The 288358-nt window shown below is 26.7% G+C and overlaps 20 protein-coding genes and 4 long non-coding RNA genes across 42 annotated transcripts; 8 read left to right on the top strand and 16 right to left on the bottom strand.

Annotated features, from left to right (window-relative positions):
- Nucleotides 1-7027: 7027 nt before the first annotated feature.
- Nucleotides 7028-20981, bottom strand: LOC114121775 (protein PFC0760c-like). The gene is given in 4 exon segments (XM_050206792.1): nt 7028-9334; nt 9337-10897; nt 13466-13509; nt 20441-20981. Coding segments are annotated over 2 exon segments (3672 nt in total). The 5' UTR covers nt 10871-10897; nt 13466-13509; nt 20441-20981; the 3' UTR covers nt 7028-7196.
- Nucleotides 20982-24104: 3123 nt separating this feature from the next.
- LOC126551907 (uncharacterized) lies at nt 24105-26574 on the bottom strand. Its single transcript, XR_007605788.1, has 3 exons — nt 26437-26574; nt 26125-26229; nt 24105-24283 (listed from the first exon to the last, which is right to left on the bottom strand). It is a non-coding gene; the product is annotated as an uncharacterized LOC126551907 (long non-coding RNA).
- Nucleotides 26575-33348: 6774 nt separating this feature from the next.
- LOC126552174 (uncharacterized) lies at nt 33349-38591 on the top strand. 3 transcript variants are annotated; one of them, XR_007606009.1, is made up of 4 exons: nt 33349-33413; nt 36078-36301; nt 36381-36455; nt 36539-38581. It is a non-coding gene; the product is annotated as an uncharacterized LOC126552174 (long non-coding RNA). The 3 variants fall into 3 exon arrangements; XR_007606010.1 differs by lacking the exon at nt 33349-33413 and having other exon boundaries at nt 35728-36301; nt 36539-36656; nt 37098-38591; XR_007606008.1 differs by lacking the exon at nt 33349-33413 and having other exon boundaries at nt 35732-36301; nt 36539-38588.
- Nucleotides 38592-39380: 789 nt separating this feature from the next.
- On the bottom strand, nt 39381-44119 carry LOC114131406 (COP9 signalosome complex subunit 7b-like). The gene has a single exon (XM_050206836.1). It carries the CDS (start codon nt 42940-42942, stop codon nt 42181-42183), a length of 762 nt encoding a protein of 253 aa, XP_050062793.1. The 5' UTR covers nt 42943-44119; the 3' UTR covers nt 39381-42180.
- A 2917-nt stretch (nt 44120-47036) lies between these two features.
- On the bottom strand, nt 47037-62390 carry LOC114131405 (7SK snRNA methylphosphate capping enzyme-like). Its single transcript, XM_027996611.2, is given in 8 exon segments — nt 47037-47487; nt 47554-47772; nt 47841-48255; nt 51275-51784; nt 51976-52233; nt 52309-52420; nt 52423-52592; nt 61976-62390. Coding segments are annotated over 8 exon segments (1917 nt in total). The 5' UTR covers nt 61981-62390; the 3' UTR covers nt 47037-47259.
- Nucleotides 62391-82725: 20335 nt separating this feature from the next.
- On the bottom strand, nt 82726-86719 carry LOC114131408 (7SK snRNA methylphosphate capping enzyme-like). 4 transcript variants are annotated; one of them, XM_050206834.1, is made up of 6 exons: nt 86229-86718; nt 85943-86139; nt 85452-85703; nt 83488-83902; nt 83201-83419; nt 82726-83138 (listed from the first exon to the last, which is right to left on the bottom strand). In XM_050206834.1, exons 3-6 carry the CDS (start codon nt 85589-85591, stop codon nt 82965-82967), a joined length of 948 nt encoding a protein of 315 aa, XP_050062791.1. In that variant the 5' UTR covers nt 85592-85703; nt 85943-86139; nt 86229-86718; the 3' UTR covers nt 82726-82964. The 4 variants fall into 4 exon arrangements, with proteins under 4 accessions (XP_050062791.1, XP_050062792.1, XP_050062790.1 ...); XM_050206835.1 differs by having other exon boundaries at nt 85964-86719; XM_050206833.1 differs by having other exon boundaries at nt 85904-86718.
- A 1211-nt stretch (nt 86720-87930) lies between these two features.
- Nucleotides 87931-99337, bottom strand: LOC114129412 (WD repeat-containing protein on Y chromosome). The gene is made up of 5 exons (XM_050206818.1): nt 99196-99337; nt 97358-97915; nt 93996-95381; nt 92137-93055; nt 87931-88498 (listed from the first exon to the last, which is right to left on the bottom strand). The coding sequence occupies exons 1-5, from the start codon at nt 99196-99198 to the stop codon at nt 88053-88055; spliced, it is 3312 nt and encodes a 1103-aa protein (XP_050062775.1). The 5' UTR covers nt 99199-99337; the 3' UTR covers nt 87931-88052.
- Nucleotides 99338-105974: 6637 nt separating this feature from the next.
- On the bottom strand, nt 105975-117512 carry LOC114129411 (putative uncharacterized protein DDB_G0281733). The gene is made up of 3 exons (XM_027994137.2): nt 117389-117512; nt 111826-111942; nt 105975-111258 (listed from the first exon to the last, which is right to left on the bottom strand). The coding sequence occupies exons 2-3, from the start codon at nt 111889-111891 to the stop codon at nt 107875-107877; spliced, it is 3450 nt and encodes a 1149-aa protein (XP_027849938.2). The 5' UTR covers nt 111892-111942; nt 117389-117512; the 3' UTR covers nt 105975-107874.
- A 490-nt stretch (nt 117513-118002) lies between these two features.
- Nucleotides 118003-124818, top strand: LOC126552175 (uncharacterized). The gene is made up of 3 exons (XR_007606011.1): nt 118003-118149; nt 123054-123295; nt 124498-124818. It is a non-coding gene; the product is annotated as an uncharacterized LOC126552175 (long non-coding RNA).
- Nucleotides 124819-125462: 644 nt separating this feature from the next.
- Nucleotides 125463-127857, bottom strand: LOC114129403 (uncharacterized). 2 transcript variants are annotated; one of them, XR_007606007.1, is made up of 4 exons: nt 127721-127857; nt 127384-127513; nt 126429-126509; nt 125463-126055 (listed from the first exon to the last, which is right to left on the bottom strand). It is a non-coding gene; the product is annotated as an uncharacterized LOC114129403 (long non-coding RNA). The 2 variants fall into 2 exon arrangements; XR_003592834.2 differs by lacking the exons at nt 127384-127513; nt 127721-127857 and having other exon boundaries at nt 126429-127376.
- Nucleotides 127858-129966: 2109 nt separating this feature from the next.
- LOC114129402 (coenzyme Q-binding protein COQ10 homolog B, mitochondrial) lies at nt 129967-133362 on the bottom strand. The gene is made up of 3 exons (XM_027994128.2): nt 133150-133362; nt 131070-131246; nt 129967-130996 (listed from the first exon to the last, which is right to left on the bottom strand). The coding sequence occupies exons 1-3, from the start codon at nt 133212-133214 to the stop codon at nt 130558-130560; spliced, it is 681 nt and encodes a 226-aa protein (XP_027849929.1). The 5' UTR covers nt 133215-133362; the 3' UTR covers nt 129967-130557.
- A 151-nt stretch (nt 133363-133513) lies between these two features.
- Nucleotides 133514-155443, top strand: LOC114129410 (ionotropic receptor 93a). 2 transcript variants are annotated; one of them, XM_027994136.2, is made up of 20 exons: nt 133514-133735; nt 135847-136044; nt 136145-136297; nt 137568-137672; nt 139135-139284; nt 139402-139516; nt 139745-139853; nt 139930-140091; nt 141297-141464; nt 142836-143048; nt 143296-143402; nt 148966-149032; nt 149100-149177; nt 149496-149651; nt 150251-150413; nt 151133-151356; nt 154095-154278; nt 154355-154433; nt 155078-155232; nt 155299-155443. In XM_027994136.2, the coding sequence occupies exons 2-20, from the start codon at nt 135930-135932 to the stop codon at nt 155391-155393; spliced, it is 2598 nt and encodes an 865-aa protein (XP_027849937.1). In that variant the 5' UTR covers nt 133514-133735; nt 135847-135929; the 3' UTR covers nt 155394-155443. The 2 variants fall into 2 exon arrangements, with proteins under 2 accessions (XP_027849937.1, XP_050062776.1); XM_050206819.1 differs by lacking the exon at nt 139135-139284.
- Nucleotides 152027-158249, bottom strand: LOC114129407 (protein TEX261). Of its 2 annotated transcripts, XM_050206837.1 has the most exons (6): nt 157866-158249; nt 157200-157279; nt 156796-157017; nt 156618-156714; nt 155540-155681; nt 152027-152152 (listed from the first exon to the last, which is right to left on the bottom strand). In XM_050206837.1, exons 1-5 carry the CDS (start codon nt 157933-157935, stop codon nt 155572-155574), a joined length of 579 nt encoding a protein of 192 aa, XP_050062794.1. In that variant the 5' UTR covers nt 157936-158249; the 3' UTR covers nt 152027-152152; nt 155540-155571. The 2 variants fall into 2 exon arrangements, with proteins under 2 accessions (XP_050062794.1, XP_027849934.1); XM_027994133.2 differs by lacking the exon at nt 152027-152152 and having other exon boundaries at nt 155382-155681.
- Nucleotides 158250-162075: 3826 nt separating this feature from the next.
- LOC114129405 (putative serine protease K12H4.7) lies at nt 162076-169495 on the bottom strand. The gene is made up of 10 exons (XM_027994129.2): nt 169375-169495; nt 168672-168912; nt 168392-168573; nt 167869-168098; nt 167532-167667; nt 167209-167395; nt 165985-166117; nt 163274-163406; nt 162402-162571; nt 162076-162309 (listed from the first exon to the last, which is right to left on the bottom strand). The coding sequence occupies exons 2-10, from the start codon at nt 168888-168890 to the stop codon at nt 162191-162193; spliced, it is 1509 nt and encodes a 502-aa protein (XP_027849930.1). The 5' UTR covers nt 168891-168912; nt 169375-169495; the 3' UTR covers nt 162076-162190.
- LOC114129401 (uncharacterized) lies at nt 163413-177623 on the top strand. Of its 3 annotated transcripts, XM_050206822.1 has the most exons (3): nt 163413-164776; nt 164999-165135; nt 174865-177623. In XM_050206822.1, exon 3 carries the CDS (start codon nt 175259-175261, stop codon nt 176984-176986), a length of 1728 nt encoding a protein of 575 aa, XP_050062779.1. In that variant the 5' UTR covers nt 163413-164776; nt 164999-165135; nt 174865-175258; the 3' UTR covers nt 176987-177623. The 3 variants fall into 3 exon arrangements, with proteins under 3 accessions (XP_050062779.1, XP_050062778.1, XP_027849928.2); XM_050206821.1 differs by lacking the exon at nt 164999-165135; XM_027994127.2 differs by having other exon boundaries at nt 163413-165135.
- Nucleotides 177624-180415: 2792 nt separating this feature from the next.
- LOC114129406 (putative serine protease K12H4.7) lies at nt 180416-193151 on the bottom strand. 2 transcript variants are annotated; one of them, XM_050206829.1, is made up of 10 exons: nt 193037-193151; nt 190645-190866; nt 190366-190547; nt 188898-189136; nt 187004-187139; nt 186665-186854; nt 184654-184786; nt 182879-183011; nt 180885-181054; nt 180416-180795 (listed from the first exon to the last, which is right to left on the bottom strand). In XM_050206829.1, exons 2-10 carry the CDS (start codon nt 190843-190845, stop codon nt 180677-180679), a joined length of 1503 nt encoding a protein of 500 aa, XP_050062786.1. In that variant the 5' UTR covers nt 190846-190866; nt 193037-193151; the 3' UTR covers nt 180416-180676. The 2 variants fall into 2 exon arrangements, with proteins under 2 accessions (XP_050062786.1, XP_050062787.1); XM_050206830.1 differs by lacking the exon at nt 193037-193151 and adding an exon at nt 191363-191381.
- Nucleotides 193152-195521: 2370 nt separating this feature from the next.
- LOC114127779 (putative serine protease K12H4.7) lies at nt 195522-204911 on the bottom strand. Of its 6 annotated transcripts, none has more exons than XM_050206823.1 (11): nt 203096-203206; nt 202692-202733; nt 201113-201321; nt 200827-201008; nt 199714-199949; nt 198072-198207; nt 197810-197996; nt 196797-196926; nt 196483-196615; nt 195878-196047; nt 195522-195753 (listed from the first exon to the last, which is right to left on the bottom strand). In XM_050206823.1, exons 3-11 carry the CDS (start codon nt 201302-201304, stop codon nt 195608-195610), a joined length of 1512 nt encoding a protein of 503 aa, XP_050062780.1. In that variant the 5' UTR covers nt 201305-201321; nt 202692-202733; nt 203096-203206; the 3' UTR covers nt 195522-195607. The 6 variants fall into 6 exon arrangements, with proteins under 6 accessions (XP_050062780.1, XP_050062783.1, XP_050062785.1 ...); XM_050206826.1 differs by having other exon boundaries at nt 203090-203188; XM_050206828.1 differs by lacking the exons at nt 202692-202733; nt 203096-203206 and adding an exon at nt 204896-204911.
- Nucleotides 204912-206637: 1726 nt separating this feature from the next.
- LOC114127790 (RNA-binding protein 34-like) lies at nt 206638-212493 on the top strand. The gene is made up of 7 exons (XM_050206558.1): nt 206638-206834; nt 207008-207090; nt 209162-209729; nt 209804-210183; nt 211084-211202; nt 211453-211656; nt 212391-212493. The coding sequence occupies exons 2-7, from the start codon at nt 207015-207017 to the stop codon at nt 212451-212453; spliced, it is 1410 nt and encodes a 469-aa protein (XP_050062515.1). The 5' UTR covers nt 206638-206834; nt 207008-207014; the 3' UTR covers nt 212454-212493.
- Nucleotides 212494-214107: 1614 nt separating this feature from the next.
- Nucleotides 214108-221079, bottom strand: LOC114127789 (REST corepressor spr-1-like). The gene is made up of 8 exons (XM_027992112.2): nt 220369-221079; nt 216725-216787; nt 216555-216626; nt 216282-216493; nt 216045-216218; nt 214934-215043; nt 214675-214834; nt 214108-214598 (listed from the first exon to the last, which is right to left on the bottom strand). Exons 3-8 carry the CDS (start codon nt 216616-216618, stop codon nt 214368-214370), a joined length of 951 nt encoding a protein of 316 aa, XP_027847913.2. The 5' UTR covers nt 216619-216626; nt 216725-216787; nt 220369-221079; the 3' UTR covers nt 214108-214367.
- A 7550-nt stretch (nt 221080-228629) lies between these two features.
- Nucleotides 228630-241594, top strand: LOC114127777 (uncharacterized). Of its 2 annotated transcripts, none has more exons than XM_050207807.1 (13): nt 228630-229002; nt 234247-234431; nt 234566-234720; nt 235157-235305; nt 235735-235845; nt 235938-236132; nt 236207-236328; nt 236395-236501; nt 237844-237928; nt 238089-238251; nt 238376-238595; nt 238691-238837; nt 241230-241593. In XM_050207807.1, the coding sequence occupies exons 2-13, from the start codon at nt 234257-234259 to the stop codon at nt 241341-241343; spliced, it is 1743 nt and encodes a 580-aa protein (XP_050063764.1). In that variant the 5' UTR covers nt 228630-229002; nt 234247-234256; the 3' UTR covers nt 241344-241593. The 2 variants fall into 2 exon arrangements, with proteins under 2 accessions (XP_050063764.1, XP_050063765.1); XM_050207808.1 differs by having other exon boundaries at nt 228893-229002; nt 234560-234720; nt 241230-241594.
- Nucleotides 241595-243822: 2228 nt separating this feature from the next.
- Nucleotides 243823-249109, bottom strand: LOC114127787 (DNA repair protein RAD51 homolog A). Its single transcript, XM_027992110.2, has 7 exons — nt 248633-249109; nt 246813-246922; nt 246505-246642; nt 246183-246392; nt 245822-246030; nt 245194-245323; nt 243823-244313 (listed from the first exon to the last, which is right to left on the bottom strand). Exons 2-7 carry the CDS (start codon nt 246900-246902, stop codon nt 244068-244070), a joined length of 1023 nt encoding a protein of 340 aa, XP_027847911.1. The 5' UTR covers nt 246903-246922; nt 248633-249109; the 3' UTR covers nt 243823-244067.
- A 146-nt stretch (nt 249110-249255) lies between these two features.
- On the top strand, nt 249256-254265 carry LOC114127785 (exocyst complex component 5). The gene is made up of 17 exons (XM_027992108.2): nt 249256-249491; nt 249572-249690; nt 249760-249877; nt 250276-250473; nt 250559-250623; nt 250686-250869; nt 250931-251071; nt 251173-251249; nt 251320-251430; nt 251499-251594; nt 252179-252338; nt 252448-252686; nt 252765-252851; nt 252922-253024; nt 253099-253255; nt 253340-253500; nt 253578-254265. The coding sequence occupies exons 1-17, from the start codon at nt 249459-249461 to the stop codon at nt 253677-253679; spliced, it is 2151 nt and encodes a 716-aa protein (XP_027847909.2). The 5' UTR covers nt 249256-249458; the 3' UTR covers nt 253680-254265.
- A 12196-nt stretch (nt 254266-266461) lies between these two features.
- Nucleotides 266462-275557, top strand: LOC114127782 (arf-GAP with coiled-coil, ANK repeat and PH domain-containing protein 3). Of its 2 annotated transcripts, none has more exons than XM_050205778.1 (15): nt 266462-266877; nt 269353-269410; nt 269513-269745; nt 269821-270049; nt 270401-270582; nt 270654-270820; nt 271050-271155; nt 271223-271387; nt 271486-271592; nt 271716-271896; nt 272352-272611; nt 272669-272835; nt 272928-273027; nt 273780-273900; nt 274249-275557. In XM_050205778.1, the coding sequence occupies exons 1-15, from the start codon at nt 266828-266830 to the stop codon at nt 274349-274351; spliced, it is 2229 nt and encodes a 742-aa protein (XP_050061735.1). In that variant the 5' UTR covers nt 266462-266827; the 3' UTR covers nt 274352-275557. The 2 variants fall into 2 exon arrangements, with proteins under 2 accessions (XP_050061735.1, XP_050061737.1); XM_050205780.1 differs by having other exon boundaries at nt 266464-266877; nt 270401-270567.
- Nucleotides 275558-277825: 2268 nt separating this feature from the next.
- Nucleotides 277826-283481, bottom strand: LOC114127783 (docking protein 2). Its single transcript, XM_027992105.2, has 4 exons — nt 282833-283481; nt 282440-282619; nt 279800-279953; nt 277826-279201 (listed from the first exon to the last, which is right to left on the bottom strand). The coding sequence occupies exons 1-4, from the start codon at nt 282905-282907 to the stop codon at nt 278180-278182; spliced, it is 1431 nt and encodes a 476-aa protein (XP_027847906.2). The 5' UTR covers nt 282908-283481; the 3' UTR covers nt 277826-278179.
- Nucleotides 283482-288358: the final 4877 nt, after the last annotated feature.

Here is a 288358-nt window from a genome sequence, read left to right as displayed (position 1 = left end):
ATTCTATCCATTAGGGAGACGGTACGTCGTTTTAAACAAAATATTATAGTTTTTTATCGTACACTATTTTTGTAATTTTTATATAAAAAATGTCAGTTCGATAGGATATTAAAATTCAATTTAATTAATTAGGTATACAACTTATTTTTTTAACGATACGGAATAACAAATACGAGTAAATATGTTAAAAACAAATCGTTCGTAATTAATAATCGTTTTTAACTGGTAAAATTGCTAGTATATATTATATTAAAAAATAATAATCGTAAGGACGTGAAACATTCCCCCGTTATTTAAATTATCTTTGTCTATATTCAGTAAAATTTTCGTAATATTTCGACTAATTTCAAGCTATTTAATAAAATATTTTTGTATTATTATATTGTAGCTATTTTCGAATATATTTTATCAATTACCATGTACGATTTTTTTCTAGGTTAAAACGCTTCAAAATATAACATAGCTAGGTACATAAGATTTCTAATGAGACGTTGTTCTTATAGAAATTGAAAAATAAAGTTAATACGCTTAAGACGGATTTTATATTAAAAGCGTTTGTGGTACCAAATTTTGACCGAATTTATCCTATCTACGATTTAAAAAAAAATGTTTTTCTCTAATATGATTTTCTTATTTTGTTATCACTTAAAAATATTAATCGAGTTGTTTTACGTGACTCTAATTTTGTTCCGACAAGGACTACCGACGACCGAAGTGATCGTAATCTGCAGCGTAAAATTGGCCCCTCGGCGGCCAATTGAACGTCATCGGTCTCTCGCATGATAGGCGAGGATACTTACCACTATACTACCGAATGATCGATGTATTTTACGGCGTTGTTATGTTGTTATTCAACTATCGTCCGTTGTTAGTCATACCCTTCATCGCGAAAACAATTCCCTATATAGTTTCGGACGACGACGTCTGGTGATGTTGATGAGTGATGAGTGTTGACTAATAAAATTATTATTTTAAACGTCATAGTCATAAAGAAATATTGTTTTCAAGATATATTTGCTGTAATAGTTTTAAGACACTTTTCATCCGCACCAAATGTCGATGACAATCATTCTTTATAATACGATTGCGATAACTTTTTTATCTTCAGAAATGTTGGATTTAGTGTCTTACCGGGACTTCAATAAAATATAACAACTATAATTGAAAAGTTGGAGATACACGCAGCTATCGTAATTATTTCCAATATATCTGAACCTAACTACTTACTGTTTATTGTGCAAGCCTATAAGTTTGGTGTTTTGTTTTCGTATTATTTTTTAGTTGAGATAAAGAAGTGTTAACGATACCATAAATCAAAAGTATGTCGTTTTTTATCGTTAAGTGCTTATAAAAAATGTTGATAACTTTTTAAAAACATATTTTGATAGCTTTTGGGGAATTAAAATCTAGGCCCAAGTAGTTATTATTATATATGCTTAATAATTAATGAATGGTTTACCATATTATATCAAAACATCACCAAAGTACCTACATAATAATTCAGTTGACTGTAATTTGTAACTTTTTATATTTGTTTGGTGATGAGTTATGACTATGTGTAACGTAAACAATAGGTTGTTTAAAGTTTTTAATTAAATAATTATCCATTTATACGCATTTCACATATTATAATGGGCACTAAAAAATCAGTATATTAGACTGAAATAATTGTAAATTAAAATTGTACGTAAGTAATACTTAAATTTTACAAAACTTACCATGATTTTTTATGGTATTTTTAAACTATAACAGTAAACTTAATCCATTGATCCATTGAGATAAACTATTATTTGAACTTATCAATATAGATATGAAGATTATACTTAGGTACTTTAAATTCAACTTGTATAATTAAAATAAAAAAGATATATTATGTACTTACCTAATTGTAAAATTCGCTGAAACCTTAATTCTATAATTTTAAACAAAGGACTTTAATCACTATCGATTTTTTTTCTTTTAAAAACCTAATTGGAACCGAAACCGAAACTATCATAAAGGTTCCAATTACAAACTCTTTATTGAAGTTAATTGAGTTGGTCTAAACTCTGAAATTGTTGGTTTTTTTTTAAATTTCCCTCTGTAAAAAAATATTTTAAATAAACGTTAAGTATAAGTAGCTACAGTATTTAATACATTACAAGGATCGACTTATAAATAATAGTTTAAAACGAATTATGAATACATTTTTACTATTTAGTTAATGAAAAATAAGTTAGGTACAGAATTTGTTATTCATTAATGTATATAAATGTAATAATTTACATTTCAAAAACAAATTAATATAACAATGGTTGTATATAATATACACAAAATATTTTCAAATTAATGACCAATGTACTATCAAAGTTGTTTTAGATATGATATAAAAAAATACGTTGATATCGATATTCGAAACGACTAATTAAAAAAAAAACGATATAATTCGTATATACGTTCATAGAAAGTACAAACTTGTTTTGAACAAATTATACAAATTAATAAAAAACTTATGAAGTCGTGGCCATACGTATGTACCTACAACATAAGCGGCTTAAAACAATGGTATATTGGTATGATTGACACCATAATAATAAAAAAATATGAAACTATAATATAATAATGTGAAGCGTAAAACTGTGAATTTGATCGTTTACATACTTTATATTTTTTATGACGGTACCTATTGGCTATTGGATACAAAAAACGTTTTGCTATACCTGCTTGGAAAATTGGTTACATTTTACGACGTTACCGTCGCATATTTACGCTGATTTGTGCTCGTGGATACATAGGTAAGTAAATTGGTTTAATGTATTGATTTACCTGAGTCCAATACAATTACAATTTTATTATTGTCTAATAAAATTTAGAAATAAAGGAAAAATGTCAAATGCGTTGTAAATGAGTCTATTTTGTATGGCATACGAGATACGAAAACTGTTAAAGAACGATGAAATAAAAATTTAAAAAAATTTAAAAAAAAAAGCGTCTAGTTTAGTTAAATAGAAGTGGTAGTCGAGTCGAGTCACTAGAGTCAGCCCGAAAAAAATACGAATGTTGTTTGTTAATTTTTGGTGTACGAATCTAGGAAAAAATTAATCCTAGTAAATAGTTAAAGTAAATGAAGCTATAGGTACAGTGTACGAGTACCTATACTACAATATATTATTATAACCTTGAATTATTATGCATAGGTAGTGTAATACTATAATGCTAATGTCTCTTGCAAAGGTGACCCACTGACACTGTATTTATGATAAGGTGAGATCAAATACTTTACTGTACATCATCTATAACTGTTATTCTGCTATGATGTATTATAATATATTAACGTTGAAAGCTATGCGGTATTAATATGGAAAATATGTCTACGATATAAAATCAAAGGCCTAAAAAAACGAATGTATCTTATGGACTATCCACAGTTATTAACCGATTTTTATAATGTATTTGTCAATAGATTCTGAAAGATCCGTATAGTGTCATAGGCTACTTTTTATTACTTACTTATTACTTTTTCACACGTAAATGTTGAGTATAACTATATAACGAAAAAAAAGTATTTTTCTGTATGTCACCAATTATTGTTGTCATTGGTTATAGAAAATATATTATTATTTAGTAAAATAATAACCCTATCTACGAATAAATAATCTATAGTTCTCTACATTTTGATTTTGGTATAGATGAGACTTATCTTTTTTATTAGTACCTACTTATTTTAACATTTTATATATAATAATATAGTTTTTGAAAATAAAACCAACACTCTTTTTTAAATAAAACGAAAAATACATTTTTTTTCAGTGACTAAATCGGCATTTATACGTGTTTAAAAAGGTTTCAGCGAAATAAAATAACTGGTACCTACATTTATAAATTATAATCATTGATCGGTGCATAGAAAAAGACAAATTTAAAAATTACAATTTAGTTTTGAAAAAAAGGAATTTTGACTTTGATCAAATATTTTATAATTGTTTTGAATGAAAAAACTCTATACCTCCAATATTATGCATAATGCATATTTTATACAATTTTTTTTTTTAAAAATTTGAATAAGCTAAAAATTAGATTAAAACTTTTAAGATAAGTAAATGCAACTGAACAGTGAACACCAAACTATATTTTAATTTTTAATGCGTTTACACTAGTCAATAACAAACCACCAAACATTCTAGTGGAAAAATAACAATTTTAATTTATTTTAAGTTGTTGCTTTGTTAGTTATCCAATTTTTAAGTACATTATTTTTACTAAATACCGGTAGTTGGGCACTTACTTGTCTCGATCACTGCCTTGCAGGTTTTTCATCACACTGACACAGTCTCCCGTAGGTAGTATAGTACGCCTACATAGAAATCTGTTGTTGTTTTTTTTTTTAATTTTTTACTAACGTCCAATAGCACCGCGTAATCCATGTAGGTATACCTAATAAAATGTGTATTTATTATTCATGATATACGAACAGTGTCGCTTCGATCACCATATCGACTTGTTGTTTCGTTGAAGCAATAAGAGGCACAATACTTATTCATCTTCCACGGGGAAATTGTCAAGAAGAATCGTCCCATTCGTCTATACCTAACCACTGACGACGTACCCCGTTCGCGTGATACGGAAATATTACAATATTTCGTAAATCGTCAAAACGTAAGCTAACCAATGATCGTACTCGTATCTACATGGTATACGCTATAAAAATGGTTCCCAATTAGAATGAATCCACGGACCCTTGTCTAAAACTTAAATATTGATTCGTGGATCTGTGGGGGGGAGGTAAGTCATAAATTAATGACAGCGGCTTAGATGAGTTAGATGTACCGTCAAGCGCACAAAACCGCGGCTCCCCGCATAACGTTAATCCGCTGACCACCAATTGAGAACCACTGCAGCGTATACATTCTACCGAAAAGGCGCGGGCTATTAGTTTAAACGGAAAGTTGTAAAACTCGAATAATCGACTGTCGATGAAGACTATAGTGCTGTTTGTAACAAACATGTTTTTTTTCATTTCACACATTACAGTGGGTTGTGTTGAATACGTACTGTATGTCTGTAAATAGTGTAAATATTTATAAAACTATCTTCTTTTTTTGGAGTTGACCCTGAGTGTCACACTAAACATTTTTTAGGAAATTGGATGCTATTAAAAACAGTTAAAACTCGATAAGAAATCAGTATTAAAACACATATATTAGATCGAAACATTATTATAGGCACAATTATAGCATAATATAATGATTTTCGACATTATTTATTAAATTACAGTTAAATTTAGATAATAACAATATAGTAACTCAATTAAATAATTATGATATAAGAGTAAAATCAAATAGGATTACACATAATAGAGAATGGATACATATTTTAGAACTTAAAATATTATGTAAATATAATAAAAAATCATCAAATAATAACTTTTAGAAGCTCAATTTGATGTCAGTGTGCTTTAAGAAATAATTAGCCGAAAAGTATTTTATGAATTTGTTTCTTATAGCAACACCTCTAAACAAATCGAACTCAGCAAACAAAAGTACGATATAGTAGGTATCATCATAATATAATAATTATACAATATTATCAGTCTTAACACTTAATTATAAAACGTACACAATATATAACGTTTTATAATATAAAACTAAAACTCAATTATTTTGGAAAACACGTCCACTAAACCAGATTACAAAAATACATTTACAATTCGAATGTATTGATATTTATTTAATTAAATATCACATCACGCATAAAAAACATGTTAACAAAAATAGAATAAGTGTGTGATTAAAGAACATCATTTAATATAAACAGGTACTAAAATATTGTAAGTACATAATAAATAAATTGTTTATACCGATACACCGTAGATCATAACAAAAAACAAAATAATTAACGATTCGTTTCAAGAGCTATTGACATAAAATAAAAAATAATATAAATGTATATTTAAATGTTGATCATTTATACATTACAAGATCTGGATGGTATATATTGTAGCTAATACGGCAAACTTTCCGAAACGTCGGGACAAACAACTTATTACATATTTTGTATTAACAACTAACAAAGGGTATTTAATAACATATTATGGCAGTAAAATATAAATATCAATTATAGGTATCTGAAATTAAAATAAAAAAAAAAAACAAAATATTATTTTGACAAATCAAATAACATAAATAAACAAAAAAATGTAATAAAATATATAAAGCACCATAAGTGGAGCCTATCAATAAAATCACTTTTTAAAGTACTAACATTGAAATTATTACAAGAAAGATTATCTAATAAAAAAAAAATCATTCACAATTAAATGAATAATAAGTAGCTATAATGTTTTTTATGACCTCCAAATAAAAATTAAAACAAAAAAAATAATATAATATATTTTATAGAATAAAATGGGTATAGAAATAAAAATATGATCATTAAATTGTTTGTACTCATTTAAATTACTGACAATATTTGATAAGAAATAAATGTATGAAATCTACTATTCTTTCTATGTCTAAGATTGAAGAACAATTTAATTATTATTTCTTAAATCATGAACAGTTAATGAAAAAAAAAATTAATCAATTTTAATAGTTAATAGTTGTTTCATATAGATTTTCAAATAAACTTAACATTATTTCTAAAAAATAAATCAGTTTGTGTAACATTTGTAATAATAACAATTCTAAAAACTCATTTTAAATTAATTTAATTTAATCTAATCTGAATTGATAATCAAATTGTCGAAATAATTAAATAATAAATAATTCTTACTAGCTACTTTTTGTACTATATGTAACATTATTTTTATACATTTCACATAATATAATGGATAATATAAATGCAAACACATTATTAAATAATATGTATAAATAAAAAAGAAAAAAGAAATTTAATATTTTAACTTTAACACAAATAGTATGATTGCATACATTTTTACATATTATATAAGTATTACTTTAACAATTCATATTAACAAAAATAAAAATATTTAAAAAATCATAGATTTTATGAATTGTAGTGTTCACATTAAAAACACAATAAATTCAAAAAATATTATAATAAAGATAGTAAGAGTGAAGTTTTACTTTTAATAATTGTAAACAAATAAAAATTATTAATTAACAAACAAAAGTTTACTATAGATAGATTCTAATTATTAATTAATAATTTTTAAATTATCTATTTTTTCAATTAGTTTTTGATATACCTGATAACATTTAATTGTAAGGAGGCGATAGAACCCCAGCATTATCAAAACCATATTCGTAACTAACTGCCGCCATATTAAGATCTTCAAGACTTATTTCATCGCTCACTGCATAATTAACAAGTTCATCACATGAGGATATCAGTGAAACTTCTTCTGTGTTCTTATCTTGTTGAAATTGTAAGTTTATTTCTAACATGTCATTAACCGAATGAGTTTCAAGTGGAATATTATCATCGAACAACTTAGTTATTGTAAAATCATCAAATGGATTAGCTTCATTGAACTGTAGAGGATTACAATTAGAATCATCAATATTTATAAAGCCAGTATTAAATAGATTATTTTCATCGACATCGATATTTTCAAACAAATTATTAGACGCGCCATCGCCATTTTCACTTAATAATTTTGAAAAATCATGAATAAAATCATTTTTTGAGTTATAATTTAAACATTGTGGATTTGAAGCCTCTGAACCATTAACTTGAATATTATTTAATTCATCAAACACATTAGATGTGGAAACTTCGCTAATAACAGATGACATTTCAACATTATCGGCGTCTATCGTATTTGTTTTAACATTCACTGGTTCAATGTTTACTTCTTCAATACCTCTTTTATTGCAATCTTTATAATCACTATGATTTTTGTCATTGCTAGAATTTTCAAATTTTGAGCTAGTCAAACATTTGGGATTTTTTGCATTAATATATGATTTATAGACCTTTGCAAAACATGGATCTTGATACAATATGATTAACGCGTTATCGATTGCCATATCAACTTCGTCAACAGTATTGATTTGAATAACAATATTTTTCAAGATACTTATAGCCAATTTATAAAATTGGTCGCCTCGAAGGTATTCCTCACAAAACCATCTTACATACAGTTCAATAAATTTTGCACCATACATAGTATTGTCTTTCTCTATTGGTAATGGAAGACCAACTTGCAAAAGTTTAGATTTGAACTTATTGAAGTTATTACATTCTTCCCAAGACAGTAAGCTAGAATTATCTGATTTTAAGATATTAATCATACTCTTGCATATTTCTGCATTAGAACTATTTTTCTTAATACAACATGATGTATTTGTTAAATCTAGATGTCCAGTGATTAATTTTTCTGACACATGAGGATTATTGATATTTGCATATTCCAGTGATTGCTCAGTTGTAAAAGCATCTTTTCTTATCTGTTCATTACATAAATTTTCAAAAAGAGATTCTTTGTTTAATACGATTGTTAAACCAGATTCACGTAAAAATATTTTTACCTTTTCGCAAAATTTAGAAATGACATCTTTAACAAACACAAATAAAGTGTTAATAATTGGACTACAGTGTGGAATAATACTATTAACAATATCTTTACCCAATGGCCAAATTAAAAAGTTTACTACTCCATTAAATGTAAAAAATTGTTGTACCATACTATTATTACGTTTTATTGACTTTAATAGTTTCTTATATTTTTTATCGCTTATGAATTCTAAATGATGAAAACGTAGCTCTTTACGAATTGCCAATCTTAAACCCCCATAGTATATAATTTGTTGAAACAATTCCACTGGTAAACCTAATTTAGCAAGTAACTTTCGACTTATCTTACCTCCATTTACAAGGCGTCTCAAAACTTTTCTTTCTGATTTGTATACTTGCAATGATTGTCTAAATAGAATTTTTTTGAAATATGCATTTATTGCCGACATCTTTGAACAAATATTTTTCTCTTCTGAAGTATTATTTATAGTTGATACTTCTCTTCCTCCTTCTCTTCCCTCATTATCATCATCATTATTATCATCACTGTCATTAATATCGCCATCAAAATCATCTTCATCGTCATCTTCATCATCATCTTCTTCTTCGTCTTCTACTTCTTCATCTACTTCTTCATCTTCTTCTGAGTTATTTGTAGAAGTTTTTTTCACTAAAACACCAATTAAATTTTTTTGTTCTGAATTCACCATGGAAATATCTTTTTCTAAATTCACCATGGGAATTTTTTTTTCTAAATTTTCAGATGTTTCTGCTTCTGAATAATTTATAACAGATTTTTCTTCTAAACTATCGGTATAAATGTCCCTATCTTGATTGATTGTGACAGTTCTTTCTTGTATTAAACTATCCGTGGACATTTTAATTCTTCCAAACAATGGCTCAAAGTTTCCTTTTCATTTTGAATGTTGGGATCTTCATTGGAAGTAAATTTTGTATGAACTTCTTTCTCTATTAATTCGGCGGACTCATTTAAATTATCTGCAATATATATTCCATTTAATGTTTCTAATTTGTATCTAAAGTAATTACGAGATCGAACTTCTTCAACCCAATCAATTATATGTTGTGGAAGTTTATCAGCCTTTTGATTGACAACGGTAGTTGATACGAAACCAGAAAAGTTAGGAATCATGTCAGATTCATTTAATACATTCTCTGGTTTAATATCAGAATCATCTAATTCTAAATCAAAATCATCATTATTAACCGTAGTGAGATCGTTAAAAATAATAGTATGATTTAAATCAGTGCCGTTTTGAAAACATTCATAATTGTAATTTTCATTTGCACATTTTTCCAAATCTAATTTATCTATACATTCCCCAGGATTAAGTATACGTTCATAACCGCATCGTATATCAGATATTTGAGAAAAAGTAAGTCTACTGTTTTTTGTTATGTGTTTATATTCGTCAATAATTTCCATAAACGTTTTTCTAATGGTCGTACCTTCATGGTATAGTTTGAGACGCAGTATTTCAATATCAGGGTGTACACAATTAAAAAATATTGGTTTTCTTATACCTTTATTACTACCTCTACGACTTTTCTTCATAAGCGCTCTTCGAATTAATCTACAAGATTTTTTCACTAGGATTGAGCAGAAGGTATTAATTATATAAAAACATCTAACTATTTGTGGTTTCTTAGCATACCTTATCAAACCGCCATTGCACATTATAAATTTTCTTAAGTTCGGGCTATCTACAGTTGTATTAGCTCTTGCATTTTTAATATATGAACGTCTGAGTCGCTTGTATTCTTTCAAGACAAATAAATCCAATTTACTTTTAGCAAACTCTAATTCAGGTCCCCAAAATGTAAGGAATTTATGATAACATAAATCAAATAAAAACGTTTTAAGTTCTTTGGACATTTGAATAATCTTTTTTTCACGTCCCCCTAAATCATTTGAGCACAGGCGATGTAAAGAATCATTATACATTAAATCCAGTAGCTTAGTGAGTTTATGTATAGATGGAATCTTGATAAAATCTATAACAATATCTGGATTCAATTTTGAATATTTGTATGAAGTTTTAAACAATTTTCTATGACAAAACTTTTTATATTTACATAAGTTTCTAATTGATTTGCTAGTTAGATGATCATAATCAAATGGTCCTAAATAATCACTATATCCATCTTGATAATCATTAGGTTTTCTTCGTTTGGGGTATCTTTGGTTCAGTCCAAAGGTAAATTCCTCTGGAGCTTTTCTAGCATACTTCTTCAATTTATCCAAATTAATAGCAGGGCCCAACACTACAGTACATTGTCTAGAAAACATATTACTGTTTGTTTGTATAACTGTTTCTATGTCTTTTTTGAAATGTACTTCATGGTTAAAAAAGATGTTCTTCTTTTCACCAAGATTATATTTAGACCACATTTTAATGTTTTTGATAATATTTCAAACCTAAAATAAGAAATTACCATCAATAATATATATTCATAAATAGATAACTGTATTTTGTTTAGAAAATTGCTTTATTTAACATTTTTAAACTTAATCTATTTTATGGCATCTTGAACTTTTTTTTTTTAGTTTGTTATATATTTTTTGTTATCAATATTATTTTTTTTAAGAAGACATTTTGTCCGTTATAATTATATAAATAAATATCTGAAGTTTTAAAATAAACATAATACATTAAAATTTTTTAACTTTGGTTTGAGACCAAACTAATTAATAAACCAAATGTTATATATTTATAATATGTAGCTTATATTTAATTATAAAAAGCGGGTAATTGGGTACCGCTCTGCTATACATTAGGTGCTGTATGGATCATTATTATATATTATAGGAGTGTTAAATTTGAATTATACAATAATGTTATGCAACACCGCTTTATCGTCCGTTGTCCGCCGTCCGTTATTTTTGTTTGTTTATTTTACGTGTCCGTAATTATTATACTTACATGTCATCTTCGTTTATTATATTGTCGCCGTGAATTATTATGTAAGTTACCTGCCGACGAGCTATCGGCCATCGTCCAATTATTATCAATTATATTATATCATTACCATAGCCAAAGGCATACGTTTTTATATTATTATTCAGTCTCTCTCCAGCGTTTACGCATAAACGCATTTTTATCGCCGTGTTGGTTTTTTATTTGTGCAAAATATAAAGTCGTGGGCGCGAATCGCCACATTTATTATTGTATTTGCTTGGACGCTAATCGTCAACTTGTTTTATTATTATATTATATTATATATAGTGTGTGCTAATCGCCAACCTTTATTATTTATATTGTGAGCGCGAATCGCTACTTTTTATTATTATTATATTTCATTGGCGCTAATCGCCATATTTTATATTATAGGTACCTATTTATTTTATTGTAAGCGCGAATCGCTACCTTCGGTATTTACATTGTGTACGCGCGTTAATCGCCGTAATTTGTGATTTTTTATTAAGACAATAATTGTACCTGTCATCTATTTATTTTGTGTGTTATTTAAATTATTTCGTGTGTGTGTGCAATTATTTTAAAGGCTTTTTTAGGTAGCGGCTGGCCAGCAGTGCTCCACAAATTGTGAGTTTTTATTTATTTATTATTATTTATATTTTTACCTATTATTTTATTATTGCCTATTGGTACTGTTATTATTATTATTATTGGCTGTGCCAAACTGGCAATTTAATTTATTATATTTTATATTGTTGAGCCACAAGGGCTATATTATTATTAATTTTTTACGTGTTGGGCCAGAAGGGCCGTAGGTAATTATTATCTTTTTTGTTTATGAAACTATTATTTTATATTTACGTGTTGCTGTGAATTTTTTACATATATATTCATCAGTTACTACCCTAATACAGCAACGCTAGTTACCACATTTTGTTTTACCATTTTATTATATTATTAGCTACCCTTTTTCTTTAGTATTTAAGTACACACACCCACAATCATACACACCTACACACACCACCACCACACACTAGCACTCTCTGGTCTTGCTCGGCGACCCCGTCCACTTCCTTTGAGTCGCTATAATACACGTATACACATTTACACAAGTCGGTCGGTGTGTGCGTGCGCTATGAAGTAGTTTGTGTCCGGTGCGCGCGTATTACAGCTTTACGCTCCCGGCCCGAACATCACTAATTGCTAGCATAAACTACCCCAAAAATATTTATTTTTTACCTCAAAATGTGATGACAAAAAAAACAACATATTTTTATATCAACGCATTTATATCACTCCACTCAGATATTTAATTTGATTAACAAAAACTTTTTAGTCAGATTATTTATTGTGTAGATAATTAATTGATGAAATCCTGTATGTATAATATCTGTTACAATAAGCTCTGCTTTAATTGAAATGTAAAATAAATAAAATATAAAAAAAATAATATAAAATTATTTTAATTATTATTATTATTTTTTAATTATTTAATTTTTTTTTTCATTTATTATTTATTATTATTATTAATATTATTTATTATATTTGTTAATATTTACAAATATTTAAAAATCTGTATAATTTTCTACGATTTGTATTGATGTTTATTAATTTATATATTTTTTGTTTTTGTATGAAAATTAAAATACGACAATATTTTACAGTATTTTAGATTGAGTATATATTATATTTAATACAGTACCTATTGAAATACAAGCCATAAAATGAAAAAAAAATAATTTATTATGTTTAATAGGATACTCATATACGAGTATTATAAAATTGTGATATAGGTTATTTGTCATTCTGATTTTAGCTTATTATTAATTATATCTAGTTTTAATAGAGCTTCTAACTACAAGAGGAAGTTTATAATTGAAGTAAAAATATACATATTTTATAATTTGAATGATTTAGAATAATATTATATCTAAGAATAAATATTTAATTAGCAAATCCGTAATTCTAAACACATAGTGGATTAAATTAAAAATATATTTTTATAAACAAATAATACTTAATTTAATTTAATTTTGATAAAAATTAAATTGTTATAAGTTATAACTTACCAGTTTAAAATATCTGCATGTTAAATTGGGAATCAAATGACATTCTGAAAATAAAATAATATATTGTAGTTTAATAATTGTATAACATAATTAAATATACGAGTATAATAAATTGTTATTAATGTAACTAACTTTATACCTATTATGTATTATATTGAATAGACTGTATACATTTTTTTTTTAGTAACGTACACATTGTATAAAATACGAAAATTACACATTAGCCACACAAAGTATTAAAATCATAAATTAATATAAGAACAAAGACTCAGAAACTCAGTGGTGTGCTGTATTATATAACTATATAAATCAAATGAAGATCTTCATCAAGTAGGTACATAGATCATTATTTACTTACTCATTAGGTGGCTTGGAAACTGTCAAGTTTTAAATAATAAAAATAAAAAACAATTACTTCTAATAAGTAGAAGTGAAATGAGTTTATTGACTAAACTACTAAAGAATAGATTTTTGCTTTTTTTTTAAAAAAAAAATGTTGTACATATAATCATACATTTTGTTTCACTGGTTTATAAACTACGGAATGCTATAAACTTAAATAAATTTATAAATAGACTTAGTTTAAATGAATTGTATTTCTAGAGCGACTAGAGCTAAATACATTATTCATATTTTCAACTATATTTTAATGTGATTCCACATCTTTTTATAAACTTAGATTGAAAATATTATTAGACATACACAAAAAATTATTTTTTGGGATAATTGCTACAAAACTGTATTTATCGTACAATTATAAAATAAGTAAGTACATATTTACTATTATTGTATGATCAAAATAAATTTAAATTTTTTCTCCATAGTCATTTTGTTTATCTAAAATAGTTAAAATTAATCGATTCATTTATTTATTATATTTTTTAGTAATTTTTAGTAATTTAATAAAATATTTTTTTCCTTATATTTATGAGTACCTATTAATATTAATACATATTATTTTATTATTATTCATTTCATATTTAACTTTAGTGATTTGATGAACAGTAAGACAATGATTCTAGATACTGATGAATATTACTTAATACATGATTTAAATAACAGTAAAATAATTTTATATTAATTAATAACAATTAATATTTTAATATTCACTTCAAATTTTATTTCAATGATTGGGGAATATTATGCAAACGATATCAAATAAAAGATAAACCATGAAATAGATGAAACCAGAATGAAAACTCATCAAGGAAACACTAGCTCTTATTGCCACCCAAAAATATTATCAGCCATATTGAAAGGGCTTAACTGTAAAAAAAAAAAATGTTTAAAAAAACATGAAAAAAACCATAACAACTTCAAGTTTGCGAAATACGTATATCGTTGTTTAAGTATACTAACCAACAAATATTATAGATAGTTAGTTTAAGAGGGAAGTGATTCTAAGGGAAAAAACGATTTAGTTGAAACCTTTTTAGTTTGCTTACAATAGGTAAAATATTGATGGGATATCCAATACATAGAGTATATACCAGTGGTTCTCAATCTTTTTAGTACCGCGACCCAAATTTAACCAGAAAAATCTTTTGCAACCTACATTATTTCACTTTTCAAAAAGTAGTAAAAAAAAAAAATTATATTATATAAATATGTACACATTTTTATTAGGTATTTAGTATGTACCTATTTAATTGTAGGTACTTTATTGCTATAATAATATAAGTATATTTAATAATATAATAATATATTTAATATTAAATTAACATACATTTCTTGGAATCTATATTATTCAAAAAAATTTTCGCGGCCCACCAAAAATTGACTAATGACCCACACTTTGAGAAACGCTGGTGTAGACCAATTAAAAGCTGTTTTTGAATACCTTATTCATATCAATAGGAGATTAATTGTATGGTAGAATACAAGTGTGTAAGTACTTAATAATTTGGTTTAGTACAGAAAACCAAAAAAAATTACAATGTATAACCTCAATTTAAAAATTTGTTTTTTGTAAACGAAAAATGTTTCATTGAAGATTCATTATAAATTACACATTCATGGATATGCATAAGCGTATATTTCATAAACATTTTTTTTTTATTTTATCCATAATTTATTGTATGCATCAAATGCTACAACTACACTAAACTTATAATAACTATCAAAATATTATTTAATTTAGGACTATAATATTATAATATATGTATTATATTTTTAATTATACATTAAAAATGTTAGAAGTTTGTAGTAAATGTATATTTTTTTTAATGAAATTTTGTTACGGGCCCGAGCATAAGACTAGTTAATCGGCTACTATTTAGTACAACAAAATAAACAACATAAAAATAGGTGTTTCATGCTTCCAAAGGTAACATACTATGTAAAAATGTTTATTATAACCTATATTTATAAACATAATATAAAAAATACTTGTAAGTAATCTACATATTTGAATTGCAACAGATATACAACATTTTATTCCAATTTTTTTTTTTAATTGTTGAATAGGTATACAGACATAATATTAATGTTTTCCTTAGAATGTATATTCTGTTGGTGATGTAATATCTAAGTTAAAATAAGCTAAGTAAAGTATTACTAAAATATATATTTTTTATGGGCGATACATCATATTCTAAATGTACTAAACTATTTCTATAATAAATAGGCTGTAAAACAAATTTAATTCATCTATTTAAGATAAGCTTATTAAGGCAATAAATATGTAAGTCATTTGCCCAACGTCTCTAAATACAAATTCCACAACAGATAAATGAGTATAATATTATAGTAAACCATAATAAATTAATAGATTTTTCAAACCATAACATATGTTCATTAAATTTCTAAATAACAATTAAATTTGAATTTGATTATTAAGTTTAGGACCTCGTACTCTTAGACAATGAATCCTAAGAAGATAAAAATTTAACAGAAACGTGTGATGTATGTGAATTACACTTCATAGGTGATTTCATTGACAGGTTTTTAATAGTACTTATCGTTCTTGATAAAACTTCGAACAAACTTTAAAAAGATAAACAAAATGAAAGAATAGTTAAATTCCTACGATATTTTCTAACATTCTATCATATTTTATTACAGCCAAAAAATAAAAAACGATAATTAAAAACTGAAAAAAAAACTGTCTTCAAAACAAAATGTACCAAACCACAGTTTTCAGGTGGTTCATTAACAACGTCAACTGATATTATTATCAAAATATTGCTAGATTAACCAGTTATTTTTTTCTTTTGATATATTAAAAAAATCATAAATTCAAACAATTAAAAACAACCCGATTAACTGTGAAAGTATGGGATATTTAAAGATGGTAGTTTTTAAAAGATTACATAATGTGAATAAAAAAAAAAAAAAAATGTTGTTTGTAAAGATTTAAAAATAAAAGTAAGGAGTTTTGGTTTATTATATTTAAAAAATTAAAAAAATATTAATGAAATATACACATTATGCACAAATATGAGTGTGTAATTTTACGAGCTTTAAATTTTTAACGGGTCATAGATCTAAATAATACACATAATTTCCATAAAAACACAAATAATCTTTGTAGTACGTGAGTTAAAATGGCAACTTTTGTGACCGCGGCGCAGCCTTTGGCTGTTAAATCGTGTGACTTATTATGGGCTTGCAGCACGTTATTTTCGAGTGTATGCATTTGGTCTACTCATCCTAGTCTTCGTGATTTATGTATTACTTGAACAAAATAGTATTATAAACCAAAGGTTAGGCTAACCTAACCTAACCTAATCTAACCTGACCAACAAATTTGGAAGAATTGCATACTTTTTTAGACAATATGAGTGAATTCTTATTAACGAACCGTAATGAAAACTTTTTGTTGGTAAATGATAAGGATTCAAATATTTTAATATTTTCTACTAAAACTAACTTAATGTTTGTAAGTAATATTGAAACAATTTTTGTTGATGGAACTTAAGTTGCCAAGCCCTTTTACTCAATTCTTCACAGTTCATGGCTTACAAAATGATAATTATACACCACTATTATTATTTCTACTTCCTGATAAGGAATCAAAATCCTATGAAAAGACGTTTTTGCCTATTTTGTCTGAATGTAGTAAAATCAATATAATTTTCTCCAAAAACAGTGTTGTCAGATTTTGAAAAAGCAATACATTTACCTTTTTTTATCAGTTTGACTTTCAATAACTCTAAAAGGATATCGATTTTATTCGGGGCAAATCTAGTATAGGAAAATACAATCAATTGGCCTAAGTTCTGAATTTAAAATTGACAGCGATATAAGTAAATACTTTAAATATATTTTTGGATTACCATTTTTGTGTCCTGACGAAGTGATCGACAATTTATTATCTGTTAAACCCTTAGATAAAAATAGATATATCCACTGATTATATATTATATTAGATACATATTACATATATATATATACTACCGGAATCTAGATTTTTGCCTTCATTATGGGTAGAATAGTCGGCTACAATTATATGAACTACTAATAGTTGTGAAGTTTTTCATTCGAAGCTCAAAGCAATGTTTTATAATAAACATCAAAACATTTTTCAATTTATAAATACTCCGAAGAGGTTACAAACTGATATTTATATGAAACAGCGTACTATTTACTTTAAAAACCGTACAACCTCGATAATTAATAAAGAACAATTTTCAAAACAAACAATGGAAAATTTTCAATAAAAAAAAATTATTAGATTCGAATTTATAAAAGAGCTATCTTTTAAATTTTTATCGGTACCAATATATCATGATATTTCTTATTACAGTTTATATTTTTATATGGTTCTAATGACAAATGTAATAATAATATAAAAACAAAAATAAAAATATTTTTAACCTACCTGTAGTAGTAATTTGTATGTAATTATTATTACAGGCAGTCCTAAGTCTGTATAAAAATGGGAAGGGAAATATTGTTTAGTTTTAAAAATATACGAGACGCATATGGTAAGCACAAAAAAAATCGGGACGCAACTAGTAAGACCCTAAAAAATACTATTGCCCTATTTTCAGTAAATTTTGAACCAAATGAATTTAGGCATTACATCATAATTATTGTCGAAAATCCTAAAGAATCTCGTTAGCTCCCTCCCCCTCAATGTGTATAATGTCAGAAGTATGGACCCACTGATATGAATTGCAGACATGTACCACGTTGAGTGGAATTCAGCGAAAACTACAAGACAGAGGACTGTAACAAGTCTCGTGAGCTACTTGCCAAATGCGCTTTATATTTTGGTATTTATACCGCCTACTATAAAGATTTCTTAGCCTATATAAATCCCAAAAATATCTTACGACAAGAAACATCGAACACCAACTGCATAATAAGGTCACCATTCACCAGTGACCTGTTTACTTTATCTGTCATTATCTCAATAATCGATGAATATTTTTACTTTATCATAGTAGAAATACATTATCAAACGTATAAATACTTGTTTTCTAACAAGATTTTAAAATCAAGGAGATTATAAAACTAAAAATAATTAAATTTTAAAAATAATTTTTATAATAACATATTTTGCTGTAACTAGATGACTTTATTATGATGTGGCAACATTTGTGTGATTAAATTGTCTAAAAAAAATAATTTAGAAAGAAAATAACGATTTGGAGATTCATCCCTGGCCATCACGTTCCCCCGACTTCACAGTGGCTGATTTTTTTTATGAGGCTACGTAAAAGAGAAAGTGTTTGTACCACAATTAGCTGTTAATTTTTTTTAAATAACCCAAAAAAAAACTTGTTTCAAAAATGTTTTTAAGATAACGATAATAATGTCTTGGCAGCACACTGCCACTTGGAAAATAACAAAGTTTTTTTATATAACATTTAATATAGATTTAATTATAAGTAGTATTATGTAGGAGTATAAGTAGTATCATTAAAAAATAATAAAAATTTCATTCATTTATATATATATTTTTTTTTTTGGTGAGGGGGTCCTTGATTATATTTTTTACTTTAAAGAGGTCCAATGGGTCCATGGACCAGAAAAGATTGAGAATCTATGCCTTAAAGGTAATTAACGATACTTATATGATATAAATATAATACGATGTTTTTTTGAAGCCGGCCAGTATAGAGAAGTAGTTCAGGTCACTCATTTAGTAAGTTTAGATAAGTTTACTTATTCAATATTTTGGCCCGTGGAGTTCAGAGGCCAAGCTCTCATCCAATTTGAGATCAAGAGCACCTTAAATTCTGCACCCGGAGCCGATAGACGAAGAGAGCTACAGCTACTATACTTGTTATTTGACTGATTAAGTCCATCGAAGGCTGAAGGTACCGTTCAGTTTATTATTTTATTTACTTTTTTCCATCTACGGGGAGGATAGGTATGGTGCCCCTCTAAGAACCCGGAAGGGTATCTTCCCCACTCCCTCTCACTCAGATTGACTATTTTAGCCCCAGGGGGTTAAGTGGCCGAGCGCGCATACAACTAAATGTCCAGAGAACCTCGATTTCTGCGACAGAAGTCGGCAAGCGTACTTTTAATAGTTCAACTTATTAACTTCTAACTTTTAGTTATACTAGTGGCTTTTAAAATAAAAAAAAAAAAAAAAAAAAACTTCTAAGTTAGGTCACAAAGTTATGTTTCAGTCGCCCCTAATTAACACAGATCACATTAGTGATGTATGCGTTGAGTGTTCTGTTTATTATAAACCGCAAATTTGAAACTGCTATGACTTCTAAAATAATAATTTCCAGTAAACGACGCACCATCGTTTTCAGCACAAAAATAAGTCGTTTAAAAAAAATGAAAATTTCGAGGACATTGGTTAACTTGGTAAAGTAAATTTTGTTCCAAAAAAAGAAATTAAATGAATAAAAATAAAAATTAATTTTTAAAAATTTTATTTAATTTGGTTTTGGTATTTATGTCTAATAATATTCATTCGGATCAGAGTGGTGGCGGTCGATTTTCGATGTGGGATGACGATATTATTTTATAATACATATAATGCAAACAACGTTTATGGTCGATTACCTGCAAAGACAGTTGGGTGGTTCCGATAATTACCACTGCACGCAGTTACTGGAAAATGTTCTAAGTGCACGAGAGAAAAAGTCTTCTTGAACGGACATAGAGACATCACACACACGCGGAAAGAGACAATAATCAAACACACTTACTAATATAAACACGATAAATTATTAATTCACATAACATAAACACACTTTAATAAAAAAAAAAAAAAAAAAATCGAAAAATCGAAAAATCGGCACAACGAACTCTGACAATGTTTAAAGACAGATATTGGCAAACCAACGATGACGACTAAAACGATTAGACAACGAATTACATACACGGTGAAGACTCTACGCTACAATACGACACAAGCGGATTCGACAGTAACCGACCACCAAGACGGCAAGCAGCTGTTAACGAACGAAGCGCCCACTGGTGTAGACGAACGGCTGGCAAAACAGCTTGGCCAACTTCGGTCGGTCTCATAATCACGGTATGTCGGTATGTGTAGTTACCGATTCCTTGGTGATAACTACAACTTACTGCAAACGGCAACAACGATAACAAAATACAATTTTTGTTACTGATTACACGATCGTCGTGTATGGCGATTGATGATGAGTGAGATAACCTTAAGTATTTGAATCTCAAAACTGCTTATTGTTTTTAGAACAATACGTCTATACACGTTTAACTTCTGATTATTTATTTGAAATATCATAGTAATAAATGAAAAGTTATTTTGTTTGGAATATGCTAAAAAATGCATTACTATTACTTTCATATAATACAGCAAGAACATGAAAACAAGTAAAATTTAAAACTAAATTATGAAATAGGAAAGTGAGTTTTAAATTCAACAAGAACACTAGTTATTATTAGAAATTATTGGCCACTTAAACATGAGCTGTATTTGAATTATTCTAGAATTCTGAACATAAAATCATAAAGTGTTTTTGGACCATGGTATTTTTTACATTTATATATATTAGATTTAATTTTAGCCATTTCATTAAATTTATTGCTATTTTAATTTATTGCATATAATTCAGGGCCAGATTTAGGGGAGGGCTGAGTTTGCCACAGCCAAGGGCTCCCACAATTTTATGATATTGTAATAAGTAAACAAATATACTTTCTTGTTTATGTATAAAAGGCCTCTACTATGTATTTAGTCCTCAGATCACCACAAACCTAAATCTACCCCTGACATGATTGTTATGTAAGTGTTAATCAATCATCTAGTTCAAGTGAGTTTGTTTTTTAACATTCTTCAGTTTTCAGATTCTTGGTGAAAAAAACATCACTATGTTTACTTCAGTAATATCACCTTAAAGGCTTCAACTAAAATATGAAATTGTATAAGTAAATTAAACACATACAATATATCATTCATTTTCTAATTTGTGTGCTTATATTTAAAATCTAACTATGGAATGTTATTGTTTGTACTACCCATAATGACTTTTAAACAACTAAAATATGTTCTTTTACATCCTGATATAATTTTCATATCATAATTTATTATAGTCCATAAAATGTCTGAAAATAATAAAAATGAGTTTCATGTCAAAATTCCTTTGATTAATAATTAATTTTAAAAAATGAATTAGGTAGTTTCTGCTTCCTATTTTATAAATATAGGCAAGTAGTTGTAAATAGTATTAGTAAATACAATAGTTATTATTATGATTAATTGTTTAAATTTAAATTTTTCCAGAAATACACTTTTCTATATACGTTTACCCTGAATGAAAATTGTTTTATTGACCAAATTTTAAAACTGTTTAATTAGTCTGTCATTATTTTATTCTGGTCCTTAAACTAAAAAATGCCTTTTTAAATATTATATGTCAATTTAAAATCATGTTTTTTGTTTTAATTCAATAATTCTTAAAAAATATGTATATAATTGTTTATAAACATATACATATATATATTTATATATAATATGTATTGGAATTATAAATATCTAAAAGAGTTAATTAATAGAATAATCAAAAATGTTAATTTTCTAAAAATAAATTATTATTTATTAATTAAATAGTTTTTTATAACATCTAAAAGATGTAGCATGTCAGAAAATATAATATGTACCTGTAATATTCTACATGCTTAAGAGATGTATTGAATATTGATAATAGATACATTTAAAATATTTCAGTATACTAATATTTACTAAAATATTGTTCTTCATTGTAATTATATCATATACTAAAATAGTAAGCAATAAATCCTTAGTCATTGTAGTTAATTAGTTATTTTCAATTATTATTTACTGGAGCTTTCAAAAAAAAAAAAACAAGATTCTAACTAAATCTAAGAAAATATGTATTCATAAGTAATACAGACCTTAAAAAACTACTTTTTATACACAATTTAAAAAAAAACTTTTGTTCATATTTCTTCCTTACTTTTTATATTTTCTGTTAATTTTTACCTTTTACTTTCATAAACGAAAGTATAGTTTATAATAATCTGGAATCAATAGAACACATTAAAGCTCATGATCAAAGTGTTGGCATAATTTTAATGTAGAAATATTTATTAAAAACTGGTATGAAAATCATGATTTTAATGAAATTGATAGATTTTATTCATCAGTTAACCTAGTAAAAAAATGTGGATTTTTGTTTTCAAATATCAATAGGTCTTTGAGATATACTTCTTAAGGGATTTTGATACTTAAAATACATTTATAAACCTATATAGAGTAAATAATAAATGTATATAATATCAATCTAGATAAAGTCAACTAATTAGATATTTGTATATTGTACATCGGGATAATGTACTAGGGCAATAAAAGTTTATCACATAAAGAGCAAATAATTTGCTCTTCTGTACATAAAATTTTTTAGCAAAAAAACCAGCAGAAAAAATATGAAGACTGTATGCTACACTTGCAATTATAATGTCAACATAATAATTTAATGAACTCTGTTATTTTCCTATTGTATAATGCAGTAGAATCTCGCTAATGCGGACATCCGAATAATACGGACAGTTTATATTTCATACTTAAGTACCTACTCATGTATTATGTATATATTCGAGAATATCCATGATAAAGATATTATCGTTTCAATGAATAACAATAATAATATGTGATATAAAATTGTAAATCAATAAATTTTGAATTTGTATAAATACATAAGGTGTTCTTTGAAAAATATATATTAGTAAATTAAAAAAAAAAACATCATTCCGTTTTATCTGGATAAAGTCGAGTCCCATCTAGTCCGGATTTACGAGACTACTGTAATATATAGGTACATACCTAATACATATGAATTATAAAAATTAAATAACAAAAATCTAATTTACAAAATATATTTCACATTTGACTTTCTTCTTACTATTTTTTTTTAAATTTGCTCATTTTATTTTCTTTACATTTTAAAAGTTCTAGACATTTTATAAAAGCACACACGTCTATAGTACCAAACAACTTTTCTTTTACTACTACTTATCTTTTTACAACTTTTAGCCATAACTTAACCTAGATAATCGTCAAAATCAAATACAATAATATAATATTTCATCATAAAGGTAGGTACTTTTTTTTTTACTAAATATAGTGAGTTGTATTAAAAGTTATTAGCCTTTCAGGACCAAGTAGGTTTATCAAATCAAATGGGTGTTGTTAATTTATCAATAGAACTTTATGTTTATTGTATAAAATACATTATTTAAAATTTTAGGAGAATAAATCTCATTCAACATATTTTAATCCAGTTTGTATCATAATGTCTGCTAGTATAAATAATTAGAACAACCTTAAGTTGTTCTAAATAGAATAATCTCAACATTGACTCCAGGTCTCAAATACATAGTTACATCACTGTTGCTCCTTGATATCTAAAATAAAAAAAATAAAATTTGATTAAATTATTATTCTTTTTAATAATATAATATTATAGCTCATTAGCTTAGTAAAAATCAATGTAAAATAGAAACAAACCAACATTAATTATAGTCTCAAGTCTCAACACATCATTTGTCATATTGACAAAATGTCAAAATCAAGTGATCGACTTATTTATTTTGTAGTTATGTGCATTAAGTATAATGCTAAACTTCTATTATTTATTATGAAGAAAAATAAATCAAACCTCAAGCATAAACATGCAAACTTTTAAAAATGATAGTATCACTTGCAGTTACTATTAGTAAAATAGTTTATAGTTAACAATTACTAAATCTCCGGCAATCTATGCCTGACTATAGACCATAACTTTGTAAGATAAAGTAATAATACATTTTTAATACATCTTTCTAAATTGTCAAAAATCATTTAATGATGCAATAGTCAATAGGTAGATTTTATTTTTATGTTATCATCATAAATTACATAAAGTAAATACTTAATTTGAATACATGATCTCTGTTAAGCTAATAATGTATGTTAGAAATAGAGAGTAGGTAATAGATAAATAATTTATAACTATTTCTTAGTAAAAAGTAAATATTGTAAACATAACAAAACAATAACAATACACTCACAAAAATTACATAGAATACACACCAGTAGCTAATAAATTAATATTTTATTTTACAATGATAATATGTGCTTTTTTGTGTCTGAAAACACTTTCTAGTAAATAATAAAAAAAAAGATGCTCGCTCCAAACTATTAGGGAGGTTGTTGGTAGAAAATTGGAAATTCTTATATTTTAAAGAGTCAAAAGAAGTTATTTCTCTCTACCTACCTAACTTATAGTTTTTACAATCAGAAATTAAAAACAAAAATGGTAATCAAGTGAGTACCGCTTAACTATACATAAAGTTCTGAATGGGTGATCACGGTAATGAATAAGTTGAATTTGAATTCAATGATATATCACTGTACATATAGCATATAAATTATGAGCGGCTATCTGCCTATATTATTATATGCACGTTTCATGATGTGTTTTTTGATATTTTTACTAAAGTAAAAAAATTGTATTATTAGTATTACCCTAGGTTGATTTAATTTTTGCTAAAAACATAACATTTATTATAATATTATTAAAATATCCTTAGACCTCAATAGAGACCTGTACTTCTTTCTTGCTGTTTGGAATCTAATTTTTCACTAATTGTATAAAAACTAAATAGTGTTTTCTACTTAGACAGCAATTATCACAAATATAATTTATAAACAATTCCTATTACAATAAATAAACTTTTATTGTCTACCATCTGCATTTAAAGTAAGCTAACAGTTATGAAACTAAATGAATCATGATATATATCATTGAATTATATAACGTTTAAAATACAGACTTCATATAATATGATGTAGTAATAGTAAAGTAATTAATAATACAAACATGTTGATAACAGGATGAAGAGCAAAGCAAATATTGTACTACTCAAATTAAATCATAAAATTATTGACAGGCGTCTCTTTTTGGAAAATTCAACATCCATGGATAGGATTTAAATTGATCAGAATACTAAATTAAATTATATTATGAGATCAAAAAATCCGCCTTTACAGTAAAATCACCACTTTTACAATAACACCATAATATAAAAATAAAACTGTTGCTAAAGTTTGGGATATTTGAGATGTTCAGAGGCAAGTTACTGTAATCACCATTTACAGTCTTAAATTCAGCTAAATTCAATCAGGCCGTAACATCGCTCACAACCTTATAGCTCACTATTGTAATTTTGTATTTTAATTAAATGCTAAATAAAGATGATATTACACGTTATACATTACGCTTTTATTCCTGCGTTGATCCTTGCAATGATAAGACGTAACACAACCATTTGATGTTACAGAGTGACAAACTTATTTTCCATTAAACTTGCTACAGCATAAAAAAGAAATAAAATTATTAATTGTAGTTTATAAATACAGTGAAACTTCTATTTAACGATGTCTCATCGGGAACAAAAAAAAAATTGTATTTTGGAGGAATTCGATAAACAGAATAAAGATCATGGCTCTCAAAAATAATTCGTTAAATAGAAAATTTCGTTAAATGAAAGTTTGTGATATGAAAGTTTCACTGTACATTATATCACATCAAAAACACTTCGTTATAATTCCGTGTAAAAAAAGCCAAGTTAAAAATAAATAAATTTAGTAATGATTAAATCTTTAAAAGACGTGATAAAATATGGAAACGAAGTAAAATGCCATTTTATAATATTACAAATAGGTACCTGTGACGACAAATAAGATCAATTATTGTAATGTCAGCTTTTTTAAAAAAAAAAAAATAAGTCGCGATTTTATTTGACTGTATAGTAGGTACTATGGATTATAGTGTATATATTAGCAATAATAATCCAGCTAGCATCGTTGCATTATAATATTATTATATTATTATATTTTATATTAAATTAAATCAATTTATTAATTTTGTTATTATTATATTATTCACCGGCATCCGAGTGACCGCGTCGTCTCGTCGCCGTCGCCGCCACTGTCGCGATAAGAGTAGTGAGTATTGATAAGCGGTGGATCGAAAGACAAACATATTTCGTTGCGTACCTACACAAAATCGGTATTCTAAGTACTTGAAAATTTTTGATTATAACATATAAAATATCTAATTAATCCGTTTGCGAGTTCCTCTGTTCCCATCTTCACAATATTCCTGATCAATTGATACCTTATACGACTTAATATGTTCAGCCGTTTGCCCTGTAGGGCTGGACAATGGATTAAATTAAATTAAGTCGGGTTTTCAATGGTAAAAATGTGGCTCCTGTTATTATACGTTCGTGGCTACTACGCTTTTTTTTTTTTTACTTAACTTCGCGCTAGATAACACAGAGAAGCGTTGTGTTTAATTGATGAGGACGTAAAAACATCAAGACATTAGACAACACGTCAAAACAAAAGCAATGACAATAATTAAATAATAAGAATTGGTTGCAATGAACTTTTGAATTCGTATTATGTTTCAAAAACATTTACGAAAACGTCAAAAACTCACATAAAAATTAAAATTGGATAATCTTAATTTTTTACCAATTAACATAATATAACTACTGGCCACTGCAAGTATCTTAACAGAAATAATTTTATTGATGTCACAAGATTCCTTGATTTTACTCTCCGCGTCAGAGAGTGACCAGCAGTGTTATTCTATTTGACTCGGTTATGACACGTCGACACTGTGTAATTAAACTCCTGTCAGACCTAGCCATGTTTAACGTCTATCGACGGTACTGCGATGTGGTAGTGGCACACACGTTTCTTTTTAATCTTTACTAAACGCTTATTAGGTCAACAATACTTCGCGTGTTAAGCGAAGAATCTCACTTTCACTGTTTACATTTTCGCTATCACCTTGTTAGTTGTTTATGTAATAAAACCAGAGACGGATTTAAATGGTAAATAGACGTTCCCCCCCCAATATTTTGTTAAGTTAATATATTTCATATATTTATAGGTATCTAATAGGTAGGTGGTTGGTAGTTGAATGATTGTCTACATAAAAAATACTTAATAAATAATAACTAATAAAAATGCTTAAAAATCCGACATAAAATGATGCGTTTTGTAAAAAACATTTGATCTCTGATTCTTTTGTTATTTTTAAACCACGCCAGTTTTGATATTTAACAGTTTAATAATTACGCAATATGAATAAATTAAATTAAAGCTCATGTCTATAAGTACACCCACATTTATTAGAGTTTATTAGAAACATCATTGACAAATTTTCATTGAGTATTGATTATATAAAAAAAATTACGGGTAAATGTACTTATGATTATTATATATTTTTTATTTCTACATATAGGTACATGCAATTTTTTGAAAAAATTTTAACACTAAAATTTAATATTATTTTGATAAAAAATTCACAATAGTATATGATTTTTCCATACGTAATTGTTCTATTTTATTTAGTTTACAGTGTTTACATCAACACGGCAGCAGCACATGTTTAACTACACCGTCCACACCACTTTTGTGACAGTTTTAAGTCTGTATGAAATAGAAATGAATTTTGTAAAAACGAGAGCCGTTTGGAAATTGACCTTTTTTAATAAAACGAAAGCCGAATGGGCTACGACCGCCTATGTGTGTTCTCTAACGAAACACAATAATATAAAATGAATTCACTATTCAGTTACAGACAATAATAATTATTGATAGTATTCCCTACAATAGTTCATAATAATTGCCTGCCTACTTATCCGTATCTTATCGATACAGTCGATACGCATTGACATTACTCATTAGCACCAATACAATCATTGCATGCATACATACACACGTCTGGGAAATTATCGATTATTACTATTGTTCTTTAACGACAAACTTTTTGTACAAAACTAGTTTGAGAAATTGAAAATCAAGTCACTAAAGCAATAGTAATACACCAATACGTTATCTGAAATATTACGAAATATAATAATACGTAATAATAGTAACATTAAACGTTTTTGTTGTTATATTATTATGTTTACGTAATATTATACGAGATCGCAAAAACAAAATATAACTATATACTATTAATTCATTCACAGTGGCGTATTTTCAAAAAATGTCTGGGGGGCCGGGGGGGGGGTTCAGAGTTTGAACATGATTAAATTATTTATATAAATTTTTTTTTTTTTTTTATTTATTAAAATTTAAAATGTTTCAGCATATTGTATATGCTATTACAAGTTTGTTAACAGTTTTTAATTAATGACAAATTACGAATTACTAATATTGTTTGTTAGTGATATAGTGATATGATGTATACAAGCAAATGTTGGTTAGTATTTATTTTTAGTGGTAAATTAAAATTAAATTTAAATTAAATTAGGTCTTCATATTCGCTTGATTGTGATAGGAGAACATCTTGAGGTAGTCGTGGTTTTAGGCGCCGATTTTTGGTTTTTGTTCCCAGATTGTAGAAGTGCGCGATATAAATTATGATGACTAGGTATATACCCTAACCTATTTCCTTAATTACACGTTATATTTAGCCGAAACTTGGAACCGTCATCACTCGTCAGAATACGCAGAATACCAATTTCTATACTTCTTAGTCATTACCTACTTAACTATACTGCTGCAGGAATATGTATCGGTTTTTGATCCCCCCGATCCAGTTCCCCTGGATCCCTCCCCCCCCCGTAAAATGTAAATACGACACCGTTCATTCGTAATACAATATTGGGTACCTACTATATTATAGCTATCAAATAATCATATATATATACCTATACAACCTTATGGCTTATAGTAGGTCACATGCGGAGCGGTTTGTCGGCGCTCGGTCGCGGTTTTTATCCGCCTAGAATTTTCTTTACAAATTAAACACTTCTATCCAAAATGGGTGTGTTAAAACCAAGTGAAATGGCAATAGCAGACCACCGTCTGGAACCGCGCTTGCTCAATAATTCTCGTCCCGGTCGACCTATAAATAAATAAATGACTATAAATAAATTGTGAATTTACAACACTCACACGAAGCGGTAGACCCGCCGTCCGTCACGGATTTCTAGCGCATTTGTTATTTCACAATCCGTTCGTAAATCCGTTTCGGGTGTGTGTACCAAACCGCAAATACGGACGATTCGGTCGAATGTCGCGACCGCGCGCGACTAAACCGCTCCGTAAACACTCGCGTCGACTGTATGGGACCCTGGTCGTTTCGGACGCAATAACAATGACTCCTACGTCAGGTTATCCTACGTCATAGTCGTGAATGAATTTCCGGAATGACTATTATTATTATTATTACTATTAATAATAATAATCTTTATTTAACTGAATAAAATTTCAAATTCAATTTAACAGACAGTGTAGTACAGTAAAATATAAAGTCTGATTTATAACGCATACATTTGAAATAAATAATTTTAAATTAAAACGTACTTAATGTAAGTATGATAAATAATGTGCTAATAGATAGTGACTAACAATGAACAAAGTGTAGAAATATATTATATAATATTAAACTAATTAATAAATATAAAATAAAAACTAAGAATAATAAAACGCCACACTGCAATTATTTTTGTCGTATTTTTGATAAATGTTTGTAAATATTATAATACATTTATTATATTCAATATCCATTGAATAATAAAAGTTGTTTGCCTTTTAACTTTTGACAAATGTGTGTGTCATATTTAGTTTTATTAAATAAGCTACGGTTAATATAGCCGTAGACATGCCCAAGTGTTATACTGTTATAATATTATATTGGTATTAGGTAACACGAAAACCAGAAAACTGATTATCGGCAGTTATCGCTATCGCCGGATATTATTTATCGGGTCGTAAATTACGTGTTACGAAGGTAATGCGATCGCTTCAATACTTAAAAGGATGGCTGGGTGAGTATAAGTGAGTAAGCCTGTGGACTTGATTGATTAACAAAGTTAAATAAGGTGTTAATGGTGACATTAACATTTTTTATATGATATATTATAACTGATGCTGATATCGCACATATTACATTTTAGATTTTACTTCAAAAAAAAAGTCCAAATTCGGCAACACAAAAAAAAGATTTCAGTCCGTAATATAAAAATTTTCGATTCGTAAATATTTTTATAATACCTATCAATAGTTTTTCTAAAATTAGGTTAATCGTGTACATCATTTTATTATCAACAATAATCGACTATTGAGTAAGTATAAACATGATATTATTGATTATAATATATAATAAATCTATTTGTAACATTTTTCGTTTGAAACTCTAAAAATTTCAACACAACTTTATTACTTTACTAATTTAGTATTATATATTTATTTGTAGGTATATACACATAGACAATATTATGTTAACGTATTGTCATATACTTATGTCTCAACACTTAAGTTTCAACAAATCAATATTAACTAGGTTAAATCAATAATCAATAATTCATAATAATAATCATAAGTGTTTGCATAGTATTAATAAAAGTCAGTGGCAGTGGTCATGTTTTTACATTTTACCTGTAATCCCCTACCCCCAAAAAATTGTATTTATCATAAGCATTTCTTTTCGGTGCGATAAATGTATTTACGTATATGACGCGGAAACAAATAACTGCAAAATATTCAATAATATATAATCATATCAATAAGATAGTAAATAAATGCAAGTTAAGCAGTCTTTAAAAAAAAAATGGTCAAGAAGAGCGATACGACATCCAAACCCCCCCCCCCCCATAATTACGCCACTGGTCACTGGTTGTCGTTGTCCGTAGAGGTATTGACGTATTGTACAAACTGGACAAACTGGACTACGTAGATTGTGACCACTGTGACCATTTGTCCGCCAAAAGTACTAGGGTCCCATGGACTAGGACGTATATTTCGTCAGTATAAACGTAGATCGACTATGATCAAAGACTACGATAAATTAATATTATGAAAACCATTCGACAAAACGCTGTCGTTTATTATACGCATTACACAGTCACATAGATAATAATTAAATTACAAATATTATTATTAAGACTAATTATGTGCTGGATTTTTAAAGTTGTAATTAAAATGTATCTCCTAATCAATGTAATCAAAATGATTAATATAAATAAAGGTAGGCACCTATGTAAAAATAATGTTAGACGTATTTTATGTGATATTTATTGTAATGTATTTCATAAACCAAATTTAAAAATTGAATTCATTGTTTATAATTTAATACAAAAGTAAAAACATTAGTCACGTATATTAAGTACACACTATACAGGTACACTTGTTAATACATCGTACTATTAATAATAGTAATAGTACGGATAAATAACAAAAGATTTATTCAATAGATACGTATACATACATCATATACAGTTTATATAATATAATATATGACTTGGTTGAAAAATATTTAATTTAAGAAATACTTGAAACTCGGAAGTAAATATGACTTTTAAATAACGAAAATTACTTTAACACCTAAAGGCTAAAACGCTTAAGAAAAAAAACTAGAATTTAGAATAAACTTATGCGTTGGAAAATTATGCTAAGACCTGCTACATACACAAATACAAATACAAGTAGGTATTCTAATGACGATATCTAATGCTCCGTGGTCTGTTCGCAACGTTGCACTCTACAAAGACTTTTTTTTTACCCACAATAACAAAATACATAAAGCTAATAAAAAAAAAAAAATTAATAATCAGCTTCTTTAACCTCATTAATTCTGATAGTAGTGCGAAATACTTTAGACTAAGCGACCAGCCTTCTGCCGACTGCAGTATGTCGGGCACTGGTTCAAGCGTGAACGGTCACCCGACCTACTATAATACAATTGTACTACTTTCTGAATTGTAAATATTAAAATTTTTATGCGTAATATAATACTAATATTATAGTTAGAACATAGAACATTGTTCGCTCGGAATTGTTTTTTGTCGTATGCAATGGTTTATCATAGAATTTAAATTTAACAAAATCCATTATATCTAGTGATTTACCTAAAACGAATTCCACTCGTCACTTAATGATCCTATAATTTACATCAATGCACTTGCAGCTTACCTTTTTAATCAATTTTTATTAAAATAAAATACACGTGACACATCTGGGTACATCGCTAAAATCGTTCTCACCATTAACTTTGATAATAGATAATTGATAGATTCACCCTAATTTGGGCATTTAATCATTAATTAATTAACGATTTAAAATTTAAATGGTTGTCAATTTAAATTAATAGCTCCCTATGAATTAGTTTTGATGGCTCATCATCATAGTGATCGTCTTTTGTTTTAAATTATTGCTTAATTTTTGTCTATTTATATAATATTTTAGAAATATATATATTCAGAATAATTTGCATGGTTATGGTCGATATTATGTCATTTTTAATATTTAATTTTCATAATTTAACTTAATGTATATAACTGAGGTAGTTACATGTTTTTTTTAAACACATCCAACACTGTAAATCATTTTTTGATAAATTTTGAAACAGAACAGCGGATGATGGTTATAAGTTATAACGATATTACTGTAACAAATCCTAATAATTAGGTCTGATAGATGAGCTACTGAGATTGAACAATTTATACACACAATTTGGTAATATTTGTAAGTATGATTTATTTATTAACAAAACTCTTTTAATGCTCTGCCAGAGTGTGTTATCCCTTCTTATAGTTATCTAGGATAACCCTGCAGTTATAGAGGATGGTGCCCATGCTATCCTGTGCCATAACGGATGCGCGCATGCCCTTTCATGGACATCTCATAGATAACTCGCATTTCGTATTTATAAATAATATAATAAAACTTGGCTCTTTGTGTTTTGAATATCTAAATATATTCCTAGGCTTATCCGGGTTAATATATTTATCCTTTAAGCAGACGTTGCACATGTATACCTATTATATACTTTTACAATATGTATAATATAATATAATATATATATATATATATAAGTAAATACAGCTCGCTATAATACACAATAATATACTAACAGTCGTATATATTTATTTTATAAGTTTCAAAGTAAGTATTATTCAATAGACAACAGTCATATATATCTATAAATATATATATAATATTTATTGGATAATAATAAATACTGATATCAGATATCGGGACGCAATTAGTATAGTCGTATAGAAAACCCAAGACACAATTCGTAAGCAGTCTACTATTTAGAAGGGATAAATGTTTAAAATTAATAAAGCGTACATTTTGTTAGATGAGAACATAATATATTAATATGCAACAGATTAAATTATGAATCAAACATAATTTTATTTTTAAGTGTAATAACAAATTATTTAGATTTAAAAATATTGATGATCATTAATGATAAATTTAACTCATACCTGGGTACATAATAATATATATATATATATAATATATGACTTATTATTGTCAGATATTATATTTTATAATTTTTTTTTTTTGTTCAAATATCTATCAAAATTTAAACTTAAAATATATACGAAAAGAAATCAATATAAATATCGATAAATTTATGATAGGTGCCTACTAATACCTATGGTATAATAAATAAGTTAATAGGTACTTATTAGTTTAAGAAATGTTCAGATTTGTAAGTTTTTCTGTTTTGATATACTAATTTAGAATTTGAAAGTAACATGATTTCACAACAATTTTCTACACATCGTTTTTGATAATTTGATATTCTATTTAAACATGAATAAAAAAACTAGAATAAGACGATTTCAAAAAAAAAAAAAAAATTGAACAAGTAGAGAACCAGTAAACAGATGTACAACAGTAGGTACAGTTGAGTACTTAAGGGTACTTATCGTTATAAAGTGTCATTGTAATGAAGGTACCTATGTGTTGAATTTAAATTCTAAGATAAATCATTGCAAACAACAAAAATTCTTAGCCGAGACAAGAGACCTATAATAGTTAGCATTGATATTCTTATCTATCTCAGTGCTTGATTATAAATATTATCTTCTAAAATAATAATATATACTTTATCAATTTATCAATGTGTCCATAAGCATAAGTGAAACTAGACGATTTTATTAGAACAGGCCTGGCCCGTAGTTTCGCTCATGTCCATAAGGAAAATACACAATTTTTAGTCATTTATTTACGTATATATTATTATGAATATAGATATATCGTAAGTACTCAATTGACGATCTCCTATAGTCCTATCCCGCCATGTGTAGGCATATAGTCTATCATTACTATATGGTGTAAGGTAGACGTAGTATTTTTAGTAGATTTTTCTTACAAATAAATATTGCCACATTAGTGGTCGTAAGTAGATCGAATGAAATACGTAGGTACCTAATATAAGTGGCCAGGTGTGTTAAAATATCTCACACTGACAAAATACGTCGAAATCGGATAGGGCCCTGGTACTTTTGGCGGAGAAATGGTCTCAGTGGTTATTATATTATAATGTCCGCGTAGTCGGCGAGCCTACTACAAATATTATAATAATCATTTCTATTATAGTTCTTATTAATATTATAGGTAGTATTATAAGGAACGAATAAACGAGAAAATTTGAAATAATACTATCTAAGGTTTATAGATAATTATTAACTATTTATGTATATTATTATTTATTATCTATAAACTTTGGACAGCTATTACGTAGTACGAATACAATTTTTTGAACAGAAAAATATTAAAAGTATACTTTATATGTTATATCACTTGCGGTCAAACGGACAAATTTTCATATAGTGTATTAGTGTGTATCTACTATGTGTACCCAAAGATTTCAGAATTTTACTTAACATATTATTTACAATAATTATAATATCACTTTTTACCCGTAGTTTGACGAAGTGTTTATTCTCGAGATACCTATCCACGATTTAAAACATCTGTTTGAACTACAATATAATATAGTGAATAATGATAAACCGATAATTATTGTAAATGATAATAACGAATGAATATAATATTAATTTTAATAAAAAACCTGTATTGAAAATAAGCAAAATAAAAAAACAATACGGACGATTAGTGTTACGTCACAAATGTTATAAATCCTTATCAAATGTCCCAATTGGATCAAAACAAATATTTCGTATTATGTGAAAAGCATATACTTTTAGAAAATTTGAACAAAATTGTAGTTTAAACTTTCAATTTACGCGATTTTTCATTAAACTAACTATGCACAGTGCATTAGTGCACACAAACTTTAAGCATTTATAAAACTAAACAATTCTGCTTAAACAACATGTAAATATAATTAAAATATTAATTTTAAGCGATATTATTACACTGTAATAGTTTTTGTTTGGATCCAACGGATCATTGATATGATTTGAGAACGTCAAGAACGTGTATGACTCAAGCACTAATCGTCCTAAAATTTTTGAAACGGTACCTGATCGCCTACAATATATTTCAAAACGTTATTTCATCGCCACTGACCACTTTGTCAATCAAAATTATGAACAACGTATGACCAAACGTGAATGGTTGTTGTAAAGTAGAGGTGAAATAATAAAATGGTAAGAATATTTAAAAGTGTAATTTTATTGTTCTGTTAGTTTTTTGTGAATGATATTCCATCGTCGTCGTTGATTATAGGCCTACAGCACATTGCTCTTATGATACTGACATACGCGGATGCAGATGGCACCTGGTCTCATCCCAACTCACTACGTATGTTTAATTTCTTCCTTATTTTTATTCTGTATTTTTAGGCCTAACATTTTTAATACTGATACCTATTGTATTTGTTATAGAATATCAGAGCACGAAGAGATATTGTGGTATATTCAAAGCGTCGAGACAAATACCAACACCACTTACATTTTACAGAGACACCCAGCAACTAGGTATCACAGTAACAACTATGAACAGGTTACTACAACTATGAACTATATATTTTTTGAAATAATTCAAACTAATTACTCATACAAATAGGTCACATTTTAGTTTATGGTTATATATATATTATTACTTACCTATTATGAGATATCAAATTTCTACAAACTAAAATAGCCGATTAAGTAGAATATTAATTTGTACCCAATAAACTTATAACTTATTAATAAGTTCAATTTAATTTGTCAGAAACTCAGTGAATATATATTCAGTTTTAAAATGTAGACTAAATCTATATTTCTTTTAACAAGGTTTAACTGATATGTATATTTACTTGTTTATAAATATTTTAACCAATAAGCAATAAATATTGTAATCCTACAAATAAGAAAACAACGATTGAAAGTTTTTGAACTGTGTGTAACGCACCATTGTAACATAGTTAACAATATCATATTGGTACATTGTTTATAATAGGTATCTATCATCAAGCACATCATTTTGAATCAATGGAAAATATCGAAATTTCAATATTTGATACTACTGAGAATTTTCATTTGAAATAAATACGAATACTTTGAAACTAGTAATAGCAAGTACTTAATTAATTTGTTTTTTTTTTTAAATAAGTAAGTATATTCTAATGTTTATTTGTACAATTCTACAAAATTATAATAATTATTCATTTTTATTGCAACATGAACACAATTAAATGAGTTTGATATTTAAGAATCCAACATAGCATAGAATCCATAAAATTAAAAATAAATTTTCAATTTTATTTATTAACACACCAGGACTAATAATGACCAAAGTTGTAATTAGTTTAAAAAATGCAATAGGAAACACCCTTTAAATTATATTATTAAAATATAATAGGTAGTTAGGGCTGTGAATTTGTAGAAATGTTTATCTATCCCTATAAGTATATAGCTTATTGTAAAACATTATGTTCTGAACTCAAAGTTTGAATTAGTATATTATACTAACAGTTTATTTTTTAAAACTTTTATCTAGCATAACATTTTCCTTTATATTTTTAATTTTTAAATATAGGTATTTTTTGACCTAATTATAACTTTTTCCTTGTAATTAAGTTTTATCAAAAATGTTCATCAGCTACAGTTTTTACACACAGATTTTTGTTAACTAATTAAAAATAAAATTTTTATTTTTATAATTTTTACATTTTTAAATTGCTAAATATTTTTAATTTTCTTAGTGTATTTTTGAGATTGGATATGTGTTTTTAAGATTTTTTAGTACATTAAATTCACAACCCCATTCATAATCACATTTTTCTTTTAATGTACTTATGATGTACCTTCCTAATTCCTAATATATGACATGTTACAACCCATTATGGCTTATAACAAAGTATATACTATTATATTATATTTATAAATAGTTATAACACACTGTAAGTACTGCAGCAGCTGAGCATGTGCAATAGTTTTGTGAACATTCATCTTCTCTTGTTCGCCAGTACCGTGTTTGGAGTCAAAGTATTTATAATAGTAAGTTATAGAATGCACGTCACTTTACAGTATTATACACATCGTTTTACTTATATGTCTTACATGTTTCCATTCAGTTTGAAAATCAAGAAAAGAATTAGTCTGGATTTTATATTATAATAATTATCATGTCGTTTACTGTCATTATAAGAGCCTATATACAAACTGTTCATTTTTTTTATTCACTACTCACAATTAGAATATTTATGTAATATAACATAATCTTAAACGTTTCACAAACACTAAAATAGGTACCTACAATAAAACATAGACTGCAATGTACACTGCAAAAAACGAGTGAGTTTTTAACATCTACAGCTATATTATTACTTATTATTTATGTATAATATATATTAGAACATTACTTAATTATAGGTATGTATATAATTTGTAACAGTGTTTTTATAACATAAAAAATTTAATTAAAAATAGATATACAAATGGTATTTTATTAAATAGGTATAGGTATAGTAAAAGGTTTTTCATTTATTTAATGTAGTATTGTTCTATCTACGTTCTACAGTAAAGTAGAATACTATGTATATATATATAACAATATAGGTATATACATGTTTTTTTATTGATAGCGGATTAAAAAAATGAAAATTTGCTTTTAAGTTATGAGCTTTTTTAAATTATAAATTAAACGAAAACAACACATGTAAGTATAATAACGTTTTAAAAACCATTGAAATTTTTTCACTTATTAGTTGTATTAATCTTTAGATGTAACATGCATGACTGTAAAATGCCTATACAGAACGCCGTTTATTACTAATTTTATAATAATTTATTAAGTATCTATACCTACTACACCTTAAGGTAACAGACAACAGTGTTAAATTTATGTTGTTACTGTACAAATTATTGTTTGGATTAAATTATAGATTTTTCTTTTATCGTGCGAGTGTAGAAAATAAAAGTTTTCTAATATATTATTTGTGAGTGAATTGTAGTGGGAGAAGGAAATTAAGGACCAAATCTTAGTTTAATAACTATACAATAATATAAAAACTACACATATACAATTAATTTACAGGTATTCTAAATTGTTTTTATTAATGTTTTAGTTTAATTAATATTTTTTTAGAGAATTTACAGTATTTCATCTAGATTATAACTTATCTACATTATTTGAACAAATGAAATATTTTAATCATTAGAATGAATCAATGAGCGGTAAATTTGATTTTATATATTAAAATCTAAAGAAATATAAAATTTAATATGATGTTTTTTGTGATATTATTATTTTAGATTTGTGATCATATATATTTTATTTTTACTATAGATACTAGAACAATAGGATGGTGGATGGTAAATTTAATTTTTACTACATTTACCATAACCTTTTGTTATCTTTTAATAGTATGGCTAACTCCATGATAAATGAAAAATCACACAGCATACAGTTAAAAAAATTTTCTAATAATTTACAATATTGTGATGATAATACAAAATTTATTTATTATAATAGAAGTAATAAAAATATAACTTTATTTTTATTTAAATTTTTGTAACAAGTATCTAAAATCTTTTACAAATATAATTTCAGTTGATATTGATGACTACTAAATTAAACTATAGTTGGACGAGTCAGTTGATAATATACATCAATGCAGAAGCTGAGCTTAGGGTAAATTTTAATGTTGATAATTTTTAATTTTAAATTTAAATTAGAACAGATAAAAATAATTTTTCTTTTGTAACACTGTATAAAAATGATGAAATGGATATTCAGTTTAATAATAGTAGTATATAATTATTAAATAAAAAGTACATTTATAAATAGGCATGAAAATTATATATTAAACCAGCCTATTATGGTTTTATTGTGCATTAAAAATGTATTTTCTAGTTTATTGGAGAAAATAATTGCAATTGACTTAATGAAAAAATAGAAAATCTAAAATATATTGGTTTAATAAATTTATGTATAAATAATAAAATAGTTAACTTGAAATGTTTTTAAATCAAGTTTATACTAAATTATTTCAATTGATAAGATATTTTAATTTAACATATTAATTCTAGATAGAAACAGCAGTATGTTTGTATTATAAAATTTAATTTTTTGAACTATTGGACATCATATATTTGATGCTTTGGAAAAAAGATAATCAACTGTCATTTATTTACGTTTACCATCATTCAACAATGTTCATATTCTCATGGATGGGTACAAATATGTACCAGGCGGTTCAGCATTTTTATCAATTTTAATTAGTGCTTACATGTCATAATATATTTTTACTATACAATGTTCAAAAATCTTTAAATACAAAAATATGTTACAACTATTCAATTGGTAAAAATAATCATTAATTATAGTTAGATAGTTAGATCAGATATATATTGATTGTTAAATATTATTAATATTAATTAAATACTAAGGTATTATTTAAATTAATTAATTATTCCATAACTTTAATAGAAGTTAATTATATTTATTTTTTTTTATGTACTTAAAGTTTTGAGTATTTTCAATTAATAATTTAGTGATATATAAAATATTTATATAATAAAAAGCTAATATTATAAAAATTCTAATAAAAAACTCACATAAAAACACTACCAAATACCAAAAGACTAAAGATAACTGACTTTGCTTAAGATTCTTGTTGGAAAAAATTTATTTCGTAGTGATTTCTAATGTAAATAATGATAAATGGCTATTTTCATTTCAGTTTTTTAAAATAGGTTTTTAGTAAAAAATAAAGATGGTATTTAAAAAATTAGTTAATTTTGTAGTACTTAAAAATGTTCAAGTTTCATTTATATAAATGATACAATGTTTTTGTTAAATATGTATTATTTTAAAATTAAGTAATAAGTACTTACACACAAATTATTATATTTTTTTTTTGTGTTAGTATTTACTTTTTTATTTTCACCCCCTATTTATTTTTAGTCTTTATAATTTATTCCATTTTGCATATTATATTTAAATCATTTAGTTTTTAGGCTTAGTTTTCATTTGCTTTACCATTAGGCATAAATGCCATTCACAGTGTAATTGGCCATTATGGATGAAATATTTATTTGTCTTTTACATTATTACAATGTTAGTTTTATTTGAAGATTTGTATAAAAAAACTAAGTTAAAAAGTTGTAAAACAATTATATGATTACTTATTTAAATAACTTATATTTGAGTATAGTTAAGCATTGAGAGGATGTTGCCTCTATATGGCTACATAGTATGTTATGTTAGCAACACATTACACATGACACAGGGAATTATGTTTAAAAAAAAAATCTGCAATATTGTTATTTTTAATAATAGAATGAATTAATCTATAATCAAACTAAAAAATCAGATTATTTTAAGCACTTCAATAGATTTTTTTAGTAATATCGTAATGTTGATGCAATTATTTTAAATTTGTAAAATGTTAGTAAATATTACAATTTTTCATAAATTGCCAAAATAAAAATATCTATCAAAAAATGTATCTAGATTCCTTAGATAATATTCTTAGTTTGATAATAGGACAATTCACTTTTTTTTTTTTAAAGTACCAAATTTGAATAGATTCTTCTAAATGTAAAATTTACCATGTTATGTGTTTATGTGAGTAAAAAATCTTCTCAATACAAAATATTTTAACTAAAAACATAATTTTATTACAGGTAAGCAAAAATGAAAATGAAGTTGGACAAAGTTTAAAGAAATAATTATTTTGTAGAAATTATGAAAACAATGAATTAGAAATGACATTACAATAATTTACTACCTAGGTGTAACAACTATTTTCCAATCATATGAGACTTAAATATTTTTGTAGTTGAAAAGTAAATGTAAAAATATTATAATGAAAAGTAATTAGGTATAATAAATCATACATCAAAAATGTAATTTTTATATCCAGTACCTATGTGTACCATAAAACTAAATTAAAAGGATTATTAGGAAAAACATTATATACTTAAGGGCTAAGGCTTATAGTTTGCTAGTTTATACATATTATAATTATTATATAAATAAAATAATAATAACACCAATTATAAATTTATGTGAAATATTATTATTGTGCAGTTATTTACTTGTTCCAAAATTTAGTTCCGTTAAGTTTTGATCCTTTTACAATTTTTTTTGTGGGACAACTAGTATCCACTAACATTTCTTCATCTTCTGTTTGAGATCTAATTGCTTTTTTCACGTTAGCAACATTATTTTCAAGATCAGCCCGGTGTTTAAGAAAATCTTGTTTAGTTTTATTAGCATCAAAAATACGAGCTTGTACTGTGGAAAGAACATTTTCACAGGAATCACACCATTGCTGTAATGTGTCTATCATGTTGTCAACATCATAAGTTCCAACATCCCTACCAACTGTCCAATTTACTTCCAGATAATTACTTTGTTGATCAAGTTCACCAGAAATTACATTTGAATAGATTGCTTCAATGATCAAGTCTTCTAGGTCTCTGACATTATCAACGTTCAACTCCTTCAAAAGAACATCATAAGGTATTCTTTTCATTGTATTGGCTAATGTAACAATTGTTAAGTATCGCAGTTTTTTTATCTGGGGCTCACTAAGTTCTGGCAAATATTCTTTTTTGTACAGATAATCCAAATATGTACCTTGTGAAAACATGCGTAAAGCATGAAGGTGTGGTGCGTGACGTGTAGTCTCCAGTGCAATAACGTTGGGGCATTTTAAGAGTTCTGCGAACACAAATGTGTCAACACAATCCAAAGCTTGTTTAATTACTTCCACTAAACTGTCGCCTTCCAAATTTAGAGCTTGAACAACGAACTGTTGCAGAGGTTTTTCAATTACCTTTTCTTCGGACATTGTTGACAAAACTTATAAGCTTAGTACACGTATATAATATTAACAGTAATTAATATAAAATAAACTTAAAAGTTCAAATTTACAAACGCTTATAAAATGACAAAATGTTAATGGCATAATATTCGGCATTCGAATTATTTCAATTATTATTATTATTATTATTATTTGAATTATTTTACAATAATTGACAAAAGTTCTTTATTTACATTCAGTGTTCACACGATAGAACTCATACACAAACACCTCAATGTAGCGGTGCAGCGCCACGGCACAACAACGGACCGCTTCACGGTGTTAAAATATATTTTATCATCATTGATAAACATACACGGACATGTGTAAGCAATGAGATTATAAACTATGAAGACGATCGTGGCGATTGTAGTTCAACCGGACAGGCCGCAACCGTGGTACGTGCGCTCAATGATAATATACGACTGATAACAATTTACACTTCCAAGTTCCGAATGTTCCGATTCTGAATCACTGATCCACAATAGAAATAATCGTAATAAAATTATTATTATTTCTTTCATGGTCCTAAACGACCGAAACTAAGATCATGCTGTGCATAGCGCGTACGCCGTACACGGATCGTGTGGTCAACTGTCGACGCGACCGCAACGATCCAAACGACTGATACGGTTTGTGGGCAGCCACAACTTAGTATGAGTACAATTTTTTTGAACAGAAATATTATAAGTATACTTTTAACTCCATCACTTGCGGTCAAACGGACAAATGGCCGTATAGTGTGTATCTACTATGTACCCGAAGATTTCAGAATTTAACTTAACATATTTTTTACAATTATAATATCACTTTTTACCCGTAGTTTGACGAAGTGTTTATTCTCGAGATACCTATCCACGATTTAAAACATCTATGTTTGGACTACAATAGTGAATAGTGATAAACCGATAATTATTGTAAATTATAATAACGGATAAATATAATATTAATTTTAATAAAAAACCTGTAATGAAAATAAGCAAAATAAAGAACAATTAAACCCTAAGATTTTTGAAACGGTACCTGTTCGCCTACAATACATTTTAAAACGTTATCTCATCGCCATAGGCCGCTTCGTCAATCAAAATTATGAACAACGTATGACCAAACGCGAATGGTTGTTGTAAAGTTGAGGTGAAATAATAAAATGGTAAGAATATTTCAAAGTGTAATTTTATTGTTTTGTTAGTTTTTTATGAATGATATTCTATCGTTGTCGTTGATTATAGGCCTACAGTACATTGCTCTTATAATACTGACATACGCCGACGCGGATGGCACCTGGTCTCATCCCAACTCAGTATGTTTAATTTCTTCTTTATTATTATTCTGAATTTTTAAATATGCTTAAAATTTTTAATCCCTACGTGTATTGTATTTATTATAGGATATCAAAGCACGAAGAAATGTTAAGGTGTATTCAAAACGTCGAGATAAATACCAACACCATTTACAGATATCCAGCAATTACTGCAGTAACAATTAAAGCTGTGACTGCTCATATGTTGTCAAATATCATAATTTATTTATGCAGGTTATAATTTCAAATAATAAGGGACGGAGAACTTAAATAAATAATTAAGGACTAAAGTGTCTTTAATATAATAACAATACATTTTATTGCTCATATATATGAGCAATAAAATTAACTGTTGGGACGTGAGTAAACACAAACTAACCATAATATTCTGCTTTAGATATTAAAAAGAAGCAGCTGGATAAGCAGAAATCGAGGTCACAGCCAATCAAGCAGCACACATCTACAAGTATACAAGCCATGAAAAAAGAAAGATTGTCGAAGACAACATCGAGGTGATTTACACATTTGAACAGTAGCGAATACTGATTCTTGAATATAAGCATGCTCATTTATCATAATGTATTATAATTTTTAGTTCTTTTTAATTTATAATTTATAAATAAATACAAATTTTTGTATTGTTTATAAATTAATAAAAATTAATACAATTGCCTCACATTCATACACTTAAATTATATAAATCATTAGGGAAGCGCAACAGATTGAGCATGCTTTGGGTGATTAGTACTACGGCTTATAGTGGAGTGAGTCTCGAAACAAACTATATTTCATAGCAATAACAAGTGTAAGATAACTTGCACTCATAGCTACTGCATGCTCTGTTAATAAATGTTACAATCAAAATAAACACAGACAATTATAACAGATAATAATTTCATCTATTTAGATGAAATTTTTGTCATGCATTATGATGTTTTTAAATACGTAGTATATTATTGATGAAAAAATAATTTTTGTATTTATACTAATTATGTTCATGTGGCGCATGCTGAGCATGCCTGGATAATTTGTCTTTGCATTTGAAACTTTTACCATTAGAATTAAAATTTAATTGTTAGTAAAGATTTTATTATTTAATACATAATAAGTTTATACATAATAAGCCCATTTTTCAACTATTGTTGAACAATCGTTCAACATTTTTTTACCAAATTCAACTGTATCTGAATTATTTAAGAGTTGTAATATTACTTGAGATATTTTAATACCAAATGCTTCTTCATCTGTTTCGTGTAATAATATTTTTATAGTTTTAAAAACAAGATTTTTTTTTCTCTGATATATATTTTACAAAAATTTATTATTATTTTGATACATAACACGTGAGATTAGCCTTAACAATTTTAAAATAGAACTATATACTCTTAATATGTCCCTATTAGATTTTATTATAATTATGATTGAAAATACACAATGACAATTTTTATTTTGCTAATAAAAAACTCAGCTTTCATCCCACACACTTCAAACTATAACTACTTAAATTAGATTTTAATGGTTTGTAAAGTTTTTATTAATATATAATATTTCCAATTAAAATTTATGTAAAACTAAAAAACCTTATTTCATATCGTAATTATGCCCGATGGGCCACCATTTGAGATGTGAATAGAATAGTTTGCCTTTGGACAGCTTCAAGTGAAAATTTGTCACTGAGTTTGAACTATGAATGAAGATAGATAACATTATGTAATATTACAGTACATTATATTTTATATTATTGTCTAACTTTATGATTTGAACTCAAAAAAAAAAATTTGTTTTATGCTATTGAATGAAGAATTCCTAGACAAGAATTTGAATAAGTATCATAATATAGAATGAGAGGTTGCTTTAAAAATGTACGCATAAGGAAAAATAGTTTATGTTAGGTTAGAGAAGAAAACCAAGAAGAAATAAATGGTCAAATTAGAAAACATGAAAAATAGCTTGAGCGAGTAATCAAGAGGTGGTTGATCTAGAACCCATACAGTTATAACTTATAAGTTAAGTGTAGTTAATCCCTTAAAATCGGGACTTAGGAACAAAGTGTGAAAATGATGACTTTGGCTATCTGCGTATCTCATTATCAATTTTACAACTCAATCTGATTGAGTTATTTAAAATAAATTAAACTCTGTTAAGGACTAGTCAATAGTCTATTGATCTTATCCACTAACCAGACAATGAGACATGAGTTGAGTTAACCTAGATGTCACTTCCTAGTTCCTAATCATGTTTGCAACTCAACTTCTGTCAAACATTGATTTAATTTCTAAAAATTATTATAATACACTAAAATGTTAATTATTTGAATTAATTTAATTGTTCATACATTTTTCATATTTACATAATAGGAATTACAATACTATGAAATTTAATATTTTTACTAATATCAGCACTTTTAAGTTGTTATAATAAAATTAATATTAACATACTTTGTTCTTGTTCTATACATTATCTCAGGTAATATAATCTTTTGACATTAAAATATATTTAAAAGGACGATTGAGTATAGATTGTGTAATGAACTAGCATACAATAGAACCACATGAATAAATTATCAATGATGACTTAACACCTGTCATTAGGACATAATATTAAAACGAAAAATTGGTGCTTACATGTCAGATTGATATATTATTGAAGATCGTTTCACTAAACATGTATCGTCAAGGGTAAAAGCAAATGGTAGTATGCATTTTTGAGATTTATATAGGTCAACAATGTTTCACTGAATTCTTTCATACAAAATTATGGAAAAATATAATAAAGCATAATATATATGTTTGCAACAATAAAAAAATATTTATTCATCTTACAAATTGTACAATGAATAGAATTATATTAAATATTACGAAAAACAAAAAATATTAAATAACAATTTGGTAATAAATGTCAATAAACACGTGGTCCAGTTGCTAAATTACAGTGCTAAGAACAATAACATAAATATTTAAGACTGATTGCCTAAAACAAATCGAGTGAGTAATTCAATATCACGGTTAAGATTTTTGGGTTTCATTTGGTTGAACTATCGTACACTTTGGTTTGTTTCTAGTAACTAACATATTAGATTTTCTATACAATTTGAGCGGACGCTGGAACCCTTTAGATGGATTATAAGGCATGGTAAGAGTTTCACAGTTAGCAAAACCAACTTCGTTCAACAAATAGTCAGTAAACATTGGAGGTTTCAGTTGAATGTTTTTGTAATTCCGCCAAATGGTTTCCTGAAATTATAGATTTAACAAAATCAATAGGTACTACTTATTTATTAACATTATCGTCATATTTACCGTCAATGTTTTCCTACGGCCATACGATTTCCATGGCTGAGGCTCTACCACAAGTATTCCACCAGGTCGCAACTGTGCGTACATACGTTTGAAAGCTCGTTTTAAACCGTCATCACCCCAATTCAAGTGAAGCCATTTGGTAATACTTAAACAGAGAATAACGTCGAACTTACACGTTTCTAATGATAGTAAAAAATCAGATTCTAGTACATAATTTCCCTGTAACATATTGCAGTTGTTATGAATATAAATCTGTAGAATTGTCACATATTTTATGAATTACTAACCTGCACAAATGAGACATTGTAGGGAAATCTTCCAGATATTGTCAGACCAGCTAAATTAATAGGACCATACAGCATAGGTAATGATATAGGAAATGATTCGATAATGTCACGGTCTTGATCATTATCATTTCTCGAACTATAATCTTTAAAATGGTAATCTGATGACAGGTGTGAGGAAGACTGCGTCGTATCGTTGATGTAATGCTGTACATTTTTGCGTGCAATATTTATTAGTTTACGATCAATATCCATTCCTACAACTGACTTTGCACCAAAATCTCTAGCAACGCTAAATGTCACATGACCGATATTACAGCCAATGTCCAACACGTCCTTGCCATAAAATAAATCCATACGCTCAGCTAACACTTTCAGCCTATTGTCTTCATCATCTGGATTTCGATAACCATAATATCTACAAAAAAAAAAAAAAATATATAATAATACATATTACATGTTGCAGAATATTTATGTTTAATTTTTCATTCAAATTTAATACCAAGGTTGTACATATACAATTTTTTTCAAATGGTTACACATTTATTCTAAATAATATTTATGTAGATTAATAATTATAAACTAAAACAATACAATATGCTCATTGCAATTATATCTCATTATGATCATTTCAGCACCTACATTCTGATTGAATAAAGGTTTGACTTTGTAAGAAAATTCAATAAGCAGTGTTCTTAATGATTCTTATAATTTAATTTGTAATTTTTATTCAAGTTTCACTGTACATTTTAATCAAACACTATTATTTATTAAATCATATTTTACGGCCATATTAAAGCAATCAATAACCATAAGAAAAATCTTAGATACCACAGATTTTTAATTTACACAACTTACCTATTCTTTAAACCTTTACTTTAGTTAATTTCTCAAGTAACATTTAAATATTAAGAAAACAGTATTAAGTTTAAAAGTCGGTTCAATATTAGTTGATGATTTCATTCAAAATATAAAAATTTATAAATTACAAAATATTAATAATTCGATTTTCACTCGATAAAATATGCGAGTTTTGAAAATAAATAGCTAGAGATTAGTCTGCCTTTGCACCAGTAAAATGCTAAAAATTGCAAAATTTAGAAGGTTAAAACTTCAAATCTAATGACTTCTTTATTTTTACCTACATTACTATTTTGTTTCAGAAAACAAATTTGAAAATGGTATTTTATTTATTTCCAAACCTAATTCTATTATCTGTAAGATTTGTATAAATTTATCAAAATGATAAAGTTATCGGGTAACCTATAATCAATATTATTCAACAAACGCCGATGACTAAATGGTTCAAATGTCCTATAGCTAATAGTTCCCGACTCCCGGGTACCAAATGTCCGTTCTCAATATTTTGCCTAACATGAAATCGTTAACTAATTTGTTCGTATTTTGTATTATCAAAACGGTATCAACAGAGGGCGAAAAAGGCATTTCATAATAATTATTATATGATACTATGATAGCACAATAGTGATAAGTCAGTATAGACTATAAATTCTAGAAAATTTCATTCAGTAAATGCCAGATTAATTAATTTATTCGTATTTTATTAGATATATACGTGTAATTAATGTGTTAAAATTTGACGGTAAAACGGCTTGGTGTGAATTTAACAACTGTCTAACATTAAGGTATAAACATTATTAATTATAAGTTATAAACTAATAATGCTCGAGACTCAATTAACAATTAAAATGTTGTAAAAATCAACGTATTATTATAGAAAATTCTGCTTGCAAAGGCAAACAAAATATTTTTTTAAAGAAGAGGATTAATTGATACGTAACATGCGTGTTTCGGTGTTCTATAAATTATAGATATATTAGGTGCGTGGTGGTTGCATTTAATCCCATATTGTTTAATTGCTTAGTATTAATCTACTTTCATTTCACCATAACAATTTATTTGATATTGAAAATGGATTTGAACGTCTTAATAATATGTTCATTAAGAATGCTACATACAAGTTGTTCCATTTATTTATCTGAAAGAGCAAACCTCATAGTTGGATATACATTTTAACGAGACATATCTTTATATGAAGTGTACATCCAAATTTGTAAAAAAAAAAGTGTTCTAAGTAGAATCTCTGTTTACCTAATCCATTTTGCTACCTAATTAAAACCTTCAATACGCTGATCGCTGAAAAGAAATTGGTCATGTATAAAAAATAATTATTTTAAAATCCTATTTGAGAATAATCGGTCAAAATTTACTCTGATTGATAACATGTTTAGTACTAGATTCTCAAAGGAGTGAATAGATGAGCATATGTTAAAGAACATTTAAATGAATTGTTTTTGAATAATTTGTTTGTAAATCGAGGGTTAACTAATTAAATAATTTATTAAGAGGACACTAAACCTGCAAACTTTGTCTGTCTTACAAATTCATAACATAGCAAATTATACATTTACAAGAATCCATTCCAACTTCTCTATGTTTAGTATTACAGTGAAATAACTAATTAAATAATCTATAAGCGGACACTACATCTGCAAGCTTTGTCTGTCTTACAAATGCATAACATATCAAATTGTACGTTTACAAGAATCCATTCCAACTCCTTTATGTTTAGTATTACAGTGAAATTACCAATTACCAAATATAATGTAAGAATATTATCTAGTGGACTTCATAGCTTGAAAGGTAAAGCTTTCATTATAAAACAAAAATTGATTAAATACTATTAATTAAACAAGCGAAATTATGTATTTTAATAAGGTGTAACAATCAAATAAAGTAAAATATCACATACATTTTTAAGAGTACCGCAGTGCCACAATGGTAAAAATATTTCAATGTGAGATTAGCCACTAAGAATTAATTAGTTGTATAATTATGAATTTGTGATATATACACAGTAAAAATGTTTGTGTTAAAATTTCTAGATAATATGATTCTTGTAATAACTAATTATAAGTAGCAATGATCCATAATGACAATAAAAATGTGTTAGGAACTAAATTATACATTAGTTTAAATAAAATTACTTTAAGATAAAATTATTCTAACAAAGATAATTAAGATTTTAGAACATACACTTTAAAAAAAAATAAATAAATAATGCTGAGATGATCATCAATGCAAATCTTATAAGTTGTTAAAATTGTATCTATTTAAAGAATATAAATAACTGAAGCAGAAAATATTCTTAACTCTTACAAATTATAATAACTACAATATTATACTAGTCAAAAATAATTCATAATAATATAATAGTCTATTTATTGTTATAGTGATTATCATAATATCAGTTTATCTAGATCATACCCAGCAATTTATTGAAAGATACAGTCCTTTGATCCATTCAAAGTGTTTAAAGAGTTTTTCCGTTCGGACATCTCTTTTCTAACTACGTTAAAATACATGGTGATATAGGGTAAATCATTTTCGGATTTGCCAATAACATTTAATCTTACCTGTTATAATTTCCATATTTAAACAACGAATTTTTTTCTTTAAACTTGGGCTCGTTTTTATTAACCTTTTGTTTTGGTTTAGCTGACGCCGTAACAACGACCTGCTGAGGTTTGCAGTGTTTTTCTGACAACGAGGGCTGCTTAACAACAGGACTTACTACACATCTTTTGGGCTTAATTTTTTCACGCTGCTCTTGTGTTTCCTTACCGTCTTCAGCTTTTTTTTCAGGTGATGGTGACAGCGTCTTGCATGGCTCGAGTTTCTTTTCAACAACCACTTCAACAGGAGCTTTTGTAATTGGAATATTAAATTTATCTAAAGACTGAACTAGAACTTCATTCACTAATACATCTATGATGGTTTCTATAACTTCGATTATTTCACTTTGATTACTCTCAGACTTGGATATACAGTTTTCAGGTAATTCAGGTTTGAACTTTTTTTTAGGTGGAGAAGAAATAATGTCTTCTTCCCGTTTTTCTTTTTCATTATTGTGTTTTGGTTGAATACTGAATAAAAAATAAATAAAAATTTGCTGTTAATAATTAGGAGAAAAATAAATCATTTTTCATACTGCTTCAACATTTTTTAAAAAGTGATATTTTATAAAATATCACTGAATATTAATGTTGAATAAAGTATCGACATTATTACATTAAAACTCTTTAAAATTTAATTTGTATTACTATCTATAACTTACTCTTTCTCTGGGATATTCTCAGTAGTTAAACCAGAGTCAGATAAAGATTTTAACAGCTGTATTTTAGATTTGCATTTTTGAGGAGTTTTTTGTTTTAATGCATCTATACCAAAATATGCAATTGCTTTGGCTTCATCACACTGACTAAGTTCCAATGGATCAGATAAATTTCGAGGAATTATAACATTGACTTGATCTTTCTTTATGTTCACTGTATTTGAGTGTAAAGGAGATGATTTGGGAGTTTTATTCATAGCCCTAAAATTTAAAAATAATTCATTAACATAATTTAAAAATAATCGCACTATTAAATATTTCATAATTTTAATTTACTTATTAATATCTTCATTCTGGAGACTATTTAAATTGAGGGGATCAGACATGCTACCACCAAGTAAAAACTTTTTAGGTGGTATTATATTTTGACCTTCTTTTTTTTTTTTTTTGGTGATGAGCTAATAAGAATTGATGTGCTGACACATCGTTTTCTTGTCGGTTGTAGTTTAATTGTATCATCACAATACTTCAAATCTGTACAAACTGTGTTCAAATCTTGAGTTTCGAGTGGTTTTTCAATTGTTTCATTTTCAATTTCAGTTTTGGTTGCCATTATAAACCTTAAATCAAAATATAATTTTATTATTAAAAAAATAAAAAACAACATAAAATTAAATTAAATAATTTAGTTAAAAAAGATAGGTACAAATAAAAAAAATATAGGTAGTATGGATATTTTATAATTAAAAGAGAATAAATATGAAAGACATAATATTATGTTTTTATTACAAGCATAATAATAAATCAATTAGAAGTTATAATACTTATATAATTGTATTAGTTTCATAACATACAATTATTTAATATTTTTGCTATATTCTGTTAAATATTACATTTTTGTAAAATAAAAGAAACTTTACAATTAAGAGGTATTTAAACTGTGTATTGTGGTTCCAAGGGGTATTTATAGCATCAGTACAAGAGGAAAAAAATATAATAATAATGATGTCCATATTTTTGTTACTATAATGAAAACAATAAATAATTAAATACGAACATCATATTTTTTTGGCTTTAATAATTTAGGAACTATCAATATATTAATAAAAAAAAAATAGGTATGGAATAAAAAACATAGAATACCTCAGTTGTATTTTATTTTAGTTTTTTAAAATGTAAATGTTTTAAAAATAAATAACTATTATTCTTTGTAAAATATTTTTCATTGTACTCTAGTCTTTAATACTTCATGATAAACATTATAATATTATTTTGTAATTGTATTAAATAATGTAACACAAAAAACATAAATGCCCAATTTTTTTAATATGGTAACTCACCATAAAATTATTCTGTAAAGTAACCACTGAAAAACAATATTCTATTTGTTATTAATATTGTTACTATATAATATTAGTAATTATTATAATAATTATATATTAATTTATAGTATAAATGTTTCATTTTACCATTTAAATCATACAATTTGCTAATAATCCATTAAAAAAAATTGAGAAAATGTTAAGAAGTACTGGGGTAGACTATAAAGAACATAGTACCTATAGTGTTAATATATGCATGCCAAAGTATTTTAATTATAAGTAGTATGTACATAATATTTGAAATTATTTATACTCATATAATATATTTTATATTTTCTTATGGAATGGCTTAATCTAGAACAATAGTGGCTATCTCGAAAATTATTATAGACTGTCACTTAAAAGAACTAGTCACCCCCACTAGTATTTTGACCTTTAGTTAACAGAATTTATTTCAAAAAAAACTTTTTAAACTTACCAACATTTAAAGTTTGTTTAATGTGATTTTTTTTTATTGGCTTCATAATAACTTTTGAGTTTTAAAATTAATTTACTCCATATATATTATGTAACAAGTCTAAGTATATGTGAATTTTGAATACATTTTATATCTATGTAAGGAGTGTTCCTCTTCTAGAATCTTAAAGATAAATTATAATATGAAAATGTTTTTAATACTTTTAGTAAATGGCATGTGATTACTAATAATAGTTATAACTAGTGCTTGGCACTTTGTATATTTCTTAAGGAATTTAATTTAACAAACATATATTTCACAATAGGCATACAAAAATATACCTTAAATCTAAAAATGTGTTGCATATTATTCCTATCTTAAGCGGTTTAACATGTTTCAAGTAATGCAAATGTTATTGATAAAGAAAAAAAATCACTTATAAAAAAATCAGATTTAAATAATTAAAACCTTAGATATTTATTTTGAAATATTTATATTTAATAATTTTTTGATATCTAAAAAAACTTAATACATTTAAAGATTAATTCAAACATTTTAATTACAAAAATATAAAGCATTATTTAAGTTTATTCTCATATAAATGTATAATATATGGATGTTTGAAATGTTTTTTAAATATATACTTCATAGCCTTGGTGATTAATTGTTAAATTAAATGTTTTTTTTCATCGGAAATTTATAAGAAAATTATAATTTAAAATATACATTCAAAACATTTCATTTTTACCAGTAAAAAAACGTATTAAAATACTTAGTATTTACAACGAGAATATTACGGGGGTGATATGGCACTTTAGGGACATACTGTATAGTAAATACATAAGATAATGGATGCCAGGAACCACCAATAAATTTCAGTTTTAAGTGCTGCCGAAACACTATTCTATTTCATTCAAGGTCTTGTAATAATAGTATTATAATTTACAACACAATAAATTGATAAATTTATGAACACATTTTATAAGATACATTATACTACGCAAAAGTTTTATTAAATATTTCAATTTAAATAGTAAAGTACTAACTATTTTCTGTAAAATAAACTAATAATTCTATTGTAATAGCATAATATGATAATATTAATTCATTTTCTGTAGATAAACTGATGTATTAAAATCATTTTTATAAAATTCGAAGATAAAGGAAAAATAAGTTAAACATTTGTTTAATGCTGATGTATCTAGGTCAATATAAATATTTGCACAAAAAATAAAATTTTTATCTTTATCGATCATAACTCATATCGTCGAATTATTTACGTTATTTTTTGTAGACTAACTAAGATTTTATTTTTTAGATTCTGAATGAAGTTACAATTTGTGTTTGTGGAAAGCATAATTTCTTGTCGAAATAATGCTTATTCAATTTCAAACTCCAGAGGTGGTTTCCGATGGCAAAGTGAATATCCTTGGTGCATTATAGATGTCTAAAGTAAGAATTTACCAACAGTAAATATAAAAAAAGTGACGAAAAAAGAGATTTTTTACGCAAAACTAATTTTTTTTTTGCAATTTTTTAACTCAAAAACTAATCACTGTAAATACTTGAGATTTTCACCAAATGTTTATATTAGCATTATCTATACATGGTTAAATTTTCAAAATATTTTGGCTTTTTTTGAACTCTTTGTAGACAATTGCAATTTTCGATTTTTCAAAGTATTTTTTATTTTTTTTAAATGCCGATAAAAAATTTTTAAGTGTCCAAAAAGACTTGAAAATATAGTACAAGTTTTCTTATTTGTAGCTAAAAATTTTTAGTAAAATTATTGGTGTTTGAACTTTTAAGTTCAAATATTGACAAAAATTCGTCAAAATCATAAATATTTACTTATTATTTATAAAAAATATAGCATAAGTAGCTAAGAGTTGAAATTTTAATACAAGATTTTTCATAAGTTTGGCTTACAATAATTATAAAAGAAGTTGAGCCATGGCAAATTAAAAAAAATATATCTTAAGTTAAAATTTGTACGATATCTAAAATTCACGCGTAACATAACGATTTACTATCAAATAATTTTAGATTTTTGCTATAGTTAAAAATTACTACTCGTAGAAACTCGAAACATACACTTGTTTAAATTGGCATTTTCTGTACAACATTTAATTTTGGGGTATTTAGATCATTAAAACATATACCACCTTTTTCACCGCCCACTGGAAAATATATCCTAGGATGACAAATCATCCCGTTCAGAATCGTTTTTCGTATACACAATGATACCTATCATATTAGATTCAAATTTAATACTTCTATACTATAATAATTATATATCACTATTAAGTGATCCACACCCCACACGGAACCTAATGTACAGCATAGCGGTACCCACTTGACCAGGCTATTTAAAATTAACAATCGTCACATGATAATTTTATTTTATGTGCATAATTTTAGCACAATATCTTTAGAAATTATAATTGAAAATAAATTACGCTACGTATACGAAATTTATTCATGGGATCGGAGTAGCGTGTTGTAATACGAACTATAACATTTATGATAATTAATATTCAATTTTAATCACGCCAACCGTGGTTTTCACAAAATAGATTAGCAAAATAATATAAAAAAGTTGTTTAGAATTGTATTGTTGTTATAAAATGGAAACGTAAAACTATGGCGTCGTTGCGCAAACTTTCAAAAACAATTATTTTAACGACAAACTTATTTAGTAAGGAATATGGATACTTATATTATTGAACATTTGCAAGTATACTAATACTATTAATATTTAACTCCTTTAAAATCCCTCTGTGGAAGATTAGGTAATTTATGATCAGTGATCACATTCACTTAAGTGAGAGTAAGACGATTAAGACGTAAGTACTAAGTAGGTAGTAGACCGTAGACATACAATACACAGCAATTCACTCAATGTACTCGAATCATTATAATCCATCACATGGCTTATAACCATAATAGAATTTTACTAAATTTTTATCATGAGTAGGTTAAGTAATATATTAAAAGACATGAATCGTTTTAATTATGTCAAGAATATATAATTACAATTAATATGTTGATTTTTGAGATCGTTGTTTAATAAATTATTACGTATCAAAAATAATTATAAATAATTTTTGTAAACATCACAAAGACTATGTTTTAAAGGCCAAAAGTCTAATTATACAATTCAGTGGTGGATCTAGGATTTTATTAGGGGTTTTTTTTAGGGAATACTTAAAAATATTCATACTAGATTTGTAAACACAATATTTAAGATTTTATATTAGGCCTTCATATAAAAATTATTACTTACATTTTTTTAACATGAACAATTTTAAAATATAATTGATGTTCATAATTTATAAAAAAAAAAGGTTTAAAACAATTACAAAATAAAGAAAAATAAATAAATTTATGTATTATTGTAGAAAAAACTGTTAATACCAAAGTTGTTATTTAGAAAAGAGATTTAAAACATCTTAATTAATCTTAAAATTAATTTCTTTATGAAAATTTAAACGATTTTCCTCCATTTCATTGTACTATTTAAGTACGTAAGTACGTTTTTATACGTTTTGAAGTAGATCGCTCACACATATATAGTTACTGGCAATACTGCTAACATAATATAACTGTCAGGGGGGGTCGAGAGCTTCTCAACACCCCCCTTCCTTGAATCCGCCACTGATACTATTCCTAAGAATATCTTTGTAGTAAGTAGCGAGAAAATGAATAGTAATCTATACTAGCACGATTCTACTCTTAAATATAGTTGAATTATTACGTTAGCGTTTTTTTTAAACTAATCTATAAAGTTGCCTATTTAAAAATCCTTAAAAAAGGGGGTGTGGTACAATTCTTACACAAAATATGTCCAACAAAAATAAATTAGGCGCTTACATTAAAACAACCTTTCGCATTTTTTATTTTGTAACCATATTGTTTAAATACATTTAATATAATCTATAAAAAAAATGTACTAAAAAATAAAAATGTAACTGTTTAAGTAATACTCAGTATTTTTATAGTTCAAAATTTTAATTATTAAAAAATTGGGTAAGTTGTATTAATTAATAATTTATAAGTATCATAAATTTATCATGACTTAAAACTTTAAAAAATGTAAATATTATTTAGAAAACCTATGCATAGCATTTTTATTTTAAACACTTAAATATTTATCTTCATATAATAAATTTATCTATTTTGAATGGTTTGGCTACAAAATTCAAGGAGTAAATTTACTTAAATAAGTGTGCAATGATTCTAGACACATGTACCTATTTTATAGCCTTGACATACATTTCTAAAATTAAAATATTTATTGGTAATACCTACATACGTAAAAAAAAAAAATTGTTTCAAATATGAATAATACTAAAATTTAACGAATTTTTGATATGCATACAATTTTAAGAGCATATAAAAATCACAAATAAAAAATTTCCTATTAATACCTCCAAGGTAAGGAATATATATTTAAATTACACATACAATATTACAAGATTTATTGGTAGTAAATCTTGTAAAACTATTACATATTTTAAAATCTTAAATGGAATTTATGAAAACATTTGTAATGTTTATGTTTTGATTATTATTTAGGTTTAAAAACGTATATAATATATAGGTAGATTAGGTACTTATAATTTGTAATATATCTTAAAAAATAATAATTTAGTCATAAAACAACTAATTCTTCTTTTATATTAGTGTTATTATTATAAATAAATTGTGAAATCATTAATCAATATTTATAGAAAAATTATTTTTAATTGTATTATCATAGAATAATACCCCTTAGACATAAATTATCAATTTTTTATAATACCTATATACTTAGGACTTAGGTAATACATATATAGGTAAATCAAATATAATAATATTGTGATTTTAACATAATTTTAAAATTTTATTTCTGCTGCAGTGGCGGATCTAAGGGGAGATATGGGGGATAGATCCCTCCTGTGGCTGTGGAAATTAAATCTTGTTTTGTAAATTTAGTAGAATAAAGCTTATATACCTTTATATGTTTGTACGAAAATATTTTATATTCCCCCCTATGAGAAAATTCCACCAATGTTCTGCTGTATAATAAAAAATTCTGTTAAAATGATGTCTTATGAGATTTCCTACAGAACAGTTGGATTTAAATGTAAAATAAGTAAAATTATCAAGCTTCATACTGGTTCATTATGGAATAGATGCTTTTAATATTTAGAGTTCAATGAAAATTAATTTTATTCTGACAGCAGGTATTGTAAATAAAAACGAAATTAGATGTTTTACCTACTTAGTTCAATAATTTACATGAAATTTTAGACAAAATATATATTAAATATTTTTACTGTATTTTTTTTTTTAAGATTTTCAATATTTAAAAATAAATTAATAATTGAACAGAACGACAATCAACAACTCAACTAAGTCTATAGTTCATAAGCAGACTATTGTTTTAATTTTATATCCTGTGTTATATAGTACACCCTACAACATAATATGACATAAAAAATATTAGCTTTGATAAAATATTAATGTTAAATGCATTCTAAGGCTTATACAATTTGCTATTTATATGTGTTTTAAATAGAAAATAAATTCCTAATTGATTAAATATATTTAATAGATCGGTAAAAAAAAATACATAATCAAACTAAATACATATAATAAAATACATAAAAATTAAAAAGTTTGAATGATAACAGTAAGTATTAAAATGATATCACTAAAGATATATGATATAATACATTATCATCTAAGTTAACATAACAAATTCATGCTCAGTAGTTCACGTTTAGCTTTGTTAGCTAGTGAATCAATTTATTATGAAACTTTACCTGTGTTTGGATGTAGATTTTTTACAATAATTCAATTTTTTATCAAATTTGAATACCTATATAAAATAGTCCAGTTTAAAAATACTCATAACTTTTTTTAAAAAACCCACATACAGACACAAATAAAATGCTTACTACTAAGTTTCATAATAGGTCAATTCACTTTAATATCAGAGCTAAACGTGAACTGGTATACATAGATTAAATAGATTTGGTATGTTATGCACAAGTAAGACAGATACAAGTGTTGTGTAGTTTTCTCTTAACGCTGGATTTAATATTTATTTGTATAGGGTATATTATTATATATAAATATTAAAAATGATGCATCACAATAAAAATGTAGAATGTAAAATATAAAAGGAAAATTAAATAAAACAGAAACATAATATTTATATTAACTGAAATTCTATAAATGGTATAATTGTATAAATAACTGTTTGGTTGTATTGATATAAATAAAGTTAAAAACAATTATAATGGCAAAATGCCAAAATGAGTGGTAAACTAAACGCAAAGAACTTGGGAGGTTTCTTGGGAGGTAGTGGGCTGTGGCTTATTTAATAAAATATATTTTTTTTGGATTGAATAGATTTATTAAATTAAACATATTGTTATATTCTATATAATCAGTCAACCTATTTTTATGAATAATTACAGAAAGTATCAACTTTTTTTAATGTGTGTCCAAATCATGAATCATAATGTATAACCCACATACATGTTTATTGTAATATTAAATTACAAATTGTTTGTTTTATAAATACATTTTGGTAAAAAATATCTATTAAGGAAAGCAATTGTGTAACTGTAAGAAGACAATTTTCAATTACTTTTTTAAATAGTGAAATCACATTTCATAGTAATATAACAATTAATCACAATTTTATATTTCATGTACTTGCAAGTTGTTTAAGTACCTATATTATTCTGTATATTATAAAAATTTGTTATTGTGATCTCATAACCTTTTTGAATCTTACAGAGTTGGCTATAGATCTGGCTACATGCCCACATAAAATATTAAACCAACCGAGTATATTAACTATACCTGTACATAAATATTAATTATATATTTTTAGGTAAAACTTTAAGCAGAAAAAAAAGTTAATTGAAGAATTAAGGAAAGTAGATATCAATTATTTAACTATAAAAAGGAGTAAACCATAGTAAATATCACTTCACATAATTATTGTGTTATTTCTTAAATACTTATTAATAAATTATTTTTCATTAATTTCAGTCTAATTCTTTGTGAAGAATACGTTTTAAATATATACTTAAAGATAAGAAAATCAAATTTTTATTTGCAATTTAAATTATACAGTTAATAGTACAAGAGTATTAATTTTAGTAGTACATTCTAAAACAATATTTGTTGAAATTTAAAAGTAATAGGTATAAACGATGGATTTTTTTTCTTTGCTCATTATTCAAATCAACGAAACTGGTATTTGTATCATACAACGATTACGTAGTTCCGTCGAAACATAATAATATATTATCATAACCGTCTCAAAACCTATCGCGAATTTTATAAAATCAGCTCTACGAGCATCGGACGGTTTCTGGACACAATACGCGGAGATAAGTGACAAGTAATTAAGACGTATATAACGGGAAAAACTAAAGGGACCGGAGATCCGATCGGTAAGCATCGCAAGCGCGTTACCCACACGGATACGACGACATCGCGACCGACCGGAAGCCGACATCCGGAGGCGAGCGGCGGTCGAGTAGCGTGTCTACGACGGGAAAAATCGGACAGGAACGCAGTGGAAAAAAAACGAAAACGGAACAAAAAAAATGAAAAGCGCGTGTTCAATCGATTTTTTTCCGTCGTAAACAATTTTCAAAATGGTCGCCGGCGGCGTCGGCGACGGACGAGAAAATCGGTCGCGTTTTTGGTACGCCGTCGGAGGGGAATATATCAGGGAACGGGAATATTCCGGCCAAGACGGGTGCAGCGCCGATCTCCCAGACCGCCAGCTGCAATAAACTACACGACGGCGGCGTAGGAAATAATAATAATAATAATAATATAATAGTAATAATAAAAACAAAAACAATAATAATAATAGTGGTGAGCGTGAAGGTGAACGCGAACGCAATGTACGAGGGCCATGGAGGTAACCGCGGTGGCGGCGGGGAGCGGGGCGCAAACGACGGTACGGTTTGCCGCGCGATAAGCGCGACGGCGATTCGAAAACGCACGACGTACGATATAATAATAATAATATCATCGTAAACGGGCGAAAAATCTAACGATTTACGTGAACATTATATGAAAAATAAAATCGTACGGCGATGCGACGACGAGAAACGGTGGCGACCAAAAACGTCGCGACCGCGGTGAACGAGCGACGACCGTCGTAACCATATTATAATATTATATTATTGTCACATATACTCACAACATGAATGAGGCTGCGTGGTGCGACGTCGGCGGCGGCGGCGAAAACGACGACGATCACACGGACGCCATTTTCGGCGTGCGACGGCGGTGAAGTGGTGGTGACGGCGGCGAGTGGGGTGGCGGTACACTCCGGTCGGTCTCGGTCGGCAGCAGCGGCGGCGGCGTCGGCGGTGGTGGCGGAGAGCGTCTGCGTCGTCGGACGGATTGCGCACGGCGAACGTCGGCCAGCGCTTGTGAATATGCGTACCGGCGCGTTCGGCGGCGAAATGTTTAATAACTCGGTGGTCGGTGTGCCGAGGAGTACAATGTGTCGTGCCGTGCGCCCGCCGCAGTGCTGCCACGGCCGGCGCGCGCCATTACCGCATAGCCCGATCACGATAGTTTTTCCCTTTATCCCAGCGCCGCGTTATACGCGTCGTCGTCGTCGTCGGAACGGACGAGCGATGATATTTCCTTTGCGGAGCGACCGCCCGCGACGAACAGTGTTGCAGCGAGCACCGATGCACCGCCGTGTGTGCATATCGCTCGCACGCACAAAGCGACGACGACGACGAGTGCACTTTTTGCACTAGGTCGTCTTACGCGTTTTGAGCGTATTTTTTGGGGGGGCTCGGAGTGTGCCCCGAATCGTTTTACTGACGACTCTGCGGGATTCGCCTTTTAAACCTCGGGCGCATAATATTGTTTTTTTTTAGACGTATTCGGGGACGGGCGTCAACGCGATAACAACAATGAGATCGGTAGGCAGCCGAATTAATTGCGTTCGTATCTCGGCCGCCGTTGCCGTGTGCTGCGCGCTTACCTTGGAAAACGGTCGACGGATTTCTCCTTCTCCGTCGTCGTTTTCTCGTGCTCTCACCGACCGAGACCGTGTATTGTCACGTAGCGATATAAATACATATATATAGGCCATCGGCAAACTCGCGTTAGGTTAGGCTTTGGATTACGATCGAAATCGCAGTTATCGTCGTACGCGATAATACTGATATTGACTGTCGTGTTATCGTCGATGCGTAGTCGCGAGTTCCAAAATATTATGATAATATTTCGTCGTCGCCGCCGCCGCGACGTCTACGAAATGGTCGGAAAGTCCAATGATAATGCGATATTATGCAGTATGCACTTTTACGTGCGACCGTGTGTTGTTGTACGACTTGTACGCCTGCACGGTGTATTGTGTTACACTGGACAGGACGTGTACAATTCCGAGTACTGTTGTACAAATATCGTACGCGGCTCGTAATGCATTCACGATACCGGTATACCGTAATACATCGATTGGTATATCGGTACCATATATCGACGCACGAACACCGTATTATTACGAGTTTTGATTGATTAGTCATTATTCGCGCGATTGTTGCGATAGGTAACGTAAAACGCGTTTGAGGTGGGCTCCGCGTAAGTTTTTAGTCGACACGTTATTACGTTAAATTAACGTAATACGTACAACGTATACAATACATACCATACGACTCACGTACGACTATTAATAAATCAATGATCGATATTGTCGTGTCGTCAGAGACCGTTCTGTGCAAACTCGAAAACGTTCATTTACGTCCGTCTAAAACGCCTAATGACCCAACACGATATTATTATGTATAGTGCCCGTCAGTGTATTAATAATTTTTTTATAATAATAATAATATGCACATCGCGTAGCGCGCGTGTGTGTGTATTATGTTCAGTGTTATTGTCGGTCTGACTCGCGCAAGTTCCCGGTACGATCGTATTATATTTTCAGCGGGCCCCCATTCGGTCATAAATTCGTTAAATATTTACGATATTTCTCAGTTGTTGGACCCCTATAATAATGTAATAAAATAAAAAAAAAAACACGAGCACTCCGTGATCGTCTTGCGCAGTTGAGCTATTATTATGATGGTGAATGGTCTGAACACTGAATACTCCGAATACCGGTGTAGGTAGGTACGACAACACTATGAGGGGAAATAACTGCGACCAATATATTAATTGAAACTGTTTCTACGCGTACGACACTACGACATAGGTACCTAAAACGGCTAAATATTTTAATTATAAGGCACTTGCTAAGAAATTTTTAAATATAATTTTGTGTTTTAGATTCTGAGCAAAACTTCATATTGTTTTATACTATCATATAGTTATGTGTATATGTATTGATTGTTTACTATAATATTTATGACTTCCCGTAATTCGATCGGTAAAAAAGCTTCTATTTTCGGCCTTTGAGCGTGTTTTCTGATAGACAATTTGGACAGAAATTGTTTTAAAATTATCGGAAAAAAATTTAAAAAAAATTACGAAAAGCTACGTATCATAGATACTTATTTTCGATATAGGGAATCGATTTTGTTTTTTGTTGTAATAATTCAAAAACGAATTAATATAATTATTTATAGATACTTGCAATTTTCACCAAATATTATATTTATATTCAAATTTTATAAGTTTTGTATGTATGTATAATAATTTAAAGTATTTTGGTTCATTTTTAGTTTTTTATAAGCATTTCAAATTTTAGACTTCTTTTGATTTATATTGATATTTGATACATTTATTTAAATGCTATCCAAACCAGGAAGCTTGAACATATTATAATGAAAGATTTCATATAGGTTGTTTATATAATTGCGGAAATTAAAAAAATAGGAAAATACGTATAAGATTTTTTAATAAAAATTAAATGTTCAAATTTTATTAACATGTAATGTTTAAACGTAAAATAATACAATGCATGCTTCAAACATTTTCTTAATTTTGTAGTATTCAAGAAAATAAATAAATCGTATAGAAACTTGAAACATCCATTTTTATTTTTTATAAACAAAGAAATTGTCAGTATAGTTCGATTAATCTTAGGCTGTAATTAAGTATTTGAATATTTTTAGGTTTTTTCTAAAATTGTTAATAATTAATATAATATATTATAATATTCACATTTTTATAGAGTGGTTATGTGTCTACGTCTGATGTATTTTTACTTACGTGTTTCGTATTTTTTATTGATGGTATCGAGTACCTATAGGTTATAATAATTTATAAGATATAATTTTGTAGTTATTCGCTTGTGGCAACAATTATTTTAACTTGCCTTATTAGTTATTACCAATAAAAAATAAAAATAAATAAATTTTAATATATTCTTATAAATAGACTGATACACCGTCTTTGTTCAAAATGTGTATGCAGATATGCAAGGATTTATCATTGAATTAAAACTGAACACATCGATTACAGTGAATATAATAAATAATTTATTCAAATGCAATACCCTCAAAACCATTTATTGTGAAAAAATGTTTCAACTCTCAAGTTCGACGGTGGTTAATAATAGTAAATTTAATTTAATTTGGTTTTTCAAAGTTAAAAATAAAATTACCAGTATTTTTCAAAATAATCAGCTAAAAAAAAAAATTCGGGTAAAAACGAATATTTTTTACTCAAATCTATATTTTAAGAAAATTGGTTTTGATATTTTATTGAAACTCAAAAACGAATATTAGTAGATAGGTACTTGAAATTATTTTAATTTTTTTTGTTAAAAAATTGTCGGTTGGTCAAAAACCTTGAAAATGTAAAACAAGGTTCTTTATAATAATCGTTTCTATAATATAGGTGTTTAAAAATTTAAAAATAGTTACACGACCTCAATTTTTTTATAAGCGTTTTATGTAAGTCCTTTGAAGAAATTCGTCAAAATTACGGAAACTTGCAAATTTTTTTTAAATTAATTTATTATGATGTGTTGCAGACATTTTATAACAAATAGATTTGAAAATGTAATACAATTAATCAAAAAATATAAGTATAATTTTTATTGAAACATTTGAAAACAAATGATTTTTAACGATTTTAATTAATTTAATTTAATTCAAAAACAGTCTATAAAAACTTTACGTAAAATGTGAATTTTATTTTTTGCAATGAAATTTTCAAAATATATAAATTAAAGAATTTAGATATAGATATTACCTATTTATAAATCAAAAATATACATATATAATGATTCCACTCTGTTTTATGGTAAGATGGTATTGACTCAAAAAGTAATCGTACCTAATAATAATTAAATATTAAATGCAATGTTTTTCGCCAAAAATTAAATCAGCCTACTGTAATATACTAATAGTAAAATAAATTACTTTTATTACAATATCGAATGATATATCATGAAGTATACTTAGTGATAGTGATATAGATTGATAGACTACCTCAGCTCAGAATCCTTTTTCAAATACAATGATTTTACAAAAAAAATAAAAATATTAAATGATTAGCTAAAATGTAATGGACCAATCATAGGCCACTATATACTAATGACGAGTTCCATAAACAATCACTAAACATTAAATAAATTAATAATGAACTGTATTTGATCAGTTATAACCTAATGATTTTTTAAACATTATTTAATAATTCATGATTGGTCCAACAAATTTCAACAAACTTTTTAGGTACCTAATTAATAAATTGTATTTGTAACCCGACAAAAATGATGTTTATGAGACCATTAGTTCACTAATTCATTAAATGTTTGCTTTTATGTTTACGCGATCGCCGATCCGGCAAAAGTATTCATAGTATTGTTATTTTTAAACGTATTTTTATTTACTGATTTATTGTATCATTTGTAGTAATACAAACTGATTTTTTTTTCCAATTGAGAACCGCCCTTTTACTAAGCATAGATATAAGCGCATGGTTTTTTTTTTTGAAAATACTGACGTACTTAGGTATCTAAATCGAAATTCAAACGAATATTTTTTTTAATTATTAAACTCTGTATACTTGGAATAGATAATATCCATTATATTTTAATAGGATTAGAAGGTGGGTGATATTGTTATCAATATATTACTGTAACTATTTACTAATTTATTAACGCGTTATAATTTCTAAAAACTGTATAAATTCGAGTACCAAAACGGACTTGGACTTGAGTACTTGACTGAAATACATTGCATCATTGGCCATTGCATGTTTTTATATTTTATGTAAAACTATATTATAGCAATTAAAAAAAGTAGACATTTGTTTACATTTTTATTTATGAACACTTGAAAAATTTATAACAACACGAGCGAATACTTAAAGTAGTTCTTTGCATTTATAATTTATTTTCCTTACGTTCTTGATGAAAAGTTTGAATATTTAAACATTTTATACATATTTTATATAAAATATGTTTGTATCTGTATGTTTTGTTTTACTGTTTATTAAATTGAATAGTAATCATTATAAAAAAATGTTTAAAATAAAAAGTAATTACTACGTATTTATTATGCTATTGCTTTATGATGGTCTATATATAATTGAAATTCGCAAGTTAGTATATCGTTTGAACCATTTCATATTTGCACAATTGTTAATACCTATACCCAACGGCATAAATGCGTTTTCAAAATTTTAAGCATTGTAATATTATAATATTATTTATTAATTATTTTTCATAATAAACTATATAGTATATCAGTCTTTAAATCAATATCGAATGTTTATAATTAATAAAACGATGTGTAAATGTACTATATTACTATATATTTATATACAATATAGTAATATACATTTATAAAACATAAATTCACTCAGCCTGCAAATTATAATACTTTTTCATATAGTTTTTACATGCAAAAGTATATTTATCTATAAATTTATTAATATAGGATTAATATAATAATATGATACTTAATATAAAGTAAAGGTCTTACTAATTATTTACCGTACCAATGTTTATTTTACAAAAATTTAAAACTATCTATATTATATTGCTTCAAAAATATAAAATTAAATCGAGAGCAATCCATATGAAATAATAAGATAACAAATATTTATTTTTCATGTGATGTGTAATTGGATTTAAACGATGAAAGAGTTATTAATAAATAAATAAATTAAATTTTTTTCGTAATGCATACAGATACAGTGTAAAAATTATACACTGATATTGTCAAAACCGTGTACTATATAATATACATATATAATACTACGAAACACGACGAGGAGACAAATAAACAAGGGAATTGCAATTAATTTTTTTACGTAATTTTTCAACTTTGAATACTGAATAAATACATACAGTATGTATACTGTATATGGTATATGTCACTATATTAATATGATGTAGTAGGTATATCTCTACACTAAAGAGTAAAAAGTAAATTGTCTGCTCTCCTAAAAAATAATCTCTTTATTTCATGTATATATATACGATTTTATTTTAATGGATGCTCTCTTTTATCATTTAAAATTTATTTTATAAAAATAATTATATCTTTTAAGTTTAAAAATTAATATTTAATTGTCTATAAAGAAATAAAATTTAAAAAAATGCCAAATGCAATTATACATAATAATTGTCATATCATAAAACAACAATTTATTATTTATTTAGCTTTATAAAAATAAATAAATAAATAAATCTAAGATTACCATATAAATTATTCAGGTTTGTAGAAGTAATAATTTTTCAATTAGAAATATATTACGTTAAGTTGAATTAATTTTTGTTAAAAGTGAATCGCTATTACATTATATTATAGGTATACAATAATAAATTATAGTATACACTACACAATTATATAATTAAAATATTATTTGTATTATGAATCTATTATTAATGGTATGAATAGGTACGTCGTATAAAAATTTATAAATTGCGCATGGTAAATAATAGCATATGCAACTTTTATTATTGCGTATAATATTATTAATATTTCATTACATGTGATATTATTATAAATGACGCATATTGAATTGCATATTTTAATTTTCTGTAACATCTGAAGTCCTGCAGAGCCCAGAGTTATTAATATTTAATAATTTAATAATTTATTCTGAACACATCGTTCCTATAACCGCCTTCGATAATATTTTCAATAAATTAAGTTCTCAAATAATTTTTGTTATCTATTACAGTTTACATTTTGAGACAACGTTTTTCCAATACATATACATAATATACTTTTCAAATTTCTTGGTTTTGAATTTGACTGCTGCCTATAATACTTATTTAATTAATAATATTATACATTTATACCGTTTGAAAATGGCAATTCGGTTTTCGTAATTATTAGCTACCTATACTATATTCAATATTGAAGTGACGTTCAATATTCATTCGTACGAATATGAAATAAAATAAATATTGTTAGCAGTTAGTAGGTATAGGCATAGGTATAGCGTATTTTATAACCTATTTTTTATACGTTCACTCGCATAGTGCATACTGCATATTGTATTTCATTTATTGATATATTAATTATATTATAAACGTATTATGTTATGGGTAACAAATACACGCGTTGTATGTACGTCATTAACTAGTGTTTCAATGTGTTTTGTAATATGTGTTGTTTTAGTACACAACAGTTGTAGCGTTTTTCATTTTTTAGTGTTTTTACTTTTAAAATATGTATCGCAATGGCCAACGGGTGTTTTACATAAAAATCACGATCACAAGTCGTAAATTATACATAGCTGTCATAATCTCCTGAACAACATTAATTATAATTACTATTTGTTTTTATTTTTATTAATATTTTTCTCTAGAAGATAATACAATAATCTGTAGAAATTAATTATTCAATAAGCATAAATGATAACGTTAATATATGTATTCAGTATGGCTTGTAGACGTGGGAAAGAACCATCCCGTGGATAGCACCTCGCAATTATTCATTATTAATTCAATAAAATTCTTAAACAATAAAAGAATCGAGTAAACGAAGTAAGTATATCTATAATTCAAGCTACATATATATTATGTAGAACTATTATAGCTAGGTGCCTAGGTACTTAATGATATTTTTTTTCCGTTAGGTTGATACATATAATATTATCTGTTATTAAAGCAAAAAAAAAAAAAAAATCAACAAACCACGTTGATAAATTTATACAGTTGATGACATACTTAAGTCATTAAACCGAATTATTAGTTTATATTTACGAATTTTTGTACATCGAATTTTAATGCTGTGTTATCGTTAGTGTTTTATTTAAAATGTAATAAATAATAAGATAATTATATAGCGTAGCTACGCGAGTTGTGAATGATACAGTGATTTGTTGAAATATATTATTAATTTTAATTCGAAGTTATATTTATGTAATATAAATGATATAATAGTAATATTATAATTATATGATATTGATTCTGCCATTCACTTATTCTGTTTACGTTCAGAATTTCAGATGGTTTCATTGAACCAAAAAAATAAATGTATATTTAAGTACGCATTTAACAGTTAATATTAATTAATATAGATATTAGATATTATAATATCCTACTTGGTCACTTGGAGATTATAATATAATAATAAAAAAAAACAATTGAGGATAAATGGACATTTTTAGGTAAAACCAGTTTTCGATAAAAAAAAAATACAATTTGTTTGTTTAGTGTAACTAAAATTAAACTTGAAATTTTCACTAAATGTTTATAAAATAGCATTTTCTAGACAATATGATAAATTGATTATATTTTCAAATATTATAAATCTTTTTAGGTTATCTATAGACTTTTGAAATTGGAAATTTTTGTTGTTGAGTCAAAATTATATTAATAATGTAATACAAGATTTCTCATAGCTAAGTTGTTCATTTACAAATTGACGATACTGTATAATAATGCGAAAATAGGGTACGCACGTAATATACACCTATACCTATATTTATCTATTATTTTTAATTATGTATGATATATTATCTATGTTCACAAGTGTATACACATGTGTTCATGAGGATTTAATTAAATAATAAACTTACTTACCCAAATCCATCTGAAGGCTTACCCGTCGTCAATTGAATCAATGGGTAAGGTATAAAATCGATTTGTTATGATGTTATATTAATTAAGAACACACTCAATTTATTTGATACCCTTAAGATTATTTTTATTGCCTGAAATATAACATTTTATAAAATTATACTTATATTAGGCCACTCGTTAGGCGTTACACATTAGAACACGACCATTGCCGAAGGCATACGCTGGGACAGTGTCGTTGTATAAGGATTCGGCCGATAGTCGATAGGTATGGTCCGAGTGGGTAGCACAGTTTTTATTTATTTTAAGTATATAACATAATAATGCTTTTGGTCACTTAAATGTGTACATACAATAATAAGATGTATTCATACGTAAAATGATTGTAATGATGACAGTGATGACCCTTTCCAGCACCATTATAGGCATTAATTATTAAGGGTGGTTATATCATTACAACTTAATCCTCGAAAATATATGGTAGCCGGTAGATATAAGTATTTAATAAAAAGTTTAAATTTTGAATTTTAACAAAGTTCGTAAAATCTTTACATATGCAATTTTTTTGATAATTAGAAATTAGTAGGTATTTATAGGAAAATGTTGGGTATTAAATTTTGTGTTAAATGCATAAGTTGATATAATTATATGGTATAAATAATATATATATATATTATTATAATAATTAAATACTAATAATATAATAAATGCAATATCTTCAGAAAAAATTATATCAACCTACTAAGTGCCTATATTATAGTAAAAGTAAAAATTAATGACTTTAATACCTATATCAAAAAAACTACATATCGCTTGGTGATATTGACTATTGGACCTCCACTTAAAATAATTTTTGTTTATGAATATAATATGATGTATCATTGAATTCAAATTTAAGAGATCTATAAAAGTGACCCATTTGACACCTAATCTATTTGGCCATTTAATAGATCTACCTTTTTGTTTTTAGTTTTTTTTTCAATTATTGTCAATAATAAAAAAAATTAGCTTGATCAAAATTTTTGAAAAATTAGTAGAAGATTCCTTAGAATTTACTTTTATGGTTATTTAAAAATACACAATATACACAAGGTATATATTTTTTTTTTGGGTATCTATAGTTTCAAATTCAAATTTTTACAAAATTTATTTAAAGTCACCAACATTATCAAACTATTTTGTAGTTAATTTATTTTAAAATGTTGAATCTTTATAGCTAAGTCTCGCAAATTTAATACAAGTATGTTTCTTGTATAAGTATTTCATATTAAAACTAAAAATCTAAAAAAATAAAATTCTTTTCGATTTAAGCATAATAAGTATTACTCGTTTACATTATTAATTATTGCCTATTAGGTACCTGATATTAAAAATTATAATAACTATTGAGTATTGTGTATGTTATCTGACAGTCTATACAGCTTAATACAGTTCACTATTATACTTCTATAGAAAATGTATTTAACAATTTAGTCATGACATTATAATTGTTGAAGTGTTAGTCGTAAATTATATAGGATGGATTTATGAATCATGTTTATTATCTACATGGATTGTAAATTAAGATAAATTTGAGTCAGTGAGTAAGCAATATAATAGGTACTATAAACGTGCAACTATATATATAAATTATATTATAATATATTATATATGCCTATAATAACTAGTCACTAGACCTAACTCATCATAGGTGTACGCAGAATTCGTTTATTGGGAAGAGGTATTATTTAAGTATATAATATATTATTATGTTTATACAATTCTTTTTTTCTTATATTTTTGTACGTATAGTACTACAGTGTCTGTTGAAATTTCAATATCCCGAGATGAATATTTATAGCATTTCCGATTCATTTATGCGAGGTTTTCTGGTTGTAGTTCGAAGATATAGATTTTGAGACGGAGAAGAGTCGAAAAAGTTCTTTCAGGGGTTGCTATTGTTATTGGTAAAGTACTTAAGTAACAATAATAAGTAGAACTGTATACAGAAGTATAGAAGTTTGTATTATTAACTAATTAGGTAATTTAATTAAACGTACAAATGTATTCGTGTATACGCGTTAGTACTTTACTCATGTACAGTCGTGTAATAAAATGAAACATGGTACAAGTCAACAACGCTAATTATTTCTCGGAATAAATGATTATACCCTATATCAAAATAGAATATTTCATAAAATAAATCATTATTCATGTTTTTTTTACAGGGTCAGACGTTAAACCTATAAATTTCGGTGTGAAGTGGTAGACACTCCATTGTAACTCGTATTATTGTTGTGGCCTATATTAATTTCAAATACAAGAATTATATTTTTTTTATTATTAAATAAAAGCATTGGCCATTGGGATTCAAGTTAAGTTACAGAAATTGTCCTAGTCTTAATTTTTATGTAGATATTATTTACATTATTAAATTATAATAGTTTACTCTAATTAAAGATATAATAAGAACCTATGTCTATTATTATACATAAAAAATAACTAGATTGATAATTAGAGCTAGGATTTATATGCATTGTTTTGTTTTTTTCTCGAAACTTCTGATTAGTGATAACTGATTACCTAATGCTTTTGTATGTTATATCCATGAATCATGTCGTGTTTTAGAAAATAGGGGTTAATTTATTTTTCATATTATTCAATATTTTAACATGTGAAATTCATGTTATATTTAGTATATTTTAATAGGGGTGGTTAGTACAAAATTTCCAAATATCGTCACTAAAATAAGTTGTGTAAAAAAAGTATTTTTAAAAGCTCCTATGGTCGTGTGTTGAAATTACAAAACTATTTTTAGTACTATATCGCAATGAGGCAATCTCCATAACCTCTACTTACTCGATGGAGAACTCGGCTAGATGTTATATCATATACCTATGTAAATAATTTAAATTCTATATTAAATTAGTACTTAATTTTGTCTTTGGAGGAAAACATTGTGAAGTTGATAAAAAAATCTAATATCTTTATATGAAATAATTAAGAATAAAAAAAAATAATATTTTTGCTCTAATATTCATTCTAGGTATTACCGATAAAACTGAAAAATACGTTACTTTTACTTGATGAAAATGTAGAAACTATTAAAAAAATCCACAATTAAATTAGTTAATTATAAGAAATATTTATTGAAATGATCAACGAAAAATTACAAAATCTATAGTATGTAAGTTCTTTAAAAAAAATGAGAATCAATATTTATATTTTTAATACGCTATATTTGAAATAAAAATAATATTAATGAATGAAAATTTCTATTGTAAACTAAATTCTGGAAATGTTGCAAAATTTAAAAATGCAAAAATTATATGCCATTTCATTTTGAACTTTGCTACAGCCAGTATAAAAACTTGCTAATATCTGACAAAAAAATCTTTTATTTTTGAAAATTTTAAGCATCAAATCATTGTTTTTTAACATAGTTTATAATAATATTTTTAAAATACTTAATGAACTATAACTTAAAAATAAAGTTTTTTTATTAAGTAAATATATTTAATAAGTGTACATTTTTTTTACACTTTTTTCAATAAACAAAATGCATATTTTATCATATTTCATTATATATAAGTCCTAACCTTACTGTAACAAGTTTGTTGCAACTTACAAGTATGTGGGTAGCCGGTAGGTTATGGCAATGGGATTCTGATAAATATTCTAAAAGTTTTACAATAATTTTGAATTTTGCATAACTACGTTATTCTATCAAAAATGTTTGATCATGCGAGGAGGTTGTATATTGGGAAGAGGGTCATTTTTTTCTTTTGGTATTACCGTGAGAAATTCGTGTGTACCCGCAATATACGGAGTTTTGTTAGTTTAACAACTAACTTTCTTGATAGGTCTATGGGAAATGACCATATAACTATGTATATCTTGTATAATATTTTGAGTAGTTTCGTAAATGAGGAACTTCCAACTTTCCTGCCACGTTTTACTACAAAGGAGCTTGATTATGGGTATTATGTCATAGACTTTTATTTATCTTGTCTGTAAAATACAATATTATATTTATAGGTCATAGATGTCTGGCAATAAGAGTGTAAAACTTTTTTTTCATTTGTTATTTACAACTTTACAAGTACATTTATATTTATTTTTATTATAAACGATGATTGTAGGCTGTAGCATAAAGAGTATAGATAACAGAATAACAAAACACATAGTGTATAATGTATGAAATAATTAAAATAACTTAGTATAATAAATTAATTAATTAACTAAATTTAGATTCCGAACGGAGTGATAAATGTATTGATTTTACAATGTGTATTTTTTTTTTTTTTTTGTACAGCATAAATAGTCGAAATAATGCTTCAATTTCAAACTTCGGGGTTGGTTTCCGATGGCAAAGTGAATATCCTTGGTGCATTATAGAAGTCAAAAGTAAACATTTTCCAATAGTTTTAAAAAAAATTGAGAAAAACAAAAAAAAAGTGATGGTAAAACGACAATTTTTACGCAAAACCAGTTTTTGACCAAATCGATTTTTTTATATGGTTATAACTCAAAAACTAATCATCATAAATAATTGAAGTTTTCACCAAATGTTTATATTAACGTTCTCTATACACAGTTAAATTTTCAAAATATTTTGAATTTTTTTTTTAGCTATTTACAGACCATTGAAATTTTCGATTTTTCTGGCAATTTTTTTTTGAAGTGTCGATAAAAAAATTTTGGATAGCCAAAAAAACTTAATTTAATACAAGGTTCCTTATGAATTGTTCTTATTGTAGTTAAAAAAAAAAAAATCAAAAATCGTTACTCAAAATTTTTTTTATAAGCATTTATGGTTCAAATTTTTATGAAATATGTCAAAATCACGAATATTTGCAAGTAATTTTGTAGTTGAAAAATTATAAAATGTATGTTTACCTATATCTAGCTAAGATTAAAAAATTCAACACTAAGTTTTTCATAAATTTTCCTTCAAATGGCTATAAAAAAAACTCGAAACATCATAATAGGAAAAATGTTATGTGCGTTTGAATTTTAAATGTTTACAAAATCGCGTAACGATAACGATTTATCTTCAAACGAAATTAAATATTTGTTATAATTCAAAAAGTATAAGTTATAGATACTTCAAAATTTCACCAGTTATTTAGATTTGCATTTAATTTACATGATTTAATTTTCAAAATATTTTGCTAATTTTAATACTATTTATAGGCATTTGAAATATTCGTTTTAGTTTATTTTTTTTTTTTTATGAATATCGATAAAATTTCTTTAACCGAGTCAAAATACTTGAAAATTTAATACAAAGTTCCCCATAAGTTATTCTTATAGTGATTAAAAAATTATAAGAATAAATGGCACTTTTTTTTTTTTATTAGTATTTGAAGTTCAAATAATGACAAAAATTCGTCAAAATCATGAATATTTGCAAATTATTTTTTAGGTATAATTCATTTAAACTTTTGTATAAGTAGCTAAGAGTTGAAAATTGAATGCCAGATTTTCCTTGAGCTTAGCTTAAAATAATTATCGAAGAACTTAAATTTTGGTGCATTCAGACCATTAAAATATAAACCACCTTTTTCACCAAAAAATAAAATTTAATTTGATCTAAAATCTAGATTTAATATACGAGTAAGGTTTCTAATAAGGTATTATTATTATAAACATTCAAAAATATTTAATAAATATAGTCATGATTTTTATTTAAAATCAATTTTTGTAAAATGTTTACAGGATTTATTGAGATTATCAAAATTTTTAAATAGTTTTTTTGTAAAACATTAATAAAATATTACATTTTTAAAGCTTAGGCTATCGATTTTAAAGTTAATAATTTAAATGAATACAACTTGCGAATTAAATTATTGAACAAGCATTTTAGACCTCAGTAAAGTATTGGAATATGCAATTTTTTAGGGGGGGGGGAATGTATAATAATTAATATAAAAGAGTTTTCGGCTATAAACATTTTTTTCCTTGCAGTTTTTTGAGTTTTGACTTTCAACACGTATGAAGACTGAATTAAGTTATAACTTATAAGGGTATACAATCTATCATAAATAAGTCGTTGAGATTTTAAACATTAACTAATAACTTGGAGTTTACGAAGGTAAGGCGTTATATACCGATAGGTATTAGTGTGTGTTACGAAGTTTAAGTGAGTATTACGACACAAGGTGCACTTGACACCCACTTTACACGAGTCAGCAGAGTGGTTATCTACTTTTTCCTTTTTCTTTTTTCCTTTTTTTTTTTTTATATTCAGCGAAGCGATGGATGCTGTACCTATTGATTTTACAACGGCGTGTTTTTCTTTTATACATTTTTAATTCGTTTAGTAAAAATGATTGAACATTTAATTCAAGGTTCCTAATAAATTTTCAATTATTAAATTAAAAAAAACATCGATAATTATTAATTCATAACCTCACTTTTTTTCAGTAACCTTTCAATTCAAAAGGTTTCAAACTATTTTATAGTTAGAAATTAAAAAAAACTTTTATTTTATATCGAAGTTTTGAAAATGTAATAATTGGTTTTTTTTTAAGTTTTTAATCGTAATTACGATTAAAATAACTATTTCTCGGTTCTCCTCAGACGATATTTGATATTTAAATATGTTGTTGTGATTCAAAAACAAATAATAAGCAGTATAGGTATTTGAAATTTTTATCAAATGTTTGTATAATGTATACTTGTATGATATAATTTTAAAAATATTTTAATTATTGTTGAGCTATTTATAAAGACATTCGACATATTTTTTAGTTTTATTTGTATAAATTTGTATTCGATCAAAATAATTAAAAATGTAATTGAATATTCATTATTTTACATAAGTTGTTGTTGGTATCACGTCAAAACCACAAAACCAAAAACGTGAGTGGCGAGTGTCAAAATATCGACTGCAAAATTGCTAAGCATAAAATAGCTAAAAGTCATAAAGTAAATGTTAAAAATGCTCAAGTATGTTATTTTAAAATATACGGTCTCAAAGATATTTGAAAAATTCATAAAATCAAGATTAATGTCGTTTTTAGATAAACATAAATTTTTTCGCCTAATCAATTTGGTTTTCGCTCAGATATGTTCACTATTGATCCATTAACTATAACTACTAATTGTATACACAGTAACCTTGATAAAAAAAATGAAAGTTCTTGGGATTTTTCTCGATTTCAAAAAAGCCTTCGACTCAGTAAACCATGATAATATGTTAGTTAAAAAATTAGAATATAGTGGTATAAGAGGCAATGCTCTAAATTTAATTAAATCGTTCATTTCTGACAGACGTCAACAAGTAAGAATAAATGGATTACTTATAGTGATGTACAGATAAATGGTTTCTCAGTTCCTCAAAGGTACTGTTCTTGGCCCTGTTTTATTATTATTTACATAAATGGATTTTTAAATCTAAAGTTTAATGCTGAAATTTCTTGTTATGCTGACGATACAGTTATTTTGATTAAAAGTCATACAACTATGAACATTTAAATACAATAGTTAATAACTGTCTACCTGCAATAAATGACTGGTTTAATAACAATAACAATAACTTACAACTAAATTTATCTAAATCTAAATAATATACTGTCTTTACTATCGCGAATATTTCAAATTTTATGAACACTGATTTTTCCCTGTGTGTGCACTCGTATAATTGTAAATATTTAAATAATCATTGTAAGTGTTTAGCTTTGAATTGAGTTTATTGTATTAAATATCTGGGAATAAATTTTGACCATGGATTAAAATTTAATGAACATATTTATGATGTAAATAATCTTCTTAGCAAATTACTTTAAAAATTCCGTTAGCTCAAAAATATGTTAGATATTAAAACTCTTAGAGTAATCTATTTAGCTCTTGCGCAATCAGTTTTATCATACGGTATTTCAATATGAGGGTGTAACTACTCCACACATATTAATGTAATGTTTTCTACTGTAAATTCATTGATCAAAATTATACTTGGAAAACCAAAATTGTTTTCAACTAGTTCAATTTACTCCGAGTTAAAAGTTAGAACTATTGTTCAAGTTTATGAACGAGCGGTTTTATTATATACCTATGTATAAAGTAAACATAAGTCAATTTCAACCTTTGCATTGTTACAACACTAGATTATAAAATAACTGTAGTTTAATTGTACCACGTAATAATACTAATTTTGGAACACGGAGTCCAATAATCAAAGAAATTGATTTACTGCGTAAATATAATATTAATTTAACTATTATCGATAATTTTAAGAAGTATAAGAAACATATTAATTGTATTTTAACCTAGACGTAATTCCACTACTTTGTCAATGATAATTCTCTAAATACTAAAAATGTATACATGTTTTTCTTTTTATATACACATTTACTCATAACACGAATTCAGCTCATCCGTCTTCAAGCATATCTATTCTTATAGTATGAGCTTGTAAACTTGTAAATAATGTCTTATTTTTAACTATTACTTTTGTTGTTTGTTTGCTAAATAAATATATTATTATTATTATAAATGTATTTAGTGACATACTGACATATCAGTGTAAATCAGTGACAAATTATAGGCATAGTCTTTCAAATAATTTACAATATTTCTTTTCGTATATAATGTTTTTGAATTTCTAAAATGCTTAATACAGTATTTTGATATTTTTTCTTTTTTTTTCCAATTGGGTTTTGTCCTCTTATATATATTGCTTATTGCTCTACTTTAATTTTTGTGTTAGTCTGTTCTTGTTTTAAGCCTTCTATAAGTTTTCTAAGTGTTGGGTGACACGATCTAAGTAAATGATTAAAACCGCGACTCCAACCTATATAATATCTTAAAATCGATTAAACATACATAGGTACACTTAACACACAATGTCGTTGTTGAATATTGTGGTCGTATCTCATACACCTATTTTATTATTATTATTATTATATCTCGTCCGGAATATTGGATGACAGTATAACACGGCTATTAAGGTGATTCTAATTATCTGTACCTATCATATTTTATGACTTATAACTTATAAGTAACAATATTACTACAGATAAATAATAAGAGTAGGTAATAATTTTAAAATAATATACTTAGTCTGTTTTAAACATTCACTGTTATGTCTTATGTCTTTTAGCTATTTTAACATACGTTTTTTTTTGGATTTGCGGTTGTATAGTAATGTTATAGTCAATAGTCATGAGTATATAAATTTATTTAAAACATATGGGCACAAATGCACAATTTATTTTTATATGCATTTAAACGTTGCCAAATTTCATCAAAATCACAAAAGTTTGCAAATTGTTTTGCTGTTTGTTTTATTACTAAAACTTGAATATTTAACACAAAGTTCCTTGTAAATTGTTCATATTGAAACCAAAAAATTTTAAAAATATCTAATTTCAACTTTTTTTAGATATTTGAATAAAATCACACAATTAAAATAATACCTATTTAAATTTTTTTTTAAAAATATGAATAATGATATTAAGGGAGTACCTAACCGAATTGGTTCCCGTCTATGTTTAGATCAATTAGTTACAATATTAATTTTATTTTTAATAATCTGTACAAAATATAAATCTATCTACACTTTATAGATATATAGTAGCAATTGATTATTGGAGGTTTAGCGAATTATTGCTGATAACCCAATCGATTGAGATAGGTATAGGTACGTATAGGTAGGTACTGATTCTCTACATGGGTATTTTGTTAAATATTATTAATATAAATATAATATTATATTTTATAGAATATTATTACCAATCTTAAGGTACGGTTTCCCTGCTGCGTCTAGACGCGGCGTCTAGCGTCACTACCGGTCTAGAGGTAGGTCGCGTCTAGACGCAGCGTCCGACGCGGCCATGCTGTTCCACTGTTCCACGCGTCTGACGCTGCCAGGGAAACCGTACCTTTAGTCCGTGGTAATGTGGTATAATAACTCTATTAATATTATAGTGTTATATTGTTAACAATAATATTGTATACATAGATAATATATGATATAGGTAGCTTGTTAAACACAATAACTGAGGATGAATATTTAGTATATTTATAAATACTATACTATTAATTAAGCTGTAGATATTCATTTAAAATCTAAAATTAATTCTAAGTCGTACATTTAAAACATTTAATAAATTATTTTAACGTCACTGAAACAGATAATTACATATTATATCGATTTAAATTCGACTAACAAAAATACACGTGTATGATCGACGTAAATTAAACGCAATTTTACCACGGAAAATATACGAATACCTACCTATGTATCAACGTATTTTAAACCTAGTATATTCGCGTATCTTTACACATATATTGATTGAAGTTTGACCAACTAGGTACCAATACGTATTACACGTATTATTGACATATTTTTTTTTATTATGCTTATTATGTACAAACGAAGGTTATACCTACGTATTGTGTTTACTGGAAAATACTTATGATAAAATTGTTAGTGAGCACAATCTCAAATAAAACATCATTATTTATAAAGACGTAGAATCTTTATATACTTTTATTGTTATTTGTTATATATTTTCATAAAATATCATTTACAAAAATGCAATGTTTTCCGGGAAAATTAGTTTGACTGACTGTATTATTAATGTTAAAATAAATTACTTTAAGTGTACCTAAGTAATGATATAAAAAACATAACATGAAATATGATGTATAAATTATAAATAAATAATGATGTGGCTGATAGACCGTCCTATCCTACAAGAGTTCACAATCCTTTTCACGTCCCATCAACCATCACACTCTTCTAATTACCTATATGGTTAAATTCACCCTATGGATCGTGTGCTTCGAAATTTAAATAATGCATTATTGCATTGTAACTGTAGCTTACTTCTTGGGCGTTGGGCCACTTATGTATACATAATATATTATATATTTAACATTTTTTACCATCTGTGTCCATTTTAATCTAATTTAATTTCTGTTAATTTTTATGTTATGTAAGATTGTATATATCTTTACACTCCTTGTCAAATTGTCTGACTAGGAGTAAGTTAATTAAAATAAAATAACTTATTAATTGTATTTTATTGACATACTATAATGTCAATTCACTATTGAATTAAAAAACACAACTTTAATATCACTATACAAATTAATTTATTAATTAAATATTTATATATTATGTTGTGCATGTGTTATAACTTATAGCATAATATCTGGACAAACACGTATTTTCATTCTACACTTTTGTAGGATATTATGTTATCATTTATATAATAACAATAATATAGTCTCCACTCAGAATTATATTATATAAAGAAAATTATATTGATAAATTGCATTGAATTCAAATTTCTATCTTTATAGTCTATATATTTTACATTTTTACTATACTCTATTAATGTGAACCACTGTCTCACTCAACGCTCACAGGTCCTACTGTACAGTAGAGATGCCACTACTCACTAGCCTACTTTTTTTTTATTTTAATTTTTTTGGATTAAATAAATTGGCTTGTTATTAGATTTTATCTACGTTGTAAATTTAGTATAATTAAGTATACAATAATATTTTGAGTTAGTTATACCATATAAATAGGAACTCAAATATTTAATTACTATCCAGTATCCCTCTAACAAGCTTCCCACCCATCCATCACAAGTTGCGACAACCTATGCAGTTGTATAACTTGGGACATTGATGTATGCCACTGATACTATGTATATCCTAATAGCTAACACAGACAACTATAGTGTATAATGTATATTGTCTAGATACACATAAATATTGAATAAAATATATTTCAAGGAACAATTAAGTATAAATTGTGTAATGAACTTGAATGGAAGCACATGAATAAATTAAATACGATTATTTAACACCTGTAGTTATGTTATAACATTAAACTAAAAAATTGGTGCTTACATATCAAATTAATATATTGAAAATCATATTAATGAACAAGTATATGAAAAGTGAAAGCAAATAGCAATGTTATATTTTTTATATCTATAAATAAACAAAGTATAACTAAATAACTTTCATAAAAAAAAAAAAAATAATAATAATAATGAAAAAAAAATTAATATATTAAATATTTTAAACAATAAAAATATTAATTCATCTTCCAAATTGTAAAATTAATATAACTTAAATAATAGTATTAAATATTAAGAGATATGAAAATGTTAAATAACCAATTATTAAGCAATGAACTTGAATTATAACAAATTATAAAGTATTTTAATACTATGTTTAGGAATTTTACGTTTCATTTAGTTAAACTATTATGCACTTTGGTTTCTTTCTAGGCACTGATGAAAGGTTTTTTATACAAACTGAGCGGACGTTGGAACCCTTTAGATGGGTTATAAGGTATAGAGATACTTTCACAGTTGGAAAAACCAACTTCATTCAATAGATAGTCTGTAAACATTGTTGGTTTCAGTTGAATATTTTTGTAATTTTTCCAAATGTTTTCCTAAAATTATGTATTTAAAAATTAATATTCTACTTGTTTAATAACATTATTTATATATTTACTGTCAATGTTTTTCTACGACTATATGATTTCCATGGCTGAGGTTCTACCACAAGTATTCCACCAGGTCGCAACTGTGCATACATACGTTTGAAAGCTCGTTTTAAACCGTCATCACCCCAATTCAAGTGAAGCCATTTGGTAATGCTTAAACAGAGAATAACGTCGAACTTACATGTTTCCAATGATAGTAAATGGTCAGATTCTAATACATAATTTCCCTGTAACATATTGCAGTTGTTATGAATATAAATCTGTAGAATTGTCACAAACCTTATTAATTACTGACTTGTAAAAACGATACATTGTAGGGAAATCTTCCAGATACTGTCATACCAGGTAAATTAATAGGGCCATATAGAGTAGCTAATGATGTAGGAAATGATTTGATTTTATCACAGTTTGGATCATTATGACTTCTAGAAGCATTATCTTTAAAATGGTAATCTAGTGACCGGTGTAAGGAAGACTGCGCCGTATCGTTGATGTAATGCTGTATATTTTTGCGTGCAATATTTATTAGTTTACGATCAATATCCATTCCTACGACCGACTTTGCACCAAAATCTCTAGCAACGCTGAATGTTACATGGCCAATATTACAGCCAATGTCCAACACATCCTTGCCACAAAATAAATCTATACGTTCAGTTAACACTTTCAGCCTATTATCTTCATCATCTGGATTGCGATAACCATAGTATCTAAAAGAAAAAAAAATATGAAATTGCATTAAAATAATTTTTTTTTGAAAATATCATGTATGTCATATAGGTATTTTATGTTTAAATCCAAGGCTAGAAAAATATAAATTTCTTCAAAAGGTTACATATTTAATTGAAACAATATTTATGTAAATTAATTATAAATTAAAATAACGCATTATGCATATTGCAATGACACCTTATTATACATTGAATAACACTTTTACTTAGTAAACAATTTAATAGTTATGTTCTTAATGATTTTTATAATTTGATTAATAATATTTTTATTTAATTTACACTGTAACTCTTAATTAAGAGGATGCTATACATGTAAATATTGAGACCCAAAACAATGTTCCCATGAGTATATTTTATCAGAGCTATATCACTTTAGGGATTCAAAATTTTTACTCAATATAGAAGGCATTATTTCTGTGATGTAGTATTTTTATTGTTTTATTGAAATACTAAGGAAAGGAGTTATTTAAGCTTAAACATGTATAATATTATATGTTATTATATCCATTTTATACCAATTGATAATTTTAAGATTAACATTACACTACAGATTTTTAATTTACATCATGTAAACTATTATAGTATAAGAAATCTTTAAGATTTTAAAATGGATGTAATAAAGTAATAATAAATAAATAAAATTCAGGCTATTATTCCCTTTTACACTAACTACAGTGGCACAGTCCACCATATCAGTTAATTTTCATAAACCAACAACTAGGTATTAAGAGTGAATAATATGAACAATTAATAAATGTAATTATTATAATAGATACCTGCACAAATACCCAATTGGCAATTCAATAAATTTAATGAATAAAAAAAAACATAACATTTAAAATCTATAAATAGCAAATAAGTAGTGTATATAAGGATTGAAAACAAGCAACTATTGAAGTTTGAGACTAAGTTTTTCTTTTCACAAAAATGATGAACACTAAGACTACAAGTTAAGAAATAGGTATTAACAATGAAGTAATGTTAATTATATAAAAATACAAAAAAAACTGCCAATACTGTTTTATATTTCTCATTATGAATTATATATTAAAAATCAAACTTACGTGAAGCTAAAATTTTTCTAATCTAGGTTGTTATAATTATGATAATTGTATGTAAAAAGTCTTTATTTTACTATATTTGAATAATAAGTAAACAAATCGATGGTTAATAATTAAATAATCTATTATACAATTTTCTTATTTTTTTGTTTAAAATTAGAAAAGTTATATTAAATTAAAGAGTATAATAACTGAACCAGGATATGCTCTTGATTTTTACAAATTACACCAATTGAAAATAATTAATAATAATATTATAGACTGTTTAATGTTACCTATAGTGATTAACACAATACCAGTTTATTTATATTCTAGATCATACTCATCAATTTATTGAAAGATACAGTCCTTTGATCCACTTAAAATGTGTTTCCATTTGGAAATGTTTTTCTAACCAAGTTAAAATATGTGGGGGTAGATATATAAGGTAAATAATTTTTGGCTTTGAAAATAACATGTAACCTTACCTATTATAATTTCCATATTTAAACAACGCATTTTTGTCTTTAAACTTGGGCTCGTTTCTATTGTTTTTTTGGTTTGATATAGCTGATATCTTGACAATCTGCAGAGGTTTGTAACGTTTTTGTGATGATGAGGATTGCATATTGATTGGACTTTTAAAATTACTTTACAATAAATGCTATGGTTGATATTAAAATATTAACCATTGAATGGTTTCAAATCTAATGCTCTCGCTACAGCTAAAGATATCATACCTGTAAACGAAAAATATAATATATTAATAATAATAATAAAATAAAAATAAAAAATATAATATAATAAATTGGGTAATAAATATAGATATTATAAATAATAACACGAGTGGCACTATGACATGGAAACATTAGTAATTTTCAATATTAATCTTGTCACAGATATGCAAAATAGTGTGATAAATAGGTAGTGTTATGCATACTTGGAGTTCCTAAGTAATATACGGGTTTAATGTGCTTACAGCGGAAATAGAAGTACCTACGTGGCGACCGATAAGAAAGTAACCGAACCAGATACTCTGCACGACAAACAGCTATTGTTTTCACTTTGGACGTGGTCAATATCCACTGTTCCGGTTTTCATATCACGATTGTACTGCAGTCACCAAAACCAAATCGACAAGATCTCGCAGTCGTCGAGAATGGGACGAGAACTTATCTATCACAAACGACAGATAAAATAAACAAAACGCACACAAACACGTGTTTTTGCGAGACGCGAAATCGACGTGCCCGCCGACGGCTTACCAAACGGAAAACGTTCACTGACCACCGTTCGTTCAGACACGAATCAAATATTATTTGATAATATTTAATCTGTCCAGTTTCAATCTGCGGTTCGGAGGTGGTACGGTACAACTATTGATAGTAGACACTTGTATCATAACGACGTATGACGTAGTAACTCCTAAGTCCGTGGTTCCTGTGATATTGAATCGCGAGTATCGACTTTGAGCATAACATCAAACGATACGTTTAAGTTTAACTGCCAACTTATGATCGGTGCCGAGAAATGCGTGTCTCGAGGCTTGTCGCAGTGCTGCCACTGGCGGCGCGATCCGTTACCACACGCGTTTCCAGAATCTCTCCACCGCAAACGATCGTCTTTGACGATCGCGATACGTGAATTGCGGATTACGATTTACGATTTTTTTTTGTTTTAGTACGATCGAATAAGCGATGCGTTTTTGCGCGACCGCTTACGAGTGCGAACAGTGCCGACGCCATCACGATCACCGATGCACTGAATGCAAATTGCATACAGCAATGCTATTACGACTTTACGAGTTACGACGAATTTGTAGTTTGCACTCGGGGCAGTCTTGAGTTTAAATTAATATTATATTGTATTATATTGGGTACCTATACAAACACACACTTTTGCCACTCGACCATTCGGATTATAAATAACCGTAGAAGTCATATAATCGTAATGAATAAAACGCGGATTTGTATGCATATTATGCATATATTTTATTTTGGTCGATCGTATGATATGCTATGTGAGCACAAAATTTGTTTCATTGACACATCGATTTAGAAAATGAAACTTTTTTAATGCATATTTTTGCATATTTTGACATATTGTTTCTATTTTAAGGACTTATTTTACAATTTTAATTGCATATTTCATCTTTTAGGGCATACCAATTTCAATGTTTTTTTTTTTTGTTTTCTTAGATATTTTTTAAATAGATACTATTAATATAAAAAAAAATATTGTACATTAAAGTTTCGATTAATATCAAAATAAATTATTAGGTTTATTGTAGGAATAAATTCAATAAATGTTTTTCCCAAATATTGCCTTAGGGCTTAGATCAATAATCGGAGAAATAAAATACGTAACTAAGGTAAGAAAAACGAAAATATCGGTTACGACCATGATTGAACATTGACATTATTTCTCTATTGTTCAATAAATAATATTTTTTACTAATTTTTTATGCATATTTTAACATTTTAGTATTTTTTAGCTCTTATTTGGTTGGTTTTTAATGCATATAAATTTGCGCTCTAGTTATGAATATTATTATTTTACACTGTACCTACACAAATGGGCTTAGTGCCCCAGTGGCGTATTTAAGCCCAGGGTTTTCTGCTTCGTATGCCCTAAAGGGCCGGCGAAGTTTAAGTCTAGATTCTAGCCTCTAGATGTACAATAGATAATACAATTTGTATAATTGTATATTAATGATAGGTATAATAAATTATATTTATTTATAATTTTCGAATTTCAACTTAATTTATATGTCTCATAGTCTCTTACATTCAAACTTATTTGGTTCAATTAAATCATCATTCACTTCACTATCTACTTAATAAGTACCTAACCTAACCATCTTTAATAAAAATTTTAATAGATAAAAATTTCATACGACATACAATTAAATACCTATATTAAATATAATCTTAATTTTCAGAGTTCTTAGTTATCTAAACTTAAACACAATTAAGCTATTTTTTTACTTTATTGTTAATTATTTTATTTTTAATAATAATTTTATTCTAGAAATATTTTAAAGTCCGTTTGCTGTATATTAATAATAAATAAATAAATATATAAAATTATTATTTGAAAAGAATAAGTTTTGCTCTAGGAGCGGATTCTTCTTTTGTTTTCTCCAACTTAGGTATTCGAGGAATATCATCGAGATCGCACAAAGGGACATGCTTATGAATCTTTATTCTAGGCTTTGATTCGTCTATCTTTATTACTACTGGGCGTATAATCGGTGCAGTTTTAGCTTTCAAATATCCCTTGTGTACGTCGTGTAAAGGTAGATCTGGGCATTTTTCGTCGTGTAGTTTCCTCTTGCCTTTTTTGCCACGTGTATCACGTTGCTGTCTTAACAATTCTAGTTTGTCCCATATTGCTGGTGACCGTAAACTTGAATTAACGCCATCTTTCAAAACTTGAATCGTAGTGAATGACGCTTGCCTTTGAATATCCGCAGGAATCTTAAACTGTAGAATATTTACCGGACGGGTTCTTGGTATGTTTGGCCATATCATTCCTAAAAATGCAATATAATCATTTATTTATTTAATATTTATATACTCTGTAACCCAGAAATATTTTTTGGTTCGATTTACGCAACTGAAAATTAACGAAAACTTTGGACCATAAATATCACCGATTTAAAAAATGTCTAATGTTTAATGTATTTTGGTGTGTAATTTAATATAGGTATCTATTTTAAGTATGCACAACACATTTTTTTTTCAATCAAGAGTGTCTATTTACATATTGGTGATATTGCTGAGTTGAATGATGATGAATAATATATTTGTTTTATATAGTTATGTGTTTTGTGTCCATATTATCTTTCGATACAGTAAAAATTATTTTAACTTTGAGAGTGGTTTTTAGTAACAAATGTTATAAAGTAAATAGTTTTTTTAAGAGTGTGGGGAAGTAGTGGGTAAAATAAAAATAAAAAATGTACAGTATATTTCAATTAATTGGAGGAATTCTCTTTATAATATTATGCAAAACCAGATTTGGACCAACAAACTTGCATCATTTGTGTTATAATTTAATAAACATGATATGAATTTCAAAATATTTTAGCTCTTTTTGTGGTAACTATTTATTGATATTTTTATTTATTTATTTTTATATACAAGCATTTTATAAAGTTAAAAATATGTTCCTAAAAAATTTAAATAAATCACAATAATACATAAATTATATTGTAATTTATACATTATAGGAATACTGAATAATTTTTTAATTTTAACATCTCGGGCTTGAAATTAAAGAATTTTACAATAAAAGATTCTTTTATTATTTATTTTTTTTTATTGTGCAAATATAAAATAAATAATAGTTTATAGCCAAATATATTTTTGTATAATTATTGTATTATACATTTTTTATTTTTATAATTAATTAAAATAATTAAATTATTGCAATGCTAAAGAAAAAAATGAATATAGTATTGACTATTCAGTATATTTTATAATATATTATATTATTTTATTAATCATATGATTTCATTAATTATAAAATAATATTCAATTACAATGATATTTTGTGTATTTATTAACTATATTAGTTAATTAGGTACTATTTAAGAATAAATAAAAATGTGTACCTTATAGTTAATACAATAATATCATTAAGTTTATAGTTATAATAGATTTTAGTGTTTTTTGTCATAATTTTAAGAAAACCATATAAGTAGCATTCTATTATAAAAAACTTTTTAAAATGATTATAAATATCGTCATAATATAATGAACAATTTATTAATCAATACATTGAGTGAATATAAAAGATTCTACTCGTATATTCATAAGTCATAAACTCACAACACTCATAACATAGGTAATGAATTAATTAATGTATTGGTTCCAAATTATATATACCTACCCGATTTCATTACACCTATGGGTAGTCATTTTTCAAAAATTATAAAACATTTTTATCTGAGCTAGTGTACTAATATACAAAAAAAAAAACTATCCTTGATAAAATTCAAGTATTTAATAGGTACAATATTTAATGAAATAATAAATATTTTATCCTAGTTCTTTTCAGCTTTAAACTCAATTACTTAGTTCGCTAATTCCCTCCTTTCATATTTAATAATATGAACTTCTTTTTAAAGGCACTATGTCACCTTATTAAATATTATGCACACTAATACAAACTAACGCATAAAATATTTACATAATATATTATATTATAATAATTAAAAATCACGATGTGGGTTGTGTTTTATGTATAGGTCTACGGCCTCAGGCCTACTAATAAGTTATAATTATATTTTAATTTAATTAATGTACAATATTATTTATAATTATTTACATATATTTGTAATCATTAATACTAAAATTGTCGAAACATTAGGTGATATTATTAAAATAAAGAGTATTGATTATTATAGATATTATTTAAAAAAAAAGTAGACAATGATTTAAAATTAATAGATTGAAAATTAATATTTAAAAAAAATACTCAAACATCTATAAAAAATTACGTGAATCTTCAATACTTGGTTGGGTCACTGGAAGGAATCACTACGTGCTCCATTGAATGAATAGCTAATGACACGTAAGGCTTCCTTACGGTCACTCATCCACTAACTACACACCAAGTTGCTTAACTGTGATCGGATGAGAACTGATGTATTCAACGTGGTATGATGATCGTTGGCGAAGACTTCTAACTACTAAGTATTTATATAATTGTTTAAATATTTTATTAAATACTATGCAACAGTGCATTTTTGAGAACATTGTAGGTAGCCGATAATATTTTAAATGTTTCTGTATTAAATATGTTTTCAAATACTTTTTTTTTTACTTAATTTATATACCTAAATCTAAATATTAAATACTTTAATATAGATTACCTTGAAAGAAAACCTTGGTAATTCGAAAAAAAATTGCATTTCCCTTGAATTTCGACTTATTGAGGTTCCACTGTACTTTAATAATATACTGATACTAATTTTGAACAAATAATATTTTTGAAAAGTATCAAAAATATTAAGTCAGTGATGGTGAACCTATGACACACGTGACACGTGTATGATATTAAAGTGACGCACGCAAGGTTTGTTTTTTATCGTTTAAGTGATGGATGTAGGAATTTTCAATTAAAAAAAGGGTCATTAAATTAGTTGACACACAAAGAAAATAAAGGAAAGGTTCGCCAATCCTGTGTGGCTGTGTTATATGATGAATTTAATATAATGATTTACATTTAACACGATGATGAACCGTAGTAGCCAGTATAAGTATTTACATGACAAATTAATTAATCCAAATTATTACACTTTTATTAACAAACGGTTATTATTTTAATTTTAAATTTAAATACCTATATTAATATTAACTTAGCTAGTAAATAACTAAATAGGTTATAGGTAATAGGTAATTATTAATTTATAAGTTAGGTTTTATAACAAACGAGTTTTTATATAGGTAATTAGGTAAGTAGTAGATATTTATATAGTATATCAAAGTATTATAATTAATAATTATTTTTAACTAAGTACCTACCTACTATTTTGTAAACTTTTTTGAAACTTTATTCAACACCCTCAAAGAAAGTTGTAGTGATATTTAAAATTATGAATTGAATTATTAAAAAACCGTATTCGAAATGAATTGAATTAATAAATAATAAATAAAAATATGCATAATTTATCTTAAATACTTTTTAAAAATAAATTCGAAAAATTCAATGAGCTTTTATTACTAAATAGGTATAGGTAAATTACAAATTAAATAAATGTATTTTACTATTAGGAATACGGTATATACTATAAATAGGCAATAGCTTATTAAAACTTAAATGTTTTGAAAATAGTATATACAACACACCCACCTAATAAAAAACTTATTCAATATAGGTATTGTATGAGTATAGATATCTAATATATTGTTTATAAGTCGATTGTAGAGAACAAACGCAATAATGATACTCGTAACTGAAACTGAGTCCTCGTTATTAAAATAAATATAAGATTCTATTATGTTCCAACCCTTAATCACAGTACTATATATCTATATATCTAATATCTATATATAATATATAATCCAACTATCTTTTATGGATATCTAATATTTAAGTTGTCCCTTCCCTTATCACGTTACAGTACTTATCATATCCTATGACGGACCGTGATGATGCATTTACCCAAAGTTCCAACGTAATGACCGGCCAACGTCCAGATACGGATCATTTTGTCCACACTGCTAGTGACTACTAGCTCCAGTTTTTCGATAAATTCGACGTGATTGATGCGCTGTAAGTGTGCCCTGTAAGCACTGACCAACAGCGGGCCATTCATGTTCTTCGAGGCGGCACGCTCGGCTCGGCCCATGAAAAATATAATTATCAAGAACGGGAAACGTAACCTAAGCGACGGCATGTCCACGTTGTAGATCGTGTGTCTCGGCTGCCCGAAGTTGGTCACCAACCACGTCTTGATGTAGCCGCTTTCAAAGCTCATGATCAAATATTCGCTCTTAGGGTCTGACACCATCGACGTGACATAATCGTCAGGGATGTGAATGGCTACGAACTGGCTAATGTACTTTGGAACTTTGTACGTGCACCAAATCTGCACCACGCCATTACGCGTGGCTATGAGTAGGGTCCCGATGTTTGATCCTTCTGGCCGGGCCCGCAGAAAGTGTGTGGCGACTGCCGCATAATGCTCACGGGGCGTGTGCTTGATATCCAACCTCTTGAGCTTCTCCTCCCTGGTTTCACCAGTGTCTCCAATTCGACTAGCAACGTACGATAAGGTACTTATCTGGCTCTTGCTCACCATCGTGGATGTCAACTGGCTTTTGCTCGTTGCAGACGACGAGTTCTTGGACTTCCGGGTGTCCGGTCTCATACGGGCCTTGTATTTTTTGGTCAGTTGTCCCGTCTCCAGTCTCCAGAAACCCATCACGCCCGCCTGGGTCGTAGTTACAAAAAGCGACGGCAGCTTAACGCACGCGCTTAACACCGGTTCGTCGTGGTTGGACAGCCACACTTTACCTTTGGACAGTAACAGTGGATTGTTGAATTCGGTCACCCGATGATCTAAACCGGTCACCAATATCTGTGGTCATGGAATGTGAACAAAATTATATAAAATACAATTATTTATAAATTATATATTATATACTACATTATATGTATTATATATGTTATGAATAATAAGGATGTCAAAAACACTATTACAATACTACACACGTATATATATTATATATTATTAAGAGTATATTAATTTATGAATGTCAAATTGTTAGATTTTTAAATAAAATCAAAATAAATAAAACACATTAGTCAATTATAAGAATATCAGTAATACAAAAATGAATTAGGTACAATAATAATAAATTTATTATAAATCGATTCTTCGTAATATATAAGTAATTGTTTAAGTACCTTCTACTCTGTTTAAATGTTATAGGTACTTTAATTTCGGCTAACTTTGTTTTTGAATTATTGGTTTTTTAACATATGCATTACAATTTCATTTTTTACACAACGCCAACAAATCTCCAGAATTAAAAGTTCTATTCAATTGATATTTAAAATAATGAAATGGTTATATTAAATTTTATAGTATATAATACTACTCACTGCTCACGTACTGACGCAATTGACTCACAAAATATTATTAACAAATGTATTTTGATACATATTTTTATCGTTTGGGATTTTCGATTTTCGATTAGCACGACAACGACAATATATTTTAAATTTTATATAATTATACTCAATAAATTGAAACGTTGTACGATTTTCACTTTGTTTAAATCGGGCACATACATATATGGACTACGATAAATGGGTTGCACCGATTATTATTTACAAGTAAAGTTTACATCATTTCGAAAAATCTACTCTCTCTCGCAAGCTGTTCATCAATATACCTAACAACAATCGTGAACATATTATAAATGACCTAACCTTTGCGGAAACTATAGGCCGCGCAACGTTTATATTATATTGCTATGACGGTACCTATATATTATAATAACGATGTACCCGACCTTATTGGGCAACCAGAAGACTTCGGATATCCGGCCGCCGGACGGGATCCGCAGTCGGTTCAGACACACGCCGGTGTTGGGGTCCCACATGTGAACACTGCCGTTCACGGCGCCGGTGACGAGCAGACCGCCGGACGGGTCGAAGTTGGCGGCGGTGATCTCGACGGGCAGGACCTCGCAGTACACCTCCTCGGTGTGCGCCATGGACCATTTGATGATCACACGGCCGGTGCGCAGGTTCCACACGGATATGGACGAGTCGGCGGCGGACGTGGATATCAGCACGCGGTACAGCGCGTTGTACAGCGTCTTGACGACGGGCGTCTCGTGCGACTTGTCGTCGTGCAGTCGGGACACGTCCTGGTCGGTGACCGCCGGTTTGGTGCACTCGACCGTCATGAACGACCCGGAATCGTTGGCCACGCACACGATGGTCTGCTCGGACCAGTTGAAGTGCATGACGGCGAACGGCCACAGTTGGCTGTTGTCGGGCTCCGCGGCCACCGTCAGCCCGTCGAACGTCAGCAGGCACGTGGCCCGGCGCAGGTCCCACACCTTGACCACGGCGTCCGTGGACACGGAGTACAGGTGCCCGTTGACCGTGTTGTGGGACACGCGCTTCACGCCCCAGCCGTGGCCCAGCAGCGTGGTGCAGTCCACCGGGCCCGGCGGCCGGTCGACGGCCACGTTCCACAGCCTCACGGCCCGGTCCGGGCTGCCGGTGGCCAGCTGGGCGTCGCCGACGGCGCACACGCACGCGAACCCCGTCGGGTTGGCCGTGTACCGGACGGACGGGACGCCGGCGGACGGGGCGGGCGACGAGCCGCGGAGCTCGCAGTGGTCGGGCTGGTTGATCATGTGACACTGGGCCATGGCCGTGTGGTTGGACAGCGACACGGACGCGAACGACCGGCCGGCGTTGAAGAACACGATCTGCTCGACCGGCCGGTCGTTGTGCAGCTTGTGGTACGGGTAAGCGCGGATCGGCGGCGGCCGCTTGGCCGACGGCGGCTTGGTGGCGGTCGGCGCGGTCGGCGTCTGGTCGGCCAACCGCTCGAAGTAGTACGTGGGCGTCTCGTCCGCGTCGCCCGACTTGTCCTTGAACGGGTTCCACTTGTCGGACGATATGAACTCGAGCACGTTCACGGTGCCGTGCTGGTCACCGACCGCGATCTTCGACGACCCGATTTTCTGCCGGTCGCAGAACGCGTACGCGTGCGCCAGATAAGTGGCGATCGTGCACCCCCACAGGTCGATGATCAGGCACAGCTTGAACTGGCCGGACGACATGTCGTAGAACAGCAGCTGGCCGCCCAACACCGACAGGCAGATGACGCCGAACTCGGGCATCGCCACCAAACCGTTGACGTCGGCCGGCATTACGGTCTGTGTGATACAGAAAATTAAACTGTACTGTTATTGATTAAAGTTTGTCGCGCGATTTCATAGTCGGTTTGAATCAAAAATATTTTTCTCGAATTCACTTTTGTTTTTTTTTTAAATTTTTATCTTAGATTTTGAGCGGAGCGATTACACGCGCATACACTACACACACTATGTACAGTGATACTACAATGTACCTACACACGACTAGTGATCGATAAAATGCCTTTGCTTTTTTTTTTTTTTAATTCCTAATAATCGGGGAAAAAGAATTACGGTAAGACGAGAATTTTTTACTTAAAAACAATTTTTAACTAAATCGAAAATTTTCTAATTTTTCGATTAAAAATTATTCTTCGAGTAGAAATGCTCTTTGTATGTCGTTTATTTTTCAATTAAAAAGTATTGAAAATCTATATAGTTACAATATATTTTTATTATCGTTTTAAGTCAGAATTCTAGGTATAGGATATGATAGGATTTGCCAACATCTCGAAAATTAACAAATTATTTTGTACTTAGAAATTCATAAAAACTTTTATTTTTTTATCCAAGATTTAAAAATTTAATACAATGTTCACTATATTAATATTTTAACGTACGTATAAAACAAATTCTGCTGGCAAGTCAAATAAATTTTTTATGAACATTTGAAGTTGATTTTTTTGGACATAGGATATCATCCGCAAAAGTAAAATTAGATATTGATATTTTTCTAAATATTTTTATCATCATTTTAATTATATAATAATATTTTCGTAAATTGTTAACTCTTTGTGAGCTAGATAAAATTTCACTATTTTTGTTAAGTTTTTTTTTCTGAATGTCTATAAAAATTATTCGCTGCAGTGTCAGAATTTTTTAAAATGTAATAAAAGATCTCACATAAGTTGTTCTTATATCTATTTAAAAACATTAAAAATATAACCAGTTTGAAGTTACAATTTAGACGAAATTATTTAAAATAGCGATGCCAATTATTTTGCTATGATTTAAAAACATTTTTCGTGAAAACTTAAAATTGTTTCTAATATTATATTAGTATGAATTTTACTATACCAACGATTTTTTCGATGTATTTTAAGATATTATCTATTTATACTATGAATCTATTTATGTTACTGTTTTAAGTAAGTTGCAGAAAGATGTTTTTAAATTTTAAATTGTATAACTTGATATTATAATAATATAGAAAAAACATATATTATTATAATAATTAAATAGGTACTTAAACTTAATATTATAAATACAATATTTTCCGAAAAAATTTTATCAACTTACCGTAGTATTTAATTTTAAAAGTAAAATAAATTACTTTAATATCTATATTAAAAAAAAAAAAAAACACATATTATAAAATATGATTTTTGATACAGGCTATCACTCTATCAGATTGTCTCTGTTCAGAGTCATTTTCGTATACAATATTACAATGTTATATCATTGAATTAAAAATTCAAATTTTACATGCCCATAATAGTGACCTAGTTAGGTTAGGTTATTAGGACACCTAATGTACAGCAAAGCGGTAGTCACTTGCTTATCTTTTTTTAAAAGGTTATTAGTTATTAACTCAAAAAATACTTGAATTTTTGTATAATATGTTTGGTACTTCATAATGCTTAAATGTAAAATGATTAATTCATATAAATGTATTATAAGAAGAAGAAAAGGTTTTTAAGGCGATCGATATGATGGTACGTATTATAATAATCGATTTTGTAGTACAACATAAAAATAAAAATAATTTAGAGCCCTTGTTGCATTGTGAACAGTGTTCAATTTCATAAATAGTAGTATTAGTATAAATTATTAATTATTAAAACGAATAGTTATATTTTTAATCGTGGCAATGTAAAACGATAACGAGCCTGTTCACTGTACGCATTTATCTCGATTCGTTAGCTGTACACCAACTACCTATAATTTTCGTCTATGTATTTGCATATACAAGTGAATATATTTATTTATTATATTACCGGAACGGCTTGGTATGTATTTTTCCATTGCATGTCTGCTTTGTAACGAACAATTTTCCCCGATTTACTGGCAGCTATGTATTCAGGCTCGTCGGGTTCTTTTTGAGATTGTTTTATTTTTTTCGGAAAGAACGCTATATCTACGTATTGAATTATGTCTGTTCCTCCGTATTCGATCAATTTATTCGGTAGTAATTTGGGCTTCAATTTTGATAGTTCTGTGTCATCGTTTGATAAAAATGCGTTGTATTTACGCTTTATTTCAAATTCTGACGCTAAATAAGTAACGAATTGTAAAAAATTGACGGTGCCATTTTTTTTAACATCTATTTTAGAGAACATCGGGTGGAAGTCTTTATTTGATAAAACTATATCATATGGTATCAAAATATCACGCAATTGATCTTCTTTTATCTTCCCATTAAGGTATTCCAGAAAGCTTTGTCTAATATCAATCAATGCCGTTTCGTTAACTTGTTTCATTAAATTATTTAAATATATTTTCATGCCATTAATATCTTCTATGTTGTCATCGCTTTCGTCATCACTAACATCATCCTTAACGTAATGATAAAATAAATTCAATTAGAGGTACGCTCATTTAAAATGTATAATACGATTAAATTCGTTGACGTCTTAAAACAACTAGTGACAGCGAATCAATAAAAAAAAATTTGAAAATATGTATTAAATATTTAGACTAAATTATAAGATTACACAATGAACAATTTATAGACTACATAATATTATTAATATTAATTATTAATTAGAATGGTAATAATCTTTTAGTATCATTTTGGTTGATAAATGATATTTGATAATATAGAGAAAATGTGTTTGAAACAAATGTTTGCATGAGTTTCGAACAATTAACATTGTACTATACAAGGATTTATTTTTAGTTTTTTACAAATTTTGTCGAGAAAAGCGCATTTGCGTCATGTTCAAAGTCAGCTTAACGACAGAACGAAGTAAACGCAAAAAACATGTCGAAAGCATGCCATCGAAATACCCAAGTTGGTTGTCATGGAATTAAAAAAGTTACAATAAACAAAAAGAATATGTAACACAACTTGCGCATATAAATTGATTGTTTTAGTAACATTAATTAAAAAAGACTACAACACACCTAATGATTATCTCCACTATATAAGTAGGTACACAATTACGAAATCCGATAAAAAAAAAGTTTACTGCAATTAATTTACATCCGTGCTCGTTGTTCGCATTCAATGGAACATTTTAAAGTTACCCATGTCTTAATATTATAATAACTCGTTTAAAAAAACTACGCCCACGCCCGTTGTAATATAAATTTATAACAACAAATTGTTTTAACTACTGTTAATGTTTTTGTGAGCTCAAAATATTTAATATTACCTTTCATTATAATGAAATAATTAATATACCATATTAATAACTTATATTATTTAAATAATGATAAGCACGAGCATATTATTATACTGATAAGTATATTTTGTTATCTTTTATTCTACTTGATACTATATTATTGAAAAATCGAAACTTACCTACCTAAGAATAATGATGTTCAAATAAAAAATATCACGAAAAATCCGTTCTTAACGTTCGCCATGTAAATCATCCTAACTTTAACACGAATATTCGCTAAAAATTAAGCACAACGAATTTCGAGCGAGCGTTCGCAAACCGGCTTTATATAAATACCTAGGACAAGTTTTTTAACACTGACATCTCATTCTTACTATGCTTGTTTATTTCTACTGTACAATTTTATATTTTGTATGTATATTTTAATTGTAGTTATAATTAAGTATTCGTCCCGTCATACACTTATACCAAATAAATAAATATCTTACCATTTTATCTTTTCTTGTTAATATAAAACGTATACAGATTTCAAATTCTAGGCTATATTAAATTTAAATAATTAAATACACTTTCAAAAATTATGATAAACAAATATCAATTGTGTAAAAATTAAAAAAAAAAATACAAGGACCTATATTTTTAACGGTTGCTTAGCATTTTATTTATATGCATTCATAAATTTTGTTTTAAATATCCCGAAATATAAGTAATATAAACAGCATACATACGTATATATTAAATTAATGCCTACCTACTCTTAAGTTCTAAAAGATATATTGTGGAAAACAAAAGAACAGTATTCTATCATAATATTATACTTAAGAAGCAGAAGTGTCTCAAGTTAGCACCTATCACTAATTAAATATAAAATAATTCAACGAAAACTAAATTATGTTAATTATATCTTCGATCGTTTCAAAATAAATTATTGCTGACCATATGTTAAATGGAGCCATTTATTTACTTTAGAATTTAAGTCGGTAATTGTTTTAATCGTTTTATAAATGATGTATGTAGTAGGTTAGATATAAACTTAAGAGATATTTATAATTGTATTGTTATTATGTATTATTTGTATTTTTTCGATCATTCGGTTTCGGTCGTAGCTACAATTTGATAATGTACAACTCAGATACTTTATATTTTTAATAAACATATCATTAGACATTAGTTCAAAACTATATTATAGATTAACTAGAAAATCGTAGAAATATTTTAAATGATAAAAATTGAATATTTTTAATGTAAAAATGCAAATAAACATTTAATACAGTTATTTTAAGCTGATAACACTTTGAATTCTGAAGAAATGTTTACTCTTCATTTTCCCTCTTAATTTGGGCTTGCATGTAAATGTATTAAATGTATAGTAGGTACTGCAGGTTATAAAATAACCGTTGTAATAAATGTCTAAACATAGGTATATTTAATTTTTATAAGCAGGTAAACGTAAACCGTTTTATTTATTGTGTATATTAGAATAATATTGGTTTATTGTTTATATTATATATTATTATTTTTTATATTTGTTTTTATTAGTGAATTAACGAAATTGTCTAGATTATGGTTAAATAGTATTAGAAAATTGGTAAAATTATATAATTTATTACTTAGTAGTTAGTAACGGAAAGGCTCAGGAAACTTCAAACATTATATTTTTTTATTTTTTCAAAAACTTAAATCTCTGGTTAGTGGTTATAAAAAAACTAAAAGCTTTAACATAAATCACAATAATTATTTGAAAATATTTACCCTAAAAATATTGTTTAATTTTTTTTCCAACATGACCAACTAAACATTGTTTAGATGTCAAAAATAACAAAATATTTTTCTCATTTAATATTTTTTCGAATATTTACGTTTCTGACCAATTATTTTACTTTGTATGAGCCCTCATTTGTTATGCAGATATCTCTGCAATACTAACAACATTATCAGCTATATCTTTGCCTAATAATAATATAACTAAACTTAACTTATGGATAGGTTATAATTATATTAATACAACAGCATATTATGCACAATTCTTGTAATAGTGTTTCAATATTATTTTAACCTGTAGGCTGTAAGTCTAGAAACAGGTGATTAAAAATCAAAGAAAATAAATCGGTTTGAGATTACTTCGCTGTCCATCTAAAGAAACATCACAACATCTTATTTGAAAACATAAATAATATTTTTGCAGTAAAAACGAAACCAAATATTTTGAAATGATACTAGACAAATAATTGAGAATCTGGTATTTAAACCAATAGAAAAATAGTCAAGTACTTACCGTATATTTTCATCATATTCTAAGGTTTAAATTAAATTTCAGAATCAAAGTTCTGTTTAAGAGTAGTATAAACCACCTTGGTCCTTGGTTATATGGTTCTTGAATTTTGTTAATTGTTTATTTAAACAATGAATCAGTTTACATAAATGATTTCGTTATATTCAAGTACCTATCTAAAATAGCAAACAAACAGTTGAGTGTTACTGTTGAGTAACTACTCTCCTCAAGTATTCATCTACAAATAAAAAAAATAAAATAAAATAATATTTAAATTTTTACTCACTGTTTTACGTAATAATTATAATTAGCAAATCGATATAGATGTATAAACACGATTCGGGCAAAACATTTTTCGACCAAAATTAAACCCTTACCTTTTTGAGTGATTCACTTGTCAATTAAAATAAAAAGACAAAAAATCAATATTTTCAGTATATTATAGCCTATTAGCCTAAAGGTACATATAAAAAAAAAATATTATTTATTTATATACTATATACGACTTATATTTTTAATAAAGTTCTATATACATAGTTATATATATATATAACTTACAGTAAATATCTAACTTTTTAATTTAGCCAAAAAGGAAAGTATATGATATTTTTATCGAAAGTATCCTTTGGTTCATGAATATCAGGGATTATATCAACTACTATCTGGTGATAGGACTTAAATGTTAGGGTGTTTCGGAATTATTATTATCGAAAAGGATTACGAAACTCCCCGACACTATACCTAGTGTCAAACAAATAGCGATAAATTTTGTGCGGAATTTGAAGGAAATATTAATAATTAATTTAAAATACTACTTATTAGGTCGGAGAGTGTAGGAATAATATGAAGTTGAATTTTTGTGGCAAGTATTGGCTAAAATTTTAAAAACTTTATTAAGTAACACTTTGATATAAGTTGTTGCTGTTGTAAGATTAACAATTGATAAGCATTCATCATATCCACAGCTTGAATTTAGCTTAAGATTCTGAACAAAGCGATTAATATATTGATTCTACAATGATGTGTGCTTTTTATTTTGTGTCTGTGTACACAAAAACGTATTGAAAGAATGTTTCAATTTAAAACTTCTGAGCTAGTTTCTAGTTGCAAATATCAGTATTGTATAGCTTTGGTGCATTATAGCGGTCAAACATAAGAAGTTTGAAGCAGTTGACAACTGAAATTTTTGATTTTTTTATGTATTTATTTTTTGAAATGTTGATAAACATTTTTTGGAAAAACTTAAAAATGTAATACAAGGTTTCTTATAAGTTGTTGTTATTGTAGTTAAAAAAAATGTTAGTCAACATTTTTAAATTTTTAAGCTTTTAAGTTCAAATTTTTACAATATATGTCAAAATCACGAAATTTTGCAAGTAATTTTATAGTTGAAAATTTATATTTAAGGCTACACAATTCAACACAAAGTTTTACATAAGTTTTCTTTCAAATATCTATAGAGAAAACTTGGTTGGTATAAATGCATTATAGAGAAAAATGTTATGAGTAAAGAGCGGATTTATATGCATTTGCATATTTATTCTGGTTGATCGTATCATATGCTAAGTGAACACAAACTTTGTTTCATTGTTTCATAACATAACGATTAAAAATGTGAAACTCTTTTAGTGCATATTTTGATATTTTAAAATATTAATTGCATATTTCATCTTTTAGTGCATACTTCGATGTTTTAAAAAATTGTTTAGATATCTTTTTAAATATACCTATACTACTGTCTATTATAGGTATAATATAAGAAAACAATATAATAATTTTATGGTTTCGATTAATATCAAAATAAATTAATAGGTATATTATACTTGTAGACACGAGTATAAACGATTTTCCCAAATATGGCCTTAGATCAATAATCGGGGAAATAAAATACGTAAACCAAGATAAGAAAATAGGGCGGTTATATACTCTACCGGATCTATTCCAATATTACCTGTCGAAAACATGTAAACTCTCCCTGATCTCTAGTACTGCTAATTTAGTTGAATTAAATTTGTATTTAATCATAAAATAATTAATCTAATATACATTTAAGTTTCATTTAAAAATAGTAATAGCATGTATGCCTTTAGCTGCTATGAGCTCAAAATAAATAAAATCATAAAAAATAAAAATGCATAAAATAAATCTAATATAAAATATAGACGTATGATAAAATAAACATTTTAATTACATTTTTTTTGATAGTAGGAACACGCAGGTTTTAAAAAACTTATGGTATCTATTTTTTTTTGTCTTTATATCTAATATTTTTTAAGTTACTGTTTTTTCTTTATTATTTGTACGACTGTTTTCATTTGTTTTTTTTTAGTTTATTACAACTTTGAATTTTAAACAATTTTGACCCATAATGTTGACCCGGGAGAGTTTAATATTTTTAAAAATCGGGAGAGTTTACCACCGGCCAGAAAATATTGGTTACAACCATGACTGAACATTGACATTGTTTATCTATACTATTCAAAAACTATTTTTTTGCTAATTTTTTTATTTTTCATGCGTGTTTTAACATTTTAGTACATATATTTATGTAGGTATATTTAAGATTTTTTAGCGCATATTTGGTTGGTTTTTAACGCATATAAATTGGCACTCTAGTTATTATGAGCGTTTGAATTTAAAATTTTACGAGATCACATATAACGATAGGTAATGATTTATCCTCAAACAGTTTTCAATATTTGTTATTAATTTATTGTTTAAAAAGTATAAGTGTTAGATTGAGTGTTGGCCAATTAAAAAAATTTTATCTTATGTTTACATTTTTACGCAATCAAATATTCACTTATAAAATAACGATTATTTACAATCAAATAATTACGATTCGTAGAAACTTGAAACATACACCAGTTATTTAAATTGCCATTTTCTGTACATGTTTTAATTTTGAGGCGATTAAAACAAATCACCTTTTTTATCATCCAGTAAAAAATATACATCCTAAGCCGACAAATCATCTCAGTTTAGAATCGTTTTTCGTATACAATGATAACTATCATTGCATTCAAATTTAACTCACCCATTATAGTGACCTACTCTATGTCCAAAGTCAAATCGATACCTACAGTACGCAGTAGAGCGTTCTCCACTTGACCAACCTTTTTTTGGTTTGAAATTACACAATTAATAGAGATATGACGACTTCTGTAGTTTTATCAAATATTAAATAACTATGAGATTTTATCGCTAAACTTTTTGACGATTAAACAATTGTGAAAGACACGAAAATATAAGTCTGACTTGGGTATAGTTATTATGTTTTATAACGTGGGTAGTGTATCTGCAAACCTTCGTATAAACTATACATGACACATTGAAAAGTTTTAAAAATAAAACGAAGTTCACACGCAACCAAAAACCATTTTCACTCTTTTGGCCACATCGATTGCATTTTTGAAGTCTTTGACATGCTAAGCTCACAAATTCATTGTAAGTAAACAGTAATCACTAATCACATGTATATGAATTGTGTGTACATATCCTACCAACCAATTATTTATAATAATATCTATGGACTAGTGAAATATTTGAATTTTAGATAAACGTGTATAATGTATATACATATGTATTATTAACCTTGCAGTTGAAGAAAGTTTCACATTTTTGATTCTCTTAGATTATATTTTATAGATGTGTTCTTTAGTGTCTACTTATTATTTTACTAGCTTGTGATTAAAAAAATAATTTCCGAAGCAAGTGTTTTGATATCCTTTAACTATTCTGAAGTCCAATAATCAACAACAGCTATTATTAATATATTCATGTTTTAAAATCTACCGTTAAACAATTGTCAAACTTAATCGTTTAAATCATATTATTTATAAAAAATCGGACAACCACTTGATAATGTTCGATGATCTTTGTTTTAATTTTAATTCACTGTTATAATCATTAAAATGTGCTATGATGACGTTATTATACCTTGCATACCTTGGAAATAATTATTTAACATGCAACAAAACTCCTGTTGAAAATATTTAAATTCGAAGATTTTGTTGGACATTTAAATAAAATTGAAATAGTGAAAAAATTTAGAATTTTCTTATATAGAATTACAAAAGGTTCAAAACGTTGATTATAATTTTTCGTTCATAAAATATCTTAAAACGGATACAGCCATATAGGTACACTGTACAAATCATATAATTATGTATTTAAAGTGATAATAATATTATATATCCAAGAAAGTCCTGCAGTATATTTATTTGTTGAATTTCGTAATTAGGTACCTAAATAAAATATGTCACTAATCATGCTATTTATTATGTTAATATTTCGTATTATTGCCTGCCGCACGTAGGCGCATGATGCAGTAATCTAAACATTATAATATTATATAATAGGTGAGTACAATAAATTTAATTCAAAATTCTTTTACTTTCTATTATACATTTCTACCTATACAAATTTCAAGTTCTGCGATAATGTTTGATAAATATAATTTAATGTAATTTTAAACGTTTAAAATTGAATAAAAATATTTAATATTTATTGGTTTTTTATTTTTAAATATTTTACCTAACTCACTCTTGAATGTAGGTAACACATTTATTGAAAATGGTACGATCGTGATATTGCGTGACTTCAGATCTTTATAACTTTAGTTGAAATAATTCAATTGTTTTATATACGTTTATATATGACCTATTATTTTATGAGATTTACAAAATGCCGTCATATTGTACTTTTTTTTGGCGTGCCACGACAAAATTAAATTTGTTGAAAAATGACAGCTAAAACCATCATAATATATACATAATAATATAATCAATCGTGTCCTCGCTACTCAAATACTCGATATGAACTTTAAATAAATAAATAATAATAAACTTCAAAAATACCTACCTATTTAATTGAATATTTTCAATTTTATTACGATGGAATATAATTATAGGTAAGTAATCTATATATATTATATTTCTTATATAGTTAGATATTATATATTTAAATAAGTAATAACAAATAAAAACATAATATGCATTATCAAGAATATAAATATATTTATTACCTAACTTATAGACTGAGTTAGACTTATTGTAAATAGGTACTAAGAATTCATCTACCAACCGATCGCGATGGTCAGTGGTCATTTTCGGTTTATTTAAAATTTATAATGTGAAGTAATTTATAATATTTCATATGTGAAAAATCTCAAAAAGGTATTGTTTAGCTATATTATAACATATTATATAGTTAACATTTTTTTTAAAACATTATACATTGTAAATATTTATACGGACTACAAACTACAATAATAATTAGTACTAGGTAGGGTGCATGTCCTACTTTTTGTCAATTTTCATAATACACACATTTTATTACATAACACAAACGTGTTATATTAAAAAAAAAAAATGATCATATTATGCTGTATTATATGATTTTTAATCTATACGTAATCTTGTTTACATTTTTACATAATTTAAATATAATTAGGACAATTAAGTAAGTACATGTACATAATATTGCTTTAAAATTATCAGGTAAAGTGGTCTTATAAACTCTTAACCATAAGTCCATAAACGATAAATTATTTTCACAGCCATCGAAAAGACGAAAAACATTAAAACTCATAAAGTATCTTTAATTATATTATTATAATATAAAAACAAAAAACCTCACAACATGTAATTGACTAAAATAATTTAAATAATGTAAAAAATTAATCGTTGTACATTTAACTATTTGGTACTATTGATATACAAATTTCGTACCTACCTGGCTACCTATACTACACGCAGTTCAATTAACTAAAACCGACTCAGCAGTGTAAAATATACACATAAACTATGTGCCTTCGGCTAACAAAAAGTTTATTATTATTTTTTAATTGTAAGTAAGTATTTAGCAATTTAATGAAGTTCCTACGTAAAATAGAAGGGAAAAAATACATGAGAAACGATTACATAATGGTTCAAAACAACAAAATTTTGTTATTTTGATAAGTTTGCTTAGGTATTATCAACTATTGTTATATTAACATTTAACTGCATTTACTATTAACTATAAAATTATTAAAATATTATAATAATGCGAAAATGTGTAATAACAATAAATTTCAGTGTTATTATGTATAATAATGGAATTATTATGATATTGGGTAGATATTTTAATGTTATAAAAACTCCATTAAAATGAAGAGCAAAACGGACTTCGGACAAAAAGAAATCATTTTACGTGCTATTATTAAGTAGGTATAAAATATTGTTTGTGTTCCTGTGATGTATGCAATTATTTAAATTATTAAAATTAAAAAAAAATAGTAGCTACACCCGTCAACCTGATATTTGTCGAAGATAAAATTAAGTAATAATTAATAGAGTTAATGTTTAATAATGTTTACTACATTTTTTTTTACATTTATTTAATATTATGGAAAACTATTAAATTATTTAGTTAACACAGTATATTTTTTTTCCATACATGATAATATGTAAAAACTCTCATAATACCTATAGTAATAATGCAATATTACAGTATAGGTAACGAATTATTATAGTTATAAAATTTATCACTTATATTACGCTTTACTTATTCTTGTTATTTTTTTATCGTTATGATATAATTAACAAATAATAACTTACTATATAAGGAAATAAATAATTTATGGATTTTATTTACATGTACAACTATATTAAATGTACCTATATTTGCACTATTTTTAACAACTACAATTTCCAATAATCTTAATTTTATTAAAATAAATGTACTAGATGATTTAATATTACGATTTATTTTACAATGCATTTTGTTTAAAATGATAATAACAAAAACTGATACTTTTTTTCTACAAATTAACATTAATATTATTTTTACATTTAATATATAGGTAGCATTTAAGTAATATTTTTTAGTTGATTATCGTCAAGTAGTAAAATTATTTTTGTTCGTTGACAATTTGACTCGTCGGTTGACTTCCATCGATGTTTTCGGAATAATCATTATTTTCGTTCATAGAATTTTGTTCATACGGTTCCATGTAGTCGGATTTTTGTGTAGGGTAACTATCGTTTTCATAATCATGTTGTTGCTGGTCATAATGTTCGACATTTGATTCTGGATAATAAGCGACATTATCGTCGTGATTGTTATCACCATAACCGTCATACTGTTCTTTGGGGACAGACTCGCTATAGTTTGTGTCGCCTTCTTGATAATAGTATCCGTCATTTGCGTGCTGGTCACCTGCGTATGTTTGCTGTTGAGCGTGTTCGTCATAATCACCTTCGGGATGTCTTTCTGTGTTTACATTAGAATTATTCTCGTAATAATAATTGTCCTGCTCTCCATTAGTGTAATTTCCTTGATGCTCTTGATAGTGCTGATCGACTTGATTTTCGTTTGTACCTTCCTCTGGATGACTTTGGTAATAGTAATCGTCATGGTTCATTTGCTCGGCTACGTATTCTCCTTGGTGATCAGATTCGCTGTATTGATTTTCTGGTTGTACTTTTGGATCAACATTAGAATAGTTTTGATAATAATAGTCATCGTGAGTCGGTGGCTGATCGCCGTAATTTCCCTGATAGTTAGGGTCAACATACTGTTGATCTCCTTGTTGATCTTTTACATCATCTCTTGCGTGATTTTGATAATAATAATCATCGTGCTCGACGTGTTCACCTGTATACTCTCCTTTTACACCAGGTTCGGAATATTGATTTTCTTGTTGTTCTTTTGGGTCGACATTAGAATAATTTTGATAATAATAATCATCATTAGTATGTTGGTTGTCGACATTATTAACTTGGGAATCAGGATTCTCGTACTGGTTTTCTTCTTTTTTGTCTGTAGGATTTTGATAATAATAGTCGTCGTGTACATTGTTTTCGTCATCAAATTTATTTTGATGATTTGGTTCGATGTTGTCGTGTGTTATGATTTCTTTGTGATCATCAATAAGTTCGTCTGAATAAAAGTGTTCATCGTTAGCAACATTTTCCAGTTGTGTCTCATACCCATGAGTGGAGTGTTCTTTTATATGATTGCCATCAGAATTATCTTGGTAATAATTTGTATTATTCGTTAGCTCGTTATTCGAAATGTCATGTAATGAATCTTGGTCTTTCGGAATCGTTTTGAAATCAGAACTAACTTGTGTTACGGTATTAATGTTATCTATTTCATTGTTCACATCATTAACAACATTGTTATATGGTTGAATAGTTTCAGCATTGTTTTGTTTTTCCACACTATCATTTTTATTAGTAAATTGTTGAAGGTGATCAGTTTCATATTCATTCATATTGTACTTGTTCATATTATTAATGCCATTACTATGATCAATTATGGTTGAGCTAATTTTATTTTTAGGCGATACATGTGTACTATTTTTGTTATTATATTCGTTGTCTAATTTGTTATCAATACCATTTGAATTTGTATTTCCGTGTGTATTTTCTATTTTAAATTTTTGTCCGTTTTTGTAACTTTCTCTGCGTCCAGTGATATTTAATTTATCCCTTATATTTTTACTATTTTCAATGTGATCTTGATAACTAAAATTGGTGTTATCTGTAGTCTCCATTGATTTTTTTTTACTATTATCATAACTATCACGTCTGAGATCAGGATATGTATTTTCATCTTTCAGTGCAACATTGTTTTTATCACTTTGTGTTTTTGAGTAAATCTGTATATCATTATTATTATCATAATTTATTCTATCATTATTATAAAAACGTTCATTTTGTTCTGATAAACTTGAATCATTGCCTTGATAATTATTTTTCAAATTTATATATTTTTCAGATTCAAAAGAATTTCCGATTGAAGCTAACTTTTCTTGTTTACTTAATGACTGCCTTCTTGAACTTACATTGGTATTACTTGGTGAAACCCGTTGTTTATTTATTGGCATTGAATAATTGTCATTTGATAATAACGATGTTCGACGCTTATCATCGATTTTTGTATTTGATTCTTTTTTTCCCAAAACTAAGTTATGGTCTTTCGTGACATAATTTTCATTAATTTTTTCTCCAATTGAATTTGTATGAATAGGTAGATCAATATGCTCATTGCCGAGATCAAAACTAATTCGCTTTGGAAGTGTCGAAAGACTATCAGTTTTTTTTCTATTTATTGTACATTCAGAATAACCATCATTGTCTTTATTGGATTGAAAAATTTCTTCATCTGCAGATTTTTTTTCGGGTGACATAAGTATTGAGTTTTTTTTATACTCATTTTCATTGTTTACTTCATTTCCTCTATTGCATACGCGGGAATCTAATCCTAATGGTGAATGTGTTCTGAATGTTTCATCTCCTTGGTGTTTAACCTTTAATGGTTTAAAATCAGTGTAATATTTGGTTTTTTCATAACTTGGAGTCATGTACTTTTTAACACGTTCTTTATGCGGATTCCATACATAATCTCGAATTTTTTTTTCAAGCAAACTGCTAGAATTTTCTAATTGAGTTCTATCACAAAAAATATCTCTATTATATACTGGTGAACATGGTCTTGTTATACTAGAATACGACCGTTGTCCTAGATGAGGTTCATAATAATAATCACTATCATCATGGCCGTGATAAATATTATTATCATTTGTTGTATAATATCTTGTATGGTGCTCAGGTGAATATGGCTCAATATTTGATTTGCTAATACGATAATCATTTGTACTCCGGTAACCGTAATCAACCATTGAATACGATGGTTCTCGTTCAACAACTCTCACTGGTTTTGGATATCGTGTTTGCCAATAAGGAACTTCTTCTTCTGGATATTGTTTAATAGGTTTTCGTCTGTAAAATCCTTCAGTGGTTTGTCTAGGATATTGAGGTATAGGTTTTGACGTAGGAAAATAATAAACTTGGTATTCTTGAGTATTCAATGTTCGGAAGTTCATTGGTTTTCTATATTTTTTATAATTGATTGGCATATAATATGATGAGTTATTCTGGTCATCACATACCGTGGAAAAATCATAAGCTTGTGGTTTATAGTTAGTATTATAGTTGCTGTAATCGTTTGATAAATACATATCATTTGTATTTAAGTTAGATTTATGTTTACGTTGCCTAAAATTCAAATCATCATCAAACACCAAGTACTTGTATTTGTTATTAAAATCAATATTTTTATGATATTTGTCAGTGTTGAATGTATTTGATAATGATTTTGGTTTATCCAATACACCTAAATATTTTAATCTATTATGAATAGCTGATCCATCCAAAAGCGAATTTTGTTCTTTGATTGTTTCATCAAGTGTTAGTTTTATTAGTCTAACATAATTGTCGCATCGTTCCTAAAATAATAATTAAAAAATCAAATTATTCATTATAGTATTAAATATTAACTTTAACTATACAACAATATAGAATTATAATAATATATGATTCAATGTATATCATTAAATTTAAAATCATAATACTGATTAAATTATAATTATAATTATAACATTTATGATATTTTGAACAACAGCTCAGAAAGAAATATTCGACTAAGTTTTACAAGTGTTCTCATTTACGTAATATTAATTTAATCAATTATTGAGTTTTTGCTAATCTCAAATAAACTAATAATTAATTCGTTCAAACATATATAATATTATATATTACTTGAATGGATACAATCATAAACTAAAAAATAAATGTCTATTTTATATTATAATTTAATGGTATCTATTTTAAATACTATAAATTCGTCATTAAGAGAATATTCAAGTAGGCAATATAAATATGCAACTATGACAGATATTACAGTTACCAATTTTAAGAAGAAAAAAAACAAGCAAATTAATTATAAACATTGATAATTAAACGTCGATGTACGTACTATACCTACTTGCTTATGATATAATAAAATATATTACCCTTAAACATCGCATTCTATCGATTTTCTCGGCCATCATACTGAAATTTCTCTGAACTCCATCCATTTAGAAATGCGAAATATTTATTAGCTATCTTCAATATGAACAGAAGCAGTACTAAAACATTTTAATTAAAACATATTTATGGTAATTAATAATGTGATACTCGTAATTCATAAATGTTTTAGTCAAAAGTCAGAAAAGCTATAAAATTAAAATAACTTTGTTTAATATAAAAAAAATAAATGTATATAGTAGGTACTTAATATGTTTATAATTACAGAATAATTTTGATACCACATGTGCATAAAAAAATTAATCAAAATATTAAAGCTATCAAAGTTTAAAAAAAAAAACTATTATAATTATTATGAAAGCAAGTGCACCTACTATTACAGATAAAAAAATTAATAAATTATTATGAATAGGAATTAAGAAATATGATAAGTATGCCAATCTATATGTATATGAGTAATACACTCATCTATTACTATTGTAGCATAGGTATTTTATATTACATAAATTATTATAATAATTAATAGTAAAGGCAGAGAAGTTGTATTGAATAAACTTCTATTTTAAAACCTAAGCAATAAAAAATGTAATGAAGAATATACGTGCTTATTATCAATTATTAACTTAAAAAAACTGTTTGTCTTATAATAATTGCAATAACATACGTCAATTTCATTGTATAAGTAGATTCATAGATTTCTAAAATTTTAGCTACTTAATCACTAATTAATATTGACTACGATATAATTAAATTAAAGTAATAATTAGATACATTTTACAATAATATGAGGAATATTTTAATCGTATAAATATTTTACAAAATATGTACAGAATAGACATTCTTACATTTTTTTACTTACAAACTTTAAAGATCAAACAGATAAAATTCGTAAAAACCACTAATATTTGCAATTTATTCTGTTGTAAGAATTTATTAATTAAAAAATGTAAAACAAGATTGCTAAGTTTTTTTACAGATATCAAAAATATCAAAACTACTTATAGACTTAATATTTTTATAAATGTTTGAAGAACTAACGTTGTTAAGTAAAATATTTTATGAACGAATTTAAGTTATTTCATTGTATTTAATTCAAAAATATTAATCGTAAAAACTAAAAATATTTCAAAATTGTTACTTATTAAAATGTATTATCATTTTTTTAAAATACAATTAAATTAAAATACCTAAATTTCTTAATGACTATATAAATGTCAATAGTTTTAAATAGTTAATAGAAAAATAAATTGCTTTTAGAGTACCTATAGACTATAGTAGGTACATACTTAGTACTTAATATAAATATAGTTAGTTATAAAATATAAAGTATTAACTGTTAGATAATATAATATATAATAATATATAAAAATAGGCTGACACAAACTGTCTTTACTCAGAATCATTTTTCGTATTATACAATGATTTATTATAAATAAAATATAACAAGGTAGAAAAGGTGAAATTATAGTTTTATAAAAATTAAAAACTGTTATTAACAATGAACAATATAGTCCCATAAAAATATTCAAATAATTCACGATTACAAGAATTATATAATCAAGATTAAAAATTCATGTAAATATGGAAGTGTAAAAAAACTAATGGCCCATGAACTATGAAGCCAAAGTTGTAAATGTAATAATAATATACTATTATTAATTATTAATGTAAAAATAATAATAATTAGAAAAGTCTCTCTGTTGTATAGTAGGTGTCGATTATTCTTCATCTAGGACCCAAGTGGATCATTGTTATGAATGTGTTAAATCTAAATTCAATGATAATATAACATTGCTATTGGCTATATATATAGGTATTTACGAAAAACGATTCTAAATATAGACTTTCTATTTAATCTATACTTCTACATGTATTTAATTATATTTTTATATTACTATTGATAAATACTTTTTATATTAATTTATACTACTTACATCATTATTCATTATTAACATACCTATGTAATTTTGTCTACATATTTTTAACTTAAAATATCTATAAAACAATTATGAATATCAGAATATGTATTTTCAATATTTTTTTACATATTTAAAAATAATTTAGTATGTAAGGTTTTTAATAACATTCTTGAGAATTTTAAAAAAGTATGAAAATTTTAAATTCCTAAATAAAAGTAAAAATATTTGATAAATTATATTGTGTATAGGAAATGAAAACGTATAAGTTAATAACAAAACAATTTGTGCTTTTTTGAGATTTTTACGAATTTTGTCAAAATTTTTATTTTGAACGCTTATAAGACGATGTTATTACGATGTATCTATGTATATAAGTTATTATTTTCCTAATCCATTTGAGAATTATATACTCGTATAACAGGAATGTATTACTTTTGATCCTCAAATGTATTAACTAGACCTAATTTCCTACTAGAAATCTCTCAGAATATAAAAATGAATAATATCGAGATCATTTTCATATTTATTTAGAACAGTACGACTTAGTTAATAGTTTTAAAACATTTATGTTTTAAGTTGTATAGATGAAAAACTTTAAACTGTAATAATAAAATTATATTATTAAAACTAAGAAAACTAAAATACATAGTACGTTACATTTATTCGTTTAGAATGTTTAGATATTGATAGCTGTTGGTTGATTGTATTTCCTATAAACATATATATAGACATGTAACATATTCACATGTATAAGATTCACTGAAATGTCTGTAATCATGTCAAATTATACCCCGATAACAATATTAAAATATAACAATTAGTTTTTCCTAAATAAATAAATGAATTTACTAAAAAACGTGAATTTATTGAATCGATAATTAATAATTTGAGGTTTATAAAAGTAGATATTTAATAATTATTTAATAATATTTTATTAAAAATCGAGTTTATGATTTTCATAAACTGAATAGTTTAGTAGAAAATTAAATACAAATGAAATATTTTAACTTAAATAAATAAACATTTTCATAATATATAATTATTTAAAATAGCATTGAATATTCATTTTTTAGGATAAAAATTAACAATAAAAACATATAAGTATACATTAGTAAAATTTAATAATTACGTTAAAAAGTGTGTCAAATAAAATATCAAGAAAAAAACGTATGTTATTTTTAATAAATGTTCGTATCTTGTATTTTTCTAATCTAATAGATTTTTGAAATTTATAGACAGTTAAATTCTTTCATTGCATACAACAATTGAGTTGACCAGTTGAAAATATTGGCAAGTCCCAACAAAAATAAAAGTATAGTAAATAATAATTAAACACACGCTTCATTTTATTTGTACCTACATTAAAAATTAAGTAAAGAACTAAAGAATATATAAACATCATATTATTGGAAATTTGGAAACTACGTTTTAACATTTATTTTATTACTACAAAAATTACAAAAAAGTGTATTAAAAATTATTTTTAAAAACCATATAAAGACATACTAATTTTATTGTATTCTTTGAGTTTAATATTATATACGTACGAATTGTCTATAATTAATATTTAATACCTGCATTAAAGGTTACAATTATAGTCTTAATTTATTATAAGATTTAAATTAGAGCATATTAAATTATTATGGTACAAAAATAAATAAGTATATTGTCCTTTAAAATATATTTTAAATACTCTTTGACTTAAAACACATTTTATAAAATATATTATTATTGTAAATAGGTACAAATAACTAATAAACGAAACACCTAACTTTAGAATCAAAATAACTCCAAAAAAGTTTTTTAAAAAATTTAAATAAAATATTGAGTATTTTATTCTACTTACGTTGTACAATATTAATTTAGATGACGCGAAGGCTAGACAAATAGAAAAAAAACCAAACGTCCACAAAGCTCAAACTTTTCCTATATCAGCTTACATCTAGCACTGAGTTTATACACGTATTATAAAAGATATATAATTATATATATTATACGTCGTGTTAGTACCTACATACGTTTCATTATATTACGTAATTTGAACATGATTTTCGGAGCGTATGGATGAGAAACTAAAATGTATTTTTTTTGAAGGTCCACGGTTTTGTTTTCAAACATTTTGGTAGGATTATAATAGGGGAAAATATCGGCTACCCCAAGTTCTCCTTAGTTACGCTAGTGAATTATTAACGATGCCTATTAATGTATATAAACGGAGACAAGGGTAAAATTAAAAATATTTCATAAGTAGGTACAAAAGTAATTGTTGTTTAGTCGATACAAAATTACAAAAGTATTATTTGCATGAATAGTAGGTATATGATATTATATCAATATCGGATATAATACAACAGAAAAAATAAAATAAAATCAGTGTATCGAATGTTAAACCGTTCACGCTTACCCTCAATAAATATATATTATAAATTATAATGAAATGACTTATCTTAGAATGGAAAAATTCGTAACAATAAATATATCATATATGATTCGATGAAAGAAGCAATAGATGAACGAATAATTTCACCAACATAGGCAAAATATTTAAACGACTACTAATATTATATACCTATAATCTACCCTGATGATGTAGCGTGCTACAGCCTACAGACACTCGGGCCGACGATCAATATCGTAACGATTCGTAATGCGTCTCAACGGCACGCGGCCGACGGATAACTAATGGGATTTTTCATCGGGTACTGTTGTTTAGTGAAATGCGTGTTATTTACGAATATATTACATATTAAAGTACATTTTTATGCGAACGTATATAATATAATATATCCAGCGATTTAAGCAGAGGATATAATAAGAATTCCACTACCTATATTTTTAGCTTGCAGCTTCAACCTTTCCTCTCATTTTTTCTAAAAAATACCGTATACCTATGTATGAAAATTATAATAAAAAAATATCACAAAATATAATATAATGATGGTAAGATACTCAGAGGCGCTGTTGTGCACGAGAGCAGGGTGTCTTTTGGCAACCCTATTTTCTCATATACCATAATAATGCTCCGGCTTACAAGTTACAAAATCCAAAAAATCGCTATATGGTACATATATTAATGATCTGAACTCTGAAGTTAAATCATTAATTTCATAATATAAATCTAGTCTGTGGAAAAAAATATTTAGTCTGTTTTAAATGATGGCACCTCTATTTAAAAATTGAAACGGCGCCCTGAGGATACTATATTTTTATTAAGAGAAATACACTCGTCGCCTAAGAGTAATTTTAACAATACCTAGCCGTCTTATTTTGAACCAATTTGACCACTGCCTCCTTAACAGTGATCATCAAATGGCGTCACGTGGACAAATACTGTCTAGTGGATTAGCAGATAAGATATTATATTTTTTTTTAGTTATTATTTATGATAGTGGACTAAATAAGTTATTTTTTCATTGTATTTTTATTTATTGATTTTGCCATTATTTATTTATTCATTTTTTCATCATCGTAATATCTAATTTATTATTTAATAGTCCGAGAAAAATTAAAGTGGCCTTCCAAAAATATTAATCGATGTATAATATCTGTAATATTCGTCTATGCACGGGTGCGTAAGTGCATCGAGCAAAACCTGACGTTGACTGATATGTAAATAATTATAACGTACCTACTAACCGCGGTCGACTGATGTTTGATCGGCGCTACAACTATAATGCCATCATTATAATACTACTGCTGCTAGTGCCGAGTGCAGCGGGCGGCTCTGTGATACGTTTTGTTGTGGTCCAGAAACCGAGTGGATTAGGAAAACTGCAGGCCGGTGGTGAAAGCCGCGTTGTCTTTTATCGTACTGACGTACAGATACATCGTATATTTGATAAGTATAATAATTGTTTTCCGATGTAGCGCCGCCGCGCAGAGTTGGTTGCGCCCGCGTAATAATCGTCAAATTAACGCGCCTGGTATATACCTGTTATTATATCGCTGTCGAGACCGCGGTAGATGACATGTCGAACCGAAACCGTAGTTTTTAAACCGCGACGGACGACTATTATACCATATAGGTCCGCCTCGACTATCGTACAAATATGATAATATTACATATTATATATTTGATTTGAACGGTACGCTGAAACGTGCAGGCACGTGCTCAACGTGTAGCGGCGTATGTTTTATTAAAGACCGTCGCGATCTTCGTTTACTTAAATCGGACACTGCGTTTTGACTTGATATAAGTAATGAAAATATCGACGTCGGCTATATACGCGTACACGCGGTACGCCCGGACACGCTCGGAAAACCGCTGTCGAACAGTAGTTAAAGTACACTACTACTGCGATCGCTATCGTGTGCTCGGATTTTTAACGGCGGCCGTGGCGGTACACCGTGTCAACCGGTACGGTTTCGGCGCGCATCATAAATATATGGGTAATATATTATTATTATTATTATTATTATTATATTATTATAAGCTAGAAGACGACTTGTCGACTACACAACAGTAAATAAATAATTTGACTGTTGACGACGACCAAACGATCGTATTATTGTTATTATTATATACTGCAGTACGCGTACATATATACCTACTTATGTAACGTGAATAAATATAAACGATATGTATGTATATAACGACGCCCACCCCTCTGTCACGATTGTCGAAAGTTCACCTTGGCACGAGTTTCAGACTCCCGAAAAACAAAAACAACGGAAAAATAAAGTCGAAATAATAATACGAATATATATACGCATAATATACTGTTTATACCTGTATATACCATGCCCTGCAGCGGGTACTGGTTAGGGGTGTAGTGTACTAGTGTATGTGTGTCTGTCGTTCGGTTTGATCTAGTTTGTTTTTTTTTCCATTCCTCGCAAAACGCGCGTATCCATATTGCTTAGGCCAGAGGGAGCGAGGAGGGTGTATATGTATACGACTCGCGGACACGCGACCCTGTCGTCGTCGGGCAAGCTGGTCGTCATTGGCGCTCACGTAAACGTGAAAAACTTTTTGTGCATCGTAATTTTATCATCGTTGTCATTATTATCATTGTGTGTGTTGTGTGTGTGCGTGTAACAATATGTATAGGTATATGCGTAAACATTGTAAAATGTGGGTTATAGACACCCTGCACCCTCGACGTTTTCGCGGGTTTTTATTATCGTGTGTATCGTGCAGTTATTATTATATTATATATCCTCTTTTTACATGTCATTGGCGTGTTTTCAAAATAGTCACTATAGTCAGCCATATATATATATATATACTTGTGAAAGTCGTCATTTTTTTTTTTTTTAATTTAAACGCATTTTACATATATATATATATATATATTATATTGTTTTATTTTTTGCAAAGCCCCGTGACTGTCACCGAATGCCGTAAACTGAGGATGGCGTGGCGCCGCAGAGGGCCGGTATTTACACGAGGCCTTATTACTGTATTATTGCGTAGCCCCATATCATGCGACTTTTTGTGTTCCGGACGGTATATACGAGAGTGCAGGTCAAGTCCTGCGGTTGCTGTACAGTGTACACTGCAGTGGATATTTATTATTATATAGTGAACATTATTGCAACAAAATATTCGCATTACAGTCATTACACATATTGTCCCGACTGTCACTTTTATGATCGAAGTCTGTGGTATTCAGTATTGCCAGTGTTGATGACCTAAACTAAAAGACAACTTTATAAAAAGCTTATGTTTAGTGATATAATGCTGAGCTGGTGAAATAAGGAGAAAATAAATTGCACATAAATTAAAACAAACTAAACAGTGTTGGATTTAATAAAATAAAAAAGAACTTTGTTAGATCGTATAATACAAAGGCGATGGCTATTGCATATGTTGAGACGTTTACTGAGATGCAACCAGAAACTCTGTTGTAACATCAGTATCGCTTCACTGAGACATAATAATTTCGACGAAATGCAATTTAGTTACACATACTCACCTACGTCAACGTCATACGTGTACTACCTACGTTATACATTATGTTAAACATATCTGTCAAGTATAATTGTTTGTTTTAACATTTTAGTTAAGTTGTATGATCTTTTTTTAATGCATCTATGTGTGAACTTATGACTGACTAGTTTCGTACAGTTTATGAGTGCTGAAAATGAAAATGTATTATGCTACAGATCTACGATGCAAATTGTACATTGCTGGTTCCCTGAGACTCTGAAAGATAATCTTAAAGACGACTAAAAGTCTAAGACAGTTACAGACTTCTATTGAAAATAGTTTAAATTTTTATAATTTTATTGTATAATCATTCTGTAAACCTAAATTTCAAATAATCTATGTAGTATACTGTAAGCTTTTACGCAAATGAAATTATTATGATCGACAAAACATAATCGTGTATATAATTATAACATAAATTAAAACCTAACAATTAATAAATTGAAAGAATACATATGCTATAACAATTATACTATAACACAAACTATATTAGAGTTAACTTTTTTACTTGAATTTAAATATTTTATAAATATAGGTATGTTAAAAATTTATTCATGGAATTTACGACACGGAAACAACATTCATTTTTCAAGTAGTAATATTTTAAATGTAGTTATTAAGTCTTTTAAATATAATTTGTATTCTAAATTAGGAATGATAAATTTTTGTAACGTTCGTTTCAAAAATTAACAAATTTTTTCCTGTATACCATTCAATTATAAAAATAATAATGTTATAAAAAATAAATGACTAAAATAAACGAACTCACAATTTAATTTTCCTGATGATGTCAACGATAATGAAGGTTATTAATTATTACATAATGATATTATTTATTATTAAAAATGAAATAATATACGATATACCTACCTAATAACTAATAAGTATTTTAATTTTTTACGTGTTCTAAACATTTTGTTGCGTGCAATCTTGGGCACGCGTGCACGAATTAGCCATTCCTGTCCTAAATCTTATATGTATACTTAAGAATGATTTTGAAAAAACAGCGATTAACGTTGTTTCAATTGAATTTTCGATCAAACACGAAAATATATGGCTGCTTTTTCACTTTTGATATTACTCGATTATTAGAAGGCGAGTCATTCAATAACAATTTAGACATTTTATCAGTTATTATAACAGCATATTTTTAAGCAATTTGGAACGAACCATATAGAAGAGATATAAATGTCGGTTTCCACTATTTTCAATAAGAGTCTGTAACTGTTTAGTTGTCTTTAAGATTATCTTTTAGGAAATCAGTAAAATTTTGCAATGTAGAGCTGTAGGCCTGTAGTATAATACATTTTCAGCACTAATAAACTGTTCGAAACTAATCATTCATAAATTCATAGATGCGTTAAAAAAAGATCATAAAGCTTAACTAAAATGTTAAAACAAATAATTATACATGACAGATATGTGTAGCAAAATGTATAACGTAGGTAGTACACGACGTAAGTATGTGTAACTAAATTGCATTTCGTCAAAATTATCACGTTTCAGTGACGCGACAGTGCGACACTACAGATGATACAACACAGTTTCTTGATTCTAACGTTTGTGTTGAGCTTCGTATATTTATATAATTTACGTGTACTGCAAGTGTATAACGATTTGATTAATTTCTATTTATTTATTATAAATGAAACAGAACTATAATTCAATATGGTAAATGAACATTACATGCCTATACTTCGGATTCAGCATTCGCCACTATATACATTAACTATATTATATTATTATGTATAAGTCAATGGATGTTTATACTAACATACTGGGTGAAATTTATGTCTCCCATAGAAAACATTTTGTCACCTAGTAGATAATAAATTAAATTACTAAGCGACGAACTGACAGGCAACAATGATGTTTCATAAAAAATGACGATGTTTTAAATTATTATACAGTTTTATTAGTAAATTGTAATTTCTTATATAATATGATTTTGTTATTTATATTTTGTTTATCATTTCATTTGATTATACTTATTTAAACTTGGAAGTAAAAATAATTATTGAGATTTTCAACGATAGAAAATCCGCGGGACTGTTCACTGTTGTAGGTTTCTATACAATTATACAATACAAAAAAACAATTTATTATACTGACCACACTCCTCCCTATTAATCGAATATTTGTTCCACTTTGAGCTTTCAATAAGCTATAAGGAAGTTTTTTCAAAGAACTTTGAATAAATAATAAAATTAGAATTCTCTTTTACAGTGTTGTTTTTTTTTTGTACTTATTTAATCTATGCCTATATTGAATATTATTAATAGTTATTTTAATTAAAAAGGTTAAATTTAGTTCATTAGTTATTTGTTCTTATTAATGTGTTCTAAGTTTTGATGGTATTTTTATTAGATATAGAATAATAAAGTTTTGTTTAATTAATGCTGATAGGTATGTTTTTTATCTTATGCTTATATCTGCATGTTGTTGATTATGACAAGTTTATAGCATTATAGAAAATTGTTCTTTATGTCACTCTATATTGATAATTTCTTAAAATATTCACTGGTATAAGACAATAAGTGTAATACTGTTTTATATTAATAAGGGATTAGGTAATTCATATTTTCCAAACAAATATATTTTCTAGTTAAATCACTTTCTCACATTTATTTAAAAATTTGTATTTTATTTGCGTATAATATTTTCTAACGTTGTACATATAGTTTTATTAGTGTTATATAATACTTTGCGCTATCTATGAAAGTGATACATGAATTTTGAACTACATATTAAATCGATTACCATTATTTTATAGCAGTGAGCTCAAGATGAATATATAATATATATACATAAAATAATTATATATGATATAATATCCATATCCAAAAATCAATAATATGTATCTCAAAAATCTTAATAATTTACTGGTAACAAACGAACGGGAAAAATAGGGATATTATTATTACCTATTCTAATCATATTTAAAAACCTAAAATGTTTATATTTATTTTATAGAGTTACCTGCAGTTACATCTGAATTGTCTTGAAGTCTAAAAAATAATAACGTGCAGTATAAGATTACTGAAGTTTAGTATTTTTGTGATATTTAATACTCACTATAGTGTAAATAGTAAATAGTAAATACCTACATATTAATTATTATTATAATAGCTAATATTTTGTTTCAAATTGGAATAGCTGTTGTTTTCTACTCAGATATATAAGCTTAAATTTTTCAATAATAACCAAACAATAATTTTGTAATTAAATTATAATTTATATATTTTTAGCTACATACATAAATTATTTATTATGTATAAAATGTGTTAAATGTTTTAGATATAGGTTTATTTATCGACCGATATGTTGACGTAATGAGAAATATTATAATTAAATTTTTCAGACTTTTGTTGTCAATATACTTGTCAATTTAAAACATGAAATCAATTTCAAATGTTGTTCAATCCAACCACTTAAACATTGACTGCCTCCTTAAAAAATCCAACAAATATCAAACCGTGTATCTCTCAAACATTGAATGCAATATTAATCACATCTTTCCCATTGAAAAAGAAGAAGATTTATATACCTACTCGTACATTTGAAAACAAACTAAAACAAAAAAATGATTTCAAAGAATCATTGGTAAATATACCACATATATATTATACATTTATATCTTTCAAAAACTTTATTTTATATAATAACATAATTTTTTTCTCATGAAATACATTTTTAAATGTCTGCAAAGGCAAGTGTTTTCCAGAAAATTCAAAAAAATAGTAATAAAAAAAAGTTTTGATCTGTTTAATTATTATACGTAGTTTATTTTATTATTTTTAATTGTTTAACTTTATTAGTACCAATTATTTTTTTTCACAAATAATGTAATTTTCAGTTTTAACTGACAGCAATGATTTGAGAAATAGTGTACGCAGGGTGATGGGTCGCATGTTTAATGGCAGTGTGTTGATGAATTATTCGCTGTTTGGTTTTAAGAAAAAACAATGTTTCTCTTCATTATTAAGCTATCGTCTGATAATAGGTTAAGTCTAAATTTTAAATATTTTGACTTGAGGGTTCCGTCACTGAACACTCTTCCTCCTCATACTATTGTATCATGTAAATATTTCTCCAGGGTATATATTATTTGCTATTATAGCTTATTGTACATCTTTTTCTATAGATTGTGAATTTTTCTATTTTAATTAAAAATATATATATTGAGTCTTTGATTATAATAATTTGGACTTCATTATCATTCCCAAATCAATTAATTATTTTAGAAAATAGATTTTTCTAAATATCTTATTTGATATTCATAATGTAGATAGTCCATAAATTGCTAGGTAACACTACATTTCAAACAATTAATTCTTGAAAACATAAATAGTATAATAATTATTCTCAGAAATTTGAACATCATTATAATAATGTTTGCTATAGGAAAATAAGTTGTTTATCTCATCTTTTACATATTAAAGTTGTGGAGTACCTATTATTATAATATAATAATATAGATTCAAATAAACTATAATAGTGTAAATCACAATAGTATGATAACAAATTATAATAAACTCCAATCGCATGTTGTAGTCTCGACGGATGAAATATTATAAATAAATAAATAAATCATTTATTATTTACAATGTGTACTATAAATTTTATTTCATCTCTGTACAACATAAAAACATGTCTACCTAATATAAATTTAATGTTAGCTATGTAAAATAAATATAAAATATAAATTATGATACTATACTATAGGTAGCTGTTTTTAGCCACCAGTATATTTAAATATTATTTAAATTGAATACCTACCTAATAGTTATAAACATTTTTTTCAGATGCAGTTAGAAAAAAAATTCCTGAAAAAGATATTGACAACTGCTTTGGTATATGGCTATCTCATGCGCTATTTCGCTTTAAAAAAAAAAAAAATTGCGAACATATTTTATATTAAAAAATAATAAACAATTGATGTATAATACAATTTACAGCTTATTGTTTAAATATGCCTTAATATTTAATTTTTATAATTCCTTGTTCTTGTGAAAATATTTTCTGAATATTAGTACATTATTAAATCTAAAACATTGCATGTGTGTTTTTATGGAAATGTTATGGTGCAACATTTTGTGTATGTTACTAGATAACATTATGGAAACATAATTTTTTTTACCGTGGTAATTTTATCATAATGTTATTGAATCATTAAATAATGTTATTGTAATATTCTTTATAATATTGACATTTTATGTCTTTGCTTTGGCACACAGAATCGAAAAGTGTTACAGAAAAGCGTTATGCTGAGACTGTTCACTCGGAATCGTGTCCGACCTAACCTAACCATGAGCGTTCGCATCCGAGACGGTTTCCAAAGACACAAAATGTGGTACTTCATTGTAGATTCGTATGCAGTGTGATTAAAAAATGTATACTTTACTCGTCTGTATGCGCAAAGAGGAGTATTATTTATTATTGCGATTTTAACATTGTTTAAATATTGTAGTAACATAATTTTAGTATCTGGGATGTTAGATGAGACAATTTTTTTATATTTATTATTTTGGATGTTACGCGTTCCTAGGTGCGTCGAGACGCAACGTCCTAAAGCAGCGTCTGACGTCAAGTCTGGAAGTGACTGTGACACGGCTCCTCGGTAGAATAGTGGTAAGTATCCCCACCTGTCACGCGGGAGACCGGGGTTCGATTCCCCTCCGGGGAGCCAAAATTGACGCGTACCTGGTGTTGTCAAGGCATCGGGAAGGTGGACGAGGAAGGTGTGATATAAAATAAATAAAAACATTCGTCGGGGAGAAAAGTTTATTAGTTTGCCACAAACAATGGCACAAGAAACACACTTCAATATTATATTGTTTAAATGGTCGCTGACGCGCCTCGTTCAATTGACGTACGCCTCTGTGCACTGGAGGACATCGTCCACTCACTGTCAGTTCAGTTCGAGGATTTAAAAAAACATCACGAGCCGACAATTCACGCACCACAAACCCGTACAATCCCGTCGTCTTCTTGGTGTTACTACCACCTACGTATCGGTAGGTTAGGTTAGGTTAGGTTAGGTAATGTACCCATTTTGTGACGATGCTATTTAACATTTAGACGGAGCAGATAAGCAGTGTAAAAGCGAATCGTTATAGCCCATCGCGCAAGTCGCCTCTGCGACGTATACTCGCAGCCGGTCCCGCGGAACTCGACGATGGTCTCGACTTTCGTGACGGCAGGTGAAGGTCTTCTGCAGCTCCGGTCGAGCGGAACGATAACGGAAGACTGTCGCGGTAACGGCCACGGTCAACGATTCCGGCCTTGCGGTATCTGCACTACGGCGGCGTCTCCGCCTAGTTGTCCTGCCGATGTATTGTTTTTTCCTCTTTGGTTTTTTGACTATAATAAAACAGTTTTGTGTTAATAAATTACAATTGTTTGCATAAAATAAAATACGCGAGCACTTATAATATCGTCTCTTATATAGTTTTATGAGTTATTTTCGCCACGTTATATGGAATACAATATATTAGTATATAGGTATAATTATGCAATAAAAATGATACATTTTATCTGTAGTGTTTTGTTAGCTTTAGTATATTTATAATATTTGAGTGAATAGATGATATTTTAAAATTAAAATTAAGAAAATTATCAGAGTTTGCTAATTGGTTTTTTTAACATTTAGGACAAATTTTAAATTTTATAATATTTTTCATATTATTGTACTTATAACTCGAAGCTTAATAATTATCGAAAACAACATACTTACTTAGTTCGTTTTGTCCCTTGGCCGGCAAAATGCTGCTACAACGTTGTCTGTCGTGTGTCTACGTGACGAATGTCTCGTGAACTTAAAAATGGAAATCACTTGATTAATCGTTCGACGCAGCGGATTACATAGAGACTTATATTAAACGACACCGGACAATGGGTACAGCGTTGTTTATTATTAGCCAGCAATAACGTTCATCTATTTTAAACAGCTGACATTAAGATTCCGAGGGACCAAAGACCATTTACTTTTTCAAACGTTATTATTATTATTTACCCGATAATACCTATTATATAATAATGTTTAACGAGGATTTCAAGTATTTCGATTCGTATTGTACCCGTCTTAAACTTTTAAGTGGTCTTTTTTATTTTATATTTTAATATTATAATATAAACTATTGATTCAATAATTCTATGGACAAATATATTTTCAATAAAATTATTTTACGATAATGAGCAAGTGCACATATTATTATCATTATATAACGGCATGTATGAAAGTCGATTGCGGGTGTTTGGAAGCCACTTCCTACGCCTTTGAGGTGATAGAGTGAAAATCGTTTCACCTCAAATTCGTTCGGAAATGTTAACCAGATTTCTAGAAAAAAAATCATATACTAAAAAATTAGGAAAAGTACTAAAGTCGATGTCGTGTTTGTGTACATTCAATTATTATTTTTTTTTCAGTTATTTTTTTATTCTATAAAACTTATATTATCATTTGGTGTAAATGTAAATGGTTGTTTCAATAACGTTTTCCCGGTTCTTTTAACTTTTTAGATTTAAATTAAATATAAAAATAAATTAATACGAAAAATGGTAGTTGAGTGTCTAGCTATTGCCTATTAGTCATCACATAATGTAAATCGTTATCCATCAGGTGAAAAAATTGTCCCGTTGCTTGCCAGGTGTTTTTTTTTTTGTACGCCAATAAATATAGGTATATTTACCGATAATGGTAGTGAAGTGTCTTGCCATCAGTCATGATATGATGTGTAAATCGAAATCCGAAAGTTCAATCCATAATTGTCATACCTCCTAACGTCGAAGTTCAGGTGTTGTTTTTTTATATATAAGAAACTATAAAATATATATTGTCTTTTTAATAATTAAGTAATAATTAAATATTTTTAATTTATAAAACATAAATCAAACGTCATAAAAATTGAAACTATTTTGAGTGCTTTTTAATGTAAGTATACATTTGCAATGTAATGTGCTTAATTTAGTTTTAATTATAATAAATCATAATGTGTATGTGTGTGTATCAGACGTCAGTATACATACCTATAACATTATATTTGATGCAGTTCATTTGAAATTACACTTACACAATACATATTCGAAAAATACACGTTTTATGCGAATACCGGCAGATCAGACGTGAAAAACGCGAAACAGACCTGCGAAATGTGAAAATAAAATTTTTTTTAAAAAAACGGAGAAAAACGTCGTCATAATCGTTATCGAGATCGCGACCGATAAATATCACTATAAAAATAGCTATTGCTAAATTGTAGATACCTAGGGCCGTTTTTACAATGTCTGACTATTTATGTACTTATCTATGTATCTATTCTATGGGTAACGAGTGTCAATAAACTTAAAATACTTTCAATTAGTATTTTAATAGTTAGATAATGTGTTGTCATGACGTTATAGTTGTATTTTTTATATTTTCATAAAGATTCATATTTTTATTAGATGTTGAAGTATTATAGACTGAATAATTTTTTTTATAAAATTATATGTTCAAAATTCATACCAATGAACTTCAAAATTTTTGATTTTTTACTACGGCAAAAAATGTATTAAAAAATAATTGTGACACATTAGGTAAATGTAAGGCTCTTCTGAAGTGTTTCTAATCTTATAGGTATGATAGATATTATTTTATCTGATATTTAACTTTAGTAGCACACTGCAGTGTTTTTAAATTAGGTATAAATGTATAATATTGTATTTAGTGTAAAAGGTTATTTAGTAGTTTTACAAATTTTTAGTTCATAGGTATTTATAGGTATATTATACCTATACAATTATAGATAAAATTTAATTGATAATTCAAAATGTTATGTTCTAGTCTAGTAATTTATCATTTGTTGGTCGTTCTATTTATGATTATATTATTGTTTAATCTTTAATGTATTATTTATAATTCAACTCATAAAATACCTTAATATGGATAACAGAATTTAATATAAAATTAGTTATGAATTTTGGTACGTCCAGAACAGATTAATCAATTTTAAAAGTAATATTTTTCATCAGTTAACATTCAAAACCATCTCCAATGAATCTATTAAAAATTGCTATAAAATAATACAAGCAAAATTGTACTATTTATTTTACTTTTGATAATTGTTTGTAGCTTATTTTGATACTTTTTAGAATATTTAAAACTAGGTCCTAATTATTAGGTACATATTCTTAAAATAACACAGCAGTATCTAAGACAACATTCAAATAATTCAAATAAGTCCAATAACAACTATTTTCAAATTCTATTGAGAAAAAAATTATTTGAATGTAACCTAATGTGCTTTTACTTTTTTATTGATATAAACATCTTACAATAGTATAAATCTCTAATTACAAACATCTCAAACCATTTATCTATATGGGATACAATATCCAGAAAAGGGTTTCCATGATAGAAACTTTTCCCTGGAAAACTAATATTGTAATTATATCATGTATATTACCTCGTACCAATATGTAGACACAGTGTCCAATCATCATGTCACTCCCGATATTTTAATATTAGTATCAAGGCTGTTGCAAGGGGAAGGGGTTAAGTTCAGACCACGATTTAAGATATAGTTTCAAATACTTAAGATATATCTTAAACCATGGTTCAGACCCCCCAAAATTATAATATTTTTAATTTCATATTTTATTACATAATATAACATATTTATACTCATCCTCACTCCCAAAAAAAATAAATTTATTTTGCTAGCTCCAGCCATGAATAGTATACCATCCAATATCCATAGGTAACACTAATATTGTAATTAATCTTACTTATCTTACTAGTCTAGTAAATTTATCAAATTCATGATATGTTTGTAATCAACCCTAATTTATTAATCTACAAATTGTCAATGCAATGGTATTAGTTTATTAAATAACAATAACCAAAAAGGAGATAATAATAAAATTTACATTGTACTATACATATATACAATATCCAAAATACAAAATATAATAGTAACAACAAATTGGTAACATTTTAAAATAATGCTATCGATAGAACTATCAACAGTTTGTGTAAATTATATTTCAATATAATTAAGTCAAGTATTAAATATACGAGTATAACACCATAAGTAATTGATGTTTTCAAATATATATTCTTGTATCCATAATATATATATATATATATAATGATAAAGAATATTATTCATACTCAATTACAATATTTCATATTATGATGACATAATACACATAATTCAATTATCTTATATGGCACTGACATGTAGTATTTCAATTGAATTGGACGCTATTAATTGATGTATGAATAAATAACATATAATAAGTATAATTTATTAAAAAGCAATTGTTACAGATCAGTGATTTTTAATATTTTTGTTCATTACTTTACACATTAAAAAAAATAACAATTCAAAATTAAATATGAAGGATTGTAGAAAAGAACAAAATATTTAATGACATTTAACATCAAGTAGAAATCAATAATAATAACACTGGTTAAAAGTTAAAACATTACAGAACTATAACACATATTATTACTGCTGCCTATACTATGGTAATAGTTATCTATATTCAGTAGATAACCGAGAAGTAAACACATTAAAATATATATATATATACATTAATAAATTTAAATATTTATTTTCATTATTATTCCTTATGTTTTCATTCAATGTTATCATAACTGATTTCCACTTTTATTATTAATATTCTTTTATTTTTCTTCACTAATTAATAAACAATAATAATTACCTATATATAAATAATTTATTTTTTAGATATTACTTCAAAATAAATATAAACAATAGTCAACACTAAAATTTTAACAACATTATTCACTTGGAAGTACTTTTATTAGTTACTTCTTTTAGAACTGTTAAACAAAATATTTAATTTCCGGTTAATTATTAAAGTTTTTGGGCTTTTATACAAGGTTTACCATATCGTCGACCAGCTTCAACAAAGAAAGCATGTTCCATTTGTTTAACTAATTCATTGAAAAACATATTAGCTAACGCTGAATGTAATTGTGATTTAAACTCATAAGACACAAAAAAAGTAATAACACAAGTATTAGGATTGTCTTTTAGTCCAGGATCACAATTCCATTGAGTTGTTAAATATTTAAACAGTTTTCCATCACGGCATTCTGCTTTAATCATATGAGGGCGTTGAAATGTTATATGTGATACATAACTTTCTATTATAGGTGGAAAACCAATTTCTAAATAAGTTTTAGCATGATCCTTTCCTTTAACTTTGACTGTAGACTGTCGGCAAAATGGTAAAAAATGCTTATAATTTTCTGTGTCTTGAATAACATCAAACATTTGTTCAGGAGAATATCTACAAATTATGTGTTTGATTAATAAAAAGATAAGTAGGTATTATAATTATTTCTAAAATATATAAAATTTACCCAATCAATTGTTTTTCTTTATACGTTTTTCCATTTTTTACTCCAGGATTAAAAACATCTATAAATGTTCGTATTTGTATGGAATACAAACATTTGGGTGTTATTACTATTTTTGTAAAACAACTAGTTGAGTAAAAAATATTTTTGCCATTCAAAAAACTGATGAACTTCCATTCTCTAAAAAAAAAAATTCAAACAAATTAATAAAGAAACATCAATTAAATATAATAATAAAACTGTAAAACAAAAGATCAAATTAGGTTAATCAATTTGATACAACAATCATAAATTATAATAGTAAAGACTAAAGATACTTAATATTTTATACTTTTATAAATATAGGAATATTTAGAAAAGTCGACTATGAACCAATTATTATTATTTATTTATTATAATTTAAATGGGCAAGCCTAATAACAAATATAGGCATCGTCTAAAATTATTAAATACTTTAAATTAATATACATATGGTAAAAAATATATCTCAATTATATGATTCACACAAATAATAATTTCTATTAAATATTTTAAACAAGCAAAGAAGCCAACTACATTTTAGAATTTAAATAGTAAATAGTGTTACACATTTTAATAGTTTTTTTCTAGAAGTAAAATATATTTTAACAATTTAATTAATATTATCAATATTAAAATTTATTATATATTACCATATCCTACATAAATACATGTATTAATATCAATCTGCTTTTATAAAAAATAATAAAAATAATAAGTAATAACACATTCACTCAAGAATGCATAATTAAAAAAAATTATCCTGAAAAACATTCTTTGCAATGAGACTATTATTTTGCTTTTCTAAGACAAAATCCAGAATACGTATCAATGTAATAGTTTTAAAAAAATTTGTATTGTTTAAGAACACATTTATGCTTAGCCATTCATTATAAACATTAATACATAAATAGAACTCTTGCATAAAACACAAATAAATGAGTCATACAAAATACTTGACTATTTGTCACTTATTACATATTATGCCTGCAAAGGGCAGTATTTTTTACAGAGGCGTAGCCAGGATTTTTTTATTGGGGAGTGCTGAACACTTTTAACATGAGTTATTGAAAATCAAAAACAAAAAAAAAATTAATATACACTTTAAATAATACTTTTTTAGCTCAAATATTCTATTATATAACTTATAACAAGATATATATTAGTAAAAATTGTAAGAAAATTTCCATATTTAAATTTAAATATTTCAAAACAATATAAAAAATACAGCCAATGAGGGAGACTAGTCCTATTAGCTATACTACGCCACTTATCTTATACAATGTTAAAATTACTATTGTAAAGAGTGTAGTTTTTTAATCATTTATAGATATAATAATTAATAAATAAGAAAGGATTGATTTTAAAATTAGTACATAGCTATTTGACACTCCCCTTGAATTGTACAGATAAATAAACCAAAAATAATTAATAAATCCATTATTCACAATATTATATTTAATCATAATATACTACATGCACCATATAATCATCTAAATTAAAAAAATAAATGAATAAATGAAATATATTAAATGTAACCAATGGTTAAATTTATATTTATTCAAATGCATTGTGTCCAGTAAAAATGTAATTTTTATTTAAGTAATTTTATATAGGGTAATTTTAAATAAGGTATATATGTCTATGTACAAATATAGATAAATTAAATATATTATAGACAAATAATTGTAAGAAAAAAAATTAGTGTACATCAATTCCTTAATATTTTGTCTTATTGTACTATAGTACAGTAACAATTGTGAAATTTAACTATTCTTCAATTTTTTATAGCATATGACCTCGAATAATGTTTGGCTAAAATTGAGTAGGTGAAAAAAATCCTAATTTTAACTTATAACTAATACAAAAACAATAAAAAAAAAAAAAAAATACACACTTATCAAGGACAAAACATTTTTTTTTTATTAACACTCAAATAGTTTTATTTTTATGAGTATGAATATTATTTAAACATTGATATGAAAAGTAAATTATGAAAAATGTACGAAATTATTTAAAAATACAACCAAATTACTACATTATGCAACAACAACAAAAAATGTACCTGTTTTTTGAACACGCATTCGTATTAGTTAATCGCCTTAAATTCATTAACGTTGCTCTAGACATGACTACAAACTAACGAGATGCGATCAACTACGAGGAACCTTTGGCATAACGTTACGTAATTTATAAAAATGACGAGTTGCAAAAAAGAATTTTCAAGCGCCGATCGTAAAATAAAACTTTTGAGACGGAAACGATTTTGTGATAGCTTATCAACAGCAATAGTGCTTATCGTAGTGCGCGATACTAACAACAGTTGGGTACGCCACATTGATCGACAGAGTCCAAAACGAAGAAATACGTCGTTACGTCCAACGGTTCCTTATTCCGATAGGCAGATTTAAATGTTTTACGACATCACGTTAATACTCTGCAAAGTGTACAACTGTCGAACAATGCTTAATTTATAATACCTATTAAAAACTGGGCACGACTAAGCGTGTATGGGTCCACTATACGGGACATGGCTAGGCCGAGCAGAGCCGTTATTAGTCCACACCGCTAGTACTTCCCCAGCCGGTGTTCACAAGACGTCGCGGACCGAGTGTTGAAAACCGTGCGAGTTGCGGACGAAATCTAAAAAGGTAACATAATATACGAATTGCGCGAACACAAATATGCGTATCATAGGTACCCTAATTATTGTAGACAAATTTTCAATTATATTATTATTTTTAATACAGCGATTGCGGATATGCAAATTTCAGGATATATTTGTACTATACGAACCCTATTACTGCACCGTAGTTGTATTTATAGTACGCGTTATTGAATTATAAAAAGATACGAATACGATTTTTGCCAGCGATCTATATATTGCGTATAATAAACGGAGTATACGTAATTAATCGTATTATGCTTTCCGTGTTTTTGCTTTTGACTTCCTTTCACATAAAATATTGACTAATTCAATATTCTGTTATAGACGCATTAGACATTACTTTGATGTTGGAGATTACTGATTAAATATACCTAAGTATCGTTTCTACTTCAAAACGCGAAGACAAACACAAAATTCTAATACGCAAATATTATTCACTAATCTTTAATAGGTACATGTCAAATATGTATTAAAATAAGAATTAAGATACATATTCGATGAATGTTATATGACGTATACACACTAACATACACACATTTTAGCTTCCCGCTCAATATCAAGGAAATTCTCAACGAAGAATAAACTTCAACGATCATCATATTCATCAACATATTATATTGTAAATTAACACAAACAAATTTTGCAATGTAAATTGTTGCGAATATTAACAAACTGTAGGTATACCGACTAAATATCTGAAAAATGTTGGCTAATAATCTTAAAGTTGTTGAATCTGACAAGAGTAAGTTATTGTTAAATAAAAAAAACAAAAAACAAAAAAAAAAAACGCAAAATAAAAATCATTGCTATTCGAGTAATTTATTTTACTATTATAGTAAATTTTGGTAGCCGTGGTTAATGGAATTAATTTTTCCAAAGAAATTACATTAAAAAATGTCATTATGTTTATAGAATTATAAAATACAATAATTTAAGTTAAAATTTCCAATAAGAATTCACGAATAATATTATTTTAAATAAATATAAATACTTTAGTATTTATAATAACTTTAGTTATAAATAACTAAAGTTGTTAATTATTTATTTTAATTTCGTCTAGACTTTTTCTTAAAATACTTATGTAAAAAATATGTTCATATATTTTTTAGATTTTTCAAATGCTGCAGTATAAACTATAAATAAAAAATATTGTTTTAAATTTTCAACCTATAAAAATTTAAAAATAAATATTATATATATTTTAGAATATAAGTAGTCATAAAGGTAATTTATAATTTTTCATAAAAATTTAAACACAACGAACTTTGTTAAAATTTGAACTTCAAATGCTTATAAATACTGTAGGTACCAAATGTATGTATCTGTAATACTTTTTAAATGATGGAGATAGGTAATAACAACTTATGAAGTTACTTTGTAACTTGTAATTTGTATTGCATTTTAACTGCAATTATTTTGATTGATATATTTTCAGATTTAATATATTTTCAACTCTTCGATATGAATTTTTAAATAATTTTTTTGACTATTAGTAATAGAGTACCTATTTAATGCTAAATCCGGGTCCTAATGATTACAGTGTTTAACTTTTTAATATATATATATATATATATATATACTTGATTTGGTATATATTACGTCGATTATTCTTACAAGTTATATGGCACTTGAAACTAATGGTTATAAGTTTAAAAATTAAAAAATCTTTCTAATCATTCACTATTTAAAGGTGCATATTATATTATAAAAATATATAATATACTATTATAGGCAATAAAACATTTAAATTATCCCCTTATTATTATATTTATATTAATGATTTATTTGTTTGGTGAGCTCATTAAAGAGGTTGTCAGTTTATTTATTTACACGACCTAGTTTCTAGAGGTGAACGAAACTACCCTTATGATGAACTAATTTTTTTTCAACAAACATTCGTGTGTGGTATACCTTTACAAAACCTACGTTGCGTGATCGTCAGTAATGTTCATATGATATATAATATTATTAGCTGCTTTTGTGTTCAATCATATAGTACAAATTATATCAAAAATTAAAATTATAAAAACTATTGAAGTTAAATATGACGAACCGACAGTTACTTGATTTAATATTTGATTATATTTTTGATAGTACCAAATATTGTCGAAAGCAGCAGTTTTGAGTCGGATTTTTTTAAAAGTAATATACTTAGAACGGCAGGTGGATGTCCAGACATGATGATCTTAACCACGGTATATATTATTGCACACAACATTCTGCTTATTACGATTTGTAATGGTCTCAATATGTACAACATTGACACTGGTCCAAGAAATAACGACACAGTTGGTAAGTAATGAAAAAAAAAGAATTACGTCATTCAAAATTATAGGTTTTATTAATTGTATAAATTATTATTTATTTATTTGAATTATTTTATTAAACTCAGCTATAATCATAAATCCAAAGTTTACTGCAAACAAAAATAATGAAATTTGGAGTACTATTAACGGGCATATTAACAAATTAAAGCAAGATGTATTTAAGCAAGCTGGGGTGTCAGTCGAAATTTATACAAAAACGAACATTAAACTATCCAGAGGTAAAGCTAAGTTAAATTATATACTTGCATGTAGTAATACTTACAAAACAATTGAATTCATTAGAATTATTATCAACGGGGTATAATATAATTATTATATCCCAAAAGAACATAAAAAAATTGTAAACATTAATTTTGTCCATGTAATTATACTATAATGTACCTACTTAATCAAGGTACTAATTAGTCAATATGATGTGAATTTCAAGAAAATGATTGGATTTCAATTTCATATTTGGAAGTACCAACATTTAAGAATTTGTAACCATTTTAGGCGAACGATTTATTTAAAATTTGACTATAAGTTATATATGTGTAAATACACAGCTAAGGGTTGCAGGAAACCTTTTTTCCTTTATGTACCATATAATATATTTTATCAACTTTTAGTATTAAAAAATAATAAATGTTATAAAAATTACATTGATTATACTTATTAATTAACTTCGAATAAAATATATTAATAGAGAAAGATGCTTTAAATAAAAATATTAATTATGAAAAAAGTATACAAGTAATAGGTAGGTATATAATTTCTAATGACATTTTTGAGTTTGAATATTTTTATCAATTTATTCTCTGTTTTCATAATGACATTTAATATTATATTTTCTTTTATAGGTAGTCTTATAGAAAATTTAGTTTTTAGGCAAATTAAACATAACAGTTTAACTTTATTTTCCATACAAAAAAATATAAATCCTTCCATGATTCGTTGAATATTTGACGTTCACACGTATTTTCATTTTTTTTTTTTTTTTGACATTGTATAAAAATAACTATGATTATTATGATTATTTAATTTAAACTTTACATTTTTAAACGATGTCTGGTGTCTGCATGTTGGCAAGTTTAGAAATAAACTACACTTAACCATGGATATAAAAACTTTCAATATTGACAATCAGACACACATGTGTCGTAATCGACGTAGGTAATCAATTTTATATTTTAATCGTATATAATACTGGTAAATAAACTTGATAATAATTATTGAGAAAAGCTCATAGTTTAGATATATTGTAAAAGTATAATAACTACGAATTGAAATCATAAATTAATACTTCACATTTACAATTTGAATTTGGAGATATAAAATTAAAATTTGTAAATACCATGGTCATTGGTCGTGCTATAAAAAAAATATTACGATGAGAGCCCCATATGAGATCCCTGCTGTACTGCTATAGTACTGTACATTATATACAATAGTTGATTCCGAGGACTTTGTATAATAAAGAAAATAAGTATAATTTATTGTTAATTTTAGATATGGTTTCGATCTTCATTGTATCATACTGTGAAGATATTTGGGATTTATACTATAAAGCTGAATTCGAAGGATTAAATGGATTACTATATATTTCAATAACAGGTTGTGTATACAATTCATAATTTACAAAATTAATTAGAAAACAACTAAATATTAGATAATAGATAACATTTATTTTTATTAAAAATTATTAAATTAAATATTTAAAAATTATTTAGAACCTAACAAATAACGTTTAGTCAATATATCTACCTAGTGGTTAGTACCTATATTTTTTATTTAAACAGATGAAATAATAATATAATAATAATCATTAGTTTGCCATACTTGACGATGTCGAATAATATTTTCAACCAACTTGACTTATACCTAACTATGATTTTATTTTATTTATTAATTTAATTTTGATTAATTAAATATTGTTGCCAAACATATGCACAATGCACTGATGGCTGATGTACTGTATGGTTATGATGTCATCTTATACAAGTATAAAAAAGAACATTATGGTTTCTTAAGAAGTGATGTTTGCATAAAGTATTACTTTGCTATGGTCACTGTTTAAAAAATCTACAAATACATTTAACATAACATAGCAAATTTGCATTTCAGCCGAATCCATTTTCTGTCGTAAGTTTTCATCTTATAGTACCTAGATAAATTTACCTATTATAAAATTTAAAGTCGAGAATATTTACGGTTTTTTCGTATTTTAGTTTTAAAGCTTATTATAACTTATAAGTACATCATTTTTAAATTATTAATCACTTAAAAAAAAATATTGAAAAAAAAAATGATTTAAGATAGATAATATTCTTATCTTTAAATTATATTATATCCATGTAAATTGTTTACTTTTAAATTAAATCTAACAACACAATGTGGATTTTCCGAACGCCAATTTGCTAATTTTCTATACAATAATTTGTAGGTACGTTTGTAAGACGGAAACTCATATATGCTACCATCATGTCCTCTTAAGATTATAGACTGAAAACTAGGTAATAATGTACTATAACTTATAAGTGTGTGACATGCTATATAATATTAATTTATTTCAAAGCACTATGGTCCATAATGCTAGGTATATGAGTCTTGACCAGACTATACTAGAGTGAAAATTTGGATCTGGGCTTCTTAATATTTAAGTTTAGGTATTCACTATCCATAATTATTAATTATGGTGTAATACTTTTAAATATGATGTCCGAATATCCGATTATATTAGCCATTATAGCTATTAAATATTTTGTATACATAATACATTAAGTCATTAAAATACGTATGCTTTATTTTATGAATGGACTTTTAAAGCTGTCAAAGTATATTACTAATTATTTATTAAGTAAAAGTGTTGAATACGTAGTTAAAGTAAACTACACGGTACTAACTACGGTAAGCATAATAGGTTTCCGTGTACTATATGACTAATTTTTCATTGTGTTGCTTTTATAAACACTAAGTTTATCAAAGTGAGACAATATTTCCCAATACCAGCAGGTCATCGACCATCATAACCTGTTAGTATATATGTTTAAAAAATAATAATTTCATAATTGCATAGATACTAACTGTCCGAGACTACCAACCGACGAGGCAATTACTATTCCTTTGACTACCCATGATTCGGAATTATCTCAAATGATATTGGATTTAAGAATGTCTAACGCATTTTCTTGGAGATCAGCAATTTTAATGCATGATAATTCTATTGGTAATCTTCTTTAACTATTGACAACCATAAGAATAATTTACCTAAAAATAAAAACACTAACACTAACACCTTATACTTTACACAGATAAATTAATAACTAATATATTTTTATTTCAGGTGATAGCATTGTTCAACATATAGTTACCTCATTGACCAAACACTATCCAAGTAATATTTTATCACCATCCGTAGCTATATTTGAAATCTATACGCAAGGATCTGAATGGAAAAGGTATTAAAAATTGATACTTATTTATTCAATGGCGGTCAACCTGTTAAAAATTATTAGTGTACTTGTAAAAATAATATTATGTTATCATTTTAAAACAAATAAACCGATTAAAATTAAACGAATCAGTAGGTATAACAATAATGAATAATTATTCTTTTTTTAATCGTTTTATTTTTATATACTTAATCGGTTTACACAAATAATTATTTTTTATCATACATTTTTAAGGAGAAAATTATTTATGGAAGAACTTGAACATTTCTTAAAAATGAGTGAAATTAATTCAAATTTTATTTGCATTGTTAGCATTCATTATGTACCTTTAATTCTAGATGTGGTAAGAATTATTATAATAAAAAAATTAAATATTAATACTTACTCGAGAATAAGCAGTGTATATTTTATAATTCCAGGCTAAATCATTGAATTTAATGACTGCTGAAAATAGTTGGCTAATTATTATCCCAGATATAGAGTCGTCTAGAAGTAATGTATCATCATTTACAAGTCTATTGAGCGAAGGAGAAAACATATCTTTTATATACAACTCTACAAAAACAGATTCTAAATGTGTCGTAAGTTCACAATGATGATGATATTATAATAAATAAAATTGTTCAATAATAAAATATTATAGTTAGGTACTTAATTGTTTGAATACTAAAAATACACTCAAAACACAACAATAAAACACGTTTTAAATAGATGTTTAATAAAACAAATTAAAATTGAGTAAAATAATATTTTAAAATATATAAATTTATATTTAACGAATTATTTAATGTTTTATGTGAAGTATAATGTTACCATTTATTTTATTATTTTTTTTTAGTACTATTCATAAAAATTATGTTACTTACGAAAATCCGAACAGATACATTTTATTATTATAGGTATTTACAATTTTTTTTTTTTTAGATTTTAAAATTGATATACGAGGTTATTAATATGTTACAGCATCAGTTTGTTAAGTTTATTTTGTTTGCTATTATAATGTCCATTACTTAATCGGTTAAGCAGACTTATAATAAATATTGAAGTTAATAAATGACATAAATGTATGTATCATACAACTTTAATATAAAATCATTTTTGTGATTTTAATAAATGTAATATTGTTTTTTTCCACTTTTTAAACCAAAAACATGTGTATAAATAAATATATTTTAATAACTTGAATATCACAAGCATACTTGACAATAGTTAAAAAAAATCAGTTACATAAAACAAGAACTAGGTCAATGTACCATGTACCTACTGAAAAGTATAATACATAAAATGTTTTTTTTATGTTAATAATAAGCTATTCTATCATATAATCGTATGACTGTACGTAAGTACGTTACCAAATACCAAGTATGTAGTGAATATTTTAAATATGTAATATGAAAAACCACACGTACATTTAATTTGTAAAATCAATACATTCATTGCAGACTCTTAAAACAAATCTATAAATGTATTTAATACAATGAGTTACCTAATATAATAAATAAATATAAAATAAAAAAATAAAATGATTATATTAAATTTGAGTATCTATATTCTATAGTCACAGATAGTATACCTACTATCCACATTTTACATTTCATATTCGATAATATCTATATTTTATAGATTTTAGTCGAGTGTTCAATTCAATGACAATCCTGAATAAATTTTCACTACTTCTATTTTCCACACACATTTTACTAAAAAATATGCTAATAATTCCTTTATGTATGTATATACGAGTATATAAATATTTTATTGAAGAGTTTTTACTACAATACATTTAAAGGGTGGTATTTTGTGTTTGGTGGATGAATTAATGTCTGTATTCATAATGGCCTTCAGCGCATTGATTCAACAAGAAATAGAGTTATCACAACGAGTATCAGAAGAAGAATGGGATGAAATTAGACCATCAAAAGTTGATAGGAGGCAATCGATGGTGTCATTCATCAAGGTAAAATTTAACTAATTATAACTAAATAGAATGTATGTAAAAATAGTTAGTGATTAATATTAACTATTATTTGTATATAACTTAACAACTTTTAAATTTATAATATAGATGTTCAGAATTTATCAAACCGAGATATTAAACAAATATAAAATATGAATACACATGCAAACAGTTGTACACTTAAAATCTAGACTAGATAGTTGAAAATGTGATAATCAGAAAAAAATATTTTTTAAAAGTTACCCTAAAAGTTAACCTTATTATTTTTAAAAATTTACAACTATATATTCATTATCGTTTTCTAAACTGTTTGAACTAAACCGTCATACCTACCTATATCACTTACAAAACTTTCAGTAGGTAGCAAACCATATCAATTTTAGTAAAATTTGTTTTCCCTACTATATAAATAAGATAACTTTTCTTTAGATTTTACAATAAATAAAAACAATAGGTTCTATACAAACTGTAACAGTAATTAATAGTTAATAATGATAAACAAGACATGATTATTATTGGTCGTCAATATTATACTATCATTATTCATTACCTATTTATTTACAATTGCAACTGTCATAACTTTGAACGTATACGTAGCCACGTTAGACATAGCCGGTGTATAAAGATTTTAATTTCGTAAATTACGTATCTAGTCGTAATGACTAATGAATAACTTCAATTTATTTAAATTAATTATAGGTAATATATTAAATTGTATTTTTTTTTTAAGATGAAATTTGTTAGAGAAAATTGTTGAAAATTGATTGAATATTAATAAATATTATAAAAAAAAAAATGTGAAATAATTGTTTCTATGTTCTTACCAAAGACTTCCTAAGCATAGATACCTATACCTAAGTTGTATATTATGGTTATATTTTAAAACATTTAAAATATTGACTATTAATAACTGCTATAAATTATTATTTTTAATATTTAAATATTATAGAAAATAATTATCTAAGTACCAATGTAGACGGGATTACTCATTCTCCTCAAGCCAAAGTAAATTACCATTGTGTTAACATTTCTCATGCTCTCTGGTAATCAATATGTTAATAAGCACCTAATTTCTAATAGAGAAAAAATATTCAGCGATGTCGAGAAGTACAATTTAAATAATTTTATAAACAGGGTAGTACATTCATAAAATGTTTTCCTTAGTATGGGTGTATAGGAACAAAAATTGGTGTTTAATCGAAATTGAATGATTTTTATATTTATTACAAAACAATATATATAGGTATATATACTTTTCTAATATAATTTATGAAATATAATATATTCGGCTTATGCTAATCCAAAAACCATTAGTAAATTCTAGTTGCTCGACTGCCTCTAAAACAAAAGTTTGTATATTTTTGTTCACAGTTTCGTTTGAACGAATCTGGAGTATGTGAAACATGTCCAATGTGGCACATTGATTCTGGTGTTACATGGGGCCAAGAATATTTTGGCCATGGATGTTACATTCTTCCAGTTGGTTATTGGAATACAAAAACTGGTTTAAAGCTAACTGAACCACTTTTCTTGCATTTGGCGAATGGTTTTAGAGGAATATCATTACCTATTGCTACTTTTAATGTAAGTAGTAATCGAATTTATAATATTTAAAACAAGATTATAAAACTTTTTAAATGACGAATAGTATTTAATGATCTAATATTCTAATAAACACGATTTTCGAGTAAAACATTATACATATCAATTAATTTATTTTAATTATTAAGATTGGTTTATTTTATGACAGTTACCTACAAACTATATTATTTTAGGTAAAAAAAATATTAATATATTATTATATTATTAAAGATTTATAATGTTTTTACAGTTTCCACCTTGGCAAATCGTAAATTTCAATAGAAGTGGTCATTTAATAGGTTATAGTGGTTTAGTTTTCGATATTGTCAATCAATTAGCAAAAACATTAAATTTTACGTAAGTATAAGTCTTATATTAGTAGTTAATTTACTCTTTATAAAATAATGAAATGGATAAAATTAAAAAATATTTATATTTTATTAAGTCGTATAAATTGTATCTAAATATCTATGCGTTGCATAGCTAAAAATAAAAATGTAATTAGAAAATATTGTTAATTATTTACACATTACATGCAGGCCCGTACTGGCCCACCGGGACACCGGGAATTTTCCCGGTGCACCCCATGATCAATTAAGAAATTAGCGCCTCTCTCCCCCCTTTTTTTTATTTCGTTCAAATATATATTTACTATATATTAGAGTGTACCTATTTTATATCTGTGTAGTGTATATTACACTATATTTTGTAATTATTTTACATAGTTATTGACTGTTTATTATACTATTTATGTAAATAATCATTTTGCTATCATTTATGATATTATTAACTATAGAACCATATAATATGTGAGTATGTGACTTGTGAAATCCGAACACGTTATCGCCGTTATCGGTGTAAAATATGTGTATACAAGACAAGTGAACATGATCATTATTTTTATTTCGGTTTTCCACTAGACACCCGTCTAATAAGATATTTATATAATTATATAAATAGAACTATGAAGTACGTTGTAATTTTGTTTTGATAATATTATTTTATTATTTTCATTATTTTAATTTTATCATAATGAAAAATAATACTGTATTACTGTCTCATTTATTCGTGAACTATCGTCTTGTGACAACCACAGTCCATAATCCACGACTGCATACGATATTGCTGATACGATTCACTGCCAGTCAGGTGTAATACGTAAGGTAAGAGTATATTTTAAACAGTTAAAACTATCATTATTATTATTTATAATCATTAGGTCGTCCCAAGTGCATTACACACTAGGAGACTTGAACTCGGATGTCAACGTATTTAAAAAGCTAATTGCTCAGATTTAAACATACGTACATACTAGTATATACTACATAATATGGATGTATATTCACATAGACAAAATGCGAGGACGTTCTGTCGCGTTAAATCGCACTAGTTTAATTTTGGCGAACGCTCTAAAATTAAATCATGTTATTATGCAATGTTATTATTCACACTGGGCGTTTAACGTCGCATTTATTAATTTTTTTCATAAATTTTTAATAGTTTTAACTTTTAAGATTAAATTGTTTTTAAATGTCGAATCTCCTAGTGAGTCGTGTGTAATGCACTCTAATAAAATTTGTTATTTTTGTCGTGTATTAATGCGAAATATATGAAAAAATGAAGAATAAAAAACTGTTTGTATATTATATTATTATATTATTTATATTATTAAAATATTATTAGTTATTATTAACCTAATAATACTGTGGCGGACACCAGCGGCGTGCGGTAGTAACTAGTATTCGAATCTGGGTAAGAGCAAAAAAAAAAAACCGTTACCTACTTATAAAGGTAAATTGTTAATTATTTAACTAAATAAAAAAACAGTTTTTTTATAATGTATAGTATTTATTTACTTATTGGCTATTATATATATTTATAAACAAATCCATTCGTGTAACTTGTTTTGTAAATTTGTTGATAACTTTATCGTAAAAATCTAAATCTTTTTTTTCGTTTTTATTAATAAAATGTTATAAAACAATATTAGGATTATTTTATTGTGATTAACAAAAAAACCCAATTATCAAAAGTTTGATATTAAAAAAAGTATTTAAAAGCGCCCGATGTCAGCAGGGGTCTTCAACCTTTTTTTTAGCGGGCCGCATTCGTAGTAAAAACATGTATTTTATATAAAAATGCAGTTTAAGTTAACCAATTGTATCGAAATAGAAAATATACATGCTAAATTTCAAATGTGATCGCGGGCCGCGGGTTGAAGACTCCTGATGTAGAGCTTCCAACTGCTGCGTAAAATTGTGGTTACCTACCATATACCTACTATTTAATATTTATATTATATACCTATATGATCTTAATTTATTAATTTTCTTACCAATTTCTATAAAATTATAATATAGATAATGAAGTATAATAACTGATAAGTATACCTATTATATTTAAAATAAAAAAACTTATATTGCTCACTGATATAATGAATTAAATAAATTTATTTATTTTTCTTCTTTTTTGAGCGGGGCTAAGGCGCTTACCTAGCTTGTCCTGACCACACGCCCCTGGTGGACACGCATATGCACTATGCATTTCATACTCGTATTATAGCTCAATATAAATTTTAGTATTTAAATATATTTAGTTTCTATGGATTCCAAAAAGAAAAAGAAGAGTGGTTACAAATTTCGGGTGGCTAAGAAACTGAAAGAATTACAAAAGTCCGCTAATTCTTCCAAAAAAATAACTCATTTTTATACAAATAACATTGTTGAAGAATCATGTGAAACGTTCTCAGAAAACCCAGAACTAGATGATCGAGATGAAATCAATGAAATTCAGACTGAAAAATTAGAGATCGCAGGACAGGAAAAAGGATATGAAATAACAACAAATGAAATTAAAGTAAAAGAATCAAATGAAGAGTTTCTTAAGTATAGAAATCAAGAAGCGACATTCAATGAAAATTTAAAAAATGTGATGGTTGAAACAATAGAAGTAAGACAAGAACATCAACAAGATATAACAGGAAAAATTGTGCAAAAATTATACGCTAATGAAAAAATCGATGAAGTTCTAAACTATTTTTGTAAGCCAAAAAGTATTGATATAGTCAACTTTTTCATTTTTCATCCAATTCAACCAACTAGTTCTTCGATAATTTCTTTACCATTTAATGAAAAGATATTTTATAATGACCAAGGAGATTGTAAATTTAATCGTAAATGGTTGACATATGATGAAAACAATCAGATGCTCTTTTGTAGTGTATGCTTAGCTTATAGTAATGGAAGTTCTACATTTTGTTCCGGATTCAATGACTGGAAACATACAAATCAACGTATTAAAGAACACGAAATTTCAAAACATCACAATTTATCGGTCAAAGCATACATCAGAGAAAAAAGGGAAAAGACGGTTCAACATTTATTGTGTGGTGAACAATTGAAAAAAAGAAAAATTGAAGTAAACGAAAGACGATGTGTGGTATTGCAAATTATTGAAGTCATAAAACTTATTGGTAAGCAGGGACTACCATTTAGAGGTAACAAAAGTGAAGCAGCTTATAAATTAGACGATTCCTCGATAAACCATGGCAATTTCTTGGAAATAATCTTATTATTGTCGAAATCTGATAATATATTGAAGTCTCACATAGAAAAATCGATAAAATTAAGTAAAGAGCATCATGATAGGGCACAAAATATAAATATGAAATTATTGAAGACTACTACTAAAATTGGAAGAGGAAATTTAGTTACATTTCTTAGTGCAACTACAATAACTACAATAATACAATTGATTGGTAATGAAATTAAAAATATAATCTCAAGAGAAGTTAAAAAAGCCAAAATATTTTCTGTTATGATGGACACGACAATGGATTTATCATCATATGATCAATGCTCGATTGTCCTTAGATATGTACCACATAATGAAGTATACGAACGGTTAATAGGGCTAAAACACGTAACTTCGACGTCTGGGAATTCGCTTTTTGAAACTTTAAAGGACACATTGGCCGAACTTGATTTACCACTGAATAATTGTGTGGCGAACGCTTTTGATGGTGCGGCCAACATGAGTGGTCAGTACAACGGTGTGACTGCTAAATTGTCTGAAGTAATCGCCAACCATGTTCATACATGGTGCTACGCCCATGTCTTAAATTTAGTTCTTTCTGATACAACTCAATGTTTGACTCCTTGTATGTCATTTTTTAATCTTATTCAAGAGTCATACTTATTTTTCAAGGAATCCTATAAAAGGTTGGCTGTGTATAATAAAGAAAATCCTTCGCTGAAACTAGCTGCTAGTGTAGCAACTAGGTGGAGAAGCAGAAATGATGCAATTGTTAAAATATTTGGTAGGATTGATTTTTGGATTAAAGGTGATTTAAGTTCAGAAAATGAGTCAAAATTTGTTTACATTCAACTATTAGTAGCTCTATACGAAATATCAATTTCTAACCAATTTAATTCAAAAATAAGAAACGATAGTTTAAGTTTAATGAAAAAGTTTTGCTCTTATGAAACCGTTTTAGTTACAATGATGTTTCTACAGATATTTAAAATAACAACACCATTGTCCGATTACCTTCAAACAAAAAATCTAGATTACATTCAAGCCTGGCGTCATGTTTCTAGTGCCCATAAAAGTTTACAATCGGTTAGAAACCGTTTTTGTGATATAATAAAAGCTGCTAAGACATTTGTTGACTTTGCAATTAAAAAAATTGATGAAAAGGAGCTTCATGATATTGAAATAGAAGAAAAACTTTCGAAGAAACGCAAACGCACTGTTAAGCGTATGGACGGTGAATTAACTCGAGATGAAGAAGTTTATCCAGAAGAAATTGATCAATTTCGTATAAAAATATTTAATTATACAATGGACACTATTATAAATAGTTTAGAGGTACGATTTTTAGATCATCAGATTTTATATAGAGATTTAGAATGTTTTGATCCTCAAAGGTTCGATGATATAAGAAAAAATGGTTTATCATCTAATGCTTTAATTAAAATATGTGAATTATTACCCTCTATTGATCAGCCAAAGCTCAAAGAAGAACTTATTTCTTTTGCTACATCTTGGCCTTTAATTTGTAAAGTTGGTTTACAGAGTACGTATGAAGATTCAGGTCAAATCGATACCGTTGATGATGATGAATTGGATAGTTGGTCTGATTTAAAGTGTAGTGAAGTAAAAGAATGTAATGTCTGTCTATCGTGCGCTTTGCGTGTAATCACTGATTATAACATGTATTCCTTACAATACACGGAATTGTACAAAGCGTATAAATATTTACTGACTCTTCCTCTGACACAAGTGACCTGTGAAAGGTCATTTTCAAAACTAAAATTATTAAAAACGCGATTAAGGTCCACTATTGTGCAAGAAAATTTAGAATCATTATTCTTAATGCAGTGTGAACGAGACATAGTAAATCAAGTTGATGGAGATAAAATCATAAATGCTCTGTGTTTGAACAGCAAAGAAATGCAACGTCTACTCACATAATACGATATAAGTCAAGTCTCAAGTTTGCTTATTATTATTTTTTTTTTTTAGTGTTTGAAAAAGCTGTTACGGTTTATGTTTTTATGTGAAATATAAATTAAATTAAATTTTAAAAATAAGTGTACAGTTTATTTTCCAAGTCATTTTACTATGAAACATATTATTATTTCGATTGATATTTTGTTAAAAATTGCAGAATAAATCATGATCTGTGTTTAACATTTTCAGGTGTCAGTTACAAGTTTGTAAATAAAACTTGGGTAAACACTAGACACCCATTTTTTCTTTTTGAAGTGTATGTATAAAACTATAGTTGGCGCCCTATAAACATATTTTTTCCCGCGCCTCTCAGAGGTAGCCAGTACGGGCCTGATTACATGTGTTAAAAATATAATACCTACGTAAAGGATATACATTTTTTTTAATAAGAATTAATATTTTGTAGTTATAATGTCATTGTTATATCTAACTCGGATCAAACAAATGCTACTAGAACTTTATTCACTCAAAACGTAAGTTAATTATATCTAATTTATTTATTTTTAATTCCTAATCATAGAATAATATAATATGTTATAGAATATATTAGATGAACATGATGCTGTGGTCTCAAAACCAATATGGGATAAAATGATAGATCTCATTCGATCCGAAAAAGTGAGTTTAAATAAAACACATGTCAAACACATCATTATTTTTTATTTTTTTGGAAACTTTTGGAGTTAAGATATTTTGCATTTATCGCACTTATTTTTTAAAGTTATTACTAGGTACAATTTGTTTTTAATTTAAATGTATTGCTATATTAATTTTGCTAAACTGATTTCTTCATAGAATAAGTCTATAACTATAGAAAACAAATTCGAAAATATAATTTTTATTTGCTTAGGTATATAATATATTATATAGATACTTACATTATACATATTTTAATAATATTTTATGATTAATTGACTGTTCATTTTTATAAATTAGGTGTTTATTGCAGCAGCTGCATTTGCTGTAAAAGAAACAAACCAAATATTTGTTAATTATACAACACACATAAGTCTAGAACCACATCACATTTTAGTGGCTAGACCAAAGGAACTAAGCCGAGCTTTGTTGTTTACTGCTCCATTTACGTTATTGGTAACACCAATGCTAAAATATAACTATTTACCTAATTGGAAAAAATATTTTTGTTAGTAATAATACGCACCAATTTATAAGTACCTACAAATTAAATGCTCGTAGATTTAATCTTAGATTTGATCAAGTATAAAATACATGTTTAAAATTACATCACAATATCATATCTTATTAATTTTAATAATTGTTGTAGGTATAGGTATTATCTGATTTTCTATACTTATAAATTATAATTTATAAATGACCCTTGGTTATACTTATAATATAAGTCCTTTTTTGGTTAATTTAAGCACATCATATTATAAAACGCAATTAGTGTAGGTAATTTCATATTTTTACAATTTGATGAAATGTATGATTAAAAACTAACTTATTCTTTACCTTGCTGATATCTCAAAATTATGTATGACACAAGTACTTACGTAGGTACATTTTATCAAAGAATCAACTATTAGACTATGACTATTAATCCACATTAGGTACATACTTATATTTACTGTGACTATAATTAAGCATGTTTTAAATTAAAAATACTAACACAAATTATGTTTTCATGTTTTATTTTATAGTTAATTATTATAGTTTTTAAAATTTTTTAGACTTGGTTGTGCATAGCTATTGTGGTTGGTCTTATGGGCCCTATATTGAATGTATTTCATGTCTTAAGTCCATACTATGAATATCACAACATAACAAGAAAAGGAGGTCTTAACTCACCATTAAATTGTTTTTGGTATGTTTACGGTGCACTGTTGCAACAAGGTAAGTCTGAAAAATATATTCAATCATCGCTGTATATACCGGTAGGTTTTAACAATCGATTCTAAACCAATATAGCTAGTTACTGATAAAATAATTATAGTCGGAATTTTTCAAAAGTTAAAGCTATTTTCTTTTGCTATCCTACGATTAAATAATAATGTATTTGTATCTAATAATTTATACTACCTATATTGAATATATTGGTATGATATTCGGTAATTAATTTACGCTGTGTACTGTACAGTGGTTATAAAGCATACCTACATATAGGCTATAACCAATGTTATAAATAATAATTAATCTACAGATAATTTAAATATATTTTATCAATTATCATACTATACCTGTATAGTATAATGTATATACCTTATGTCTGTAGAATCTTTAAATTAATTTACTATATACAGTTACTAAATAGAATATTATAATTCAATAGGTATTGTATTTATATATTATATCATATACATATACCTATTGCATAAGTACCTACAACCTATTCATACGGTCAGACATTTGTTATATTTGATTTAATGATTCGGTAGTATTGATTTATTTGAAATTTGTAAAAAAATACGATCCTATAAAAATAAAACACATTCATCAAAAGCAAACCAGAGATGATTATATTATACTTAATTTTTGAAAATCATCCTTTAATCTTCAATACAATTTGTTTATTTATTATTGTATCTTAAATATATTGATTATCCACCAACTAGGGGGAGCTCATTTACCTGATGCGGACAGTGGTCGATTAGTAGTTGGCACCTGGTGGCTATTCGTTTTGGTCATCGTTACCACGTACAGTGGAAACTTAGTGGCGTATTTGACGTTTCCCCAAATGGATACGATGGTGTCTAATGTGGCTGATTTGATGGCTCGTAAACCTCAAGGTTATTCATGGGGAATACCGAAATCATCAAATTTACATTCGTTACTCACCGTAAGAAAATTTTCAAAATATTATATTATTGTCGTTATTAGTAGCTACAATGTATACTTACATTTACATACCTGTTTAAATACTCAACAATAATTAGAATAAGTAATAATTTTCTTGAGTTATGAAATTAGTGAATATTTTATCGTAATATTTAACAAATCACTAACGTTACACCCCCGACCTCCCTTTAGTTTTTCTTAATTATTTAAATAAAGACCGTGCACATTTTGAAAATGCCTTATGGTCATATTAATTATAGTTTAGTTCAATTGTGAGAGCTGCACTGCTGCAGTATAATATATCGTGATAAAATATTACCTATCAAGTATAAAGTAGAATAATATATGTCTATTTTTTTAAATACAACTCAAGTACCTACCAATACTTATACAGTTATACGGTACCTAATGGTAACATTTTTACACAGTTTACAACTAGGTACCGTGAAGTCAATGTCAATATAATACAATTTTACCGTCATAGTGTATGTGGACTTAAATAATTTAATATTTCAATAAATAGGTATTTAAAAAACACAATTTACCTATCAGAAAAGTGATTAATCCGGTATTATATTATAATTTATAATTATTAATGATTATTACAATACAAAATGTCAAGTAGGTAGGTACTTACTTTTTTGTTTTTAAGTTTTAATAATAATAATTGGGTATTATTGAAAAATATTTAGAGTTGCAAACTCGATGTATTAAAATTTTAAATCATACTTGTTTTAATAATAATGAACTAATTCCAAATTAACTAAATAAACCACATCTCAAGCTATAGGAAGTGCCTGTGGAGAGAGAATGAAATTAGATGTTAGTATGATATTTAATTATGCTATATAAATATAAAATGAACTTAAATTAAAAGTTTTTTTTATATATATATTTATTTAATAAACAATTTTCTAAAAATAATAATGGACAATTTACTAATGTGGATGAACTGGAATTTATATAATCATACAATAATGTTAAAAATAATAAAATGTTAAAAATATTTTTTGCATACTTTGAAACTATTGAAATATTATGAATACTAAATGTATATTTAATGCAAAATTCAATGAATTTTATTATATTAATACTGTATTAATTTTAGGAACAATGATATTATCAGTATTAACCTTAAAGATAGTTACATAGTCATAACATAGAATATCAACATATTATTATAATTAGTACCTATATTTTCAAGCAAATATTCTTTGTATAATATAATTTGTAATTTAATATCCATGATTTTTTTTATAAATGAGCTCTAAAAATAAAATAGATTTATTGAAAATTAATTTAGCTGAATTGTGAGTTTAAAGTAACTTCAAGATTTCAAAAGTGAGTAAGATATGAAAGTAAATAAATTCTAAAAGAAAGGATAGGTTAGTACAATGTAAGTTAATTTGTTTAGTTTTTAAATTAGAATATATATTAAGAGATAAATAAATATAATATAATATAATATATAATAATATGTAAATATTGTAAATATAACAACATTTTATTAATTAATGTAATTAATTTACACATTTTGAATTATTGTCAATGAATATACCAATATATTTTATAGAATTAACTCTGTTTAACGCACTACATTAAAATCATTATTTTCATTTGTATTTTGTAATAAAAATCAAAGTTACAGATATGTGTAATATTTTGTGAATATCTAAATATATAGAATTTTCTATAACATAGTGAACACCATTGGTTTTTTCTATATTCATGTTAAGCAAATTATTGTCTAGCCAATTTTAACGATAGTAATGTCTTTCCAAAACCAATTTATATGAATTATTTATTATACAATGTCTTTTTAATATGACAGTATCATTAAAAAAACAAATTTTTTTTCAGTAGTATCTTGATTAATTTGTTACTGTATATAATGTATTACTAGTCTTAAGGAGTACTGAGTAATAATTTTTCTGTTCATTATTGTAATTATTTTATATTTTTACGGTTTGTACTTAATTGTACGCAACATCTCTTATGTCCCAATGATATAGTTATAGAGCCACAGAAGAGGATATTATGTTTACATAAATCAAATGCTTTTTAAATATTTAAAGTTTCGTAGTTTCGTATCAATATACCAGGGGTCACCAACTGGCGGACCGCGGTCCGGATACGGACCTCGAGCACTATTTTTACGGACCGCGAGCGCGTTTTCATTTTACATTGATTAAGTTCATACGCGCCAAACCGGTGAGGGAAACGCGCCGTCGTCGGAGTGACGCGTATGAATTTGACCAATGTAAATTAAAACGCGCACGTACGATACGTCGCGTATGATACGCGTCCATGTGAAACGGGCCTTATCTACGAAATAGTTTTTATCTAACTGTTTGGACCGCGTAAAGTTTGGTAAGTTTCAAAACGGACCCCCATAGAAATTAGTTGGTGACTCCTGCAATATACAATGCATTATTAGTTGAGAGATAACTTTGAAAATTATTTATTATAAAAGAATTTATGTTTATTTCAAAACTCTAATAATCTACTTTAAAGGCATTTTCAAAATAATTTGATAAAATTAAAATGAGAAACATATGTCTGTATTTTGAAAATCAGCTTTTGTCATCATTTCTATACATTGAAAAAACTAAAAATCCATTAAATGTTTGAAGAAATTCCTAAAAGATGTAAAATATTATGGATAGTGCACAGCTATAAATAGTTCTAATAATATCTCAATATTATTAATGGTCTGTTTTTGATTCGTTCTATGAATAGTCATTACCCGACGATACAATGGTCAAAGAATTAATTAAAAATGCAGAACACCACGAGGGGTTGTCACGGCCAGTTATAGAAAGGGTGAGATCTGGTAAACATGCATTCATTCACCGTCGAACCAACCTGATGTACATTATGAAGAACGATTTTTTTAAAACTAATAGATGTGACTTTGCAATAGGTAAGCTCATCACTAATTATTTTATTTTTAATAAATTATAGATGAAAATGACCTAACATTTGAGAGTGATTTACAGGAAATGAAGATTTCGCAGAAGAAAAATTGGCAATGATGTTAGCAAAAGAAAGCCCTTATCTTAGTAGAATAAATAAAGAGTAAATATAATTTAATAATTAAGTTAAAAATATATTTTGTAAATAATCTATTTGGATTACAGTTAAAATAAATGTTATGTATTTTTTGAGACAGAAACTAAAATTCACTCATTTATGATTTGATTGAACATTAAACAAACATAGATGTATATTTGTATCATTGCTAATATAAATTTAAACTTCAATATTAAATATTGTGTTGCTTAGAGCTTGTATATTACCTTACATAACTAATAAAACTAATAATAATATAGTTTATTTTTTATCAAAAACAAACTAGTTTAAATTTAAGCAAATGTAAATATATATATATATATATATATATATAATATATATGTACTTTTATAAAAATAAATACTTAAGATACCAGAATACTATCACAAATATTTTGAAGACATTTTTAAAAAATAACAAGAGTATGCTCATGTTTACACAAGAGTTTTTTAGTTAAATTATAATATTAATTTTTTTTTAATATATTCTTTAAAAATTAAAAAAAAAAATTACATAAATATTTAACATGTATATTTATTAGTTATTAGTACTATTAGAGTAGGTTTTTGAATCTCATTTTCTGTGTTTTGTTCAAATATAAAAGTATAATTTGTGAGTATTTAAAAGTTAAACCTTTAATGTTATCACAGGATCGAAAAAATGCATAAGGTTGGTCTAATAAATAAATGGTTGGTGGACACTTTACCCAAAAAAGATCAATGTTGGACCAACACACAATTAGAAGTAACGAATCATAAAGTAAATTTAGATGATATGCAAGGATCATTTATTGTTTTGTTATTGGGTGAGTCTATTTACACAAATATAAATGATTCATTTATTACTTTTTTTCTTTATTAATATGTTTAAGGTGTATTATCATCATTGGTGTCATTTTTATTTGAATATATGTTAGACAAATATATAAATCGGCGTCAAATAGTAATAACACCATTTATAAACTGATATCAAACAACTGTAAGTTCAACAGTCTTTTTTCTTTTATTAAAATAAATAGATAACAATGGTAATTAATATTCTTACAAATAATTAAACACATAAATGTACAAATAATTCTATACTTATATATATTATATTGAAATTATAAATACCATTTCTTATGTTCTCCAATTTGTATGAATCATTACTTCAGATGATTATTTTTACTAGTTACATCACCAAGATAAGTAAAAAGATTTTTTATTTTATAACTTCGTTTACGGTTGGTAAAATAATGTGATACTACATTGTCATCTATAAAATATAAAAATTTACAATAAGACCAATAATTATCAATAAATATTTATAAGATATAAGATATACATAAAAAATCTCATGTAATAAATATTTTATAAATATACAATTATGTTTTGAAAATATTTTCGTATAGTTTTTTTTTATTGTGAGCACTTTTTAAACTTTAAAGTGTTGTTTTAACAATAAAGGTTTTACAGTCTTATTGATTGGTAATTATATGTATATTACACTTGAGAGAATTAATAGTAATAAAAAAAGTTTATATTCTTTATAGTTTCCTTAAAATGTTTTAATAGTTATGTTACAATAGAATCATTGCTTCCAAATATCAAGAAATAGAATAATATATTTAATCTGAATTCACAGCTTAAAGTAAAATATTGAATGGTTGTCTCATCTATTGATTGTACTTGTACAAATACCATACCAAATTTAAATATTTAATGTTTAGAAGAATCCATTATACTCAGCTGTTTTTTATATTAAAATGAATTGACTTTAATACAATTTTAAGGTAAGAATATTATTCAGAATCCCACAAAAATTTTGAAGCTAGTTATGACTATTATGAGGTATGTATTTTAAAATTTTAATTATTTTATAAAAACTTTTTAGCAATTATCATTATTTGGTACTACCACATTTTTTATAATCATAATTTTCAGGTTATTTTTGCAACAGTTGCTAATCGTAGAATATTAACATAATAAACATTTGATGCCTAAAATTGTAATGCTAGCATTTTTAATAGGTACTATACTTTCGTCATAAGGTACATTTCATGTAAAAAATGATACTGAAGTTATAGTGCACAAACTATAGGAGCAAAATTACAATAGATCATACACTTTACCAATGCCAAATAATCCAATTTAAAAAGAATATTTATGGCTATAAATAGGTATTTAAATTTAGAAAAAGTTTCCAACTTACCCACATTAGTGGTAGGTAAAGTATTATCATTGGCTGATAATGATAATATAAACATAAAGGGTACCATCCATAAACACACTGTGAAGTATGAAAAAACCTAAAAATGTAATTGTATGTTATACATCATATTTAATCAAACAAAAATAAGATTTGATATGTTAAAAAAATATATACATACTTCTGATAATGTTGTGTAACGTTGTCGGAAATATTTGAAGGCTAACACATGATTTCCAAGTAACAGAATAATTGACGAAATAAATGACAGCGATGTTAAGTTGAAGTTTGGAAAGTCAGTGAGCAAAAAGTAGTATATTAAATGACTCAAAACACCCAAAGCAATTAGTGATAACGGTATATTGTCAAATAAATACAATCCTATATGACATATTATCACAACCTGTAATTATAAAAGACAATTTAATTAATTAAAAAAGTTAAGTTGTTAAAAACAACATAGAAAAATGTACAAAAGTCACAAGTTGCTTGAATAATTAATGAAAATATATTATTACTGTACTAGTTAAAAACAACAAATCATTTTATTATTTGGTAAATAAATAACAAAGTATTTAATCTTACATGAATTGTCCATTTTATAACTTTTTTTGTTAATGCAGTATGTTCTTCAACAAATTCAGCCAAGTAATAGACTCCAGCACCTGGAATGTAGAAAAAAAGAGTTGATGTAATATATTATATTATTATGTTAACTCTTACATTTTTGTAAGTTTAAAAACTAAAACCATGGAAAATAAGGTTTATGTTTAAAACATAGATTTCTATATTATGCAATACAGAAGTCTTTGATTTAAAACAAACCCTTATGTCTGGATAAGCTCCAGGATGAACTACCGATGAAGAAATTTATGATGGACATAATAATAACAATAACAAAAACGAATATTATAATACTTTATATTATAGGCTTTAAAACTATTCTTAACATTACGACATGAAGACAGTAGTTTTGGCATTCTGGTCTTCAGTCAGCCAATTATTGTATCAGTCACAAATGTTTGTTTTTGATTGACTACAAATATGTTAATAGCCGTAATAATAGTATTTTAACATCAAATTGAAAGAATTACACATATAAAACAGATCAATGTTATCATTTGATAACAAAATTAGATGCACAGCATGCGTGGTGAGAGCATAGAACTTATAATATATAAGTTATAATAAGGTCCATAAAAAGTCATAAAATTCTTATGCAAACGATCTACCTATAAAAATTTAACTCACCAATGAAAACTGAAATAAGTGCTATCTGCAGAACGGCAGCAATAGCAATGACTAAAACCATAAAAATCATTGCTTGGCCGCACACAGACGTGGAATGTTTGGTATTTTACTGTTTTTTTTTTTTATTTAACATAGAATACTTATTCTGACTACGAGGCTGTTTCCAGACATTGAACTCAAAAAAATAATAAAATAAATAAACGATCTATCAGACTTTTTACTACGAATGACACGACACTCGAATTATGAAGTTATTATGACGTACTCGTAGACCATTTCGATGTTTTCGGTCATTACGATTCTGGCCTCTATGCCAACGGTCAGCAGCGGTGACGGCGAAGCATATTTTACCAGCTACGAATAATTAAATTGAATTTTGATTTTTGAGATAGTGAGTAGTGACAACGTGAGATAACGTCTAGTTGGCAGTGAGTGGAGGTAAATGTCCAAAAAATGATAAGGATGGCGGGAAATTTGTTTTTGTTGCCGACGTACTCATTTTAAAAAATGTATTATAAGTAATCATATTCTAGTGTTTAATCGTTTGTTTGTGGGAAAATAGAAAATGCTGTTTAACGTTTAATATGATGATAATAATAATTGTATAAGTCTGATAAAAATGATGATAATAATCAAGATGAAACAAATGAGTAAGCAGGTAACCGTTCTGAATTTAATGAACAGAACACAGACACAGACAAACAGACCGTACGGTACCTACGTGTCGAGTTTGTCAGGGTGTTCGTCTGCATTGAGAATCGTAAGTCACTGTAATGGATCATGGATGAGTCGAGTTTGAATTCAACGATGTACCATTGTATTTGACAAAAAACGATTGTGAGCAGAGACGGTATATCAGCCTATATCATTAAGTATAAATTTTAATTTTTATGTCAAATTTTTACAACATGCTTTAGGTAAAATACTTTATTTTATTATTAGTTATATTAGTTAGGTATATAGTAGGTTGAATTAATGTTTTCCGAAAACATTGCATTTATTATGATAATATTATTATAGTAACTATTTATTTACCATAATAAATAATAATATATTATGTACCTATTTTATATTGGGTATATTATTGTAATTTACTTTTTAGTCAACACCACATTAGGCACGTTACTGAAAAAGTGTGACTAGGTTCATGGTATAAATAAGTAATATTTTAAAATTAATCTACATAACATTATGAAAACGCCATTGCGTAATGTAAAATTCATAACATATACGTAAAAGTTTTAAGTCCCATAAATAGTTTTTTTTTTTAATTATAACAAATTAATGAACATGATCGTTTTTTAAAGACTTGAACTTATCAAAAAAAGAAAATTGGCTATATATTGTAAATATGTTTATACATATTTAAGTTTATCCAACTTAAGTTTATTACTTATGTGGGATTTTGTATAGAATTTCAAGAACTTTGACTCAATGAAAAATTTTTCATTGTTATTTATGTATAAAAAATCTAAAAGAAAAATCAAAAATTTGTCTTGTCTATAATTAATAGCTCGCGTAAAAGATCAAATGTCGTAAACAATTGAACTTATAATGCTCATAAAAATGTTGGAACTTGAAAAACTTTTAAAGAACCAGCTTGTCTTAAAATTTCAAATCTTATAGATGTTAAAACAAAAAATTTAATGAATTTATCAAAATAATTTAATATTTTTGAGATTTGGATGAATTTATTCAAAGTTCTGACTTTTACATTTATAAGAAAATATTGTGACTATATAGATATTTGATATTTTTATTTGAGAAAGTAATAATTTATGAAGCTATTAAGTACAATGTAAGTCAAGATCAATCTAAATATTTTTAAAATTTAACTTATTTATTAGCTATTAATAGTACCTACCTAATGTAATTATACAGCAGCAGTGGCAAAAAGTTTTTAGTAACTAAAAAATATAAAAAATTTTGAATTACTATAGGTACGAAATAACTAACATCAGTAATATCGTAATTTTATTGTTTAATAATTAATTTTATTAACTTCTAAACTTAATAATACAATAAAATATAATATAAATTCTATAAAAATAATTGAGCGTATATGTATTTTTCATATTTTGTGGTTACTGTAATTCTGTAAGAACAACAAGAACTTATAACTTGTATTAAATTATCAAGCTTATGCTAATCGAATTTAACGGGTTTTTAAATTTTTAGAATAATTGTAAAAATTTCTTTTTGAAACAAATGTTGTAAAAATTTGTTTTTTAAATGCTTATAAAAAAATAAATGAGTCAGTTGCATTTTTGAAATTTTCATTTTTCAAATGCCATAAGAACAACTTATGAAAGGTCTTATATTTAATTCTGATGCTAAATTTTCTTTTTAAACTTACTTCAGCAAGAAAAAATTATGAGAAATCTAGTTGAGAATTTATTTGAAGAATTTAGCTGTAAGAATCAGACTTGTCTGCTCGATGAATCTTTTCTAATTGTTCCCTTGGTCGCCTTGCTATCGTCGTGATAGACTAGAGTTCTGGACCAGTTATACGGAGCGTTAGGTTAAAAAATAGCAGTACCTACACAGTGGTTCTACAACGTCCGTGGTAATTGGTAATGATATAACATTTTTTAGGACCACTAAACTGCTTACAATAAATAAAAGATAACTCTTCATTATTTCAAATCGAAAAATAAATATAAATAATTTAATTATTATGTTAAGACAATAAATATACCTAAAGAAAAAATTGAATTAAAATGTACAGAAATGTTATATTATAAATATGAAATAAGAAATCAATACAAAAATATCATTATTGTAAATAAATACAGTACATTTTTTATCTTGTTAATTTAATTTAATTAATTAAATTTTGAGTTTCGGGGTCCCGGGGTCCATGTCAATCGTTCATTATTATTAAGCCACCTAGGCTTCCCTATATTTACACCAGTGTCACTCGAACAGATTCTAACTTTAACCCAAATAACATACAACGTACCTACCTAGTACCAATCTTGGCCATTTAGTTCAAACATCGATTCGAAAGTTTATGCCCTAAACAGTCCAAGCCCGCTTATTATACTTATATAGGTTTTAACCATGTACTATATAGTTACTATAGTACTACATCACTACTGCCTTAAGAGTAAGATTTTAATGTTAAATAACTAAGTATAGGAAGGCAAATATATAAATGAATACAATAATTATTTATGTATCGATATCAGGGCTATTATTTATTAATGTTAATTGTAATTATCTAGGTTAATACAATATTACAATAATAATACTATATGTTAGTTTAAAATACGAATACAGAATAAAGATAAAAATAATGATTTACGTAAGCATAGATATTGTTGGTTCAAATATTATTTTGTTTAATTCAGGTAAATATCTAATTAAATGGCATTTAAAAATATGTATACATAAATACAATACAATAATATGATAATATTATATATTATATTATTATATATAATACATTGTATTGTGTAGTCTTTATATACTAGTGATTTTCAGTTTTGATGCTAAACAGTTCACATAAATTATAAGGACGATTAAGCTCCTCTCTAATTACTTGCGTTTTAACTTTTATAGTTGTAGACTGTAGTAGGTATTTTATGAAAAATTATTACTTATTTAATAATGATATAGGAATAGGAATAACTTATACGAATAATTGCAATACGATTCTATATATATATTTTTTTTACATATAATATGACGTATATTTATGTTAATTATTATTGTTTTGTATCAGAACGGGTTATGATGTTTAATATTTAATATGCTTTTTAGTTGTCAATGCCAAGGAGGTAGAATGTGGAAATATAAACAAATAAGTTCTTTAGTATTATGAAAGATTTAAATATTAATGCTTATGGACTGTGGAGTTTTTCTCTTTACAGTTGCGAACATAAGATAAGGTTCTCAATAAATCTAAATATATAATTATTGATTGTTTTATTGTGTTCCGAGCAATGAGCTATTGTCAGTTTGAGCAATGTCAAGCATTTTTTGATCAAACACTGATCACTGTAATAGAAATTGTTATAGTTATTAAGTTTTGAATACATTTATATTTTGATTGTAGCCTGTTAAAATGAAATTCTGGTTTTATCGTTGTTTTAAATATAATTATTTACACACAATTGGAATATGGGGTAATATTTATAAATTACCACTATTTTATATAGTATACTTATTACGAATGAATATATCAACAATAATTTAAAACAATATGTACTGATATAATTTGTATCAATCAAAATTTATTTATGTATGAAGAATGAAAAAATATTTATATTATAACTAAGGTACTGTGTTTTAAAAAATTTTAATTATCTTTTAGCGCAAAATCAAGGTCCATTTTCCTCCAACCACTTTTTTAAATAAGAGACAACTGTTTCACGAGCTTTCGATAATTGTGGAGGGTCTGATGAAGTTGAAGGATATACATCGGCACAATGAGATACTCCTAAAAAATAAAAATAAATTATTTGTTTATTTGTTTTTACATTAACCTGAATTTTAAATTTTAACATAACATAATAAAAGTTTAAATATTACCTTCAATAAAAATTGAAGCGGAATTATTTGCTTTCAGTTTAGTAAGACCTAATCCGTTCCATGGATCGATAGATCCATGTAAATAAACAATCCTACTCGTTTTGCTTTTTAAGTCATGGTACATAATAGATGTCTTTTCAACTGCCTTTTTCAATGCATCTAAATTAAAACTAAACAAAATAGTTTAATTAATATTAAACATAAATTAAATCATCTCTGAAGTATTGTTTTTATTAGTTACCTATATAGATTTCAAATTAAATTTATTCATCTAGTATACACCTACATAATATCATTACTATAAGTATATACGTTATACGTTAACTTTACGTTGCAGTACCTTTATGGATTATATTGTTGTATAGGATATCAGAGTACATAGCAATAAATACGTGTGTTCAAATTTTAATTTGTATTAGGTCTACTGCAAATATCTATAATAATATTTAATATTATATTGTCTATAAATTTAGCATCAACATATCCAAACATACAAACTTATAGGTGAGAACATATTTTGTGTTTGTATGTTAGTTTTGTAGACCATTTCAATTTTTAAGAAAAATAAAAGTTTACGAGCTTATAATTTGATAATGTAGGTATGTAACTTAGGAAATTGCAAGTGCTTATTAGAAATCTAAAGGTGCTAGAACACCTAAAGCTCTTTCTAGAGACCTTGTTGAAATTTGTTACTTTTCTCGTTACCTACATAATTCATCATATAAACGATAAACCTATAATATATATATATATAATAAATTCTCTACACATTAGTTATTGTTCAACATATTATTTGAAATGAACTTTACACCAAAATACACAGGGTACATTATATTTATATATATATATAAAATATGTATGTATTAACTTACGATTCCCCAAAAACATCAGCGCACAAATCAGTAAAAAATTCTAATGGTATGTTATTACCAAATAAGTGATTATTTTTATGAGATGTTATAAAATTGCCTAATTCTGTACAAAGCTGGTAAAACCATTGTCGATCTGAAATAAAAAAGTTATCTCATTTTATTAACACGTGTAAACAAATAAAATAGTTGTGTTTAATAAAATAGAATAATAATACCTACTCTGATATTCACACAGACGATAAAAATAATATCAATCAACAAACCCAGAAAAAACATAAACAAAGACAAGTTCACATTCTCGGTGTAGTTACCTAATTCAATGATACAATTCTACACCCGTGGTCCGCGATAAAACAAGGCAAAACATAACAAGACATCTCACATGTACCTAAATTGCATTTAACACGATGCATTCGACGACAACTGTACGCTATGATTAGATTGCATCCGTTCTCCGATGTAACTTAAACTTATAGTAATTGAAAAGTTAGTAGCTATTATTCGAAGTATAATTGTAGTGCAGTTTTTGTCAATCTAATAATGCCTAATATATATCCTATATCCTTCTTTTTACAATGGTCTAAATTGAAAATAAAAGTCAAAAACAACTTCATTTTTTTTTTTATTACAGTAGGCAATAGGCATAATATTATTGTAAAAATGTGCAAAATATTCTCACTAACATTACGTTGATTTCGTTACAAAGTTCACGAGCTTTTAAAATCGATTCATGTATATCAGTTAATGGAGGACATTTTGAATGATTATAAAAATAAATGAAAATCTTACTTAAAATATCAACGAGTCGTGTGTTCTTTATAATCTATTGAATTAAAGAATTAGTTATCAAAGTATGAACTAAAATTCATATAGATACAATAATATTATGTTGTATTGTTTTGAAATAGAAATTTCTTTTATAGTTTTATTCATTTTAAATTCAATCGTTTTTAAAATTGTTTTTTCTCCGTATTACAATTAAATAACTTTACATAAGGGTTATTTACGAATTAAAAAAAAAAACTTTAAGGTTTTTTTTGACTTTTTTTTTATTTTAGACGGTTGTAAAGGGGTGATATAACTTATCAGTCTGAGCATAAAAATATTGGTCGTTACCGATTGTCTATACTCGATCCATCGGATGGCGTTGAGTACCAACCTACGATTGAGAAAACATCGTAGTGTATAAATGTATAACCATAGAAAAACAATATAGAAAATATGAAGTTCGATCAGCTGATCGTATTTTTGTTCACCTGTGATCTGAAATCTGAACGTCCAAAAAACACGGAGACAAATTAAGGTTATACGCGATTGTTAAGTTTGTCTACTTAAGTTATTGAGCAATGACTATAATACTATATTACTCAATGATTTAAGTTGTACGGAAACTTATATTGCCACGATGTTCAACTTGTTCAAGACCGTAACAACATACGTGACCTAACCAGTGCGCCGTAGACAACGACGAATTACACATTTGCCGCTCCATTAAACTCATCTGTGAGTAAAATATATTTTTAAGTACTTATATTTGGTATAATTATCAACTGAGAAAAAAATTGTATAAATGCAGTTTAGTACCTCTTCAACAATTTGTTTTTTTTTTTTATTGAAACTTATGTAACTTGAAGATTTAAGAATGATGGAATTAGTCGCTTGGACTTACTTTTAATGTTATAGCTTACCAAAGTTTACGATTTTATGTTTTATACGAATGAGCAGAACATTGTTTTATAATACCACGCAGAGGATCTCAAGTTTGACATTATAATAAGTTATGTTACTTAAACATACTGCTGTGAGCATCATTTCACCGTGAAATAGAGTTTGATACAATGATTTCGTAGCATGAAAAAATGGTAAGTTTTTCAAACTTGTTTTACAAATAAAAAAAAAACGAAATATTTTTACGGTATATATTTATACTTTATCGAGCATACTAATAATGTATAGCCATTAGTTGGTCGTTTTTACTTTTTTGTATAATTTTTGTACTTTTTTTCTTAACTCCGAGGCCTACCCAAAATAGTTTTACTCAAAGAGTCGAGGGATATTTTCGATTTTTTTGTCCGAGCACATTGCAGTGAGTGAGTGGCAATGTAGGCATCACTGCTCAATAATTCTAATTTTCACCTAACAAATGACATGTCCTACAAAAAAATTAACGATATTTTATTCTGTAATTATTTTTAATTATTTTTGATAAATTCTGAGGAACAACCTTTTTATACAGGCTAAAATACATAATTATCAAAAAATAAAATTTGTTATGAAAAACGTGGTAGGTAAATTATAACGTATATTGGGTATGAGTAAAAAAACTCAAAATTGTTAACTTCCAAAGACCATAATTTCGAAACTAAGTCCTAATGACAATTCCGATTGTGGCATCGTTCTTAATTTGTCGAGTTACATAAGTTTCGATAAAGAAAAATCAAATTGGCGAGGGAGCACTAAACGTCTAAACTGCATTATTCCCGCGTTTTATTACAAGAATAAATTATTTCATAAAATGTTCGTCCTCTGGGAATAATTCTAATGATATTACGAAGCGCGCTAATTTCGTCACGTTGTTACAATATTGCCTCAACATTTTAATTATATTATAATAACTTATAGACTTCGGAATTTCCGAGTTCGAAAAGATATGTTAATAATCAATTATAATTTTTTAATTATATTTGCTCAAAAAGTTGCGGTATACTAACCTCCTGATGCTACATATCCTTTGTTCCAAGATATTTCTGCATTGGATTTAAGTGAAGATTGGTATGAATAGGATGAACATCTTCTATTAGTAGCGTACCTTAATATTTTGTGCACGACTATATATCTGTCGAGCTGAGAAAAATATAATCATAATTCGTGAATTATCATTTTATCAATTATTATTACTAGTTCTTAAATTATATCAATCACTTATAGTTGCAAATATATAGCTAGGCCGTTTAGTATAGCTACCAAAAAATTAAAGCTGTTAGATCACCCAGATTGATAACTTATTTTCTATTTAAATACTTATTTAAAAAAATAATGTTCTAATAGAACGTTTAATTTGTTTTGCTAGTAGGTATATCTACTATTATTATAGTAGACTATAATAATAGTCTAACTAATAATTTTAAATCATGTTTAAAATATTAACAAGGATAGGTACGTATTGTAGATACCTATCGACTATCAGTCTATTACATTCCATATTTTTTAAATTAAATATTTAACAAGTCTTTATTTCAAGCTTCGCCACTTGAGAAAAAATGTTTCATTTATGTCTTTATTAGTTAAAATTTCTATTCATATGACAGAGTATATGTAGAATATACTACTTACTTTAGTTGGCCTTTTATCAAAAAAATATTATTCATAATATTTAATTTGGGTAGGTACCTATTTGATTTTCTAGTATCTAGTATCTAGTGAGATATTATAGATCAGGGGACAGGGGTGGCCAACTTTAAAAGACTTGTGATCGACCTCTGAGTTTTCTAGGTTGTCGTGATCGACTAAAAAACAAAAAGGTTGTCAATAATAATTACTAAAAAAATATTATACGTACATTGTACACACATATTAAGTATTATTAACAAGTTTAATTTCACACGATAGTTATTACTTTATTAGTCGTAACGATATCAGTTAAAAGACTCATTTTTCAGAATTATTATTGCCTTTTTCTAAATCTAATTTTTATATTAGTGGGATATACAGATACACAAATTTACAAAAAAAAAAAAATTTAGAAAATGATAAATAATGTTGCGATCGACCTATTGGTCACTCCTGTTATAGATTATGGAAAACAAAACAAAATCTACATACAGCTTTTTGACAGATTATTAATATTATACAGTGTACACTATTCATAATCATAAATTTAAAATATTTATGCTTATTATACTTATCATAGAATTGCTAATTAATAAAATACTTACCGGATTTCCTAATGTCCTGTTTAACATAATATCACATAACGTTATTATTGTAATAAATGATTGGTTAATGTTTTCGTAATATCTGTTGTCTCGGTTGTATTGTATTACTGCTGAAAACGATACAGCTAATTGTTGGAACAGTTGTCTTATATCTTTTTTAACGTTTATGTTTATGTGATTGCATGTTCTGAAATTAAATAATTTTAGTTTATTATTTTACCACTATTGTATTAACTATTTTGATATTAATTTAATAACTATGTGTATATTGTGTATATAATATACATTATACAATATACATATATAAATATATCAATAACTACTTGAAATTTTGTTCAATATATTTCGTTCCATTTTCGGTTTTTAAAAGATCACTAATCATTTCCGTTGCTTTTCTTATGTGTGCACTACATTTTGGATTATAAACTGACAATGCTTTTTGGGCAACTTTAAAATATTCTATGAAAATAAAACATCTCAACATTATATAATATTTATCATCGATTACCACCACGAAAAAAGTTAGTGTTCGTTAGTCAAATAAACTGTAATGTAGTATACAGTATAAAAAACGTTAGATATAAAATGTATGTGTCTTATATAAGTTTGTTGTGAAAGGTTAAATAAATATTTAAATAATGCATTATATATATACAGTACCTTTATTATCTATTTTTGTATTTATAATACTACTTGACGAAACTGCTGCATGTACAAGATGTGGAAATTTCATTCTTGACCAGGCTGCTAAACTTCCTGGATAAGATCCTCCAAACACTACCCATTTAGCGTTACGTAAGTTTTTTTTTGTTTTACTCTTTATAAATACTTCTAAATCTGCCAAAGCTTGTCGAGTAGTTAAATACACTAAATTTGTAGTATTTAAATTACTGTAACATACAATTTTTAATAAAAAAATTAACTAAAATTATTTTGTTATGTTAAACAGTACTTATAATTATTTTGACTTATAATATTTTCTTTGCTTACATATTTTTACTATATTTCATTATAATTATAGTTTATTTAACTATTTAATTGTAATCAATTTAAACAAATAATTTATTTTTAATTAAAACGATATTTATTTATTTAATTATTTATTTAATTTATTAATTTTACTTGACTGAAATTAAAACCATTTAAATTAATAATTTGTAGTAACTCTGTAAGCAACACTTACTCAGTAGGACGACTATTTCCATAATATCGATGTTCCAATTGAAAACATAGAGCATTAAAAATTTTAGCATATTCTATCATAGCTCCATCGGACATCCACCTCAATAAAATTTGTTCTTCTCCTCCTATCAACAAAAATATTGGCCCACCTTTTTTATAGTGTTCCGAATTCATATGATATCTCTAAAAGAATGCGATTAGACTGTTAACACTAGATTTACTGAATCGTTATAAGTTATAACACGTTTTAGCTAATCATAAATACTTAAACTAATGAATACCTGTTTCCACGTTCTCTTATCATTAGGATTAAAATGATCCAGTTTCTGTTCAATCCAACTGTCTTCAACATTAAATTGATTTAGACTCATCTTTATAGATCTTGCTCTAATAAAAGCTGAAGTTGGTGCTCCTAATCCTACAAGACTTGTAAAACTACTAAACTCAGCTGATGAGCCCCACCAAAGGCAACACCACAACAGGCAAAATATTAAACTCATTTTTCAAATTAAAATTCTCAAGCTGAAAAAAGACAGAAATTGTTCTAAAGTTATACTTACTGCGTAAGTCTTACGTAGTAAGTAAATCATAAGTATAAGTTTTGTTGCTTAAACATTATAAGACCAGTTTTATTTAAATCTGAAAATAGCAAAGGCAGGTGTTTGATTATTATATTATAAATATACTATAACCTACAAAATATTTATTCAATATTATATAATATCTACCTAAAACTTTTAAAAATAATTTTTGAATTTTGGATAAAGTTATCGTAATCCAGCAATTCCTCTAAATATAATGTAATTATAAAATCAAAGTTCAAATTTCATATTTTCATAACCTCAGTAATTATCACTAATAATTTATTTTCATGATTTTCTTTTAGGGAAAGTATTTCAACAAATATTTAATGACAACATTCTTAAAATACAAACTATATAAAATAAAAAATAAAATAATGCAATCAAAACAAAATTTACTCACTTATATTGATATTATATTATACATATTCAAGAATTTCACTTTGCAACGTTTTGGCACAATCTTAAAAAATAACTTCCAATTGAAAGGCAACTAAGTATTCTACTGTGAATATATTGTTTCTGTATTTGTGTCTTAAAACATTCCATTCAAGGTTAAAAAAATGTTCACCTAATTGTAAAAACTTAACGAGCTATAAACTAATTTTATTTACTTTTTGGAAATAAACTAAATGTACTATTTATTATGCTTATTACACATTTGATATCATTAAAGAATTTTGACGATCTCATTAGAAATAAGAATTATTTAATGAATAAAATGAAAAAGAATTTTTAATGCAATTTGTATTTTTAATTATTAACAGTTAACTAATATCTGATAAGTAAACCATAACGTTGTTATTTGATGTGTATACAGTACATTACAACTTTTAATGCTTCACCTAAAAAAAATGATAAACCAGTAAAAATATTAACAACATAAAATTGCAATGGGTAATTCAGTTATAAGTATTTAACATTAATATACAAGTACGGTTCAATTTATTTTTTTTTTAATTGGAGACCTATAAAATTTAAGAAAGAAAACAGGACAGTAATTATTCGAGAATTAGATTAAATTCTAAACTATAAAACAATATTTAGAAATTTAGAACACAAACAAAATTGAAATCCAAGTTTATGGAACACAATGTTGACAAAAAATATTTAGACCGTACTACTGTAGAATATAAAACTAGGAACGCAAAATGCCCTGCATGATATCAATAAAAATTGAATAATTATAATTATTAAGAAACATAATATAGCACATGGCTCTAAAAATTAATTCTAACATGATTGACTTTGAAATTGTTCGCGATCGACCGTTTAGCACTTCTGCTATATTGTATAAAACATAATAATATAAATACTTTGTGAAAATGTTAAGTTTTTAAGGTTGTTAATTTATAAATTAAAAACAAAATAATCTTAAAATTGAAGCATTTTTACCGCCTCAAAAGATGATGAATTTGTTTGCCCATTATATCACTTTATGGAACAGTAAAAATGATTTAATCGTCAAAATATTTTCTTATAGTGAATCCAGTTGGTACTTTGGGAGTAAAAAGTAAAAATTTCTCAGTAAAAATTAATTTTTGTTGTAATTCAAAAACAAATACAACTATAATTGAATTTTCCACCAAATTACTGAAGGCATTTTCTGTGCGTAGTATAATTTCCAAAACATTTTTTTGAGTTTTCTATAGACATTTGAAATGGACAATTTTTGTTCTTATTTTTTTTTATTAATGATGTATATAAATAGCTATAAATATTTTGTATTATATTATATATTATAAAAAAAATGTGTTAATTGGAATTATGTTTCCTTTAATAACGATTATTATTATTATTATTATTATAAAAAAGTTACATTTGATAAGGAAAATACCTGCAACGGCTATAGGTAACTACTCAGTTGTATTTGTATTCGAAAAATAAATATTTATTATAACATCAAAAATCATAATTGTCGATAATTTGAAATTAATTAATACAGCAATTAAATAATAGTATCTATAAATTTAAATTTACCGCGCCTTTTACACATTACAGTATTATGCTAAAACATAGGTACCTAGTCAAACAGTCACCGTTGGTAGATAGGCGAGTGAAAATAATAGTAAAAAAAATTTTTCTAAGTATCCGGTATCCGTATTAATGTATTACAAGTACGGTAGGTACTTATACCGTATAAGACGGAAACAATACATGCAGATATGGCGTCCTTTTAATATATCTATGTTTGGACTAAAAATCATCAAAATAAAAAACAAATATATTCTAAGATTCTTGAAACAGTACCTACCTGTGCTGATCGATCACAATAATTTTCAAAACGTTATATCGTTGCTATTTTCCATTCAAAACTGTGAACTATCAAAGTGAACCCTTTATTTGTCGATGGCTGATGGGTATTCGTCACCGGCGACCATGATAATGTTTATGATGTCGACCGTTGCAATGAACGGTTAAAAGTCAGTGAGTATATTAATATAATTACTAGAGATTTGGATTTTTCGTACTACTTTTGCACCGGTTAGTTCGTAGATTTATTTTGATTTATCTAGATGGTTGTAATGGGCCACAAAATGAGTACCTAACCGTGAATCCATGTTATGAAGTACCTATAGGTGTAATAAATAAATGGTAAAAATATTATAAAATGTATTTTTATTGTTTTATTAATTTCTGATAAATGATATTTTATTACCGCCCGTTGATTATACTGATTATAGGCCTATAATACATTGCTCTTATTATATTAAATTTTTAACAGACGCGAACGCGGGTGACACCATTTTCCCAGCTCACCAGGTATGTTTAATTTCTTCTTTGTTATTACTTAACCACTAACATTTTTAATACGTACATGTATTGTATTTATTATAGGATATCAGAGCGCGTAGCAATATCGTAATATACTCGGAGAGTTACGATAACTACCAACAGCACTTACTACTGCAGTAACAACTACAGCCGTAACCGCGCATATACTGTCAAACGTAAATTAATTTGAAGCAAGTTTTGATCTGAAAAAATAAGAGACGGAAAAATTGAATAAACAATTAGGGTGTTTTTTGATTTAACAACACTATTAAGGTATACAAAATGATCAGCTAATAAATTAACTGTAGAGACGCTAAAGAACACAAATTTATTATATTCCATTTCAGATAATAAAGAGAAATAGCAGAATTAATCCAGGATAAGCAGAAATCGAGAAAATAACCCATCGAGCAGCACCAATCAACAAGTACACAAGTCATAAAACAAGGGGACCCACACAGTGGAAAAAAGCATCGAGGCACTTAATAGAATATTTTTTTTATTATTTTTTTTTTAACAAAATCCATAAGATTAACCTTAACCATTGTATAATATTACTTTATACATAATATATCCCTATTAGATATTGGTAGAACTAAAAAACCTTATTATTTATCAATTACCTATGTACATTTATACACAATTTCAATTTTAAACGTTTATGATTAATTCGATTTTCATCTGACATACTTGAAAATATTACCATTAGTTTCAGAATTCAATTTTAATTAAAGACTATAATAGTATATAATATATGCCAAAATAATATATGTATTGGTCCAAATCTAACCTAACTTACGTGCTCATCCTTCTTATTAATTTACAAACTACTGATGGTAGGTATATTATATTCAATAATAAAGCTGTCTAAGACAAGAAACTGCCAAATTATCAAAATATTATATTACAATGAGGATGAAACAATTTAAATCAGTACAAAATAAAAAAGCTGTTAGTTGGTATAAACCTAATTTAACTTTTTAAGAACTACATTTTTGTAAAATTATTTTATTAGTAAAACTTTTTACTTTTTTTTAAAAAAAATATGATAATTATTAAGAGAAAAATAGTATAATTTTTAAAATAATTTACCTATTATAATTTGTATGGTTTTTAAAATATAATTAGAAAATTAAAAAATTGTGTTATTTTTATTAATGTTAAACGTGATTATTAAATGTCTATAATAAAAACTGTGTTTAGGTATTTTAAGATTACAGTATGAATTGTTAATGAGAATTCTTGTTTCAAATTTTCTATTTTCAGGTATAAAAATTGAAGTATTTATAATTTTTAATTATAATTAATTTGAACATTTTCGAGATTTTGATAAATGTTGTCAAATTTGAACTTTAAATATTTATCAAAAATTATACATTAACAACAAAAGATTTTTTTAGCATTTTTAATTTGTGTCTTGGTTCTATTTAAAAACAATTAGTGATAACAATAAGCTTAATTAATATAGTCAAGCTATTTGACCTTTTCCATCAACAATAGATTGGGTTTATATAAACAAGTTCTATACATTTTAATTATTTTTGAAATATATATTATTGGTTGATTCTTCTATTCTTCTGTCTCTACATTCAAAATTCTAATTTCTAATTTCTCTACATCTCAAATTCTAATCACGTGTATGGTATGTACAAATAGTTAGTTTATACAATTCATATTAATAAATAATAATAACATATAAGTTCTTAAAGTTAAAATTTAAATCACGTGTATAGGTCAGGCCCATAGCCACGGGAGGGGGCGTTGCCCTCCTCCCTAAACCCAGTCGTTTCCCCCTTAAAAAAATATTAGAAAGACATTGTTTTTATATATAATGCTCCCCCCCCCAAAAAAAAAGTTTGCTTTGGCCCACCTGAAAATTTGATCTGGCTACAGGTTTGGTATAGGTAAAGAGAAGTTATAAAATACTAAAAATTAAAAAATAAATCTTAAAATTATAAATAGGTAGGTATTTACAATGAACCATAACTTTCATTATTAGGCTGATTACAATTAATATTATTGTTCAAATTTCTTTTTTCTTTTTTTATTAACATTTTCTCCTAATGGAGGTCCATCAGTTAATAAACATTTGCTACCTTTCGTTATAATTATACTTTGTCAAGTTATTGTGGTATGTTGAACCTCAATAGTTGTACCATCTATTTTTCTCAATGGTACACATTCCCAAAATATATCTTTTAGATTTAAATGGAGTAACCACATATTGAAATACCTATCGACATGCCACTCGTATGAAAAATGTTCTACTTTCAGTGTAGTCTACATACTTATTTAGCTGTGATGTGTACATTTTAATAACATCTATGAACAATTGTTCATAGATTTTAAATTTTAAATTTTAAATTTCAATTATTTAAGCCATGATATTTTTACAGTGAATATTCACTACTATGATTTAAAATGAATTGTCATAGTATAATATGTCTATAATTCGAGTTGTGTAAAATACTGGAATCTTTTTTATTTTGTTTGGCAACTTATTAAATAAATTTATTAAAAAAACTATTTATAATGTAATTAATTTCTTACAGTTTTATATTGGATTAAAATTTAATAATACAAGTTAATTAATTTGTCGTTTATACTATATCTTGATTTATATTTCATTTTAAAAAATGTTCAGGACCTTATGAAAAAATAAACAACATTATTATTTTATCATCTATTTATTAATATAAATTAAAACTATTTGATTAAGTTTAAGAAAAAAAAAATATTTACTATTCCCAAATGGGACAAATGTAATAATACGTGTAATAGTAAACGTTATTATTGTTTCTTAAATATATTTGTTGAAATAATGATTATTTTGCTTCTACAAAAATGCTGTTGGTTCTAGTTTTTGTTTTTATATAATATACATATATATATAAAGATTTTATAATATGAGTATGTAATCTATAAAATATATATCTATAATGATTTGTATAACAATTTATACATTTATTTATTCTTCCATTTCACATTATGTATTTTTTTAATTTACTTTTATACTGAATACTGTTATATTAATATATAGTATAAACACTATAAACAAATAATAAATTGAATTAAATTGTTTCAAGTATATAATATAATTATTATAATTATGTTTTAGACCAGTAACAGTCAACAGACGTCCTGAGATTACAAATAATTAAAAAAATTATTTAAAGTTGGATGTAACTAGAAAGAAGGAAATAGAAGCTTGTTTTAAAGTAAGAAACCAGAAGCCATTTATGAATAAATATACTGCAGATGTAATGGATTATGGATGTGTGACATTGTGACAGTCCAAATTATATTATCCAAATATATTTAAGTAACATAAATATAACATAAAGTCTAATAAATTTTTACTCATTGCACAGATATAAAAAAATATTGATAAATTTTGTGTATTTGATGTTTTTGTATAAAAACAGAAAATAGTAGTATAGAAAGAAATTATTGCAGAAAATAATTATTTCTGAATAAAACACCTAAAAGACAACTTAAATAATTCAAAAAACATGATTGAAAAATTAACAAGTGACATGAGTGAGGTTGCAACTCAATTTTCAACTTTGTTATCTTTTAAAAACTCACAATCAGAAGAATTAAATTCAAAAAATAATATTCATATTCCAATTGTAAAAAAACCTATTAGAGGTGATGTGTGGAATGTCTATGTCTCAAATATAAATTCATTAGAACATGTTCATGTACAGAACATTGAAAATTATGAATATACTCAATCAATTAGTAAAGAATTAGATAAACATGATTCTACATTAACAAAGCTTCCAAAAGTAGGAGATTTAATTGCTGCTCATGATTTATATGGTGTTTGGTATAGAGCTACAGTCGAAAGGATTACTGAATTGGGACTTTATGTAACTTTTATTGATTTTGGGATTTCTCAAGCATTAGTTACTGAATTTAAAGATCTACCAAAAGAACTTAATAGTGTAACACCGATGGCTTTTCGTTGTTGTTTGAGAAATGTATCGAAAGAAAATGAAAAACAATTATCAGTTCTAGATTTATATGATGCAATTCGTAAATTCTTCAATTGTTATCAAATAACTACCACTTTTTTAAGCAATAATGAGCCATATTTAGTTACATTATCACATAACGAAAATGATGTACTTGATATTGTATACAATTTAGTTTGGAATGGTATTGTTCCTGGAATATCTGATGATCCAATAAACTGTGCAAAAATTAAAATGTTGAATAAAATATTTCCAAATTCAAGGACAACGGTTGTTAATATTGGACCTGTTTTATCCATGAATCATTTTTATGTTGAAACTGAATTGAGTTATCAAATTGGCAAATGTATTAGAACTGAAATCGAAAATCAGACAAAGTGGATTCCAGTATTACATCCTAAAGAGGGTCAAATAGTAATCGCTAAAAATACCAACGATTTAAAATTATATCGGGCAAGAGTAATAATGAAATATAACGATTGTGAAAAGTATAAATGTTTTTTAATCGATTGTATGACATTTGAATACTGTTCTGAAATATTTAAACCCAGTGATTATCTACGGAAAGCACCTCCAGTTAAGATACACTGCTCTTTAGATATATCAAAAAATTATTGTAATAATATACTTGAAAGCATGAATTTGGCTTTTATTAATGAAATAGCTAAATGCATTGATGAGTCAAAAGTCATGCACGTAAAAAAAATTGACAATCCATGTGTAATAGACTTGGAGATTGGTAATTTAAATCTCTTTCAAGTTATTGAACCATGTGAAGTGAGCGTGATCAATTATTCTAGTATGAACTATTTCTCAGTCCGATTAAATTCATTTGAGGCAAAACAAATTTCATATGTTCTAAACACTACTAAAATATTGCCAACTGTTTCTAACCCAGAAGTTTTTAAACTATATGTGGCTAAAATCAGATCACAATACAAGAGAGTAAAATATTTAGGTGAAAATGAATTAGGCCTTAGAGTAAAACTTGTAGATGAATTTGTATGTCAGAAGATATTTGTTGATGAACTATATGAACTTCCAAAATCAATAATTAATATGAAAACCACAGATTTGTCTTGTTCTCTTGGATTAAACAAACTGTCTTATTCAAACAAATTGTTTGTTGACATATGTAAAAATGGCAAAACAACATTTAAAATGGTTGTCATTAACGACGATGGTATGAATGCTATTATTGTTAAACTTTTTTTAGATTGCAATGATATAACATCAATGATTTGTAACCAACCTTCTTAATGATGATTTTTTTTTTTATCTACAATTTTAGAAACATTGACCATTATTATTGTGAATTATACATAACTACTATATATTCCGTAACAGTTGCCATACTATAATATGATAATAAAAATTACTGACCACCATATATTTCTTTTAGATTATTAATTTATAATATGTAAATGGGCATGGTCCCTTTTTTATTTTTAAAATATTTAAAATTGTACCTTTTATTATATAGTGAATTTTATTTGTTAAATGTAACTTTTTTTATGTCAATTGAATAATTGTAATTATTTATATAAATGTATTTACGCTATATTATTATTAAACTTAATTATGATTTTTTTTTTTTTTTAATGTTCAATTTTAGAAACATTGATCATTGTTATTGTGAATTGTATATAACTACCTACTATCTATTCTGTAACAGTTTTCATACCATAATCAGATAATAATTAATAATGACTATATTGACAACCATGTATTTCATAAAAATGACTGACCACCATATATTTCTTTTAGATTATTAATTTATAATAGATACATGGGCATGGCTCCTTTTTTATTTTTTAAATGTTTAAAATTGTACCTTTTATCAGTAAAATAAATAGTATATAATAGTATATTATAGTGAATTTTTTTTGTTAAATGTAATTTTTTTCCATGTCAATTGAATAATTGTAATTATTAAAATAAATGTTTTTGCACTATATTATTTGGTATTATTTATTTGTTAAATTTTAATTTTATGTCCAAATGATTCAATGAAGTAGGATGTTGAGTTTATTTCTCCTTAGTAAAATATTGAGCTATATTTTATGTAATTGATGGTGTCTATAAAATTGAGTAGGTAGGTATAATTAGTGGTGCAACTAATACTAACTCTATCTTAGGGGGCTATAGCCCTACCTCAATATTTTACCAAAGTTAACAAGGTGGGAGGCTTTGCCCCCATTTATATTAAAAATTAAATTCAACAAAAATATTAACACTTACTTTTAATTATAGTATTTAATGGTTGTTAACATATTATTCAAAATTCATTTTTCTTTTGTTTACGACTATCAATTCAAGATCAATTTTTACATCTTTTTCAATTGTTACTATGGATGAATTACTGAAATAATCTTGATTAATTATAGATGTCTAGTAGGTATTCATTCGCCTCATATTATAAATAATATTTCTACATCAGAATTATGTGAAACTAAAAAACCTTATTTTATATCATAATAACATCAAAAATACACAATTTCAATTTTAAATCATTAATGATTAATTCGATTTTCATCTCATACACTTGAAAGTTGAAACTATTACGGTTAGTTTCAGAATTTAATTTCAATTAAAGATAATATTTTAACATACTTATAATACCTATCACTTGATACCCAATAGTTTTATAACATGTCCAATACAACAATAATTAACAATATATTAAGTAACAGTGTAATAATTAACTGTAAATAAGTAATAACTATTGTTTAATGATTAATTTATAATAATTTAATTCATTTTTGATATTATCATTACTATTTTTATAATTTAAGGTTTTGATTATTCATACCATTTGTATAATATGCTAGATTTTAATTTTTGTAAAAGCTATTGTGTTTATAAATATTATGATTTATTTTACTAAAAAACCTATAATATGTTTTTAATGAAATTTTATTTATTTTTTATTTATAAAATATTTATTGGTTTAATGGTAATACCTGCCACCTTAAAGCATTACTTGTAGTGATGGTTGTGAGTTATATTAACACAAGTTACTCACAAGTTACACATTACAAATTTAAATAATGTTTAACTAGCGTTTAAAAAATAACTATTCAAGCATTTTCATGTGATTATGATTTATGAGTTATAGATGTAGTGGTGTAATATTCAACATTCTAATAGTACTTACCTTTATTGTTGAATTGCATTATTATGAGAATATGTTAAAACAGCTTGTTATTTTGTTATTTACACCTTTGATCTAGGCTTCCCGTTATTTGTGTTTTGCACTTATACCATATATTAATTAGGTATCAGAAATTACATTAAATAAATAATTTATTGTCAATAGTATAAATAAATTTATAAAATAACTACATTGGGTTTTGGGTGTACTGTACTACATCCCTCCCCTTTAAGATGAGTCTCACTTACTAAAAAAAAAAAAAAAATTGAACATAATGCATTTGGGAAATTTAGCACAATGTGTTTGAGCGAGTGATTTTGAAATATTGTAATAAGTTTAAGCTACTTTTTTTAATATACCTACTGAGATGCTGTATTTTATCAATCAATTTTCCCTCTCATTTCAACAGACTTGGGACTGTCCGTGAATTTCACGGGTATAATTAAAAATTGATTGTGTGTGTGTGTATATGTTATTAAATATTATTAAAATTTAAAAAAATATATTTGTTTTTTAAATTTTTTTTCTTGGAAATTTTACCCCATACGTTGTATAAACTCTAAAATCTTAATTTCACCTGACATGTACTTATCCTAGCTTGTTTTTAGACATTCTTGTTTTTCTAATAAAACTTTTCGTGGAATATTGTAAATATTTTTATTTATAGCATTGCATTTTGTGTAAGTTTCTATTGGAATTTGTTGCAACACATTAATTACTTGATATATATTTGGATGCGATGAATAAAATTGAGAATTATAATGTGCATAGAATGATTCGACTCTATTTGTTGTATTTATTTGGATCATTTTCAGGTTTTCTTGCCCATAAATAAGGAGGAAAAATAGCATCTTCTGTAATATATACCTATGTATCAAGTATATAATCTGTAAATTCAATGATTTTTTGAGTTTCTGGAGCAATTGACATAAGTTCTATAAAAGCATCGCCTACTTCATTGGGTGGTAAATATGGTAATCTAAAAAAATGTTTAAGCCAAACACCAAGCTCGGAATTGGTAGGTACTATTTTCTCTTATCAATATTTTATTTTTATGGATTTGTCTAAACCAACATTGTGCTAAATGTGACGCCGCAAATCCAAATCCAAAAATTGTCCTATGTTTAATTTAATTTAATTTTTATTATAATTAACTCACGCTCAATCGGACAATTGACAAAGAATGTAAGGATATATACAATGTTTAATATTTATAATATTTTAAGATTTTTTGGTTTGTGTAATAAAAGCTTAAGAGAAACTTTCCATTAAGATGTCATTTTCAAGTTTTACGTATTCGAATTTCGTAAAACTATATTTTAAACGTTTGTAAAAGAAACTGATCTCGAACATGTATATAAATATAGTGTTATGATAATTTTGTAGGATCTATATTTTATACCTACCTACGTAATCTTTATGATTATGTGGAAACTTATTATACAGGTACTAGTTACTACTTACTATACCGTGATTACTTTTATATAAAAGTCATAAGGATAAATAAAAAGTATATAAATAAGTCCATAAATTAATTATAGTTTTGTAGATAGTGTTTATTGTATATAAGACGTATTATTATATTTACGCATCACCAATAGTAGGGCTATTAGTGTATATTTTCTTTTTATAGATGAATACATAATAATAATATACGAGCTTAAAATTAATATATTAATTGGTTTAAGTATAGACATCGTTTGTTCAAGTATTATTTTATATAATTTAAACAAGTGAAGTTATGGTCATTAATTGAGTAGAGGTGTGTTGCTTAATTTTTTAGCACGATAAAAAAATCAATTATCATTCTCCGACAACCATTTTTTTAAATTATATAAAACTGTTTTACGAGCTTTAGTTAACTGAGGAAGGTCCGATGAAGAAGAAGGATAAAAATCTGCACAATGAGACACTCCTAAAAATACATAATTTATTTTTGTATAAATTGACATTTTTAATTTTTTTAAATAAACTAAAATTAATAAAAGTTTAAAGATCACCTACCTTCAATGACAATTGAAACGGAATTTCCTGATTGTGGTTGATTAAGACCTAATTTTTTCCACGGATCTAAACATCCGTGTAAATAAATAACCCTGCTTGTTTTCTTTTTCATAAAAGTGTACATCGAATTTGCTTTATGGACTGCATTAAGCAATGCATTTAAGTTATATCTTAACAAAACAAAACAAAACAAAATATTATTATAATGTTATTCAGTTACTCATACAGAATTATTTATGTTCATTCTATAATTTTTAAAATAAAGCCATCTAGTATAATTTATGATACGACCAAAAATATTTATAACTATAAACAGATATCAGTATAACCATAAATTGTAATGAGAACTAGCGGTAAACACAAATAATATAACATATTATTATTACTGTATTGTATGTCACCACCAGGCACTAAAAATAAAATTTTCAACCGCTGTATTGACTATGTTTCTTAATCTTTATTATTTATAAATATTAAATACTATTCCTAAGTGCATAGGCATATTATGGGGTAGGGATGCCAAGGGAATTGAACAGCCCTTTCTAAAATTTAAGGAATATTCAATATTGCTTTCGGTGCCTTCTGTGAATGCACGAGTATTAGTGTATTACGTAAGACATAATCATACATAATTATTTTTATTCTAGTATATTTCTAGTATTATAGTTAATAGAATGTATTTTGCTATGTTGCGGGTGGCTCAAAGAAAAAAATTGTGCGCTGCTGACATCTTCAATACATACTATCTTGTTCTTAATATTTTAATACATTTTTCATAGCTCAAATATATAATACAAATCAAACAGACTACTTAGTTAACTTCTAATTAACTACCGTATTGTACGTTCATATTAACTGCATAACTTGAGTGCTATTCAAATAGTCTCTGAGACTAATTTAGTCAACGAGAAATAATTTGTTTGCAGTCCGTAACGTCATGTATCATTTAGTTTTTCAGTAATTAATAAATAAAAATTATTAAATTATGATAGTTATTAATGAAAATTTCCACTTACATGGACTATAATTACCTATACACATTATAATGGGAATTCACTAATTGTGCTTAGAATAACTTTTTTATATACCAATCGCGTTCTAAACATTTTACAATGGGTACCTAAGGAAAAATTTGTTAGCATAATAAATGAATACACTAACCAATTTTATTATCAGTATTAATAGAAAGGTACTTACATAATAAAATATAAATAAATAATTTTTTTCTTCATATTTAACAAGTTACTTTTTAATTATCAATTTTGTACTAGTTAGTTGTTACATTATAATTCACTTTTAAATTTTTTTTACCATAATAATAACACACTTCGTTTTTTTCTAGTGTAATAATATAATATATATTATACATCATAACCAGTCACTCTAACCAGTAATCAAATGACCAATAAATAAGTTTTTAATATTGAAGTATACATTATTGTGTAGTTGTTTATGTTTATATAATTAGGTCGAACAATATTATTTCCATATCTGAAGCTAGGGAAATTTGAATACAAGTGTAATTGGTACACTGACCCTAAAATATAAGTAATGCAATTGGTACACTAAACTTAACAAAAATTTTTTTTAGGCGCAATTGGTCCATGCCTATTATGATAAGATTTTAATTTATAAATTAAAATGAATTAAAATTTATGAACCTCATAACTTAGGTATAAGTATAAGAACATTATTTGTGTTTGTACCAATGCCAGTTTTCACAATATTTTAATTTCTAAAAAAAGTACCTATTATAGTGTGAAACTGTGAAAGTTTTTAATTTGATGATGTATAATATAAACGAGTGTTTAAACATTTTAAAATTAAAAAATTTGTGTAAAAAATTAGTCACAGGAACTGCGAGTGCTTGTTATTATGGATTTAAGGGACCCAAGAACACTTAAATTACCCATCCTCCTAAGAACTAATTGAAATACTCTAATTATAATAAAAATAAAAAATATAATTTTTGAGAAATCACTTTGAGAACTTACGATTTTCCAAAAACTTCACTGCATTTATCAGTAAAATATTTTAATGGAATGATATTACCAAAAAGGTTATTATCTTGATGGGATGTTGCAAAATGACCTAATTCTGTACAGGATTGATAAAGCCATTGTCGATCTGAAATCAAAAAGTTTTTTTTATTATGTTAAATTATACACAACTATGAACTAGGTTAGCTACCTATTTTAACAAAAAATAATAATATAAATATTCGTATTCTTTAGATAAGATAGCAGTAAGCAGAAAGTACCTAATTCAGAAACAAAAAACATTACAAAATCAAAAAAGCTAAACGAATAATTTTTTTCATTACCTATCTTAAATATTTTGTTATTAACAAAAAGTTACAGTACTATAATATTATGTGTGATGACGAATCTTTTCAAATAAGTAGAAACTAATAATATTATAATATGGTAAATATTTTACAAGTAGGTAAAATTATTTTATCAAAATATAATAGGGCTGGTTATAAAATAATAATAAATTTACAAAAGTTGACCAGCAATAGTTTAGTAATTTAGATTTGTATACTGTTATTGTTTTATTATATTGAAAAATATATATTTTTCTGGAATACACGATTTACCCACAGTAAGTACAGGTAATATTGTGAGTTGAATAGTGTGATTATTAATATTTTTTTTTGTTTGGTATAATATTTCTACCCATTATAATATTTGATATTTTGATATTTTTCAGTTCTTTAATTATTTTTAACTGATTATGAAAAAATGTATACAAATATTATTTAACTTCAATATTTGTAAAGTTTAAAATAACTATGAGAACGTTATTTTCAAATTACAATAAAACAATAGTCCGCGGATATTCTTCTAATTTCATAACATTTGTTACCTATTCAATAAGCAGCGTAAGCTAAATTAATAGTTGAAAAGTAAATAAAAAAAATTATCAATAGGCTGTTGATATACAATAATTGGTTACCATTAAAATAAATTAGTTTCAATATTTAACAGTTTATACTTATAAAACCATAATAACACAAGTCTACATGATTTATTCTTATAGGAAACGTTTCTCTCGAAAAAAGTAAATTAAGAGGACGCTACACATGGAAAACTTCGTCCGTGAAAACCGTTTCGCGCGGGGAAGAACCGAGAAAGCTACAGTCATAACTGAAATACAAAAATCTCATCACACAATAAGGAGAACATTGACTGTGCAACATTGTTTTTAATTTTTCGATATCACAATAAAAAAAAAAGTTCTAATTGTTTCAAAATTCATTATTTTTGCGTTTTTCAAACCAGAATAACTTTTTTTTCAGTTTTGATATCGAAAAAATAAAATCAACGTTGCACAGTCAATGTTCTCCTTTTATTATGTGATGAAAATTTCGTTTTTTAGTTATTACTGTAGCCTTCTCGGTTCTTTCCCGCGTAAAACAGTTTTTACTTACAAATTTCAGAATATTTATTGCCGTTATGTGATGCTTCCTGCTGCAGGGCGTTGTGAGGGCGGTTGCGATTCCCTCCACTACGTCAAAAAATAAATGTCATTCATAAATTCACGACTCATGCCATTTATAGAAAATAATAAATATATTAATATATATTATATATATATTTATTTTTTATATATAGATTATACCGATCATAGGTAACAGTAAATATAATATACATTATACCTAATATGTATATTGTATTTAATTTTATGTAATGTAATAGTAAATAGTAATATGAATTGTTGGCGTTATAGTATAGTACCTATAAATAAATATAGTATTTACACTAACCTCCAGTATGCAAATATTGTGAGTTCCAAGACGTTTCCTTAAAAGCTTTAATTGCAGCTTGATACACGTGAGGTGTACATGTTGTTCTAGTAGCGGATCTTAGTCTTCTGTGTACATCTGCATATCTTTCAAGCTGAAAAAAATTGTATATTTATTATTTTATTGGTTCCTAATTTATTAAATAATTAAGATCATAATTGAATCATATTAATATTTCATTCTTGTAATAAACGAGATTTATTTTAAAATTTTTGTAATTGTCAAAAAATAATATTGCAACGAGAGGAAAATATTTAAGTATAACTATTGATCAAAATCTTCAGTGGAAAATACATATTGAAAACATAGTTATGAGATTAAGATCTTCAAACTTTTCAAACTTAACTAGTTTTTATCTACTAAAATTATGTATATTGTCTATAATGCACTCTGCAAGTCGATCTCCGTATACGATTTAATAATATGGAGTGACTGTTCTGATAATGCTATAAAAACCACTTGAAATTCAACAAATCAATGGGTTATACATCTAAAGAAAAAGGATTAAATAGCTTGATTTCATTAAGCTAAAAATAACTTAGAGTTCTACTGGTCAGGTATAAACAGGCAGATTTCCATTATATTTTAAACTTCAAACCGGTGAAATTACTACTAAATAAAAGACAAGACTATAAACGGGAAGACTTGCTTATTAGTTACACAAGAATTCGAGTATAGAAAATAAGTTCTTAAATTATTTAGGTCCAACAAATTTTTAACGCTATGCAGCTGAAAACCTACATTTTTAACAATGTAAACAATAATAATTATAAATTTAATAAAAAAAATATTGTAAACTGGCTATTATTTGAAATTTAATTGTACATCATAATATAGGATATAACTATATAAGTATCTTAAATATTGTAAATTATTATATATAGGTTATAGTTTGTATTACATAGGTACTAACAACTCTTTTACCTCGCCACAAGTTCTATTTAATGAGGTAAATTAAATAATGATTGTAAAAATATTTTAATAATTAAATATATATATATATAAATAAATAATAAACAATTTATCAGCCACCCAATAGTTGATTATTGTCAGATCGATAATTTATTTATTTATTTAGGTACTTTATACAATAATGAGAAAAAAATATTTTATTTGTCTTGCTAGTATTTACTATTACCTAATACTCAATAATAGTATAATATACTAATGTAGAATGTAGATATTAAGAAGTAGGTAATTATTATGCTTATATTATCCTACGAACCTTAAAATGAGGAAGTTACTTTAATTGTTACCCAAATAATAATGTAATAAAATTACTCTATTTTTTAATCTTCCGAAAAGTAGCAAGATACGTTATTTTTATGTTACAAATAAAACCAATTCGCGAGTTAGGTTTGGCAAGTGTTTAACAGCTCACAACTTTTTAAATTAAAATAATAATCAGTTAGGTACGTCTTACATACCTATGAATATGGAACTAAAAATAACCCAATTCCTATATCTTTAATGCTAGGTATATGCTTTTGTAAATTGTTACTAAGTATAGTTTAAAATTGAATATATGTATTACCTACATCTTTAAATTCTTAAGAGTATTAAAAATAAATTATAAATAAATTCTGATGCGTTAATATACCTAATACAATAACATGTATGAAAACTTAATAACACCAGTTCACGTGACCTATCATCATAGAAAATATTTTTTTATATATTTTTATCGTAATATTTACGGTTCAAGTAGACATATTATCCAAACCATTGGAAGTTAAATTTTGATGAGGTATAATTAATTGACGTAAATACACTAAACTATTAAAAAACATAATTTAATAATTAACTTAAAGTATAATATAGGCATTTAAATAAACATTTATTATTATTGTCAAACACAGAAAGACAATTTCTTTATAAAAAATTTGTAGTGGGTGGTGGGTAAACTTTTGTTTTCTATGCCTACTACCAAATTTCCTGTGGGCGCCACTGTTATTAATGATAAAATACTTACTGAATTTCCTAATGCCCTGTCTAACATCATACTACATATTGATGATATTGTTATAGATGACATTTGTTCAGTATCTGCGTAATATCTGTTGTTGTTATTGTTTTGTACAGCTAATGCAATAGGTATAGCTAAGTTGTTAAAAAATTGTGTTATATCTTTTTTATTCTTTATGTCTATGTGAACACACGTTCTGAAATTATATAATTACAATTTATTGACGTTTATAATGTTTTACTATTGTTGTATTAACTATTTTGATACCAATTAATAGTTTTAATAACGGTAGATTATAGTATAATACCTACTATAATACTATAATATACCGTGGTTTTAAATTACTTGAATTTGTTATCAATATATTTGGCTCCATCGACGGTTTTTAAATAATCGTTAATCATTGAAGTTGCTTCGTTTATATGCCTAGCGCATTTTGGATTATAATCTGATAATGCACTTTGGGTAGTCATATAATAGTCTATATGAAAATAAATAAAATTGATTTTCGAGAAGACATTAAATTTTGATCAAAATTAAATTCAATATGCCAATATACAGTATGTCCCAAAAGTCCCGTATCACCCTTAATATCTCCATGTAAAATCACTATATTTAAATGCGGTTTTTTTTACAGTACTAAGTATGAAAATTCTGATTGAATGGCATAAAATTCATTTTTTTTTTTTTTTAATTCAAAAATTTTCAAAAAAATTTTTTACGCATTTAAGAATTTAAAATTTTTAAGATAGCCATTTTGTTGAACATATTTTTTAAAACAGTTCAAAAAAAAAAATACTAAAATTAAATAAAAATTGACCAAGTTAGAGCAAGTTATGTTTTTGAATAATTGGTAAAAAAATCAATTATTGTTTCACATTTCAATAATGAAATATCTAATTTCAACACACGACAATACTTTTGCATTCCTAATTAAAGTTTTGATTTGAATAGAAATAAAAATAGCCGTGTTATATCGTTTGCTGAACAGTGAAACTGGTTACCTATTTTTAAGTATCAAATCACGTAATTATCACGTAGATATATGGGAACAAGGGGTCCAGTGCTTTGGCCACCTAGGTCTCCCGATTTAACACCGATGGATTTTTTTTTATGGGGTTATTTGAAAAATCTTGTGTATCCGTCATGTTCATTGCCTGATCTTCGTCATAAAATTGAACAAAATATTCAAAATACCTTACCCGAGACATTAAGAAATGTTAAGAACGCTTGGGTCGAAAAACTTCAACTCTGTGTTGCAAATAATGGAGGTCATTTCGAACATTTATAAAAATAAAAATGTAATGAATTATTTTCGTTTTTATGTAATAAAATCTTTTTTTCTATTAGCAATCAAGTTTAAAAATATTATCTGAATTTTAATTTTAATCTTTCCTAAAAGCTTCACTAATAATTAGATGTTTACAGATTACCATTAAAAACAGCATACCTACATAACTATTATTAAAATTATTTATAAACATACTCTACTCAACTAGCTCTATCTTTATTATAAATCGCATTAATTATAACTGTATGATTATGTCCAATACCGTAACTTTAGGTTCACTTCATGATAATTAAAATACTTAAAAATAGGTAACCAGTTTCACTGTTCAGCAAACGATATAACACGGATATTTTTATTTCTATTCAAATCAAAACTTTAATTAGGAATGCAAAAGTATTGTCGTGTGTTGAAATTAGATATTTCATTATTGAAATGTGAAACAATAATTGATTTTTTTACCAATTATTCAAAAACATAACTTGCTCTAACTTGGTCAATTTTTATTTAATTTTAGTATTTTTTTTTTTTTGAACTGTTTTAAAAAATATGTTCAACAAAATGGCTATCTTAAAAATTTTAAATTCTTAAATGCGTAAAAAAATTTTTTGAAAATTTTTGAATTAAAAAAAAAAAAAAATGAATTTTATGCCATTCAATCAGAATTTTCATACTTAGTACTGTAAAAAAAACCGCGTTTAAATAAAGTGATTTTACATGGATATATTAAGGGTGATACGGGACTTTTGGGACATACTGTATAGCACTAAATATTTAATTTAACGTTGGTATCAAATTATTTTAGTACGTAGGTACTACTGTTTTAAAACTATATGATATCACTGGGCATTGGGATACCAATTGGCAATTGCATACAAAATATTTTACGATGTCGCTGTGAAAGTCTAAATAAATACTATCAAACAATGCATTATATAATATTGTACCTACCTGGAAAATCTATTTTCGCGCCTAAAGTGCCACTTGACGAAACTGCTGCGTGTACGAGTTGTGGATACTTCATTCTTGCCCAGGCAGCTAAACTTCCTGCATAAGAAGCTCCAAATACTATCCATTTAGCATTAGACAACAATGATTCGTTTTCGCTTGTTATGGTGTTTATAAATCTTCCTAAATCAGCTAATGCTTGTTCAATATTAAGGTATAGTAAATTTGAAGTACTTGCATTTCTAAAAACATATGATTATCAAAAAAAAAAAAAAAAAAACAATGAAAATTGAATAAAAATTATTATGTATTTTATTTTTTTACCTACATTAATAACTTAGATATACAGGTTAAGACGTTACGTGCTTATAAATTATATTTTTAAATCATTTAATTGTTCTTAATAATCGACTAACCTTAGATAATATAAATAATCACTTCATGAATTAATAATTAAAATTAAGCAAATATAAGCGTATCTTCATGTAAAAGATGATATATTATTTTGGTAATTCGTGATTGTTCATTAAATTTTATTCAACTATAAAAACAATACATTTTTTATGCAACTATACACAAATCATGTATGAACAATTTATTTCATAATTATTATGCGTTACATTTTAATAGATATGATACAATATCTTAAAATTCGTTGTAATATTCGTAGATTATACATATATTATACTTTCTGTACTCATTATAATAGCTATTTCAAACAATGACACCTTGTTAGGGGTTGTATCCTCTTCAAAAAAAGTGAGAATTGTTTACGAATTTTACCTATTATAAAAATACAGTAATCGTAGTTTCGTTATTTGAATTGGAATTTAATTCATTTATATGTATATTGTATGCTATACTCTTTATCTTAACTTATAAATCTCAAATACCAGTCGAGAAAAATAAATTCTGATGGCGCCACTATATGAAACTTAAATGATTGTAATACTGTGAACGCCTTATTACGTACTCCATGTTCCAATATTTCAAGTTCAAATGTTGACCTCATTGGATATTTAAACGTACAAATAGGTATATAATAATGTTTGTTATTTTATTGTTATTTAAAAAATTTAACTATAAAATCTTAAAACATTCCATAATTATTTAACAACAGTAATTTATTATATACACACAAGTTATAACAAAGTATATAATTATTCATAAAATAAACGCATTATTGTATATAGTCTTCCATTATATTAAAATATTAAACCGTTGAAATCACGATTTTTAATATCAGTCAAGTATTACCATTTCAGTTACAATATTATTATTTTGGCTTATTATATTTTATTTGATTATTGGAACTATACTTCATTCTATACTATATTTGACTATTTAACTGTACATTTTATTAAAACAGTCTTCTAACAATATTCATTATCGAATCCGCAATACAATAATATCAATTACAAAGAAAACCCCTTAGATTAATTATTATTTTATTACTTATTACAGTACTCACATAGTGGGTTGACTTCTTCCATAATACCGATGTTCTAATTGAAAACACAAGGCATTACATTTTTCAGCGTATTCGATCCAAGCACCACTGTTTATCCAATTATGTGAAATCCCGTCTTCACCTCCTAATCGCAAAAACACTGGGCCCCCTCGTTTGTAATATTTCAAATTCATTTGATATCTCTAAAAAAATTCAATCATACTGTCAAAACTTGACTGATTATACGTATTATTGATTCATTTTAACACGTTATAGCGTATTATATATTATAATTAATACCTGCTTCCACGTTCTAGTATCAGTAGGATTGAAATGATCCAGTCTCTGTTCAAACCATTTGTTTTCGTAAATCCGATTTCTCGTTATTGCTGTACTATTTGGTTTTCCAATGCCCCCTAGTCTCTTATAACTTTTACTGTCATAAGTAGCCGAAGAACTCCACCAAAGGCAACACCAAACCACGCAAAATATTAAATTCATTTTTCAAATCAAATCCCTAATCTGAAAAATTAAACTCTCTTTTTTAAAATTATACTAATTATTATTTTAAAAAATATAATTATCCTTATGTGATTTTTTAATTGTTATATAATATATTTCCAATCTTTTTTAAAATAATGAATATATTGAATCCCATATATTTATTTTGGAACACAAAGGTGAAAGGAGCAGTGGCTCCTTCACAGTCATATGACGTGTTTAAATTTGTTTGGAAATTTAAACGTAGAAGATAAATTTAATGAATTAAAAACTGCATTCTAAATGAAATTTTTTAAACACAAACCCATGGCAAGATTTCCCCACTAGATTTTTAAAATTTTCATTTCTACATTTCCACATTATACAACATAATTAATAACTAATTTATATAATATTAATTATAATTTATGTTAGCGATTTATTTATATTGAATTTATGTTCACTTTAATGTTAGCTTATTATTATAGTAAAATTTATTATAAAATTTTATTAGTCTAGTTGTCACTTTAGTAATTACATATGTAGTTTAATTAGATCATAACAATTAAGACTAAGGATTCATATGCAGTATGCAAAATATTTTAAAACGTTTCAGTTTTGAAAACTTCGTTACAAAATTCTTCATCAACTTATTTGAATTTTGTGAAATCGCTTTGAACTTTCAGCATTTATCAAAATCCTTTATAAAAAAGTTACAAATTATTAAGTATAAAAACTTATATTGATACAGCATATGTCGGCAATACACGCAAGGGCACAATCATAGTCTATAATTAAAAGGATTTCGTTGGTTTTTTTATCATGTGGCAGATTCAATAATTATAGAAGTTATATATTATTTATATTTATAACATATAGATAAATATGGTTTTGTATTAATTTTGAATTTTGATAAAAAAAAAAATATATATATATGTATACATATAGGTAATATGTGAAAAAAAGGGTTCTATTTAATCGAAATGAACAGAATAGTACTCAGAGTAGAACTAGGTAACTGATAAAATGATGACCAAAATAAAAAAAATTGGACAAAACAACACTTATTTATATAAGTGCCTTTGTAAGTATAGAAACCATACTAATTATAAGTATAAGTTATAACTATAAGACTTCTACTGGTTGTAATCTTGTGCCTATCTGTTAGTTTTATGTACAAACTTAGGTATTAGGTACTTTGGTAATTATTTTTTATGTTTATATGATGACGTTTAAATGGTTTTAGATCCACGAATAACTACTTGTATTTTTAATGATAAATAAAATAACTCAAATTACCGGGAAAAAGTAATTACCTAGTCCAGTACCTATCCATGGATACTGAATTTTAAAACGCTTTAAACGCCATTACATAAAAGAATTGATTAATAAATTAGCAGTGTAAGTATTAGTTAGAGACTTCTTAATTTCTTACAGGTTAACTATTTATAGTTTAGACTATTAGTTGTTGTAAAAATTTTATTTATTTATTTAATATTTAGTTTTGTTTAAATCTGAGTCATTTACGTGTTCGGTTTACTGGTTTCCGAATGTACTTTACCTAACCTATTCGGGTTTTCAAAGTTCAAACACTGGAATACAAAGTATATACGAAATACGAATGTTTAGATGTTATAAACTTTGTAACCATTATTTTTCAGATTAATATGGGTGTAAAGTAATTCAAAGAATATTTCATTTGAAAACTATATAGGTAGGTAACTGTGTTTTTTAAATTACAGAATACTCCTTTAGAATTTTATTGTATTTTATAAAATTTTACTGTTGGGGATATTACTGAATATAAATAGATGAAACAAACCATACTGTATACTTTTTACAATGTGTTGATAACGAGAAATATTTAATAAAAACTAATTTTAAAAATACTCCTTTTAATAATATTGATCACTAAATAAATTAATAAATAATAAATAATATTATAGCTAACAATTCATACAAAATGTCAACATTATATAATATTATCCGACGACATTTTTAAAATACAAAATAATTCAGGTTAATCATTGTGATTTATTCGGGTATCGGTTAATTTAGGTGTTTTGAAAAAAAAATGTTTGCCTATATCTTAGTAGGTATGAGGTTTTTGGAAGTTGTAGTTGTTATAATATGTTTATCTTTGTAGGAGTGTTACGGCGCGTAGTGGCGTATAAAAAGACAAAATAAAATAATACAAACAAAATATACTCACTTATAATGATATATAGAATTTTACTTTTTAAACTTTTGAACTGACTATTTTAATAACTTGAAATTAAAAACCAACTATTTAACTGTGAATATTTTGTTTTTATACCTGTGTTTTAAAGAATTTTATACCAAGATTAAATACTAGTTGTAAAATATTTAATTATCTTTGTGAAAATACACTAAAATGTACTATTTTATTTGATATACTTCACACATGTTACTGTTATGGCATTTTGACGATCTCATCAGAAATCATAAATACTTATTTAATGAATAAACTAAAAAATGTGTATAATTTTTAGCCGAGTACACTTTTATGACAATTTTTATTTTATATTAGCAGATAACTGATGTCTGTTAAAGGAATAATAATGTTTTTATTTGATGCATTTACTTATTAGTTATTACCTACTGACAAACTATAGGTTACATTACCTTGTTGAATGCATCATCAAAAACAATTAAAATATTAATTATAAATTATTAAAGCTTAAGTACGTCAGTATATGTGTCTACAGTATTTTAGACACGGAGTTTTACTAGCTTGAGAGTCAACTAAGTATCCTAAGCGTAGTAAAGTGTTATTTACAATATTTTAAACGCCATTTAAGCTTCTGTTTATACGTAAGCATGAGTAAAAATGTATTAAAAAATACAAAGTAGGTAAAATATGTTTGCATTTAACGTATGTACTGTGCCGTGATACAATTTTGTATAAATATTTAAAATAGATAATATTATATACAATACATTCAAAAATATATCGGACTAAAATTTAAATTTTTATCATCATCGTCTATTTAATTAAATCAATAAAGTAGATACTAATAAATATTAGTACCAACAAGAACTTATGTTGTTTAGAGTCTCATAATTAATCATTTATAATTGTAATTATATTTATATATAAATCATAATACTACACCACCAGTATACTGAAGTACAAATATATATTATATACTGTATACCAGTATACAATCTATAGATTAGAGGTTCGAGAAAAAAAAAACGACCGAGTTGAAACTGTTTTTATACAGTCATCCGATATAGATAATATTTGATAGTTGAATAGCCTTAAATTTACCACCCACAAAACTTTCAGTGTCATAATTGCAACATAAACTCAATTTGAATTGAAAAACTAATGTTTTGTACACTACACGCGTTATATCTATGCCACGGTTATAGTCAATTTCAATTAATTTTTGACTTGAAGTCAAATCAGGATGTGGCCCACTTGTTAAAGAATAAAGAGAAAAATGAATCAATATAATCCTCTTCATCGTCTATTTTATATCATTGGTTATATGTATAGTCAATTATTATATGTTTATCGGGGACCATTTTACCATTTTACCCAGTCTTTTTTTCGTCTGCTGTTGTGCTTTTGTTGCCACAATAGTCACTAATTAGTTTTACTTTCGAAGTACCTAAATTTTTATTTACTTTCCTTTTAAAATATTAATATTATCCTTTTAATAAATAAACCATAAATAATATTTTTGAGCGATTGTTAACTCTCTCAATGGTAAATTCTCCTTAGTCCTTGGTATACTCCAATATTACCTGACGAAAACATGTAAACTCTCCCGAGGCTTCAGTACTAATACTAATTTAATTTAATTTAATAAAAATAAAAAAATTAATCCAATATACAAAATATACGTAGGAACCTATGATAAAATAAAAATGTTCAAATTTAATTTTTTTGATAGTAGGAACATATAGAGATTTAAAAAATCTTATATGGCATTTATTTTTTTGTCTTAATAATCTAATATTTTTTGAGCTATAGCTTTTTCTTTATTTTTTTGTATGACTTTTTTTCCTTGTTTTTTTTTTTTTAGTTTATTACAACTTTGAATTTTGAACAATTTTGGTCCATATAATGTTGACCCGGGAGAGTTAACTATGAAATCAGGAGAGTCTACCACCTCTCATATTTTTACATTTAAGTGTTTTTAACTTTTAAGTCAATGTGGCCCTAATATAAAACTAGTAGTAACATAAAATTGATTCTATTGACAGATTTAAAATGTTATGCGTTTGTAAGACGGTGAAAACAAGCACATTCTTTTGATAACATTTAAAATTTTTATTTTATAAAGTAGATATAGAAAACATTGTACAAGACGAATTTTATAGTGTCCATTTTATGAAAAATTATACACACATTTTTCTGTATTTCACGAAGTGTAAAAAGTGCTTTCCATTTCATGAAGCGGCCAATACGCTTTACACGAAATGAACCGTCTCCCTTAGAGGATGTGACAAATCTATACGTCATCTTTAATTTTACGTTTATTGAATTATTATAGACGACTCATAGATTATGAATTTTTTTACTGGTATATAGTGTATCGCCATCGTGAATCTCATTTTTATTTTATTGTTGCTTATGATTAATTGCACGAGCATGATTATGTATAACTTTAATATAGGCATTATACAAATATGACTGTGAAAAAATTGAATATACAAACATGTAAGCATTACATTTTTCAATATATTTATAACAATAGCTATAACTACAAATATAAATAATATTAAAATTAAACAAACGAATCGCGCTTTATGTATACGAGTATTGGGCTGAATCGACGTAATCGCTTTCTGCCAACCATTCTTTCAAATATGCTCTGATCGTAGTACGAGCTTGCGTTAACTCCGGAAGATCTGTCGACGCAGCAGGATACATATTTGCGCAATGTGCTGTCCCTGTAGAAATAAATGCAAGTCGCAATCAATATAGTTCTCATTACTAAATAGTTTTAGTTATAGTTTTATCTACACGTTATAATTAATAAAATAGCTAAAAGTGATGATATTAATGTAATTTTACCATTAATAAAAATCACCACGTTGTTTTTTGTTGTTGCGTGCGTAATACCCAATGCGTGCCATGGGTCAACGGAACCATGTACGAATAATACTCGGCTTTCTCTTATGTTTAAATCGCCAAACATTGTATTAGTTCTTTCGGCCGCGTCCGACAAAAGTTCCGAGTTATATCTAAACGGAAAATATTATCTTTATCATGATATTTTCAGGCAACTTGTTAACTTCTAATACTACACATAGTTTTTATATTTTAATATATTCTAAATTTATAATTAACCTTATATACAGTCGGTTAATAAATTAAATCAGTGTGTATACAAATTATCGTCGTAAAATCGACATATCTCTTATAGGTATATATTATCTACTCCTCTTGGTAAAGTACACCTTTTAAGTAAGAATATCATTTTTTAGGTGGTAAATGTTAATAGTTAATAAATTAAAGTATTAAACCTTTTTTTTTAAATTGTTAACACTACTATAAAAAAAAAAATAATAATAATTTAAAATTTCATTATATGCTTTACAACATTTAATAAGTATACTGTAATATACTAGGTATATGCCTATAATACCGAAATTAATATATCGTTTTCATCAACTTACGATTTTCCAAAAATGTCCATGCACAAATTAATGAAAAAGTCTACTGGAAAGTTATGACCAAACACATGATCATCTTGACTGGATGTTTGATAAAATCCAAACTCTGTACAAGTTTGATATGTCCATTGTCGACCTATAACAACATTTTTTAATCACAAAAACATAAAGAGCAAATTAAATTGTAATATTGTATACCATATTAACTACTTTTTACAATAAAATATTATGTATATCATTATCGTGTTGATAATTCTCAAACATTGTTTTGTACATAACTTTCATAATTGAATTTAATATACTTAAAAAATACTAACTGCCTCCTGCTGCACCGCTACTCCAGGATGTATTTACATAAAAATCAATCAACTGGGAATAAATATTATCTTGGCAATCTGCTTTATGTAAAGATAGTAGTTTATTGTTAACAGCTGCGTATCTATCTAACTAAAACAATACAATTAAATTATTACAATATTGCTAGAAACCAAAGTCCATTATTGATATTAGATAATGTAATAAATGTTTATCTATTAAATTTGTATCAAATAAATAAAAACTCATCTCGGATTGAAGAATAATAACTAAGATATAATAATGTATTCTTATAATTTAATATACGTATAATTTTTCAGAGTTTGGTACCATACAATAATCTTAATATATAGGTACAATAAATAATTTATCTAGGATACAATATAACATTTTAGTCATTTGAAGAAGATAAAAATATTATTATTATTCATTTTTACTATAAATATAACGATATTAAATTATTAATGTGTAACATCAAAACCCTTTTTAGGTAAAGCGAGACTCGAATTATATTATATTACATAATACATAAGCAAAAAAATGTTGTTTTATTTCTAAAATTATAGTATTAATTTAATCTGTAATAAATGGCAACTATTTATATATACATAAAAAAAAAAAATTATTTTCAATTTTCATAATCCATAACGAAATTTGTGAGTGACTGTGTGTCTGTGTGTAAGACTATGAACCACTTCATGAGGATTGAAGATAAAAAACTATAAAACCCTTTGGATCTCAAAGAGAAATAAATTTCATTGAAAACAGTCATAACTCATAAGTAGTGTCTGAGATTCACTGTTAGCAGTTCACGTTTGTTATGGTCATGCCCATGCGTTTTTGTTAATTTGCACGAAATATATAGTTATACATTTTCTTATAACGGGGTGGGGTTTATGTATCAAAATTTTTTTTTAAAACGCATATTGTTGCCATTACGTTCATCGCTCTGTAATCTGTTCAGCATCCAAATTTGTGTAAAGTACATATATATATATTATATATATAAACTTACTGGAGTTGGTATTGATTTGTTAACCATTATATCACACAAAGTTTCTAATGTTACTGAGGATCGATCAGGATTCGAATAATGTCTGTTGTCTTTATTATATTGTACAATTTCTGCAAAATTATCAGCTAAAATTTCAAACAAATATGATACATCTTTATCGTTTTTTCTGTCTAAGGGATCACACAATCTAAAACATTTTGAAAACATTTATTATTTATACATGGAATATAAGTCATATTATTGCGGTTAACTTCTATATTACTTGAATTTTTGTTCAACTATTTTTGCTCCATGATCGGTTTTAAGCAAATAGTTAATCATTTGATTTGCTTCTTTTATTTGTGACACACATTCTGGTTTATATGATGCTAATGCATCTTTGACTACCATAAAATATTCTACATAAAATAAAATAATATATGATTATGTTGAGTTGTGTAATGGTATTACTACTTTATGATACAAAGAAAGTAAAATTATTAAACGATATTTTTCATTTTATTCGACGAACTAACAAATATTAATTGTACATTTGTACATAAGTTGTAATTTTTAAGTATATATTATATTGAATTATGACTTTCATTTTTATTTACCTGAATTTGTTTATTTATATATGAATAACTAAACTTAATAGTATCATGTTATAAGTCCCTAAATAGTTAACACTTGTAACACTGTATCAGGTATCTGCTAGTATAAGTAATAAATGTAAACCTGTATTTAATTAATGATAGTCAATATAATTGTACAACAATCTTTTAAATTTTGCATTGCCTATACATATTTATACTTTTTTAATATTATAAATATTTTAATAAATGAACAAAAAACAACAAAATAATTTTTAATGTATTTGGCTTGTTTATAAAGTAAGTACTTAACTATAAATATTTTAGGTACGTATGTCCCATTATTGTATTAAATTGTAATAAAAATAATGACGCTGTTAACAACTTAATTAAAAAATTAAATTATTAATGCTGAGTTTCATAAACAATTTGTAAACATTAACCGAATTAGTGAGCTAATGGTCCCTCAACCATGATTTAGTGGCCCATTTTAGTGAAATATTAAATTAATCAACGTTTTATACTTTAATGCAGCTTTGAATAAGTAGGTACTTGTATGTATAATATAATATTAATATAGGTAGCATAATACAAACTTAAAAAAAAGAAAATAATATTTTTTTAAAAAACAGTTAATTGCTATTTTAATAATTAAAAAGAACTCTTAAGATGAAATTACACCCTTATTATGAAATGTCTCTATCTTACAAACGTACAACATGGTAAATTTTGGTTCAATAATTTTTCCCTTCATAAAAATGATTTAGACCAAAGTTTTATGGTTTTTATTTATATTTATTATAGACACAACTCCTCTCGAAAAAAAAACCTGTATATATAACTAATATTATACTATTATTATGATGTGTGTTTGCCTGGAATATTAAACAGTAAAAACCGTGAACAAAAAAGCTCTAGGATGTAGCGAAAACTATTACGGATACTGATATATAACTATATAAGAGTCTTAACATCATCGTATAAAACGATTATACCTATATATTGTATTATATTATATTGCGGATATAAAATATTTTGGACTTTTACAGCAAAAATCATACAGGTTATTATTTCGCAAAAAGTTGAAAGTCTTTTTTAACTTTCATGAAATTCCGGGACCCTCCAGCCACCTATAACTACATAACTATGATGTATCTAATTATTATCGTATTCTAATAGATAATACAGTGTTTATAAACTGTTATTTTTACTATATTATTTTCAAATATATAAATTATATAATATAATATACATAACGGTATTTTTCAATGATTATTATTCAAAAATCACTATAATTTACTGAATTGTTGAATAGATTTTTAATATAAATACCTTTAAAATCAATTTTTGCCAACAAAGGCCCACTAGAAGAAACTGCCATGTGTATGAGATGTGGGTATTTCATTCTTAACCATGCCGCTAAAGATCCAGGGTAAGATCCTCCAAATGCTACCCATTTAGCTGTAGACGGTATATTGTATTTAGTTTTGATATTAACAATAAATTCTGCCAAATCAGCTAATGCTTGTTCAGTGTTCAAGTACACTAAATTGCTAGTACTTAAATCTCTGAAAGATGTATGTTTATATATGAAAACATAATACAAATAATCAAATATTAATGGTAAAAATAAATAAATAAAATGTACAGAAAACTGTTATTAAAATATAAGTAAGCACAAAAAAAGGGTTAGGTATGATATTTTCAATTTTATTAATACAAATTTTACACTTTTTTAGAAATCCGCTAAATACCTAAAGGTATTCTAAATGAAGCAATGAAAATGTTGGTTTTGTAGTATGTTAGTGTGTTTTTTTTTTGTTATCTGTAGAGAATCTTGAATTTTAAATTTTAATTTAAAATAAAAATTCTAAATACCTATTAAAAAATAATATATCAAATTCCTAAAATTTTTAATTCATAATCTATAAAACATGATAATTAGCAAATAATTTAGTTTAAATTTTATAATTGAGACTTATTCATAAATTATTCTTACGTCGACCTAAAATATCAATAATACATAATAAAGATACTAGATACATTATACTTTATAAAAATTTTAAGTCCAAATGTTCAAAACACAAAATTAGATATTCAAACGAAAAATTATAATATTGATTATTTTGTTGTTCACTTGTACCTCATTCAACAAACATTGAGGGCGTTTTTATAGGACTTATAATTTTTTGATATAATATTATTATTTACTATACAATCTATACAGTCGGTATCTATACATTACGTAATTTTATTTACATTATTTTTATACCACAAACTTATTCAAATGGCTTTATGATACATCGGCGTTAATTTATATAGTCTATACTATATCTGTGTATAAATAATATATAATAAAATATTCATTGAAGATATTATAGGTAAACGAATATTACCGTTCAAATTCATTGATTTTTATTTTATTATAATTCTTTAAATTCTTACTCGGTGGGGTGACTTTCGCCATAATACCGATGTTCCAATTGGAAACAAAAAGCATTAAATTCTTTAGCATAGTCAATCCAGGATCCACTGCGCATCCACTTAGCTGAAATTTGTCCCTCTCCTCCAATCATTAAAAACACTGGTCCATCATTTTCATAATAGTCCGAATTCACTTGATACCTCTATGCATAATGTATCAAAATTATCTTTATATACGATTTATAACTATTCTGACGAATGATGATGAATTCGTAATAGATTTATATTTCATAGTATGCCTACTTACCTGTTTCCATGTTCTTTTGTCAGTATGGTTAAAATGGTCTAACTTCTGTATAAACCATTCGTCTTCAGCATCCACTGTTTTTAATAATTTTGGCTCATTTGGTTCTCCTAAACCAATAAGAATGTTTTTTATACTGTTGGCTGGTGAATTCGCCCACACAAAAAACCACAATACACAAAATATCGATTTCATTTTTCAATTAAAAATATCTAAAAAAAAAAAAAAAAATATGTAATAGTATACTAATATGATAATATGTTTATATGTGTAAAATAATTAATAATTATTGTACCTAAATTAAAATTATGATTATATTTTATTTTTGTAATTTTTTTTAATAAGCTAGGTAGCTAGGTAGATAATTAACAACTACGCATTAGCTGGTAAAATGTTTTTGTGTAATTAAATTATCAAATTTTAGAATAGGTATATCTACCTACTTAACTTAGAACATCTAATTAGTGTAATGTATAAATGTATAAATATACATTCATAATATAAATATTATATAAATGTCATTTGTATCAACAATTATATTATAAATTTAAATAAATATTACTATTGATTTTATAATACAACTTATGAAATCAAGACAGTGAAGTACCTGATGTATTCAATATTTCAGTATAATAAATTTAAACTTATGTAGGTACTCGTAAATGTTGATAATGAAATATATTTTAAAATTAAAAGTGTTTTTATTTTAAGTTTATCATCTAATTCGAGTTTAAATTTATTAAGCGAACTTATTTCTAATTGACTAATATATTGGTTGATTATTATCTTATATTTTTATACAGGTAATAGGTTTAACTAAACAGCAAATAAGTCATACAGTTACTATTAAAGAATCTGACAATTTCCTTAAAATTATTCAGGCATATAATTTTACTTGGTCTTACTTAATTATATTTTTACTTAGACAAATATTTTAGTGAAGTATAGTAGGAAAAAATAATCAATAGATTTAAAATTTAATACTTTTTACATGAATTATCTATTATATAAAGTAGAAATATTTTTAAACTTCAAAATACAAGTTAGAAAAATTATATTTTAATAAATGGTAATTATTTTTCTGTATTAACATATTTTATTTTTTACCAAAATATTTTTAACTATATAATTAATTTTATAATAATAACACCAAATTAGTATAACAGGTAGGTTTGTAGACCATATTATATATATTATATATATATTTATATAATAAATTTAATAAAATAAAGTTTATAAACCTGATAAATTTCATGTAATTTGTATACGACCGAAGAGTTTTTTAAAAACACTTAAAATACCTCACTAAATATTATATACAAAAATAATTTAATTTTAAAATTAAAAAATGTACTACTTTACTTGTAAAAATGTATATAGATTTTGTAAACACGTATACTAAATAAAATAAATATATAGGTATGTATATGATACAGTTAAACGGGTAGATATTATACAAGTATATAACCGTTAATAAAATTAAAATATAAACTCTTTATTTCCCCTCTTGATTATTTAATTCATACTAAATAATTAGGTTATATATTATATTTATCAACTAATTAAATAAGCAAATACCTACTTCTTAATGAGTTTGTCTATCTTATCGTTAGACACTTGTGCTCTGCAATAGGTATAAAAATTAAAAATCATTAGGTATATTTTTAGATAAATTATAATTGTATTCAGTGTTGTAGTTTATAAGTAGGTAGGTACTATTATTTGTTTTCAAAATAAATTAGTAAAAAACGACATTTTATCTATGCGATAAGAATTTTTTTGATATTTTTTTTTCTTTGTGGATTATAAATTTAGAAAATTTTTTCAAAAGAAACACCAAACATATAAATGCTTCTATACGAAGAAATTAAATACACATTAATACATTATCCTTTGAAAAATTAATTTTTCAAATCTCCATGTATAATATTGATAAAAAATGAGAAATGAGAAATGCAATAAAAATAGGAAAATATTTACACGCACACTTTTTTCAAACACAATATTGACTTTTTTCTGAAAAACTTATAAACATTCAAATCTATAAATACAATATCGAATGGATCACACAATACTACAAAATATACTCTATCGTGTTCTATCTTATTCACATACTTCGTATTTATGAGTTTATTAGTTTTATATTATCTAAATAATGCTTATTACTTATCTTATAAAGTCATAAATTGAGTCCTAGTAATATTTATGATGTTTATTAGTTATTTCTATTTTTTTAAATGCTTTATAGTTTAAATTTTATAGTATCATTTTTATTACCAACTTGTATTTATTTGCTCATTTAAAAGTTTATTGTAAACAGGTACCTATTAATAAATTATGCCTAAAATAAGTACCTACCTACTTAATTAATTGAAATATGCGAGTAAATAAAATATACATTGATTCAAATTAAGTTGAGTTCAATTATATCATACGTTATAAATTATTATTATAGCTTAGGTCTATCTATAGTATCACAAGACTGAAGACACAAACAAACCAAATTTAGCACCACCAAATCGATTAAATTAATATATCACCAAATTCTTATATTAAATAATTGAAATAATATATTATTATCATAGTATTATGTACATTACACAATGCTTATTATAACTTACTCAAATTATAAAGATTTTCTACACTTACACATAACTACGTATTATTTTTATTGTAATTTTAGTTCTTAGTGAATTTTATAAGCGCATTGTTTTTAAATATTGGACAATCAGTACATTTTTTAAAAGTGTATTTTCTTAGTTTTCAATACCAGCCTTAGTTATTATAAGTTTTTTTAATTTTTCATTCAATCATGCACCTATCTAGGCAATGTAAGTATAATATTAAAGACTGTAAGTATAGGTACACTATAGTCTATATATGAAAATAATGAATTTAAAAATGTACCCAAGTAAAATTTTAAACAATATTATTCAAGAATTTGACTTTTATATTCTAAAATAGTTGATTGCTTCATAAAATAAGTAAGTACCTTTATTAAATACATATTTGATGTATAGGTACCTATAACGTAAAAATCGCATTTTAAAGTATTTAATTTCACCTCCATAAAGCCGCATTCGACTGATGTACTTGCCAAATACGCCAATATAACTGTACATTTAACCAATGCACAATTACGGTGTTCACACGACTGGCGTATTTGACAAGTAATACGAGTAATATTGGCCGTTCCTTTGACTTATGTCACATTTACCGACAATCCTCGGGAACGGCACCAGTGACAAATAATTGTACAAGTATGCCGATCCGACGGCATGGCAAGTAACCATCGGCACCAAATATTGGCCAAGTATAGTCGTCAGAATGCGGCTTAAGATAATGTAAGTAGGTACTATCGCTACCTATAATAGTGACGTACCTAATTAATATTCAGTGTAATAACAATAAGTAAGTACATATTATTATAACGTACCTATCTACATTCAGAGAATAAAATAAACATAAACTTTGATAAGTATACCTATATCTAAACGTGTAAACCGTAACATAGTTTTTATTGTTCTTATATAATAAATATAGTACGTACATAGCTAGAAGTTTATTAATTACTGAAATTTGATTTAAATATTAACCTACATTACCACTTAAATAATTTATCAGTATTTTTATTTTATAATTAATATATACATATTATGAGTAAATAATACGGCCAGGTTGCAGCCTAACTGTAATATTATTTATCGCCAAAGGCATGTCTAGTATCTATACCTATATTTAATTTAAACACGACAAAAAGGGTGAACTGCATCTTGCATAATATACCTTACTTATACATAGGTCACAATCTTGAATTCATAATTCCAAACAAAACACAATAAGTGGTTCTAAAGTTACAACTTGAGGTCGACGAATGAAATAAAATCCTTATGGTTTTATACAAGTATAGACGTATTATAGTCAGTAGGTATAGTTAATCAGATAGATGATAAGTTTTTTGCGAAATCTATTTGTGTACTTATCGAATATAAGTAGGTAGGTGCCAAATTAACCACTTAATTGTTTATTACATTTTTTTCGCCATCACCTATTCCTACATAGTTGTTGTTACTAAAAACGATAAAATGTCATAAAAAAATACTTACAGAATACAGATTATATAACCCTTTATTTATTACTATACTACGTATACCAAATGTAAATAAATCCGTATACGTATTTTCAATATATTTAAATCAAAAATAAAATGTTTGGGTTAACTTTGAAAAATGTTGATTAGATATTATCTATATGCGAATGATTTAATCTCTTATACGTTCGTCATAATAATTAATATTTAAATATTTTATAGGCACCTACTAACTAACCAACAACGAATATAATATATTGAATATTTATTATTATAACTATTTGTAGATATTTAAACAAAATAATGCCCATAACAGTTTTAATAACAATTATTATTAGTTCATAAAACAATAAAGTTGTTTAGTTGTATAAAGTCGTAAAAAGTACACGTAATACAGAGCAGTCGTTTTAGATTTTATATTTGAGATATATTTTGTAAACAATAAGCCTCTTATTTTATTAGTCAATAAAAATAATTTCCATTCTCAATTTCTTATTTTGTTATAATTAAAAAACGAAGTGTAAAAATACACATTTTGTGAAAATTGTGGAAACCAAATTTAGTTGATTTCTAATTTCTTTATCGTCCTCGTGATTTTTTCGTTACCTAGTTCATAAACGATTAATAATAATGTACGTTATTTACACTTAATACTTAATAATAATAACAATAATAGCCAGGCCAGTAGAAGTGAGTTATAAAATTGTTGGCACTAAACGGCACGCGTATACTGTACAGCAGGGATCGGCAATTGGCAGCCTATACGGAGAAGAAATAACCGCGGACTACTATAATTACAAATTTTTTTAATGCTAATTTTACGCACATAATACATATTTGATCTATTTTTAAGATGCAGTATTTGGACATGTTTTAAAGAATAAAATATATCGTTTAAGGTTAATCGAATCACTTGAAAATACTGTGCGCATTAGTTGACGCATTAATCGAACTATAAAAAGCTGGCCCAGGACAAGAAATGTAATTTTTTTAGTTGTAATCTTCAAGTATATAATCGTATTATTGACCGACACTCGACGCCGTGGCCTACCGCTCGTCACTTCAGCTTTTTTGCGTCCGTTCGCAACATCTCAAGCGAAAACTACGAAACCGAATACGCGTCCGCCCACAAAATCGTTACCTCTTTGACCGACCGTTTGTGTTTTACGTTTTTACATTTCGTTGTATAAAATATTATCATTTTTAGTCGATTGTTTTTTACTTCGTTCAACAAACCGACGCCACACGTTTTCTCTTCTTTACGAGAAACGTCGTTCGTCTTATTGCTTTTACTTTAGTGTGTGTCGAAGGTAACCCCTCGTGTCCAACTGACGCGGTACTTCGATTCGCTGTTAATAGAGGAGCAAACTAGTGCGTACCTCGTCCACTATTACCACGGTGATAACGCTAACAACAATAATTATAGTGATAACAATTTTCGTATAAAAAATGCTACAAGCACGTGAAAATACGAACTGATAGTAAAATCTTTGAATATCATTATTCTGTAGATCTGTGATCTGTAGAATATAGTTTCGAATTGTCTCTAGTGCTCTTTACTCGATTTTGAGAGTATAATAATTTGAACAGTAATTTAATAAAATAATTGTGTCGATCCACACTGTCTTTTGAATCGTAAGTACTCGAGATTTTGTAATATGTAGCTTTAAAATGTTTTTTTTTTTTTTTTATTGTTATTGTTCGTGAACAATACATTTTTGAATATTTTTATTTTTGTACGAGAAAGTAATTTGTTTGTCGTAGCTCTAATGAATGACACCTCATCAATAAGGTCTTTAATTTTACAGATATATCATGGATAATGAGTACAAAGTTGGAGCATTATGCGAATTGATAGCATCTAGTGGGAATAAAAAGAAAACAAAAAAAGGTAGGACCCTATACAATATTTGTATAGCATTTAAAGTAATGACTATTAATTTTAAATAATAATATTATGGCCTACTCGTCTTGTATGGTACCTACCAGAATTATATTATCTACAGTAAATTATTAATCTAACATGGAAAAGATTTTTATTTGTTTTTACATTGTAATTAATTATCATCATTTAAGTAAAATATCATCAATAAAATGTAAAATTAGCACTTTTCATAATACTCAATTAAAATAAAAAAAAATTCATTATTACATATTTAACCTAAAAACACCTACATATATTGTTAAATAATCCATATTTTATAATTACCAACAACAAGTATATCATACCTGTATAATCATTATTATTCTATGGGAAATATGTTCAAGCTGTTGTAAGTTATAAAAAAAAATTGCAATAAATAAGATAGGTAAATGATTTTTGATATTGCCAAATCAATTCTTCTTCTTTTTTTCCTTCACCTTCTCTCCCAACTATTTGAGGTTAGCCAACATGGTCCTCAATTTCATTTACTACGATCCTTAGCTTCTCCTCACAAACACCAGTCATTCTCATGTCACACTCTATAACTTCAAACTATCTCTTTTTCGGTCTTCCTCTTTTTCCATCCACACTTATTTTTTTTTTCACTGAAACTGCCTCAGTTTTTTCTCTTCTTAAAATATGACCTAGCCATCTTAACCTATTTTCACGCATTTTGTCAACTATTGGAGCCACTCCTATACTACCTCTTATATACTCATTTCTTATTCTATCCTCTCGTCTATATTCTCATCTCCACAACTCTCATTTTCCTCTCCATTGTTTTATGATAATCCAACATTCCGGTCCATACATCATTGCCGGCCTTACTACCTTGCCACATCTATTATACACAATGTATTATGAAGATATGACAATTTTACATTAAAATTACATTTGAATGTGTCAGATCATTTTGATACACTCTATCACTATCCAGTGGTTTCAAACTTTTTGACTCGCCGCCCATTTTTCTTACTATATATTTTTCCTCGACCCATGTCACATTTGTTAGCCAAAAAAAGTTCAAATTGTTTAATGTCTTAGTATACCAACATAGAAGTGTTATTATAACTGAATAAATTTAAATTTACATTTTTCTAGGTGATACTTAATTTTTTATCATATTATGTAATGACGCAAAAACAATACAAGTCATGATATAGTCATGAAATAATCTATACAATTTATAGATTAACAGAATCTTTTATTGATTGAGTCGGGCTATCGTTATACCATTACTTCACTTGATTGTTTATTCTTATCTTCTACAAATATAAATTTGTATGACTTACTCGAAAATTATTTTATCTGATATCATGAAATATTTTTTTTTTTGTCATGACTCATGACGTATCATGTATACCTATGGATTTTTTAAATTTTAAACAGAAGACTTATCTCATAACCCAACTTTAAAGCTAACGACTAATCTATATTATAGTATAGTTTTTTATGTTTATATTAGAGTAAAGTGATAATTAAGAAAAAATGAGTGCACAGATATTACATTTGAATGTTTTTAAGTTTCACGTTTTTGAATTACCAATTGCAAGAAAAATAATGAAGTAATTTAATGTATTAAGTAATAAACCAAGTTGCTTACTTTATTTTTATAATTTAATTGTTAATCATTTGTCAAATTTACAAATATAGTGTTGCGTGTCAATATCAGAGTTTGAATCCAAAGTGTTATTTTAAATGAAAGTTACAACCTAATAACAAATAATGTGTTATACACTTATTAATTTAATAGGGGAGTCGCAAAGTGATTTACCATATTCAATACCTATTTTGGGGGTCATGACACTAAAAAGGTTGAGAAACACTGTATGATAATATGCAACAAGTAGCATACAAGACGAGTACCATGTCATGTTACAAGTACATTAAACCATTAATTAATTAATTAAAATTTGTATCGATATATTTTTTAAAGTATAGAAGTAAAAATTGAAATTTACAATATTTAATATCAATACAGCCTTTTAAATATAACATTATAACTTTAATTTATGTACAATAATGTTTTATACTTTAGATAAGAATAAGGAGAATATCAAATGTCAACTTCAAACAAAAACAAACTTGGATAATTTACCTAAAAATGAAAGTGTAGAAAAATCCAAGAAGAGAAAATCAAAAAATTCGAATAAACAATCAATAAAAAAAATTAAAACAATTACTAACAATTCTCCACAAATTGAAGCTGTTGATAAAAATTCAGAAATAATTAATGAAGACACAAACTCCGGAGTTATTGCATCTAAAACTTTTGAAAAAAAATTTAAAAACAAAAAAGACAAAAAATTCAAAAACAATTCAATTAAATCTAATAATGAAACTAAGATAATTGATGAAAATTCTTTAGTTTCTCCAAAAATTGAAGCTGTTGACATAAAACCAGAATTATTAGTATCAGCCAATCAAGCCAAATTAACTAATAAAACAAATCAGATTAATGAAGATGCAAACTCAGGTGTTTTTGCATCTAAAACTTTTGAAAAAAAATTAAAAAAAAAAACAAACAAACAAACAAACGACAATTCAACTAAACCTAATGATAAAACTAAGAAAATTGATAAAAAATTGTCTACAACTAACTCATCGTAAGTTTTCGTTATAACTAAAATAATAGTCTAATATTTATAATAATTTAATTTTACAATAAATCTGTTTATAGAGTTATAAAATCTTCTGAGGAGTATACTGAAAAAGAGTCAAGAACTGTGTTTGTTGGAAATGTTCCTGTTGATGTTAAAATGTCAGCAATTAAAAGTCTGTTTAAACAGTTTGGAGAAGTAGAAACTACTAGATTAAGAAGTGTAGCTGTTAAAAATCTTGACAAGCCTAAACGTGTCTCTATATTAAAAGGAGATTTTCATCCACAAAGAGACACTGCTAATGTGTATGTTCGTTTCAAAACCATTGAACAGGCACAAAAAGCATTGGTTTTAAATGCCACACAGTTTGAAGGACATACAATAAGAGTAGACATGGCTTTAAATTCAGGTCATAAGCAAAATATGAAAAAAGGAATATTTATTGGAAATCTGCCTTATAGTGAGTGTTATTAAGTTAAAATTTTTAATTATTTTTCCTTCTATGAATTTGATTTCTAAATATACATTCTTAACATTGATAAATGATACCCAGAGGTGAGTGAATATGGGATTATCCACGGTTTTTATTCTCAAAGCAGCCTCTTGATAAAATTTATTTACTTCTTACTTTAGGTTAATTTTGTCGTAGTGGTTTTGATATAAGTAAATTATCTACTAATAATTTAAAACTATAACTTAATCTCAAGTTTCCTGATATGTTACCGGTAGGTATTTTATTTGTTCATTTATCACTTACATTACTGGTTACTGAGCAAATGCATAAAGAAAAAACTTAGATTAATCAAAAAAAAAAAAAGTAATAATAAATTAGTGTTCTAAAAAATTGAATTTATTTATTATTGGTCAAGTTGTTTGCTCAGGATCGAAGCAGAAAAAATTATTTTCTATTTAATTATAATAATATTATTATTTTTTAATATAAAATTTAATAAAATATTTATTTACTTATTTTATGAACAAATTAACAGCCCAATGTTTGGTAAGTTGGGTTACAAAAATTTAATAATTAATAAGGCCTCAATAAACATACAGTAAACCTTGCATTAGACTCTTAAGCTGGTACCTAGAAATGTCTTAAGCAAGTTTTACTGTAGTTCTGTCACTATCATTACCTTCAGGTTTTGAATTTTATTATTTTCTTTTCTTTTATTGGTTGGTTGTTTGGATTTATCGATATTTTAAAACTGATTGAGTAATTATAAATAAAAATATATCAATATACCTCGTATATACAAATTTAAACATTTTGATAAGTGCTTTAAAAATGTATTGAGAAAATGATAATTGTTCAATATAATATACAATATATTTATTTGTAAAAATATTTACTCTTGTGAAGGTATTCAGGAAGATGAAATATGGGACTATTTTAAAGATTGTGGATCAATATCAGCTGTGCGCATAGTCCGTGATAATGCAACAGGTGTGAGCAAAGGTTTTGGCTATGTAGATTTTGAAGTGAGTATTCATTTTTTGATTTGTTTATATTACTAAAATATGTTTTATGTTTAATTGTCTAAATTTTATTATTTAAATTTAAAAATAAAACATTATATCCTCATCGTAAATGTGAAAATAATTACTAACATATAGTAAATTACTTTTAATTAAAAATCAAGAAATATAATTTTGTTATGAATAAAACAACCATTTATATTAAATATTTTCAAATTGGTTTGTAATGTATAACTTATGTTTTTATTTACAGAATAAAGAATCTGTTGAATTAGCTATGCAAATCCAAGGTAAAAAAGTTCAAAATAGAGAAATTCGCATTAAAAGAATTGAAACAAAAAAAAATACAAATAAGGTGTTCAACAAAAACCCCTTACCATTTAAAAGAACCAGACCTATGAATAAAAGTAGTCAAAACTTCCAAGGAGAAACAATGAAGCCAAAGACACAAAAAAAGGTAATAATTTATTTATTAAATTCAAATTAAAAGAATTATTAAGCGCATTTGTACTGGTTGATTATCATTTATCATTAACCACCAGATTATAAATTATGTTTACATTATTGATATGAATTCATTAAGTCTACTGATAAAAAAAGATTAATTTATACATTCTTATGATCCATATGTATTTGATTCCTTGTTTATATATACTTTACTCATTCAAAACCATAGTATATCAATTCAAAGTATGCATAACTGTATTTCGTATTTTTCTGAACCTCTACCGATGATTTTTGGTAGACAATAGTAGGAATTTATGCACATTCACCATATATTTTTGTCCGTCTCTCTGTGTTTTCTTATTTTGAATAGAGTATAAGAACAATTATAATTTTCAAATGTTTTTAATAGATAAGTATATTAAGTAATTCCCATTATATGGTTTAACCTAGGCCCTTCCGTACAACTACCACTCCTCAACATCTTTCTCATTTCTGTAACTATCTTCACTAATAAGTATATTCTACAAAACTAGCCCCTTTTGACTTGTCTACTCATCACTGCCTTATACATCCTTTTAGTCTTTTGCTCTCCAATATCTAAGTTTATGACTTCTTAAATTATCTGTTCCCGTCATTCCATACGTGTTTTGTCTAACAAATCTTTCTGCTTTTTTTTGTTTACCACTATGTCTAAGTTTTTAACATATTTATAATTATAATTGAATTTTTTTCTGTTTATTATAGAAACAAAAGCCAACAAAAACTGATTTAATGAGAAAGAAGATTGCTAAAAAATTAAATGCGTAATCCAATTTATATTGAATTATAAAATTGAAAATTTACAAAAGTGTATTTATTTTATTCAAGTTAAAAATGTTCTATTAGTTGAATTGGTAATTTTTCAATTTTAATATTGTTTAATTACCTAACCTCGAGGGTACAATAATTGTAATGTAGCAGACATAATATTGCATTTGTTCTGGTGTGACTGGTGTGAGCAGGCAAGGCACCCATCTGCGACCTGCCAGACATGTTTGCATGGGTAAATTATTGCTCAAAATCAAAAATGTTTTGCCAACAAAAATGTCTAGTCATACAGTGAACTTTCCAATTCTAATTCATTGTTTTTACAGATGAAAGCAGCAGTAGTATTCTTTGCAACTGTAATGCAAGATATTGAAGAGCATTAAGCTCATCAATGATGCTCTCTCTACCATCCTCAAATGTTTTAGATCACTTTTTAAAAGCTACTGGGTTGATAATATCTTCACCATACATCGTTATCAATAATTAAAAATAGTCTTTTAAGTTTTTCCCGAATTTTACCAAAAATTCTTTTGTGACAATGTTACTTTAACTTTTTATTCATGCTCACAATAATATGTGAATGTATAATGAGTGTTACTCAAATCGACACATACGTCCACTTATTGTATTAATAGAGACTAAAAATTAGATATATAGAATGTAGATAGTTAAAAACATAAACTAGGAGTTTTCAACCTTTTTGGATCCACGGCTTTTTCGATTTTAAAAACAACTAAACCGATTCCTGTACAAATAATAATTATAACTAAATGAACAATTCTATTTTATCTAAAATAGTTAGAGCTCCTTTGTTAGTTGTTAATGAGATGTAAGAAATGCCATAATGGTTGAAAACTTAGGGCTACATGATGATATGCAAGTTAACAAAACTTCACAACACAAATTCCATCAGTCATTATATAACAATGTAAAATGTAAATTTTAAATAGTCCTGATATTAGTGTAAGACAATAAAGCATATATTGATTTCTCTGTTATTACTTCAACACTTTCAAATTTAATCACAAATATGAAATAGAAAATTATTCCACTGATAAACTTCAGTGTTAAATAAATTACTTTTTCAAATATTATAAATGATAAATTATAATGTATTTTCACTGCTTCATATCAATATCAGTTATGTATATTATTTTACGTTTGTAATATTAAAAAGTAAAAAATGAAAATATTGTATATTTTTAAAAATTCTACTGTCTTAAATTGTATTAATTATTATTAGCTGTATACTTATTGAGTTGTGTATTCACAATTGGTATAATTTTCAAATATATGTCAATTGTGGATAATACTTAATATTTAATGTGTTGTAAATATTTAAAACAGAAAAATTTTCTGCTTCAAAGTATTAAAAAAGTAGAACTTAAAAATGTTTTATTTCGACAAGCTAATGCAAAAAAAAAAATTTTAAAAACAAATAGATTTTAGATTTTGAAAGTGTTATTTAAATAAAAAAAAAATCACTTAATATATTCTTTTTTTATTAAAATAGAAAATTTACAACCTGTAACATGTATAATAAGTAAATAGGATATTACATGGAAAATATTTACATGGTGATTAAATATGAGGAGAGGCTGTGATTGAACCCTCACTAGTATAATCTAACAATGATTTTAAAATCTGGTTTTTTAATATGATAAAAGTTATGAATTAAATCTTCTAAATAATTACAAAATATTCTAAACAAACTAATAAATTCACAATTATCTATATACTTAGTTTAAAAGGTATCAATCATAAATATTTAATGCTAAAATCATACATAGGTAAAAAATATACAAATTAAAATTTTATACTTAAAAATGAATTTAGTTATGTATAAATTAAATTTGTATTTCATAATCTCACTTATTTTTAACTTATAAATAACTGTTAAGTTCACAGCTCCGGTTAATGGTTATTATCATATATAAATTCATTAAGCCTCATAAAAGGTAACTTTACCTTAGAGCTAGATTTATCTGAAATTGGGCATAAAATTCCAGCACTATTGCACTGAGGGAAAATACAATTGTTGGTAATCGGGGAGATGGATTCATAACATTTAGCATATTTATAAAATTTATTTTTTTTCTCGTTCTTCTTCTTATAAGAACTTCTAGTCCTTACTGATGTATGTATCTATAAATAAGAATAACAATTAAAAAAAGTTAAATAAATCACATAGTTTTAATTATTTATATTTCAATAAAACAACCTCCTCATCGTTTGTTTCTCCTTGGCCAATTAACTTCAGTATATGCTGATAATTATACATATCTTGTGGTGATAGACACTTCTTATGAGCTAACATCCAATGAAATTTGTCTGGGCATGGTAGACATAGTATAAGTCTATCACCGCTTTCCTGCATCTTCCTGATAATGTAAAACAAATCAAATAACCATTATGTAATTTAAAAATAGTAATAATAATCATTAATGTACAATTTAAATTATTCATAATTTGTTTCATACCTGAGATATGAATAACATTGTTCACATATTGGTGATAGGGTTTGATGATAGTCCATACACAGAACTCCACAAAATGAGCAATATTTTTTGATTATCATATCATCTGAGTCCTTAAAACAAAAATTAACCTATGTTTAGACAGTAACATTATTACATATGTGTGCCAATATTACTATTAATATTAATTATGACATTTACTGTCTCCTGACATGATATTTAGGCAATGCTATTTTTTCATCTTAAGGCTTATGATAAAATAAAAGTAAAATTAATTATTAATTACTATAAAATTGAAATACTTAATCTATAGTTGTACATCGGTATTCAATAAAAGTTTAGCTTTAAGGCTTAACATGAAAAATTAAACATTAAAAAATTTTGTACTTGATTTATTTCTATTATGAATACTATTTTGATTAAAAACTCTAACTATTGCCAAATAGTTGGTTTAATACAATAATTTAAATGTTTATTATTTTATTTTGATAATATAAGTAGTTTTTAATATACATAAAATTACAATGAATTCAGAAAGGATACATGTATTGGATTCAAAGATTTAGAAAATACCTTGAAAAAATACAATGAAAAGATATTATTGAGACATAAAAAAATACTGGAGATAATCAACAGATATGAAAGAATAATATACAATCTATAAAGAGATCAATCAGATATAATAAATTCAAGGCTGGGCAAGTTAACTAATTATTTTAACTCATTAAGTTATATGAATATAGAAAAATTTGAGTTAAATATAAAGTTAAAAATTACTTTTTTAACTCGTTAAAAGATAAAAGTTAGTTTGAAAAAAAAAGTAACTTAGTTAAAATAATTTATATTTATTTTTTCATATAAAATTAATTATCACATCTTTGTATTGAAGCTTAATAAATTACATAATATAATGGAAATTTTACTATTTTAAAAAAATGCATGTAGTTGTATTAATTACATAAATTAAGTTGATAATGCCCAGCCTTGATAATAATGCTTGTAAGAGGGAGTTGGCCCCTCTCCCCCCAAATTGTGCATATGGGAATCTCATGTAATTAAACAATTGTAACAATTAATATAATTATTGTAGATTAATAATTTATCTCATATTTACTTCATTATTTAGCTTAGCTAAATTGGATGTTCCACAATTCATCTTTTGATGTCTTTTACACCAAGGTTTCAATTTATTTATTGAGTCTTCAACCATGATAGTATATAATGCATTTTCCTTATGTTTTTGTAGATAGTAATAGCCAATAATTTCTTTTAATGGTTTATTTGGAATCTAAACAAATGTTTTAAAAGAGTGTGAGAATTAAATTATTTATTTTAATCATATTTAAATTACTTGTTTTCTAATTTGCTCAAAATTTTTCCCAAACTTCAAAAATGCTATCTCGAAATTATGTTTTTCAAAATTTGACCAATTTATAATTCGAGTATAGTTTGGTAAATCTTTGAATGCTTTGCTCAAGTTGAAATTATTATGAAATAACAAACCTAGACTTTGTTCAGTATTATAGCCATATTTTGTTTTTGATAAAAAAAAGTAATCAATTACTGTAAAAAATAAATTTAAAATAAATTTTCTTAAAATATAAATATTATGAATTATTAATACACTTATCATCTTCTGTAAAATTGTCTGATGGTACCCAAACTGATAGTGATTTATGACGTTCCATGTTCTTTTCTGTAATTAATAAACTCATGACAATAAATAATTATAAGCATATTAATATGGTATGTATTAATAAACTATAAAATAACAATATACATGGCAAAATGTACCTGTGTGTAATAATAGCTCTGGAATGTCAGCTTGGTAATTAGATCCCACTCTAACTTGTATGTCTATTAAAAAAAAATAATAATAATTAGATATTTTTAATTATACTAGAAAACAGTTTTTAAACATGTATAAATCCATAAAACAGGGGACTTAACAATTTCATATTAATTTGGCATAAAAAGAAAAACATGACAGACAAAACAGAACATTACACAGATTATAAAAAATGTAAAAATGTATACTTTTTCTATTCAACAAATAATAATGATTTGTCAGATAAATAAATGGCAAATGATTTTCGTTGGATCTAAAGTACCTAAACATATAAACTTTTGACTTGTAAATGTCTTATGGCTGGAGGTCATTCTGTAATTTGTACAACACTGAGAATATTACCAGTCGGGACGGTGATTGTAGCAACTGGTACTGGTTGCTAGATAAAATTTAAAAAATAAAATAGAATTATATTTATTGTGGTTTAATTCTCTTCTGCTCGTATCTAATACCTAATCGACATCGACATTTTTATGTCAACTGTATTCAGTAGAATTAAGACATTTACATATACCGATGTGTCTGCAATCTGCATGTAGAGTAGATATAATATAGTTTTTTTTTATTGTGTTTCCACTATCAAAAGGTATAAAATATTTAATTTTAATACTTAAGGCTAGGACATCTAATACAAAATTTATCAGTTGACATTTCTAGAATTAAAAGTAAAGTTTAACCTAACAAGTATAATTTATGGGTGAGAACTGTCCGCATACAAGTGACAATTGACTACTATCTTAAAAACCGACAAAGAAATGTTAATTGGCAATTGGTCTAGACTCAGAACACCAATCTATTCAACTACTAGCTACATACTTGACTGACTTATCTAATACCTACATATATTGTTACACTGTATAAATAAGAAGATACACACAATTCAGGTAAAATCGGAAACCATGTTTACAACACAAATAGGCAGTTCTTCAATTGTAAGGAGATGTAAGGAGACGAAGTCCATCTTTTTTTTAAAAAGTATTTATATTATGTATCCCTCAAATTTTTTTCCTAAATCAAAAACTGCTAATAGGTATACAATTCTTACTATTTTTTCTAATAAAACCTTTCTTTATTGAAATTGTAGAGCGTTGTTGCTTGCCGTTCTTCGAATCTTTTAAATTTGTGTAAGCCATACTTCCTGAATAACACTAACGTATACTACGGCGTATGTACACAAAGTTGAAAATTTAAACTATACAAGTAATAAACAAAACACGAGCAAAATCAAATATTAATAATCAAAATCAAAATTTGTAATCAAGAATCCAGATAAAAACGTCAAAGGCCGACTGAAATTCTAAATGGACGTCACAAACTCACAATTCACAAGAGATAAGTCTCCACTGTTTAACATCAATTGTGAAATACTTAATGGTAATTAGTCAAGCTTTCTAGTGTAAGTAACATTAATCAGCAATGATAAGTATATTACGACAAAATAGTATGAGTTTTCAATATATATCCTCCTATCAAAGGACCCACAATATTTATTACAGCAGTGCTCCGCGTGGACAGATTGGGGTCGTGGTCCACGAACTACCTCCAATCTTAAAGCTAGGACATACGGAACGCGGTCTGCTGCAGGGGCCGGCAGACCACCGCGGGTAGCGATCCTACTGTATTATTTTACAGAGGTCAGAGACCTCAACACGCGTCCTGTTTGCCGTACCCTTAACACGTGCGTGACGTAGCAACAAGCGAATACCAACACAGTGCCGTTGGTGAACGAATAGTCACTTCGAATCACTATCATTTATTAACAAAACGAATTGTTGAAAAAAAATAACAAATAAAAACACGCCTCGCCAGTCGTGGTCACACTGATTTCAGATTTAATGAGCGAGGAAAAATATATGTCATATACACTATAGGTCAGGATATCTCTCTTGTTATTTGCTTAGCACACTGCCCGCAGCGACTCGTTTTTTACCCCGAAAATCGATAACTCGTTAACGCAAACCAACACACACACACGCGCGCACGTATATGTATATATATATATAATATCGCCACAAACTGCAGTACAAATTGTAGTAATATAATCTTATAATGGTTTTATGTAGATTATATCATTTTGGATTTTTCGTAGACAATGTAGACGTATGTCAGCATAACGTAACTTCAATAAGCTCTTTGATTTAAACATAGACATTTCTAATATATTTAAAAATGAGAGATTCAAATTTTAGACGTACTAATATAAAAATATATCCTGCGCAAACGAGTTCTAATACTAGGAATTTTTTCACATGAAATCAAATTATATAATTTACACATGTGCGCAATCAAGTTGTGTTTTTTTACGCAAACGAATCGTTGCCACATTGCTAGCTTTGGGAAATAAAAATTGTAATTAGGTATTTTATAATAACACAAAAATTAGTAAGATTGTTCTGTTCGAGTACGCGTATAATAATAACACGTGCGTCCGGTTACCACCTAAATACCAACTTCGTACGTTGCTCACAACACACACACACACCAACCGATCTGTGTATCGTGTAATATTTGTGTGTATGGTGTGTGGTGGTTTAACACTTGAATACTGACGAACTACGTTATGAATATTTAGTTTTAATAATGTATGTGAGAATTATAAGTTGATGTGTGTTTAAAAACTATGAACAAACGGTAATAAGGGTTTGGTGGATTAGTTGTATCGTATTACTAAACGCAGTTTAATTGATAAATAAGCTACATATAAATCACAGCAAACTATAAACCTAATTAGAGATATTGAAAATGTGTAATCATAATTTCAAGAAAGATCTTTATGCATAAGCTGATATCCTTTGAAAATGTTGGGGGGCTACTATTATTCACATAATTTACAAAATTATTCCATACATATAAGTCAATTAACATATCAATAATTAGATAATAACAGTAATGAATATTTTATTTTAAAACCAGCATTCTGGAGGGAGGAATCATTTATCACCAATGACAAGTGCGAGTTGCAATGTATTGGTTCTGTATTATTTATATATGTTATTTATATATGGAATGATTAACGGGTGTCTTACATTAGGGCTCAAAGATAAAATAATTAACTATTCCCACTATCGCAATTCGCATTATCCGATAACTACTATGCGATCGACCACTACTGTATAGGTGTATAATATAATATAAATAATAATATAAGTAAAATGTTCTCAACATGAAATGTACGATATATTATATTTGAAAAGAAATATTTCTTAACATTTTTTTACTGAACTGTACAGTATTTTTATAATTTTGCAAACATTTTTGAGGGGGCTTAGTGGCTATAAAGACTTAAGTTTTGTCATAAAGACTTTATGACAAAACCGATAATAGGTAAATTTTAGGCCGGTGTCACACTTGCGGAATAATCGCAACATATAACATTATATAAATAACAATAAATAATAAATAAAATGTAATAAATAATATAGCAAACAACGTAGTTATTAGAACTGGTAAAATATATTCTGCGGCCCTAAACTGGTCCAACGACGTAAAAAAGCATTTAATAATGATTATTATAAATCAGTAATGATGTAAATAGGTATAGCAAATACAACAGTAATAATAATATAACGTATAAAAAATATAAACTCACATCGTTTTGTGGAACACAAACTGGGCCAGCCGGTCCGTTTTCAACGCTGCTCGGGCACAACCCGTCCGAGTTCATCTCCGGTCGTCGGCGACCGTTACGATTACTCTCGTACGACGTAAATTTATAGCAAAGTAGCAAACGTGTGTCGGTAGTTTGTGACGTTAGCAGACGGAAAAAACGAACTGAACATACTGAACGCCGAACGGATAATGCGAGACGACGTACGTGTCGAGTGAGGGCTGGCGGCCATATTAAATTTAGTCCGCCAGCGAGCCGTTGTCGTCGGTCGACATCGCGTCGTCGGCAGCACGATAAACACGGTATCTTTAAACGTGGTTGGCAGCCGATCCATATTATCGACAATAAAATAATATATTAATAATAATTCACGACGATAATATTATTAATAAATAATCGAACAAAAATAAAGCATTATAACAAACGTAACGGACGGTGCGCGCGAGTGTGTGTGCAGTGTGCAGTGTGTGTGTTTAGTGTGTGCAGTGTGCAATGTGCATCGGCGGTTACGTAACAAAGACAAATCGCGTATGACCGACCCGCGACCGTCGGGTTTCCCCCTTTGTCGTCACTAATGAGCATCGCGCTTACGATATTGCCGGCGCAGGTAGGTACTAAATTTCCTCTGGAAAAGGAATATTTTACAGATAGTAAATGATATTATTCGACTGTGCGCAAATCGTTTGTCGACGACGTTATCGAAAAATCGGCATTCAATATTATATTTATACGACATCTATTTAATATTTATTGCCCAATAGTTTATATTTGATATAATGTTAAAAATATTTAAAGGGGGTCTCGTCTAATCGCTGCAGGGAGTCAATTTATCGCGCGTATAAAATCATTGCGGCGAATTTTCATCACGGAACGATATAATTTATCATGTACGTATTACGGGGGGGTCTATATAATTTGACAATCTTTGCTTGTGGACAGTCGGTATATTAGGCGGTGACCGGAGGGTAAGACATAATGACATTTTATAAAAAAAAAAAAAAACCAAAATATTTTATTTTATGATCGATATTTTAGTTGAATTATTATTAGTAGGTACCTATGAGGCTATAGCTAATAAGGTGAAATGAATTATTAAATAATTAAAATTATTATTATTAAGTTTATACAAACATAATTCATTGTATTATTAATATTCAATTGTCACAATAGTACCTATAATCTATATATTATAATATATTTATATGTATTATATTATACTAATACTACCTAGTCAGAAGTCAGTACTTTCATTGAACGGTATCGGATATGAATAAGTTTGTGGCATAAATTGGCAAAAACATATTAACCACCTATTTATCTAAAGGTTTTGAACATTCTATTGTATATTTACATATAGGTTTTAAACTTTTGAATCCCCACTAGAACTATTTTGGGGTTATAATAAAACAATTAAAATTGTCATTCTTGGAAGTAGGATTTAAATATATAATTTTATCTAAATTTGAAATTAAAATGTCTACAAAAAATGTGTTATACCTACATTTTTTGTTCTAATATAAACTATTTAAGTAATCTAAACATTACTAATTCCTTTTTTAGTAATCTTGCATTAAATTTTCAAGTCTTAGTTGTAAAAATTAAACATTTTAGACAATCTTAACTACAAAATAATTATAAATTCTTAAACAAAACACTTATAAAAATTTTGATTTAGGCTATTTTTTAATTCCACTAATAATAACACATTAAGAACATTGTATTAAGTTTTCAAGTTAATTAACCTGATAAAACGTTTTTATTGATAATTATTAAAAAGTTATACGCTTCAAGCTCTTTTTAAAAGTTTGTTAAAAGTATTTTAATTATTTCTTTATTATTTGGAGCAATTACAATAATAATAATAATGCATAACTGAAAAATGCTTTGATAATTTGGTTGTCGTTTGTTATAAATATATATTTGTTAGTCCATAAATACATTTTTTAAATATCATCTTTATTTTATTCGTCACCACAATCCACTGACAGTGACATGTACACTATTTCTTTTCGGTCAGTGAAGGTCAAATGATTTTGTAATATGATGGGGGGAGGGAATGGCTGATTTTCTAACAAACACTGTATTATGATTATCATCCATTTGGTGTTTAGAGACAGATAAACATGGAGCAAAATAGCTAGTTTTATCCAACGCGACGGTAGTGGCGCGAAGCTAAGTAATAAAAAATAGCGGAGTAGCCACTAACGTATAATAACAGGACACCGAGTTTTAGCATTGAAAAATCGTCCTAATTTATGTCAATTCTTTGCCAAGCTCTACAGGGCAAACGGCTGAACATATAAAGTAGTATGAGATATCAATCGATCAGAAATATTGTGCAGATGGGAACAGAGGAATTCGCTAGCAGATTGGTTAAATAGTTTGTAAGTTATAAGCAAAAAAATTCAAGTATTTTTAAGACCGATTTTGCGTACGAAACAGTGGGGATGGATAAGCGGCGGGTTGGGGGATATTTACGATATTTTCGCTTATCCATTCCCACTACTCTCATCGCGGCGGCGGCGGCGGCAGCGACGATGTACTACGACGACGCACGGACGATATTATTACTCTATGGTGACAACTGACAATTGCAAAAACAAACCGTTTTGTGACTATTAAGTATTAGTTGCAACTATTAGGGTCGATGGTCAATCATTACTCTAAATTCTGTTATTTGCCATCATGGTTCATCTATGTTTCAAGCCCATTATACATCAATTATTAAACACAATATGCAATGGATTAGATGCAACGATTTGTTAACAAGTATTTTAACGCTGGCCTCGAGGTGGAAAAGATGTCTACATTATAATTATGAAAAAAAAAAATTAGTCAGAAGGCCAGCAGTTATTAAAGATTATTATTGTTATAGAATATCAGATAATTAACACATCAACATTAAAAATAGTTGATATCACAACAAAAACACTTCGTTATAACACTGTGTAAAAAAAAAGCTAAGTTAAAAAAAAATTTAGTAATTATTAAATCTTTAAAAGACGTGATATAATATGGAAATTAAGTAAAATGCCATTTTATAATATAACAAATACCTATAATGACGTCAGAGTTGTCCGGAAATAATAACAGGAGCCTATGCGTTCTGATTACATTATAACGGAACGGAGAGATCGGTGCTCCGCAGGGACGCGCGCGCCACCGAATAATGACGGCGGCACTCGTTCTTTTGGCTAAGCTCCTGGTGCACAACCTCCAGCGATTGACGAAACTCGGGATTAGCACAGTTCGGCACCGCGATAAGAATTAGGCTCCGTGATAATGAATTATATTTAATTATTAGTTATTTTATATTTGTGGTCCTACCTACCAGCTAGCAGCTACAATAAATTTATCCATCGTCAGATAGCACCACAATTGTGGCGTGAGCGAAGTAAAAAAAATAAAGCGGCGGCACTCGTTTTTATTGCTAGGCTCCTGGTACGTAGCCCCCAGCGATCAAAGAAACTCGAGATGAACAGTTCGGCAGCGTGATAAAAAATTTGCTTCGAGATAAGGAATTATAGTTTATTAAAGTTTCAATCACCAACCTACTTGGTTAATTTATATTATATTCGTGGTCTTAGCAGCTAGCGGCTACATATATATTATTGTGCACGAATATGACAAGCCGATAACTACAGTGGCGCACTTTCTTTTAGCAAGGCTAATGGTACACAACTTCCAGCGATCGAAGACACGTTTTGGTTTAGTTATTATATTATAATATTCATTATTTTGCAATTGTTGCAATTGTCTTAGTAGCTAGCAGCTACATAAATATAATCCATTGCCAGAAAGCACCACGATTGTTTCTCGAGCTAAGTAAAAAAATTATAGCAGCGTTACGACACTACGACAAGTTGAAACGACGGCCGCACTCTTTCTTTTAGCTAGGCTAATGGTACACACCTTACAGTGATCGAAGAAACTTTTTGGTTTAGTTATTATATTATAATAATCATTGTGGTCTTAGCAGCTAGCAGCTACATAAATATAATCCATCGCCAGATAGCACCACGATTATGGCGTGAGCTAAGTAAAAAAAATAAAGCGGCGGCACTCGTTTTTATTGCTAGGCTCCTGGTACGTAAACCCCAGCGATCAAAGAAACTCGAGATGAACAGTTCGGAAGCGTGATGAGAAATTTGCTCCGTGATAAGGAATTATAAATTATGAAAGTTTCGATCACTAACCTACTTGGTTACGTTCATAGATATATAATATAAAATAATATATATATAATATATTATATTATATATCTATGGTTACGTTATATTATATTCGTGGTATTAGCAGCTAGAAGCTACATAAATATTATCCTGAGCCAGACAGCACAACGATTGTGGTGCAAGCTAATTAAAAAAAGGTTGCGGTGCACGAATATGATAAGCCGATAATGACAGTGGCGCATTTTCTTTTAGCAAGGCTAATGGTACACAACTTCCAGCGATCGAAGAAACTTTTTGGTTTAGTTATTATATTATAATATTCATTGTGGTCTTAGCAGCTAGCAGCTACATAAATATAATCCATCGCCAGATAGCACCACGATTATGGCGTGAGCTAAGTAAAAAAAATAAAGCGGCTGCACTCGTTGTTATCGCTAGGCTCCTGGTACACAACCTCCAGCGATGGAAAAAACTTTTCGGTTTAGTTATTATATTAATTGTGATCTTAACAGCTAGCAGCTACATAAATATAATATAGCGCCACATAGCACCACGGTTGTGGCGTGAACTGAGTAAAAAAAATAAAGCGGCGGCACTCGTTCATATGGCTAGGCTCCTGGTACTCAGCCCCCAGCGATCGAAGAAACTCGGAATGAACAGTTCGGCAGCACGATAAGAAATTTGCTCCGTTATAAGGAATTATAGGTTAATAAAATGTTGAACACCAACCTTCTTGGTTAATTGATATTATATTCATGTTCTAAACAGCTAGCAGCTACGTAAATATAATCCAGCCCCAGATAGCACCACGATTATGGCGTGAGCTAAGTAAAGAAAATAAAGCGACGGCACTCGTTTTTATTGCTAGGCTCCTGGTACGTAAACCCCAGCGATCAAAGAAACTCGAGATGAACAGTTCGGCAGAGTGATAAAAAATTTACTTCGAGATAAGGAATTATAGTTTATTAAAGTTTCAAACACCAACCTACTTGGTTAATTTATATTATATTCGTGGTCTTAGCAGCTAGCAGCTACATACATATTATTCATAGACAGATAGCACAACTATTGTGGTGCAAGCTAATTAAAAAATATATAGCGGTGTACGACACTACGACAAGCCGATAATGACCTTGGCGCTCTTTTCTTTAGCAAAGTTAATGGACAATGGTACACGACTTCCAGCGATGGAAGAAACTTTTCGGTTTAGTTATTATATTGTTATATTAATTGTACTTATGATGTTTGCGATCATAATGTTATAATATATTTGATTTTAGAAATTTTAAATTCTCTGTAGTGTTTTTAATAGGTTGTGCTGCTTTAAAATAATATGCTATTAAAATTTGATAAGTAGGTAATTAATAATTTAAAATATAATATGTATTATCTGATGTTCACATTTGTTTATTTATCAGTATTAGTACATTAATGTAGTGCATAGTGTTAAATGTATTAAAATTGTATCTTAATGATGTATAATAATAAAAAGTTTCTAAAATGTTCTAATTGTTACTGAACTATTTTAAAAATATTTAAAGATTTTGTAATGCAATATCAATATAAGTTGTTATTCATTTTAGTTTAGTAAACTTATATTTTAAGAATTAAAACAATTTGTTCTTGAAAATAATTGCTAATTGTATCAACATGATATAATTTCATGTAATCCATAAATTTTGTTTTAAATAAAAGAGAGTGAAAATAAAAAAAACTATTCTAACATGTTTGGTCATAGAATATATCTGAAAATACCAAATAAAGGACTCTTTGACCCATTAATGGTGCTCAGTACTAGACACACTGTATGCTATATCAGGGGTGACAAATTAATTGAACGTTATGTATGTCAACACTCTCAATATTCAAATCTAATTTTGAAACCTTTAGAATTCAGTTTCAAAGAAAAGGAGATGTTTTTGAATAAAATTAAAATACATTATCAGGAAGTTAATCCAATCATTAGAATAGTCAGTATAAACTAGAATTAATATTAGATAGGTCTATTTTGGACTTTCGTAGACAAGACAGCTGAGATGTCTTATTTCCTTAAACTTTAAAATTAGTTTTATTATTTTATAGATTTTTAATGATAATGTAAATTTTATATAACAAATATTGAAACAGAAACACAATAAACACTAATAAGATCCTAATTCAATATAATAAAATTACTGTAGCATTTATTTTATGTCAATATATTTATATTTCTAATATAGAATTAACATATTTTTAGCCCACTCATGATTATTATGCTTCAGCCAAAGCCTTTCTAAATTAATTTAATACATTGATCTCGAAATGCTCCAAACTCAATGCTAAAAAACTGATGATTTATACATAATTAAATTGGAATTAAATATTTGAATAAAAGTGAAAACACATGTAATTGTATTGGTATTTTAATTTTTAAGATGCCATTAGTTATTACATAAAAACATCTTCAATATTTAATATTTATATTTTATCATAAATATATTAATATTTGATTAAAGTCAAAGTAACGGCTGTATTTATTGTTTTCCAAAATAGGTATTTATATATATTTTTTTTTTTGTTTGAGGAATACATTTCACTAAACTTTACCATCATTATATATTAGATTAAAATATTAAAATATAATACATAATACATACCTAAACTATTTATTTTTAATAAAAGATCTGAAATAAATATAGTTATACAATTAATACAAAGTAGTTAGTAAGTAGGTAGGTACCATGAGTGTCAATTAAAGAATGAAAGAAGATGACATTTACCTATAATAAATTCATAAACCTGTATTCAATTATATATCATAGAATTAATGTATATTGTAAACAGTTAATTTTTAAAGAAATAGGGAATAACTAGTCATTTTTAATGTGTTAATTGTTAGTAGTTAAATTAATAGTATAGTTACTTTTTATCTGTTATAGGTATTTTATAATATTCTATTTAAAATTTTCACATGTTTGTTTGAATAGCAATATAAAGTAAAATAAACGTTAAAACTGGTTTTAATCTATGCTTGAATTGTTAACATCTTAAATAGGCACTGTAAATTCTATTAACCCCCTCCTCAAAGGTTGGACTAATTTATGTTCAGCTAGTTTAGGCTAAATTAGGTCCCTATTCTCCTCCCTAGAAAAAATATTTGAACCTTCCTAATACAAATTAAGTTGCAAATTAGGTGCAATACTGCAGTATTATGTACAGTTAAAATATTGCAAACTACATATAAGTGCAAAGTTCAATAAAAAAATGAGCATATTGGGGATTGAAGACATGGGATTTTAAAACTAAATTGGCCAAGTATCATATAAAAGCAAAGTTTAATTCAGAAGGTATTTCCCCAAGGAAAAATTTATGTGACTGTAGTTGTAGTTTTTTAATTGGACTCCAATTATTCTATGTACCTATACGTGTGATCCAGATAACAACATTAGCAAGTTATAAAAATAAATAAATATAAATGGTTATAAAATTTACGAACGATTGCATAGACGAAATATTAATAGGACTTATTAAATCTAATTCATTCTTTACAGCAGGATACTTCAATATTAGATTGAAAGTTCAAGTTAGAATCATTTAAAACCCTATAATAGTAATATAACAGTGGCGTACGCAGAATTCGTATATGGCGAAGCGTTACCGTTTATATATAAATATAAAATGTTATTTACGTAATATTATATTATCACCTATTTTAAATGTAATATTTCATAAAAGAAATCATTATATAATTATATGTTTTACTTATAGAGGGGAGGTTATACTCCTACCCCCCAACCTTGGTACGCCACTGCAGTATTTTACCTATGTCCTGTTAAATGTAAAATTTGATTATAAAGATATGGTACGTTTACTTAACAATTTAGGGAAAATATTTTGTGGCGTTGTAATAAATTATTGATCTGACGTGAACGACCCTCCGTGCGTCATACAATGATATATAATATATTATATTACATGGAATATCTAATGCGCGCGCAACACGTACCGTTCAAGGCGTACGCCGTACGGGCGAACGACGTTTACGCTCTCTGTTATATTTCGTATACATTTTGTATGTGTGTGTGTGTGCACTGTACCTGTGTGTTTTGAGAGAATCGCTCTCGGTAAGTTTTTTTCCCCCGATTCGTGATTGAACTACTTTTATTTTCAGTATTTTTGCTTGTTGCTACAAGTGAGTGAAAAACTTTTTTAATTTATGTTTTTATATATTATAATGATGTCGGCATTATAGTTATTATTGTTTTATAATTGTACATAATATATTTATAAATAATATTCTAAATATCGTCTATGCGCGACGCGCGTTGACGAGAGTTTAGAATTTTAATCATCACTCAGCGGACGAGAACGACCCTGAATCAAACGGAACAATATATAACTGCTGTTTGATACGATTACGTCGTTCGTCTCAAATCATTATTCCCAATCCCGTTTGGATAACCAGGTATAATCATTTTTTATTTTATTTTACGATAGCCGCGCAGTGAAAATAATTAATACTGTATAAGTCATTACAAATTTGTATGTACCAAGGTATGAACGTATAGGTATTAGGTCTTCGATAATAGTATAAGTAGCGCAACAGCGTTTAGCCTATACCTAGGTACATGACTACTTGTCGAATTATAAAATATGTAGTTGTGTGATCGTGTTTGTAAATCGATAAAAAATAAGTTTCGTGCTACAATGGTTTTCTTTATATTTTATTTTTAGTTAAAAAAATTATAATATGTATAACTATAGATACCTAGCTGGTAATTTATTTGAAATATAATCGTAGGTAGCACCTTACGGCTTACATATTCTTCTACAGTGATGGCCATATCTAAAAATGAATGTTTATAAATACCGTATTATTAAAACCACACCCTTTATACCTATTAGTAGCTGTTGCCTGTTGATTTACTTTTTATGTTTTGTAAGTACCTATAATACATTTACGGTTTACGGTTTTTTCACTACTGCACATCGAACAAAATCTCATTTTTTCTTATTCGAATGCATTAAAATATGCATCCACAAAAGTTATAATTGACCTTTGGAAAACCGTTATTGTATTTTCATATCACATTTAAACCCTTATTAGTTATTACATGTGATATTTCCCTATTATAAATTTTACTTTGTAAATTAACATATAAATATAATGAATCCTAGAAATTTTTTGACAATAATGTATTATTATTTATTAACAACTATCAAGTTAAATAAGAATTTTTTTAGTTTTGTCATTAGTGATTTGTAGTGTTTAATTTATATACTTGATGTATGGTTTTTATAATCTGAGCTGGAAATGAAAACTCAGTACTCTGATAATAATCAATAAAAGATTTTACTTTCAGCGGACGGGTGGTGAATTTCAGGTAACCTTAGTAACCGCTAATAGACCACTTTCCTTTTCAACAACATCCAATCGTGGTTTATTTTCTCAATATCAAATCGAAAGTGATAGTGGTAGTTTTTATTCATTATTAAGAAAATGCCACGCCCAAATGTGTTGTCTTCGTCTTACATACAACATAACAAATTTTCGTTCAGCGGAATTAATTGTATACTGTGTTAGCTTTAATATTAGAACCGATTTGCCTATTATCAAATTTAAAGGTAATATTGTAATAATATTACATCTATGACATATCGTAGGCGTTTATTGATATTTTAATTTTTAGTGATTTATGAGCACTTTAAAGTTTAAATATTTTACATAACTTTAACTAGCAACTCACTTCAAAAATGAAATATCAATAAATGCCTTGCTATGCTGTATATGTATATAAGATAGAGACAACACACGTGGATGTGTCGTACTGGCGTTCTTCTCTAAATGCATAGGTAATATGAAATACATTAGCCTTTAGATTTGTATTAATAACTACATAAACAAAGCATTTTCATATATAATAAAATTGAATCATTCGTCATATTTATTTCTGTATAGCTTATCACACTAAAAACACTTGGACTATAACTTATAACTCAATGTAAAAAAGACAAGTTAAAAAAAAATAATTTAGTAATGATTAAATCTTTTAAATACGTGATATAATATGGAAACGAGGTAAAATGGCATTTTTTAATATTAAAAATATCTATGACGACAAATAAGATCAATTGTAATGTTAAATACTTAGTCATATTATAAGTCGTAGATACCTACTTGAACATTTTTAATTTTACTAGTTAGGTATTTAAATTATTTATTTTGATTGGCCTTTTTTTACATGGTTTAATTTTCAAAATATTTCATTTAATTTATAAATATCGATAAAATTTTTTTGGCCGAGTCAAAATATTTGAAAATTTAATACAGAGTTTTTCATAAGTTATTTTCTAAATATAAGAATACATATAGGCACAATTCTTTTTTATTAGCATTTAAAGTTCAAATATTGATAAAAATTCGTCAAAATCATGAATATAATTCAATAATCATAATTAATATCAAATAGTATTAATTTATAATTATGAGTATAATTCATAAAATATTTTTTATAAGTAGCTAAGAGTTGAAAATTTAATACAACATTTTTCCATAAATTTTGCTTACAATATAATTATAAAAGAACTTAAATTTTGGTGTATTCAGGCCATTAAAGCATAAACCACCTTTTTCACCAATCACTGGAAATTATATCCTAGGCTGATAAATCATCTTCGTTCAGAATCGTTTTTCGTATACAATGATACCTCTTATTGGATTCAAATTTAATAAATCAATTATAGTGACCTGCTACACAGCAGAGCGGTACCCATTTGACCGATTTTTTTTAATTTTTTATTTAGCTTTGCGCCACTTCCATCGCGCTGGGTAAACTGATACATACAATAAATTAACAAATATGAAATATAAGACCATTAAGACCAATCAACAATTATGTTTCCACCATATACCTTGTATATTTATATCATCAATATAAATACTATTAACAAAAATCTAATTAGTGAACAAAAAAAATTTAAAAAATTGAATGACTAGTTTAAGTAGGTATACCTATGATAAGTAGATAAAGGTATCTATGTAAAAAGTTTGTTGTACATACTCGTTATTCATTAATGTATACCACTTTTTTTTTAACATTCTTATTAATTTTAATTAAACTGTTTGGTATTGATGACTATTATTAGGTACATGCCTATATTTTATTATTTATAATGCGTATCGGGAACTATTGACCATTCAAAAGGAAACTGTTTGCTGTTGAAGTGTTGAATAAATAAAGTTAAATTTAACATGTTTTTTTTTATTATGATGAAAATTCACACCATAATAGACTACCTACCCGTGAACATACTCAATACTCATATGTGTATTGTACTATTGTGTATTTGAGAATGTACCTATTAACTATAGCAGTGGCGGCTCGTAAATAAGGAGGATGGGACAATCGCCCCCTTCTGAAATTATCATTTACTAATTTATAAGTTTAATATCAAATTTTAAATTTTAAATTGGAGCTTAGCAGCGCATGCGAGCTTGGGCGATGTTAAAAGTCGCTCGTCATAAATATGATCGGAATATAAAAACTAAGAAGGGGAAACACTATAATTATACTGCCGTCGGGGCGATGATTTTAATAGCCCGATATCCACGGATTCCGAACTTGCGTATGTTAATTATTTACTTTGTTTGATCGTAACTCTTAATCAATTATTATTTCAATTTGATATTTGTTTCCAAAAATATACATTGGAATTATTTAATTTTTATGTATAACTATTTATAATATATATTGAATGGATTTAATTAAATAACTATTGCCTATTATCAATATTATTTGTGTTCGATACTTTCCATAAATAAGCAATTTTATATCGCCCTACCACTTCCAAAGCACACTAGCCGCCACTGATCCATAGCCTGTGTACGTATACCCAGGAATTAAGATGGTGATTTAGATATTTTAGAACCTACTCGCAGGCGTCCGTAAAAATAAAATAAAAAATTCTTAAAGCACATAATTATAGAAAAATAATTACAAATTGAAAACGCCTAATTTAATAGAAATACTTTTTCTAATTTACTTTTTTATCTATTTATATCTACATGGGTAAATGTTTAATAAATTATCTAATCTTATTGTAAAATCCAAAATTTAACCTTCTTCAACATTTTTGCGTCAACTGCGTCATTTAAGTATTTATTAAAATCATGTCCGTCAATTGCACCAATTTTTCTTGACAACCTAAATCTTTTGCGTCAGCGGGTTCATCTTAAACTAAAACGGTACCTACATCTTTTGCGTCAGTAAATTTATCATAAATTAAGTATATAATATAAACATCGGTTGCACAAGGAAAATTTTATATTATATATAGGTACTATAATATTTTTAAATATTTTATTTTAATTAAATAGATAAAAAAGTACATAAGAAACGTATACGTTAACATTTTAAGTCAGTATCAAAAACCATAAAAATACTTGTTAAGAATTGAATTGAATTAAATTACTAAGTCAAATATACAATTTATAATATGTTTATACAATCAAACATAACATAGAATAATATGTATAAAATAAATTGTAATTTCAAAAATTATAAATCATAAACGATATCGTTTATTTTTCAATTTCAGTATCACTGGCGTAGTTCAGCAGTTAATATATAATCTTTTTGAAGCCCGTATTTTTTTCCTTAGGTACCTGTGATTTTTGCACACAATTTACGTATATCTAATTAGAATATAGTGTAAATTTAGTACACTTAGGTACCAACTTATCATAAAACTGACTAATAAATTAATGCTTAGATGCTTTTAGTAAACACTTAAGTGTGAAAAATTAAAAACAAAAAATATTAATGAAAATAAGAGTAAAGACTAGTCAGACTGAATAGAATACATTATAAAAATATTATATTAAAAAGTGTTTTCTCTTGTAGACATTATTGAGTAAATTAAATTGTTTGTATATTATGTTTTTAAATGTTACTAACAATACATTAATTTTTAAAATTTCAAAGTGTAGGTAGGTTATGTGCCATTTTATCTCTAATACATTTGTGTATAATACCTTAAAATCACAGCAATAGACTAACGACTAACATAAGAAGTTATACCAAGTTTTATTGTTTTACCAACAGACAATAATATAAAAACCACGAGATGGCACATTATTGTATTTTATCCACCGTATTAAAAAAAAAAAATTAATATAACTTTGAAACTTAATATGGTTAGAAATTATAAACTTACGTACACATCTCGCGGGGTCCGCAATCCACCACGGGTGCAGGATTGCCTATATGACAATATACTGCTCGCATAATCATAAAAGAGTCTCACAGCAATGGCAAGCAGAATGACTATAATATTATGACTTGAGTAACTCACTGACTGATAAACGTAGAGCCTGAACAATGATAGATCGATGTTTGCAATTTACACGGTACATTCGTAAAATCGTACCATAAATTTAGTATGTGCAATAAGAAAGCATTTTACAAAATTCGCATATTAAAATGATGCTTTCACAAGTTTTTTGAGAATCAAAGCGGTCAATGAAAATGTCTAAGATTTAAACACCGTTAAACCGAATATTAAATAACTAATTAATCAAAATTCGAATCATATTATAGAATTGACATTTTTAACGGGCAACGAAGTGCACCGCGGGGTCAACTAGTTAAATAATATATATAATAGATAATTTAGTAATATGTGCCTAATATTTTAAGTAATATTTCAGATTTAATATAATGGCTTCAACATCAACTTCTGAAATGAAAATAGATAATGTTCATGGAGAAATTGACATTTGGTCTGTAGGCAAATGTGTAATTTGTAATAAGGAGTTAACTGGCGAGTCAAAAATGTTGGAATGTTTGCATTTTATTTGTAAAGATTGCATAGCAAAGGAGAACTTTGATTCAGGTTAATTTTCTATAAGTACTTTCTTTATTACTACCTATTTATATAATTTTTAGATGATTTATTGATACTATATATTATTAAAATTTATAAAATTTCAATATTTGAATGCATTCTAAAACATTGTTAAGATATAGGCGTGAAATGCAAATGTCTAACAGTCACAAAAGACCAACTGATTGACTATCATATTGGATCATCAAATTTAAATATCAACAAAGATCATAATCCAAATGCGCTGATAACTTATCCAATAGTGGAAGAATTCCCTATATGTCCTACTTGTACAAATGTAAGATATTTTTAAATTTATAAAATAAATAATATATATATATATATATTTGATGATTTTTAATCAAAATTAATTTTCAGAGTAAAAAAATGTGGATAATTTTTAAAAGATTAATTTGTATAAATATATTTAAATAAAAGAACAAAACCATATTATTTTTCAGATAATTAGATACTATTACTGATTAAAACATTTAAATCATTTTTTGTTTTTAAATTATCGATGAATCTAAATGATTTTGTTACTTATTATCTTACCCACACACACAAGCACACCATTCATGTGTTTTTATAATTTTACAAAGTTATATTTTATCTATTTCAAACAATGTTGTCCTCAAATTTAAGTTTACGCTCAGCACATATCTTTAATATGTCTATGTGTTTTAATAAATTAAATGATACTTACCTATTACATATATTTTTTTTTATTTCAGACGCATGCAGATGTTTACTGTATTCAATGTTCAATTATGTTGTGTCAATTCTGTCATTCAGAATCCCATCCACTTCATAACTATAAAGTTCTTAAAAAGTATCCGAAAGAAATAAATTCGAATGTTTTTCTAGAAAACTTCAAATTGGAGTATGATAAATATTACCTATATAATTATAAATAAAATAATATATATGTATTAAGAAATTAACTTATACTAAAAAAAAAAAAATACGAAATATATAAATATATAATAGAAATACTTTAAATATTTAGAAACCTACTTATTTAGTTATTTAATATTTTTCTTGAATATGTCAATGTAATAATAGAAATATATAATATTATAATATAAATAATTTTATTATTATATTATTTCATATTGTAGGTACTTTATACGTCTTATCTACTTTATTATATTATTTTAATATAAATCATTTGAAATTTAGTCATTAAATGGCAGACCGTGAATAATTGTTTGCAGTCTTTGGTTGTCCTACAATAATTAATAAATAATTATTTTTAGTATTTATTAAATATGTATATTATGTATACAAAATAATTATTATGTATTTTCAGATTGAATAACAAAAATCTTGATATTTCTATAAAAGAAACAGAAAAGCAAATTGAAAATTTTAAAATTCAAAAAACAGCTATTTATGAAGAAATTGATAAAGAAACAGAAAAGTAATACACAAATACCTATCTATTTAACATAAAATTTAATATAAATATTAGATTATTTAAATATTTTCATTTTTTTTATTGCCACTTTTCAGATTACATAATGAAATAAATAAACGCGCATTTGAGCTGAAATATTTAGTTGACAATTGTTTTTTAGACACAGTTGGTGAAACTTACAAAAATATACAAACATTTAAGGATTTACAAAACAAAAATAAATATTATACTGAAATTACAAAATCGGTATTGAACGACAACAATCTATCTGACATTTTAAATGTTTCAAGGTTTTTTTTTTGTATTTTAGTTAAATAATTTTTACAATATACCTATTTGACTAATTGAATAACACTTATTTCAGGGTTGTATTACCTAAGCTAAAAAATATTAACAATAATATCATAAATATATCAGAGGTGACATCAAAGAGAGAAATTGATTTGAAAAATAATTTTGAAGAAACTATGAACAATTGCATTTCGAGTAAGTTTATATGTTTATTAATAAAACCAAACTGAAATTAAATAACGTAAAAATGTATTTTTTTAGCTATCAAAGAACTTGGAAATATAATTACATCACCAGTTTTCAGTTTATCAAAAACAAAAAATATAAATACATCGAAAAATGTTGGCCAAACTTTAGTAAATCTGCAGGTGAAACTAGAAAACTGACTATTTGTAATACATTTTTTTCATCTATTTGTTATTAATCCTTTTGGCTTTTACTCTTGTTACCTAAGTATTGTATTGGGTTTTTTCTTTCGTAGTGTTGATGATCTAAATTTACTTAATTTAATTCATATTTTAGAATAAATCAATAGAATACATTAACTTGCTTTGCATCAAATGATTCGCGTACATAGAAAATAATACAATAGAAATTGTTTCATGTTCAGGTAAAAACCTATGTTGATCAAGAACTTTCGATCAGTAATTTATTAAAGATTGTGTAAATCGGAGAAGTGAGAACATTTCGTCAGAGGTATGAAATTAGTGCTGTGATCCCATATGGTTCTAGAAATATAAGTAGATATTATCGATCAAAGAACTGCAAAGATTTTATTGGTGAAATATAAATTAAGTATGGTATAAATGAGAATTCATAATAGTATATGGGTTTAATTGAGTAATGGAAGTCCTTATTTGTCTAACATACCTAGATAAAAGAGAAATATGTGGCAAATAGATTTGAAACTTGATCACCAGAAGATTTTATTTCACTAATATGGATTTATTTAGAAATTGTAGTCCCCTGTCCCCTTGAACGTTACGTATGTGATCCAGGATTCATTTTATAATAGACTGTTCTTTAATAGAATTTAAATAAAGTCTACATAAACGTTACAATTTAAATTTATATCACTTAAGGAAAAATTATTGTATCGATTGATGTCACCGAACTTCTTATACATCTTATTTGTCTGTTTATTTTAAGTACCTTGTTGAAAGCTATTTCTAATATTTTGAAAGTTTTCGAGACATCATATCTATCGTTATCTGGACGATTAGAAGTTGTTTAGGAGGCATATTAAATTATAAATGAATATTATCCTTACGCTTTGAAAAAATTTAAATAGGTAACAATATGCAACAGTATGCTTGAAGTGATAAAAACGACTGTAGTTTAAAGTACCTCTACGCCTTGAACCTTGAACTGTTCGGATGGGCAAAAAAATATAGGAGATAAGTTTACAACATACAAATTTTTAATAAATTCGTACATTTACCATCGGCCCAGCCATGTACTATAACATTACAGGTTTCGTCATTTCTTATTAGTTCTCTTTATTAATTTGTCATGCAGACTTTTATTTCACAAGAAATTAAAGGTTAGCTTAGGAAAACCAAAACAAACACCTAGCTAGATAGTCAGGACTATCCTAATTATGCAAAATGCTATAAACAAATAATTAAAAAGTTACAATTAATTTTTTTATTAGTAAAATTATTTTATTATACACAATTATTAAATATATTCATATTGAATTGTCTCTAGATACTGTCCAAAAAACCAAAAATGAAATTTCCATTTCAATATACAGAGGAAGAATTTAAAACTAATAGTTATTTCAATAATATGGGTAATAAAAATATTATTTACAAATATTGTTATTTTCTGTTGTTGTAAATCTTAAATTATGATAAAGCCTGATTTGTATTAAATAAAGTCTAGATTTTATGATGCAATTTTTTATACGATAATAGTTATTGATGATAATACTCAATTATTTTTCATTTTAGATATTGAAAATATGGACCGCAAACCAATTGAACCATGGTTTGATTTAGAATGTGTTTGTTGTTTTCAATTAGGTGAAAAATTAATTAAATGCGATAACTGCAATAGGAGTTATCATCATCATTGCCATGTACCTACGCCTCCTGATGAGATGCCTATTGAGGAGTAATTAAAATTAACATTTTTTAATATGTATATTGTATATATTATATTATTATATAATACAATTATTATACTGTCAAATATTATTTTAAATTTTAGCATAATAATATCTAACTATATGTTATAGGTTAGATTATCCATTACTGTCATTTCCGAAATATTGGAAATGTACAATGTGTAAAAGTTTAAAATTTACCTTTCCCGCGGATTTGGAACTTCAGGAATTAAACTTTTCTGGTGTTTTAATTGGTGAACCTGGACGTATGATTATTGAGCGTATATTAATGGAACTTTTGTGTGAAAGTTATAATAGTATTTATTTTAGAGAATGTCCTTGTAAGAAAGTAGTAAGTTAAACTACATACCTACATAGAAACTCATAGAAACTAATTCTTGTTTGGCACAATTAATTATTAATAATTGTATTGTTGTCCTAATATAGTATGCAACATTTTACGAGAAGATTTCTAATCCAATATCTTTGAATATAATTAAGAACCGTTTAGAATCGAATACATATTATACAACACTCGCTCACGTTATTGATGATTTAAAACAAGTTTTTTTAGATGCAATGATGTTTTTCCATGTAAGTACATAAAATTTAAATATATACTCTATACAAAAAAAAAAAATAAATACATTGAAACCTCTGTTGCTATTTAGTTACCATAATGGCATAATATATACTTATTAAAAATTTAAAACTATATGGTTATAAATTATTCAACAACTCATACAACTCAAACACATTAATGAAATTCAATGTTCATGAAGATGATAATTTATAACTATATAGTTATAGTTTTATAAAAATAAAATGTTTATATTTTAACTAGGTAATCTAGTTATTGGATACACTTTTTGAAAATATATTTGAATTTGTGATTAACTGATAAAGTTAACTCATAGATTTTTTAGTTCTAAATAATTAAAAATTCTTAAAAGATAAATTATTTGTTTTCTCCCTCTAAATTTCATACAACAAGGAGCAAATGAAGCCTGTAGTTTTTCTTTTGTTTTTGAGGTGTTGGGCCCATCTAAGGCGACTATTAAATGTGAAACCAAGATATATTATTGTCGGGGTGATTGGAATAACGTTATTATTGAGCGATACAGAGGGACAGTTACCTGGTTTAAGAGAAAACGTGATAAAGGATGATTTTAGTTCGTTTATTTTAATCGTCCCGAGTTTTGACCACAACTGAATCACGTTAAGATGATTTTGTAGCTACTGTTTAGACACTGCCAGAGGGCATTTTTGGGAGGCCAAGATTATTGTGTCTGTGTAAGTACCCAGTGATATATATGGAGAAATCGAAGTGTCGTGGGTGATATATAGTATAGAAAGGGAGCTATGTCGCTTCCTTGAAGGGCTTCGACTAGAATTTGAAAATTTAACGAGTAGCTGTTTTTTTAGCAAACAGAAAAGGTGTGATTTTATAAGAAGGTAGTAAGGGGCAGGGAAGAATTTTTTGAGTTTCAAAAGAAGTCCTTCGTGCCATACCCTATCGGAGGCCTGAGCCACATGAAGAAATACAGCCGCACAGTTAAGTTTTGATTTCATGTTAGTAGAGATTAGGTCGACAATTCATGCTTATGATTGAAGAGTCCGTTGGCATTCCAGGAGATTATGGACAGGGAAGAGTTTTGGTTAGTATTATTTGAGTCATTGGTAAAAACTAATTTAATAAATTGATGAGAGAGGAGATGAGGGTTAATAGTGGCGAGATGAGTGATTGGAGCTCATAAATGAATGATGTTAGTTAATTTGAGAAAGAATTGTCGGGAGGGGAGTCATTAATAGGGAAATGGATTTTTTTTACCTTTTGTTACATTGGCATAGGTATTCTGTCGGGTGGCAGAACTGGTTGAATCAAGATTTGGGTTGGTCTGCTGAGTGATATCTCAACTGGTAAGGTTACACGGCTGTTAGTAGATGGGTTGCTTAAGTGTTGATAGTAGTTGAATTGAGCGTGGTTCTTGAGTTTGGAGTTTTTAGACGCAGTAGTGTTTTGTGTTTGATGCATCCCTTATAGTTTACAGGGTAGGCTTCCCTACAATGAGTGAAGGAAGCAAGGGTATCCTTTGATTTTTCAAAGTTTAAAGAGGTGACTTTGGCCGTAGCAGACGCAACGAGGATCGCAATTGCAATAAGTTTTATTGTGGTCATAATCCTAACATAAATGGCACCGGGAAAGGCTTTCCGAGAGTGAGGTTATTCGTTTTTAATTTTGGTTTACCAAAGTGAGGCAAGTTTGAATATATTCTGATTTTCAAGAGCCGAGTCTAGATCGACGAAGGAAAGCGGAAGAGGAGATTTGGATTGTCTTAACTGAATATTAGGGATGTTTCTTGCAGCGAAACCCTTGGGAGTTAGTCCATCCTTAATGGAACTTATGTCCGTTGTTGGGTGAACATTTCTTATAACAACCCGGTAGGACGTATCAGATTTGGTTTGGTAAGTAAAATACTCAAATTTATTTTCGTTCAGCAGATGAATCATTAGGCCATAGGATTTAATTTTGTTCGTAGTGAGTTTTAGGTGTTTAGTAGACGATTTACATTCGAAACCATTGGTACCTGTAATCGATAGTATAGATTTGCAAAAATCGTTAAAATCTACCGGCATAGTGATGAAAATTGATGGCGGAGTCAAGGTAGAGATTTCTTTTTTTGTTCAGTTGTATTCCTGGTATCGGGATATCTACATTTCTAAGTACCTCGTAGCGATTTGGCATGGAAAAGTTAGAAGTGTTTGCTTTAGAGGTTTTTTGCTATTTTGCTGATTTTGGAGAAACTATAATTGATATCAGACAGGTCTATTTTGGTAAACAAGGCAGCTGAGATATCTGATTTCCTTAAACTTTAAAATTAGTTTTATTATTTTATAGATTTTTAATGATAATGTAAATTAAATAATAATTAATAAATTAATGGCAATAGGTATACTTCTAATATAGAATTTACATATTTTTTAGCCTACTGATGGTTATTATACTTCAGCCAATCTCCTTTTACATTCATTAAATACATTGATCTCCAAATGGATACCAGACTTCGATGCTGAAAAAAAATTGATGTTGTATACATAATTAAATTGGAATTAAATGATTTAATAAAAGTGAAAACACTAATGTGATTGTACTGGTATTTCAATTTTTAAGTTGTGATAAGTTATAACACAAATTAACTTTAATATTATATCATAAATATATTAATATTTGATTAAAATCAAATTGAGTGCCAAATGTATTGTTTACTAAATTAGGTAGATTTTTTTTTTTGTTAGAGGAAACATTTCACTAAACTTTTCTTTCAATATAATACAAAATTATTCTTTATAGAAATGACTATTATACATAATATTCATTATATACTATATTTAAATATTTAAATGTAGGCAACACAAAATATAGGTATACCTAAATAGTTTTAATTCAAAAACAATTAATTATTATTAATATAGGTAGTTAAATTATATTTATCATAATTATTATTTTAATCATTACTTAAAGATTACTTTCCTCTAATTCTCAATTCATATTTTTAATAAATTTATTAAAAACAAAAACATTTAGTTTTATTATAATTATAAGTAAAAGTTGTTACGAACCAACAATATTATTTTCTCTCCTTTATCAGCTAATAATAATAAAGTTTAAAAGTTTTAAAAGGGAAGAATTCTACAAAAAGTTATTGTATAATTTATTACAAGATTGTTAGTTTTGCTATTATCAAGTCTTATAAAGTCTATATTGGCAATCATGAATATTATTTGATAACATGTAAATGTGTGAGGAAAAATAAAAGAAATAGGTTGTGTAAAATTCACATATTCGACTTCTATAATAAATTATATACCTCTGAAACTCATTATTTACTTATCTTTTCATTATCCAATTATGATGGGAAAATAATTTTCTTGTATCAAACATTTTATATATATTCATATATATTAAATTATTAAGACATTTAAAACTAAAACTGTTGCTTTTAAACATATTTTAAAAAATACATCAAAATAATATTAGTACATTAATTTAAAAAGTTCTTAATGTAATTATTAGTATAGATATGACTTATAAATTTTCAAAGATAATATCTCAAAATGTTGTATTTAAGTATATAAATATTTTTAATGTTTTAGATTTAGACTTTTAGTAATTTAGTCAACTAAGAAAAATGTTTTTAGTCTATGTAGCATAAAAACAAAATTATAATTAAACATTAATGCACAAATAATACAAAAAAAAAAGAATAATACAGCACTCATTGTTTGTTGTTATTTATAATATTTCAGTTTTAAATTACCATGTACTTATGATGTTTGCAACCATAACTTTAGATCTTAGATTTTAGAAACTATATATTCTCTGTAGTATTTTTAATGTGTTGTGCTGCTTTAAAATAACATGCTATTAAAATTTGATAAGTAGGTAATTAATAATTTAAATCATAATTTGTATTAGATATTCACACTTTTTTAATTATCAATATTAGTACATTAATTTAGTGCATAAGTTTAAATGTATTAAAATTGTATCTTAGTGATAAATAATAAAAAGTAATAATAATAATAAGTAGTCATTTCATCATCTTAATGCTTGTAAAACATTTTAACTGTCACTGTATTATTTTATAATTTTTAAACATTTTCTAATATAACATCATTAGATAAACATTTTAGTTTTGTAAATGAATATTTTAAAAATTAAAACATTTTGTTTTTGAAAAAAAAAAAATGCTGATTTTATTGTTAAGACAATGATCACATAATATAATTTCATGTGATCCATAAATTTAGTTTTAATTAAATACAATTAAGTAATAATAATAAGAAATATACTCCCATGTTTGGTCATAGAGCCTATCAGAAGATACCAAATAAAGGACTCTTGGACCCATTAGTGGTGCTTAGTATTAGGAACATACACCAGGGGTGACATATTATTTGAAAGCTACAAGCCAAAAATAACCTTTTTTTTCAAGCATCACATGAACTTACCATATACTAAAATTATACTTAATAATATATAGTATTATAGTATATTGCAGGGGTGGCCAGAGAGAAGAGACTCTCAAGCCATCAAATATGTTAATAGATATGAAAGAGCAAAAATGTAAAAAAAAGTGTTACAATAAGATGCAAGCCGCAAGAGTCTATGACGCAATCCACAGTTTGGCCACTCCTGGTATATCGTTATATTTAATAATATTGTAACGTCTGCTGCCAATATATATATATATATATATATATATATAAATTATGTAATAAAAATATTTTAATGTTTTGCATGCCATGGATTTGTCATCACTGATATATACAATACACAATAGTAGTGCATACAATATGTACATTGAAGTATTTATAACATAACACTGTAATATATATTATATTATCTTATATCACGAATTAGACATCAGACCTTTGATCATTAATGTATAATTTCTTTTTTAAAAATAGTTATTTTTATTCAGTTATTATAAAATATTTACAATAGATATGCACAGGATAATACAATAATTGCATGCAAGAACTAATGTTACTGCTGAAAATATAACACTAGCGTATACAAGTGTATGATAAAATATGTTTAATATAAAAGATAATTATACAAAATAACATGTCAACATAAGAATAATTTAAAAAAATGTAATATAATTAAATTATTTTTAGCTTAGCAAATGTCAAAAAAAAATTATTTTTAACTTTTTTTTATCTATGATAAAAATATTTGTTTTAACTGAACATATTTTAAATAGTGGTATTCTTATGAACGAAAGTATGATAACAAAATAAAAAAAAAATAATCAAGCTACTCTTTAGCATCTCCAATTCCATCAGCATTGATAGCAAACATTGCTTCTGACTCTGGTAAACAAGGAGAATCATATATTTTACATATTCTTGTTTCACCTCTGCCTTTACGCAAGTACAATCTAGTTGTAGATGCGTGAGCCATTATATTTCCACCAACAGGTTTTTTTGGATCTGCTGCAAACATAGAAGCACCATCCACTTGAGCAACTACCTGATTGGTTATTACTACAGCAACACCAAACTAAAAAAAATATTATTTAATATTAATGTTGAAAAGTATCCTACAAAGCAGTGCTGCAACTAAATTTTTTTTCAAATGTGAAGAATAATTTTGAGGTCATCCACTATTGATACCTTAAATGAAACTCATAAAGGTACATGACATAATGTGCTGATTATTTAATTCACATTACTTATTATAAAAATAATTGTTAAGTAATTATTTCTAAACATTATCTATGTTCTGTATAACTATTAAGTAATCACAAGCCACTAATTTATTAAGGATGTAATTTAAAAAAAAAAACTGCTCTTAGCAGTGAAGAAAATTATATAAAAACATTATAGGTATTATTTATAATCAAAAGAAACTGTTTTATGTATAATCTTAGTTTTCGTTTCTTATAGCTATTTTTAGCATTAAAATATTGCCTGTAAAATTTGAACATCTTTTTAAGTTAATACAAAATCATATAATTCCCCAATTATATCACTAAGATGATCTTGACAAATTGTACAGATTAAGAAATTCAAAAATGCAATCATTTTAAATGGTTTCAAATTGAGCTTTAAGTTGTATTAAAATAATAATAAAATAAATACTTGAATTCTAAACTTCTATTTGTAGACAATATTGTACATAATCCTCTAACTTTCTAACTTTGTCCACACCATCATTATTAATATAAAATCATAAATAGAAAAAAAAAATTAAATAATAAATTATCCTATGTAAAATCGTTCCTAAAATTATATAAATTACAAATTTAATGTTTTTAAATTACATAATCTATGGACCTATAAAAAGGGTTTATATAAGCTTGCACACCTGTGGTTACCTGAGTGGATATTGCAGCACTGTGATTGAGTTAACATTGTAAATATTAAAATTTAAGTTTTACCTCATCTGCAAGACGTAATAACATTCTGAGAAATCTGGCTAAATGATTCTGTCTCGCAGATAATTCACCTCTACCAGAATAATCAGTTCTGTATAAAGCCATAGCACTATCTACGACCAATAATGCATACCTGAAAAATGAATAATAATTATTCACAATTTTATACTTATTAGTTATTATTAACATAAAATAATTTAGCTATTTTTACAACAAAATTTTTTTTTTTTTTAAATATTTTTACCAGAGATGTATCTAGTTGTTGTAGTATAATTTTTTATCGAAAAATCGTATTTTTAATTAGTTTTAACAAAATATTAAGTTACAATATCAATAAGTATTTTTAACTTCAACACTTTGAAAACCAAAAATTATTCATACATTTCCTTAATCGTCAGCGGTTGCATTAATTTCCATAATATTATTGGTCCTCACTCTCATAGTAAGTAAAATATAACTTAGTTGATATTACACAAATACTTTATGTATTTTTGTTAACATTTATTGAAGTAAAAAACTGTATGTTTCTAAACGATAAATTATTAACAGAAAATACTTGATCACCTTTCCTACATTGTAACTAGTCTTAATGTTAAAGATAAGATTATAGATATAATATAAAATATTTTACCTAGATTCAGCCATCATAGCTCCAGCTTGCATTAACAATTGTGTTTGATGATCTGTATTATATGCTCTGGCACAAGCAATATTATCGAGTACGTCACTTCCAACCAATTGATATCTTTCAGCTACTGAAAGCAATCGCTCAGGCCGGAATGTACCTTCAGTGTCAATATAGAGGCATTTTCCTTCTCCTCCATTTTGACCAATAGGTAACTAAAAAACACAAAACTAATACAATGATTTATACTCAACGAGAATTGTTTATTTATATAACTTTTAATGATTAACAAATTTTGAAAAATGAATACAGTACGATGTCCTGTCAAAGTTCGAAAATAACAAAGGTTTTATCAAATTATTTTTACCTGACAAGTTACAGCCAAAGTATGGCAAATTTGTGTTTTACCAGTTCTAAACTCTCCAAATATTTCTGTGATTGAACCAGTTTCAATACCACCACCTAATAGACGATCTAATTCTTTTGAGCCAGTAGTCAATTGAATGATTTCAGATCTCTTAAGATGAAATATTGTAGCAGAAGTAAAACCAAGTGGAACCATTTTTGATGCTTCAGCCTATTATAAACAATTATGAACATGTAAAAAATATAATATTATCATTTTTTAGGTAACTGTAATAAATACCAAAAAAATAATATAAAATATTGAATTAAATATTTTAAATTACCAATATTTTATCAGCTTTAGCTTCACTTATGCCTTTAATAGTTATAAGATGTTTTTTTGTCGCAAAAGCAACAGACTCTATTGTGTGGTATCCAGCTTCTTGAAGCTTTTTAATATCTCCACTTGTAATTCCTTGACCCTGTATCACATTAATTGATAAAATTAATTATCTTATATTCTATATACAATAAGTCAATTAATTAAAAATTAACTGTTCATAATTTCAGTAAATAACATTTTTATTTATATACCTACTTCATATTTCAAACAATATATAAATATATAATATATGACTATAATCAATTATACCTCAAGTTTTGAAATAAGTAGTGGTCCATCATCTTCTTCATGATCTTCAACAACGGATTCTTCAACATGTGAAGATGATGCCATAGCCATTTTGTATAAAATAATATTAACTGGAAATAAATAAATAAATTTACTGTTTAAGTAAAACAAACAAATTGATCTTATTCATACATACGTAACATAATTAAATAGTGAATCTTTCTAATGATATATGACTACATAAATCAATAAATCATATTACCTACTTAGTTTGTCAAAAAAATAAAAATAAAATATGTTTTAATTTATAGCAATATTTCTCGAAAAGTAATAAGAAAAAAGGTTATTATTAAGTACTTAAGTCACTTGAGCTATGAGTAATTGAAATACAAATGTTGACAACATAAAATATTTTAATAAACAATAATAATTTTAATTAAAAAGACTAATAATAAATCTCGTAATAAATGAAAAAGACTAATGGCAGTAGAGAGAGAAATACTAAGAAGGATATTCAGCTTTAAAAAGAGTACTGAAAATAATGAATACAAATGAAGGATTAAAATAGAACTAAAAAAATATTAAATGAACCCACTAGGTGCTTTATAAAGCTGAAAACTCAGTGAGACAGGACAACTATGGAGAGCCAAGGATATGATAATACAAGATCACAATTTGAAAGTAAAATTGAACAAGATCAAGATGACAACCAAGAGAATACCATATCAGAGAAAACCTGAAATCCTAGGAATCAGGGATGAAGAAAGGGTATTATTGGATTGAGGTACAAAACAAGGCTACGGTCTAATAAGCTTAGAATAAGTCAAAATATATAAGTATAAAAATGTATACATAATTATTAATATTATTTTACAATATAATTATCACATAATTATTTTTTACAAAAATTAGTTCATCTACTTTATTTTTATTCTTGGGAAAATAAATTACTATTTATGTGTAGCAATATAAATATAGAATAAAATATCTTTAAAACTATAGGCAGAATTAGAATATACGATAAGAATTGTTTTACATCATATAGATCAGCGATCCTCAAACTTTTTTTTCGCAGAGCCCTTGATATGCTTAAAAAAAATTTACGGAGCCCCATAAATTGAAAATACCAATTTTACAACTTAAACAATTATGGATCAATAAATTGATAATATACCAACTTTATACAATATAAATGTAACTTGTAATAATTTAACGAATACTAATATACTAGGTGATTTTTTTATCGTTGAACACTTTGTATACACTTTGTATGCAAAGTGTTCAACGATAAAAAAATCACCCTGTATGTACTTAATTTAGATGTGCTTGAGGAGACCCTGTTTAATCTCGCGGAGCAGCACAGTTTGAAAACCGCTGATATAGATAATAGATTTATTTTAAAATTCAAATTTAAGACATCCATTATAGTGATCTCAGTGTCAAATGACTAGATACACTTAATACCTAGGTACTACACAGCAGAGCAACATATTTTGTTCGGAATATCTACCTATAGTTAACTATTTATTTATTAACAACGATTGCAAGAAATATACTATCTTATACATTTTGATATGGATATTTCAAAGTTTCATTAAATAATTACTTCGGTAGTCACATTAGGTAGGTACTAAGTTAGTGGAAGCAACAGCCAGAAAAAAAACCAATAGGTACTTACCTATTTAAATTTAAGTAAATCAAAAATTCGAATTTTGTTAATGTAGTGGTGTAAAAAATCGGTAAATCACATACACACACACACACACACATCCAAACACCACAACGCGTTGGCGATGATTTGAACCTACAGTGAAATGTTGTAAACAAAAAATCACACTTACCCGGATTATTGGATCGAAATTTTCGTTTATTCTTGATCTCTTCAAAAACGTCTTTTCGGATAGCGATGACCACGATTAACTAGGCGGGTGAGAAATCAAAGGCGGGAAAACAGTAGAACAACACTTTGTTAATGTTGAGTTACTGTAACGAGCGTAGTAATGTGGTAGGTTAGTCGCAAACGCAATAGTCGGCAAGACTGTGTTAGTGTGTAGTTTAAATTGTTATTATCAACGGTCGGAAACGGGGACAAGGCAAATGGGCGCGAAACGACAGATTACACCGCCTATGACGGGGACGATACATCCGCACCGAGCCTTCAGAAACGTCGAAAATCGGTGAGTTTACGTGTGTCTTTCGTTGGACACCTGTCGGTTCGATGAACGACAATAAAGTACGACATAAAATTTGAATTTCCTACTATTTGTCAAAAAAAAAAATTGTTAAATTTATTTAAACAAACCGAAAAGACGAATTATTAGCATTTTGAAAAACATTATCGATGACAATGATGGAATATTTCACGTTATTCGTGTAGACATAAGACATATTATTTCTCTGTCGTCAACCTATCGGCCAAATCATCAGGATAACGCCCTCCTCTCTTCACAATGATAAGCTGATAACAACAATTTGCAAAATTCGCGTATCGCGATGGTCCGCCGATCAAAATTTCGTTTTAATTCAATTAAATTTCGTCAAACGGTTATCGCTACGTAATTGTTTATCATAATGTACATTTAATGTGCTGCTGCACATTTTGCGTTAAACCGATTATTTTTATTTTCTGTTCTTTTACTATTCCTTTTACAAAATAACACCAACAAAATGATGCAACAGTACATAAAAGAAATGGAACAGGTAATATTTTAATCATCTAAATAATGGTGTTATTTAAGACAAACAAGAATATCTATATCGTTGTTAATTATATTTTGTAGGATCCATACGATCCTGATGAATTTGTAGAACGTCTAGCTTATCGTGTGTATGGAAACAGTGCTGACAGTGATAATGCAGTAGTAGACGATGTTCAGGATACATTTGTTCAAGCAATTAAGTACTATACTTTGATATAATTATAAAACAACAATATTTCTTACTGATTAATGTCTTACATGGATTTCAGAGACTTGAAGTTTTTACAAGAACGTCAGAAAAGAAAATGTGAAAAATTAGAACAAGTTTGTAGAGAAAAAGAAGCTTTGTATTCAGTACAAATTCAAAATCTTCAAGAACAAAATAAGGTAGATGTACTCTTTATGATTTGATATTAATGAAATGTTTAAAAGTTATGGCAAATATCTACGTGCAATTATAATTTATTTAAACATTTTTAAAGTTATTAAACAAAATTAAGTAGAAGTATGAATAATTTAGTATAAATAATATATTTATAATATCAATATAAAATAAAAGAAGAGTAAATCCATTAATTGATTGGAGATTATAAAGAAAGGGTAATATTAATATATATATATACAGTTTTAAAAAATGAATAGATATATTTTAACAGAAATACATATTATATATATAAAGATTTGTATTGTAGTTTTGACTTGTTTTAGATTGAGATGAACAAAAATATTTCATTTAAATTATTCGCTGAACACATTAATTACTTATAATGTATGTTTTTATATAGACTGGAATATCAATTTTTCAAAATTTAGATGAACGAATAAATTATGTAGCCACGAAAGTTATTCATGTTGGAGATCAACTAGAATCAATTAATACACCACGTTCAAGAGCTGTACAAGTTCATAAACTTATTGGATATTTAGAAGAGTTTATGTCTGCCGGTCCACTATCCATTGATATTTTTAATGATCCAACAAAGGTAAAAACATTTTTGTTAGATGTGAATATTTGTTGCTGTTTTTATTATGGCAAGAAATATTTATGTTATTGTAACTTAAATTTAGATTGATGATGCAGCTGATGTGATCCAAAAATTATTTCCTATAGCTCAAGAGCTTCCTCCAGGCAAGTAAGTTTTCAACAAAAATACTAGTTTAATTCACTTTTAAATTGTTATACTGAACATTTTAGATTTGAGGAAGCCAAAATGAAAATAATTAAAAAATATGATGAAATTGAGCGTATGTTAATTGAAGAATTTATTAAAAACCACTCCCGAAAAAATGTGGTGCGAATGAATGAAATTGCAGCAATATTAACTCATTTCAAAGGTTATTCTCAATGTGTGGATGCATTTATTGAATACAGCCAAGCGGTAATATTAAATTCTATTAAGTCATAAATAAAAAAACATTTTGTAATAAATATTTCTTTAGAACTCACTTTCAGGAAAAAATCTGTTTGCTGATATTATTCCTGTCTGTGAAAACAACCTGAAAATTATTGAAGCTGTATTTACTAATCCTGATCAAGTTATGGCCAAATTTATTTTAAATATTTATCAACTAAAATTGCAAGTATGTTTGTGTTATTTTATTTTATAAGATATTTTTATCTTTTGTTTTAATTTTTTTAATTTAATATATATATTTATATTTATTTTATTTATACATTTCAGAACCATATAATTACAGTATTATCTGAAGTTAAAGATACAGCAAACTATTTAGAAAAGCTATCTCAGTTGTACAAACAGTATGTTGTCATTTAAATATTAAATTATTATTTTATCTATATATGCCCAATATAAAAAAATTTTTTCCAGAACATCAATATTATCTAAAAATCTTTCACGCTTAAATATGGGAAACGATGATATGTTCCTAAATAAAATGCAAAAGAATATATTTCAAAAATATCTGGATTCATACTTCATGTATGTTTTTTATCAATTCAATCTTTTCAGTATAATATATTTTTTAAACTTTTTTTTATTATTTGCAGTTCTGAACTGAAAAATCTTAAAGAAAAATGTTTAATCATTTTACAAAGATTTTATGAATCTAAAGGACACCAGAAAAAACAAATTCAAGCTGGCGGGTGATTATAATTTTTTAATATTTATAAGATGAGTGTTATATTGCTTACCTGATTTAGGTATACACCTTTTATTGATTATTCATATTATCTACTATTATTTAATTTCTAATCAAAATATAATATATTAAAGCTTCCCAAATGTTAGGTTAGGTTAAGTCTGTTCATAAGTTGGCCATAAGTAAAGTGTAGTGATTAAAGATTTTTTTTTTTTTATCAATTTTTATCATTCTTAATTACTCAAAATATCAATGTAGCACAAACATATTATTTATTAGAACTTTCTGTGAGAATTTTATTTTTTCATTTAAGTCAAATATTATATGTAGTAGTTAATAATAACTATTTTTATTATAACCAATAATAGAATCAACTTGTTTATGATTATTACTGCTATCAATTGATATAAAATCTATTGTTTTTATTTATTCTAAAATCTGTGAAAAAACTACCCATTTTTATAAGAAGTATAAAAAGAGTCTCTCTAAAAATCTTATTATGCAGTATCAACAAATTTTATTAAGAAACATAAATTTATAATATACTTTAATGACCAAAAACATATTAATCACAATTTTATTATTCAGATTTCAAGAACTGCGCAGAGATTTACAAACAGTCATTAGTACCCGTACAAATTTTAATATAATGCATATTGAAGATTATGGTGGTGAAACATTTTTATCAGAATATGTGGCTACTTCTCTTATTCAAGAATTTAATCAAGCATTGGATAGGTGTTGTACGGTATTTATCATTTGTATAATTGATTCAATTTACTTTTCCTTAATTCTTATGTTATATTTGTTTGTATAAAGTAATAATAATTTATTTGTTAATATTAAACATTTTTCAGTTATCTTCATCATCTGATATCCCTTCAAATAGTTATCAAATTTTTGAAATCTTAACATCTTACTTGATTGAAGATTATGTTGATTATGGCTTAGAATTAGCTGTACAGTCTGTACCTATCCCAGAAGCGAAGACTCATGATCCACCAAATGTTTACTTTTTTGAAGTCATAAAACAAGTCAATGCAATCATTTTGTTATTTGAAAACCAGCTATCAGATACTTTAGTCCCTTTAATTATGTATGTATTAATTTTGTTTTTAATTAACTTAATAATTGAATATAAAATCTAGTGAATGTGTTTTGTATTATTTTTTAGTACAACTCCTAAATATTCGCAATGCATTAGCTTTAAGAAAAAGAAATTGGAACAAATAGAATCAAAAATTGATTTTGGTCTGGATAGGTTAGTATAAAAATATTAAAACATCTATAAACAATCTATATTTTTTGCTTAAATAATTAACTTGTTTTAGATCTTTAAATGCTATCACTGGTTGGATAAAGATTTGTCTATCTTCTGAACAAAAAAAGTCAGATTTTAAACCAGAGACAGATGTAGACACAATGACATCAGTAGTAAGTACATAAATTTACAAAATTTATTTGATATTTATTATTGTATTATTATATTTATTATTTGTATTATTTAGGCTTGTAGATCTGTTGTTCAGTATTTGAGTAGTAGCATAAAACACATACGTCAATGTTTGGATGCCAAAAATGCTGATCTTGTTTTAGCAGAACTCGGTATCAGATTCCATCGTATTATTTATGAACATTTGTTACAATATACTTATAACTCTGCTGGTAATAATATATTTGTGAATCCTCTATACTCTCAAGTTTATTTTATAAAATGTATTAAAAATTAAAAACAAAATAAATTTTTAGGTGCCATGTGTGCAATATGTGATATGAATGAATATAGAAGATGCGTTAAAGATTTAGGTTCACCATTAGTGATTGATTTATTTGATACTTTACACGCTCTATGTAATTTGCTACTTGTAAAACACGAGAACTTAAAACAAGTGTGTTATGGTGAAACATTGGTAATATATTAATTTTAAATAATTTTGCATGTTTAATTAACTAATTAAATAAATTTGTATTGATACCTATATCATAGGTGGGTTTGGATCATTCAATATTGAGCAATTTTATTCAACTTCGTACAGATTTTAAATCTCAAAAGTTGGCTGCATTATTAAAAAATTTAACATCTAGATGATGCATAACAACTAATCGTCATAGTGCATAACTCCATTTTTATGAAGTTACTTACACTAAATGTATTGACTGAATGAAAGTAATTTTGTGTTAATATATTATTAAGTACAATTTATTTTGTTACTATGTTAAAACGTTTTAAATTTTTATATAAATGTAATATAATATACCTACATAAATTAATTTATTATTGGATAGTGGTTCATCGGATTAAATTTTCAATGAAATCTCATTTAAAATTGTAATACAAAATGTTTTTGAGGTATATGTAAATTTTAATATATCCGTTGAGCAATAATAACATGTATCATATTATTATGTGCGTTCATTAGTATTTACTATTTACTATAGTGCCATTTATATTATACTACATATTTTTCATTTAATATTTTTAATGTTTTTGTACGATTAAACATGTTAATTATTTATACAAATTACTTTGAATATGAATCTTTAAATGTTTTATTAACCAGGTACATTTAATGCCAAATAAATGTTTTATGTAACTAATAAAACACATACCAATTGTATACACCAACTAACAAATAATATGTAATTACAGCATTATAATAAATTATTGCACACTATATTTTTTTATTATTTAATTAAATTCAATTTAACATTATTTGGGCGTTAGAAAAAATTTTTTTTTTTTTCATTATTTTTATAAGGTACACAAAAAAAAATATGACTACTATTTATTTTTGTTTAACTTAGGTTTATGAGTCAAGAATATAGTTTTGATTTACCTATATACGTGCAATTGGTTATTAAATTTGTACCTATTTAAATATTAATAAATATATTAGCTGTTAAGTTTCTGAAACAAGTGCATTAGTAAATTATATTAATCTCATATTTGAAGAACCTTACTATCTTAGTACTATACAAATAATATTATAGATGTAGAAGTAGGTAAATAAACCTAATGCACAAAAAGTCAAAAGAAAAATTTTAAGTTGGTACATAATTACCTGCGAATAATGAAAAATACATTTGGCATAAAAAGATAAAACTATCAAAGAATGGCTACCAGTTGCCGCATAATATAAGGATAATAATAAACGGGTATTCTAAAAAGTAAAAAATTAGCAGTCATCATCACTACACATTTTCAATAAAAGTAGTCATCCACCCACTTTTATACAATATCATTTCCGCGCAGTTTTTCCAAAAAAAAAATTGTTCAATTCTACACACCAGTCATCATATTTAATCAAAATCAAAAAATTATTATAAGCAATGAAATTAATTTAATAGAAAATTTGAAAACACTAGTGTATATATTTATTTCGTCTAAGTATTATCTACTATACATAGCCACATAGGGCATAGGCAAGTACTTTTTTTTTTATTATTTATCTATAATGAATTGTTAATATTAAAACTATATTTTCTTTTTGTTTTTTCCCTTCATTTGATTAATAAAAATAAATATTTAATTTTTTATTAACAATAGAAAAAATCTGCTTGGTCTTTTATCCCACTACTAAGGTTCAAAAGAATAAAACGAATTTTCGCTTTTGAGTGTCATCTGTTATTTTAATAAAATAATTTTTATAAATTATAATACAAAAAAGTTATAAGTACCTAATGGTTCTAATGAGTATTTACTAATGATATTTGGTTATTATAAAATTACAAATAATATTCTTGTGAGCATAACTGATCAATAGAATGCTTTGGTGAATTAAAGTTAAAAAAAAAATTTTGCGTGCAACGAAAAACACAATAACCCATGAATACAAATTTTGACGACTCGTTTGCGTACTAGTATTAAATCTCATTCTAAATTTAAACAGCAGTACAGTACATAATGCAAGATAATGATTGGTACGATTTAACAATTAATCTTAAACATTTCGATCAAATACACGTAGGTAAACTAATTGAATCGAGTATTATCAAGTTACAATTTGATGAAAAATAAAACATTTTTAATCACTCCTATTTATGCAGTCGATACAGATTGCTTGTAAAAGCGAGAAGGAAAATGATTGAAAACTATTTTACAAAAAAATTTAACACGGTCATTCTTTATGTAAGTTTTTTTGATGTACCTAATATAACTCTATAAGGCAGGGATGGCAAAAACTTTTGAACAAAATTATCCAAAATTACCTTTTTTTTTTTTTTAGAGCGTGCCATGAAAAAAATTATATTTTGTTTGTATTATAATTCGATTGTATAATTAATGTATAAACAGGTTAATTTAGGTAATTTAGGTACATAATAATAATAATAATTATAATAATATTGCTTTGTTAATTATTTTGATATTTTTTGATATGATTTATGTTCTTGATGTTGAACACTTGATGCCAATTCATTGATATTTGGTTTATAATTTTCGCGTGCCCACAAAATCTTTTCGCGTGCCATGGATTTGCCATCCCCTGCTATAAGGCATTGATCCCACTTCTCTAAATATGGTTCTGCAGCCGTGTCTATGCCAGACTTATATCTTATAATCAGGTAAGCAATAGGCTATACAGATAGGACAATAAACAAAATATCCTATATGACCTATAAAGACTATAGTATACGCTCCACAGACGTAAATAACCGTTACTGTAGAATATCAACTGAAGCAAAATTACTCAAATCCCATCGTAATATAGGTACTCTGCATGATGAGTATAACAGAGACGTGTTGATTAAATATTTGTTATAAATATATTAAAATGCAATATAAATGGAACAGTCTATAGCTGCCATTAGATAGGAAACCTTAATTACCTTGCATTCAATATATATTCATGTACCTACATCACTTTAGTACGATAACTTATTACTAAACAATTAACCATAGTACAATAGCATAGATATATGTTTAGTCAGGTCTTCCGTCTGCTTGTAATATTTACATTAATATGCATTTAATAATTAATGTGTCATGTGAACAGTAGTTAAACGTCAATCATATTATACATTTATAATTTATGCGTAATAAGTACATTGGCATAATTATAAATTATATAATATAGCTATCCCTGTGCACTTCGTTGCCCGTACAAAATGCATTCGTGTTAAATTTGATTGTCTAACATTTAACGTAACGCTCGTGGATAAATAAATGTTTTTGGTTTTCTGACTTGGTATATAGGTGATATTTCCGACATATAACTTTACGTAACTGTCTCGCCCAGCGTTGTTTTTTTACTATTTAACGGAAGCTTTTTTTTTTAAAATTATTTTTCTCATATTTTTCTGTTGAACGACTCAAATTTAATTTCCTTTTCATTATGGTTCAAAAGCCAACAACTTATAAAGTTTCAGACGTTTCAGTAATATGAACTAAAAACAACGAAAACGTTTTGTAGTGTTACTATATTACATCAACAATTCATTAAAATACTAATTTTTAACTAAATAACTAATAATTGTTAACACGGATATAAAAAATATCTTTATATGTGCGTATTTTCCAATCATTTAAAAAATTAATAAATCGACTTTTTGCCACCTCTAGTATATACAATATGTTTCTAGTACTAAGCACCACTAATGGGTCTAAGGATCCTATTTTTGGTATTTTCAGATAAGTTCTATGACCAAACATGTTGGAATAGTTTTTTTTTTTATTTTCACTCACTTTTATTTAATAAAAATAAAATTTATGGACTACATGAAATTTTATTATGTTGATCATTGTCCATTGTCTTTAGGATTAGCATTTTTTTTTCAAAAACAAATTGTTTTTAATTTTTAAAATATTTATTTACTAAATTAAAATGAATAACATCTTATCATGTCGACTGCGTATGTATTTTTGCTGCAGTTGTCACCCAATACGTAAATGTCACTTTTCTAAAAATAACATAAAAAACTGCCACTATATCTATATGGTCATACGTTCAAACGGCGTATAAAGATTGAAGACATATGTTAAAACATGAGTTTAATCACGCTAAATAATTATAAAATAACATTCAGAAACGCGAAGTCGCGTAGGCGTAGAAAATAATAAACCATTTATTTTAAATAATATATATTGGACGCCAAATGGCGTCAAACGAGTTACCGAATGATTCTCATAATAACGCATATTGGCGTCAGTACGCAATTAATGTACAAAAAAATAAGCTTAAAACCTACTACGCCATGATTTACTCTTTCATTAAAAAAAAATAAAGATAATCGGATAAGTAGTTTTAGAGAACAAGCGTGACAATTCACCTTGATTGAATGTCACGTTTAGATATATGTATAGACGTATAGTACAATTATAAATACTGCAGTACTATATAATAATTTTCGTGGATTTGTCGACGTTACCCAATCATCAGAATAATATTAAATATTATAGTTATTTTCGACTTATCTGAATATAGCTAAAAAAAAAAATAAAATATTGAAAAGTTATCGTATATTCGTATTCTTACTTTCATAGATCTTACGTCCACCTTAACTTAAAAAAAATATAGGTATATTTTAAAAAAAATTGTTAAGATTATTATTATTGTTTTTTTTATTTTTATTTTGTTAGTTTGACATGATGTTTAAAAATAAAATGTATTTTTTATTTATGTGATTCAGCCGGTTCAGGTATCTATTGTGTTTATATTATATTGAACTTGGAGTGAATGTATTTATATTTGTGTATATACCTCATAATACTCATAGACAGGCCGACCCTGCCTATATTTAACATTATGTTGCGAGCTAAGAGAAAGGTTCCGAACTATGAGCATAAGATATTGGTCGTAGTCAGGTCTGTATTATTATTAATGACGATAATACGCAGATTATCATTTTTTTTAACTATATTTTATAATCATGTTTCATCAAAACACAGAGTATAATAAACACCAGACTTCTATACTTCTTGTTATTCTTTAGTAATAATAAATAATAACATAATTTATGATGGCATGATGTACCTATATTGTATTATTATATATCATCGCGAGAGCCAATTACTGTCAAAAACTCTTCTACCTACTCAAAATTGTATTGATAATGATAATAATAAACCGGAAAACTAACATAACCTAACTTTTATTTAAAAATATAAAAATTTTAACTTCTCCAAATGTATATATAAACTTGACCAAAAGCCCTGACCTTACTAAGTTCTTCACCTTCATCTAAGTAAGAGGTAATTTTCAACTAAGTACGCGTCAGCGCCGTCAACACATATACATATTAACACATACGGTCAACTATGACATAACAGTTATGTCGTAAGTCGTAACTACACATTACAGTTTTTTTATCTCTGGTGATTTTAAGTTCTGAAAGAGACAAGAGTCATATCAAACAAAATTGATCCAAACAATATATTAAATGTTTACTTAACAAAATAAAGTCGCTTGCAGTTAAAGTTTAAGAAAAAAAGTTTTATTTTTCATTTAGATTATGGTGTTGTTTTTTTTTATAAAGTTTTGTTGCATTTTGCAATTACATATGTATATATATATATATATTTTTTAATTAATTCGATTTATTGCTCAGTAAACTATAAATTAATATCATTAAATTACTAGTAAATTAACAATACTTTCTGTGCTTATATACTATAAGCCTTTTTTCCTTTTCATGAAATTATATACATATTTTTTTTAATGAAAATATTACATTATTGCTTTTATTATATTTATGTCTTTATAAAAAAATACAATTATCTATTGTCTTTCAAAATATTTTTAATCGTATTAATCACACTATGCCTACGTGGCTACGTGCTTACTGCTTAGGTATCATGTATCCAAGTATACATATATAATATATATATATATATATGTGATACAAAAAGATATATTAGAGTAAAGTCATTTATTATGCAATTCAGCAACATATTATGCAATCTAGCAAAATATTCAGTAGGTATAATATCATAATTTCACAGCAGTTTAAAATGTTTAAATTCAATAATAAGTATGGTGATAGTATGGTTTTATTAAGTATATATAGGGTACTTATGTACTTATAGTTCAGTAAAAATAAATCAATAATTATGTACATCTAATAGTTATGCAGGCTGACTGGCTAAATTTGACATTACCCAAAAATTAACACAAGCTACGACTTACTTATGTCGATATTAATGTATTATACATACATTCTAATATCTGACCATTATAGTAGTGCATTTAGTACCAAAAATATCTGAGTACCTGGCCAAATTTAAGACTACATTTTTGGTAGAACTTTAAAGCGTTTTATAGTTTATATAAAATAACCGTGGTTTGAATCAGTGTGTATACTGTAAATATAAGACATATAATATGTTTTTATTAAAACTTTGTACATAGAATATATTATGTTTTATTCAGTTGTATAATTATTATGAGTCATTCTGTAGCCTTATGTTTAAGAACTCTCCGTTAAAATCGAAATCCAAGACGGGAAAGACTACACAACTCTATAACGTACTGCTGCACCTGTCCGGAAGTCTCGCTAATCGGATGACTGCTTCATATACATAATTATTTTCAACAGAGCGCATAATATAATAAATATCTTTTAATAGTTTCTAGTTAGGTCTGTCGTTAGGATACTTTTTGGAATTAAAATAAATTTGTGTGGCATATCTATTTACATTTAACATTTTAAACATCACTTTATAACTTACAACTTACAAAAGCAATATTATATGCCTATTTATAGGTATTAGGTCAAAACGCCCGAAACACCTATAATATGTCCTATGTACAATATTATAATATATAAATATACTTATAACCTAAATAAATATATTTTCGATTTTAGTTGTTATACCTAAGTCATAAGTGTAGTTTTTACTAAAATATGATGATTCGGTTAAACAAATAATAATGTACCTATAAGAATTTGAAGTAAAAAGAGAAAAGAACTGAAAGTAGGTAACTGCGTACAGTATATAAGAGTAGAGTGTACCTCATCATTGAGTAAATTACTGTAATGTTTGTGATAGATTTGGATTCAATAATAAAACTTAGTATACGAAAAACAATTTTGAGAGAAGACGGTAGTCTGTCTAGATTATATTATTAAGTACCTATATTTTATGATCTTTATATATTGCTCTTATAAAGTCTTAAAATAATTTTTATATATTTTAATATTTAGTAAAACAGCAAGTTGAATTAAAATTTTCCAAATAAAATGACATTTAAAAACTCAAGAATAATATTTTTAATAGGTATATAGCAAAACAACTAAAATCGTGTTTCATAATTTAAATAAGTAGGTAATTTCGTCTAAGTTTTAACTTAAAAATACGTGTTACTATATATTATTTAGATTTTTCAGTTATAGTGTAACTACCTATGAGAAATTTTATATTATATTTTCAATCCCTTAGTTTGAGTTAGTTGGAAATTTTATAAATTTTTATCTACAAAGTTATTTGTTGTTATTAGTGATTTTGTCAACATTTTAACTTAAAAAAAATTGTGAAAATTGATTTTCGATATTTTTAATTAGTATATGAATAACTTATGAGAAATTTTGTATTATATTTTTAAGCTTTTTGATTAAGCAAATTTTTTTTATCAACATTTAAAAACAAACTTATTTTAATTCAAACTATTTTATAAAAGTTCAAAATCTGTTTAAGTATTTAGAAAATTATACCATCTATAGGAAACGATAATATTATTAATATTTAATGAAAATGACAAGTATCTTATAGTAAATTATCAGTAATTCATTTTTGTGTAACACTAAAAAATACAAAATCGTTTTTTTTTTAAATTAATATATCTATAAATGTTTTTATTATTTCACACAGTAACTCTTATTCTGAAAAAAATATTAAGATTGTTTTTTTACTTTTGAACCTCAAAGTACTAACTGAATCATATTTTATGCTAGAAACTACCCTCAAAGTTGAAAATCAAACATGTTTAATGCTCAAAAAAAAAAAACACATAATTGTAATTGTAAAATCAAATCTATCGCTCCGTTCAGAATTAAAAATGTTAAATTATTAACACGTATTTAATAATATTTTATTGTGATTTTTGTAAAAAAAAAAAAAAACAAATCTATTATTATACTGCAGATTACAGATTAACAACCTGTTATTATTTATTGTTTTAAAATTACCTCATATAAAATTTATTTTTATTAAAATTATTGTATTGCTGGAAAATAAAGTAACATATAAATACTTACCTATGATTTATTATATATTTTTATAAGTATAGAACATAGGATAACATTATATATTAACTGTGTAGGTACCTAGAAAATACAAACAATTCATTTTTATTATATCGTAGGTTAATCGAATAGTAGATATAGTTTTTTAATTACCTACCATTACATTGCATATAACACATGCATATATAACTATCATTTAAATTACATTTACAATAAGTCAATAATATATGACTTTTCAAATAGAAATTATAAAAATAAATTACCTGCTTTAAGTCTTGGTCTAAAGAATTTCTAAAATAATAAAATGAATAAATTAAGCTTATTTTAACCCCATGTCTAAGTTAATTTGATTATATAGGTATCGAGATGTAATTTACTCTAATATATAATATTAATATATTATTAATATAGTTCTATCATTATTCATTATCACAAAATGCGTTTTATGACTATATTTAACCAATTTTAGAATATTTATAGTTTTGAAAATAAAATGTTAGACATAAAGAACTAATAATAATTAATAAATATTGTATTAAATTATTTAGCACTGAATATTGATGTGCCGAGATTCATGATGGTTTTTCTAATTCAAAGGTTAGACAATGGTTTTCTATTTGAACAGTTTGCGTTGCGATAATTATTTTATTAAACAAATAAATAACTGCAATGAAATAATAACGCAGTCATCAGTCATAAATATACGCTGAATAGTTATCGACCAAGGTTAAATGCTGGGCTACTAAAATACGTATTACCTTTACCGTTTATTTCAAGCATAATATTTTGTCATTAAATCATTTAAAATTATTGTATTATTTTTGATTTTGAATAGTTAACATCCTGTTAAGTCCCTATGAGTGTAGAATACATATTTTTTAATAAATATATGTGCATGTGTATAGGTACTTTTTAATTTGAATAAACAACAAATTCCTAGTTAAAACCATAATTAAAATTATAAATGATTTTAAACTTATAATTAGTTTGTATTATTTTAATTTTAAAATAATATAAGGCTTTCCTTTGTTAATTTGTTAACATACTGTTTTTATATGAAATATAATGCCGAGAAGATTTTATACACGGGGTTCACGCATATACATTAATTACTAATTATATAACTCATAAACTCATAAAATACTCATTCGAATTTTGATTTTTATGTATATACTTATCAAAATATTTCGCTTCAGATTATGAAATTAAAAATAGGTATATGTAGTCATTTAAAAATTAAAACAATTATTATAATAAAAATAGTTGTTAAAAAAAAATTTGTTTTTTTTTGTCAGGAAATTATTTAAAAACAAAATTTTTAATAGTCAATAAATATTGAAATAATATGAGCGTTGTATGATAAAAGAATCACCCAGTAAACACGCCATAAGGCGTATTCTGTAGTTTCAAATATATACAAATATTGATGATATTATATAATTATATTATACACATAAGTATATAACATATGTACATTATATTTATGAATATTATATACATATAACATATATTCACGAATTTCAGTGTTATATATTTATACGTAAGGCAGGACACTGCAGGCACTCCCTTATTAATAATCTTCTCTGAACAGTTAGGTACTTATAATATTACGCATTTGTGTAAATATATGATCAAAATAAGAATTCACGGTTCCAAAAATATGTAGGTTATAGGTATCAACCAGGAAACTAATAAGCTACCTATATACTATAAGGACGGACCATGGGCAATTCAAAGTTACTATAGGGGGCCAATTTTTAGAATTTTAAAATTTAGCAGGCCAGAGAGTGTGGAAAGCAAAACAAAAGATTAATACAATTTAAAACTTCTGTATTTATACTATTATATAATATATTATTTATACCTAATTGTTGATTTGTCTATTTGAAAATGTAGCACGGGCCAAATAAAAAACGTATGCGAGCAACCAATTGCCTATCCTTGTTGTATATAAAGAATAAAGATACTACTGCTTCATAGTCGATTAATAAATTCATGTACCATTAGGCATTACTATAGTACTATGAATATATGAAACGCTTTATTTAAGCTTAGATACATAGTGTTATTCATATAATAATATATATTATACATGTACTATATGTGTCTATATGGATGATGGATGATTATAGAAATATACCATTAATTCATGAATTTACGATTGTAAAAATAGATAAATTAATATGAATAATGGTAAATCTCGGAATACTATATTGAAAATTAAAATATAACATTAAGTAGGTACCTATATAATATTATAGACTTTATTATCTATTTAGGTATTGAGTGAAATAAAATTGCCGTTTTATCAATGACTAATATACAATTATATTTTTCATGTTAAGAATAACCTAATCGAATTTCCGAGTTATTCAGAAGTTTGCTAACATATTAATTACTTCTTATTTTCAAACCACATATCGCCATGCAGTGTTTGGAAGAAACGGATTCCCAGAACGAGCTCGTTTTAATAGAATATAAGTACGATAATAGAATTCCTGGATCAACGGAAAAAAAAATCCTTCTATCCAAAAAGAAAAAAACTAACATTTTCCGTCACTTTGAAACTTTACTGTCTTTGATGTTATAAGTTATTGTTTTATTGCCAAAACACTTAAGCTTATTTTTACGTTACAATTTAATTACTCGGTTGTGAGCAGGTTTTTTTCTGACCCTAGGGCCTAGCCTAGATGAATAATATTTTGCAAGACCCATATGTATATGTCATAACTCATATGTGTAGAAGAGACACAACAATTATCTTAGAAGTTTTCGTGAAACTAATACATAAACATAAATTTAATCTCATTATATCATAATATTATAAATTATAAGATATTATATTAAAAATAAATACTTATTTATAATGTTTATTTGGGATTTGCGCGAATGTCTAGTAGTTAACGACGGTAATAAATTAACGATGCATTTAATAAAATGTTAGCCGACCAACGTTATTTTATATCGATCGATGTTTAGTGTTTACCTTAACATATTTAATATACTGCATAATATTCTTTTACGCCACAAATAGACATGCAATATATCTTGTTGTTAATGATGAATGAAGTGTAGTGTATAGTACCTAATAGTCGTACTGTTTATGTAGTCTGTAGAAAATTATTATCGTGTTCGTTTGGGTCTGTTGTCAGCTGTTAAATATAAAAAGTTTAGTAAATATTTAAAAAATTTTCATTGATATATATCATTTTTATCATTGATTCGATCGCCTAGAACGAAAAAAAAACGTTAAATATACAATAGCATAGAACAACCGTCAATAAGCATAATAAATTAAGCTTTTAAAGGATTATATTTACACGAATCGTAAATCAATCAGCTGTTTAAGTGCATCGCTTTTTATGTTTGAATAATAAAATAATGTTATTAACCCCGGGCCGCTGCCTACGTCGTACGATTTAATCAGCCCATTACGATGTATTTAGGGTGGCCAAACTGTGGCAAATGTAGGCCCTCGTCTGCCTCAAATGACGCCCCTTGGTCCTGAGTACCTTTACATGAACGTTGTACCTATTACCCATAATACTCGTCAGGTATGCATAATATTATACAGCGCTCTCGAAATTTTCTATTTTTCTCGTTATTTTCGTCGGCACTACAACTGCAGTGTTGGTCAAAAAGTTTGGCTTACGGTCGCACGACTGCTGTCGCCGCCGTCAGGAACATACGGCTAAAATATAAATGTATATAGCCTATATAGGAATTGAGTTCGAGATTTTGTGTTTTGGTTTTTTTTTTTTTTTAAATAGGACGTATTGGAGTGAAAATATACGTTTTGTGTTCTCTCGTCGATTTTTTACGATAACTATTTAAAAAAAAAAATATCGTAAAAAACCGACGGCGGAAGATAACGACGTATTACATATATAGATAATACGACATAGGTACTTAATTTAAAATTTAAAGCCAACGACAAAATCGGTTCTGTCGAACGGAAACGATTGGGACAGAGTTAAGTCGTTGCGACGGTGATTATATACGTATAGATGACACGAGGGTGTAGCTGGCGACGTGTTCGTAAAAAGTCGTAAAAAAATAAAAAAACGCACATATAGGTATACTCGATGGGCATTTGCGCGCAACTCGAAATCGCCGAGCGGGCGCTTATTTCGCACTGCGGTCTGCGACGGTTCGGTGGGGTGGGTGGGTGGGTGGGAAGCCTGCATAAGTTTATCGTAACCCGGAGCCGAAGTCTTCGCCCCGCGGTACACCCACCGAAACGCGCGGTCCAGGCGTGGCTCGACGGCAGCTGCTGCACCGACGGAATACGACGACGACGACGACGGGCCTGCGGGCCGTCTCGCGCAGGTGTATCCGCGGTGCACCCGTCCGATCACCGGGTCGCGTCGGGCTTATCATCGCTCCTCGGCCCCCCCCGGCGCACTCGACACCCACCGACGTTAGGGTTGGTATAGGACCATACACTATATAGGTTTACCGCGTACGATATATTTACAATAATAACGGCGCGATACGAGTACGTCTCATACGAGTCGGTCGTACAATATTATCGTACGGAATATTATTATTCGTACCTGTACAATAATAATAATATTACGGTTTCGGTTATAGCGGTGGGTACACCCGTCTGTTAGTATACGGTATATATATATATGACACGACGTACACGATAACAGAGCGCGGTGCGGCGGGTCGGGGCGCGGTGTCAGCGATAGTGGCACGATGATCCGCAGTCGCTAGTCACCGCTCACCGCTCGACACGTTCGGTACACGCTCGTCCACTGCACACGCACACTACCCGTTGGCCGCTGTGGTGTCCGCGGTGTCCGAGATCCGTTCGAGCGCGCGCGCGTGTGAGTGTGTGTCGGGCGACGACGCGCCCGTTATCTCTAAACCCGTGGCCCGTCCCGGTCGCAGCCGGACGCGATAATCCTTTTCCGTTTTCCCTTTTCGCACCGTCCGTCCTCCCCGTCGCTGCTTTCCCGCGGCCGCGGACCCACCCACCCGCCGACGACGACACGGGACGATGACGCCGTATTGAAGCCGTACCGAGTAGTAGACAGGAAAGCCGTCACGATGCAAACCATTTCGGTGAGCAATTGCCTGCAGGACTCGCCCAAGTTCAGGTAAGTCACGGACAGCTTAGATCGGTCGAGCCGAGTGCTGGGCTGCGGTCGAGACGGTACTCACGCCTATTCCGGGCGACAGCCCGACGTTAGTGTGTCGTCGTAGTTCGTTTTTCACAAAGGCCGCTGAGGTATGGGAAATAATCGTCGTCGTCGACCCTTGGTCGTGGTCCTTTTGACAGACGGTTATCGACGACCTGCCCGCAGTTGTAAAAATCTGTTACCTCCGTTTGCCTCGTTTACCCCATACGAATCGATTGATATTCACTAATGATTGTAATAGGCATTCCTTAGATTGCATTCCACAGACACCCACTCATTAAGTACGTTTTTAAATTGAATCTACTGTAAAACTAAAAAAACCAACCCATCAAAATTACTTGTTGTGTATGTTGCGTCTGTTTTGGTTATTATATTCTTTGTGTCTAAAGATTTTTATTCTGTGCCTCAGTTTTATCCTTTGTTAAATTTCATATTTAATAGTAACACCCGTAACACTGATCAACGATCAGGAGTAGCCTTAACAATGGCATAGTAGATAATTTATTTGTTGTAATTAGTATACGGTCTCGCTTCAGCAGACACGAATACGCAATGTAGTATTATTATCTTGATTATTACTATATACTTGATGATAGTTAACAATGTTTTATAATTGTAAAAATTCTAAACTTCAAAATTATTGAAAATTATATTACTAGAAAGCACATTGTTTACACAGTGAAAGATACTACATATTAATATCAACACATGACAACTATTATATGTTTATATGATATTAGTAGTTTTAGTATTCTTATCATATGTTGTTTAACATACACTTATCGTTTATGGCTACCGATAAAAGACCACTTCCATATGAAAAATAAATTACCCATCTGCTTGACAAGATAATCATTCGTGATATAGATTTATACAGAACTATAATCATATAAAATAATCCATATTCATGAAATCTTTAATCATTCTCAATTTTTTGTTGAATTTATTAGTGACGCATACATGCAACATGTAAAATAGTTTATTAGGAGTCCTAAAATTTCTCATAATTAATTAAATAATAATTTAGAAGTACAAAATATTTAATGAAACATTATTATTAATAATAATAATTGTATTTAGAATGTTTTTGATAAAAAACAAATAAATTACTACTATATCAATTTTAATAATGTATATCATAATATAATTAATAGTTTAAAATATTTTAATACAGTTGACCTCATAATATGATTTATAGAAATATGCAATAGACAAGACACAACAAGAATAATTGTATTTTCTGGTATAATGGCCATTGATAATACAATTTAATGCATTATGATTTTAATGGATTGAAGAAATGTTTTTTTTTTAAATTTAGCAAATAAGTAACTGTGATGATACTGAGTTTGTTTTTTAGAAATAGCTTTAGAGTTAAAACAGTAGCTTCTCAGCCGTTTCCCTTTTACATTAAAATATTTGATTTTCTGTCAATATATATATTAAGAATTGATGTACCTATTGGTTTCTTTAAGTACATTATCATTACTTCAATGTTAAAAATAATTTTATTAATAAATTATAAATACTGACAATGAATTACCTACATGTTCAATTTTACAGTATAAAAATAAATACAAACCATTTATAAATATAAATTTCTTATAACATTTTGTTAAATAAAATAAAAGAACAAATATTGTAGTACTAAAAACTGAACTAAACCTATTTAAAATTTCTATTGAAAAATAAAAAGCTCTATAACTTTGTTTAAAACGTGAATATGCATAACTCTATAAATAAATTTTATAATATTCATATTTAAAAAATTGTATGTAAAAACTAAAAATATTAGCTACTTATTTAAAATGTAATTTTAGATTTTTCTATTTTTCTTGGATTTTAAATGTTGTTTGATCACTATTAACAGGGCTATTAACTAGTATTCAATAAATTTTCAATTAAATGTCTTCTTTTATGTCCACAACTCAAGATGAGTAGTAATTGGGTATGTGTAGGTTTATAGGAAAGTAAAAATTGGTATTAAATTATTTATTATGTTTAATTTAAGGTGTTAGTAAAAAATTTATCGATTCTGTGTTTCAAATATTCAATAGTTCGCTTTGCCATTAGCCATTTAGCTTTTAACATTATCTGAACAATTTGAAAAATATAACTGATGATGAAAAAATTAATTATCAAACCCATTTTAATAATTACATATTGTAGTAACTGATTATTTATTATGTTATTAAGTTTGTGTAATGATTAGACTGTATAAATAAATAGTAGTAATAAATTGTTTATAAAACATTTTTTTTTTTTAAGGCATATTGAATAAATACAATGTTAACCATTTATTACTATTATTTAAAATACAAAAAATATGTTGAATTTATCAGTATTAAAATTAAATATTTTTTATACTTTGTCTATGCACTAAATTCAAATTACCTTTTTGTATTTTAAAACTTATTTTTATATATTTTTCAGAACACAACTTGATCGCCATGAGTCCAATATTGATTTACTCGAACATAGGTTAGAAAAGGTAATAATATGTTGTTTTAAAGATTTGAAAAGTTATTATTAATTAATAATTACTTATATTACTTATATTAATATTCAAAATAAATTATTATTATTAATTTAGGTTGTAAAAGTATACAGTCTTATGATTGATTCTGGCAAGACATATGTAAGCCAACAATCATTATTTGCAAATAGTTTGTGGGAAATGGGACTCTGTTTCCGTGATGACACATCATCAACTAAAAATTTAAATAAAATAATTCATGCTCTTCAAGAAATGAACAAATTTTTAACAACATTCCTAGATCAGGCATCCCGGACCGTTTTAAACAACTTAACAGTATTTGTTAAAGAGTGAGTTTTTAGTTTATTTTATTAAGAACAATAACTAAAAAAATATATATTTTCTTATTATATTTATTTGTTTAGGGATATTAAAGCAAGCAAAGAATCTAAGCATGTATTTGAAAAGGCCACTTATGAACTTGATGCTGCTTTATTAAGAAACTCGCAGGTATTAAAATCCCGTCCACAAGAAGCAGATGAGGTACTAAGTCAAGTTGCATCAGCAAGAAGTTCTTTTCGTCATGCTGCCTTAGATCATGTGCATTGTATTACTATGCTTTTAACTAGGAAAAAACCTGAAATATTTTCAACAGTAAGTAATTAATTTTTTTGTTTTATATGTTGTTTTAGAACAGGTGTAGAGAATCTAAGTCACATATGTTAAAAATAGCACATTGGCTAAATTTTAATGGCATGTAAAAATATTTTTATTTCATTGTTAAGTATCGCATTAATGAAAAATAATATGGACAAAATTTTAAAACTGAATGAAATTTGTTATGTTACCTGGAAAAGGTTCACTATCCCTATTTTTTTTTTATATATATATATTTATTTAAAAGCATACTTTCAACTACGTTAAAATAGCTTTCTTGAGTAATTAAAATAAATCTAAATGTAAATGAACATAAATGTTAACAATTTTTATTTTTTCTTATTTTAGCTATTATCTTATATCCAAGCGTGGGGTACATATTTTCATCAAGGTTTTACTCTAACTGAAGACTTGCAAGAGTTTATTCAGAGTCTGACCAAAGAGGTGGTTGTAATGACTGCAGAAGCAGCTGAAATGGAAAATCAACTTAGTGAACATCATAAATTGGTCGACAGGTTCAGATTTAATGTGTATTAAATAGTTATTATTAATGATTCATTAATTTAAATATTAATATCTAAATAATATTTTTAAATTAAAGCAATGATACGGTTATGATGAATGGTGATTGTGAAAATGATGCCAAGGGAAAGGATGTGATACGCATTGAAGGGTACCTATACAAGCGAACAAGTAATGCTTTCAAAACATGGAATAGACGATGGTTTTACTTAAAGAATAATCAGTTGGCTTATAGTAAAAGAAATGGTTAGTAATTAAATTAAAAATAGGTTATTTGTAAAAAATAGAAAAAAAAATATTAATTCTTAAATTAAATCTGAATTCAGTTTATATGTTTGATTATATATAACAAAATTAAATCGATTGAACCATATCCTTGGAACATGTTTATTTTGAACACATAAAAAATGTTACTTAATTGTTTTTATAGAAAATCTGACAATCGTTTTATTAATCCTCCTAATATAATTTTTAGGTGAAAATGTATTCACTGTTATGGAAGATGATTTAGGAATTTGTTCCGTTAAGCCAGCATATGATTCAGAAAGACGGTTTTGTTTTGAAGTCTTATCTCCATCTAAGTAAGTGCTAATATAAGATAATTATCCTAATTTAACTAACTAACTACATTTGTTTCTATTTTTGCAGAAGTCACATTTTGCAAGCTGATTCTGAGTATGTATACAAGTTATGGATAGAAACTATTCAACAAGGTATTGAAAATGCAATACGTAATCGTCCCCAACAAAACCTTAATCAAGATGATGATGGTTCGAATGAAAATTTTCCAACTCCAAAAATTAAAAAATCTAAGTAATTTTTTTTTTCTAAAAATTATTTTATGTAGTTATGTACACTAGTACTAGTTATGTATTTAGTTCTTGTTTAATTATATAATTTATATTACTTAGGACATTGGATGTACTTGTAAAAATTCCTGGTAATGAAAAATGTTGTGATTGTAAAGCACCAAATCCAGATTGGGCAAGCATAAACTTGGGTATCACATTATGTATTGGTTAGTATTTAAATATTATTTTAAAGAATAAAAAAATATTTCTGTTATCAATAATTATCATTATACTAATAAATTTATTTTACTATTTTTATTCCTTGTTTAATAAGTATTTTTTTATTTTAGAATGTTCTGGTGTACATCGTAGTCTTGGTGTTCATTATAGTAAAGTTCGTTCATTAACACTTGATGATTGGGAACCAGAGATTTTAAAAGTTTTAGCTGAAGTTGGGAACTCTGTGGTCAATGAAGTGTATGAATATAATGTTCCTGATACCGTTGTACGTGCTTCAGCAAAATGTCTTGGGTAGGTCCTTATTATTACTTTCAGATATTAAAAGGACATTGTACCCTCATGTATTGTCTCCGTTTTACATATTATGTACAACATAGAACATTTTTGTTCACCTGTTTCAATAATTTGATGTTTGAGTGATTGACCTATTATAAATTTTAAAGGTAAGATTATTATCTAGGGCTCCACTTATTCTTTAAGTAATTATTTTACAATGTACGGTTTTTAAAAAGGTCATAACTTACTTAAAAATAATATCAATAAAAGCCTGCGTGGGGCTCTAGATAGTAATCTTACTTTTAAATTATATAGTATGTCAATTTACTCTTAATATCAAAACTAACAGCACATTATTGAAACTGGTGAACATACATAAGCTTTGTGTAAGCTGGAGACAACACATGTGGGTATAAAATTCTCTTAATTAAATGTATTGTTATTGATATTATATTATTAAATATTTTTAGTCCAATTCGTGAACAATGGATTCGAAATAAGTATGTTGATCGCTTATTTGTGAAACCAATACCTAATAATGAATTGGTATTGGAAGAATATAATACAAGAAAATGGAGTGTTCGCAAAGTAAGACGACGAGGAAACCAATCTACTGTGAAAAATGAGAAAAAAGATAATGTCATGGTAATTGGTGGCAATACTAAAAGCATATCTTTAGATGTCATAAGTAGCGATGACGATTCTACAATTAGTGATGATGGAACAGATGGTTAGAATATTAAGAAAACTATTTTAACTGTTAAATAATGTTAAATAATTTTGATAGTTGTTGAAGAAGATATATCTACATTGAGACCAGATATGCTGCTTTATCGAGCTGCAGCAGCTCATAATCTACCAGTTATGTGTCATGCAATAGCAACAGGAGCAGATAGAAATTGGAAAAATCCAAATGACAATGGACGGACTTCACTCTTTCAAGCAATACTCAGTGTAAGGTTCATTCTAAATATTCACATTCTTAATGTATTTCTGAGTTTACCTAAAATTATAAATTATTTTAATTACATATGTTATCATTACAGGGTTCTGTGATGGCTTGTGAGTATTTGATACTTAATGCAGCTGACATAAACATTCAAGATGATCATGGCCAAACTCCTCTGTTTTTTGCTACACAATTAGGTATATTATCTTATTCTTTATTTATTTTTCATATCCATAATTAATATTGATGAATTCTTTAGTCATACTATTTTTTGTTTTTAACTGTTAACTATTGTAATACTCCAACCAACCATTTTATAGCTTATTAATTGGTGCTTTAGCAGCTTGTTTTCATTTAAATATTGAACTTGAAAAATTATTATAAATCCCCAAATTATCACTGAGGACCTTCAAAAAGTTAAATACAAATTTTAATTTTTAACTACTACAATAACTTATAAAAAACTTGTCTAGAATTTATTTGTGTTAAGTATTCCAATGAATATTTTAAAAGATCCAAAATGATACTACTGATTTTGAATATACCCCCTAACAAATTATATATACATTAAAAATTTCAATAATTCTTAATTAATGTAACAAATTGGCTCTTGTGCAACAAGTTGTGGAATGTATGTCTTTATTGGCATAAGTTATTTAAACTTTTTTTTTTTTTAAGTTAACTACTTATCCTACTATAAGTGTATTTTTTTTGTGTGTGTAATCATATTATATTTTAAGTAGGTATCTGGTACTAATAATTAAAAAAAATATTTCTTGCATTGATGATATAGTGATTATAATTAAACAAGATTTTATACTTTATAGTTTATAGGCCTCCGTACTAACTTGCTCAGAATACATTTATATTATATTATTTATACACTTTATATTTTATAAATAAATAATGATAGTAAATCTTGTTATTTATAAATGTTTTTCCTTTTTAGGCCATACAGCACAAGTATGTCTTCTTTTGAAACATAAAGCCAATCAATATCTTAGGGATAATGATAACATTGAACCACTAGAAGTAGCTACAAAACAAGCCAATGCGAATATAGTAACGCTGTATGTATTTTTTTTTTTTTTTTTTGTTTACCTAATATTGATTAAATAGATAATTTGATTTTGATATTCATAGTTTTTAAAACCTCTATTTTATTTTATCGTCAAAGAAACATAAAAATGTTATTTTCACTCAGAAGCAATCATTTTAGTTTTAGTTTTTTATTATTATTATTAATTTTTTTTTTTTTTTGTTATAAATGTGCAAATTACAATTGACTAATTTTTATCTTAATTGTTATTGATCTATTATTATCTAAGGAGTAGTTGTTATCTGGTTATAAATTACCTTAAAAAAAAATTAAGTTAAATCTTAATAATTTATATTAAAATCAAATAATGTGATTTTAGGCTCAAAATCAGTCGCCTGAATGATCAGTCTGAAATTCCAGAATCTTTCAAAGATGCAGTACGTGACTTCACACAACTTACATTCAGCCCTTTACATAAATGATTATTGAACAAAAATTAGCTTTAAAAAAAATCGCTATACTTTACTCTACAAGACTTCTATGGTTTTCTACTAAAGTATAAACCTTTTAGATTTATTAAGACTATATTATGTTAATGAACAAAATACTATCGAATAATTTATTATATTTGTGTTTAAGCGTTTTTTGCCTAATGTTGTTTTAATAATTTTTTTTACTATTAAATAATTCTATTAGAGTTACCTTTTATTATTATGTTATAAACGATAAATAAATATTAATTAAAATTATTATTGTTTTACTACATTTTAAGCATCATTACACCGAACATGTTTATAATAATTAACATACATTTTCTGTCGGTTTACCTCGTTATATGTGAAGCTTCTTGCTGTTATAATTATTGCAATTTATTTCCTATTTGTTGAATATTTTATAGGATTTTGATGATTAACAAACATATTTTTAAATTAATTGTCTTAATAGTTGGTAATAAAATAGAAAAAAGACAAACATAAACATACTCTTGTTTGTACATTTTTTTTTTTAACAGTAATATTAATTTATAAATGGCTGTTATATGATAGATTATGTTCCTGGTGTATTTTATTGATACTATTATGTTAAAGAATACAAGTTAAACAGAAGATAGTGTATTAAGTTTAAATTTCATATTTATTCATATTGAATTACTGTTGCATAGCATTTTAACTTTGGACATAGGTGCTCTACTGAATAAGTTTTTAGCAAAAATAAATTTATCATTAGTGTACATACAAGAAGATATGAATGACACTATTAAATATAATTTAATATTTTTAAGTTGTTGAATGTATTAATTGTTTAAATTGACATTAAATATTAAAATTAAAATACTAATATTATTTATTGATACAGAAAATGTGGTAAATTACTATATTAATATTCTAAATTTATCATCTAGATATATTTGTTTCATGTTACAATAAATCTAAATTTGTAATTTTCATTTTTCATTTTTAGATGTTATTTCTTTTTAAGAAATTTAGGTTCATTTTTTTTGTTTTTGATATATATTTTATTACTTAGCAAATTGTTTTTAATAACATTTTAAAAATGACAATCCATCATAAGCATACACCAGGTATGCCTGGCTAACATTTTGTGTTTGGAGCCCTAAAATTTAGGTCTCAGAATCAAGGGGCCACATTTAATCTGATGTTACTAAATAAAATGTTTCGTGATATTATTTATAAAAATAACAAAAACAAAATATAACGTGCAATATTTTTTAAATTTGCATGTAAAAACTTACATAATATTATAACGTTTAAAAGTTATTGACTTAAGTCTAAAAATCATAAATAAAGATAGAAACTATTTTTGAAATAGATTTATGTAACGTTTGTTGGAAGTTAGGACTATAACTTCTGATAAATATAATGTGATATTATTAAACTCCGTTTTATGATTAGTAATCGTTGGTATTTGTAATACCTTGGAGTTAAATTTTATGTGATTTGAAAAATTAACGTACCTGTTGGCTGTTATATCTAGAAAACCATAAACACTTAAAATTAGTAGACAAAGATAAAATTCACTTATAACAAAAAATAAAATGTTGAGAACTTGGGAATCCACATTAAAAATTTTTAACTTTGACCTTTATACCATTGATAATTTACATTTATACCATTTTTATTCTAACAAACCAAATTGTTAGAGTGAGTTTTGAGTCTTAAAAATAAAAATTTAATTGTAATAATTACAAAGAAAGATACCGTTGGTAATTATTCCACCAAACATTTGTATACTTACCTACACAATTTGGTTTATTTAAACACTTATTTAATTTTAATCATATTTATTATTATATCCATTATCTGTATATTAGAATTTTTTTCTGAAAATATGTTATTTAAACAAAATATAAATATTATATTAAATTATTATGTATACCTATGTACTACAAAAGTATTAAATAATTAATTGATTAATAATAATGATGAAAAGAGTAAATAAGTTTGTACTTTGTATTCTGTTGTAATAGATCCAATTATTAATTAGTTTAATAATAAAAAAAAGTGTATTTCTGTCATTATAATATAATTAATTTGTTATTGTTGTATTATTGTATATCAATATTATAATAACAAAATAATAAAATTAAAGTAATATACACCCATGTGTAATAATTTATCTAAGTTAATTGACTTATTAATACATCCTAAATTAAGAAAAATGCCCAACAAAATTGTAGGAAACCCTGATATACAGATTTGAAACATGTTTATGTAATTTCTTTAATATATTATAATTTAAAGTCGACTATATCCGCAGCTTATAAACTAGCACTCTGGGTATAGCAGAAGAAATTCCAAATCTATTAAGTTCAAACATCAATTAATGTAATTCTCTATTTTCTAATATTAATGAAAATAAAAGTTACAATTTCATTTAGATAAAATTTTACGCTAATTTATATCTTAACTACTAAACAAAATCTGAACTTCATATTGTTCTATTATCTAAGAATAAGTTATACCTCCAAAATCATTGCAGTTTTGATACATATATTTATTCAGGAAAATATAAAATTTGTATGGTATACGGAATAGGCTTGAATGATCAAGAATAGTATTAAATAATACTAATAAATTCATTTAGATTCCAGAGAAATATGTAGGTAGGAAATTTATTTCAGAAAATTTTAAGCTCTCGGCAAATTTATAAAATATTTTGTCATTCGTATTGCTTAAGAAATAATTACCATTTTGCTGTATGTAGTAGACAAGGTTAGGCAACTACTAACTAGTTACTGTAATGTGTTAAATTTTAACTGAGTGATAAATCATTTTACGCAAAAATGACTGAGCTTATTTTACTAAGTATATTTATATCGGTACTTTTTGTTAAAATGTGTTAACAAATTTATGTTATTTCTATTCAACATAATAAAATATTATTAACACAATTGGCTCATTCATAATATTATAATTCTGTTGTTGTTTATTATTTTTTTTTATATATATATCTATATATAAAATTTATGAACAAGAGCATTTGTCATGAATATATTTTAATCCTAAAAAATACCAACTCAATAATTACTTTACTTATATAATACACAAATAAACATTTAATATATAATTTGTATGTATATATAATACATAAATCATAATTATTGGTAATACATTTTGGTTTATCATTCATTATACATTGAGTAATATAGTTGTTAATATAATATTCTTATACAGTTATATGGCATAAATTCTAATACATAAATTCATGATACAGTAAAAATAGTTTATAATGAGCTTTGCGTACAATGTCATATAATTTGAAAGTGAATAAATGTTTTTATTCATTAAATGTTATACAAAAATATTTATAAAAATATAGTTTGAACAATTTTTTTTTAATTTTTAATGATATAAAATAAATATTTTTTCATAATAAAATTTTAAAACCATAAATATTTATACTTTTAGTTTCAGTATTATTAGTATTTTAACAATTCAGAACAACTCATATATATATATGTATTACGACATATTAATAAAATAAATATTTATAAATCTTTTTCACTGTGATTATTGCACGTACAATATTATTAAAAATTATTATAAATTAAATAAAACAAATATAAGAAACTCTAAAATTAAACATTGTAAAATAAAGTTACTAACAAAAATGTCTAAATGTGATGTAGTCAGTGACATAAAATACAAATTTTTTCCAAGTCAGAATCTATGTAATAAATAAATGACATTTTGTATAGACATAGGAAAATATAATATAAAATATATAAATTTAAAATTGATTTTCATCAATGAAAAAAAAAAAAAAAAAATATAATAATAAAAATAAGACTAGACCTTATTAGGCTTGAAGACCATAGCATATTGCAATTCATTGTGTGCTACAGAATCCAAAGACTCATTATTTGAGCGATTTTCTTCGGTCGAGTTTTTTTTATTAATAGTACCATAACCGTAATGTGAATCGTCAGCTTTTCGAGCAGGCAACATCACAGTATCTGCTTTCACAATAGATTTGTGTTTTGTAGTTAAAGCAATAGGGTGAATTTGTCTATACCCAGGTGCTGTTTTAGATATGAAACCAAAATGTTGTAGATGATCATAATGTTCAGCACCATCATCAGATATTATAGTATTACTAGCATAAGGTTTTTCGCAATGATTTGAATCATTTAAACCCATAGTCCTCCAGGCATCATTTCTCACTTGAACATCTTCATATGCTGCATCTGGTGATCCTATTTCTTTAGTTTCATTGAAAGGGTCATTCATGAAAGGAGTAGGAAGCTTCTTAGACAAAATTGCCTTTGGCTTTGGTTTTAGTGGTGGTGGAGGTGGAGATGAAGTTGGAGGTACTAATAATGTTGGTAGAGGCATAAGAGGTTTGATTGAACAAGAAAAACTATTAAAGTCATTGTCCAAAATTAATGGGGTAGTACTGGTGGGTGATGGTGGTAAAGGACTTCGAGAACGGGCCATCATAGATAAAGCTGCTCTGAATTGATTATCACCACACATGATGGATGTTACATCACCACCACCATTCAATAGTTTTTTCATACTTTTCATTTTTGATGAAATGCATCGAAATATCTCCTGTTGGTTTGAATGTTCTAAATGAAACACACCTTCACCGCTAGCACATTTTCGACCAGCTTCAAACGTAAATCTACCAGCTCTATAACCATATCTTCGAATAAATCTATATGGCCATGTTAGAAGTAGTGTATCATTTTCATCAGACTCTCGTAATTGTAAGGCGACAGGAGTAATGACTAATGTATAAGGTTGTTCTTTTAAACCGCAACGTTCACTGGCATCAGATGATATTAATTTAACACTAAAAACACCAGCTGAAAAAAAAATTGATTTAAATGTTAATTGCAAAATGTGTTAATTGCTCGGTTAATTGTAATAGTAACATAGTATTAGGGTTTAAATTCATTAGCAATGAAAATTGATTAATTTGCTTATGTATGTGATTTGACTTCTACAGAGAGCTATGGAAATTTAATATTTGTTTTTGTGATTAAGAATTTATAATATTGAAATGTTTATTTTAATAACGCTTTTTTATTATATATTTTCTATCTACTATGAATAAATTCAAGCAATTCTCAACTAAACTAATCAATTTAATTATTAATAGATCAGATAAAATTGAAAAATATTAGTTTAAGCACAGATACTTAGTATTTTATAATATAAGAAGAAAACATGGCAATGTTGAAGGGAACTATAATTTTTTTTTTATTTGAATGTTTTTAACAGTACTTTTTATGATTTTAAATGCACCTATTTCTAATATGAGTTAAACATAAGTATGTTTTTTGTTATATTTTAAGAATGTAAGAACAATATTTTTATTAACATTAAACACATACTCCACAATTTTATATTGCATATAAATCATTCCCTTACTAGTCATAAAATTGTTTTTAGTTGGCTTACCATCTCCAGATGAACAATATAAATCATTGTCTTCTTCAATTGTTTGTCTCGAAACATTATCCCCGAATGCTACAGCTTGCAAAGCACATATCCAGTCAGTCATCTCTTGTTCAGAATTTGCAGCAAAATGATGAACACTGGTTTTCGTCCAAACCTATATCATGGATAAACAAATAACAATATTAGTAAATAAAAATAATAAAATACAGTTAAAGATGAACTAAGAGCATTTAAATATTTTAAATAGGTATTCCAGCTCATTTGAAAACTAAAATATAGTAAAAATCCAACAAGAAAACATAATTAATGTTCTTTCTTTTAAGTCGGATAGTGATTTATTAATTTTATTAATTTAGATTTGATATGTTTGTAAAACATAGACAACACATAACACATTTTATTAATGCACAGTAAAACAATACTAATTAAATATTAAATACCGAAAGATCATACTACTTAAGACTTTGATAACTTAATAACTTTTAATTGTGCATTTATTTATTGATGATGGTTATTTAACTCATAACAATTTAACATACAGTAATTTTAGTATTCCAATAATTATAATTATTGGTAATAACTAATTACTTTATTAACCTTTACTATAATTACTGAATTGTAATTATACAGTAGCTTTAGAATTTAGTCATATCAAATTTCTTATTAAAAATTGTAGCTACGTTTTTAAAACTATTGTGTAACTTTGTAAACCATACTTCAATATATTGATTTATAATAATTATAATTATAATTATTAGTATATTATATTTAAATGAATAAATAAAACATAATAATATATTAAGACTATTAACAAAATATAAGTATTTGATCATGTGTTTATTAATATTCAGTAACTAAAACAGTTTTGATTTAATGGCCATTAGTTGTGCATAACAATTATCAAAAATAAATAAAGAGCTACTTGATAATCAATTCAAACATTTTGTAATACCTAATAATAATAAATTGTAATTATGGTTATTACTAATTATGCTATTAACCCTTACTATAATTGCTGAATTATGATGATACAGTAGCTTTAGAAATATTGAATTTTCTAATAAAAATTGAATACCAAGATTTAAAAAAACTATATTCAATCTTTGTAAAATCTAACCATCTTAGCATTTAGCAACTCTCTGTCTTAGTCTGTGGGGTTATAATATTTATATTTTTAATTGGAATAGTTAATGAGTGCCAAGATGAATACACAGCTTATAATCAATAATTTATCTAGTTTATTTATTTATAACTAATAAATTCAAATTAAATGAAAAAATAAATTATAATATAGCAAAATTATCAGTATTTAATTATGTAATTACCCACATATAATATCTATGATTATACTCATTTATTTTTTCATATGTTTTAGAATATAAAATATGAAAAGACTGTATAAAATCATTTAAAAATGGTTTTAAGTATTTTTAATTTAAATTAATAAAAATTGTAGTAATTATATAATATAAACTATTATACAGTACTAATGCATTTATATGTTGATCAATTTTAAATAATAATTGTTTTTTATCGGGTATAATATTTTTAAATTATATAATAAAGATGCTAATATTTTATTTCTGAATAAATAATTCAAGACTGTTCTAAACATAAAAAAAAGTATTATGAAATAATCTTAATAAAAATTGATTACAAAGTAATAATAAACTCTTTAATATTATAATTTACATTTTTATTGAGTTTAATAAGTACTTGGTAACATATTGCAGTAGTCAATAGTACATTAAATGATTATATTTAACAATTTATGATAGCAATTTTTTCTTAATTAATGGAAGTTATTGAAAGGTAAAAAGTATTTAATTACTTATGTATTTAATGGTAATCCACAATTGAAATACTTTATCAAACAGTTTATGAAAACAACTAATTTTAAAATATCAATTCAATTTTGTTGTAACTAATAATCTAACTTGTTTAACAAAAATAAATTATTACCAAAATTTAAAGATAGATAAAAAACCACACGAATAAAATATTTTGACAAACAAAAAAAAAACATTAAATCAGATATTTACATTACTGGCATATTTATAAAATATATTTAATTTAGTATTAAAGGTATCTATTCAGGTTCTAGATTTTTTTTAATATAATTATATTTTTATATAAATGAAAAGTTCTATAATTTTATAATAAACCATGACTCAAAATCCTTTTACTTTCTTTGGGCTACAATATATTGTTGTAATATATTATACTATATATTACATATAGTTAATAATCAAAAGGGTTTTTTACATACCTACAATGAAAAGTTTTCAAATCCTTATTTAATTCAAAATTAATAATTGTAATTGAATATGTTTTGGTATATTCTGTTTTAATTAAAACATTTATTGTAGGTCGCATAGTATGAAACATTTCAAGGCATGAGTTAATTATTACTATGATACACTATTCATAGATAATATCAATACTGGTGTTGAAAAATAGTGCCTAGGTATAATTAAATTATAAGCATTTAAATATTAAGTTGTTTTAACATTAAAATATAATAAATTGTGATCAAACAACAAATTTGAACATAGCTTACTCTTAAATTGACATAAAACTTTTAAAAAGCTTGTTAGTTAATAAAATATTTTAAAATAGGTATTAATATAATTGACTTACCGCGAACACATTAGGTTGATGTTTTTGAGCGTCTTGTGTGATTTTCACACAGCTTTCCAAGGGTATTATAGAGGCAATATTTGAAGATTTCTGGTCTTCAATACCATCAAATACTTCAAGACGATCTATACCGTGTTTACTCCATTTGAATAATCTACAATAACGTTTCTGCCAGGATTTCTGAAAGACAAGTTTTAAGTTTAAAAAAAGATGTTCACGACTAGGTGCCCATAGAATTTATAAGTAACGGTGTTTTGTACTGGTGGGACGGCCAGGTTTATTTTATAATTAAATCGAAAAATATAGTTAAACAGTAATAACTAATAACCCAATAGGTCACAGGCACCACCGACGAGTTATTACGTAGGTAAGTCATAACATTGACAGACTGACCTTTAGCTGCGATAATACTCCGTGAGGCGGAAAGTAGAGATATCCTTCTTTGTACGGGTCGTCCGATCTCGCCATTTGAGCAGATCGTCGGTCGGCGCACGGCGGTACAAGTAGTCGGATAAAGCAGTCACCAATGATACCTGATAATAACAACACAAACAACAACGAAGACGACGACGACGACGATATTACCGTCGTCACTCGGGGGGTCACGGCGACCGAACTCACACTACGAACGAACGGTTTTCGAGACTCCCGGAGGCATTCCTCGGCGATCGACCGACGAGGGGTAGGTAAAACGTAAAAAAATTTAACGAGAAAACTAACCGACCGAAGAACACTGTCGTCGCGGAACTCTGCTGGCAACGTTATCAAACACCATGTGCCCCGAGCCACCAGTTGTGTCGTACGCGCGTTTTCGCCGCGGTAAGCAGGTACCAACCGGGCCGATTACTCTGACTGCGGTACGGACTCGGAGACTGCACCGAGCACAGACTTGAACTACGGTCGTCTACTCGACGGTGCCTGCGGTGCTGCGGTAATAGTGCTACTACTACGGACTGCGTTGCAGTCGTGTTCTAATCAGTGGTAGAACCGCGGTGGCGGTGGCGCGGTGGTCGCTGGCTGATTAGAGCCGCCGCCGACGATATCTGCGACGGAAAAAAAAAATACACCGAACGTCGTCGTGTCTGGCGATGGTGGGGCGACGGCAACACCGCGGCCGTAGGTACGACGACGACGGATGGTCGGCGAAAAATTACGACGAGAGGGGACCAGACGCGAATCCGATTATAATATTTTGTTGTTCACGAGTAATAATAATAATAATATATTGTTGCGTTCTGGTTTTTCGGGCACCGTTCGCCGACTTTCGTGGCGGATGTCCACGATATTATTATATATATTTGCTGTACAGCTGATCCTTGACCGCTCGCCCGCCGACAAATCCGGAACTTCGAGCCCGGCGGCGGCAATACGCGTCTCGACGACATCCATTTATATACCGTTTTGACGTGTTCGTAGACGCATTAAGCCGAGTAACCCCAAACTGCAGGCCGTAGTCTGTATATATTACGATGTCGATTTGATCGATTTTCGTAATACCTACTTGCGAAACACGTCAATCATTGACGATCGTATTAAGGAGAGCTTTTATTTGGGGAGGTTAAGTCTCCCGGTACGTTTTCAAGTCTTCCCCGCTCCCCTTATCAAAGGTCGTAGCACGAATTAAGATATCTTAATTCGTGGGTCGTAGCCAGTCCAATATACCTATACTAGTTAATTCCGTAAATCGTATTTTTAGGTCCATTACATATTAGGTATTATTGATTTACTTTTTATGCATTTTATACTGCACGTGCAGTACGGTGGTGGAGACAATATTTATAAGCAGTGAGTTGAAGGTTGAATCCTTCCTCCTTATATTTTGATAATGGACAAAAATGTCAAGCCCACACAGTCACATTTGACCGAACATCCGCCAATTAATATGAGCTCGAACGTCGTACTGATGACATATTCGAAAGCCTAGGACCAGAATTTCAAAATATCTCCTCAACGTCTCTATAACGTATCTGTATAACGTAGGTATTTATATATTTTTCATTGATATAACTATTATCCGATTATCGATATTATTTATAATTTTTTACAAACTATAAAAATAAAAATGAATGAATAAAAACAATTTTTGAATAAGCAAAAATTTTTTGTTCAAGCGCAACGTAACTGATAATATTATAAACGACAATTTAACAACTATTATTTAGTGTATAGTACTCGACAACTATATCCTAGGGCAGTACCTACCTATATATATATGAGAATATGTACATTGTGACGTCTGCCATTAATTATATACAATCATGATTTTCGTATGTGCATTCAGACACACGTCTCGTTTTCGACGGTTATAACTCGCGGTAGTATTATAATATTATTGAAATTATTTTTTTCGGTATATGGTTTTTCGGTTCGCTTTAAACATTACATGTTATTATTATTATTACGATTCTTACCTAACTATATGTAATATATATTGGGTAGGTACATCCGTGTGGACTGTTGTTACATAATATAACATTATACACGACGACGCGACGTTTTATTTAAGTAGGACGCGACATAATGTACACGTTTATACTATATGTATATAATATTATATACAGGTAGTATAATATGTACGTATATATTGTAAATGCAGTTAATATATACACTGTTACATTATAAACACATAGGTAAAGCGTGTAAACGTAACAACTCGCAATCACGTGCAATATAAGAGGATATCCGTCTCGAGTGGTCCCCCTCGACTTCCCCATATACGTTATGATCGTCAGTACCAGAATAATATTATAGCTGGTACCCGGCATAGTCTAGTGTACCTAAAATAATAATTTTATGCTTTGGATTCTTCGGATATGGTGACTGTACGTATTGAGCTCGACTAACTACATTATCGTACGATTCGTACGTAAACGGTTTTTTAATTTCATTATTATACCTATTTATTGTTAGGTATGGCGCACTCGTATTTCTCCCGTCCTATCCCCACCCTCCTGTAAGTACACACAAATACCTACTGTACAGAACCTATATACTTATGTCTTATACGCCGCTTGCAGTATTGTACACGTCTTGTACGTCCCATATATATATATATATATATATACTTTGCACAAGACCGTCAATTTGACTGTTATATACGGCGATACCCATATTGATGGGCTGCAAAAGCCTGTAACATCTGTAATAGATATATTGTTATAAATTATTATATAGAATAATGTTTAACATTGAATAATTACAATTTATTTATTTTTTCTACCTTGTCAGGATTACAATTTATAATTTTCTAGTTACACCGCGTATGCGGCGGCATATAGGTAGACAGGTAGTCTATAAACATATATTATGTATTTGTGTATGCGAGTTAGGCATAAATTACATATATTTTTTCTTAGTCTGCTTTGATACATGGAAAAAACTTAAACGACGTCAGTAATATCGCGGGCAGTAGTCAGTACCTGTCTACACTTGCCGGCTAATGTTACCTAAATTTTTTAGGACAAACGATAATCGAGTATTTTATTTTAAATGTATATAATCATTTATTATAATGTAGATACTTAAAATGAATTATTATTAACATTAAATATCATTTAAACGTTCTATACATTTAAATGCCATTATGGGTTTATAAATACAATAAAAAATAATCACAATTTGTTCTGCAGACGGTTTTAACTGCGATCATTTAATTTAGTTAATCATGTCTGTGTCTATTATAATCTATATTACATTGTTATAATATACATCAAATTAAGGACGTATTATAAACATATAATATTATATTGTAATGATATATCGTTAAATGTCATTGAGTTTTATTTATTCATCATACATCGCATTATATACTAATACCTTAAAGATAGTAGTAAACAATAATAATAATCTCTTAAATTTAGTAATAATCAAAGCATATAGTACCCACATAGTTGTAGAAAAATAAAATACGACGACTGATAATCAAAATTAAAATATTTTATAATAAGTCATTGCAGATGGTTATCGGCATAACTATTTAATAATTTATGCGTTACATTTCAGAACAAGACAAGATAAAATATAATAATATATTCGAGATATATACCTATTATCGTTTGCAATTATTTCTTAATAAGTCAATAAATTAATTTAATGAGATATACATTTTAGTCTATAGTCGTAATCTTAAATCGTGGTCGTAATTAAGTAATGCAGACGCAAACAGTATACTGTATATGAAATTAAAAAATATATATACATATACTTATAATACATTATAATAACCTATATGATTATAAGAATATAAGATTAAAAAATAATGTTTTTTTGTGATTTAGTGTGAAATTTGTAGGTATATTATGCTCTTTGTGTAGCTCATGTAAGTATTAAATATCTCAATGACGTTTTATTCGTTTTAATAACTCAAACAACGTACGCCAAATAAGTTAAACACTTAAACGTATTAGGAATCGTAGGATAATTTTTAGATTCTCAGTGAAGTTGTTACTGTGTTGATTTTGCAATAATGTGTATAGGTATGTGTCATTAGTCATTACCTTTTTGGAGCAATCTTAAACTTTGAGGGTGGTTACTGGTTTATGATAGAAAGTTAGATCGGTTAATACTTAGGGCACAATCGCTTAGACTTGTTTTTATAATAATTATCATTTCAATATTGTGGGATGTAAAACGGATAATTATTTACAAACACTAAAATCAAATAATGAATTTCAATATCCAATCATCCAAATCTCCTTAGGAGGACGCTGTACCCACATGACACATAATATGACATATTATCTCCGTGACTCCGTCTTATTTACATGCATCATAGCAAATTTGAAAAATTTATTTTCTGCATTTTAGTTTTAATATTAGAATCAATTTACTTATTATCAAGCTTCAAGCTACAAATATTATCTTGGGGAAATGTAGGCTTTTAATGATATTTTAATTTTTAAATGACTTATAGCTAGGCGCCTATGTAAAATACTAAGATTTTAAAATAGGTACTCATTAACATTAATACAACTAGTTTTAAAATAAAAATATCAATAAAAGCCTACGTAATATCCTAGATAACATTCCTACCTTTAATTTAGATAATAGGTAAATCGATACTTTAATATTAAATAGCTAACAACATACAATTAATTTCGCTAAACACAAATTTGTTATAATGTACTTTAGTAAGACGGAGACAACACGTCATGCGGATGTGACGTCTTAAGTGGTTAATTTCTTTTTTTTTTTTATTATTATTTATAGATAATAGGTAGTTGATAAAAATTAATATCAATGCACGTAAGTATAAGTTTATTATATTCGTAAAATATAAACATGAATATATACTTTAAGTCGTCACAAGCACAACTCATAAGTCATGAAAGAATTAAATTCATGAAAACTTGAATTCGATCATTTATTTATAAAAGTAACAAATGTCAGTTATAAAAATGACAATTGTTTATAGTTAAAACAATTAGAAAAACAAATAATACTATTAGTATCTATTAAGTAAATTAAATATGTAGCTAACTCTAATCGGTATACGTATGTCGTAGACATAAAGTGAAATCAGGCATTTTACTAGACTATGACTAGGCATTTAACTATATAGTGATTATAGCGGATAGTGAAATTGCATAAAAATCAAATTCTTTGACTACATGCCAAAGCATTTGGTAAAATGCCTGATTAGTGATTTGACTAAGTATATGCCTACGACATGTAAAGCATAAAAGCATAAAAGCTATCTATTATGGTTTATGTGTGCTATTTATCAGCTACTGTATTACCGTATCATTAAAATATTAATGACAGATATTAAAATTTCAATTAATTTTTAGAGCCAAAGGAAAGAAAACGCAGCTGCAGAATGATAATTACTTACTCGTATAATTCGGTGTGCTACCTTGTTGGTCAATCCCTATACGACTCTACCGAAAATTTATTTTTAAAACAACAATATTTTACAGC

This window comes from Aphis gossypii, chromosome X (genome assembly GCF_020184175.1).
Source record: "Aphis gossypii isolate Hap1 chromosome X, ASM2018417v2, whole genome shotgun sequence".
Taxonomy (NCBI): Eukaryota; Metazoa; Arthropoda; class Insecta; order Hemiptera; family Aphididae; genus Aphis; species Aphis gossypii.
Note: the sequence above shows the minus strand (reverse complement) of the source record. Positions and strands in the feature narration are given on the sequence as shown.

Excerpts from the sequence above, each read along its gene's own strand:
- LOC114131406 (XM_050206836.1), bottom strand. The coding sequence starts at position 42,942 with ATGTCCGAAGAAAAGGTAATTGAAAAACCTCTGCAACAGTTCGTTGTT.
- LOC114131408 (XM_050206835.1), bottom strand. The coding sequence starts at position 85,591 with ATGCAATCCTCATCATCACAAAAACGTTACAAACCTCTGCAGATTGTC. Across the intron at positions 83,903-85,451 it reads AAATATGGAAATTATAATAG|ATACTATGGTTATCGCAATC; the intron begins GTAAGGTTACAT and ends TTTTTCTTTTAG. Across the intron at positions 83,420-83,487 it reads ACAATGTATCGTTTTTACAA|GGAAATTATGTATTAGAATC; the intron begins GTCAGTAATTAA and ends AATATGTTACAG.
- LOC114129412 (XM_050206818.1), bottom strand. Across the intron at positions 95,382-97,357 it reads ATACATACCAAGCCGTTCCG|ACCGTAATGCCGGCCGACGT; the intron begins GTAATATAATAA and ends TGTATCACACAG. Across the intron at positions 93,056-93,995 it reads TCTTCTGGTTGCCCAATAAG|ATATTGGTGACCGGTTTAGA; the intron begins GTCGGGTACATC and ends CCATGACCACAG.
- LOC114129411 (XM_027994137.2), bottom strand. The coding sequence starts at position 111,891 with ATGGATGGAGTTCAGAGAAATTTCAGTATGATGGCCGAGAAAATCGAT. Across the intron at positions 111,259-111,825 it reads ATAGAATGCGATGTTTAAGG|GAACGATGCGACAATTATGT; the intron begins GTAATATATTTT and ends TTATTATTTTAG.
- LOC114129402 (XM_027994128.2), bottom strand. The coding sequence starts at position 133,214 with ATGTCTAGAGCAACGTTAATGAATTTAAGGCGATTAACTAATACGAAT. Across the intron at positions 131,247-133,149 it reads AATGCGTGTTCAAAAAACAG|AGAATGGAAGTTCATCAGTT; the intron begins GTACATTTTTTG and ends TTTTTTTTTTAG. Across the intron at positions 130,997-131,069 it reads AAAGAAAAACAATTGATTGG|ATATTCTCCTGAACAAATGT; the intron begins GTAAATTTTATA and ends CATAATTTGTAG.
- LOC114129410 (XM_027994136.2), top strand. The coding sequence starts at position 135,930 with ATGATGATCTTAACCACGGTATATATTATTGCACACAACATTCTGCTT. Across the intron at positions 137,673-139,134 it reads ACTATATATTTCAATAACAG|ATACTAACTGTCCGAGACTA; the intron begins GTTGTGTATACA and ends ATAATTGCATAG. Across the intron at positions 154,279-154,354 it reads TAGATGTGACTTTGCAATAG|GAAATGAAGATTTCGCAGAA; the intron begins GTAAGCTCATCA and ends AGTGATTTACAG.
- LOC114129407 (XM_050206837.1), bottom strand. The coding sequence starts at position 157,935 with ATGATTTTTATGGTTTTAGTCATTGCTATTGCTGCCGTTCTGCAGATA. Across the intron at positions 157,280-157,865 it reads ACTTATTTCAGTTTTCATTG|GTGCTGGAGTCTATTACTTG; the intron begins GTGAGTTAAATT and ends TCTACATTCCAG. Across the intron at positions 157,018-157,199 it reads TTATAAAATGGACAATTCAT|GTTGTGATAATATGTCATAT; the intron begins GTAAGATTAAAT and ends TTATAATTACAG.
- LOC114129405 (XM_027994129.2), bottom strand. The coding sequence starts at position 168,890 with ATGAGTTTAATATTTTGCCTGTTGTGGTGTTGCCTTTGGTGGGGCTCA. Across the intron at positions 167,668-167,868 it reads TACAAAAATAGATAATAAAG|AATATTTTAAAGTTGCCCAA; the intron begins GTACTGTATATA and ends TTATTTTCATAG. Across the intron at positions 167,396-167,531 it reads TATATTGAACAAAATTTCAA|AACATGCAATCACATAAACA; the intron begins GTAGTTATTGAT and ends ATTTAATTTCAG.
- LOC114129401 (XM_050206821.1), top strand. The coding sequence starts at position 175,259 with ATGATTGAAAAATTAACAAGTGACATGAGTGAGGTTGCAACTCAATTT.
- LOC114129406 (XM_050206829.1), bottom strand. The coding sequence starts at position 190,845 with ATGAATTTAATATTTTGCGTGGTTTGGTGTTGCCTTTGGTGGAGTTCT. Across the intron at positions 189,137-190,365 it reads GGAAGAAGTCAACCCACTAT|AAATGCAAGTACTTCAAATT; the intron begins GTGAGTACTGTA and ends ATATGTTTTTAG. Across the intron at positions 187,140-188,897 it reads CGCGAAAATAGATTTTCCAG|ACTATTATATGACTACCCAA; the intron begins GTAGGTACAATA and ends ATTTTCATATAG.
- LOC114127779 (XM_050206828.1), bottom strand. The coding sequence starts at position 201,304 with ATGAAATCGATATTTTGTGTATTGTGGTTTTTTGTGTGGGCGAATTCA. Across the intron at positions 201,009-201,112 it reads ACAAAAGAACATGGAAACAG|AGGTATCAAGTGAATTCGGA; the intron begins GTAAGTAGGCAT and ends CATTATGCATAG. Across the intron at positions 198,208-199,713 it reads GGCAAAAATTGATTTTAAAG|AATATTTTATGGTAGTCAAA; the intron begins GTATTTATATTA and ends TATTTTATGTAG.
- LOC114127790 (XM_050206558.1), top strand. The coding sequence starts at position 207,015 with ATGGATAATGAGTACAAAGTTGGAGCATTATGCGAATTGATAGCATCT. Across the intron at positions 207,091-209,161 it reads TAAAAAGAAAACAAAAAAAG|ATAAGAATAAGGAGAATATC; the intron begins GTAGGACCCTAT and ends TTTATACTTTAG. Across the intron at positions 209,730-209,803 it reads TTGTCTACAACTAACTCATC|AGTTATAAAATCTTCTGAGG; the intron begins GTAAGTTTTCGT and ends ATCTGTTTATAG.
- LOC114127789 (XM_027992112.2), bottom strand. The coding sequence starts at position 216,618 with ATGGAACGTCATAAATCACTATCAGTTTGGGTACCATCAGACAATTTT. Across the intron at positions 216,219-216,281 it reads TTGAGCAAATTAGAAAACAA|ATTCCAAATAAACCATTAAA; the intron begins GTAATTTAAATA and ends ACATTTGTTTAG. Across the intron at positions 214,599-214,674 it reads GAGAAACAAACGATGAGGAG|ATACATACATCAGTAAGGAC; the intron begins GTTGTTTTATTG and ends TCTTATTTATAG.
- LOC114127777 (XM_050207808.1), top strand. The coding sequence starts at position 234,257 with ATGGCTTCAACATCAACTTCTGAAATGAAAATAGATAATGTTCATGGA. Across the intron at positions 236,502-237,843 it reads AAACTTTAGTAAATCTGCAG|ATACTGTCCAAAAAACCAAA; the intron begins GTGAAACTAGAA and ends AATTGTCTCTAG. Across the intron at positions 238,252-238,375 it reads GATGAGATGCCTATTGAGGA|GTTAGATTATCCATTACTGT; the intron begins GTAATTAAAATT and ends TATATGTTATAG.
- LOC114127787 (XM_027992110.2), bottom strand. The coding sequence starts at position 246,902 with ATGGCTATGGCATCATCTTCACATGTTGAAGAATCCGTTGTTGAAGAT. Across the intron at positions 246,643-246,812 it reads TACTTATTTCAAAACTTGAG|GGTCAAGGAATTACAAGTGG; the intron begins GTATAATTGATT and ends AATGTGATACAG. Across the intron at positions 245,324-245,821 it reads GCTATGATGGCTGAATCTAG|GTATGCATTATTGGTCGTAG; the intron begins GTAAAATATTTT and ends TTCATTTTTCAG.
- LOC114127785 (XM_027992108.2), top strand. The coding sequence starts at position 249,459 with ATGATGCAACAGTACATAAAAGAAATGGAACAG. Across the intron at positions 252,852-252,921 it reads ATTGATTTTGGTCTGGATAG|ATCTTTAAATGCTATCACTG; the intron begins GTTAGTATAAAA and ends AACTTGTTTTAG. Across the intron at positions 253,501-253,577 it reads TGTGTTATGGTGAAACATTG|GTGGGTTTGGATCATTCAAT; the intron begins GTAATATATTAA and ends CCTATATCATAG.
- LOC114127782 (XM_050205778.1), top strand. The coding sequence starts at position 266,828 with ATGCAAACCATTTCGGTGAGCAATTGCCTGCAGGACTCGCCCAAGTTC. Across the intron at positions 271,156-271,222 it reads GAAGTCTTATCTCCATCTAA|AAGTCACATTTTGCAAGCTG; the intron begins GTAAGTGCTAAT and ends CTATTTTTGCAG. Across the intron at positions 273,901-274,248 it reads AATGCGAATATAGTAACGCT|GCTCAAAATCAGTCGCCTGA; the intron begins GTATGTATTTTT and ends ATGTGATTTTAG.
- LOC114127783 (XM_027992105.2), bottom strand. The coding sequence starts at position 282,907 with ATGGCGAGATCGGACGACCCGTACAAAGAAGGATATCTCTACTTTCCG. Across the intron at positions 279,954-282,439 it reads ATCAACCTAATGTGTTCGCG|GTTTGGACGAAAACCAGTGT; the intron begins GTAAGTCAATTA and ends TCCATGATATAG. Across the intron at positions 279,202-279,799 it reads ATATTGTTCATCTGGAGATG|CTGGTGTTTTTAGTGTTAAA; the intron begins GTAAGCCAACTA and ends TTTTTTTTTCAG.